At 40.9% G+C, this 243097-nt stretch overlaps 2 protein-coding genes across 5 annotated transcripts; both read left to right on the top strand.

The window, feature by feature from the left end:
• The first annotated feature begins 37423 nt into the window (after positions 1–37423).
• On the top strand, positions 37424–222661 carry MED27 (mediator complex subunit 27). 4 transcript variants are annotated; one of them, XM_074974174.1, is made up of 8 exons: positions 37426–37683; positions 41074–41218; positions 112237–112367; positions 176850–176943; positions 192291–192398; positions 204095–204136; positions 218759–218836; positions 221535–222629. In XM_074974174.1, exons 1-8 carry the CDS (start codon positions 37478–37480, stop codon positions 221667–221669), a joined length of 939 nt encoding a protein of 312 aa, XP_074830275.1. In that variant the 5' UTR covers positions 37426–37477; the 3' UTR covers positions 221670–222629. The 4 variants fall into 4 exon arrangements, with proteins under 4 accessions (XP_074830278.1, XP_074830277.1, XP_074830275.1 ...); XM_074974175.1 differs by lacking the exon at positions 204095–204136 and having other exon boundaries at positions 221535–222661; XM_074974177.1 differs by lacking the exons at positions 112237–112367; positions 176850–176943; positions 192291–192398; ... (1 more) ...; positions 218759–218836; positions 221535–222629 and adding an exon at positions 42298–42599 and having other exon boundaries at positions 37424–37683.
• Positions 145032–146810, top strand: LOC141999905 (uncharacterized). Its single transcript, XM_074973776.1, has 2 exons — positions 145032–145590; positions 146219–146810. Exons 1-2 carry the CDS (start codon positions 145104–145106, stop codon positions 146656–146658), a joined length of 927 nt encoding a protein of 308 aa, XP_074829877.1. The 5' UTR covers positions 145032–145103; the 3' UTR covers positions 146659–146810.
• Positions 222662–243097: the final 20436 nt, after the last annotated feature.

Raw genomic sequence — 243097 nt, 5'->3', positions numbered from 1 at the left:
GCGGCCAGAAAGAGAAACCCAAACCCAAATTCGCATCCGCGCCCCGGGGCCGGGTCCCCAGACACCGGGGCCGGGTCCTCGCCTCGAGCTCAAGGGCAGATGGCAGGGAGCTTTAGGAGAGCTCCCTCCGCCCCCGCCCTCGCGCCTCTCCCGCAAGTTAATACTGAGGCTCAAAGCCTTTTGCCATCACTTTCAATCACGGTCCTCGCTTTTATCTCAGTGCCTGATCCCGGGCTGCGTAACTTCCTCTGTGGAGCTTCCCCGCACACACCATCCCGCCGGCGAGCAATGTGCTGCGCTTAAAGGGGCAGGGAAGGAAATGCCGGGGCGGGGGAGCGGCGCCGAGGAAGAGAAGGCAGCAGGCGGAGGATGTCTTGGGCAGCTCTGCGAAGCGTCCTTAGCTTTCAGCACCACGCTCCTGGACACTCGCAGCGTGCAGACAAAGCAGCTTCTGCCCAGTCCCAGGGGACCGAGCCCCTCCCCTACCCCCCCCCCCATGTGATTAATGTGCATACCTAGATCAACTGAATAATGAGCACGGTTAGCTTTGCATCGTGTGATTGCAGGGATATGGGCAGTTCTTTCTGGGTAAGTTTCACTACCTCTGATCAGATAACAAAGGGTCGGGATCACTGGGTGTGCCCCTCTTCGTACATTGGGTGGGGAGCTGGCTTTTTGGTTTGTTTTGTTGCTCTGTTTTTGTTTTGCAGATATTCGCTGGTGACAGGGGACCCATGTGGCCAGCCGTTTGTGATTCAGCGCGCCTGCCGTGAGCTCTGCGCCCAGAAACCTTGGGATCATGCTTCTCCTTTACTCTGAAGCGACAGTACAAATAAGGCTATGGGGTGTGGGGGGGGGGTGTTTGGGGGAGCGGGAGGTTGGGATTAAGGGGGAGGAATCAAGCAGGAGCTACTGAGCCTGTTAATCAGATAATAAAGAAATACCTTGGTAATGGTGGGATGTGCTTCTGGATTTAACCAAACCAGATTTTCTTACATGAGGCTGGGGATTATCATGGAAATCTGTAATGCCTGAGAACACTTTCCCAGCAGCAGGAAGCAGGAGCTGTAGGTGTTGAGAGCAACTCTCCTGTGACCAAGAGGCCGGGGAGAAGAATATGCAGACTATGGCTATGGACTGGTGGTTAACTCAAGGGCAGGTGAAGGTGCTAAGCCCCTCTGTGCATCAGGTCCCATAATTCTAATGTAAGGCCTCAACATAGATGGGTACTGAAAGGCTGGATCATTCCTAAACATAAAGAGGCAAAGGGTCCAAAGAGAGTGGCACATTCTTGGTGTATACAAAAACAGAGATGAAGGATTTATAGGAAAAATCCAGAAAACCTACCCCACCAAAATAAATAAGTCTGTTCCTTCCCTCTAAACAAACCTTCAGTAATTTCCCAGCCAGAAAATGCATTATCCATCCCTTATATGTTTCTGTGGTTTGCATTATCATTTGCTAACTGTATTAGGTCATACCATTTGCTTTGGTCCACAACTCTGAGACCTTGATATGGCTTTCCCCGCCTAGGAATTCCATAAATACATGCAGAGGGATCCCTCTGTCCTGAAGCTGGGTGGATGTAATTTAGAATTACCCCAGGGAAAGGGGAAATATGAAAGGCAAAATATAAAAACAATGTCTCAAGGCCAGGTTGTGGTCCAAACTTTGTGCCAGCACAAGCTATAAAGAGGAGTTCACCTGCAAGACCCCCTTGACTTTGGGTCTGGGCACCATTTAGAGGGGTTGGGGTGGGAGAAATCTGGATCCACTTCCACCCATCCAATTTGCTGGCTGGTGAGCAGATTACTACTCTCCATATACCATTTTCATTGTAATGTTTATTTCATAATAGCAATATTACTTAGATATAGGGCATTGCCTGGGGATTCATGATTGGCTAATGTCCCTAGGCTTCACTGTGTACCATCAGCTCCTCCCCCTGGTCATTAATCCCCTGGAAATTCCCTGTGTTTTACCTATTGCTGCTTTATTAAATTTTATGGTATAGCCACAGGATAAAAATGAGTTGGTATTTTATTTTCATTCTCTCTAATAGCTATGGCAAGGACCGAGTAGTGTGCTATTTATTGACATCAGAGTTAAATGTTATGTATGCGTCATTAGGTTTCAACTGAAAACTAAAATGCTTACAGGAGAAGTCACACTTCTAAACTGCTCTGCGTTTAAGGATAACTCCAGTCATGTTGGTCAGCCCTGCAAAGTTCCAAAGCTCAACATAATATTTAAATACACACAGGTAAAATGTGCTATCTCAAAGCACTTTACAAGCATTAACTAGGCATCACAACTCCCCATAGAGGCAGCTAAGTATTGCTATACTCATTTCACAGATGACAAAATGAAGTGACTTGTCCAAGAAAACATAACAATCCAGTAATAAATTCAAGAATGGGACTATATGGTCTCTACTTCAAGAATAATCAGAAATAATTGAATATTAAGGTTTTAATTACAGTTTGGTATTTCTGATCTTTGTTTTGATGAAAAGAGAAATTATTTGTGAGACTAACCAAAAGAGGGACCCAAAGGAAGAAATTATTAGCCAATCTCTAACTGGCTGTGATTCTAGTTATACAACCCAGAAGAAAAAATGGTGAATAAACAATATTTAATTTTTTTAAATGTGCATTATTTTTAAAACTACATTTTTGGTGATTATTAATGCTGAGAACTGTTTTCCGCCTTATGAAATTTCAGTGCTGAACAAAATAGGTGCAATTTTCCTTTAAGGTCCAATTATGCCATGTGCTTACTCAGACTGAGTAGTACCTTACTACATAAGTAGTCCCCAATTGCAAATCAATGGGACTACTTTGATATTAAATTACTACAGGGTGAGTAAGGCTGAAGAATAAGGCCCTTAATATTTAATTCAGTTTTTGCTCCAGAAAGGATTAGTCCACAGAGTTTAGGGGGCCAAAGTGTAAGCAGATGTGACTCCGCTGACTTCAGCCGAGTTGCACCTATTTACACCACAGCTGCATTTGGCTCTGCAAGTTCAAAAGGTTGAATGTGGTTTTGATACGTTGAAGAGAGTGAAAAAAATGTAGAGGTAAGGTGTTTGCCCAATTCTACACCCAGAGTAGAATAATTCAAAGTACAAAAACGTTAAACATTATGCATGGTGGGGCTAAATTCTGTGCTGGTGTGAGCAGATGCAATCTCCCTGACTTCAATGGGGCTACACTTGCTAACACCAGAGATGAATCTAGCCCCGAGAGCTACCCAAGGTTACTGATATATTAATAATTGTACTGAAAAAGGATGTCTCCTTTGAAGATACCAACACCTATATAGTCAGTAAGTAACACACTGTATTTATAGCTCTTATCTAGTACATTGCAGCAGGGTCTCAAAGCGCTTTATAAAGGTGGGTAAATGTTGTTAATACCCATTTGACAGAAATATATATTTCTTTTACATCTTATTGGCTGAATTTAACACTCACAAAAGTGTGAAGCTAATGACAGTGACCTGAGCCAAGGATAGTGTGAAAGACCAATGTGGTGGGTTTCAAACACAGGTTACAGAGTAGCAGCCGTGTTAGTCTGTATTCGCAAAAAAAAAGGAGTACTTGTGGCACCTTAGAGACTAACCAATTTATTTGAGCACGTGGAGAAGTCTACCCCACCTCCCTGCAGTGCTGCACTTTAGCAGATGCTGCTTCAACCTCTGGGCTGGAATAACAGTAACTATCCAGCCATGCCTGTTAGCAGGGGTATTCCCAGCCACTGGATGTGTGTAAGTGCGGCTCTGGTGTTTCTGCAGCTCAGAGAGCTTTACAAGGGCCCTTAGTGAATGTTACCCTCACTGATTAAATAACCAAAGGAGCAGTGACTGTGCTCTCTAGAGGGAAGATGCTATTTCCTGCCAGAGGGACAGCTGGAGGGAGGGGGGGTGGGATTTTCAGCATGCAAGCACTTAGGCAGATCAAGGAAACTGGGATGCAAAGCATTTTAGGCTATGAAAGGTTGTTGTGCAGGGAAACATGAAGCTGCTGTTCTGTGAGGGCGATTATGCTTCTCAAAATGCTTGTGCAAGCCAAACTGCTTAACCATGACAGGTCATTGCCCCTTTAAGGGAAAGAAGCATCACAAGTTTAAAAAAATGTTTTCTCCACCGTCTTCTCTGAAACACTTTGATCAGTTAAACATTACTAAAGCACATTAACTCCAGAAAAGTTCAGCCAGGTGATGGGAAGTGCTTCGCCTTGACACAGGGAAAATAAGTCATTCTCAGCCCCTTGTCTTTTGTTTCATATATCAAATCACAGTACAGCCAAGCAGCGTGGCTCAGTAAGTGCTTAAGATTTATTTGATTTTTAGGAAGAGAGAGGTTCCCTGATCACCAGCTCTGGGGGAAGAGGTAAGGGTAAAGCAGGAGGGGCTTTTAGAGAAGGAATCTATAATTAACAACCCATCAGAAAGGGAATTTGCCTTTCAGCTTATTATATAAATGGAGGCATTTGTTTGAGAGTATATCTTTTTTTGCTCCAGGGGCTTCTGTGCATCCTTGATGGAGCCCTGAAGATTCTTCTATTCCCTACTCTCTCCTTCCCTACCATCACCATACACATTTTAAAACACTTCCCCGCCACCCCTCTCCCCACTGAGGCCTAGCGTCAACCATCCTTCTGGCTAAGAACTGGAAGAGGTATTCCCTCTGGAAACCGTCAGTACTGCTCCTCTACCCCGCATAGGGTTCACTGCTGAATGATGTGAGACGCTTCCTCTCATACCTCAGGGCTGTGTGCATTTCCGTTTGCAGTACTCCCAGCCGCTGTCGGCCCTGGAAAGCAAGAGATGGCAATCTTAGTCTTGAATTAGAAGTTTTCCATGGATTCTTTTTAACCCCCAGGGTATGCAGCCAGGTGCACGTCACCTCTAATGGAGTTGACAGCAACAGCAAGGGGTTTTAGGTTAGTGGTTGAAGAACACGCTTGTAATGAGTGAAGTAATTGAATAAATGCTGACAATTTGATATGGAAAATGCATGATCAGCTAGCTCTAGAAGGTTGAGTTGTACTTTTTCTCTCTCTCTCCTTTACACTGTAATACACATATTTATTTTTTACTGAGCAGGTGATCTGTTCAGCTGCACAGATGCAGCACATGCACGCGGTGATTGCTAAATAATTGACCCAGTTATGCAAATATTGTACTTGCATCATTGGAGCTTAATAAATACATAGATAACCAATTCCAACACTCCACTTTCTCTCTGGGTAAACCCTGGTTCAACAATCCAGTCAATATTATACTCAGGTCTATCACCAATCATGGCAGTAACATCCATGTAGGAAATAAAGGTCACAATCTCTCGGCCAGACAAAAATGAAAAAGAGTCCGTCCTGAGCAGGTAGCAGTGAAAGTTGATCATCGAATAATAACTGTGAGTCTACACAGATTTCCCCATTGCAAACATGAGTAACACATGGTGGACAAACCTCCTCAGTGGGAGGCGGCCAACATACTCTTCAGTGTTTGTTCCCATTGATTTTCCCAACCTACCATCACCTCTGTTTTATCTGGGCCATCTAAGTTGGAAGAGAGAGTCACAAAACTGGGTGTCATCTATATATCTGCAAAGTGAAGACATGGTAGCTCATGCCTTCTCACTGATCCTCCTGGCTGCCTCATATATCTGCTAAACCAAAGGAAGGATAAGATGGAATCCTGTGGAGGTCCACAGGTTGGGAGCATCCTTGGGATAAAGGAGCAATTGCCAATGCAAGCTTTTGGGATCTCTTTGAGGGTTAGGAACTAAGCCACTGAGCAGAGCCATCCATTCCTCGCAATGTCTGCAGGCATATAAACAATACCCCATGGACTATGGTATCAAAGGCAGCCAGTAAATCTGAAAATATCAGCACGGATACCTCAGTTTTAACCGTCACCAGGAGGACACCATAACCGCAGTCTCTGTGCCATACCAGTTCACTACCCGGCTATTTAGGATGTCTAGACTTAACATGCAAGTTGTTACATTAAGAAAGTCTTAACCTTTATGTAATTAAAACAATTTTTTTTCTTAACTATTGATGTGGATTGGACACACACATATATGCGCACATATACACACACAGAGGAAAAGGCAAAAGTAAGGGGGATAACAATTCCATAAGAATAAAATGAATGTGAACTTTTCATCCTGGAAATAAATTCAAAGAATTGGTTAGCACAAAAGAGGAGAAATAGCACCACATGACAATGCATTAAGGGCCAGGAATCCATACTTAACATTGAGTTTTGTACTCAAAGAAGAGGTAGGTGTGTGTGTGGTGTCTTTAGATAAGGTCAGGATCATATCAGACCCAAGTCATCAATTATTATATGGCCAAAATGTAAGTTTATTTTATCTTTATATGTAAAATATTTTTACTTACAGTACTCTGTAAAATATCTATATGTGCTTTAACAGGCAATATATTTTGGGAAAGAATTAGTCTTATGTTTTTCCTATCTTCACTAGGTCAGCTGTGTTGATGTTTCTATGGGATTGGCTAGTTCAATTTATTTGTGTTACTGGTTAAGATTTATCAATGGTGTAACATATTTCACTTGTTTGGTAGATTTCAGAAACAACTGTAACTTCTGTCTACAAACTTCAGATGGAAGAAGACAACCAGGTGGAGTTAAATGTTGCGAATGAGAAAGGAGAGACCATAGCAATGGATTGTGAAATCCTTACAAATCATTGGGGCTACTTGTGTAAATAATGGTTGCAGGATCTGGCTCATAATTTTATACCTGTAATTAATCATTCAACTTCATGTGGGGTTTTTTTTTTGTTTTTGTTTTTGTTTTTTGAGATCTCATAGGGATATAAATGCTGCAAGCATTACTAGTAGAGCGTTCAGGATCTGGTTCATTGTTTGTAGAGCACATTGGGACTGTTTGGGATGAAAGGCTCTATGTAAATATAAATTACTAAGGGTTTGACTCTCCACTCAGTTACACTGGAATAATTTGGTTAATTTCAATACACGGACCCCTTATTTTCAATGGTGCAAAGAAGAGCCTAAGGGTTGAGGTTTACATATTTTTCCTCATATTTTGGATATTATTTTCATACTCAACGGAAAAGTAATAGCTGCTTTGTCTGTTAAGGAGAGGTGTGTGTGTCTATATATAGATACACACACACACACAGCCAGTGCTGACTGTGTTGCGCTTTTTCACTCAAATTACACTTTTGTGAAAATTTATAAACTAAAATTAAAATCATCTGCAAAAACAATGGGTTTCAGAGTAGCAGCCATGTTAGTCTGTATCCGCAAAAAGAAAAGGAGTACTTGTGGCACCTTAGAGACTAACAAATTTATTTGAGCATAGGTGAAGTGAGCTGTAGCTCACGAAAGCTTATGCTCAAATAAATTTGTTAGCCTCTAAACTGCCACAAGTACTCCTTTTCTTTTTGCAAAAAAAAAAATGAATGTGAAATACAAATAATGGAAGAAGCATGAGATGTTTTCCCTTTTTTTTATAACTTGTGGTCACTGTGTGTAAAAGCTTATTGCATGGCAACTGCATTCACACATCTCTATAATAAAATATCCTAGCAGATGGACCCACTATTAAAGTATATCCCGCAAATGTGCGTATTTCATATTCATAACAAGATGGCACTAAGTACACATGGGATAAACAAGGCTGATACAAACACAATAGCATCAGATTAATGAAGGGGTGAAAGGAGGTTGGTTTAGGGCACCCTAAACTGCTAGGAACCCAGTTTCTCATATTAATAATCACAGCTCAGTCCAACTCCCACTGAAGTCAAATGAAAGTCTTCCACTGATCTGAAATGCAGTTGGACTGGGCTCTTAGCTACGGCTAAGATGGGTACTTCATAAATATCAAGGGTGATAATATTATTGAATAATGGAGACAAGCCCAAAACTCAGTATTTGGAACTGGATTGTGAAGACCCCAGAATTTGAGACTGGTCAAATCAGGGGGGTTGCTCCAGCCTACTATGAAATTAGGGTCTACCTGAAATTCAGATTTTGATCCAGATTCAGATTCCAAGCAGCCACAAAGTTCATGTGTGTTCAGATCTTTTGGGAAGTAGAGTCCATCTATAATTTAATAAAGTAACATCCTATCAAACACTGGGTGTTAAAAAGTGGGGTTTTGGAGTCGGAAATCATTATGCCTGGATTCACAAAAAGGCTTTGGTGTTTTGATGCTGAGCATTGCAACACCTAACTTTTAGGTGCCTAGAAAAATCCCAGAAACAAAGCCCGAGGTAGGTGCCTCATCTTCCTATACAGTAATGGGGAGAGATAGGCGCCTTAGAATGTGATCCACAAAAGCCAGTGTGCAAGGTGGGGAGTAGCCTGAGCCTAATGGGAGATGTCGATGAGAGGGAAGTGTCCTAAGCGCTGGCCCTCACATAGAGATAGGTGCCTAAGTCCAGGATGTAGGTAGGTGCCCATCTCTGCTAGCAAGTCACAGCCAGGAGCCCCTCTTCTGCAGTCATGTGGCTAAGGCATCGAAGTTGGTTTTTCTGAGAGTGAGTTAGGTGCCTGCCTCATTCCACACAAAATGGCCGGAGGAGGAGAAGGTGCCAACTGTATAACTTTTAGCTCAGTGGTTAGAGCACTCACCGGAGATGTGGAAGACCAGGTTTAATTCACCCCTGTGCCTGAGGGGGAGAAAGGGTTTAAAGAGGGGTCTCTCCCCTCTCAGGTCAGTGCTCTAACCAGGGCCAGATTTAGGGGAAGGCGACCCAGGCAACCACAGGGTGCCAGGCTTGGGGGGTGCCAGGCTCAGGGTCCTGTTTTTGTGGCTAGTGACAAAAGGGAAAATAGAATGTTTGAAGGAAAATGTTTCAGATATTTCCAATGTAGATTCATTTTCCACTAACCTTCTCGAATGTTCTGGACCTTTGTAGAATCTCATGAAACCTTCCAGACTTTCTGAGAACTACATTTTCCTTGAACCTCAGAATGTTGTCAGCCATGCCCTAGCAGGTATATAAGGAGCAGGGCATCACCATTCAGTCAGTGATATAAGAATGAACTGAAGTGAAGTGAGAGCCCAGCTGCAATATTGTGAAGTTATATATATATATATAAAGTTTAATATATTGAGGGGGAGGGGCGCTGAAGACGCTCCTCACCTGGGATTCATAGATTGCTCTGAAGGCTTAGGCAGAGAGAGAGACATGTCCGGACTCCTAGAATGAAGCCGCACTGCATGTGTCCAGAGTCAGAAACTTGGGTGCCGAGGGAAATTTGACTGAAATTTTAGGTGCTGAGTGAGTTTAGGCTCCTACAGGGTTTGGTGGGAGTTTTGTGGCGCCTAAAACTGGGATTTATGGCCTAAATCCCAGATTTAGATGTCTAAATCTGAGGTGTAGATGCCTTAGTACCTTTGTGAATCCTACCCTAAAATCCTTGTCACAGAATGGCCCTTTCCCTTTCAGAGGGAAGAAGCCAGTGCACCTGAGCCTGGAAGCAAGCTGTGCCTGTTTCTCCCTTTCCCTCTCCCTCTCTCCCCATCCCTGTCATGGGCTTAAGGGAAGGCACCTGGGGCCTGGGAGGGAAGGAGTCTGGATGAGTCAGATAAGAAAGGGGCAGAGAGAGATGTAGGCTTCTTCCCTGCCTGCTCCCTGGGAATAGGGAGAGAAGCCAGGAGGCCTGGGTAGCAGGAGAGGGAGTCTCTGGACCAAGAGGAAAGCCCAAGGGAGCACCTTGTGACCACACTCCTGTACAAAGGGCAGACAGCTGGGAAAGACTCTGGAGAATTATGAGGCTTTTATTAAGTCCAAGGTGGGTGGATGTTGTGTTATGGCTTCACTTGAGTTTTTGAACTCCAGCAGGGAACTCTGGGGGTAAGCCACAAGCTCTCCTGCCGGTAGGATGATTGAGACGAAGGGCCTTTGGTCACAGATGGTGGTGAAGCCTGAACCTTTTGAGTTATGGTATTGGGCTATATTTTGTGATTTGAGTTGTCCATACTAAAAAATGAACCCGTTGTATATTCCAGCCAGAGCTGAAGTATTCCTGAGGAGCCCTGAGAAGGGGAAACTGAGGGTGGGATACCTGCAGAGCTCCCCAGGCTAGAAAGAAGTGCTTTAGATGGTGATGCCCCCATGACAGTCCTATCACCCTACTCCCTTAATTTGCCCATGTTCCATATACTAATAGGATAAAAATGTGTAAAATGTTTATGAATGAACAAAAAATAAACAAAGCAGATTTCTAATCCACAGGAACTTTTAAAAGAAAATTTGATCATCTGCCATACAACTGGTGCCAAATTCAGGGATAAATCTAGGTGCGGCAGTTTAGATTAATTGAGGTTCAATTTACACCACCTTCCAGTTCCCCTCAGTGTGTAAATTATACCTGCTTATACTCAAATCAAATTTGGACCTTTGCATCAAAGATATTAATGAGATCAGTTTCCTTAAACTCTAGTAGGGTTATTTTTGTTTGTGTCTGAAGGGTTTGGCATGGGTGTTGTTTGTTTGTTTTCTTGGTGGTGTAAGAGAAAGAGAGGGACTGTATTTAAACAAAACAATAACGTTTAGGGTAATAAAGGTACGGGGCATGTGTTCCTACTGGGTAGTATGACCGCCCTTCACTAAGGATGCATTTGTTATGATCGTATACTCTACGACACCAGTGCTAAAATACTGTCAACAATGCAAAATAAGCATTAGTATCAGAGCAATCTTGCCACCCATCCATATTGAGTGAAATCTTGGATCCATTAGAATCAATGGTCGTTTTGCTATTGACTTCAATGGGGCTAGGATTTCACCCATTGGATCTATCATAAAAACAAGTATGCAAGTAGCACTATGGGACCAGGAAATATGGTAACTATGTATGTTTCTTCAAGCAGTGATATTCCTAGTTTATATACAGAAGAGTTGAGGTCGTGATTCCCCACCTGAGAGAAACTTTTTACGTTTTTTGTTAGATTTTTTTTGTTCTTTCAGTTTTTTTGTTCTTAGGTTTAAACTGAATGAATATTGAACTAGACACTATAGTGGTGAGTACTCTACGAATGCCTAAGCTGGATTGGAGATATTTAAATGTTTTATTTTGAGGTAATATTCCTATTTTAAATATACTTAGGGAAAAACCCTTTTAATACAGTTCTGATTTGTCCCATTGGAGGAGAGGACTACGATCATGAAATTCTTATTTGATATGTACCTAACTTTAGGTTCCCAGGTTGAAACATTTTGAGGTATGTACTTTACAGACTTAAAAGAGACAGGACCAAATTTTTCTCAGTCACATTAATGCAAACCCATTGGCTTTAAACTTAAATGAATTATTTGTCTGCCTAGCAGTGAATAAATATGTTAATTGATAGTAATAACTGATATTTTTAAAAAGTGTTTTAATTTACATTGTTAGAGTGTCTTTTATCCCAATGCATTTAAATGACTAGATATATTAGAATCTTTTCTCTCACCATTTAATTACAACCAGCTCTGAAGCGGAGCACAGTAGCTCTTTAGTAACATGACACAGTAGCTCAGACCTGGAAATTAAACTGAATCTTGCATTCAGTTGTAACTAGGCAGGAATTTATGACGGTAGATTGTATGTAACTCCACAAATTAATCCCAGTATTTTTGACAAGTTAATACTAATTTTGCATTGAGTGCCATGAGATCTTTAATGATCACAAGTGCACCTTTTCCCATCCCAAAACATTTAACAATACAGTGCCCTCTAGCACTGGCTCAGTAAGAAGAGGGCACCTACTGAATAACACCACCATTCACTACAGCATCCACAACTTGCCTTGGAGATTTTACTTCTCGAACTTTTCAGGCATGTTCAGCTTAGTGTGGGAGAGCTGACAAGAGCACAGTTCCAAAGTGGTATGAATGGCTCTGTTCCAGGGAGTGGACTCAAGTATGCCCTGACTCTAGTGAGGTGTAGAAAAGATTTCTTGACATCTTGTATCCTACATACAAATTGTATTCTCTTACAATAAAATGCAAGTAAAGAGGGCCGTCGTGGCCAGGCTGCTAGGGGAAAGCATGCTCCATGATTTGTGATAATTTATTAAAATTATTTTAATATCTTGCATTTAGATTTATATGGGACTTCTCAGATATTCACATGCAGCTGCTAACTAGCAAAATGCACATGAAGGGAGTGGAGAGGAAAGGACAAAAGCTGAATCATATGGAACATGCTAAAGGATACTCAGGGCCAGATCTTAGCCTTGTTGTGGCTGCTTTGTGCAGGGATGGTGGCACAAAGCTGCCATAAATCTGGTGGATTCAGCTGCCTGAGGATTCCTCTGTGAAGTGAGTGTAGGAGAATCCCCAAGTGGAGCAGCACCACTGTCATGGTTTCTATATCACCTTCCTTCCTGACCACAGCCGTAGTGACCACTGATCTCTATGCTCTGAAGATCCCCAGCTGCTGAAATAGCCTGTTGAGGCTGGTTGTGTGAGGCTGACCCAATTTAGAGCAGCCCTACTACTGCCGTAAATTGCAATTTGGGACAGGCCGAGTGTGCCCTGAGTCAGGGGGGTATAAAGGTACTTTAAAGCCATCTTTACTCCCACACTAAACTATGTGGGGTTCTGAATGGCTTGACCAGAAGACTTCACCCAAGTCTTTACACACAGCTAAATTGATGAAGTCTCATCTGAAAGACGCACATTCTATAAGCTACACGGGATTTATTTTATTTGCTTCACATGGAGGAAGTACTATATCAACCCTTCTGGGATTTGAACCTGTAATTCTAGGGAATTAAGATGGTCCAAATCAGTATGTTAGACAAATAAACCATCCTTTTAGCTTCAATAGGCATGGATTGTACTATGGTGATTGATTGGACAAGAAAGGAGCCAGCTTGTTCCTTCGGTTCATATAAAACCCTAGGAAAAAATGTAGCAAAGCCTGGCAATAAGTTGTTTAATTCAGAATATGTTCATGCTATTGATTGACATATTTCACTGATGTGAGGGAAAGGTAACTGGTGAATTTCAAATGGCATGGTCATTTCTATCTGCTGTTGGCAAGCTGGAATTACCAAGTTACAACTAGATAAGTTATGGTCTTGACACACAGTTTTTCATATATTTCATGAGACTTCCTCTGAGAAATCATCATGGATAATGCTATCACAATCTCTTATTTACTTTGGACCATACCATGTCTGTGACAATACATAGTCATATGTTAACAGCAGCTCATCATTTGGAACATGTAACAACTGGAAAAGGAAAATTAAATTTATTGATTTATAGTAACTAGTGTTTTTGATGAGAACTAATTATTATTACATATAGTGCAGCAACTGTGTTTTCATATGAGAAAATAACATTTGCTTATATTAAAAATAAGTACTATACATAATATTTACCTTTACACTCTCTCGCTCACTCTCTGACACACTTATAAAGTGGTGAAATGTGGAATAGTAAAGGGAAACCAGTAATAGAAGTGGGTATTTAACTGAAGGTTAAACAAATATTCTGGCAACCCTGGTAATTCTTTAAATTGGTCACTTGAGACAGTATGGCTCCTTTTTGGAGGTGATCTATAGTCTACATTTCATTGTATTTATTTTCATAAGTGTTACTCATGAATGGCAGCATGAAGCATAAAGAAGCTGTGGAGAATAATTCACATCCCAAACAACTAACCCTAAAAAAATGTGTAGCACATTAATGACCCGAGAGGCAGCATGACAGAAACTTTATAAAGCCAAATTCTCCTTTCTCATCAACAGGGTTGCTTTCTCTCTAATAGTCTCTGCCTTCGTGTCAAATGCAGAACTTTTATTATTGTCAGTAGTATTTCCATACATGGGGCCATGACATTAAGTCTGTAATAAGAGGTCTTGAGCCCTTCTGCTTTAATTTCTAACTCTGCTAACTATTGTGCTAGAAATGGAGAGCTACCTCATCATGTATGCAATCTGTAAGTAATTGCACAAAGATGTCTCCTTACAGCCTGAGTGTCAGCACTGAATAGATGGATTGGGGGCTTCTTGAAAGACAGCACTACACATCTCTGCATCATCATTTGCAAAAACTTTAGTTAAGTATCTTAAATTCCTTGCACAGCAATACAACCAACTGCCTCAGCTTCTCAAGGGCACTATACCTTTGATAATGAATACATTTAAACAAAAGAGAGGGGGGAACCTTTCCTGAATATAATAGAGTGCAGCTTTCTACTTTCATATTTCATGGGACATGAAGGTTCATCATTTATTGAAAATATGATGTGGACTATCAGTAACATCCTGTCTAGATTTCATTTTCAGAGGAAAATGCCTTTGCAGTAAAATTACCCAAAACTGCTTTTCTCAGAGAAAACCTTTTGTACTGGATATTCATGTTCAGGCTATGCTGCAATGTTCTCCAGCATATTTTCTCCCTCTTTTTGTTTCTTTTATATCTTGTATTCCCAATTGAGAAACTTTCTATTGCAAACCTATGTTTTCTTTAAGTTTAAAAATTGTAAACTCATCATGGACAACTTTCCAAATTTCATTCTAAGATTCCAGTTTTACTGATATCATCCCAGACTGACTGAGCACCTAGGTCAACTTAATTAGAGCCACTCCTCCAGAAAGAAATGTTGGGGTCTCGACTACCACATAAATTCCTTCTTAGCTAGTACAATCCATTCCTCATGAGTTGCAACTCAGTGTATCATGACCAACATTTTCCAACTATTAGCTCACCTGTCACAAGAGCTGCACTGTGTAGACATCCTCACTGCAATACAAGGTCTAAATATACACTGCCTTTGAGCCTCATATTGTACAATAATAGATGCTGTTAAACACCACAGGGGGTATCAATAAGCTGATGTGAGTGACGCAACTGAATGTCAAACCCCAGGCAGCAGAGCCAATAAAGAGGGTTAAAAGTTAAATCAAATTTATATTCCATGGCAATAGACTGTAACCAAACAATTCTGAAGACTGGGCGCTTTGGATGGGGGCAAGGAACTAGCAACTAAGAAGGAACTAGCAACTAGCAAGGAAAGTTTCTGATAGTCTCTTGGTTTTTTCTACTATCATCCGTCCCAGAGACAATTTCCCTCTCCAACATAAAGTCTCTGATAAAAGAGCTAAATCATGTAATGGATAAATTCCACTAAGGACTAGACTGAGACCCTCAAATTAACAGCCTGCAGCCATACCACCTTGGGCTGTGATCCTGCAGCCCTCGCAAGCAAAACAACGTTCGGATGCTGGGTCTGTGCGTGGACGGGACCTCTACGAAAAGCCCCAAGCACTGCAGGAAGTTGTGCTGGTGATTCAGAATAGCAGTTTCTCCTGAATAGTACTGAACCAATGCTGCAGTATTGGGTCAGGGGGTACTGTGCATCTAGAGGTGCTGACTTTCAGGTGAGATGAAAAATTGAGGTACTGACTACCTGTAATAGTTTCTGGCTACAGCATGTTACTGGCCCTTTAAAAGAGAACCTGTGACTGGTTAACTGATCCACAGCTGGTCTTAAGAGGCGCCTCAGGGACTTAAAGGAGAGAGAAACCTGGTGAGTCAGGAGGTGAGAGCTGCTTGAGGCAGGAGGTCCATGATAGAAGATGTAGGTAGGTCCTGGCTGAAGGCAGGAGAACAGTAAGAGGGAGCTGCCTGCTGGCTCTCTGAGCTGGGGAGTAGCAGCAGAGGGCTGAAGGTAGAGCAGCGGTGGAGGGGCTTACTTGCTGACATCTCTGCTGGAGCCTGGGGACCTGTAGAAAGGCCTGGCTGTTGGCCCGTCTGGGACATGAGACGTTAATGGACAAAGGGGCCTTGGGGATGCTTCTCTGGTAAGGATGAACTCCCAGCACAGAGACTGTAGGGTTCCTGCTGGAAAGAGTGGGGTTGCACTCTAGCTGGATAGGTTGGGGTGGCTGCCCTGGTAAAATGTCAGGAAAAGGACCAATGAAGAGTGCAGGTGTGATGGAAGATACACGAATGTGGGGTGTCAAGGGACTAGATATCTTGGGATTTTAAGGATGATATAATTGGGGTGGGAGGTGATCAATGGACTACATTTTGGAACTTTTGATATGGACTATGTGCACTATGTTTTTGTAATGAATTGGCCCCAAGGAGGGGTATGTACTGAAGTAAGAGAGCCTGGCATGGAGTTACTAAGGATTTTGAAGGAGGGAAACTGAGGCAGATGCACTTGCTGTGCTGCAGCCTGTAGCAGGAAGGTGTCCCAGGTGGGGCTACCTTGTGGCAATTCCATTGCAATTTTGTAACATAGGGTATTTTGGCCAAATTATAACCTGCTTAACTGTGTGATCTCTACATAAGGCTTTGCCTACATTTTTCATTTTTGACTATAGCACTGTCTTCCCTTCCTATCTTAAGCTGTTCATTGGTGCTATGCACTATTAAACTACTGCTGTGTTCCACAACAAATGTGCTTTCATTTAGTGTTGGATTAATTCTTGGGGAGAGTGTATTAGCTTGTAAACTGCTATATAAATAAATGCAAGATATTAATTACTACACTTGGTGTCCTAAACTAATTTAGAACTCAGCTCTCCGGAGAAAGGAGGTTCATGCAATAGCTCACTGGGTTATGAAATCCTCATCTGCAGAAGCCTAGCAATTTACTTTTTTTTTTACCTGAATATTTCATGCAAACAAATAAAATGACCAGTTTGCTTAATACCTCCTCATTAGGCATGGTCTTCCAAACACTGAAATGCAATGTTGTGTTTTTCCCCCATACAATAGATTAGCACCTCTTAGCAGAGCTGGGCCACAGCTGTATTCACCTTTGTGAATCCAAATAAAGAACCCTGAAGAGGAATATATGACTTGATGCCACAAGCCAGGGAAAGAGAGAAATCCCATTAAGAGGCTAATCAATACTAATAGCAAAGAGTAAGATTTTTAAAAGCCTCTCAATGAAGTCAGGCAGCATCTTACCAGTCAGTCAATGGAAATGGAAGTGGGAGAGAGAGAGAGACCCTACTTTGGGAGGGACACAGAGGAGATGGGTCGCTGATATGGTACAGCACGTCCTGGCTGATGTGTGTAAAAGCTTGCCCAGCCTGATGATGTGGAAGGAACACCACAGCCTGAAGGGGTATGGAAGACATCAATTCAGTGTCCTTGCCGCCACTTTCCTGTCCTTTCTCTTAACTCTTACAACTGCTGTTACAGTCTGAAAAGTGATACTGTAAAAGTGACATTGAGGGTGTCAATGTTTAGCCTCACTCTGCAATTTCCACATTTGTTCAGGTCACAAGACATAAGGAGTTGCTGGGTTGTTGGGTTTTTTGTTTTGTTTTCCCACCCCCAAATGGCAGTAACCTTCACCCTGGGATCAGGAAGTCAAGGTGGCTTCCTCTCTCTCTTCATCACCGTGACAAAGATTCTGCAGTCAGAATCTGGCTAACAATTTTGAGGGTGATACATATGAGGCAGAACAGAATCCACCACACTTTCTCATAGCTGTACCAGCTCTGAAGGATCAATAGGTGTAAGATCTTGTTTACATCAGAGAAGTTACAAGATAGGTTTATCTGCTCCATAAACATCTGAGACATAATACCATTTTAAATGTTCATTTCTATGAACATAACTGGACTAAAATCTAAATTACATTTTTGGCTTTGGTTTTATATTTCTCAATCTTTCTTGGCTGTAATTAAGGCTGTTTTGTATGACTCATACTTGTTTCTCTCTTTTTATGCCATTAACAGTGAATTCAGTGCTCAGGAAAAGCATTGGACTGACAAGCCATGCAGACTGAAATCTTCAGAGCAGGTAAACAAAGTCCACAGCAGTGCCAGTTTCCCCAATGCTGATCCACTAACATACCTCATTTCTGACTCACTTCCATGGTGAGAAGGTTGCTCAGTCTCTAGCTCTGTCAGTCCTTGGTCACTCTACTGAAATTGCCACAAAGGCAGTGCCTCCGTATTTTCAGAAAAATCACTTCTGCTTATACAGAAGAAAGCAATAGCAGGAGACACACGCAAAGTTAATGTGTGTGTTAATGTTCAGGAAGCATATTGCTTAAAAGTCAGTACCCGCTTTAAAAAAAACACCTCAAATTGATGCATGTAGAACAGCTATCTGATGACAACGCTTTAGGAGCCCTGAACACCATGAGTCACATTTAAACCAATGAATTAGAAATTTAATTTATATTATATTGCCAACCCACTTACCCATCCACTTCCTCCCTCTGGCATGAAATACCCCTGCCTAACATGGTTTGGTTTTGGTTAATGTGCCAGAAAAAATGGTGCCAAGTAATACACATGCATGGAATACAACTATGTATGTGTGAAAAATCTTAAGAGCAAAATTCAGAGCTCCATAAACTGTCCTTAGAAAGATATTCAGTTGATGAAGGCCATTTGTCATTATAAATGCAGTAATAGCTGCACAAGGAATTTTCAATGTACAAAATGTGTTATACAGAAAAAGAAAATCCTTGTAAAGGGGAACCTCTTGCTATAATGAGGATCCTTTCTGAAATAGAGTTGGCTCTGGTATAAGACTATTGCTGCACTGCAAGCCATGATAAATATTATGTCAAAGCGAACACCACCTCCATTTCTGGAAGAAGACAAAACACAGCCTAACAGAGGATGAGTTGCAGCCCTACCGGGGGAGCTAGTACATCCTCAGTGCTTTCTGTTAAGACTTTCATTTTTGCAGTGGTCGCACATTGTGCTGCTCAGTCTAAAGTATTACCAAAAAGTCCATTTTAACACCTTAGCAGAGACATGAAATATGCCTTGTGCTTTGGGGCTAGGGTGGAAGGGGAGGGCTGCATTTTCCCCTTAGTGTTGTGTTCACAGAAAACTTGCCCTCAGACCAGTCCAGAATTTTGTAACGCAACCCCACAAGGTCATTCCCCACCCCACAAGGTCATTCCCCACCAGCTGAGAAAAGCATATATGAGCCTACTTGTTAGAGTGGCATTGGGGTTTGGTATTCTGTATATATTTTTTTTCCACAATGCAATTACCATTCCTGCATAACTTATAATTATATTGTACCAAAATATCTAATATTGTATCTGAATAGCAATACTATATCAAATGTGCTATCTGAGGGCACACCTACCTGTAAAAATTCTGTACCAAATATTTATCTGTATATGTGCCTATAGAACAGTATTATACCAACTATTTGTTTACTTAACCTGCATAGCAATAATTTACAAAATATTTACCAGTGTACGTACTTGTATAATTATGCATATAGTCGGATAACTACTTATTGTACAAGCGGCAAAGAGTCCTGTGGCACTCTATAGACTAACAGACGTATTGGAGCGTAAGCTTTCGTGGGTGAATACCCACTTCGTCGGATCTGCTTCTTTTAATAAAGTGAAGCTTCTTATTACAGACTCTGCAACATCCTTTGTAAGAGCTTCTTATTAACACCAGGTTAGGTATCCAAAGTGTAGGAGACTGAACTATTTTAAAGTGCTGAAATCCCATGAATAATTAAGTAGAGGTGAAACTCTATTTTTCCATCCCAGAAGGAAGCACAGGGCCAATAGTATTTACACTGTAGCTCCCAGGTTAGGGCTATGCCACAGACAAACTTCAGAGGTACCACTCACCCAGTGTGAATTGCTCCATAGATGTTATCCAGTAGTGCTTTCCAAAGGAGACAACTTTGATATTGGTAAGCAAGGAAGCTCAGTCTTAGACAAACTTAGGTGGCAGTAATCCAAGCACTTGCTCCCCTTATTCCATCACTAAAAAAAGAGAAGTTTAGTGTTATCATTGACCAGAAAATCCTACATTTCCCATCAAGTGCCAAAACAAACAAATAAAAAGCAAACCTATGCTTGACCATTCCCCTTGTGGCACTCCAACAGAAATGATTGATACAGTTAAGGTTTAGTTGTAAGAGAGAACTTGAAGATACGTAAATGCCTTGTCCATGGGGAGCGCTGTTGGCTGAATTATTCATACAAATGCAGCATGAATGAAGAATCAGCACACGTCTTTCCTACATTTGTTTTCCAAGCTAGAATGTAAGCAAATCACCATAAAATCAGTAGGCTGACTTGGCTGGCACTTTTTATTAAATGCAAAAAAATCAGTTTTATTGTGCCAAATTAAAACCTGATGCAGGTCCAGTGAAGTTGTTACACAAGAGATGATTTTGGCCCACTATCCTAATAATGATTTATCAGTCACTAGGTTGTGGAAGAGAATATCCTTTTAAGGAAAACAAGAATGTAATGAAACATTGGAGGTGGGGAAAGAGCAATAAGAAAGCTATTAAGTGCTTCTTCATCCTAAATTCATTGTAGAGAGAATGGGGTAAGAGGAGACTTTCTTATTGTGGGGAGAAATGTGTGTGTGTGTGTGTGTGTGTGTGTGTGTGTGTGTGTGTGTGTGTGTGTGTGTGTGTGTGTGTGTGTGTGTGTGTGTGGTGTTTTTGTTTGTTTTTAAAGGAATTGGTGACATTAAAAAGCTGCGTCTTACGCATCAAGCTTTGAAGTACTCCCCAAGCTTTTCCTTTCCCTGTCTATTCTCCTGCCAAAACTTTGAAAGCTTTAGCTTGCAAACCAGCAAGTTCAGAGATTCGACTGTGCCTAATATAGTTTTTAAAAAAAAATTGAGCATGAATTTTACTACAGCTGCAGCCTTTGCTCATCCCATTTCTGATCAAGTCCAGCTATTCTAAGTGAATGGGACTTCCCAAAGGAAATGAACTATAAAGTTTAATGAGAAGGGTTTTCTCTGATGGTCTGGTATAAATAGTGGATTTCTAATGGGCTTGAAAAGGCTTTTGTTTTATCCAATGGGTGAAAGAAACGTTATAATTATTTAGGGAGTGGGAGGTGGACAGATTTGTGTCTCCCTCAAACATTTTATAATCGGAATATTTTATGAATCAACAAATCTGTAACAACGCAGGACACTTTTGAACAGCTTACTGTTTTGTGAATAGACTTCTGTTTGCATATCAAGGCTATTTTTTTAAATTATAATAAACAGCACTGGATCAATATTCCTCATGGGGGTTCTTCTGTCCTGCATCAGGTACAGCATCCCAGAAAGGGCACCAGATAGCAGACTTCACAGTGCAATCCCTTATTTTAAATTTCTGTAGTAGTCTACAAAAATTCTCCAAAATGCTAGAGCATACAATAGAGATACTGCAGTGTTTGGGGGCTGTCACTGCAGTATACTTTGTTTGTTTGTTTTTTTAAATTAAAATTAGGAACGTTTTTACCTCTTCCTCTTTGTTATATTTGTCTGCTGTAGAATATTTTTCCTTTGTGCCATTTGTAGGAAAGTTCAGTTGTCTTATGTTTTTCAGGAGTCATATTTTTGCCACATTTTCAGAAGTACTGCTGTGATTTCAGGAAAAAAGTACATTAAAATACAATCGGCAATGTCAGTTATTATTTAATTTGGAAAGTTGCAGTGTTAAATGCAACAAAGCAAAGCATTATGTTAAGATGGAGTGTTGAAACATGAGTGGTAGCAAATACTAATTATTGTGGCTTCAGTTTCATACAAACTAAAATGAGACTTAGTCTCAGATGATGACATATGATATGGCTCCTTCAGGGGAAACACTTTTTGCTAATTTGTTAAACTTGGATCTGGTTATCTGAGCAGGGCAGGTTTCCAAAGAAAGAACCAGGAAATGGATCAGTGCAGGTGATACCTGGGTACAGAATTAAGCCACTTCTTATGTTAGGAAGGCTGGGGAAGTACTCACTCTTTGGTGAATGTTGAGAGGAAAATGACGTAGGTCTCATCTAGTACATGTAAAAGTTTTGCCATCATAGCTATGTTGGTTATGAGTGTGGGGAAAAATCCCAGCCCTGACTGACATAGCAGTGCCAGCAAAAGCTCTAATGTCGACAGTTATATCATCAGAAAAGTCATTTCACCAGCACAGCTTAGCTTGTTCAGGGAACTGGTATAAGCTAAACTGGCAAAAGAATTATTTTGCTGGTATAAGCTATGTCTCCATCTTAACAAGGAGGGTTTGGCAAACCCTTTCTAATGTAGACAAGATCTTAGTATCACATCTCCCAGATTTGTGAACAGCAAGGGTATGTGAGTGCAATATGCAGTGGCTCTTCAAAACTGTTTGCATAACTGGGTTTATGAGCAGTGTTTCAATGATCCCATTTACTACTGTTTATATCGAATAGCATACTAATTACTAAACTGTGAACCAAGGTGTCCGTGCAGGGGTGGATGGTTGCAGTGGGGCAGGGTCTATTCAGGCAATGTTTGTCTTCAGAAGAAAGCAGGTTTGGGGAAAGATTGATAAACCTGTCTAGGCAAGAGATGACTAGTGGAAATGGGGTGGGGTCCGGAGAGGATCAGGGAATCTGCTTTAGCTGCAGAAAAACTGAGTGAGGATTAGGAGGTTTCTACAGGTGGGAAATGTCTACCATGGGAATGATTAGACAATCTGTCCAGGAACAGGGTGACTTCAATAAGAGTGGAGAGGAAGGGTAGAACACCTTGGAGAATCTGTGTTAGGGAGCAAGCCGTGGAGCCTAGTGACATACATTAGTGTAGCTTATTTGTTCTTGGTCCAGACTTTATATGAATTTCACCTCCACCTAGTTTCTGTAGAAGATTTGCTAAAGTTCTCTGGGCATTTTAATGTTTTATGATCAATTCTGCTGGCTCTTCCCAGGCTCCCTTCTTTATAATATGAGACATTAACCAGAAAGAAAGTGGGGCTGTATTCAGTCCAATGAGAAAACAGGACAGGTAGAAATATAATGCCACTGTTTTTGGGGGGGTTTTGTTGTGGTGGGGTTTTTTTGTTTTTGTTTTTTTAATTAAAGCTAAGTATTTCTAATGCACCCATCACCATCATATTTGGGCTGCAGTTTGTTGTTTTTCACAGACTATAATGTGATTTCTAAAGTTTGGATGATCGTTAATGCTCATGCCTAACCATTAAAATTATGTTCCTAGTTAAACTCAAGGGATTTACAAATTTGTTTTGCGACTCCAAAGTCCCAGTGAATATTGTGGTTCTGTGATGCCCATGAAAGGTTGAATTTGAAGCTGGTAGAAATAGTGTCAACCTCTCAGGAGGTAAGTAGCCAGTCCAATTGTTCTGTTGATATAATGCTTCTAACTTGTGCTTCGTTGGTTGAGTATGTGGCTACTTGGCATCTAACTGAAGGTGAGCAGGGAGGGTGTAGTTCCTGAGGAAGCTCCAAGAAGATCTTCTGCTCAGGCAATTCAGTGGAGCTCTTTTTTAATTCAGCACTTGTGTTTTGAGCAATAGTTAATAAATGTCCCAAGAAAAAAACCTCAACTAACTGGGGAATGAAAGATAAAAGAAGGGGTTTTCTTTGCTTTTCTTACCGACCAGTAGTACTCCACTGGGTCCAGAGAGCCGTAGCTAATAATCCTATGTAAATGGGGAGGCTGCAAACAGCACCACACTATGGCGCCTCCCTTCAGTGATGGGAACCTCTTCTGTCCTTCCCACCCATCTTGCAACCTTTAAGTTTCAAGCCTACACCTAGTATAATGAAGTGTAAAGGAGGGCTGGGTTGAGTTTCAGAAAGTACCTGGCAAGAGGAGCAAGCACAGATGCTCCTTTTAGTTCAGTGACAGCAGTTGCTTGGAAAGCTGGAGACTTGGTTCTGACTTCTGTCCATATTAAGTGTATTTATGGTTTGTGAACTGTGATCTATCAGGGAGATGCATGACAGCCTTCACCCAAAGTTTTCCTGGTTTCTCAAGGATTTCCTCAAGCATTATCCAGCCATCAAACCCACAGCCTCGGTAGCAGCACTTAAAGATATAGTTTGGCTTCAGTGAAGGAGAGTACATATGGAAGTCTGGTTCTATTTAAATTAGAGATGGTGCAAAACAAAACCTGGGATCTGACACTGTGAACTTTCAAACAATTCAGATTCTAGTCCATGCTTAAATTGTGTGTCAGATTCAGCTTTAATGAAAACTAAGAGGGCGACTGCTGGCTGGACTAAGTGGAATTCAGCAACAGAGTAACACTCTGCAAACCAGAAATCTTCAGTGTGAAAGTAACTCCTTTTTATTCAATGTAAGAATTGTGTATGGAGTTTAGAACACTGGTGCATCTGCTGACCTGCAATTCTGCAAACTCTGGAGTTTGCAATTTCCAGACCAGGAGCTCCAGAAAAAGGGGAAGTCTTCCATAGGGTGGGAATCCAGAGAGGATCCCAACAAAGGGAGTATCTAGATAGAATCTCCAATATATGGCAAGTATTCTTCAGGAAAGTGAGCGGCAGCCCCCACCCCTAATACAAGAGCTCTGGCCTCAGCTATCTGAAGTTTCAACTTGTGCTCTACACTTGCACTTTACCGTTTTTTCACTGACTTGAACCCAGGTCCTCTTGGCACAATAGAGGCTTGTCTACACTGGAAAGTTACGCCGCTATGTTTTCCCTTTTTCTGCCAGAAAGTGCTTTATGTCCATGCACATACAAAATGTCTTATAGCAGTTTATCTTACTACTTAAATCAAAATACTTAAACTGCTTCAGAATAAAAACAGGACAGCTTGGCACCATCCTGCTTCCCTCCCTTTTGCACCTTCTGCTGCAGTTCAGGATGGATGTAGCAAGGTATCTGCAAACCGCTTAGCCACACGCACGATCAATATCAGAAAAGATAAATCTGCTGCAATTGACTACAGGCTGTACTGTCACTAACTGACTATGAAAAATGATCAGTACTTGAATACACTGCATTTTTATCTTTAAATCTTTCAACAGAAGCAGTGTCAATATCAGAACACTAAATAATCTCTAGATAGCAGGAAGATTTTTTTTTTTTAAACAGAAGATGGATGTTGCCTTTTGGAGACCTTAAATATTGAAGCATGGAATTAGCCCTGCAAATCTCTTAAGGTGATTGGCTGCCTAGACTTCCCTCTGACTTAGGACACTTTTATTTTAATTTTTATTTTACTATGGGAATTACATACAGGTGGACAAACTCTGTTTTCAGGTAACACACTTGGGGCTAAATCTATCCCTGGTTTAACTCCAGTGACCTTAATGAGATTGTACCAGGAATTAATTTGGCCTTTGGAAATTGTTTGTTTTAAGGGGAATTGATAGGGTTTCAATAACTCTAGCATGCCCTGTGTTGAGAGTGGGGAGGGATGGGGGGAAATGGTTACTGACCTCACTAACTGTTCGTTGAGATGTCGTCTATATGTATTTCACACTTTGGCTGTATGCACTTCTTGTGTACGATATCTTTTGGCAAGCAGTGTCTGTTGGACTACACCTGCAGCCTCAAAGTCCACACCCACACACACCTGAAGGCATAAAGAGTGGAGTGGGCCCAATTGTCCCTCAGTTCTTTCACCAGTATAGAATCCCAAAGGAGTAGGACTCCATAGTTGTGGGGGAGGAAGGTAGGTTCAGGACCGGCTCTAGGCACCAGCAAAGGAAGCACGTGCTTGGGGTGGCACAATTCCGCCACCCCTTTTTTTGCTTGGGCAGTTGCTCTTGGAGCTGGGGTGGCAAATTTTTTTGCTTGGGGTGGCAAAAAACCTAGAGCCGGACCTGGGTAGGTTATGGAATCCATGTGGACAACACACTTGAAGAACCAGTTACTGTAAAGTCAATAACTTTTCTTTCTTCTCTGAGTGATTGTCCACATAGCTTCTACTCTTGGTGACTAACAGGCAGCTGTCTGTTTGCCTGGAGGTGGCTTCTAGGATTCCTACTTAAACACTGATTGCATGACAGTCCTACCAAAATGTGCATCCAGTCTGGAAGCCTCTACCAAAGAATATTGCCTTGTAAATGTGCTGACCAAGCTCCATGTAGCTGCCCTACACATTTCAGAAATAAGGTCATTCTTCAAACAGCCAGGAGAGGCTGCCTGAGACCCTAGTGGGATGAGCTGTGAAGTGTCTAGGAGGATCTAACTTGGCTAGCTGATGATATATTCTTATACAGTTGGAGATCCATTTTGATAATCTGTGTGAGCATATTGCCTGACCCTTAACACTACCATCGAAGCCCATGAACAATCCAGGTGTGCTCCTGAATGATTTTGTTCTGGGAAGGTAGATGCCAATGCTTGTATTTTATGACGTTTAGCTTCTCCTGGGGAAGAAAATTAGGAGATGCATAAATTAGCTCTTATGGATGAGGCCAGAATATGACCCTGTCCTTATGAAACCCTGTGTAAGGGAGATCCACCATGAGGGCTTGCATCTCCCCTACCTTTCCAAGTGATGTAATGGCTACTAAAAAGGCAATCTTCACTGATAGGGAACAGGGTGCTCAGGGCTCAAAGGTGGGACTCATCAAATCTGTTACTATACTGAGGTGCGAAGGAGGGGGATCCTGAACCAGGGGACAAACATAAATAAGGGCCTTAAAGAATCTTGCCACAAGAGGGTGAGAAAATACTCTGTGGCCCTGGATAGAAGGGTGATCTGCAAATATGGCTGCTAGATGGACCGTTATAAAACTAATACAGAGGCCAGATTGTTTCAGGGCTAGTAAATTGTCCAGTATTGCTGAAATGGGTATTGGCTAAAGAGACCAATAGTCATGAGATTCCCAAATAGAAAACCTCTTCAACTTAGCTTTATACGTCAGGCTAGCTGACAGTTTCCTGCTTTGGAGGAGAATGTTATGAACATCAGCTGAACAAGGTGTTTCAGTCAGTGACAGCTAGACAACATCCAAACTGTCAGATGTAACAATGCTAGGTCCAGATGCAATTTACAGTTATTTTGCAAGATTGTTTGGCAGAGCAGGGAAAGTGGCCAGTGGCTGTATTGAGAAGTTCACCAGATTTGAGTACCAGAACTGTTGGGGCAATCATGATCATCAATCCAGCATCTTGCCTCAGTTTCCTCAGGAGCCTCGGTATCATGGGGATCAAGAGGAAGGCATACATTAGTCCTGACATCCAGAAAATTAGAAAGGCATCTGACAGGGAGTGTAGACTGGAGCCCCCCCCCCCCCCCCCCCGAGCAGAACACTTAGCATTTCTTGTTCTGGTCTGAGGCAAATAGGTTTACTGATGGATATCCCAACCTGTGAAAAACCTTGCCTTCTCTAATATAAACACATAATAATGCAGTCATATTTTTTTAAAAAAAAAAACAACCCTATCAAAACACAATACTATAGTGCACACTCAATTTTCCCCTGAGAAGAGGCTGACAGGGAAAAAACAAATCACACTCTGCAAATGTTAGTCATGTCAATTAATGTCCTTTGGTAAGGCGGTGGGACATTATGGTGATGAGGGTGGTATAAGAAGATGAATAGCATGGAATTAACTTGAACCTCCTCCAGATAGATCAGGCAGGTACAGAGCTGTCCCTTGTATACTAAACAAGGAGGATTTAGAAATACCGGTTATTGTTTCAGAATTGCTATTAAGTGAACAAGAAGGGTGAAATTTCTCGAATTTCTCGAAGGGTGAAATTTCACCCTGGTACAGAGCGCACACACGAGGCCCTATGTGCCATTTTAGGTCCCTCTTGGCCATCTCAGTACCTAATTTGTAATAAAAGAGGTGCCAGGGCTCAAGCAATTATTTTACTTTCGTAACTGATGCGGCAAGTCCAGAGATGCTGAGGCTATGAACAGCCAACCCTAGAGGTACCAGGGAAAATTAAGCACTGGGCCCTCTGCATGGATTTAAGTGGTGCAGAGAGCCTCGTACAGGCCCTCTTCAGTGGGGTGAATTTCACAGTGAGGGATGCAATTTTAATTATGCTTCCCAACAAGCTTCAGCTGCTTGATGCACAGTTGAATTGAAGGATTCAATTTCCCTACGAGAGCAATGGAAATTAGAGACTTGAAAAGCAGTCATAGATTAATTCAAGGTTAATCTAACAACTGAGTCAAGCGCAATTCAACTGAAACAAAATTGTTTCATAGAAATTACAGAACTTGTCTTACAACAAATTTGAAACTTTCTGCAAGGCAGATTCAGGTCTACAAGACGGCAGCTTCTTTTGATTGAGAGTTATATTATTTTTCATTATGGATATTTACAACTCAATTATTCCTTACAATCATGCCTAGAGATTAGAATATCTTTTATATTACACTGGCGTTTACCTTTAACTATAGTCACACATTTATGTAGAGACCTGTGTCAGGAAAGAGAAAGGAATGCTTGAGAGGACCCAATTTGAGAACCCACTTAAGGGGTGTGTGTGCTTAACATTAAATATGTGCTTAGATGCTTTCCTGACTTGGGATGTTTTCCTGAACCAGGGCCAGAGTGAAGTAGACTCTGAATTTCCCACTGAGCCTCTGTTTGTTATATCTATTGTCTGGAAGATTTTTCTATGCTAAATTGATGTTTAAACTCATCCAGGCTGTCCTCCTGGATGAATTGATGAGTCTGAAATAGTTTGAAAAAACCTGACCTGTGCAACTGTTAAATTTATGATGATTCAAAATTGATAGTGTAATCTGAGAATCCCAAATTTTCATAGCTATTTTCAACCATAAGCAGATTTTATTGACTTCATTTTTACTGTTGGAATCGCCCTTTTAAAACAGACAAAACTAGTGAAAAGAGTGGATTAAAAAAGAGACCATAACTGAAACGTGCATACAAGGAAGGCTATGGTGTAAAGCATAATAAAACCGTGCTCTTATATAATCCTTGCCATTCCAGGACCTCAAACTACTTGTTAATTACTGAAGCCTAAAAACACCCCGGAAAGATTGCTATTTAAAAAAAAAAAATTAAATACAGAGAGACAGTAACTATTGACACAGGGTCAAATCCTAGAAAGCAAAGCACAGCCTGTGTATCTAGGCTGTGCAATTGGGTTTTCCTCTCTGGCAGTGGAGGAATAACCAATCAACATAACAGATGCTACCACAAACCTAAGAATTCAGTAGCTTCTGAAGCTCTTGTGCCCCCGTTCCATGAGGATCAAGGATAGTGGATTTGCACAGTTGTATATCGAGCGACTGCTGAATCTGGACTCTCCACATCCATGGAAGTAGGATTTGCCTCATGTGAGACTGACAGAAACATATCCAAGGAGTCCTAACTTTTAGTTGCCTGCTGTTGCCCCTTGACATACCAGTCTTATGTACTACAATACAGTAAGATTTAAAATAATATGACAGAATCCAGGAGGAAACCCTAGTTTAACCACAGTGCATACTGAACATACTGAGCCTAACCCTGTAGCCCTCAGACAAAACTCCTAGTAAATTCAACTGGAATTCTGCTGCATGAGAACTGCAGGATCAGGATGAAGGATTGAGCCAAGAAGAAACAATTGGATCATTCAGTCTCATCCCCCTGCATGTTGCAGTTCATCTTGTCTACATTACTTCCATTATATTTAACCTGCTCCTGATAGCTGTCCATTTGAAAGTATGCAAAAAATACAGACAATTTAAATATGTATTTTTACATATTTTAAAAATATACTGGTGCAAATTTTCAAAGAGATGGCTGTTTGAATGTAATAGTGCAACAGCCCATGACTCAGAGCTCAATTTAAAGAAAGAAGCACATATGTTTTGAGCAGACATCAGCATTCAGACTGAAGAGAGAGAGGAAAAAGTGGTTTTTTTGTTTTTTGGTGTAGTGTTTTTTTTTCGTGTGTGTTTAGATGTTGAGTGGACTGAATACAGTATGAATTTATCTACAAACCATCTGTGAATTCTGGTATTTTTTGATGCCTTCACAGATCTAATTTTAAGCAGTTATTTAGCTTTTAAATAACGAGATATTCTCCCCATTCAGTATTACACCAGATTCTGTACTTGATCTTTGAGTAGGGGAAAAAAAAGCAGCTGAGCGTATTGCTCTACAGATTGCATATGGAATAAAACAGCAGTCTTTTATTTTTGCAAGTAAAATTTGACATATTTTTGGGACAGAATATTACATGCAAAAAATAACATCTAGTTTGACTGGGTACAGATTATTTTTGCATTTTTGTTTTAAATTTTCATGTGAATTCAGTGCTGGTGTAAGGTGTGAAGTTGGCAGCCCTGGAGACTAAAATCCTCTGTGTTCTGGGGAGAAATGGCAGCAGCAGGTTTCCCCAAACTGCCTTAAACCTGATCTCAAAGGGGCCAACTTCAGGGGCCAAAAGGCACTTCAATTTCCACAAGTAGCCTGTTCAGTCCTCGGCCATTCTGCAGAGCACAAGAATACCAAATAGGTATAGGATGGGAGATTTTGTGATATGGACATTTCTTCATTGGAAACTGTCTAACACCTCCTAGCTGTTCCACATGGGAAAATGAAGAGCCATCAATTGTGGTAGCCCTTTCAGGACTGGGATTTTCTTTAGGTTTGTGTATTATATAGCACCAAGGTCACTGATGGTGCTGAACAAATACCAGTGATAATTTAAATGACTGAGGATTGATAAGAAGGAAGTATGATCAAGTGGTCGGGTCTGCCAGAGGATTCAGGGCCAAAAATCCCTTCCACCACAGACTTCTTCTCATACCTTGGGCAAGTCATTTAGGGTGTGTCTTCACAGCACATTTAGATTGAGTTATGACTCTCACAAAAATCTCTAGTTTGAATTGAGTGCTGCTTTAAACTAGAGCTAGCTGGTCCATTGTGGGGTGGAGAATGACAACTTTAGCTTGAGCTTCTGCAGCACTCAAACTTTGTAATGCAGTGGGGATACCACAGCTCGAGTTACAACTCAGCAGCAGCCAATCCAATCACTCCGCTAACCTAATGGCTCTGTGCTGCTAATCATATCACCCGGTATAACTCAAGTGTTTCTGAAGTGTGGAAGCTCTCACTTCAGCTAGGCTCAAGTTAGAACACTTGAGTAAACTGGATATGTCAACACTTCTAGCTGGGGGTGTGATTTCCAGCTTGAGGAGACATACTTGTGCTAGCTCTGATCAAGATAGCACTCTAAAAATAGTTTAGTCACAGCAGCATGAGCGGCAGAAAGGGCTAACTAGCCCGAGTGTGTACCTAGTATGGCTATACTCTATTTTTACTGCGTTAGCTCAATTAGTAAAAAGAAAAGGAGTACTTGTGGCACCTTAGAGACTAACCAATTTATTTGAGCATAAGCTTTCATGAGTTACAGCTCACTTCATTGGAGTAGAGCTTTTGAGGATCTAATCTAATTCTATATGCTTGCACAACCTGTTTAGTTCAATGGAGTATATTACCAAATTTTGTCATCCAATACTTAGTTTTCTCCTTCCTAATATTATTTCTTTCGACACGCTTCTCTCCACAACCTTTTTATATTGGTTACTTTTAACTGTATATTTCTTTTCTTAGAGTCAGAACTTTTTAGTGTACATTCTGATTCTAGCTCTGCCACTGACTTGCTGTGTAGCTGTTAGCATGTCACTTAACCTCACTGAGTCTGACCTGTCTACATTACAAGTACAACTGAGCTTTTGTATCTAGTTTGTGACACTCCTGTCTGACTCATTTTTAACAAACACAGTTGAGTTGTATCCATACAGCAGCTATTTTCATAACACAACCATGTGATAGCCAAGTGTGCATGTCCACGTCTATATTCTGTAACCATCAGTGCGTTCTGGGCAGGTATTCCATAGCACCTCAGCAAGAGATAGGGCCTGGAGTACAAGCACCAGCAGAAAAAGAGGCAATACACTTTGGGATATCCCAATCACACAAAAAGCTGAGAGGTAGGAGAACCAGCCAAACCCATTACACAGGCATGGTTGGGGTCCTGTCTATGCTGCAGAAAGCGTGACAAGCTTGTTACAGGAAAACAACCTTACACCAAAATTAGATCACTATGAACAGTGAAACATGCTGTCTGTCATAATGTGTTAACCAGGCTGAGTGACAATACAAACCACATTTAAACCCAACCATGTCACTGACTAGTTACAAACTTGATTAAATGTTGTAGTGTAGCTGAAGTATCAGTTTCTCCCAGCTGTAAAGTGTATAATATTTATCTAGGGTGTTGTGAGGAAGAATTAGTTAATGGGATCAATCCTACAATTCTTCCTCAAGAAAAAGTCCTGTTGACTTCAGTAAGACTCAATGAGTAATTAATACAGGCTTGAACGCAATACAGTGTTTTTAAGACAAAAATATAGTCATGATTCCATGTATCCTATGATTGCAGCTGGAGAATTTGTCACAAACTGTATAGTCTGCCACAGAAATCCTAGAATTGTAGAACTGGAAGGGACCTTGAGTCCACTGCATTCATGGCAGGACTAAATGTTTTCTAGATCATCCCTGACAGGTGTTTGTCTAACCTACTCTTAAAAAATCTCCAATGATGGAGATTCCACAACCTCCCTAGGCAATTATTCCAGTGCTTAATGACCCTGACGGTTAGGAAGTTTTTCATAATGTCCAAACTAAACCCCCCTTGCTGCAATGTAAGCCCATTGCTTCTTGTCCTATCTTCAGAGGTTAAGGAGAACAATTTTTCCCCTCCTCCTTGTAACAACCTTTTATGTACTTGAAAACTGTTATCATGTCCCCTCTCTGTCTTCTCTCCTCCAGATTAAACAAACCCATTTTTTTCAATCTTCCCTCATCGGTCATGTTTTCTAGACCTTTAATCATTTTTGTTGCTCTTCTGTCTTACTGTCTCCAATTTGTCCACATCTTTCCTGAAACGTGGTGTCTAGAACTGGACACAATACTCCAGTTGAAGTCTAATCAGCACGGAGTAGAGCCGAAGAATTATTTTTTGTGTCTTGCTTACAACATTCCTGCTAATACATCCCAGAATGGTTTTTGCTTTTTTTGCAGCAGTGGTATACTGTTGACTCCTATTTCGCTTGTGATCCACTATAACCCCCAGATCCCTTTCTGCAGTACTCCTTCCTAGGCAGTCATTTCCCGTTTTGTATGTGTGCAACTGATTGTTCCTTGTTAAGTGGAGTACTTTGCATTTGCCCCTTATTGAATTTTATCCTGTTTACTTCAGACCATGTCATAAATATAAAGGGAAGGGTAAACCCCTTTAAAATCCCTCCTGGCCAGAGGAAATCTCCTCTCACCTGTAAAGGGTTAAGAAGCTAAAGGTAACCTCGCTGCCACCATGTCAAGGTTCCTCCCCCACTCTGAACTCTAGGGTACAGATGTGGGGACCTGCATGAAAAACCTCCTAAGCTCTGACAGACCTAACCAAAAAGAAACAGCCAAATGCTGTGCAGTGGACCGAAAAGTGTCAGAAGGCCTTTAACAAGCTTAAAGCGACACTCATGTCTGACCCTGTACTGAGGGCCCCAGACTTTGACAAACCGTTCCTGGTAACCACAGATGCATCCGAGCGTGGTGTGGGAGCAGTTTTAATGCAGAAAGGACCTGATCAAGAATTCCACCCTGTAGTGTTTCTCAGCAAAAAACTGTCTGAGAGGGAAAGCAACTGGTCAGTCACTGAAAAAGAATGTTACGCCATTGTCTACGCTCTGGAAAAGCTACGCCCATATGTTTGGGGATGGCGTTTCCACCTGCAAACCGACCATGCTGCACTGAAGTGGCTTCACACCGTCAAGGAAACTAACAAAAAACTTCTTCGGTGGAGTTTAGCTCTCCAAGATTTTGATTTCGACATCCAACACATCTCAGGAGCTTCTAACAAAGTGGCTGATGCACTCTCACGTGAAAGTTTCCCAGAATCAACTGGTTAAAATCGTCCTTGAGATGTGGAAAATATTGTTAGTCTTTATGTACTTGGTAGTATATTTAGAGATGCATGTGTCTTATTAACTCTGTTTTTCCTAGAGCTCCAGGAAGAAATCCTAGCCAGTGTTTCACCCTAGCTGAGATTTGGGGGGCGTGTCATAAATATAAAGGGAAGGGTAAACCCCTTTAAAATCCCTCCTGGCCAGAGGAAATCTCCTCTCACCTGTAAAGGGTTAAGAAGCTAAAGGTAACCTCGCTGGCACCTGACCAAAATGACCAATGAGGAGACAAGATACTTTCAAAAGCTGGGAGGAGGGAGAGAAACAAAGGGTATGTGTGTCTGTCTATATTTTGTCTTTGCCGGGGATAGACCAGGAATGAAGCCTTAGAACTTTTAGTAAGTAATCTAGCTAGGTACATGTTAGATTATGATTTCTTTAAATGGCTGAGAAAAGAATTGTGCTGAATAGAATAACTATTTCTGTCTGTGTATCTTTTTTGTAACTTAAGGTTTTTGCCTAGAGGGGTTCTCTATGTTTTGATTCTAATTACCCTGTAAGGTATCTACCATCCTGACTTTACAGGGGGGATTTTTTTTTTATTTCTATTTACTTCTATTTCTATTAAAAGTCTTTTTGTAAGAAAACTGAATGCTTTTTCATTGTTCTCAGATCCAAGGGTTTGGGTCTGTGGTCACCTATGCAAATTGGTGAGGCTTTTTATCCAACATTTCCCTGGAAAGGGGGGGTGCAAGTGTTGGGAGGATTGTTCATTGTTCTTAAGATCCAAGGGTCTGGGTCTGTAGTCACCTAGGCAAATCGGTGAGGCTTTTTACCAAACCTTGTCCAGGAAGTGGGGTGCAAGGTTTTGGGAAGTATTTTGGGGGGAAAGACGTGTCCAAACAGCTCTTCCCCAGGAACCAGTATTTGTTTGGTGGTGGTAGCGGCCAATCCAAGGACAAAAGGGTGGAATATTTTGTACCTTGGGGAAGTTTTGACCTAAGCTGGTAAAGATAAGCTTAGGAGGTTTTTCATGCAGGTCCCCACATCTGTACCCTAGAGTTCAGAGTGGGGGAGGAACCTTGACAGACCATTTCTCCGGTTTGTCCAGATCTTTTTGAATTTTAATCCTATCCTCCAAAGCATATGCAACCCCTCCCAGCTTGGTATCAGCCACAAACTTCATAAGTGTACTCTCTATGCCATTATCTAAATCAGTGGTTCCCAGACTTGTTCCGCTGCTTGTGCCGGGAAAGCCCCTGGCGGGCCGGGCCGGTTTGTTTACCAGCCACGTCCGCAGGTTCGGCCGATCGCGGCTCCCAGTGGCCGCGGTTCACTGCTCCAGGCCAATGGGAGCTGCTGGAAGTGGAGCGGGCCGAGGGATGTACTGGCCGCCACTTCCAGCAGCTCCCATTGGCCTAGAGCAGCGAACCGCGGCCACTGGGAGCGGCGATCGGCCGAACCTGCGGACGTGGATAGTAAACAAACCGGCCTGGCCCGCCAGGGGCTTTCCCGGCACAAGCAGCGGAACACGTTTGGGAACCACTGATCTAAATCATTATTGATCTAAATGTGAAGCAGACATGAGAACTTCATTAGAAAAAAAAGTTTCTAGCTTTTATGATTGGGAGAAATAATTCCAAATGTAAACCAATACTGTGTTGTTTTTTCTGAGTTTGTAGACAGCCTGAAACAATGTTAAACTGCCCCCATTCATTTCAAGAGATGCTCAGCAGCTGACAGGATCAGTCTCAGTATTTGTACAGCAGAACCTCAGAGTTATGAACTGACCAGTCAACCACACATCTCATTTGGAGCTGGAAGTACACAGTCAGGCAGCAGCAGAGACTAAAAACAAAACCAAAAACACACAAACACCCCCAAATACAGTACAGCGCTGTGTTAAATGTAGACTACTAAAAGAATAAAGGGAAAGTTTAAAAAAAGATTTGACAAGGTAAGGAAACTGTTTCTGTGCTTGTTTCATTTAAATTAAGACAGTTAAAAGCAGCATTTTTCTTCTGCATAGTAAAGTTTCAAAGCTGTATTAAGTCAATGTTCAGTTGTAAACTTTTGAAAGAACAACCATAACGGTTTGTTCTGAGTTACAAACATTTCAGAGTAATGAACAACCTCCAGTCTTGAGGTGTTCATAACTCAGGTTCTACTGTAGTTGATTGCCCTGTCCACCTCCCCACCAACAAAACTTCTTTGTATTATCATAGATAGGTCACAGGCCGTGAATTTTTGTTTACTGCCTATGACCTGCCCATGATTTTTACTAAAAATACCTGTGACAAAAACACACTGAATTCCCCACCCTACAACCCTCTGTCACCCCACCTCTGTCTCACACCCATACTCCCCGTGCCCGCCCCAGACCTCAGTCGCTCCTTACTGGTTTCAGAGTAGCAGCCGTGTTAGTCTGTATTCGAAAAAGAAAAGGAGTACTTGTGGCACCTTAGAGACTAACAAATTTATTTGAGCATAAGGTTTCATGAGCTACAGCTCACTTCATGAATAGCTCACGAAAGCTTATCCTCAAATAAATTTGTTAGTCTGTAAGGTGCCACAAGTACTCCTTTTCTTTTTTCCTGCTTACTGATTTCACACCTCCCCCTACCCTCACACTGACTCCCCGCTCCCCTATGTCCCCTCACTGACTCCCTGCTCCCCACCTCTCTACACCCCCACACACTGACTCCCCACCCCCAATGTCCACCCACAGACCTCTCTACCCCTTCACTGACTCCCTTCTCCCCACCTCTCTATACGTCCCACACTGACTCCCTGACCCCCTACGTCCAGGGCCGGTGCAAGGATGTTTCACGCCCTAAGCGAAACTTCCACCTTACACCTGTCCAGGAGCCCTGCGGCAGCTTCCCCCCCCCACCCCCCTCCCCTCGGCCCAAGGAGCCGCTGCTCCACTTCTCCCGCCTCCCAGGCTTACGGCGCCAATCAGTTGTTTGACGCCGCAAGCCTGGGAGGGAGAGAAGCAGAGTGGGGCAGCATGCTCAGAGGAGGAGGTAGAGCAGAGGTGAGTTGGGGTGGGGAGTGGTTCCCTTGCACGCCGCCCCCCCCCGTTACGTGCTGTAGGCGTCCCGCCCCGCTGCACCAGCTCACCACCACTCCACCGCCTCCCTGGAGCGCGTTTGGCCACCCCCAACCACTTGGCACCCAGTGGCCAGTTTGCCTAGTGGTTGCACCGGCCCTGCCTACGTCCACCCACAGACCTCTCTATCCGCTCACCGACTCCCTGCCCCCCTACGTCCACCCACAGACCACTCTATCCCCTCACCGACTCCCTGCTCCCCACCTCTCTATACCTCCCCGCCCCCTACGTCCACCCACAGACCACTCTATCCCCTCACTGACTCCCTGCCCTCACCTCTCTATACCTCCCTGCCCCCTATGTCCACCCACAGGCCACTCTATCCCCTCACCGACTCCCTGCTCCCCACCTCTCTATACCTCCCTGCCCCCTACGTCCACCCACAGGCCACTCTATCCCCTCACCGACTCCCTGCTCCCCACCTCTCTATACCTCCCTGCCCCCTACGTCCACCCACAGACGTCTCTACCCCCTCACCGACTCCCTGCTCCCCACCTCTCTATACCTCCCCGCCCCCTACGTCCACCCACAGACCACTCTATCCCCTCACTGACTCCCTGCTCCCCACCTCTCTATACCTCCCCGCCCCCTACGTCCACCCACAGGCCACTCTATCCCCTCACCGACTCTCTAGCCCCCCGCACAGGACTACATTTCCCAGGCTGCCCTGGGGCCGGCGCGGCCCCGTGGTGTTCCCGGCGCTTCTCGTTGCCAGGCTCGGGAGGCCCATTCGGCTGGCTGCGGGGTAAGATGGCGGAGGGGGTGCTGAGCCCCGGGGTGAACCTGGAGGCCTTCTCCCAGGCCATCGCCGCCATCCAGGCGCTGCGCTCCAGCGTCACCCGGGTGTTTGACTGCCTGAAGGACGGGATGCGGAACAAGGAGACGCTGGAGGGCCGCGAGAAGAGCTTCGTCTCCTGCTTCCAGGAGAGCCTGCACTCGGTCAGCCGGGACTTGAGGTGCGTGCGGGGCCGGGGGCGGCTGCTCGCCGTGAGGCGCGGGGGCCGGGTTGGGGGGCGGCGGCGGGACCTGAGGGGAAGCGGCAGGCGGGAGAGGCGGTGGGGCAGGGGCGGGGAGGAGAAGGGGTGCCCTGCGCTCGGAGCGGAGCTGGGGCCTGGCTTCGGGGAGGGGAGGCCGGGCCGGGTGCACCCAGGTTTGGAAGGGGCACCCCCAGCTGGAACCATCCCGTGAGCCAGCGAGCGATTGGGGCGCTGCACGGCCCCTGTGACTCCAATTTCTGGCTGAGGAGCGTCCTTCCATTTTGCGCGGAAAAAGGGGGGAGAGAGATTTTTAAATAGGGAACGTGATTCGACAAACACAACAAGGCGCGGGGAGGGCTGGCCATTACCTTTCCCTCCTGTCTTGAGACTGACTTGACTTGAAGTTGAACGTCGACTTAATTTTGTGGAAACAAGCTTATGTAAGGGCTAGGACCAGTTTGATGTGTTACCGGCACAAACGTTTCCCCTGCAGCGTTTGAAATAAAATAAAATACCCCCCCTCCCAAAAAAAGAAGTCTTAGCACTAAGAACCTCAGAGTGAAACTGAGGGCAAACGAGCCACCCTGACAGAACAGAATCTACCTTTTTAGGTTGGGACCATGGAAAAGCAAACAAAGAGCATAAATAGAAGTAGACTGGGTTTTCAGAATTCTTTCCGTTTTAATAGGTGTTAGTAAGTAACTTTGTGTATAGTGTTTGATTTTAAAGTTAACAGCATCTCTTTTTTAAAAGCTACATTTAAAATTCATCCCGAAGGTTGAGTTTTGATAGGGTGCATCAGAACTGAGAGGTGGTGAGCCCAGTTATCAGTTGTGTGGCTTATTGGGGTAGATTTCTAACAGCTCATCAGCAGGGGATATTATGGTCTCATTGTTTCCTTGTATTCCCCATCTGTCTGTTTCCATCTTTTGTCTCTTGTTTTATATTTAGGCCCAGGTTCTCAGGGGTGTTTAAACACCTAACTGACCTAACTTCCATTGTAGTTAATGAGAGTTAGGCACCTAAATATCTTTGAGGATCTGGGCCTTAGTTTATCAACTCTTTGGGGCAGGGACTGTCTTTTTGTTCTGTTTGTACAGCATCTAGCACCTAAGATTTCCAAAGGGGTCTGCACCTCCATTTGAAGTTTTTTAGGGCTCCACAAATGAAAAAAAGTAGAACACCACTGACCTAAGTGAAAGAGGAGGAATTTGTGGGGTACACTAGTTTAACAAAAGCAACGAGGAGTACTTGTGACACCTTAGAGACTAACAAATTTATTTGGGCATAAGCTTTCGTGGGCTAAAAGTGGGTTTTAGCCCACGAAAGCTTATGCCCAAATAAATTTGTTTGTCTCTAAGGTGCCACAAGTACTCCTTGTTGTTTTTGCTGATACAGACTAACATGGCTACCACTCTGAAACTAAAAGAAAAGGAGTACTTTTGGCACCTTAGAAACTAACCAATTTATTTATTCGTGTAGCTCACGAAAGCTTATGCTCAAATAAATTGGTTAGTCTCTAAGGTGCCACAAGTACTCCTTTTCTTTTTGCGAATACAGACTAACATTGCTGCTACTCTGAACTCTGAAACTAGTTTAACAATGATGCTAAACTTTGTTTGTAGGATAGGAAGCCATTGAAATTATTTTTCTCCACCAAATCTTATATTTTTATACAAACAACAAAAGTAACTCTCAATGAATGTACATTAATCTAAGTGACTGCTTGTTCTGCTTTTGCCTTTGTGCTCCTATGCATCTGGTATTTTCATTTTAACATAGGACCTGATCCTGCGAAGGGATCGATAGTTATAATAATAACAAATATAATACAAGAAAGCTAGCTAAGAGCTACTTGAACAGATCCCTTTGCAAGATCAGGGCCTCAGACTGTAAGCTGTTTTGTCTTTATTTGTTTTGTAAAGTGTAGTGCTGTAAAAGTTATCAATAATCATTTCACTGACTCTAAACATTCAGTAACTTCTCTGTAGACTAGGGAAAATTGTATAATTCTGAAACCTAGGGTAACCAAGAACTCAGTCCAGACAAGTAACGTTTTATTACTTACTGCCCCCCATACGAGCTGCTGTGTTGCACTTAAACCAATATGATCATAGTGAGGCTGTGAAGATAACTAGCTTCCTACTTGATTCCTTGTAAACACAAGAAAATTAAAGGTGCAGATAAAATGGAGGACTTTCTCCACTACTTTGCTAAATTTCTATTTTGACAATACTCAGCTGATTTTTTTTTTCTTCTTCTTCCCCTTGCACACACACACAAACTGCACTTTGGTTAGTTCCAAAATTGTGCCACTTTTTTTTTATTAGCCAACCAAATTTGATGACAAAGTGTCTGTGAATAAGTTACTTGAAATATTTTCCTGTCTTTCATCTTAGCTAGAGAAGGTATTCTTACCCATTTTTATAAATATCTAATTATTTTTTCTGAAGTTTGCAACATAATTGGATAGATATCATTTTTATTATTTATAGAACAAGCAAAAGTGAGAGAGGTGCTTTAGACACATAATAACATATTTAAATTACTGAATGAAATAAGGATCTGATCAAAAGCCTGTTGAAGTCAATGGACTTTGGATAATACCATAAAAAGGCAATTTATGTTTAATGTTACTACTGTGAGTAATCCCACTTATTTCAGTTTGCCTGCTTTCAGTAGTAAAGCTATCATGTGCCTAAATGTTTGCAGGAATGGAGCCTTAAGGTGGTGTGGGACATGTAAGTCAGAGGGAATGATAGTTAAGGCTGCATTTTTGTCATGGGTATTTTTAGTAAAAGTCATGGACAGGTCATGGGCAGTAAACAAAAATTCACGGCCCATGACCTGTCTACGACTTTTACTATATACCTGTAACTAAAATTTGGGCTGGGGCCTGAGAGTACTCTGGGCGGGGAGCGGTCTGGGGGCGTTGAGGGAGGTGGCCCAGGACCCCTGCTGGTGCTGGGGTGGGGGGAGGGTTGGTGGGGCTGGCAGGCTCCCCTACCCAGCTCCATATGTGCCTGCAGCTCTCATTGGCTGGGAACTGCAGTTCTACCAACCCTGGTCCAAAATATTCTGAATCTTCATGGCATGTTACAAAGCCCATGTATTTACCAAGGTTTTTGGGGAGGGAGAAGTGTTGTTGTTTGGGGGTGGGTCACTTGTGACTTTTCGGTTAATACTGGTGATTAAATGCTTGTCAAACTGCCTTGAGCTTTGGACAAGCATTTAAAAATTTTTATGTCTAAATTGATTTTTTTTTTTATTGTGAGATGCGTAAGGACCATATCTTACATGCACACTTGATTGTTCACTCCACACTATCTACAGTTCTTACATAAAAGGTGTTTGTTTTTTTACTTCTAGTGAACTGGAACGTCTGAGCAATCTAGTAGGCAAACCATCTGAGAACCATCCTCTCCATAATAGTGGATTGTTGAGCCTAGATCCTGTACAGGACAAAACTCCTCTCTACAGTCAACTACTTCAGGCCTATAAATGGTCAAACAAGGTAAATGATGTGTATCAAATTGCTAATGAATAGATCTTTTGTAGACTGAAGTAATTAAATAATAGGGTGGGTAGTTGGTGTGCATTGGTATATAATGTTTGGTCTGCTACAAAGGCAGAACCCTATGTATTTCACATTATCAAGGCTGCAGAACTTATGAAACAGAATTTAAGCTTTAATTTAATTTTAAAAAGTTTTTAATTCTTATGTTTGTGAAGATAATCTTCCAAATGTGAACTGATGTTGTATCGTCATTGTAACGGGGTGTGGAGGGCCAGGTGGTCAAGTGTTTGGAACTGTTGACTGCCAGCTCCTTGCTTCCCTGGTCAGGGTGCTCCGTCTTTAAGTCAGTGAGGCAGGGGGACCCGGGCCCTCCCACTCCACCAGGTCCCAGACCAGCGCCCTGTGCGAGTCAATCCCTGAACAGGGGACCTCCCAACGGGGAGTCTGTCTACTGTCCTGGGCTGCTTCCTATTGCTGTCCCTTCAGTTTGTGGAGTGGCCCCTATAATCCAAGTTGCTGTGGTGGCTTCTCTCTAAGTAGCATCCCCTCGTGGACCTTGGGTGCTGTCCTGCTGCAGTCCCAGATTCCTCCGGGCAGGGCAGCCACAAGTTTGGCGGAGCCGGAACCCCACAAGGTCTCTGTGCTTTAGTCACCCAGTTATCTCTTAGGCCGGCTCTCTGAAGTCTTTCAGCCAGGGAGACCGTGCTTATTTCCTGCCTTGGCTGGCAAGTTAGTGATCCTTCCCCTCAGGTAGAGAGGCAGCTAGCTCCTGCCTCTCTGCCAGTCAGCCCTGAACTGAAGCAGGTTCTCTCCTTTTCTCCTCCCCCACCCCACCCCCAGCCTGGTCCTGGCTGCAGGTACAATGGGGCAAGGCTAACTGGGCCCAAAGGCCCTCTTTAATCCCTTCCATGCTGGTGGGAAGATTCTTCACTTCATCAGGGTCATCTGCAGAACTATCCACATTTCTCTTGGTGGGGTGTAACTCTGAAACTTAACTTTGTGTTGTCTATTCAAACTGTTGGTCATTTTAGCACAAATATCTTTCTAATAATGCCCTTATTTGTCCTTGGAGGAAGTACCAGACTTTGTGGCAGAAGGCAGTAGGATGCTGAGGTGGAGAACTAGGAGTTTAAGTCCCTTCCAAACCTGCTTGCGAGAGAGAAACTGAAGATGCATCCCTTTCCCTTTGCCAAAAGCCTCACCTGCCTCCCATGCCTTCCCAAATGCTAAAACTGTCCCGTCTTGCAGCTAAAACCTCCTGCTTCACACCTCCCTGATAATTATTGGTGTGTACCTCTGTACTGTAAATATAAAAATCTGTCGTATATTTACCTCTTCTGGACTGTATAAATTAAATTGAATAGCAGAATAAACCCCACAATGAAGACTCTGCTGATCGTATTGTGACTTTTCATTTTTAATTCAATACAATCTTCTATTTTAATTTACCTGTAGTGCTGCAGAATGTGTAGTCTGATGCAAAACTCAGTATTAGTTTAAATTAAAGTGTGATTACCCGCCCCGCCTCCCCGAACTGATTTTTTTCTGTTTAAAGTGTAGTTATTGTCAGCAGTTTGACTTTCTTTCTTAGCAGACCTGCTCCCTGGGTATAGTCAGAGACATAAAACCCTGTTACTGAGTTTTGTTTTGTTGACAAATTCAAAATGAAACACAAAATCAAGCCCAACCTCTCTCCCCAGGCTTGGGTGCTTCCAGTGGGTTTTTCAATCAAATGTTGCCAACCTGTTGTACATATCTGCTTACTTTACAAAGTTTTTTTTTTTTTTTTTTTTTAAATAACAAAAATTACTTTGTACCCTTGTGAGGACTCCAGAGCCAGGACAACTAGGGGAGAGTGTGAGGTGGATTTGTGTGTGGCGTATGTTCATTACTGGTAAGAGATTCTGCAACTGGAACTTAGCTAATAATTCTGATGATGCGCAAGAAAGAGCAGAATCCATCTCTCTTACACCCTTGTATAGGTTCTGTAGCAGTATCAGGAATAAAAATTAGCAAAAATTATTTTGGACAGTAAAGTAAGCAGATCTATGTTCCAGCTGTAGATGATTTCTTACTGGTGATGCCTGACCAAGAAAGACTCTCAGATTCCAGGATGAATTTGGAAGGTGACTTTTCATTTGTAAACTGAGCAAATTGATCTAGTCTTATTAAGACCCACAGAGCCCCACACTATCATTTTTGCAATAGTTTTTCAGAGTGCAAATGCATGTTAACATTTTATAAATTAGGTGGAATTTAGTGCTAATAGATACTTGTCTTTTGGGAGGGGGGATTTTTTTTTTTAGTGGAAACATATTGTACAGATCTAGTCTATAATAAATATATATATTTTTTGCATTTAACTAGTTATTGTCTGCTTGATGGATCTCTAAATATTACCAGCTTCCTTTCCTGAGTTTCTTGTAATCTGCAGTCACCTCCTGCTGTCTTTGCAGCACTTGGCACTGGTATATAGATTACCTTAGTTGCTAACAGCAGATCTATCACCCGTGTGACAGCTTTAGCCATCCAGTGGCTTTGCCTGTAGCTGCAAAGATTCTAGTGGTGTTCAAGCATGCTGGTGCTTAATTTTTCTTCATTGATAAACATGTGTTATGAATAAAATGTAATTAGCATAACTTTAAAACATGTCTTTCGCCACCTCCTCTCCCTACTGTATGTGTCCCCTGTTTGGAAGGGAAGTTTCAGTAGTGGTAATGTGTGGATGCACTTTTTCTGTCTGCATTTAATTTTTAATTTGTGACCCCTTTGTGGCTTGCTTGTTGTATTTTTGATGAGCTGAGATGAGGGCATTTCCCTCTCCCTTTCTCTTTAGATGGTTCATGCATTACTGATTACATGAATAATCAAATGGTTGTTTGTGGAAGATAAAGAAAGGTGTGTGGGGGGGTGTGTGTATGTGGGGGGGAAGTGCTAGGGTAGGGTTCCAAAAGACATTCATAAAGCAAAGGGAAAGCCATTGTAAAAGTCTTCTACTGTTGCATGGAGCCATACATACCCATTTAACTTTTAAAACCATGGGAATTCAGGTAGTAGACTAATATCAATAATAAGTGAGTTACTTTTTGGGAGAAAAGAAGTGAAAATACACTATCTTAAGACATTTTAAATGAATAGCTTTGCAAAATAGCTTTGTGTGTATTGGGAACGTTTTATTTCATAGAGCTTAACAGAAAATTCTCACTTTATATAGATATTAAAGTGGGAAATTAAGGATTCCCTTGACAATTTTAACTTCATTTTATCCATCAAGTGTGAACGTGTATAACTGTGGTTAATGAATATTATGTGGAGACCCACATTTCAAATGGCAATTAGTGTCTTAAGGCTTTGGCCTGGGGCCACGTATTTAGTTTATACTTAATAGTTGTGGTTTTGCAGAGATTTACCCCAAGAACTTACTTTGTTGTTCCCATGAACCACAAAACCAGTTCCTTCTAGACCTGAACAGCTAAGGTTTGCCTGCTCCAGGGCTACAGAAGATTATAATGAAAGAACTAATTCTTTCCCTAGAGAAGAGTTATCTTGGCTGCTCTTTATTAACACCTGCTATTTTGATATTTACTTATTGTAGTTTTTGCAGATGGTAAAGTTGTACGTGTAATAGAGACAGCTGTGTTCTTTGGGAACACAAAACAGCTTGTTAAACATATTAATTAAACACACATGAATCTGCAAAAGAACTTTACTTTTACAGATGTTGCCTAGCAGAGCTTACAAATTTTAGCTGATATAAACACTGAAAGTTGAAACTGATCATTTATAAGGGAGGAATTAGATGGCATTTTGTTTGCTTTGGCTAATGACTTGCTGTTTTAAGGCAGAAATTATATAGCTCAATTGAGTTAATTCCTCGTCCTAGAGCTCATGGAGACATGACATGTCTCCATGAGTCAGTATTTAGGTCTAATATATGGAGTGATGTGTGTTTTTTTTTTTTTTAAACAATTTCTTTAAGAATGGAAGCTAAGTTTTTAATTATAATTGAAGTACCATTTCCCAAATTGACCTTCCTGTGCATTCTGATTTAATGCTGAGGATATATATTGGATAACAAGAAAAGAATTAGGTATCTTCCTGTAGGTGAAACGCTGATTGGATGTTGGTAAGTTATGGTGCTCTTTGGAACCAGCAGTTATCTTTTTTTAACACTCATTGAGCTCTGCCTAATGATTAGAAATTGTTTTCTGTTTCAATAATCATGTACATATGGACAATTGCATTTTTGTACTTTGCTCTGCCAAATGGATCATGGCCTGTGGATGTGTGGTCTGATATTATTTAGACCACTCAGCACTTCACCTGCAGAATAATACTTTTCATTGTTTTCTAGTGTGCATCCTTGCATTACATCAGAATTCACAGAAAAAAATCTTATGGGAAGGTAGTACCACGATTATAATTCTACACTTGAGGAACTGGTTAAAAGTCACTTAAGTTAGACTGAAATACTGACTAATACAGACATTTTATATCCATATATGTTTCATACAAAAATTATATTAAAATTACATTAAGGTGGCAAAGCCAAGTGTTCAAAAGTTAGGAAATGCCAGAATAAAGGTTGCCTGTGCAGCCTTAACTCTGACTCCTTGTTTGTAAGCATTATATTAGCTTTTAATTATATGATCATATACTATTTTTATACCGCCTGATTCAGTGCATAGGTTGAGGGGTGCTCAGAGACTGAGGCAACTATTTAATACTTATATTTATCATTCATTCTATACTCCCATATTTATTTACTGCATGCTGTCCAAATGCTGCCCTGAGTATGGAATATTTTCATAGCTTTTTCTGTTGTGCTCTCAAATGTTAATGAGTTCATCTTTACAACTTCCCTGTGAAGAAGGGAAGTATTGTTATCCCAATTTTACAAGTAGGGAACTGAAGCACATTGAGATTTAGGCCAAAATTTACAAAAGTGCCTACTGACTTTGGGTGCCCAAGATGCTGGTAGCCTGAGATTTCAGAGGTGTAGAGCACCTGCAACTCCTATTGACTTCCATTGGAATTGAGTGCTCAGCAGTCTTGAAAATTAGACTCTAGGTAGGTGTCTCAGGTAGAACTCCCAAAAAATGAACAATCAATGGCTACCTGTGCAAATTTTGTTTTAAATGACTAATCTAACATCACATCTGTGACAGAACCAGTGACAGAACTCTCTTCTCCTGGATCTCAGTCCAGTGCCTTAACCGCAAGACCTGTATGCCCCATCTTTCTGTTGAACATATTTAACTTTCTGCTGCAAATGAGGCCATGGACCTACGGATAACCACTTCATTCACTAATCAGCCCTACCTTGTGTGCTGTCCATTCTGTGCACTGAATGATCGAGTGGTCTTGTGGGAAAAAAAGTAGGTGATTGTCTAATTTAAGTCTGTTTTATAAAGTATACACAATTATATTGGATACATGACATCTAGGCTAATTTAATTTTTAATCTATTAAAGCTTGTAATATAATAGCTATCATGCCAGTTGTAGCAATGTTTGAATTTGGACTAAATTTATCATCTTTGAACACTTGAGCTCCACCTCATTCTTTGAGTCAGATGTACCTTTGATCCTTCATCCGCTGCTTCTGTGAGGTTATTGCTTGTTCTGTATATTCATTCATCCTCCTTGCCCTTGAGGTGTCATTTGTGTACCTTAGCCCTGTGCATGCCTGAGGCAATGCCTGTTAAGGTATATCCATTGATTCCATTGGAACAGTAAATGTGTTGCATACTGTATGTCAATGGAGCTAGGTGAACACTTTCATAGGAAAAATGCTTCTTATCATAAAGGGACATTTTCAAATAGTTAATGCCCCAGGTTTGACCTTTTTAAAATTAATCATCTGGTAGAGAATTTTTGCTGCTTTGAAGGGAGTGTGGAGAGGCACTATGTCTAACCCCCATCAACCCCTATTCCTGGTGGTCTTAAAGTTGTATGGCTGTTCTGTAGCAGCAGACTTAAACATTGTTCCTGGAGTTGTTAAAATTAATCTTGCTAGTAACAAAATTCCTAATGCACAAACCAGAACAAAGTCTTGTAAACACTTTCAGCAGGGAAAGAAGTTGAATTTTCAGACTTTTTCAGTGAATGTTGCATAAAGTGTGTGGTGTGAAACTTTTGAAAGAAACATAGCATATATTCAAGAGAATAATTACGTATTTCACTTTGAATTAAAACACAGAAATAAAGCACTATACTATTCTACAATGGTTACATGATACATTTTTTATTATGCCTAAAGTGATGCTTCCAAATTTTCATTCTTGTGACATGTACAAGGATGGGTGGTGATGATGGTGGTAGTTAGAACAGAATCAAGGTTGCATTAGAAAATTCTGTTAATGGTATACTTGGGGAGGCAATATTATGTAGTAGTTAGAGCAAGTGACTTGAAATCAGAGTTCTGAAATCTGACACTGACTGGCTGTATAATTTAAGGCAGATTACTTAATTTGTCAGTTTAATCATCTGTATAAAGAAGATTATAGCTACTAGACCTTAAGATATAATTGATATGTGTAAAGCATTATAAGATCCTTAAATAAAGGGTGGTGTGCAAGTGCAAATTATTAGGCATTCATTTTAAAACACCAGATTCTCTAATACAGAGTATGACGTTAAATCGAACCAAGATAGAAAATATTATTGTTAATCTGCATGTTGGACTTGAGAAACTAATGACATGTTGTAGGTTTAATATTTACTTGATAGATGATTTTCTTTCTAAAATGCTTACGTTATTTTATCCGTAGTATTTTACAGATAGTTAAATATCTAACTTTAGTGTTAATTACCATTAGTGAGTTAAAATGATTTAGTCACTCGAGAAAAGAGAAACTACATGTTCCTTTTCTGTTATTAAATTACCTTGTTTCCTTCTAAATTATTTGTGTTGATTGTGTTAGTTGCACACCTGAAAAAGGAAATCAATAGAGCTTCATCAAGATAGTCCAGACTTGTTAGGCTGTCCTTGATAGCTTAGTATCGATTAGACACAAATATTGGGCTTAACGGCAATAAAATGCCATTAAATGTTAACCATAGTACTAGAGGAACACTGTTGAGGTAATTTTTTTTCTTCTTGATTGTAAAGTGAAGCATTCATTCCAAGGAACATTAATTTTAATTGCTGGATGCGCTCAAACATTTTGAATTTAATGCAGTTTTACAGTGGTATGGGCAATGTAACTGAATTATTATGTTGGCAGTTCTTTGGAAACTGGCATATAGCCAAGATGATGTACTCTAGGGACTTCATCCTATAAAAATGCAGGGTTGTAATATTTTGACATGCTGTTACAGGGGATCCAACTTTTTCTATAGATATTTCATTCATCCAAAGGGGAAATGTTTTCCTTTTAAACCTATTGTAACATCAGCTGGGTGATACATGTGCCTGGCATATTGAGAAAACTTTATTATGATAGCTTGACTGCCTGGGAACTAATTGCTGAGGCCCAGTGCTTCTGAAGGTTACTCTTGAAGAGCTATCTTTGCTGTTCAGGATACAAATGTTAATGTTATTAGTAGATTTTTGGCTCTTGACATACTTGATGAGTAGGATGGTGGTCTAGAAAAGTGCCTGTTTAGGGGAAAGATTTTACATGATCAGACCTTTGGAGTTGGTACTCCAGTCAATGGAGGAGCAGTTGACAATAATACCAGTAGAGCTTAAACACTTCTGTTGGTATGATCTTATGGTTAAGACATAGGCTAGGAGTTTGGGCCCTTGGATTCCATTCCTGACTTGCTTACTAATTTTCCTTGTAACCTTGGACATGTCACCAAAATCTCTGTGCCTCAACTTTTTCAAGTGTAAAATGATATAATACTTTTGAGTCTAAATATGTGTAAAGTGCACGTATTATCCAGTTAGTCACTAATCTTGTTCATTTGTCTGGCAGCATGAAAAATGCCCTTTATAGGTTTCTAATTCTTTACAATTTTTGGCAAATGTTTTGGTGAAATGCCTTTAGTCTTCTGAATTCCATTTTCTGAATATTCTGACTTTGAAAGGTTTAGAGAAGAGATGATTACCTCATCCCACCTAACTGCCTTAGGTATTAATTGTTCCTTTGTGCTCTATCTGGGGTACAGTTAGTGCCATTATTCCTAGATTTGTCTCAGTGACCAGCAGAGGGGTGGCAAAATTCAGGTGGAACATAAATTCTCTCGGTGATTTCAGTGTTAGAGGGTAACATGGAGGGAAGACCATCAGATAAAATGTGTTTATGCCAGTAATTGTCAATAACAAAAATGTCACTGGAGGAGGAAAAATAATTGCCTAAAGGGTCACCAAGATTATAAGGGATTTTTATAAAAGTGAGAAAATTGTTTGAAAAATTACCATGATGATCATTCAACGGGGGGGGCTGGACACTGCTGAGTATAGTGCAGTGTTTACTCTTCCTAGAAAAACACCTGCTAGAGCAGCAATTGGGGAAGAAAGAGACAAGTAGGAAAAGTAGGACTACATCAGTTATGCCCATCTATTTTTGGTGAAGGATCATTTTTTAGTGGTTGATACAGGAGATTGGAAGTCAGGTCTCCCATGTTCAGCTCCTGACTCTGCTTCTGACTTGCTGTGTGATCTTGAGCAAATCACTTTGGGATCCTGTCACCTACCTACTTCACTGGCACTGAGGCTTAATTCATCTCTCTTCAGCACTTGGAGACAATCAGCTTGGGAGTGTATATATAACTATAAAATATCATTCTCTGACATCTGATAAATCATTTAAAACAAAAGGAAAGAAATTCCTAATGTCACATGAACGTTGAGATACATGGTGGCTACTGTTGAAAAGTGCACAGAAGTATTCCTGCAGGCTCCTGCTCAACAGGATAGTACATTGTCATGAAAATTCCCAGGAGACTACTTAAAAAACCAAGAAACTTCTTAAATGAGCCTTTTGTCTCTGAGCATTGCAGAACAGTGGGGTTCACAGTACTGGTTAATATCACAGGAAAATTTGTTTAATCTGTATGAGCTAAATATGTGATTAGGTATAAATATTTTGTGTTTCACAAAATAGGAATCACCTAGTCCAGGTCTCATTAACCAGTTATTCTGGGAATGTCTGCTGCAGAGGGACCACCTATGGTGCAATGTTTAGGCACAATGAGGGTAAGTTAATAGCAGCCATAGCTCAGAACTGCCTGGCCTTCCTGGCGGTCTGTTTTTTAACATTAAGGTTCTCATATCCACTTATGGTGAGTTTAATGTATTCTGGATTATATAGTGTATTGTTGCAGTTCAGTAGATACCTTGATGTCCCACAGAGATCATGCTTTTGTAATGTGTGCACCACTGTGCTTTTCCTCTGCACACAGGAACCTGCCAGCTCATATTTTGTGTTCTCTAAGATGCTTTCTCAGGGCTGACTGCAGGATGGCCTTAAGAAAAATGGTGAGTCTCTGGTGCTTGCCGGTACAACTTGTTCTTTGATTAATTTATCTAATCTAACTATCCTGCTATCAACCCGAGAGGGTAATTTATTCACAAATTACCCTTTAAACATAGAGGAGTCTCTCAGATAAGCACCCTGTTGATCCTTTACAGAAGATCCATAGTATTTGTTCAACAGATGTGTGCATGAGAGAGAAAGAGAGAATGTTACAGCAGCAACACTGGTTTAGAAATTAAAATTCTAGCATTTATCAAAAAACTTGAGTACAATATTTATAATATTAGTGTTAAATGTTTAATTTGAAAATGAGTCTGAATTTCTTGCGTTTGTGTAAAGTGCCATTTTTACACATCACCCACTTACATGGATAATAACATTCACTATTACATTAGATAGAGTTAAAATTTATAAGGAATATAAACCCTCATGCTTAAGGAGAATTAGACACCCCCAACTACTTCAGAGTAGGAAGAAATCTCCCCTATAGTCTGGCTATTCATTGTGGGCTTCTTGCACCTTCCTCTGAATCTTCTGGTGTCAGCTACTGTTGGAGAAAGAATACTGGATTAGAGGCACTGTTGGTCTGATCCAGTGTGACAGTTCCTGTGTTCTTCTCTGTCAGCTACGTTTCCACTTTTGTCTGTGAAGCTGGAAGATTCTCTTTAAACTCTAAGAAGAATTTTAAAAAGAAAATGGTTGTAGTTAGAAGTTATTTTCTGTATCTTTGTATTACCAACAAAACTCCAGCTTACTCCAGTGGTGCAGAATTGAGCCCTTAGCAGGACTAACTGCAGTAATAGAACTAGGAATCAAAAGAAACTAGAAGACCATAATCCTCATCCTCTTTTTCCCTTGCCCCTAAATGAACCTCCTTACTTTTCTTCTTTTAATTCAGCATTTTTCCTTTCTGTTTTCCCTTCCTTCCCCTCTGTTGCTTTTAGAGTTTTGTATGATTGTCTTCCCTCTTCTTCCCTTTGCTTCTTCCCCATCTTTTTGTTTGAGTACTAACCCCACCTTTTTGAGGTTGAGAATGTATGCATGTGATGTGATTTCTTCAAATTCCAGCTCCCCCATTTCCCCAATTAAAACAAAAAAGGTATACATCTTAGCGAAGCCCCCTTTGGCAGAAGAGAGCTTTACATGGATTCTTATGAAGCTCCTACACCCCAGACAAAAGAAGTTGCTATGGAGTAATGAGGCTCTCCTAAGGGCCAAGCATACTACCTTCCTAGCACGCCTCATCCTTGCTGGTCTAAGGAACAATACTTAGGCCTTGCCTACACTTAAAATTGAGTTTGACATAGCTATGCACTGAGCACTGTAGCTATTCTAACCTAACTTCTGGTATAGACATGGCTGTGTCAAAAGAAGAAGGCTTCCATGGGCCTAGCTACTGCTCAGTGAAAAGGATTGCCTATAGCGATGGAAAAATCCCTTCCAGAGCTGTAGGAAGTGCCTACACTATGGTACTTTGGGGGCATAGTTACAGCCGCGTAGCTGTGCTGCTGTAGCACCAGGAGCGTAGACGTGACCTCAGTTGGATGACTGCCGCCACCTCAGCCTGTCTGTCCTTCAGTTTTGGTCCCCTCGCCGCCTCCATTGTTCTTTCTCCCCCTCAATGTTACTGTAAATCCTCCCTTGCCAACATCGGAGGATCATGTTTGTGCTGGTGACCTTACAATGCTGGCCACAAGAGCAGAATAAAATTATAATTTTTACTCTGCTCCTGCTGGCATCACTGTAAAGGTGCTATGGGTAGCAGGGGACTAGTGGGATTTTACCACAGAGTAGCAGCGCTGTGCCAAATTTAAACCCTTGTACAGATCACAGGATATGCATATGCTTTTCTTGTATAAGTGTGGTGAAGATGAGCAGTTCTGTCATTTTAAAGATACAAGAGAATTAACTAGGAATCCTTGGTCCATGTCTGCTTTTATAATTCTATAATTTTAAAAAAATGTAATCGTTTGATTTTACATTTTCTTTCCCAGCAGGAATTATTTTAATCATTTGCATTAGGGTGCTGTTGGCGAGGATAATACTTCATATGTGCAGCTAGAAGATGCACTCCTTATTTCAAGTTGTTAGAATGCTTTATAAAATCTGATACAGCCCACAAATATATTATACTGTGCTTGTGTGCATGGTGGTCTGTTGTTGTGCCTTTTGCCTTCTCTAATGCTGTAGTATCTTTCAGGGCTGTGATTAAAATAATGCCAGAAGCAGTACAACTCTCACTTTTCTTAGTTATGAGAGGTGATACACTAATATACAGTGCATTGTAAACCCCAACAGCTGAGTGTTGTTTCATATGTCTCTAAGTATTAATATCATAGCTGTTAGCACATCTCAGGGTGAATATGATCAATGTTACTGTGCTCACCAAAACACTCCTCCTCTTCCCCATCCCCTCCAATTTTTATTCCTCTCTCTTCTTCTCTTATTCCTTTACAAGAGCTGTATGAACAGTTCATTTTTGAGTGGTTGAATATGCTGTAGATAAGCCAGTGAGACCACTCCTCCTTTCTACCTCCATTTTAATTTACATTGTGTAATCATTGCATACAGCTGGTTAAAGTTCCTTAATTTAATTTGTTTTAATAATAAAATTTGAATTAAATTGAGTCATGCACTTTTACAGAAGTGTGTGATTTGTATGGCATCTTGCTCTTCCACATACCACATTGGGGCTGTAAAAAAATGAAGACAAACATTTATAGAAGGTGATAAATATGACAAAGTATAACTGAAAGACATTATTATGTGGGGGTTATGTGAAGAGTGTGAAACAGAATTCCTGGGTTCTGCTCCTGCTGCTGCTGTTCCTAGCACTGTCATTGACTCACTGTGTCACCGTGGGCAAGTCACTTAATCTCGCCATGTCTGGTTCCATTAGTGGAATTAATACGTAAGGGGTAAAGCTCAATGTTGATGCAAATATGGCTATTAATACAATTATTTTTTGTATAATCTTAGGTAATTACAAACTTGCCTGCATCTTTACTGAATTTTAGGAGATACTTCCATGGATACAAAACTTGGAGATTATGATAGCTCCCATGCTTATGTTTTTGGTTACTTACTTAATTAAACAATATGTTCAAGCTAATTAAGGAAATTCCTCCAAAATCTCTGCTTTCTATCAACCAGTGACAAGCACCAAAAGTGTCCGAGGATGACACCACCTTACCCATAAAACCATATTTATTATCACCAAGCATGTTTACACAGACACTGGAATGCTGCTTTATTACATACACACATTTCAAAACATGTGTAAAAGAGAATAATATAAGTGTTAGTTGTTTGTTATGATTCATGCTATGAATAGAATACTTGATAGGAATTTTAATGGCAAGTTGTAAATGTATTATGCATGGTAGCTTGTAAATCTAGGAACTATTTGGTCAAAAACAAATCAATACGAGTGTCTTCTCAAACAGGGCACGCACCCCTTTGGACAAGACACCAGTTTCAAATAAATAGACAAGTTCTTTATCTCAAGAAAACAAACTTTGTAAGACCTTTATTATTTGTAATCAGGTCCACAAATCCATGACATTGGAGTCTCTGTTGTTCTGATTGACCTTGCAGGCAGGTCAAACTTGTCAGTCAGTGGCAGGGGAGGTATGGCTCTACCTCTGAGAAACTGACAGTTTTTTGCCTCTCTTCAGCTGCAGGCAGGCAGACCAGCCCAGCTCCTCCCTGCTGGTGGGGTGGGGGGAACCGGGGGTGGGAGGAGGGGGGGGGAAATCCCCTGGCTCTTTATCAACAGAGGATTTCCTTTCTCCCCATAGTCACTGGTACTCTGTGTCCCCGTTCATGCACATGGAGTGCAGTATGGCAGAGAAGTCTAAGAGAGGGGAAACTACAAACTGCCACTCCTGCATCTCACCACTGATGGAGTGCCTGGATGGAGATCTTTGCCTGTTCTGTGGAAACCCAAGAGCCTCTTCAGTATCCCAAGCAGGAAAATGCCTAGAAAGCAGTCAGTGGCAGTGCCTCAGCCTCAAAATCTCCCAGGCCTGACACAGGCACCAGCCCCATGACCATGCAAATGGTGGCTCGGAGCATAAGTTGAAGCAAAACTTTGAAGGACCTGGGAAGCTTTCTGTCCAGCCACTGGAGCCTGCTCTCACAACCCCAACTGTTGACCATGGAGCAGCTACCCAGCTTCTCTCTTGAAGTGTGGTGGTGGCAGGGAGCTACTGTTTCAGAACAGGCACAAGAAAGAGAGCCATGTAGGGTCCCTTGGGACCAAACTCTTCCTTTCCACAGTATGCTCTTCCCCTCCCATTCTTGAAATGTTTCAGGGTATTCCCTCCCAGTGTCTGCCCTCTACAGTCTTCCATTGTAGCAGGTGGACCCTGTGACCCTCTAGGGCTGGAGCCTGCTCAAGGGATGGATAAGTTGGTAGTCCAGCGGTAAGTGACACATGAAGTCTGGATTTTACAAATTTTGGAATCTTGCAATCTTGTGTGTTTGGTGAAAAGCACAGGCTATGCCAGCTACGAAACTTAACTTAGTTTAAAGCTTTAATAAGACATTTTAGGACAATATATTACCACTTTAATTAAGCATGAAGCTTAAATAAAGCAGATAGAGCAGGATAGTGTAATGATCAGTTACCCAGTCCTTGGGTGGAGGTTGGCTGTTTTTGTAATCATCAGATTCATGTTGGTCCAATCTGGTGAGGGTCCTGCATTGCTCCACCTCTCACTTTGTTAAACACATATCCTTTATACCTTATCCTGCTAAAACTCTATCTGGTACCTTCTTATCTATCCTTTTATAACAATTATGATCCTCCTAATTCAGTCCAGCTGTCTTTCCGTTGCTTTCATGTATTTCATTATTTTTTACAACAATTGTCTTATTCTTATCTGCTTCTTGTGGCTTTTGTAGTTGCTGGTTGGCTAGTTCTGGTCAGTCAGAATCCCTCCTCCCTAGTCTGTTTTACTAGGGAGCTCTGCATGTGGCTAATAAATCACACATTGTCTGGTGTGCTTTGCCCTGTTACCTACACAGACCAAGAATCTACTGTAGATAAGACGCAAACCAACTTTCTGATCTTTACAACCTCTTGAAATTGTTTTAGCAAAGATTTAAAAGCTGTGTGAGTAAGACACATACATACAGAAAGCAGAAAAGTTTCATTTTACTTTTTCTTATAACACTATTAAATATATGATATATACTTCTCTAACACTAATGTACATTTATCTAACAGTTCATTATTAGGGCTGTCGCGCGATTAAACAAGAATAGAGTACCATTTATTTAAATATTTTTGGATGTTTTCTACATTTTTAAATATACTGATTTCAATTACAGCACAGAATACGAAGTGTACAGTGCTCACTTTATATTTACTTTTGATTACAGATATTTGCACTATAAAAAAAATTGTATTTTTCAATTCACCTCATACAAGTACTGTAGTGCAATCTCTTTATTGTGAAAGTTGAACTTACAAATGCAGAATTATGTACAAAAAATAAAAAATGTAAAATTTTAGAGCCTACAAGTCCACTCAGTCCTACTTCTTGTTCAGTCAGTCACTCAGACAAGTTAGATTACATTTGCAGGAGATAATGCTGCCCACTTTTTGTTTACAGTGTCACCTGAAAGTGAGAACAGGTGTTCACATGGCACTGTTGTAGCTAGTGTCATAAGATATTTATGTGCCAGATGTGTTAAAGATTGATATGTCCCTTCATGCTTCAACCACCATTCTAGAGGACATGCGTCCATGCTAATGAGGGGTTCTGTTCGATAACCATCCAAAGCAGATCAGAGCAACGCATGTTCAATCAACCAGTAGAAGGTTGATTTTCTTTTTTGGTGGTTTGGGTCCTGTAGTTTCTGCATCGGAGTGTTTCTCTTTTAAGACTTCTAAAAGCATGCTCCACATCTCATCCCTCTGAGATTTTGGAAGGCCCTTCAGATTCTTAAACTTGGGTCGAGTGCAGTTGTCATCTTTAGAAATCTCACATTGGTACCTCTTTGCATTTTGTCAGATCTGCAGTGAAAGTGTTCTTAAAATGAATAACATGCTGTGTCATCATCCGAGACTGCTATAACATGAAATATATGGCATAAAGCAGGTAAAATAGAGCAGGAGACGTACTATTCTCCCCCAAGGAGTTCAGTCACAAATTTAATTAACACATTTATTTTTTTTAACAAGTGTCATCAGCATGGAAGCATGCCCTTTGGAATGGGGGCCAGAGCATGAAGGCGCATACGAATGTGTAGCATATCTGGCACATAAATACCTTGCAATACCAGCTTCAAAAGTGCCATGCAAATGGCTGTTCTCACTTTCAGGTGACATTGTAAAAAGAAGCTGGCAGCATTAGCTACCGTAAATGTAAACAAACTTGTTTGTCTTAGTGACTGGCTGAACAAGAAAAAGGACTGAGTGGACTTGTAGGCTCTAAAGTTTTGCACTGTTTTGTTCCTGAGTGCAGTTATGTAACCAAAAAAAAAAAATCTACATTTGTAAGTTGCACTTTACAATAAAGAGATTGCATTACAGTATTGTATTGAATTGAAAAATACTATTTTATCATTTTTACAGTGCAAATATTTGTAATAAAAATAATACAAAGAGAGCAATGTACACTTAGCATTCTGTGTTGTAATTGAAATCAATATATTTGAAAACGTAGAAAAACATCCAAAAATATTTTTAAAACGTCAATTGATATTCTATTGTTTAACTGCAGTTAAAAGGGCGATGAATCATGATTAATTTTTTGAGTTAATCACATGAGTTAACTGCAATTAATCAACAGCCCTATTCATTATATATTTCTTTACAAGAGTTATCAAGGTTTGTGGACATGGGCCATAAATTATTCTTCTTCTTTCATAGAAAACAAAGAGCTGACTTGACTTGTAGTGCAGGGTCCTGTGTCTTGGGAGACAGGGGCTTGATTTTTTTCTCTCTGGTTGTAGTCTTGTGTCTTGGGCCAGTTGGGACTAGAGTTATGGTGAAAGTCAGTGCTCCAAGTATGGGAGTGGCGATTGCAGAACACCAGAATTATCATTTTATGACAGATTGTCAGGGTATTTTGGTCAGAGAGAAGTTTCTTAGCTTTCATTGCAGCATAATTGGTGTCACAGTACATCTCTTGGTGGTTGAAAGAAGGGATAAGGGACTGGTAAACTGAGAATGGTAAAAATGGGAGCATCTTATTCAGAAGTACTTGAGTTCTAAATCTTTGCATTACAGTGGTTATACCTACTTTTGCATAAGCTCTTGCTTTCAAGTGAGCATGGGAGAGTTTGTGCTTGAATGAATTATAAAATTCTACAATTTAGAGATGGGCACGACCAGTGCAGGATACTGTAGTGCTTTATCCTGTCTAATTTTAGATGGCTTCCATTTGCAGAAAAAACAAGAGACAAAACCAAAATCTTTTGTCAGTGACATTAGTGCAGTTATAGCATGCTCTGGTAAAACGTTCTGTAGTAATAAAAGTAGGTTTAATAAAGGCCTTTAAGATGACTCATTCTTCCAGGTACTGTTTCTTGGCCATTATTTGACCTCTTATAAAAGTAACAAGTTTTACAGACTCCTGAAGCATCCTGAAGAGATCAATAATTGTCTTCCTGTCATTAACCCCTTTGCAAGGTGAACGCTGACTGAAGTCTTGGCTTAATGATATTAGGCTGTAGATGGAATGCTTAAAGCTGTTATTGTATTGCATGTACATTAATGGTCGTACCATTTGGACAGTCGTACCAAATCACTACTGGCTAATTCTGTTTAGCAGGAATGAAGTAACCTCACCAGTCAAACATTACTCTCTTACAGTTCTAAACAACTCATGAAATAAGCAGGTGTACAGTGTAATGAATAAATTGATGGTACTTTTACCTATTAGCTTATTGGTAATTTTCGAATTTATGCTTATTACAATGTTTTAAACATCTCCAATACTTTGAATGCTATGTCCTAACATTTGGTGTAACTTATGTGCTCTGCAAAAATGACAGCTTTGATTAAGAAAAGCTAAAAACTTTAAATATCTTGTTTCTTCCAGGAACTTACCCAAGAAACTGGCCAGTTTAGGAAAACACTGTAGAACTCTTTGGCCAGGCTTTTCCACAAAGGCTGGTCAGTCCGTCCGTCCATCCATCCATCCATCCATCCATCCATCCAGGCTCTCCTGTCGACATAATGAAACCACCCCACAACGAGTGGTGTTAGCTCTGTCGGTGGGAGAAGCTCTCCCACCGACGTAGCTCTGTGCACACTACCGCTTATGCCAGCAAAACTTATGTTGGGGGGGGCTGGGAGGGGTGTTTTTTTTCCACACTCCTGAGCAACAAAAGTTTTGCTGACATACGTGGTAGTGTAGATTACTCATAGACTCACAGATATTAAGGTCAGAAGGGACCATTATGATAATCTAGTCTGACCTCTTGCACAATGCAGGCCACAGAATCTCACCCACCCACTCCTGCAATAAACCTCACACCTATGTCTGAGCTATTGAAGTCCTCAAATCATGGTTTAAAGACTTCAAGGTGCAGAGAATCCTCCAGCAAGTGACCCGTGCCCCATGCTACAGAGGAAGGCGAAAAAACCCCAGGGCGTCTTCCAATCTGCCCTGGAGGAAAATTCCTTCCTGACCCCAAATATGGCGATCAGCTGAACCCTGAGCATGTGGGCAAGATTCACCAGCCAGATACCCAGGAAAGAATTCTCTGTAGTAACTCAGATCCCACCCCATCTAACATCCCATCACAGGCCATTGGGCCTATTTACCATGAATAAAGATCAGTTAATTGCCAAAATCATGTTATCCCATCATAACATCTCTTCCATAAACTTATCGAGTTTAATCTTGAAGCCAGATAGGTCTTTTGCCCCCACTGATCCCCTTGGAAGGCTATTCCAGAACTTTACTCCTCTGATGGTTAGAAACCTTTGTCTAATTTCAAGTCTAAACTTCCCAATGGCCTGTTTATATCCATTTGTTCTTGTATCCACATTGGTACGGAGCTTAAATAATTCCTCTCCCTCTCCGGTATTTATCCATCTGATATATTTATAGAGAGCAATCATATCTCCTCTCAGCCTTCTTTTGGTTAGGCTAAACAAGCCAAGCTCCTTGAGTCTCCTGTCATAAGACAGGTTTTCCATTCCTCAGATCATCCTAGCAGCCCTTCTCTGTACCTGTTCCAGTTTGAATTCATCCTTCTTAAACATGGGAGACCAGAACTGCGCACAATATTCCAGATGAGGTCTCACCAGTGCCTTGTTTAACGGTACTAACACCTCCTTATCTCTACTGGAAATACCTCTCCTGATGCATCCCAAGGCCGCATTAGCTTTTTTCACGGCCATATCACATTGGCGGCTCATAGTGATCCTGTAGTCAACCAATACTCCAAGGTCCTTCTCCTCCGTTACTTCTAATTGATGCGTCCCCAGCTTATAACTGAAATTCTTGTTATTAATCCCTAAATGCATGACCTTACACTTCTCACTATTAAATTTCATCCTATTACTATTACTCCAATTTACAAGGTCATCCAGATCCTCCTGTATGATATCCTGGTCCTTCTCTAAATTGTCAATACTTCCCAGCTTTGTATCATCCGCAAACTTTATTAGTACACTCCCATTTTTTGTGCCAAGGTCAGTAATAAAAAGATGAAATAAGATTGGTCCCCAAAGCGATCCCTGAGGAACTCCACTGGTAACCTCCCTCCAGTCTGACAGTTCACCTTTCAGTATGACCCGCTGTAGTCTCCCTTTTAACCAATTCCTTATCCACCTTTCAGTTTTCATATTGATCCCCATCTTTTCCAATTTAATAATTCTCCATGTGGCACCATATCAGATGCCTTACTGAAATGTAGGTAAATTAGATCCACTGTGTTTCCTTTGTCTAAAAAAATCTGTTACTTTCTCAAAGAAGGAGATCAGGTTGATTTGGCACAATCTACCTTTTCTAAAACCATGTTGTATTTTGTCCTATTTACCATTGACCTCAATGTCCTTAACTAGTTTCTCCTTCAAAATTTTTTCCAAGACCTTGCATACTACAGATGTCAGACTAACAGGCCTGTAATTACCCAGATCACTTTTTTTCCCTTTCTTAAAAATAGGAACTACGTTAGCAATTCTCCAGTCATATGGTACAACCCCTAAGTTTACAGATTCATTAAAAATTCTTGCTAATGGGCTTGCAATTTCATGTGCCAAGTCCTTTAATATTCTTGGATGAAGATGATCTGGGCCCCCTGACTTAGTCCCATTAAGCTGTTCAAGTTTTGCTTCTACCTCAGATATGGTAATATCTACCTCCATATCCTCATTCCCATTTGTCATGCTACCATTATCCCTAAGATCCTCATTAGCCTTATTAAAGATGGAGGCAAAGTGTTTGTTTAGATATTGGGCCATGCCTAGATTATCCGTAACCTCCGCTCCATCCTCAGTGTTTAGTGGTCCAACTTCTTCTTTCTTTTTCTTCTTATTTATATGGCTATAGAACCTTTTACTATTGGTTTTAATTCCCTTTGCAAGGTCCAACTCTACTTGACTTTTAGCCTGTCTCACTTTATCCCTACATGTTCTGGCCTCAATAAGGTAGCTTTCCTTGCTGATCCCTCCCATCTTCTAGATATGGCCTTACATCTGAAATTGAGCGTTTTTCAGAGACATTCTAGGGTTTGATTGGAAAGCAGAGCATGACTGCAAAGAGCTACCTTTTTAAAATATGAAATACAAATATAGAACTGTCTTTTACACTTAAAAAGGTAAAATTCAAAGCTAAACTACCAGTCTTCTCTTTGTTTGCCCCTTGTGCTTAGATTCTCTAAGTATTCTTCTGTCCCTGAATTCAAACGCTGTAGTGGTCTGTGCGTACCCTGTCAGGTATACAGACGCAAAGGAATCAATTAAGGATTGAACGGCAGCCATGTTTTTGAATTTCCTTGCTTTTATTATAGTTAGGCTATGTCTACACCAACACTTTTGTAGGTTGGGGTATGGAAAAAGACCCACCCCCGACCAACAAAAATTTCACCGACAAAAGCGCCGATGTGGTCGACGCTATGTTGGTGGGAGACGCTCTACTGGGGACATAGCTACCACCACTCACCGGAGGTGGTTTGATTATGCCGACAGGAGAACTCTCTCCTGTTGGCATAGGGAGACCGTAGTATAGACATAGCCTTGCTTTTGTCCTATCTAGACATGTCTCTCTTTCATATGTATTTAAATTAAATTAAAACATAAACTTTTCATAGGTGTGTGATCACATAATATGCAACTGCAGCAGTATTGTGCTTTACTTTTCTGAACATAGAATTTTATTTTTGCATATGAAGTCTCATTGAAATCAATGGTGCAAATATTTCCTGGTGCGTGTGTGCGCACACACTTCCTGCCCCGAAAAGCTTCACTCTTTTATAATCCTACACACAAGGAGAGAAGAGAAACAGCACACACATGCTGCTAGGATATATCTTGTCAGCCACACCCATTGCATTACACCTATAGCTGCTACAGGTAAGGTGAAATATCTAGGAGAGACAGTCATCAGGATGGTTTCTGTCTTATGCTCTCTAAGGTATGAAAACATTTGAGAATCCCTGATATTCACAATTTGACATTTTCCCCCATCCTAAAAGCCCAAAGCAATAAATCTATACTAACAGAACTTTTTTTTTTTTAAAGAGGTTCTTTGAGGTTGTCAGGGTCTGAAATAATAGAATGTTACTATATTTGTATTTTTGGCTGACCGTTACAATAAAAACAGCTGAATCAGTTTGTTGGGTCTTGACGGCTTGTTTCCAGTTTTAGTCTAATTCAGTTTGAAACAGCTGCTACTGATATCTGAAAAACAGTTTTATGATGGAAATGACGACATTCTCAACTATAGCAGTGCTACAGGGCTCTATCTTTATTTCAGAAGTTGGCTTTTCCTTGCATTAAAAGAACAACCCATTTAGAGGAAATGTCACTTTTAACTTACATCAGATAAGTGTGATTTATTTAAAAAACATTGTTCTTCTACTGATACATTCAACCTTGAGGTAGATTTTTTCCCCCCCTTCCTGAAGAGGTTTCATTGCTCCTTTTTTAAAAAAACAAACAAAAACAAAACAAAAAACCCCACCGTTCTTCATTTCACAGTATTTAGATTTTTAGTCTAACATTCATTGTCCTACCCATATGCTTTGTTGTATTCTATTTAGGGTTTTCTCTGCAGTTGTCAACATGCTAAGGTCTAACAAGTTTCCTGGCCTGCCTTATGGTTCAGTTTTACTCAGAGCAGAGCACTGCATTTCCAGAATTTCATAGAATGTGTCTTAAATTTGGCTTATGCCATTTGAATTGAGTTGGCTAGTATAGCAGTGCTGCTTACCCAGTCTGGCTTTGGGTTAGATGTTGCCTCAGTTTCCCCCTCTTGGGCTTTCCAGTAGCTTGAACAAAGGATTTCATTTCTTGAGTAATACCACTTCTTCGGGGTCTGGGTTTATTAACAAAGTTCACAGGGAAACAGCATTTTCCATCAGCCTTTCCTAACTGGCTCACAACACTTCATGCTGGGTTCTTAGTCTTGTTTCCACTGAGGCTTTCCTCTAGCAGACTTATTCTCTGCACTCCAGCCATCCTAGCAGGCTTTCACTCCCAAGGCCCTCTGCCTGGGAGCTAGGAATAGTCTCTCTGCATATAGAAGTCTTGCTCTGCTCTCTATCAACCAGCAACTCCCAAAGTTTTCTAGCAGGAGTCTTTCCTTCCTGCCTGTCCACAGGCATCTGTTTGGGTTTTTTTTAATGTCTTTCCCCTACCCAAGAAGGCCTGATTTAGCCATGCGACCTGCCTGTTGTGACTTTGCTAGTTTTCTCCACCTAGGGAGGTGAGCTAAATGTGTCACAGGTGGGGCTGGAACCATCTCCCTTTCAACATCCAATCACCCTGTTATAGCTAGATTACCTGGTGTAACCTCTAAAGCTCTGTGTAGTAATTAAATAGCTCACAGAGGTGATCAGATTTGCAGGATCTTCTGTGGCTTACAACATGATGGTTCCAACTTGGGGTTGTCTACACTGGCACTTTACAGCACTGCAACTTTATGGCTCGGTGTGAAAAAACACCCCCCTGAGCGCTACAAGTTTCAGTGCTGTAAAGCGCCAGTGTAGACAGTGCACCAGCGTTGGGAGCTGTTCCCCTTGTGGAGCTGTCCCAGCGCTATGCTGCAACTACACAGCCATGTTAAAGCGCTGCAGCGGCCAACACTTTAACGTTGCTAGTGAAGACATGGCATTCAGACATCCCACCTAGCAGTATTGACTTCTTTGTTGCTAGTAATCAGCCCTGGAGTAAGATGTCCTGAATGCTGTAAGGAAATTTTGTCTTTTGTCTGCCCCTCCACCCCCTCGAACATGATACAGTTCTGTGGTGACCTAGAATCCTATTTTCGACGTCTCCGACTCAAGGAATATTTCCAAGATACCTCTGAACAACATAATGATCCACAGAGGCCTGCCTACCAACATTACAAAAAGAAGGATTCTAGGTGGATTCCTCCTGAAGGTCGAAACAGCAGACTGGACTTCTACATAGAGTGCTTCCGCCGACGTGCACGGGCTGAAATTGTGGAAAAGCAGCATCACTTGCCCCATAACCTCAGCCGTGCAGAACACAATGCCATCCACAGCCTCAGAAACAACTCTGACATCATAATCAAAAAGGCTGACAAAGGAGGTGCTGTTGTCATCATGAATAGGTCGGAATATGAACAAGAGGCTGCTCGGCAGCTCTCCAACACCACTTTCTACAAGCCATTACCCTCTGATCCCACTGAGAGTTACCAAAAGCATCTACAGCATTTGCTCAAGAAACTTCCTGAAAAAGCGCAAGATCAAATCCGCACAGACACACCCCTGGAACCCCGACCTGGGATATTCTATCTACTACCCAAGATCCATAAACCTGGAAATCCTGGACGCCCCATCATCTCAGGCATTGGCACCCTGACAGCAGGATTGTCCGGCTATGTAGACTCACTCCTCAGGCCCTACGCTACCAGCACTCCCAGCTACCTTCGAGACACCACTGACTTCCTGAGGAAACTACAATCCATTGGTGATCTTCCTGATAACACCATCCTGGCCACTATGGATGTAGAAGCCCTCTACACCAACATTCCACACAAAGATGGACTACAAGCCATCAAGAACACTATCCCCGATAATGTCACGGCTAACCTGGTGGCTGAACTTTGTGACTTTGTCCTTACCCATAACTATTTTACATTTGGGGACAATGTATACCTTCAGATCAGTGGCACTGCTATGGGTACCCGCATGGCCCCACAGTATGCCAACATTTTTATGGCTGATTTAGAACAACGCTTCCTCAGCTCTCATCCCCTAACGCCCCTACTTTACTTGCGCTATATTGATGACATCTTCATCATCTGGACCCATGGAAAAGAAGCCCTTGAGGAATTCCACCATGATTTCAACAATTTCCATCCCACCATCAACCTCAGCCTGGTCCAGTCCACACATGAGATCCACTTCCTGGACACTACAGTGCTAATAAACGATGTTCACATCAACACCACCCTATACCGGAAACCTACTGACCGCTATTCCTACCTACATGCCTCCAGCTTTCACCCTAACCACACCACACGATCCATCGTCTACAGCCAAGCTCTGCGATACAACCGCATTTGCTCCAACCCCTCAGACAGAGACAAACACCTACAAGATCTCTATCAAGCATTCTTACAACTACAATACCCACCTGCGGAAGTGAAGAAACAGATTGATAGAGCCAGAAGAGTTCCCAGAAGTCACCTACTACAGGACAGGCCTAACAAAGAAAATAACAGAACGCCACTAGCCGTCACCTTCAGCCCCCAACTAAAACCCCTCCAACGCATTATTAAGGATCTACAACCTATCCTGAAGGATGACCCAACACTCTCACAAATCTTGGGAGAAAGGCCAGTCCTTGCCTACAGACAGCCCCCCAACCTGAAGCGAATACTCACCAACAACCACATACCACACAACAGAACCACTAACCCAGGAACCTATCCTTGCAACAAAGCCCGTTGCCAACTGTGCCCACATATCTATTCAGGGAACACCATCACAGGGCCTAACAACATCAGCCACACTATCAGAGGCTCGTTCACCTGCACATCCACCAATGTGATATATGCCATCATGTGCCAGCAATGCCCCTCTGCCATGTACATTGGTCAAACTGGACAGTCTCTACGTAAAAGAATAAATGGACACAAATCAGATGTTAAGAATTATAACATTCATAAACCAGTCGGAGAACACTTCAATCTCTCTGGTCTCGCAATCACAGACATGAGGGTCGCTATCTTAAAGCAAAAAAACTTCAAATCCAGACTCCAGCGAGAAACTGCTGAATTGGAATTCATTTGCAAATTGGATACTATTAATTTGGGCTTGAATAGAGACTGGGAGTGGCTAAGTCATTATGCAAGGTAGCCTATCTCCCCTTGTTTTTTTCCTACAACCCCCCCACAAGACGTTCTGGTTAAACTTGGATTATTGCTGTGCACATTGTAAGATGAGCTATTGCCAGCAGGAGAGTGAGTTTGTGTGTGTGGTTTTTGGAGGGGTGTGTGTGTGTGTGGGGGGGGTGGTGGTGAGAGAACCTGGATTAGTGCTGGAAATGACCCACCTTGATTATCATGCGCATTATAAAGAGAGGTTTCAAAGAGGGATGGGCTATTACCAGCAGGAGAGTGAGTTTGTATGTGTGTCTGTGTGTGTGTGGGGGGGGGGGGGGGAAGAGTGAGAAAACCTTGATTTGTGCTGGAAATGGCCTTCCTTGATGATCACTTGATGATCACTTTAGATAAGCTGTTAGCAGCAGGACAGTGGGGTGGGAGGAAGTTTTGTTTCATGGTCTCTGTGTGTATATAATGTCTTCTGCAGTTTCCACGATATGCTATGCATCCGATGAAGTGAGCTGTAGCTCACGAAAGCTCATGCTCAAATAAACTGGTTAGTCTCTAAGGTGCCACAAGTACTCCTTTTCTTTTTTCTTTTTACGAATACAGACTAACATGGCTGTTACTCTGAAACCTGTCTTTACAAGGAGGAGGGAAGGGTTGTGAAGAACTGTTAAAGAAGAAAAGTGTCTGCTAATGACCCTTAATGTAAAGAATTTGTGAACTGTCTGCTACCTAGTTGACTTTGTGAACAAAAAGTGGGAAATAATTCTGAGTGTGGGAATTTTGAAAGCTCTCTAATGGGAAAAAATTCTGGGGGAAAGGAAGTGTGGCCTTATGGATTGGGGACTAGATTGGGATTGTGGAGACCTGGGTTTTGTTCCTAGCCCTTTAACTAGCTTGTTGGGTGACTTTGGGCAAATCACTTCACTTCTCTGTGTCTCAGCTTTCCCATCTGTAACATTGGGATCATGATACTTCCTTCCTTTATAAAGTGCTTTGAGAGCTACTGAGGAAAAGTGCTATATAACAGCTGGATCATAATTATTATTAAACTGAAGTATACTTGGGCATCTTACAACTTATGTTTTAGATTGCTTTGATTTTTGAATGTTTCAATACTGTTGTACATTGCCTCTATTCTCTTTGTTATCAGTGCTGTACAAGATGATAAAACATATTTATTTGATTTGTTGAAGTCTTCCTTCATTTTTCAAATTGTAGTTTATTTTTTCACCTTGGAAACAATGTTGGCTTGAGCTGTGTGGTACCAGGACTAATTTAAATCAGAAGCTGTATTCTAGAGTTATGTGAACTGGAATTGCCTTTTGTAGTATACATTGTAAGGGAGGATATATGCACAGAAGATCCGGAGTACATTTAAAAAACAAAACAAAAACTCGGACTTTGCAAGAATTTCTACTGTGAGACAGTGTCACAGATTAAATTATATATCCACAAAATACCTCAGTCTTGTCCCCTCTCAACTTGTGTTTAGGGATAAAGGGAAGGAGGTGCTTGACTTCTTGATCTATTTTCTCTGGAATCATTAACATATTTGTGTGTCCTTTCTTTTTCTGTAAATGTCAGAATATTATGATCCAGCATTTTGCCCAGCAAAGTCTCAGGAATATTTAAAGTTTTTTTTCCTTGAATATTTTTTTCCCACAGTCTAAAGATCCTGATGTGGGGCCGCTTTAGGATTAAGTTGGATTACTAGCATCTTCTCTCCATCCCTTTTGTGTACCTTGTATGAATAGGTCCTAATAACTATTGATATTGCATTCATCCTGCAAGAAGCTAAGACCTTTATTGTCTGCTGATGCTGCAGTTTTGATGTTGTGTTCTTCTTACAAGTAAAATCGATTGAGACAAATCTTGGTAACTTTTCCAGTGAAATAAAGTGGCTAGGCCATTGAAGCCATTGAAGGTTGCGCCTTATACAGGGCATGGTCTTACATCACATGCATGACTTTTTCAGCAGAATTGATTGGTTGATCCAGTAGATTTAAAGGTCAAGCTTAATCACATTTCAGGAAGATTGAAGAAGATATAAAATTACTACTATGCCTTACTTGGCTATGTATCTTCCTTTGGTGCAATTTGCTTTTCACAGTATATCTCTTAATTTACTCAGCTGGAGTATCAGTGTTTAAAGGGCACAAGTCAACACACTTTTTCCCTCTTATAAATGAGGGAGCCAGTTAGTGACTTGGAGAAACAATTAGCTGTCTTTTAGAGAACTTAAGGTGGATGAGAGGATTCTACAAGACTGCAGAAATGAAGGTTATAACTCCCTTTTGCGGGGGAAGGTGGGAGGAGGGATGTAGGCTCAATGTTTTTGTTAACTCATCCTTACAGTTGCTGGAGTTGACAAATTCAGAAGCCTGATGATTTTGGCCATTGGAAGTGTGTTGCTGCAGAGCAGATGGAGGGGAGAGACTGCTTGACAGTCTTTGGCAGGTGGGGACTTTTTGGTTGTAGGGAATCAAAAGCACAGCTTATTAGTGGTGGTTTTTGTGACAGCTTAGTATTCTGTAGTTGTCCATAAAGACCAAGCTGCTTTGGAATGTTAAGTTTTGTAAGCATGGTGTTTCAGGATCATGTTCCTATTTAAAAGACAACCACATCTGTATCAGAGTAACAGCCGTGTTAGTCTGTATTTGCAAAAAGAAAAGGAGTACTTGTGGCACCTTAGAGACTAACCAATTTATTTGAGCATAAGCTTTCGTGAGCAACAGCTCACTTCATCGGATGCATACTGTGGAAAATACAGAAAATGTTTTTATACACACAAATCATGAAAAAATGGGTGTTTTATCACTACAAAAGGTTTTCTCTCCCCCCACCCCACTCTCCTGCTGGTAATAGCTTATGTAAAGTGATCACTCTCCTTACAATGTGTATGATAATCAAGGTGGGCCATTTCCAGCACAAATCCATGTCCCCCGCCCCCAACGCACTCGCACTCGCTCTCTTTCCCCCCCCCCTCCTCTGTTGGTAATAGCTTATCTAAAGTGATCACTCTCCTTACAACGTGTATGATAATCAAGGTGGGCCATTTCCAGCACAAATCCAGGTTTTAACAAGCACCTCTGAGGAAGGGGGGGGGGGGGGTTGGTTAGGAAAACAAGGGGAAATAGGTTACCTTGCATAATGACTTAGCCACTCCCAGTCTCTGTTCAAGCCTAAGTTAATTGTATCTAATTTGCAAATGAATTCCAATTCAGCAGTCTCTCGCTGGAGTCTGGATTTGAAGTTTTTCTGTTGTAATATCGCAACTTTCATGTCTGAAATCGCGTGACCAGAGAGATTGAAGTGTTTTCCGACTGGTTTATGAATGTTATAATTCTTGACATCTGATTTGTGTCCATTTATTCTTTTACGTAGAGACTGTCCAGTTTGACCAGTGTACATGGCAGAGGGGCATTGCTGGCACATGATGGCATTTATCACATTGGTAGATGTGCAGGTGAACGAGCCTCTGATAGTGTGGCTGATGTTATTAGGCCCTGTGATGGTATCCCCTGAATAGATATGTGGGCACAGTTGGCAACGGGCTTTGTTGCAAGGATAGGTTCCTGGGTTAGTGGTTCTGTTGTGTGGTATGTGGTTGCTGGTGTGTATTCGCTTCAGGTTGGGGGGCTGTCTGTAGGCAAGGACTGGCCTGTCTCCCAAGATTTGTGAGAGTGTTGGGTCATCCTTCAGGATAGGTTGTAGATCCTTCATAATGCGTTGGAGGGGTTTTAGTTGGGGGCTGAAGGTGACGGCTAGTGGCGTTCTGTTATTTTTTTGTTAGGCCTGTCCTGTAGTAGGTGACTTCTGGGAACTCTTCTGGCTCTATCAGTCTGTTTCTTCACTTCCGCAGGTGGGTATTGTAGTTGTAAGAATGCTTACAACTCTGAATAAATTCCTTTTTGTTTTTGTTGCAACCATCAAGAATGAGACAACTGCTTCACCGTTGCAGGTGGCCATTGCTCCTTTCAGTTGATGCAAAGAAAAAGAGATATTGCAGGACTGAGAAAATAGTTTATTATAGTTAGTCTGGTGAAACCGCAAAAGGAGTCTTAAAATGGTAAAGGGTTTGATGGGAAGAAACTGAATTTAGGTTCACTGTCCAAAATGAAATTTAGAGACACTTTCAAGTTTGTGTTTTTTTTAAAATCACACTTCTATCAAATTTTTTTAACCTATTACTATGATTTCTGTAACTGAAAGATGTTAAAGAAAAATATATTTTTTTGTTAGCATTTTGTAACTTAGCGTGTTTCGTACTTGTATGTAGTAAGTTTCACTATTTCTGCTATATGAATTAAACTGAGTTCCTCTGTGTGGGTCTTTCATGCCACAGGGGGAGAGAATAATATTTTAAATTGAAAAATGGGATTTTAAAACTACAAAATTTGGCAGGTGTCTTGGGACACGTATAGATCTACTTCTCGCTTATTTTAAAATTGATAAAATTTAAAGTTGACAATGTCCATTTAAATATCAGATAAAATTACAAACCCTCAGACAGTGTGTGTGATCTGATGATGGTTTACATTAACAGTGCTATCAGTCATACTGTAGAAGCACCTCACTAATTTTACCTTTTGTAAGTCAGTATATAGAATCATTTTCACCAAAAAAGTGTTGCTTAACTTCTCAATAGCAGAGGGAGTGCTCTAACGAAGTCTCTTACTCAAACTCAGTTACCCTATAGTATATTTTTGGAGGCTATATTAATTATGGTATCCTTAGTACAATTATATACATAGTTGAACAAAACGCACTTTTATTTGCCATATTCTTTAAGCTTATTGGTTTGCTTATGTGCTAACTTGCAAATTTAAAGCTTGTCTGCATGGGGAAGTTAGTGTGCATCCAGCTAGGGTGTGGATTCACAGGTCACTAGCTGTTCTGTACTTACTCTCTGTGTGGACACTCGTACTGTGCAGTAAAAGTGCCTTTGGGTGGTTTAGTTTAGTACATTTTAGTATTAAACCAAAGCGCACAAGGCACTTTTAGTACTCAGTGAGAGTGTCCACACAGGCAGTTGTGTGGAGTTGCTAGTGTCCATTAAACTCTCACTCTAGCTTGTTGCATATGAATTTCCCTAGTAGACAAGCCCTTGGTAATTCACAATGTATTTCCCAATTATTAGTAGGAATTAGTGATGTTCTCTTGTGGGGACTGGACTAGATGACCTCTTTAGATCCCTTCCAATCCTACGATTCTATGATTGTGTTTAGAGCAGCGGTTTTCAAACTGTGGGTCAGGACCCCAAAGTGGGTTGTGACCCCGTTTTAATGAGGTCATCAGGATTGGCTTAGACTTGCTGGGGCCTGGGGCTGAAGCCTGAGCCCCGCCATTCAGGGCCAAAGCCCGAGGGCTTCAGCCCTGGGCAGCAGGGCTCAGGTTACAGGCCCTCTGCCTGGGGCTGAAGCCCTTGGGCTCTGGCCCCCCTGCCCGGTGTGATGGGGCCTGGGCGGGCTCAGGCTTCGGTTCCCCCTCCTGGGGTTGCATTGTAATTTTGTTGTCAGAAGAGGGTCGTGGTGCAATGAAGTTTGAGAACCCTTGGTGTAGAGTATAGCACAGTATGACTTCAGCAACTTTGAACCAGTGCTGGTGGCTGACTCTGGATAGGACAAAAACAGATAGAGTTAAAGTTAAAATGGAGTGAGTTAGTTTAATTTTTTTTTTAAATTCCACACCCTTTTTATTGTTTGGGGATTCTTTTTCCGTGGCATCCCAGACTGTAGGTAATGTATTCTTGTTTCTAGCAGGTGCAAACAAAGCTTTTGGAGATGTCATTGTCCATATATAAAGGGCTTTGCTTGTTCCAGTACTTATCTTCAGCAGGAGGGAAGAACTTCTGTTGGCAGCCCTGAGGTTCCAGGCTTTTCTTTTAACTTGCTTTGAGTGGTTGAACACCGGATGCCCTTCAGATAGTGACTCTGCTGATACTCAGCATTCCCCTGGATTGCACCTTCTCCCCGTCCTTGCTCCCCTCTTTGGGCTTGATGCCCAATTGGGCTGGCACCAGATGTGACTGCAGGTAGGTAGTCCAGTCTCTAGTCACTGGCTTTTGCACCTGCAGAGAAAAGCAGCAAAGGAGGAGAACATTAATGACAGGTTTTTCAGGGGGCATGGCTATGTTCCATTCAGGCTGCAGCACTGCCAACCTCAGAGTTAAAAGTCATAACTTAGATTTCAATTTTTGTAAAGTTCTTGGTGGTTCTTATTTTTGTTTTAATTTCCCTCCTCCTCCACTGAATTTAATAGTGATAATGAATAAAATAAATTAACAGCTTGCTTTTACTCCTGGATTAAGGTTATCTTGATTCTGCTGCTGTTCGTGTCATTTTAAAAATGTTTGGTAGCTAACTACAAGCACAAATGATGGAAGCCTTGTGTGGGATAGTCTTGTAGGGGAATTAGCAAAGTAGGACACAGGTAGAGGGATTAAGTAGGATTTCTAGTGTTCCACTCCTAGATTAACCACCTCCCTACGGCTCAAGGCTATGATCAAATCCTTTGTCACTTACCAGTTTTTCTAAAATAACTGCATAGCTCTCCTTTCATGAAGTATGTCTTGTCCTCTGATCCTGTGTGTACTCTCATTTTGTGCATATGTAGTATGTGTAAATATATAGTGTGACATAGAAACATTATAACCCTTGCTTATTTAATTGTCTGCTTTTCTTTTTGGCGAATTCTGAGGCAATGTGCAATTTTTGCTGTGGCTTTACCCAAAACATTAGTGATCTTTTAAAACTGACAATGACATACAGTAGTAGTAGAAGTGTGTGCTTGGATGGACTGAGGGGACACTTCTTTGAAGTGGTCTTTCAAAGTGAATTTTGCATTGCTCTGATGGCCTTCTAACTTCTTTGTGTGTTTTGCTGTGTCAGCCACAATATGAGATCTGAAAAACAAATGTCTCATGTTTGCCACACTTTGCAGTAAATATGGAAAAACTATACTTTTTTAGATAAATGATGGACCAGGCAAGGTCTTCACAGAAGCTTGCATGATCAAATCAGAGTGGCAGCAGGTCCTTTGTGATTTCCCTGTGGCTGATAAATCCAAGCACTACCTTGAAAGACCAGTTTTTGTTCTTGCAGTGTGTTTACAATTTTTTTTTTGTAATCCCTTGTTGATGGCCATTTTCACTTAAAAGCTGTATGTCAAAACTGACAATTTTTAAAGAGTGGGAATGTGGTTACTCTTTTCTTACAAGCTGTGTTGTATGTTACACTGATCAGTATATTACAACAACATTGTTTTACAGTAACTTAAAAGCTAGAGCATATCACTGAGTGCAATTATATCGTCACTAATTTTCCAGACTACAATACATTTTCTGGTTGTAAATAAATGTTTGTGTTGGATGGAGAGCTATTTGCAAACCTTTTTCAAAGTAAGAAATTGAGAGAAGGAATATAACACTGAAAGAATGCTCAGTATATATAAAGCTGTACCTCTCTTTCTTCCATCATCTTCCCTTCACTCCTTTCTTTAGCTTGCCTCCTTTCTTGAGCTTGGTAATTCTAACAGATGGTGGTGTTTTCGAATTAAAACAATTTAATGCAAGATCCATTAGCTGCCAACATAAAACACCCTTTATAAAAAGGAAAGAAACTCATTATCAAGTGTATTTAACCAAAGTAGGTATTTAATCTTTCTTAATCATTTGCATTCTTGAGAAGAATGATAACCAGTGGCAGCTGTCATTGCAGGCCAACCCCTATGAATATGCTTGCTGGTAATTACTTTGTAGGATCTCTTTTAATTGTTTGGTTGGTACACTGTACAAGAAGTTTTAAATCCAGAAGAAGTAAGTTGTATTTTGAAAGCATCTCGTTTATGATTAATTTGATTTAATTTTTTCCCTATTTGATTGATTGATACTCTTTCAGGAACAAAACACTGTCCCGTCCTGTCCCCCCCAGCCCCCCAATGGCTAGTGGAAACAAAAATACACTTTCTGCTTTAGTGGTATATGCATTTTTATTGCAAACTAAAAATGAGTACTGTCAGTTCCTGTACAAATTGAGTGTGTTTTAACGTGGATTCATTCTAGAAGGCTACCCTATTCATTTTAAACCTGTAGCATAATGCAGATAGTATTTTATCATGGTACTTTAGAAACTTAAGAATTTATCCTTTTGTATTTTGAATTGTAACAGCTTCTGACTGATATCCCTTTCTACTCTACATTCATATGCTAAAATATTTGTTCACTCTTAACCAGATTAACTTCCTTCATCTGTCTCTAAAATCTGGCTTGAGTTGAAGTGGAACTTTCTATTCATAAATTGCTGCAGCTTCGTAAGGGGACATTTTGACAAGTAATGTTTCCTCTAATGGTAGAGAGTGAATAAACTATATCTAACTGTTTTAAAGAAGGTAGTCCTATTTTAGTCTTGACTGTGGCATCCAAACTTTCCATACTGATGGGGAATAAAATCTCTTCTTTCTCCCAACAATTTTATTACTTTCTTCTGCTAAAGGTTTACTTGATTGGCTTTGTTTAGTGGACCAAATTAACCCTGATGAAGATTGTTGTCTTGTCTAATGGATGTTGGTGTAGTGATGTGAGAATTGCATACTTAACCATTGTTTGGAAAAAAGCTTGCCTACATCTAAGGTTTCCCCCTCTCTCTCTCATGTGGCTTCCATTACCATAATATCTGTGACACACCGAAGTGTAGATGGTGTGACCTAGTGGTTGGAGCAGGAGTCTGGCTTAGTGAGTGGAGCAGAATTAGAGGACTGAGCTGGAGTCATGGTCAGGAGACAAGCCACTCGTCAGAGCCAGGAGTTAGGAATCAGGAAGTCAGAGGTAGGCAGGGACTAGGGCTGGATCAGAGCAAGCCAAGGGCTGGACAGATAGGTCTGGCACAGGTGTGGGTGTAGAATGCATTAAGCAGCCACTGTGCTCCAGTTGCTGCCAGGCTTAAATAGGGATCTCTTGGCCCTTCTGTCCAGTCAGGAAACGCAGTCACTTAGTGAGGGTTTATTGTGCCCAGCTGAGCTCATTCGGTTGCTATATTACCGTGCCCAGAGCCAGCTGACAATACCTGAGCACCTAACAACCTTTAATGTATTTATCCTCCCTACCTCACGGGGTGATGTGAAGTGTTATCCCCATTTCACAGATAGGAGTTTGAGGCACAAAAAGACACGTCACACAGGACCTTTACAAGGTCGCACAGGAAGTCTGTCCGAACAGGGAGTTGAACCTGGATTTCATAAGACCTAGGCTAGTGTCCTAATCACTAGACCATCCTTCTTTTTCACTGCAGATTTTTTAAAAAGCTGTCTTTTTTTCTGAGAAGACAGAATACATCTTAGTCTTCTGTGGCCACTCCGATACTTCATGTTTCAGCTGGTATGGGGTACAGATAAGGAGGCTGCATTCACTTCCTCTATCCAAGTCAAATACTATTCTCCTCATTTACACCATATTTTTTTATCTTATGGGGGCTGCAGAGGGGGAAAAAAGGCCTCATGCTTGCTTCTAAACCCATGTTTTCATCCATGGTGCCATTATTAGGAACTTCTTTTTTGTACATTTTATTTTCAGGTATTCCAATGATCTGCCTTTCCCAAAGGTTACAAATTTAAGTTTTGAGAATTTTTAAACGTTTGGCATTCAGTTATGGTGACCTGGGAAATTCAAAAGTTTTCAAAAATGAAAATAGTTTGATCTCCTTACACGTGTGCCATGGAATCCATCTCTTGCTCGTGTGTGCATGCTCTTGCTCTTTGCATTGAAAAAGCCCATCGTATCTACTTAGGTTCTCAAGGACTGGAATATTACTTACATCTGAAACCAGTCAGCTGCTTGTCTGCTCCAGAATGCAGTTGGAAATATTCCTCAGCAAATGTTGTTTGTGTTCCGTCCAATTAAATAAGTCTGCCAGAATTAAAAACAAAAATTACAAAACCCACAGTGTGCTAATGCTGTCCAGTTGCAGTCTGTGCCATCTCCATGGTTTTGAGCCTTCACTATGCACTGTATGCTCAGAAGACTTTTCTCATCTAAAGCTGAGCTAAAAGTATGCCTAAATAGTTGATGTTCATAGGCATTCTGCATGGTGGAGAATCAACAGGGGAAAACTACTTGTGCCAGTCATGTTAACTCATTTATTTCACAAAATTATGGTGAGATAGCTGTTATCTTCCAAAAAGCCTGAATAAACCATACTTGTGTGTTCTGGAAATAAATTCACAATATAATAGTGTCTCGTACTGTAATGTTCTCTGCCTCTCTTGATCACTTCACTTCTTGACTACTTTTCCCTTTTACATAGAATTGGAAGTGCTTACAATTCTTCACCACTCTTTCCAGTCCACGGCACGGGTTCATAGGTTTTAAAATTCCAGTCCTTTTTGCTTCAAACTTCTCTTGACAATGTCTTTTCATCGTATCCTTGGTTTCCCATATCCTTTCTTGCTTCCCTCTTCCTTCCAGGCTTTCTTTGCTGGTCATCCTTCTCCCATTTGTATCACATGTCCAGCCCACCCCAGATATGCACTGTCCAGCCTGTTGATCACTGAGAGTTCCATGTTTATCTTCCCCCCTAATTTCTTCCATGCCGACTCTGTCAACCTTCCATCTGCCTGCCATTTTTCTCAGTATATTCTTCTCTACTGCCTGTGTCTTCTGTATGTTCTCTCCTGCTCTTGATGTCATCTTGAAATGATACAACTTTGTTCACCGTGGCTGCCGTGGCAACTCCAGCTTACTACTGCAGCATCCTTGTGCCTGTTGTTTTTCATGGGTCCATATTACATAGCCATCTGTTTTCCTTACTATCCAAGCATTGGGCTCAGTAGCGTAAATTACTAACTGCTCCATGGTTTTAAATTGTTCCTGTTTGTTTAGTGTGCCATGAACAAGTCTTCAACTGTTTTAAAGCATCATTTAAAACTTTCACTTAGGCTTTGTCTACACCAGGGGTTCTCAACCTTTTTCTTTTTGAGGGCCCCCCCAAACATGCTTTTTAAAACTCCACGGCCCACCTGTGCCATAATTGGTTTTCTGCATATAAAAGTTAGGGGCGACGTTAAGAGGTAACAAGCTGGGCAATTTCCCAGGGCCCCATGCCACAGGGGGCACTGTGAAGCTAAGTTCCTCAGGCTTCTGCCTCAGCCCTAGGTGGCAGGCCTCAGGGCCCCAGGCTCAGCCGCATGCAGTGGAACTCTGGCTTTCTGCCCTGAGCCACAGCAAGTCTAATACTGGTCCTGCTTGGCAGACCCCCCTGAAACCTGTTCATGGCCCCCCAGGGGGCCCCAGACCCCTGGTCTACACTACAAACTTTAGTTGATGCAAGTTACGTTGGCATAAAGCCACTACAATTGGTATATCATGTGCATGTGAATACTTGGGTCCTTGTGTCAGCACTGGGCATGCTCACCAGGAGCGCTTTTGTTGATGCACAGTGTGGTGCACCATGGGTAGGGACCCCAGTGTGCAACCTGCCGAAATCCAGCACACTGTCTTTTGGGAAATTTTGGCAATGCATGATGGGGCAGAAATGAGTTATTCAGGGGTGACTGGGAGCAAGGAATCAATTTCCTAGTGTGCAACTGTCTCCATCCCATAATTCATATATATCCCATAAGTGTTGTGCTTTTTAAAAATGTCTTACAGACCCACACAGCCCTCCTCGCTGTCCGCCATCTCTGACAGAAGCACGGAGCCTGCATAGCACTGCACTATTGTCATAAGTGTTGCAAGCACAGGACTTAGGATCCTCCAGTATTTGCAGAGTCGTAAGGAGAACTGAATCAGTGGGGAACATGACAGTTTGCTTGGAGGACAGATTGCTGAGGGTCATAGTGAGAACCAGTTCACGGTTGTTGGTGATGTTCACAGAGCCTCTGCAACCCACCTTGCCATGGAGTACATCAACAGAAAGGGCTACTTTTCTGTGGTTATGCAAGTGCTGGTGGATCATCGGTGATGCTTCACCAACATCAGTGTTGGCTGGTCAGGGAAGGTGAATGATGCTCGCATCTCTAAGAACACAGGACTGTTCAGAAAGCTGTAAGCAGGGACTTCCTTTCCTGACTCATGGATTGCCATTGGTGATGTTGAAATACCAATAGTAATCCTGAGGGACACACCTACCCCTTTCTCCTCTGGTTCATGAAACCAGCCACTTTAACAACACTAAGGAAAATCAACCACCAGCCAAGCAGTTGCAGAATGACAGTTGAATGCGCTTTTGGTAGATTGAAGGGACACTAGCATTGTTTACTCACAAGACTGGATCTCAGTGAAAAAAACATTCCAATAGTTATAGCTGCCTACTGTGTCTTGCATAATAGCTTTGAAGCAAAGGGGGGAAAATTGCTGCCAGAGTGGAGGTGGAGCAGCTGTTTGCTGAGTTTGAAAAGCCAGACACAAGGGCTATTAGAAACAGGGACACTGGAACAGTTTTTATAGTAGGGGTTCTGAGATCCTTTGAACCAAAATGTATACCTTGTATATAATGAAAACCACTTCAAGCCAGGGGCAGCACACCTAGTTCCAGTACCTATGTTTGAAAGAGCTCAACACAAAGCTATATAGCTCAGGGAGGCTTTGAAAGGGCTCTTTAAAGGTGAGCCACAGTAATGTGTTATGGTGTATTGTGCTCCACCCGGCTCTGCTGTTTTGGGGCATGCTAGGAATTGTGTGGTGTTTGGTGTACATCTCTGAATATGACAGTCCGCCCGCATTTTAATTTTGCAGTGATTGCTGAACATTTATGATTACTACACTGTTTGTCACTGATCCTATGAATTGTGTCACACTGTACAGTAACAAGAAGTGGGTGCTTTCAGAACTGCTAGGCACTCTGAAGCATATGTTGTGAACTAATAAAGATGAACTATTTTCCAAATAATAGAATTTTATTCAATAACAAAACTAGTGGAAAGAAAAATCTGTGCAATTTAAAAGCAAATACATTAAAAACTTAAGTTTTGTTCCATAATTTATTAACAAGGGGAAAGACCATTCATGTCTATTTTACTTACACGTGCACTGATTTATGAAAGCCTCAGTTGCTGTATGTGAAGCTGGGGTTGTCCTTCATGTCCCCTGGTGTGGAGTGGCAGGAGTAAGAATGTGGCCCCCAATGACCCATAGAATGTTGAGGGGTGGTTTAGGGAGGTGCTCTAATGGAGTTCTCCATGGATTGCAAAGGGAGGCGAGCCCATGATTGTTGAACCTGTAGGCCCACAAGAGTCTGTAACATCTCTGTTTGCTGCCAGAAAAACCCTGATGCATCTCCCTCTCCTTTTCCTGCTGGGACTCTGGTACCTGTCTGCTTTTCCTTCTCCACGCTGTCTGCAGTGTTCACCCTCTCGGCCCTTTGCTCACAATCTAATGCAGCACTGGCTTGCAGGATCTCATTGAACATGTCAGTATTCTTTCTCCTCTTCATCTGGCTGAAGTGTTTCACAGGTGTGGAGGGAGAACCTTTCAAGTTTGCAACAGCAGCAGCTGCAGAGAAAACACCCAGAAGGTAGCATTGTCCAGTATAGTCAGTGAAAAGTGAACATTAAGATTCAGAATGTCCTTTCCTTACTTCCCTAAAGTTATAAATAAGACATATTTATTGAAATGTCTGCTTTGAAGTGCATGTGCATGGCACTACTCACAGTATAAACTATAGTGAGTATGGCCTACAAGGAGTGAGGAAAATGAGGAGGGAATTGCTCAGCTGTATGAAACAATGACTATAGGGCAATGGCACTGAACACTGGCACCATTTTCCACAAGCGGTGGTGATTTTAGCTGATATCTCACTCCTGAGGGTAACAGGCACAGAGAGCATAGCTGTTGGTAGCACCTGAAGCTGCCTGGGCCTGTATGTTGCTATCCTGTGTACTGCAATGGTGCCGGCCAAAGTTATTGCTGACTGGCAAGGGAAGTGTTCTACTGTGGAGGAAGAAATAAGGCAGTCATCTCTAGAAACCTTTGGGAGAGGATTACAGGGTACTTCCATATAAGTTTTTCATTGAGATTTCTCTGGAGGATTCAAGGGACATCCCTGTATACATAAACTGCTCCAGATGCCCTCCCCCTTGCCTAACTCTGCTGGGAATGAAAAACAGATAACGATGCTACTATGAGTAAATTAATGAAAAGTCAGTAGCTGTCCTGTTAAGTTGGGGATGCCGTCAGTACATCATTGTCATTGGAAATATAAGTACACACTTACCCGAGGTTCATTCTCCTGCATTGAGCTTGCCTATGCTTGATTGCTGGGACTGACAGGACTGTGGTGAAGTCTCAAACAGGTCCTGGCTCGCAGAATAGGTGGATCCTTTGGTCACATGTCCCCCATTTCACACCTCATCCTCACTGTTCATGCCAGGGGCCTGAGACTTGGGCTCCTTGAAGGTGTCCAGTGTGGTAGTGGAGTCTCTGCCAAGCAGGACATGTGGCTCTTTGCAAAAGCGGCAGGTCTGCAGCATGCCTCTGATATGCCTGACACAGTTCCTTTGCTTTTTCACTGCACTGCTGCTGGTCCCTCTCATACCCCTTCTCCTGCATCCCCTGTGCAATCTGCTCTTAGATGTCTGCTTTCTACAGCTGTTCTGGAGCTGTGCTTGCACAGCTTCTTCTCTCCACAGGTCCAGAATATCCAGTATCTCCGGAATACTCCAAGCCGGAGTTCGTACACAGTACGGTCAGCTGGGCAGTCGCACACACCAGTAGAGAGCTGCCAGGTGTGCTTGCCAAGCTGCACAGTCAGGAACTTAAAAAATTCGCACGGCTTTAAAGGGGAGGGAGGCCTTCCGGTCTCTGACTCCTGGACAGTGATGGTCACAGTTGTGTCCAGAGCGGTAAGTGTCAGGCAGTATGGGACAGCAGCTGGAGGACTGTTAGGGTCAGCATAAGTGATGCAGTGTTCACACTCATGCTGTCTTGATCTTGCTATATCGACCATGGCTTATCACTGCATTGTGAAAGAAATGTGAAAGGAACAGACAGTATTTTCCTGTTCTGGGTGTTGCTTTGGGTACTACATGCCTTTACTGCATCATACTTGGCAAATCTGCCTGGATTTTGATATGGCATCAACTAAATTCTGGGCAATTGTCTTTAAAGCCAGAGATATTTCAGCATTTATGGGGAAGGTAGGATGTCCCAGATTCAGTTGCCTCCACATCTGTATGAAATTACGGTTAGGACAGCTCCTTCAGTCAATTTTTGGTGAAACAAGCCTGATGCTGTTTGAACCCTGGAGAGAATAGCCCCGTGGTATATGCCTTTCATTTATGGCTATTACTTTTCATGGTTACTACAGAGAATAAGGGGAGAGAAGACTGTCCTAATCCTACTGACTACAACCTTTTCAAGGAGAAGTTGGCCCTGAAAATGATGGCCAGTCCTTCTTTGCTCCTGCACAGACCAGATCTCTTGGGAGCAGATTTGACATTGCAATTTGTTGATTCTCTTCCTGACATGATCGCTACTGGGAGGCAAAGACTAAGATAAAAGTTACTCCCAACATGTAGCAAGTAACACTTAATTGAAATATAAGGAAGGCTGGACTCCTTATAGTTTCTTTTGCATCTGAAAGATTTTCAACTACTGGTGACATCTCCGTTGGTTTTTTGAAGAAAAGTACCATTAAGCCAGGGGATAGTCATTTTGGGTTACTACTGCCGCTATTGTAGGCCTTAGTGACAGCATTAAGGGATTGTCAGAGGGACTGAAGGGTGTCTACGCTTGATTTTTTTTTTTTTCGTCCATAATTTTCCACTATTGCTACCACTTTTTCAGCTCCATTAGTGGTAGCAATGATGAGAGCTCCAGTATAGACATGGGTCCAGGCAGCTCTTTGCATTTTAAGCCCCTTTTCACATCTCCCTCTGCTCAGAGGAGATCTATGTGATATAGTGCTCAAAACACCAATGGCCACTAGCACTCCCACCATTGCTGCAACTAGGGAAGCTGGGTCAGTGCAATAAGGGGAAATCTGAGGGGTTGGTGTGGGGAAATCCTAGCATGCAGAGGCCTTTGTGTCTCCTAGGAATGTAAAGGAAGTAATGCTTTACTTTCTGGTACTAGATGTATTATTTATAAAAGTGAGAGTTTAGTATATTAGGAAAACTTAATTGACTTGAGAAAGTGAAGAGCGAGTTCCAGGTCAGCCATTTCTAAGTTGATTTCCATCTCTATCAAAAATGTGGATGCTGGAGGTTTTCTGCTCCCTAAGCTCTGAATTAACTCCTTCAGGCTGTCTGTCTGTGCCAATGGTACTCAGAATGGGGAGCTTTGTGCCAAGGAGGAGTTCTGTGTATATGTTTCATGTGTTGGGTAATGCTACTTTGCATTTATAATAGAATCTTCCATCCAAGGATCTCTAAGCATTTAAAACACATTAATAAAGTTTAACCTTACAACAGTCTCTAATAACATCATACCTGTTTTACAGGTAAGGAAATAGACACTTTCAAAATTGTGGAAAGGCTTATTGTAACCCTTGGCAAGTCACTTAGATCCACACTTTCAAAAAGAGGCCACTATGTTTTTTTTGGTATGTGTTTGTTTTTCTTCCCAAACTTGAGATAACTTGGGTCTGGTTTTCAGAACACCCAAAACTCCAGTTGAAGTCAGTGGAAGCTGTGTGTGCACAGCACTTCTGAAAATTAGGCCTAATGTGTTTCAATATGGTCACCCAAAATCTGTGGCATCTTGAAAATGTGGACTTAAATGACTTGCAAAAGGTCACACCAAGTCTGTGGCAGAGTGCAGGGTAGAAAGAGCCACTTTCTTCCACTCAGATGTGTGTGACCTTCTAGGTGCCAAAGACATTTCTCTGAAGGTGGCTGACAGATGTTCATACTCTGAAAGGAATACTACTTCCAGTAAGGAAGAGAGAATAGGTAGCTGAAACCACTGTCACTTGCCATTTCCTATCTGGTGGAAGAAATATAACTCTTTGGGCTGCGATGAAGCACCAAGTTGCAGAAGCAAAACTCCACAAGGTGCCCACACAATTGTTCAGTATTACTGGAGTAATTGTTGGTTGTTAATACATGTGATTTACCTTGTAGTGAATGTGCCAAAGAAACTAATGTGGTTAGCCACATTAATGTAATTGAATTTTTTACCTCTCTTTTGTGATGGTCACTGCTGATAAGCAAAAGATAAATGGTTTTTATTTATTCCATTAATAATTAAGTACAGAAGGCAAGAAGGCTTAATCTCTTAAATTGGTACACTGATGAATCAATGCTTCCTCTGCTCCTTTTAAGATTTTCTCAGTATTTACTAGTTGTATAGTGTGAGAAAATAAGAAGGGCTCCCTTTTAAATGAAGAACTAAAATGTCTGTGGCTCAGATGGAAGATGCTTAAGTGGTAATTAGGTTATTGAGAAGTGCCTGGATGTTCCTTGGTACTGCAGGACGGCTGATGCATGAAAAATCAAATGCATATCAGTTACCTTGCAATCCAGTAAAAGTAATCGTTTAGGATTTCCCTTTGTTTTTAACTGTGACATAGTAATTTAAAACTGGCTGAGTCTCTAAGCTAAATCTCCTCTGGGGATATCTGAGTGAAGGAATAGTTAAATGGGGTGTTTGTGTTATTTCGGAATCATTTTGTTGTGAATAGGATAGTACAGGTCATTTGAGTGTTTTGGGGTTTTGTGCTTTTTGGGTGCTGCTTCAGTGAGCTGAACACTGTGATATGTGCAGATTTAGTATTTATCAACTTGGGTTTGGCCCTGCGAAGCATTCTCTCTTCCCCTCTATTCCTTTGATTCCAATAAAGCGGAGCACATATTGTCTTGCATCAGATATGTTCGTGTTAGTTGGTGAGGGATGACAAGGTCATGTGCTTGTAGGGTAAAGAAAGAAAAAAATCAAATACTTGAGCTTTCCCCCCCTAATGTATTAAAAGTTGCAATGATATACATGGTTTCATTTCCATTCATGTAGGTATGCATGTGATGCTACAGTGCTGCTTCTGAAATTGGTACTATTACATTATTAATATTACTGATCATATCAAGAAAGTGTCTTGCATTTAATATAGGAAGAAGAAGGTTCACTTGCCCCATATGAAAATCTCAAATTGGAACTAAAGATGCCATAAAAATTTTAAAGGGACAAGGTCAAATTGAAAATAATGTATTTTTAAAATACAAATTCTCTTACCTGTATTACTAAAATCATTTTAGCCTGTTAAAAGTGGGGCGGTTTTAAACATTTGGATTACTTATGATTTTTACAACTGCATGCTGTTTGTCCAAGCTGAGAAAAGTAAAGAAAGTAAACAACGGTAATGGACTGTTTCTAGCCGTTTTCATTTCTTAGCTTCTTTGCACTAATAGCAAATTCAGTGCTTGCATTGTAAACACGATAGAGAAATATTTACTTCCAAAAAGTTTTTGTTGTCTCTTTTTTAAACTATGAAGATTTTTATGTACAGAACCATGCTGAAATGGTAAAGCACAGTAAGTTGATATAAAATTGATTGATAATCTTACCAGCATATCATCTTGCTTCTTTGCCACTTTAGTTAGTTTTCACTTTTTAAACTTAAAATTGAAACTGTGTTAAATTCCATTATTAAAAGTTATATCAAAAACAAAAGTTGCAAAGAAGTTAGGAGATCAGGAGGCAAGGTTGGACATGCAACCTTAAATTGGCCCCCTGTTGGGTACGTGTTAAATGTCTTTAAAAACATGATTACAAGGTATATTTTGCCCACTGTATCTCTCCCTCATTCAGTACACAGGAATGGACAATGCTCGATGAATGAGTAGCTAGCTATTCAATATTTTGTTTTGTTTTCATCATTCAGTGTGTTACCACATGCCTTATTTACACACATGCATATCAGCCAAACGCTGCACTGAACACAGAATTATTAATTTACATAATCTTCCTTTCCTAATTTCTTCATGGTCCTTTTTTTATAGTGCTTATCACAGTAGCATATAAGTGCTAGAAAGAAGGAAACTGGCTGTAGAAGAGGGGGAGAGACACTCCCGTGATTTGGAAAAGGGATGTATAGTTGGTGGTGGTCTTGGACTATGACTAATGCTCAAAAGTGGTGAGGAAACTGAGGCAGGGAAATGCATATAGGTGTTTTGCAGCGTGGATTTGATTTAAATCATGATTTACATCACTAGTCAGGAAGACTCGATTTAATCATGGATTTCTACATAAAAGTGCATTCTTGTTGGTTGTTAGAACCTTAATACATATTCTTCACAACTCAGAGATAGATGTAGGTTTCATTTTTAGAAGGTACACACTATACATTTTTTAAGTGATTTATTTTGAAAACTTTTCAGATTAGTTTTACAGCTATATCAGAAAATGAATGATTGTTTGGTTATTTCATTTACCAAAGGTAATTGAAGCAGATAGTTCACCTCCCAATGACTACATAAATATCTCCTATTCAACAGGTTAATCATTAATATTTGGAGGATTTTCTTGCCATCCTGTATTAGGAGGAGAACATCACCAGACAGACATTTAAATTGTTTTATTTAACTAAAACAACAATGTTATATATTCTGGATTTTTTTCTTCAACAGCAAACATAATATTTTAACAAAACAACATATGAATTTTTTGAATTTAGTTAAACAAGTATTTTAAAATCAGGTTTGTTTTTGTTAAATCTTGTTTTTAACTAAAATAGAGGAAATATTTTTTTAAAAAACCCAAAAAGTAAATTGACTATGTCAGCCAGGTCAACATGAGAAACTTAAAATATTGGCTTCTGCAGCTAGCTCAGTCGTCTTCACCTTCATTTTCCTGTTTGTTCATAATCTGGAAAAGAAAAACAAGCTTTCCTGCTTTTTCAGGTCCCAAACGATTTCTCAATTTGGAATGAATTAGTCCAAAGGAAGAAAATATTCTTTCTACACGGGCAGAAGAAGCTACTGCTGTTAAAAGTGAGATTATCTCTTCAACAGTCTCTGAATCCAAGTGCTTAAGTGACTTCCACTAGTTCACTGGTGTGACTTTCTTTAAAACATCATCAGCAAACATCTATTTTTTGAATGGTTCACCCTTAGCACTGAAGTTTATTATAGTTGGCATTATGGGGGGATGACTGCTGGATGTCCATGTCATAGCCAGCTCTTCTTCTTCAGCAGTTAAGGTTTGACCCTGGTGCTGAGTATTGAGAGTATCTGCAAGAAAATGAGCTGAAGATAGTGCTTGTCCCATTCGTTTTTTTTTAATGCTTGTAATTTAACTCTGTCATTGCATATTTCTCTTTTTAAGGTCTTACTCAGTTCCTTCCAGATTTCAACAGCATCAGCAGTAAACCAGCTATTTCCCTGCATTTTGTTCAAGGCTACAGAAATAGGCTTCAGGGGACTCAGCATGTGTTCAGCGTTTCTCTTAAGCCCAATGTTGAGAAGAACTTTGGCTGTGACAGTGCCATCTATTTTTTTCATGGTTTTGTTCACGAACTGTCATCAAATTAGGCCAGTTCTTGATCTAGTGCTCAAAACAAGTCCACGACTGAGTTCCATTGCACGTCTTGTGGGAGATTTAGCTTGGTTCCTCCCACTTTTTTCAGAGCAACTGCTGCAAAGTGGTTGTTATGGAAGTATTTTGCAATTTCAACATTAGCCTTATCTCTGGAACACTGAAGTCTTTGGCTAGGAGGTGTATCAAATGGGTACTGCAACCATATGTTGTTATCTTGGGACTCTCTTCTAAATAATTTTTTCTAATCTTGGGTACATTTGCAGCATTGTCTGTGACCAAGCTGCGTACTAGACATTTGAATTTTTTTTTCCCACAGTTTGTTATAGCTTTTACTGCTACTTCATGTAAGTATTCTGCTGTGTGTGCATTTCCTGATGTATCAGTTGTTTCTGTAAGGAAGACATTTCCTTCTTTTGTTGTCACACAAGCACATACAACAGGATAATTGTGGACATTGCGCAACCCATCAAGACTCAGGTTAACAATTTCACCCTCTAGACCTTTTGCATACTGCTCAATTTCTCTTTCATTTGCTTGCGACATCTGCTCTGTTCGGTGGACTGTATCCTGGTCTTAATGACTGAACCACGTTAATGAAGTGTGGGTTCTCAATCATACGGAAAGGAGAGTTTATTGCATAAACAAACCGGGCAATTTTTTTCATCAATTACCTTTTTTTGTAATCTGCTGGTTCTTATCACAAATTTACCTATGGTTGTTTCTGGATGACGGATTTTTTTTTTTTTTCTTTTTGCTACAGGTGATTTACTGTGGCTATGTGACCTACATGATATGACTGAAACACTATCATTGGCAAATAACTCTGAAACTATAGAAAATGGTGGTGATCTTGATGGTGGATAGCCTTCAGAATCCTGTATGTTGAGGATGGATTTTCCTATTTAATTATTATTACCGTACTGCTCATTTAGTATTACTCATTGCATTCACTGACACTCAGTACTACTTTAAGGTGAAATTGTAAAAGGAAGATCTGCCTATTTCAGCTATTTATTTTATCACAACTGCATCTAAAATGATAGAACCATAGAGTAACAACTATATTTTTTGCTCAAACATGAGAATTCAAGAATAGTCCAAAAGGAAGACAGGCTGTCCTTAAGAAAGAAGTATGAAATAAAAAAGTTTACCAACCTGAAGATCCTGCATGTTCAGACATGTTCCTTTCATCATCTTCAGTGCAGCTTCCCCCTGAGAAGGAACACTTCTCATGATGTTGTTTCATTCGGGCAGCCAGGCCTTGCATTTCTTTGTTGCGCTGTTTACATTTTGCACGCATGTCTGTCTTACCCACAGGTAGAGGAACTTCATTAAAATATTCCCAAACTGGATCTCTTTTACAGCCTGCTGCCGTTATAGGTTTTCCCTTCTAGTGAGAGAATGGCATGGTAGATCTCAAATCAGTGAAGGCTATACTCGGAAAGACCTCAAGACTTCTGGAATATGCTGCTCAAACGTTTCACTTTTGATTTCTACTGTTTGTCCCTCCCTTCTCACATGTATCTCCAGACTTCTTCTCCTTGTGCAGATCTGTTCCGCCCCCAATGATCTTCTGTTCATTGAACTTTTTGAAACTTAGTGTGACGATGTGACGCAGCAGGGAGGGGGGAGTGTTGACCTGGGAATGTGCCCTGGGGACGGGAGACCTGAGAGCCTGTCACCTGAGCCAGGAGGGGGAGGGGGAGGTGACACCTCTGCCCAGGAATGTGGACGGAGGCTGCAGCAGGGAACCTGCTCGGTGGGTTTAGTTTCAGTTTGGGGCTGGGTGGAGGAAGACAGGGAACCCCAGGGCTGGGGTCTAAGCTCCCTGCTCCCCCAGAAGGACTTCACTGAGGGGTCCTGGGGGTACCCACAAGCTCTGTTTTGGACTGTGTTCCTGTTGTCCAATAAACCTTCTGTTTTACTGGCTAGCTGAGAGTCTCAGTGAATCCCAGGAAGAGGGGTGCAGGGCCTGGACTCCCCCACACTCCGTGACAACTGGTGGCAGCGGTGGGATCTACTGCACCCCGTGAACGGCGCTTCCTGCAGTAAGTGACTGGGGAACAGTAAAACGAAGGGGGATTGACGGGGACCAGGCGTGCTGAAGATTCAGAGAGAGACGGTTCCAGGGGGCGGTTAACCCCTGGGAGTGTGTGACCAGAGAGAAGGACTTTTGCAGTAACAGGGTCCCCCGGGGGATTGCAGCGAGCGGTCCCAGGGGCGGAGGAGTCTGCAGCTCGACCCTGGCAAAGAGGTGGTGACCTCAAGAAGGACTGGCACACTAGGGGCTTTCCTGGAAACCGTGGACAGCTGCCCGGCCTGCGAGTGGCCAGCCGGGAGATGTACGCTAAACGCCTTAAGAGCGACCTGGTGGAGCTGTGCAGGCAGAGGAGGCTGCGCGTCGGGAGGTCCACCAAGGAACAGCTGATTGCCCAGCTGGAGGAGAGGGATCGCTTGGATGACCCGATCCCTGTCCCTGAGGGAAGCCGCCCGGCGGACGCAGCGTGGGCCCTGGGGCCTGACCAGGCTGGGAGGGGTCAGACTGCTGCCCAGGACACCCCGAGACCCTTCCTACCTATGCCTGGGGGAGGGATTGTGGGAAGCCCAGCGAATACCGAGGGCCCCCTGACCCCAGCAGCCAGCAGGGGATCCTCCCAGCGGAGCTCCCCATCCCTGGAGCGGATGCGGCTGGAATGGGAGAGGGAGAGGAAAATGAGGGAGCTGGAGGATCATGAAAAACAACGTCAACATGAGGAGAAACAACGTCAACATGAGCAGGAGGAGAAGGAGAAACAACGTCAACATGAGCAGGAGGAGAAGGAGAGGGAGCGTCAGGAGAAGGAGAGGGAGCGTCAACATGAGCAGCAGGAGAAGGAGAAACAAAGACAGCATGAGCTGGAGCTGGCCAGGCTGAGGAGCAGTGGGGCCCCGGCTGCGGTGAGTGCGGGGGGACCCAAGACTGCAAGGAGCTTTGATAAGTGCTTCCTGGCCCAGCGGAAGGAGGGGGAGGACATAGATAGCTTCCTGACGGCCTTTGAGAAATGCCTGCGAGCTGCACAGGGTTGACCCTGCCGACAGGCTCCAGTTCCTCACCCCCTTACTGGACCCCAAAGCCGTGGAGGTCTACAGCCGGATGACAGGGCCAGAGGCTGGGGACTATGAACTGTTCAAACAGGCCCTGCTCCGTGAGTTTGGGCTGACCCCCGAGATGTACCGGAGAAGGTTCCGGAGTCAGCGTAAAACGCCTGAGGTCACCTACCTACAACTGGTCAACAGGATGCAGGGATATGCCCGCAAGTGGACAGCGGGGGCCCAAACTAAAGAGGACCTGCTTGACCTGTTTGTACTGGAGCACCTGTATGAACAGTGCCCTTCCGACCTGAGGCTGTGGCTGGTGGACAAAAAGCTCGCGAACCCCCAGCATGCAGGGCAGCTGGCCGACGAGTTTGTGAACAGTCGGTCAGGGGGTAGCCGGGAGGAGTCCCAAAAGAACAGGCCCCCCCCGATGCAGCGAGAGAGTCACCATGGGGCCTCCCAGCGGGGAAATAGGGAGAACCCCCTCCAAAGGGGAACGCCTGGTGTCGGGCCCCTCCGACCCGTTCGAGGGGACCAACGTGACCTGAGCTGCTATCACTGTGGCCAGAGAGGCCACGTACGGGCCCAGTGCCCCGGGCTCAGGGACAAACTGAGCAGACCCAACCTACCCAGGGTTAACTGGGTAGGGACTCAGCTGGACGAGGGGCAGGCGACCCAGGAAAGGGGGGCTACCAGTTTGCCACCTGCTCAGGAGGGAAGAGTACCCCCAGCCAGCCCCGCCAGAGGGCTGGAGGCTCTGGACTCAGGGTGCTCGGTTTACAGGGTGGGTGCGGGGCTGTCCCTCCGGAGAGAGTGCCTTGTTCCCCTGGAGGTGGATGGGAGGAAGGTCAATGGATACTGGGATACGGGCGCGGAGGTGACGCTGGCCCGGCCCGAGGTGGTGGCCCCAGATCGGGTGGTGCCCAACACCTACCTGACCCTGACGGGGGTGGGCGGGACCCCATTTAAGGTGCCCGTGGCAAGGGTACACCTGAAATGGGGGACCAAGGAGGGCCCCAAGGATGTGGGGGTACACCACCATTTGCCCACTGAAGTTTTGATGGGGGGAGACCTAGAGGACTGGCCAAGCGACCCCCAGACCGCCCTGGTTGTGACCCGTAGCCAGAGCCGGCGAGGGGCACTGCGACCTGACCCTGGGGAGGGTACCACACTGGAGGCGCGAGACCCTACTCGGGTGGGGAGGGAGCGCCGAGGGGCACGGCTCAGAGAGGCTGCGGCCTCAGACCTGGCCACGGAGGGGGAACCGGGCCCCATCCCTTCCCCAGCCACTGAGTTCCAGGCCGAGTTGAGGAAAGATCCCTCCTTGCAGAAGCTCAGGGACCTGGCCGACCTCAGTGAGGGACGGACCATGAGGAGAGGCTGCCAGGAGAGGTTCCTGTGGGAGAAGGGGTTCCTGTACCGAGAATGGGCTCCCCCAGGGGAAGGGGAGTCCTGTGGGATCAGGAGGCAGCTGGTGGTCCCCCAGAAGTACCGCCGCAAGCTCCTGTCCCTGGCCCATGACATCCCCCTCGCAGGGCACCAGGGAATCCGGCGCACCCGGCAGAGGTTGCTACAGAACTTTTACTGGCCCGGGGTCTTTACCACCGTCCGGCAGTATTGCCGATCCTGTGACCCCTGTCAGAGGGTGGGGAAGGCCCGGGACAAGGGGAAAGCGGCGTTGAGACCTTTGCCCATCATAGAGGAGCCTTTCCAGAAGGTGGCCATGGACATCGTGGGGCCTCTCAGCAAGACGACCCGGTCGGGGAAGAAATACATTCTGGTGGTGGTAGATTTCGCCACCCGCTACCCCGAGGCAGTGCCCTTAGCTTCCATTGAAGCAGACACCGTGGCAGATGCGCTCCTGACCATTTTCAGCCGAGTGGGGTTCCCCAGGGAAGTCTTGACAGACCAAGGCTCCAACTTCATGTCGGCCCTGCTCCGGTGCTTGTGGGAGAAATGTGGGGTCCGGCATGACTGGGCCTCAGCGTATCACCCCCAGTCCAATGGGCTGGTGGAGAGGTTTAACGGGACGCTAAAGATGATGCTGAAAACCTTTATGAACCAGCACCCGCAGGATTGGGACAAGTACTTACCTCACCTGCTGTTCGCGTACAGGGAGGTGCCCCAGGAGTCTACCGGATTTTCGCCTTTCGAACTGTTATATGGAAGGAGGGTGAGGGGCCCCCTGGACCTGATGAGAGACGAGTGGGAGGGGAAGGCCACTCCCGATGGAGAGTCAGTGGTGGAGTATGTCCTGACCTTCCGAGAGAGACTGGCTGAACTCATGGGCCTGGCCAGGGAGAATCTGGCCAGAGCCCAGAGGAAGCAGAAGGTCTGGTATGACCGCACGGCGCGGGCCCGTGCCTACGCCACCGGGGATCAGGTGACGGTTCTCATCCCCGTGAGAAAGAACAAACTACAGGCCGCCTGGGAGGGCCCGTTCAAGGTCGTCAAGCAGCTCAATGAGGTAAACTATGTGGTGGAGCTGTCGAACCGGGCCCACCACCGCCGGGTGTACCATGTGAATATGATGAAGCCATATTATGCCAGGGGGAATGTGGTGTTAGCTGTGTGTGGTCAGTGGGAGGAGCAGGGAGATGACCCTTTAGTAGATCTATTCCCTGGGACCAGAGCTGGTTCCCCCCTGGAAACAATCCCCCTCTCGGATCAGCTCACCCCTGCCCAGCAAGCTGAGGTCAGGGGGGTGCTGCATCCGTACCGACAGCTGTTTTCCAACCAGCCTGGACGCACTAATCTGACTGTCCACCGGGTGCAGACAGGGTCGCACCCGCCGATAAGATGCTCCCCCTTCCGAGTCACAGGGAAAACTGCTCAGGACCTGGAAAGAGAGGTCCGGGACATGCTGGCTTTGGGGGTGATCCAGCCATCGGCCAGCCCTTGGGCCTCGCCGGTGGTGCTGGTCCCCAAAAAGGATGGGTCAGTCCGGTTCTGTGTGGACTATCGGAAGCTCAATGCCATCACTGTATCGGATGCCTACCCCATGCCCAGGCCGGATGAGCTCCTAGACAAGCTGGGAGGAGCTCGGTACCTTACCACCATGGACCTTACAAAGGGCTACTGGCAAGTGCCGCTGGATGCAGATGCCCGGCTGAAATCGGCCTTTATCACCCCTCTGGGGCTCTATGAGTTTCTGACCCTGCCTTTCGGCCTCAAGGGAGCGCCGGCCACCTTCCAGCGCCTGGTGGACCAGCTCCTGAGGGGGATGGAGAGTTTTGCCGTGGCATATATTGACGACATCTGTGTCTTTAGCCAGACCTGGGAGGACCACGTGTCCCAGGTTAGACAAGTGCTGGACCGACTCCAGGGGGCTGGGCTGACTGTCAAAGCGGAGAAGTGCAAGGTGGGGATGGCTGAAGTATCTTACCTGGGCCATCGGGTGGGGAGCGGCCGCCTAAAGCCGGAACCGGCCAAGGTGGAGGTGGTCAGAGACTGGCCCGCTCCCCACACCAAAAAGCAGGTCCAAGCCTTTATTGGGATGGCAGGATACTATCGAAGGTTTGTGCCTCACTTTAGCGCCATAGCCACCCCCATCACTGAGCTATGCAAGAAGGGGAAGCCAGACAAGGTGGTCTGGACCGAGCAGTGCCAGGAGGCTTTCTGGGCGCTGAAGGAGGCTCTGGTCAGTGGCCCAGTTCTAGCAAACCCAGACTTTGACAAGCCCTTTGTGGTGTTCACCGACGCCTCCGACACGGGACTGGGGGCGGTGTTAATGCAGGAGGATGAAAAGGGGGAGAGAGACCCCATCGTGTACCTGAGCAAGAAGTTGCTACCCCGGGAGCAACACTACGCGGCCATCGAGAAGGAGTGCCTGGCCATGGTGTGGGCCCTCAAGAAACTAGAGCCCTATCTCTTCGGGCGACACTTCACCGTGTACACCGACCACTCTCCCCTGACCTGGCTGCACCAGATGAAAGGAGCCAACGCCAAGCTCCTGAGGTGGAGCCTGCTCCTGCAGGATTACGACATGGACGTGGTCCATGTGAAGGGAAGTGCCAACCTGATAGCGGATGCGCTGTCCCGGAGAGGGGGCCCCGAACTTCCCCAGGTCACTGGTCACAGTGACCCCGCTCAGTTCAGTCTCGAAGGGGGGAGAGATGTGACGATGTGACGCAGCAGGGAGGGGGGAGTGTTGACCTGGGAATGTGCCCTGGGGACGGGAGACCTGAGAGCCTGTCACCTGAGCCAGGAGGGGGAGGGGGAGGTGACACCTCTGCCCAGGAATGTGGACGGAGGCTGCAGCAGGGAACCTGCTCGGTGGGTTTAGTTTCAGTTTGGGGCTGGGTGGAGGAAGACAGGGAACCCCAGGGCTGGGGTCTAAGCTCCCTGCTCCCCCAGAAGGACTTCACTGAGGGGTCCTGGGGGTACCCACAAGCTCTGTTTTGGACTGTGTTCCTGTTGTCCAATAAACCTTCTGTTTTACTGGCTGGCTGAGAGTCTCAGTGAATCCCAGGAAGAGGGGTGCAGGGCCTGGACTCCCCCACACTCCGTGACACTTAGCACTTTTAGAGAGAGATAAGGGATTGACTGTGTGTATACACATTTGCAGAGGGACAATAGGGTTGAGGTCTGTTATTTCTCACCTATATATTTATTTATTTATTTATTTAAAACCATTTTTACTGTTAACAAGCATGTTATCTCTGGAGACACAAATCCACAGTTTGAGAACTGCAAAACTAAGCATCTCTGAGGTATCTTCAAGACTGAGCACTGAGTCCCATTGGGTAGATAGAAAGATTAACCTAAATAATCTATACAGAAGCCCCTGGAACCCCATAAAATGGGGTCCCTAATCCATGAATTATTGGAACTTATTTACAAAAATTTCCTTAAACATTACATGAATATATTGTCTCATAATATAGAATTAGAATTTATAATTCCTATTCCATGATGAGATACATTATATCTTAATTAAAACGATCTTTAGATAGGTTTTTTCCTCAAAAAGCATTTTATCAAAAAAATCCAATTTAAATAAAAAAAAAATCTGATTTCTTTTAAATTTTTTTTTAAAATAATTGGTTTTTATCCACCCTGGTGTTTTGTCTAGGTCTGTATGTTTCTATATTTGGAGGGGATCACTCATGTGCCTTTTGTTGTCCCTGAAAAAATTCACCAAAATTTGAACGGCAACCTTAATTTGGCTCCTTTGTGCATTTTAATAATCTTTAATTGCATGATCCCATACTATGTTATCCACACAATCCCTGCCTCATTCAGTGCACAGGATGGACCTTGCTCTGCCCATAAGTCGGGGTTGTGTTGTAAATGAAGCTGCTGTCTGTAGGACCCCTTTTTCATTTGTTTGCTGAAGTTGGAAGTATGTAGTGAATGAGGTGGAGAACTGGAAGAAGAAAGGTTTGTTTCATGGTTAAGGCAGTTGAATGCCAACCTGGAGAACTGGATTCTATCCATGCCTCTGCCACAGAGTTCCTATGTGATGCTGGGCAAGTCATGTAAACAAAAATTTTCATTGGTGTCCACTGTGTGTTGCTCATTTCTGGCTACCCAACTTGAGACATCTATGGAGAAGTGCTGAGTGCTTGTAACTGCAGCTAAAGTCAGTGGGAGCTCTGGTCTGAATTTATAAAGTTCTATACAATGCTAAATATTCTGAAAAATCTGGTCCTAGGCGTCTCAGATTGGGCACCTGAAATTAGAGGATACTTTTGACAATTTTGGCTTTAATCTCCATGCGGCAATTCCCCATCTGTTAAATTGGGAGGAACTAAGATACTGTGATGCGTATGACATTGCGGGGAATTTGTCTGTACAATTTATGAATTCTGGTTAATATTGTGAAGTTGTTGTTATGAAATGCTATGTCTCTGTGTACCCACCAGGGCTGACAAGGCTTTAAGCATGTCCTCTGCAGACAGGGTACTATGGTGGGTCATTAATGACTGCCTGTTCAGGGTGAAGTACCTTGGGACGGTGGGTTAGCTGGTTGGGGCCTAGAAGTAGCTACTTCTTCCTACTTGTCCTGCAGACAGTGGGGAATGGAGAGTGGAAAGAAGGAAAAAAAAAATAAAGGTGACAAAGCAGGTATTTAGAAAGCATTCATGGAGGAGACTCAGGGAACCACCCACGAAGCATTGGGTAGGACAGGGGAAGGCAGGAGACAGAGCAGCCAAGGTGAGAGAAGGAGAGCTAGGAAGAGAAGGCTCCATATTTGAGAAGATAAGTGATGCCCTACAGCAGAAGCAAGGTAGATAAAAAAAAAACAATTAGAAACAAAAATTTTTTAATTTAAATTAGATATTTTAATTACAATTTTTCTTTTTTAAAAATCTATTAAATTTAAATTTGAAATTAGTAGGACTTAACATAGGTTGTAAAGTTTACTGTAATCTATTAAAATAATTTAAATAATGAAAATAATATTTTGTAGTACGTATTTGCTGCTGAAGTTTTAAACAAGGTCACACCAGTTCAGAGATGTGAAACTCACTTATTAAACACTGGAAACAGAATTTGTTAAAATGCTAAACCAGCTTTTGACAGCAGTAGCCACTTCTGTAGGTTCAGAAAGAATATTGTATTCATTTCAGTTTATTCAACTAGTTCAGTTCAGTGACAGTTTCATTCAAAGTTAAGAAACCAATTGGGAGTTGAAAAAGTAGGACTAAATAACCCCTGCTTGCTTGGTTGCATGGACAACCTTTAATGCTTGACTTTGCAACCTTAGTATTCTTTTAACGTAACTTTTTTTAAAAAAATGTAATTGACAATATATGTTATGAAATGAGTAAATCACTCTCCCTCTGTATGTTGGTCTCCAAATCTGAAACTTTTATGGGGACAGCAAAAAATCTCAGATGTCACTGCAAAGAGTATGTTATAAATATCTAGATAAATATAGTAAAAAGCTTTTTTTGGATCGTGTTTCTTTCTCTTGGTGGTGGGGAAGGGGTAAATAAAATAATTGATGTGTGCACTGTTAGCTGTCACCCAGGTTTCATGTGTCCTATCTCTCCTTTGGCATGCATATAGCAGCAGCACATTTAGCACCTCGCCCACAGCATCCACCTCCTGATAGCAAAACTTGCCAATAGAAAAGCATTCAGCACTTCATTATTTCTACAACCTGAGTGCATTTGCAAATTAATTGATGTGTGGGAGGAAAGGCATCTGCTTTGTAAAAACCTTTAACTATTGCAGTAAAACTAGAAATAAAATTGGTTGTCTATAGTACACTGATATGTGGTTACAGGTAGTGTGGCCTCCAGGATAATTTTAGGTTTCGGAGTAGCAGCTGTGTTAGTCTGTATTCGCAAAAAGAAAAGGAGTACTTGTGGCACCTCAGAGACTAACCAATTTATTAGTCTGTGAGGTGCCACAAGTACTCCTTTTCTCCAGGATAATGTGGCAACTTGATGCCTTTTTCTCAGGTCATTACTGACTTGGGTGCTCACTTTCTTTAATACTGCATTCTGTCATTTGAAACACACATTGTTTGCTAAATAGAAACCTTGAAAGCAAATGGCAGACTAGATATAACACTTTTTTTTTTTTCAGAGTAGCAGCCCTGTTAGTCTGTATCCGCAAAAAGAAAAGGAGTACTTGTGGCACCTATAAATTTGTTAGTCTCTACGGTGCCACAAGTACTCCTTTTTTTTTTTTTTTACACTTTTTTTGTATAGCTAGTGGTTTCTTATATGTTGCTTACTCAGCACTAAGCCAGATTTTCATTAGACCTATGAATGACTCAGGGCATTTTAAAGGCTCCTAATCTTGTGGGTTAATTGTGTTACCCTATAATACCATTATAATTTCCCATGGAAAATAATATAAAGCATGTTCCATTCATGTACTCATAAAAATCATTAGTACTTGCAGAAAGTCTTGAATAGTAGAGGGAAAAAACAAACTGTTCTGATTCCCTCCCACAAAAGGTGGTGGTGACTGTCTTCTATTTCTGTTTGTTTAGTGTCTTGGACTATACCCATTGCTATGGTATCTGAGCTCTTTACATATAAGATACTGGTAACTTCAGTCAACTAGTGAATGAATATTGAGTAAGCACTTCTTAGCTTAAATTGTACTCTGCTGTATTTCCTTACTCTTTCTAGTTTCTCTGATCAGTTAATTCACCCAAGTGTTGCAGATAAGGGTAAGAATATGTGATCTCTTCTCAGAAGTAAGGATTACATAATCCATAGCTGTTACTTATTGTGCTGTGGTAAAAGAAATCTGTGCAATGAAAGAGGTTTTGCAAAGCAAATGGCTTTATTACACCAGTTCAGACTACTGTACTTTTTGGATTTGGTTGTAAAACATCTCTGTGCTTTTTGCACTCCCTAGTCTGAGTGTGATATTTTAACAGATGGACAGCTAATTTTTTTATAATCCAGTCCCGTCCTTTCAAATGAGGAGAAGAGATTCTTATATGTTTAACTTGCTGCTGTTAAGAAAACCTCAGCTATATAAAGTAGCATGTTGTGCACTTAGGTCTTGGGATTTGAGAATTTAATACAGCTATGCAGTTAAGCACTGGAGTTTTTTTTCACAATCACGATTTCGTACTGTAATCTTTCTGCAAGTGTAATGTCAGCTATGCTTGCACACTTATTTCAAACCTTATTAAAGCATCATTTCCTTGTTTAGTTTTTAGATTTGTGTGCTTAATCATGGAGCAGGCAAGTTGTTCAAACCTGTTTATTTTTGTTTGGGGGCACATATTAACTTGTTTCCTTTTTCTTTTGTCATCCTGAGTTATCAGGATTCTTATTAAATATCCTAACTTTTCAATTAAGAGTTATTTCCAAATTTAATTAACCCCGAATGGAAGGTAGGAACTGCCTTTTCACTTACATTCAGGTTTCCTGGTCACACTTTTATATGTTCCATCCTCTGACTATTATAGAGTTTGTAAATAGTTTTGAAATGCCAGTTTGTGATATATGGGCCTCTTTAACATTTCTTTGATTTATGTGCAGCCCGGTGGGGAAAAAGCAAAGGAAGCAAATTATGCTGGGAAAAATGTTACCACGCTTCACTTTTTTCAGTTTTAGTTAAAAACTACACTTTTATCAATCAAACCTGATGGATTTTGTTTTCCTTTCTAAAAGCATTCATAACTTAACTCTTTGAAGGCTTGAGAAATTTTTGGCCAAGATTTTTCAAAAGTGACTACTGATATTTTGGGTGCCCAATTTTGCGGCACCTTTAAATGGCCTAACTTTTACAGGTGGGTTCTTAGCACTTTTTGAAAATAAAGGCTCTTTTTGTCATTTCAGTTAGGGCCTCTAAAAATTGAGGCACCCCAAATCACTGTGTACTTCTGAGTATCTTGGCCACATGTTTCTCCCACTGTGTACAGTCTAGATTAGTTTTGCACAGACTTTATTGTATAAAAGTAAATTTTAATCCTCAGAAATTTAGATTGAAAATGAATTAAAATGAGTTTTCATTAGAATGTATCCAAATAATGACAGTTTTGCAGTTTTATAATCTGTTCTCTCAAATTCTAGTCGTTAATGTCCTAATTAAGTGCAAAGCATTACTTTTTCTCATGTCAGAAGGCCTGTTTCAGTGCAAAGGTACAACATATCCTGGAATTCGTGAAAGTCAGTCTTGCTATCGGCTTGAAGGGCTGCACAAAAACGGATTGATATCAGCCATGACCAGCATCATGGACTCAGCATGAAGAAAAATGATCTCATGGCACAAAGATGTAAAAAGGTTCACCTGCATGGCATTGTTCTTACATATAACCAGATGAATCCTGGAGTTGTGAACTCTCTCCATTAAGTCACAGTTCTACACTTTACTTGCTGATAAATGGATGTGGATGCTGAATCCAGCTTTTATTCCTGAAGTCATCTTAATTTTTCATGAATTTCAAGAGATTGTGTTGCCATTATTATGTCCCAGGCTGTCTCATCCAAAGGAAGAAGCATGGAACACATTGGAAGTGAGAAGGACACTTAAAATATACAAAGTAACCCATAAGTAGGGCAGTGATTTTGTCACTGAGGTCAAGGAAACCATGACTAGCAGAGACCTCCATGACTTGTGTGTCCCACCCCCCAGCGCCCGTGACCTGTCCATGGCTTTTACTAATAATATGCATAAGAAAAATTTAGCCTTACCCAAGGAACTCTGCCATCAAATGTAAGAAAGCATCAACATCTTTTCATCTCAAGATGAATGTCTCTGGAGTATAGAAGCTATAAAGCAGAGCTGTTTGGAGCATGTTTTCTGAAACTAGTAGAGGTGTCTCAGGCAGAGGCAGAGAAATTTGTGCTCCATATGAAAAAATATGCTGGGCAGCCACGTGGTCATCCATATGCGTGTTTGGCCAAAGGGTGCTGCACTCAATAGTACTTCAGTGAACTCCAACATATTCTCTCTAAATATTCATGTACATAGGTTGCATCCTAATAACCTTTTTATTATTTCCACTCTGAAGTAAAGACTGATGATGATCCCATTATAGGACCTGTCCGTATTGAAGAATAAAAAAAGTAATGTTTACCTGAAAATTTCATTTACTCAAGAAGTGGAAGTCTACAAATGTAACTTATAGTGATATAAGTGAATCCAGAAAAAGCCACTCTTCTTCCAGCCTGGAGTGTCCACACACACAGTTATTCCTGTATAATTATATTAACTAATACAATAAAAGTGTGTGTGTATAACAAGCCCAGAGAGTAAATAAAGCCAGGTTGTCATAATCTTTGTGGGAGACAACATATGCTACTCCAACATTAGCTCTTCTCCCCATCTCTCTTGGCCTACCAAAATCTGCATTTGTTAATCTTCCTGGCACATTTCAAAGCTCATCTAATTTTTTTCCTCTTAGGTGGCTAGGGGGTCTGTGTTGATTGAGGGCTGAAGGGTCGTTGCTTGTTTTGCTGAAAGTTCATTATGTGTGTTCTGGGCTTTATTCTTGAGCATTGTGCATTTAAATTATTGTGAAAGCAACCAGAGATAGAAACACTTTAAAGAAGTTAAAATAATTGTTAAATTATTTTTAATCACCAAAAATATATGTAACCCTTCTGCCCATCAGAGTTGGCAGCAACAAGGGCCGGGTTCAATATCTAGGGGATCCATTCCAATAACACAATGCAAACCGGCTCGAGCCCCCACCCAGTGACCTGGGACAAATATATACCACCCCCGCTGGGCGCCTCCAAGAGGCAATACTTCCCCTCTCGCAAGCACATAGTCTGAGTGTAGCAAAAGCCTTTTAATAACAGGGAGAAACAATGTGGCATTATGTTGGGGAAACACCACCAACAGGATTCATAACACAACCCATGAGCAAAAAAAACCATCCCAAGCAAATTGGGGCATGCCCCTTTCCCTCGGGTTCTTGAGTCCCAGCACCCAAACGTCTCTTGAGTCCAGCAATCCACAAATCACCCAAAGTCCAAAAAATCCAGCCCCAGAGTTCAAAAGTTCATCTGCATAGTGTTACTCCCCAGTCTGGCTAAAATGTGCCTGTGTGTGGGGGAAAGGGGTAAGGGGCACCTTACGTGTCCTGAAGCTGACTGCCCCACAGGGCTCTGCTCTGCTACGCTGTCTCCCGAACGGCTCTGCTCCACCACGACCGGCTCCGCTCTGCACCGCTCGCCGTCTCACGAACAGCTCTGCTCAGCTCGCCGTCTCACGAACACACCGCTGTCTCACGAACAGCTCCACTCCACCACGACCGGCTCTGCTCTGCACCGCTCGCTGTCTCAAGAACAGCTCTGCTCAGCTCGCTGTCTCATGAATGGCTCCGCTCTGCACAGCTCGCCGTCTCACGAACACACTGCCGTCTCACAGACGGCTCCGCTCCACCACGACCGGCTCCACTCCGCACAGCTCGCCGTCTCACGAACACACCGCTGCACTCTAGATCTTCTGGCTCCCCACTACTTGACACAGTGCTCAGTGATTTCAGCTCTTAATGATTTCAGCTCTCAGTGATTTCAGCTCATAGTAGTGGGGGCCTTAGTGCTGGTGCACCTTAAGGCCAAAGTGAATGCAGCACAGTACCTGTAGCAAGACTCTTAATAGACCCAAAATTAGCTCTGACATTCCACAGTGGAGAGAGACAGAGGTGCAATTGGTGCTTCAGGCCCTCACAAAGGGGCCCACACCACCAGGTACTAATACCTGTCTCAAGTCTCTCTCCATTCACACAGTTTTGGAACCCATGACCCTTGCCTAGCGAATGCTACTTAGTTGATGGTGAGTCCCTCCATCATAGCAAAAGGCCAAGTACAGTTCCAAGCACAGTTCCCATAATCAGGGTAATAACAATTTATTCTTCCTGCCCCAATAACAGAGACACTTAGGATCCCACAGCAGCCGAAGTGACCATTTGGGCAGCTATGGCCTCAGTCTAGGTGGGGTGGGTGTGCCTATGCAAATGAGATCAGCCCCTAAAGTTTTTTTTTTTCCACAACTTGCCACACCTCACCACCAGATGTCAGGGTGGAGCTCACCCTGACACTGCTTACATCTAGTAGCAATAGAGGTACCCACTAGACTTGTTACAGGTAGGACTATGACTACAGGTAGGAGTATTTAGGTGCCTAACTCCCATTGATTTGGGAGCCAGGTGCTTAAATACGGTTAAAAATCTGACCTATGAAGATTGTCCTTTCAGGTGAAAATGGGATGCAAACTGGCCCCCCCATTTTTGCCCTCCCTTCATGAAAATGGTTTGTGTGCTGTAATGATGAAGTCCTCCTGGAAGGTTGCAGATCATAGTATACTGCTTAACTGCTGCGTTGAGGTTAATGCGGCTAGACATTTTAATATAAATAGTTGATTTCAGCCCTTCTTCGCAGCACACCATTTATGAAGTTTCTTCAGATTTTCTGTCTTCCAAGGACATCAAAATCTCCTTGTTACCAAGACAGAAAACCATTCTTTATACCTCTACAGCTGCCACCTGAGCCTGTGACTTCAAAGATTCATTCTAGGGCTTTGGAAAATGTTTATCTTGGTCTTTCAGGGCATAAGAGAAGAGTCTGCAGTTCTAAGTTCCAGTGGCTTTTTAAGGAACCGTAGTAGCAATGAAGGTTGATGCTAATTGTATCCTTATCCAGTTTTAACAACCTGTTTTCTCTGCTACAGATCCTTTTTTCCCCTTCAAGAAGAATCCCTTTGTTAAAAAGGGAACATGGCTTTTCTTTGTGTATGAATGATTTTTAGCTCAGCGGATAGTAGGGTTATCCATTAAGAATAACATACAAATATAAACGTACCATGTATAAAAGTAAGCAATTAAAAATGGTACCATTTTGAATCTAAAACCAACATGAAATATGATCACTTGCATATTTAGCTAAGAAGTGGTGGATGTGACACTGTTTGTACCAATTAAATGTACTCAGGTTCACAGATTTCTTCTTCTTTCCTTTATTGCTGAATATGTTTCTAGCCCAGTGGTTCCCAAACTTTAACAACCTGTGAACCCCTTTCACTAAAATGTTAAGTCTTGCGAACCCCCTCCTAAAAATGAATATTCCAGGGATTTTCTCCTTTACCTGAGTATAAATGATAAAAGCAGTGATCTTGGAAATATAACATTTGTTTTTATGACATGCTTATTACACACTATTTATTATTATTAGTTATCATGACAGTATTTTTATTACATTATGAAAACGGCAACTCTCTTACAAGATCTCACGTTCGTAGCTTGTATCACTTTGAATAAGCCTGTTATAAGACAAGGCTCCTACGTTTCATCAAGGAGTATCAGATGTGAAACAGCATGAAGGGATTTAAGAAACCAACTCAAAGAGTTCCTCCTACACAAGCATTCAGGTCTTGAGCAGTCCAGGCAAACAATGTACGTTACAACAAAGCTTAAACTTGTTCTTTGTAATAATTTTGAAAACAACACTAGCTGCCTATTTAATTTAAAAACAGCAAAAAAATCCAGCTTCCTTTCCATTTCTTATAAGGAATCTTGAAGTTTAAATCTACTCAGTGTGATAGATATGCTTGCTTTGATCTGCTTAGCCTTTGGAAGTCCAGGGGCTCCAGGCTGTTGGCCCCATGCTGCCCGGGGTCCCTATGGACAGCTCTGTCCGCCATTAGGAAATTTTTTCCCGAGAACCCACTGTAACATTTTGCGAACCCCCAGGGGTTCACGAACCCCAGTTTGGGAACCACTGCTCTAGCCCATCCCTTGAATTCTGGAGGTGATTGTGGTAGCTTCACTTCACTTTTTTTGCACTTGTGACCCTCTAGGGATTCTTCTTTATGCCACTGGATTGTACCTGTGTTTCTAGGTAAGTATCAGTTTAGTTTCTAGACAACTTGACAGTTTTGAGAACTGTATGGTTTTTTTCAGAACAATTTCAGAGATGCATATGGGGGCTAAAATATGGGGTATCACCACATGCAGTTTACATATTATATAAATGTAACTATAGTGGCTTGGGCCAAGAAAAAGGTGCGTTCAGCAACGCAGCAGGGAAACTCTCTTTCATCCTTGGGGCACCTGTTCCAACCCTTTCCACCCCCAGTAAACTTACACACACCAGAATAGTACAATGAAATGGAGAAAAACAACAGGGACAGCGGTAAAACAAGGTTTACATCCAACATGAGGACCTATAGGCCCAGTGGTACCACAATATGAAAATATAGACATCGAACAATGCATCTAGAGTCAGAGTTCAGGAATCCTGGGTAGAGTTCCTGTCCAGCAGCGAGTCTTGGGTGCTCCTGGTCATCTTCGGCACCAGTAAATTTTCCCCAACAAACCCCTCCAGTGCCCTCTTTTGTCACTCTCTGTACAAACCTACACAGAGCGAAAATCTCCCCACTTAACTAGCTACAGCCTCCCTCCTTACTCCCAATGCAAAGTCACAAGCTCCAGTACTCCATAGTTCCATACAGCTTTGGTGACAGTGATACTGGGTCTGGATCTGGTTTGTCCTCACAGTGCTTCTTCTCGCTTCCATCCTGGGACGTCCCAGGTCAGCTGCTCTGTCCCTCCTGGGCTTCAGGCTGGTTCTCTACTGCTTCAGTGTGTGAGGCATATGCGCGCGCGCGCGCGCGCACACACACACACACACACACACACACACACACTTCCCTCTTCTACTCTCCTCTTCCTGGAACAACCAGCAATTCCTCTGCCTGTGTATGAACTTTTAAAGGGGTCATGCTCTCTAAACACCAAAGGGGTAACATAAATATTAGGGGCAAAGAGTCCTGTGGCACCTTATAGACTAACAGATGTATTGGAACATAAGCTTTCGTGGGTGAATACCCACTTCGTTGGATGCACGTAAATATTAGGTTTCTTTAAACTAGAGAATAGTGTGATTTTGATATAGTCTCTTCAGGTTGAAATTATCCCAAAGTGCAGTTAACTATTACCAATATAATGACCAAGTAGATTTCAAAACACTTTACAAACCTGCATGATCAGCAGTGTCTCTTGCACAGACTTGGATACTGCAACCTTTTTTATTAGGGGCAGAATGGGGATGGAAAGTTGATCTGGATAATGGGCCTATTACCAACGCTTTCAGGAAAGTGCGATGGATTTGTTAACTTCTACCTGGACATAAACTAGAGACCAGCAGAGGAGTCTTTGGTGTAATATCTCATATGAAGGACAGAACCTTTATTGGTCCAGCATTCTTAAGGTGATGTTGCAATTTTAGTATTTGGGTAGGAGCCTAACTTTGGAAGCCTACCTAAATATATGGACTCTATCACCATCCTTTATGAGCCCCTCACAGTAACCTAGTCAAGAAGGGGAAATATTATCCCCTTTGTATGCTCTTAAACCCTCTGTAAAAGAAGTATTTAATAGAGCGAGGACTGAATCCAGACCACCAATCCAGTGCCTTAAATGCAAGGCCAGTGGTGGCTCTGGAACTTCTCTTGTTGTTCACCACCATAGTGACTTTTTATATAAGGTTTTTGTTACTTGGCTCTTGTTTTTCAGTCTCTTCAAAAACTTGCTATAGGTGAATTATTGCAGAGATTAAAATCCAAAATGTTCCAATTACAGCTCATCCGGAGGAGCTTGTACTACTTCAATTAGCATGAAGCAAGTTCTTAATTGTTTTTATTTTATTATATTTTCTTTAAACATACCTGCCTGATCCCATTAGACTGAAAATAAAGAGACATTTCAGTCAACAATTAAATATCGGCATATCGGGACGAAATGATACTGGAATTCCTTTGCTAATCTAATTAGCTCTTGGTAATAGGAATATACTGTTTTATTTGGTTTTGCAAGTCTCCCATTTCTTTCACTACGGTGGGTTGTGAAGTTATGTTGCCCCTCAATTTTCCCCTTCTTTCCAACATCTTAACCCTTCTCTGAAAGTAGTAAGGAAGGACAAGGTTGATAAGTTCGCTGATTTAGAATCAGGAGTTCCGTACTGAATTTTTTTTGTTTTTTGAAAGAAAATATGAGACAAAACTACACTTGAAGGCTGCAGTCTGACACTAATTAAAACAGCACTTACAGCATAAATATTGTGCTTAGAGAGAATGGAATAAAATAGACATAATGGAGAGAAATTCTAAAATAAACAATGTTTAAAAACAACACAGACTGAGAAAGACACAAACTTTGTTTTCCTAGCGTGCCATTTCAGAGAGCATTTTCCAATCTGCCAGTCTTGGGAAAGGACCCACTCAACCCTCTTCTGCAGGCCTGGGGAGCAAATGTAGGTCTCTTTAGAATGTTCCATGTGGAACTGAGACAGTGACACTATGCATATGGCTTCAGTACAAATAGAAGCCGTTACATGGAAGAGATTTTAATAGTAGTGCAAGCTCTTTAAAAGAGGACAACTGTAATACTGGGATTTGAAGGACGAAAAGTAATGGGATAACAGTTCTGTTACCTCCACAGGTGGGGTACAATACTTGTTGCTTAGGCATCCTAGTGAGTTGGAAGGAGTGTGGGGAATATATTTAAAAAAAGAAAAGAAAAGGAGAACAAAGTGTTCTAATTGAGTTGGAAATCTAGAACAAATACATGATGTCTGGCTTTCCTATTAATTGAAAGGCCGGAAACCTAGTTCAGCAAGAGAAAATAAATAAGTAAATAAATTGGAGAACCTGCTCTTTTGGTCTGTTGATGCTGTTTTGACCAAGTTGAGAATTCAGCTATACTAAAATGATCAAACATTGTTTAGAAATTTTTTTTTCCAAACTGGCCTCATTATCTGAGATACTCTTTTAAAAGCGTATCAATTAAAGTAATGTAACTTCTCTCTTGCCTGCGTTCGTCTGCAAAGATGAAACCAAGGGAGTGTTCTGTTGGCTTGCTCATAGCTGGGTTCAAAAGAACTACTACCGCTTTATCATAATAAACTCCCTTGTTAGCTGAAAGGGAGAAGTATTTTAATGAGGGGCAAAGTACTGTGCATCTTAAAAGGAGAGGAATGTGCATGTTTTTGCTAATGTTATAGTGGTCTTAGAAAGTCCTGTGATGGATAAGGATCTGTCATTGCTTCCAGGAAGCCCCTATTCTCAGGGAGGTTGGAACCAGATACTTTTTAAAACAACTCCCTCTTGCTTCCCTCTCACCCCCACCGCCAAAAGCACTTTATTTAAAATATGATATCCATATATGTTCCTGTAATATTTAAAATTAAGATTTTGGAAAAAGTCACCTTGGGGTTATAAGAACGAACACACATGAGCTTTCTGGTTTTAAACTTTTTTTTTTTTTTTTTTGAAGCAAAGTAATTACTCAGAAAAGAATTCTAAGGATTGTTAATATGTCAGTTTATTGCACACAGTGAACTGACATGATCAAATGCTCCAGGTGCTTTTTCAGTTTCTGCAAGCTAAATAATATCTTCAGTAAGTGGAGTGTAATGGCTTGTTTTGTCAGCAATCAACACAAGCAAAAGGCCATTTGATATGATCCTAATGGTAAACCTTTGACTGCCAGAACCTGGGACTGGACAATAGGGGATGGCTCACTGGCTAATTGCCCTATTCTGGTCATTCCTCCTGAAGCATCTGGCTCCGGCCACGTCAGAAGACAGGGTATTGCGCTAGATGGACCATTAGTGTGACCCTATTTGGCCAAACTTATGTTCTTAGCATTTCACTGGTGGTAAAGAGCTCAGCTTCTCACTAGCCAGTTGGATTTCCCCAAAACTGAAAGTTACATGGATGAGTTGCTGTAATAGTGCTTTTGAATGATGGGGAATCCTGAGTGGCTGATGTGATGATGATTTTTAATGCTGTCCAATATGTCAACATTCAGGTACAACAGGTAATTTACATATTTAATCTGACAGGTGTTGCACACATTTAGCTGGCAAAATGCTAAACGGTAACTGTCAACAGCAGCTTGAGGGTGGTGATCACTGAAAATATCAGAATACAAGAAATTTCTGGCAGTCTAGCCATAGCATCTGATTTCTGGGACTGTTTTTATTGAAACAGTATGGTTACAATTGGAGAACAAATTATTTGGAGAAATAGGATACTGGTACGTATGCAAAATACCTTAATGAAATATTTAGAGCGTCTGTGACTAATCCGTTCGAGTCACATCTTTGATGTAACAAGTTAAGTAACTCATGAAACGGCTTATTGGTCTACTCCTTCAAGGTGCTCAGCCTCCATTGAAATTAATGAGTTGAAAGCACTCCACATCTCACAGTAAATGCTGAGCGCTGATTGGACCCTAAGGGATCAGGCTGTACCATTCTTTCCTGAGGAGTGAAGGCAGAACTCTTTTCAGTCACGTGACAAACTCTCTGAATGATGCTCAGAAGGAGTGGATGGACCAAGTCATAGACTTCTTGAACTGGTTTCATTCCTCTCCCTATTTGTATTGAATCCATTCTTGACCTATGTCTTCTGTTAAACATCCCAGGCTGGCTTGAGCTACAGAAGCCAAATATTTTTTCACCATCCAGAAGATAGTGGTTTGGCTTTTGAACTGAGTAAAACTAATAGCAAGTATTTTACAGTTTATTCATGTGAAGGCTATGATTCTTTCAATATTTTGTTTTTAAGTAATACTAATAATTACTATTTATACTAGTGTTTCAAAGCACTCCCCCCCCCCCCCCCCCAAGAAATGCTGGAAGTATGCCAACAGAGGTGCTTGTGTCCTGTATCACCTATATAGTAGTAATACTGAGAGCAAAATAAAGGCGTTGAACTATTGCATGCCAGAGTGAACAAGTAGAGACAGGCAAAGCAGTAAAACAATGGAGTAATACTATGTGAAATTATATATATTTTGCACTGTCTTAAACATTATCTCAGCCGGTCATTAAAGACAGCCTCATTACCTAATGTTGCCAGCTTTCACTAATTTGTTGCGAATCTCATGTCTTTCTTAAATGTAATTTTCCTGGAGTCAGGCAATTGCAAGAGAATCTCATATTTCTTTAGAGAATTTCCAGCCCTCATGGCTGCATAGAAACTCTTGAAAGCACCTTAAAGGCACAGAGACCACAAGGCAAATAAAGGAACCCCACAAATTTTTTAAGTAAAAAACCTGATTTTTTTTAAAGGGTCTGACTCATGACTTTTGAATAGTTGGGGTTGACAATACTGGTTGTATATCCCATCTGTAGGATAATTCCTATACAGGAAATTTCTGATGATAGAATGACTAGCAGTTTTTTAATTAGCTCCTATAATAACTGTACTGTAATAATTTCGTGCTGGGAATAAGGGACTTTCTAAAAAGCCCATGAAACCAGAATAATAGAAAGGGTAACTGCAGATGGAATAACAGAACAGAAAACCTAGAATAACCAGATATGATGAAAAGATGTATTCCCTTCCCCCAGTCCTTTATTCTGCTCACATTTGACCATGCCATAAAAAGAACATATTATCTTGAAAAGTAGAGAACTATTATCGACCTTTTCGTGGTCCTTTTTGAAACAAGAGTTGCTCTCGTGGAACATTAGGAGATAAATGTGTGCATTGTAAAGTGTACATTTTTATGTGTATATACCACATTATGCATTAAATCTCATGCCTGTATTTGTAAATAGTAATAAATCTGAATTACCCTTTAGCCTTGGTTCTGTTTTTCAGAACCTGTGACTAAGGAAACATTTTCCCAGTCTTTTTGGTTCAAAAATGCATTGTGTACAATACAGTGTGTGATGCTTAAATAATGTATAAATGACATTGGACAGGAGTTTCCTATCAGTTTTATTAACTTTGACCCTTTCTCTCATTATAAAGATTTAAAAAAAAAAAATTTTATGGGCCCTTATAGATTTTTGACAGTTGGGTCTGTGTTCCTGGAAGCATAGAATGGGGGGTGTGTGTGTGTGTGTGTGTGTACACAATTAACAAAAAGTCACTGAATTACTGGGAGTCAGCATTCAAGGACATAGTTTGTTTTCTGGAATACTAATTTTTTAAAAAGGGTACATACTTTTCTTGTACCTGGCCCCTAACTGTGAAATATACCAGGAGGTCTCCGAATAGTATCACATTTTAAAATGGTAATATTAAGAGTTCATCTGTAATAGTACTATTTTTTGCTCTCTCTTTTGAGCAGGTGGCCAAAATGATGCCATTTGGGTAAAATACCTGTCATGCCACTCTGCACAGTGAGCATAACTCTTCCAGAGTAGTGTCAGCAGGGACAAAATGGCTGAGTTTGCACTGATCATAATAAGATGCAATGAAGAAAAGGGAAGGGAATGTTCCTAGAGCCAGGAAGGGGTCTCCTGCCAAGCTGTCTTTCCCTTTAATTCCATAAAACACTGTGCATGTTGCACTCATTGCAAATTCTGGTAGTGGAGATAGAAAACTAAGCCTCTGACATTTTGAAACATTGTCTTTCAAACTTGTAGTGTCCCTTTCGTTCATTGATTTCCCATTTAAGAAATTTGTAGGAGAAAAACAAATTTGAGCAAAATTCATTGGTCTAAGATGAGTTGTTAGAGCAATATGATACCCCTCCCTTTCCCTAGCTGAGAGTAGTTCTGCTTTTATTAAGAGTGCTATACATCTTTGTCTGTGTCATAGTGCTGTATAAATCACATGGCAAATCGACCAAGTAAATCAGGAAGCTGTTAAAAAAGCAATAAGGATGCTGTAAACACTGACATTTAAGTCTTATTGGCTCACTGGATAGCTTCATTCATTTTTAGAGTAATTTTCAAGGAGATAATTTTAATTGGTTTTGTTTCTTTCATTTTCAGTCACAACACTGTAGAACGGTGGTGTGTAAGTGGATTTTATTTTCTGAACATTGTTAGGTTATGGCGAGGAAGCTATGACATTCTTATGTGGTGGTCATGGGATTAGTTTCCCTCAATTGTAAAATAGCTGACCTTTTCAAAACAAATGTATAGACACTTTGACAAAACACTAATATAGGGCTACAGATAGGGAAAGAATTCCACTTGGCTAACATTGAATAAATATCTGGTGCTTTTTACTTCAGAATCTGGGGTAGGGTGAACCTCATTGAGCAGGATGGTTTAAGAAGTGTTAAGGTTAATTTGTAACTTATCGATTTCATAATTTGGTTTCACCATAAAGACACCAGTATGTCTATCTGAGAATAAGCTCAGTAAAATTGTCTTCCATGTTCGCATACATCCTTCACATATTGTCTTTCACTGTCAACTAAAATAAATGCCTGGGGAAGACAGCTACTTCAGATGAAATTTTCATTTGCAAAATGAGCAGGTGCAAGCAATTGGGAAAAAAAGCTAGATTTTCCTAATGTAGCCAGCTTCCTGATCCTCTTCTTTTAAGGATCCCTGAATCTCTTGGTTTATTGTGTATGATCTGTTACCCATTCATAAATAATTATTGTTATATCTGTTTGTATAGTAAAATATTACTTCCTTAAATTAATGAGAGCTATGTCCAGGTTCACAAATTTATTTTGCATAGAGCAGCAAATTATGGGATCAGTTTTCCTGGCATCTGAAATAAATATTAAAGAGAAATTGGCTGCCTCTGTAGGATTTAGGTCAACTTGGACACAACATACTGTCCTTAATTAGTTTGTATCTGTAGCTTATTAAACACTACAGTTTTTAATATATCGTGGGCTCTGCTTTCAAGCCTAAAAGAGTAGTCTAGCAGAAATTATAATATTGGTCACAGGTCATTCACATAGATAAAGCCTCCTATAAAACTAGCATGGTGACTTCAAATAGGAAAAAAAATCCGAATGGTTGTTGGGGGGAGAGAGAGAGAGAATGTTCTACGGTTTTATGAACAAAACTGGGTTTCAGGAAATATTGATTCTGTTACTGACTCACCTGCACAACTGCTGTGTTATCTTGGTCAAGTTACTTAACCTCTGTAGCTTAGTTTCCTTGTCTATAAAATGGGAATATCTACCTTCCTCATGGGCCTGTTGTAAAGTATAACTTGTATTTAATGTTCATAAAGTGCTTGTATGGATGGTGCTATAATGTGCAAAGTATTAGTTGCTATCTTACTAGCAGCAAGTAGCTGCTGTGTTACTAAGGATGCAGGAGATGAAAATCTGAGATGTACAGAATATTGCAGTTGGGCAAAGAGGAGGATTTTTAATGCACTGTCTCTTTGCTGATTTCACTTTGCTCTCTAGTTGCAGTACCATGCAGGGCTAGCGTCTGGCCTTTTGAATCAACAGTCTTTGAAACGTTCTGCCAACCAGATGGGAGTATCTGCAAAACGGAGACCAAAAGCCCAACCTACAACTCTTGTTTTACCACCTCAGTGAGTAGTGGAACATTTTTGAGAGAATTCTTATTGTGTGATGTTTTTTGTTTTTAATTTAAAAAATTAACCTTGTAATATTAAGAGGCTTTTGCAATGGGCTTGCTCTATAGAGGAGTGAGACTAGTAACTGGATGGGGACTATGGGTACCATGAAAACAATGAATTGCTGCCTATCAGTCTCCCTGAAAGTTACTTTGGACTCTAACAACAAATCTGAATTATAGGAATTCTCCTTTCCAGATGGCCTTGAAAGTATTTTTGCAAGATCAGATTGACATTGAAGCAAGATTCTTCATTAACTGATCAGTGACTAGGAGATTTGAGTAGGTCTTTTCAGAAAGTCCTAAAAGACTGGAGCCAAAAAGTCTTTGGTGCTAGTACTTTCTTGTCAAATGTCTGTTCTCAGTCCATCTGTTCACCATATGTTAATTTTTCATTGGATTGAAACCTCCTTTACAGGTGACAAGCAATTATGAGGACACCTAGAAAATGTTTAAGGACATAGACAACAGCACTCTAGGCAGTCTGTGTTGCGATGCCAGAAACACCGAGATACCCACAACTAGGCTTATAAATAAGTAAACTGTTTAAAATATTTAGTTATGTATAAGTAAAGTATTATATTAGGAAATGAAGTGTTAAGTGATTATTCAGGGTACTGACCATCCTTGTAGCTGGTAAAAATGGACTGCTGCCTTTCACGTAGAACAAGATCCACTGATGTATAAATACTGTATTGCATCTCTGTCACTGGAGTCTGTGGCACTGAGTCAGTGCTGGACCTAAAGGAAATCCAAGCTTTCTTAAGATAAAATGAAATGAGAGCAATCAGCAGAGTTTTCTCCTTGTATAGTAACTTCAAACAGCTAGTAATTCAAAAATCTATAAACTGTTGTATCTTCTTACCAATATATCAATAGCAGGGTAGTTAAAAAGGCTGCTTTAGCAAAATTACATGATGTGGAGCCAAATATCACTCTGTTGTATCAGTGTAACTGCATTGACTTCGGACTGCGGTGGTAACTTAGGTAGACTTTGGTTGAATGTGTATATTTCTCTGGCAGAGGAGTTAAATTTATTTGGTAGAGAGAGACAAATTCCATTTTTAATTATGGTTCATGGGCTAGAGTATTGTGTTGCCAATTCTCTGTTTTATTCTGAGTCTGATGACGTTTGTTGTTTTTCCTCATAGCCCCAGCTTCTGAAATCCTATGATACGGGAAAATCTCAGCTTACTTTTTTTTTTAACCTTTTTTTTTTCCTTTTTCTTTTTAAATCATAACCTTCTTGGTTGCAGAGGGAAGCCTGAAAATGTGATCAGAGTATATAATGGGTTGAATAGAGCCTTAGTGTAGTAACTAAACTTGTTGTTACGGTCATATTATTGTTATTTGTTCAATACCTTATTGCCACGTTCAGCATCACTCAGCTCACCTTAAGGATCAGCTATATTTCTCTTCTCCTCCACCTCACTTTTTCCGCCCTCTTCCTTCATTAACTTTTCTATTCTCTCTCTTGTCACTGTTCTTGTGTCACTTCTTGTTTCTTCTTTCTGAATTTCCTTCCTGCATCAACTTCCAGTTGCCACACTCTTACCCTTAGGCTTTACTCCCACTTCTACCCCATTCTGCCCCTAAAATAAGCAATGAAAAAATTAATGTTTACACTTTGTATCGTTAGGCTTCAGAATCAACATGCCAGTGAGTTTTTTTTTTTTATTGGTGGGCAGGGAAGTTCACCTCTTGCAGCCTGTCCGCAGACTCAGACTGTACTGCATCTGTCATACTTGATTCATGTTTGGAAGGTTTTCTTCTCAATCATGAGAACTAGAATTCCCGCTCCTCACCCCCCAATGGAAGCTGGGTATATGCAAATTCTAAATATTTCCCATGGACCACATAAATTCATCATGAGGGCTGGATCAGGCCCATCATCTGGATGTCTAACTGCTCTGGCCAGTGGTGAGAACAGAATTGTGGCACGTTTAAGAGGTGTCTGAATTGTTGGCAATTTGAAAGATACAGTTGTTTGAAAATGTGGCTGGCATAGTAATGTCACCCTGGGAACATCTCTTATTCACATTCCTTCCTGCCTGTGATTAGTGATTCAGGGCCAACAAAATAAATTGCAGCAGTTGAAGGATTATTGAGATAAAAGGGTACATTATTAATATTTTCCCATTGGGGTGCGAACCTTTCCTCTGTGTTCTATATTTCCAGGTGCTCAAATATTCTCAGGTTTTTGAGGGGGGGAGAGGGAAGCTTACTCAAATATGTTGCATGTTGGGAGATCAGTTGATGCCTCGGTTATTGTATGCATATTGTATAACTACATGCTGTGGTGCTATTGCAGATAATCTCCAGTAATCCTGGTTTCTCTAATAGTGAACATATAATTGCGTTTCCGTGGATTAAGATGACTACATGTTGTGCTACATTAATTAATCAATATTTGATGTGCTTGTTCTGTCTGATATTTTTGTATTTGACAGTTCATTGTTATGTTTAATGTGACATCTTATATCAAAATATAAAAATGGAGCGGCAAATGGATTACGTTGTCCCAATTGTGCTACAGTTTCATGGGTATAATGAGTTCTCCCTTCTCATTTTTCCTCATTCCTCATAACAGCAGAAGCAGCATGGGAAGAATCTTCAGCACAAACAAGATGTTTCCTTGAAAAGGCATTTTAGGAAGTGAAGAATTCTTCCCACCACTTTGCTATTATTTATGCCATGGAAATTCAGATATCTTGTATCTGTTGTGTATTTGAACAAATACGCTTTTTTTTTTTATTTTGACAAATATTCTTGTTTCAGCAAAAATATTAAGTTGCAGGTCTTTAGTAGCATTGTCTTTAGGGATTCAGTAACACTTAAATGTTATTCAGAGCAGTAGCATTGCTTCAAATTTTCTTAGTGCACAGGGAGATAAAACTAGCTTTGCACTTTCACCAAAAGGCCCATGTGCCAAACCATATTGTATGCCATGGTCAGATCAAGGAAAACTGAACCAGTCTTCAGCTTATGTTGGAATCCATTTTTGATCAAAGTTGTAAGTGCCAGAACTTGATCACATGTACTACGACTGCAGTGAAAACCAGCTTGCTCTGGTGCCAGCCTGCCTTCCACAGATGGTGAAATTCTTTGCACAAGCAGATACTCAAGGACCTTTAAAGCAAACGCTTAGAAGTGAAACTGGCTGTAGCTCGAAGGTGAGTGTAGGTCTTTCCCCGGTTTCAGCAAGACAATGACCTTCGCTTGGTGCCAGACTATAGGCAGTCTGGATTCCCGCAGAACTTTGTTGAAAACTCAAATGAGCAATTCCTGAGGGTGAGGACCAGATGTTTAATGAATTCAGGTACAATTCTATCCCGATGCAGTAATCGATGTCAGACAGAAGAGGAATGCCAGGAAACTACCACTCTACGGCTCAGGAAATAAGATGGATAATGACATGGATAAAGAATTTTCTGAAGGCCTTTCATGCTGGCACTGTATCCCAAAGGCTAATTATATCCAATTAGTAGCAAATGGAGCAGTTACATTCCCTTGTGAAGCTGGCAGTTCAAAACTTGAGTCTCCCAGATGTGGTGGTGCAGTGTGGTACAGTGCATCACAAATAGCCCAACTATTACAGGGTTTCTAAACTACTTTAGCAAGCTATATTTCAACCAGAACCTATTACATGTGTTCTTTTGCCTAGCAACAGCATGTTTACTCAGTAACCCCTTTGGTCTTTTAAATCCTTACACTTCTGAGCTGGAGACCAGAAAGGCTTCTGAATATGCCTCTCTAGTGCAGCTAAATGTAGCTAGTTAAAATATAGAATATTCCATTTATTTGAATAAATGTTCATTAGAAAACTGCCAATAGAAAGAAGTAGTAATCTAAAATATTTTTTCTTAGTGGAACAAACAATTATAAGGAAAACAGACTTGGTAGATTTATTCATACTTTTTGACATGAGTTTGGGCTGGGATGGGTTAGTCTTAATTACTCTTGAAAGATGTACATATTGAAGCATCAGCATAACATATATATGGCTATAAATTTGACTGCGGATGAGTATTGTAAGAAGTTGAAGGTTTCTCATCTGTTTAAAAGGAGGAACAACAATGTATTTAGTGAAGCCATCATTTATTTCTTATGGGAAAGGCATGTGGTGTACAAACTTTCAGGAATCCCTAAACTTAAAAGGCAGGCTACGTACTCTATGAAGTGGCTTGTAAGTATTGCCAGTTATTCGTTGAGCGGTTGCAGATATGTATTCCATTCAAGTATGTGAAATCCATTTTTCTAAATTCCAGGTAAGTACATTTTTTAAAAAGACTAGTCTGTCTCTTCCCTTCTGTTAAAGAAATGGCATCACTCTGGGCCCTTAATACAGTGCTAGTTGCTCTCATGGGTCTTCTGTTTGAGCCCTTGGTAACCTGCTCTCTGTGCTTTCTTTGCCAAAAGGCAGCTTTTCTCATAGCCATAACTCCCTCAAGGAGGGTGAGAGAGTTGCAGACTCTCATGCAGGACTTCCCTATACAGAACTTTTTAAAGATAAATATGGTGCTAAGGCAGCATCCAAAATTTATGTGAAAAGTGGTGTCACGGCTTCACCTTAACCAAACATATATTAACCTGTATTCTATCCTAAACTGCATTTGAGTGCGGAGGAATAGCTCCATCATATACTGAATGTGAGATGATGTTTGGCATTCTACTTAGAGAGGACTAAGCTGTTTTAGTCATTCCTCTCGACTGTGTTTCTTATGCAGAGCAAGTAAAGGGTTAGGCAGTTTCCATGCACACAGTCTTTAGGTGGATTACTTCCTACAGTACTGCAGCATATGGAGTACCTCAGAGACTGGTAGCTCATTCAACTAGGGCCCAAGCCACTTTGGTTGTGTTCCTCAGTGCTGTTTCTATATTAGACATTTGCAGAGCAGCTATCTGGTCTTCAGTACATATTTTTACCAAGTATTAGGCAAACTTTGAGAGAGTGGTTTTACAATCATTCTTTAGTCTCTGAGCCCCACCTCCTCCAGTTACAGGTTTTGAATCACCTGAGTGGAATATACATCTGCAACAATGTGAAGAAGGAGAAAAATGTTTACTAACTGTACTGTAACTGTTGCTGTTCAAGGTGTGGGTGAAGGTGCATATTCCACCCACTGTCCCCTTCTGCACTGGCATCATTAGCCCTGGATTCTGGTGTGAAGGAAGAGAGGTGGGTCAGGGAGGCACTGCCCTTATATAGCCATGGGAAGGCCTACGGGGCTGAAAGGCATGAATTTCACCTGGACAGGTACTGTTAAGCAGTTACCCAAGTTTGATGCGCTTGGTGTATGAACCCCTGAGTGGTATACACCTCTGCACCCACATCTCAAAGAACAGTAATTATAGTGCAGGTAAATAACTGCTTTTGCTCTGCTATCGTTGAATCTTGACAAGAGGCCTCTAGTGTTGTTTGCTTTCCAGTAGCAGATTTCTCTAGCAGTTGAGTGGGAGAGGAGGAGGAATGTTATGATGGTGGTCCATCTCTCTCTTCTGATAGCAGAGATCTACAAAAGAACATGTCTAGTGATGTGCTTCTTTCTCCCCTCCTCAGTTCTAACAGGATTTCTCCTTTCCACTGAGGAGACACATTTGACTTAACAAACTTCTTGTCTTTCTCCTGCCTTCTGCTGAAGAAATGAGGACTTGATTTTCAGAGGTGCTGAACACCTTCAACTCCCATGAAGATAACAGGAAGTTAGATGTACTCAGCACCTTTTTAAAAACTAGAGTTGTGGTCCTGGTTTTCAAATTGAACAGGAAACAGTGACTCTTGTTCTAAGTTCTCTTGAAATTTAAATACTGGACATGGTTAATGTAATAACGTATGCTGTATTATTTCTTTTGGCATTATATGTTGAAAGTAAATTTTCACTCATTAAATTGGCTCCAAGGATCCCTACTCCTGGAATCCACATGCCATGGCATGTGGAATTCAGTACTGCTGAAAGCAGTTAGTCTTAGGAAGGTGCTCCATGCCAATGCACAGCCCTGCTGAGAGCACAGCAGACACTCTGATGTGTTACTGTACAGCTGAGAAACAAGATCAGCATGAAACACTGTGATATGGTGAAGAGAGAACAGGGTAACCATAGTGAGCTCACTTTATTTATTCTTGGCATTATACTTGTTGGCAAACACAGGGTGGTCTATTAGTATTAATGAGATTTTTTTAGGGGTATCATATAAAGACTAGACCCAATAGTTTGTATAGCTTTATAGATAACTGAACTGGAGTATTGAAAAAACACTCTTTCCTAGAACTGTTCCAGTATCTAAAGTTTAAATTATTCCCTAATATAATTGGGAAAATAGGTTTCTACTTGCTAAGAACTCTCTGGCTCGTGGTTCAATTGACAGAGAGGCCTGAGTATAAATGAGGAGTAAAGTTTTTTCTGTGTGGGGGTTTTTTTGGGGGGGGTGTGCTTTTTGTTTTGTTTTGTTTTGCTTTAGGGCTTTTTACTTTCACTGGAATATAAATGTTTCCAATATATTTCCTAAACTGACAAAGAAAGCATCTGAACTAAGTGTGTGAAAGTTTCTCTGAATCTAAATTCAGGCCTTTAATCTACTTTCTGTGAAACAGGACCAGGAAAATGACTCCTTTATATAGAAAAGACATCTATAAAATTGTTCAAGAAATCTAACGTGCACAACTGAAAGCCATGAAAATAGTTTCTTTAATCTTTGGTTTAAGTCAGGGAGTTGTAGGAGGAACATGGCCCAATGGGTTCTGCCAGTCACACACTTTCTCACTCCTTAGCATTTTCTCCTTGTGAATGCATAACTGCAGCACTTTGTTACACACATTAATAGGAGAAGACACCTTTGTGTGGGCCCCTCCAACTAAGATGTCAATTGGGGGGATGGAAGATCTAGAAACTCCTTCACTGCCTCTCCTCACTGGTTGAGGAGTTCATCTCTTTGGGGCCCTCTGCATGAAATTGAGCAATCAGCATTCAAATAGCAATATAAATAGTTTTGTAAGACACGAGAAATGGTTTGCCTACTGTATTTAGATTTGTTTTTCATAAACTAAACTAAATAAGGCATTCCCATTTAGTTACAGAAAAATGAAAATAAAACCTTGCGTATCTTGGAAATCATTCATCTTTGATCACTCACTGGTCAGCCTGAGTCTTTTCTGTCTTGGAGATCTTCTTGGGAGTTCCCCATCTTCCACCCAACTGGTTATTTAAGCCCATGTGTCCATGGCAAGTCTTAGGTGGTTTCTAAAGTTCATCATCATATCAGACAGTCCCCGTCCATATCCTGCCTTATCTTCAACTAATCCTTTCAAGGTAGCTGCATGGGAGAAAAAGGTCCTTTGATGATGATGATATAGCTTCCTTTCAAACACTAATTCATTGGTTTAGCAGACATCTCTTTTTCTAGGCTGAGAAAAATAAAATTACAGATATCCATAACTCAGGTTTTTACCTTTCTTTGTTTCATATTACATGTCACTTATTGACATGCCATTTTCTCTTTCACAGTCAGTTTTTTTACCAATTTTAATTGTATTTACTTTTACTTTTTCACACAATGCACAATTAACCTGTGGAACTCATTGCCATGGGGTGTTGTGATAGCCAAAAGTATAACTGGGCTCAAAAAAGAATGAGATGAGTTCATGGAGGGTAAGTTTGTCAGTGGCTATTGGTCAAGATGGTCAGGGATGAAATCCCATGCTTGGATGCTAGGTTTGTCAGTGGCTATTGGTCAGAGGTTCCGGGATTTCAACCCGGAACCTCTGACTGCCAGACCTAGTGTCATCTGGGTTAGAGTGCCGCCAGTCCACTACCACTTTGTGCTGGCTGGTTTGATAGTACCATAGAATATTTGGAACAGCTAGTTTGCCTGTTTAATGGATCTGTACAAAGTATCTGCACTCACTCTTGATCTTTTCTTATTCCATATATATTCTAACATTCTGTGTATTTCAAAAGCAGATTATTTTTTTAAATGAGTACAAAGAATGTCCAAACTGATAAACTTTCATAGGTTTTTAAGGCCGAAGAGACCATTATGATCATGAAGTCTGACCTTTTGCATTATACAGGCCATAAAATTACACCCAGTAGTTCCTGAATTGAGCTCAGTAACTTCAGATTCCTAGTTAATTGTGACAGCTAATTTATAAATCGTTGGGAAAAGGGACATTTATAATGGAAGTCCTTACATAATCCTAACTAATAGTATGAATGGTACTCCAACACTTATTACATCATTCTATAAAGAGCAGTCTGGTCTTTAGTCTCAAATTTAACGTTTGGAAAGGTTTCTCTTAAAACTATTAAAGAAGGAAATATCTAAAAATCTGTGGCAGCAGCTTTTGTTGGTTTTTTGGGAAAAGTCATCCAAAGTTCTTTGTGCAGTTCTAAAGTTCTGCTTTGCCCCTACTGTCAGGGCTGTATTAAGTGGCAATATTCATTAAATACCACAGAGATGATATGCAATAAAGAAATAATCCTCAGGCCAATGTCTATACTTCTCTCCAGAAGAGTTAAAGTTGAGAATGTAATTAAAGATTAAAACACTGTTTGCATTCTGGAACATGGAGATACCTTTTTGTACATGATGGGGAATTGCATTAATAAGGAAGAGATCAGTTTCCAATAACTTTCAATACTAGGAGCTCATTGAATATCCTCAGTCATATTTAAGTTTCTCACAGTATTCCTTTAGCTTTACTCTTGCAAGATAGTTCAACTGGAACTGTAAAAGGATATGTGCTGCTCCAGTTCAGTGACTCTCTTGCTTTCCTAAATTAATCTTTTTTTAATATGAAAAAGATTAAGAGTTAGGTCCTTATAGTGCAAGACGGCAGTGATTTACATGGAAAGGTTTAGTTACCTTTCAGTATATAAATCTTGCACTATGTAGCTATGTCATTTACCTTAATATTTGGTGTCTTCATGAGTGTGCATGGTTTGCATCATGTTAAACTTTTTTTCTCATTCTCTTTGGTAAACACACTAACAACTAGATTTCCTTCAGATGGTTTTGAGTGGAGCTATTTTTGTGTAAGTTGCAGTGCAGTACTATAGGATGAGGGCACACTTTTTATTAATAATTAATTGGCATGCTGATATTTGTGTATTCAAAAAATATTTGTGCACCTTCGTGATAAATTCTGGAAACTATATTCCTAAAACCACTCTGCAGAAGCCTGAATAGAAAGTGACTGTAAACCTTTCTGTGCTGATTATTTGACTTCATCAACTTGTTAAATACCTTTTACTTTCACCAAGAGAGCTGTTACTAGCCAATGGGTTTGCACTGTTTCTATCCAGAGCATTACAATAAATAGTAATTCTGTTAAATATTTTTCACTTGCTTTGAAATAAGATCCACAAGTGCTTTGACAAATAGACTGAAATATTATCTAGTTTCACCGTGGCTTTTGTAAGTACCTGATTGTCTACACTAGCCACGTTAGAGCACGGCCACGGCACCACTGTGACGTGGGCAGTGTAGACATGCTTTATTGCTGAGGGAGAGCTCTCCCAGCGATTTAAAAAACAAACAATCACCCCTAACGAGCGGTGGTATCTTTATCTCCCGATGATAAAGCGCTGTCTATACTGGTGCTTTTCAGAGCTAAAACTTTTGTCACTCGGGGTGTTTTTTCACACCCCTGAATGACAAAAGTTTTAGTGCTGATAGTGGCAGTGTAGACACAGCCTTAGTAACCTCTGCTGAAAGGCTGTTTTGAATTGGCATTGTAGGCTTTTACTGGGCTGGAGAAAGATCTGCCACTGGATGCATAGAGAGCAGAACTGTGAGTTTCAGATTTCGATGTGTCCACTAGACTTTCTAGTTGGTGGACATGTGTGTATGTGTGGAGTAGCCCCGTATATGTAACCTTTCTGAGGGAGAGGGGGCACGTGGGGGGGGGGGGTCAAGAATTTCAGACTTTGTGTCCATGTGTATTTATGCTATAGTACATATGGCAAATGGAACAAGGGAATTTTCCTCACTGAATCATGCTTCACATCTACATATTTCAGTAGTCGAAAGGTAATATACATCTACTTAGTATATATTCATGTCATTGATTTCATATTTGTTAAATTTGGGAAATTATCAGTGGATTAGAGAGGTGGCCCTCTAAATTAGGGTTTTGTAATTAAATTGTAGTGGTTGAGTACTTCAGTTTATTAAGGGAATCCAAGAATCACTTTTGAAAGTTTGTTTTATTTCTTTAAAGGAAAACCACAATATAACGATATGCTAACCCATGCTCAGAGAACAGTGAGTCACTAAGCAAATACTTCTAAAGTGTCTGAAATATAATAAAGAATAATTAACAAGCAGACAGAAAGCCACCATTCTGATAGTTTCATGAAGCAAATTAGAAATTAGGACTGACAATATTTGAATGCCATTAGCAACCACTGAAAATATGAGCATTTTAAGTTTTGAGGTAAATTCTATGTTCTTTGGTCCTATCCTGTGAAATCAACTTTCTCAAATTGTTTTAGATAAGGGTTTTTAAACTTTTTCATAGAGCAGGACCACATCTTATTAGAAATATTGTCTTGGATAAATGTCTCCTTGCATTCCTGATTGCATGGATGTCATCTCCTCCTGTTCATGACCCCATAAACATCCCTTTTGGTGACTATAGCAATTGCTATATGTAAAAGTGATACTAGAAAAGTATTTCACTTCTCTTAGCTGCCTCTAGTGCAATAAGTATTTAATTTGTCCTTTCTGATGATTTGTTCTACACATTCTAATTCTTTAATCTCTGCTTCCTGTTTATTCTGTTCCCCTCAGCTGAAAACAATCCCTTATTCAGTGGCCTCACAGTGAATGTGTATCTGTCAACAGTCTATCATGTACTTCTTGATGTGACTTTTTAAAATTATTATTTAAATAATGAAAATCAGAAACAGTCTAAATATTTTATATAACTCCTTTGAGTTAATTGGTATTTATTACCAATCATTTATTTATTTATTTATTTATTTATTTATTTTATTACCAAATAATATTATTATTTCAGTGGAAAGAAAAAACAATTTTGTTTTGATCCATGAGGGATTTTAGTGGATTTGGTCTAATCCTTTCTGTATTACAGGTCTGATAGGTATGTTTCTCATTATCAGTTGCATAAGGGTATTTAACACACCACCACGCAAAAAAAGGGGAGAAAAGCTCCACCTTAACTAATTACTTTTCAAAATTTGATTTCATAGTAGAGAAGAAGTAATCAGCTGTACTTGGTTTGTCATATAAAATGTCAGTGTTTTTGCTCCTTGGTTCAGACGCATCACATTTAACTCTGAAACCACACATGGCTTGTGCAACATAATTAGAGACATCTGAGAGACGGAAGGAAGTTTGGTTTTTTGATCTGAGAGACTGCTATGGTCATCGACTATCCCTTTTAAGTTAAGACTATGTGTTAATTTTTGTTGTCAAGCCGAGCTTTGATTAGATGGCTATAACATGCTTTAAAGAACAGATGTGAAATAATAGAAAATAGTGTGTTCCAGTTTTAAAATTTGCAAAACATTAAAAAATGTACCGTGAAAGGACCAGTTTTGCACTGGCTGGCATTGGACTCTGTGGGTATGTCTACACAGCTAAGAAAAACCCACAGCCGGCCTGTGCCAGTCAACTCAGGCTCGCAGGGCTCAGGTTATGGGGCTGTTTCATTGCTGTGTAGACTTCCTGGCTTCCCAGAGTTCTGAGGCTGGAAGCAATCAAACCGTCCTGTAGTCTGAGCCCAGCAAGCCCGAGTTGACTGGCACAGGCTAGCCATGGGTTTTTCTTTGCTGTGTAGACATACCGTGTGACCAAGTAAGTCTTCTCCATCACTGACTTCTGAGTTGAGGTATCATGTTTGTTACATTACACTCCATAACCTTTATAAAATTGTGCTTATGATATGGATATGACATAACTGACATACTTTATGCAAGATGGCTCATGTAAGATATCATTGGAAAGGGTTTGATTTACTGAATGTGATTATCCAATATGTATGCATGTATCATTTCTGTATCTAAAGTTAGGAATATGGACTGTGTAACAATTACAGCTGGGTTTGTATTGGGAAGACACCCATCAGACGACAGGCCGTCAGATTTGATGGGCCATTAGGAAGGAACAAGAAGACTGTGAAGATACTAATCTCTCTCCCTCCTGGGAGGCATTCTGGGACGAACTGTGACATTACTAAGGGCATGTCTTCGCTGGCAACGTTAAAGCGCTGCCCCGACAGCTCTTTAGTGTGTCTTTCGTAGTTGCGGCAAAAAAGAAGAGCCGCCGCCAGTGTGCCGCCGAAGACGGAGCGGGGAGAGCCGAGCCGCCGCCGAAGAATCAAAGGTTCAGGAGCGCTGCTGCCGCTGTGCCGGCAGCGGTGCTCCTCCTGCTGCGCACCCCTAGGGATGGTGTTGTGCACCCCACTTTGCAGACCACTGGTCTACACTGGCACTTTACAGCGTTGAAACTTGCAACTCTCAGGGGGGTGTTTTTTCATACCCCTGAGCGAAAAAGTTGCGGCGCTGTGAAGTGCCAGTGTAGACCAGCCCTAAGTCAGGTTGTCTTGTCACCTGATAGTAAACATTACCTTGGACTTCTTGTAACTTTCCACTAAAAGCGGGGGGGGGGCAAGTTTGGGAAACAAAGGATTCTCGCCTTATGTAAACCTTATTTAAGGGTGGGGAGGAAGGCAAACAGGGCTCTACTCTATGTCCTGTCTGCCCAAGAAGAATGACTGCTAAAGACCCCTAAAAGAAGGGAAGGGAAGGAGGGAGTCCAGAGTGAGACAGATCCAGTCTGAAAAGAATATAACTGGAACTTTATGCTACAGAAACTTTGCAACCTGCCTAAAATAACATTTAGGGTAAGAAATTACATTGTGTAACCGTTTCTTAAGTATATTAAGCTTAGCTTGTGTATTTTGTTTGCTCAGTAATCTGCTTTGTTCTGTCTGTTATCTCTTATATTCATGTAAAATTCACCTTTTATAGTTTATAAACTTAATTCTTGTTTATAATATAACAAGTTTTGCAGTTTGTGCAATTTGTAATTGGGTGGGTAAGAGGCTGTGCATACCTTCCTCCACATTGAGGGAGGAGGCGGATTTCATAATAAACCTTTGAGTCTGCACTCCAAGGGAGGTGGGCACCTGAGTGCTGAGGCAAGTCCCTTAAGCTGAGTCTTCCCAGAGCTGATCTCAATGTCTGTGTCATTCTGCAGTTAGGTGTGGCCCTGTCTGTGTGTGTGCTGGAGGAGGCTTAATTGCCTGGCTCAGCAAGACAGGTAAAAAGGGTGCCCATGCTGGCAGAACAGGCAGGCTCAGTGGTATCTCAGCACATCAGCACAACCCGTTACATTGTTATTATCCAATCAAACCTAATTCTCATTGTTAATCCAGAAACCTGATAGTTCTGGAAAAATTCTGTATGTATCAATCCACTTTTCATCTGAGATTTAGAGTCGGATTGTGGCTGGCCTTTACCTGAGGGAGAACTGGGAATGGGATAGCGGGGCAAGGAGCAGAGACCTCTTCTCTGTATGCTCTTTGAGATGCAATCTTCCCCCCCAAGGGGTTCAAGAGGGACAGCAAAGGGCTGGGAGGATATTGCATTACTTCAAGGGACACAGTAAGAAATGCTCACCTCTGCAGTACAAGGAACTCAGATTAATTCTGCCTCCCTGACCTTTCCCAGGTGTAATGTGGAGCCAAAGCACCATGTACTCTGGACCATGTGCAATTTACTCAATCAGCATGACAGAGTGATGTCTCCTATTTCCAAGTTTGTTATTCTACACTGTCTATACTAAACTGCATTATGTTTACTAAGATAATATAGAGTACTGTGCATAAAACTAAACTGTATATATGGCAAACTAAGTATTTGATAATTTATTAAATATGGTAATTCCTAATAGTCTGAACCAGAGTATGCTTTTATGTACTCAGTTGCATATTATGGAGTCATAGCAATCTATAGTTAAGATTTCAAGAATCCTGTCCTTCTGGAAAGCATTATTTTTAATTCCGTCTTACTTTCCTGAAATAAAAATGCCAACTTTTTTGGCATAACATTTCTAATGCTTAGTCTCAAGGCTTAGGAGAATTTTTTTTATTGAAGTTTGAAAAAATAAAAATCAGAAAAAAAATTTGAGTGTTAGAATTGTGTATGAGAGAGAATCATTTTTGGCATCTGGTACTGAAACAAGTGCTTGCTTTGAGAAATGTACAATTTTTCATATTTTTAACTGTCAGAGAAGTCACATTCCATTTGAAGGTTTGAACACATCTAGGTTACAGTTTAAAAAAATTAACGTAGTTAGTTATTATATGCCTGGGTAAGATTTAGCCAAGTGCTCCACCTACTATGTGCATTTGTTGTGTAAGTCTTCAGGAGAATGCACACATCTCATTCAGAGCTGTGTGAACTGCCAAGGAGGTGTGCAAGATCCAAATAGGACTCTTATCCCAATGAATGATTCTGTAAGGGGAGCAGTTCCCTAAACTGCTCTCTGTGCTGGCTGGGAAGTTGATCCCAAGTGTTTCACCTGGTGAGTGGCTGGAAGAGAAGAGGAAGTAATTATCTGATTTGCTGTTCTCTGCAACTTTAGAAGTATGATTTTTTTATTTAAATCTTGATCTAATCTTCTAATGTGTTGATGTATCTGGCAGCAGGAGTCTGTGTAATAATCTTCTTTATTTTCTGACTCCAGAACAATGCTGATTGGTTTTTTGCTGAATTTTTTTCACTCCAATTCAAGAATGGCACAGCTGTACATTTTCTTACAAAAGCAATTACAAAAAAACAGCAGGCATTGGTCAACACAGATTGACCAAAGAGAAGGTTTGACTATTCCACCCCAAATGTTACTTATGATAGTCGTTTATATTTGTACATATTACAAAAAGACAAGAGAGCTAGAAGTTCTTTAGTTCCAATAAAATATAGAAACTTCTATTCTATTTACGGTATGGTAGAATTTCAATATGTAATATAATTACATATTATAACCTGCTCAAAACATTGGCATTGTCTCTCCACTCTTCAACTATTTCATAGCAGTCAGCAGGGTAATGAAGGGCTCACATTATTGTAAAACTAATTAATGAAGTCTCTGTGTGATGTAAGATACATATAAAATAACATTAGTTTTAAAATTTATATTTACTAGTATGTTATATCGCGGGATTGCCAGTCAATCACTAGTATGTTATGCAGTATTATAAAGTAAAAGTAATCTATATGTATCAAACAAAGTTAAAGTAGTAGTATTTTTGCTAACTTGTAAAATTCAGTAAATCACAATGGGACTCCTGATCATTAGTGCATATTAAAGTTCTGTTGCTTAGGTTTTTAATAAAACCTACTTCTGAAATGTTTAAATAGTAGTGAAACATTTGTAGTACTACATAATTGCTAGCGTATGATGTATTGCTTTTCACATTACTATAAATATTTCACATTACTTTATTCCAAGATGCATTTAAACTGGAGCAGGTGAAGAGAAGAGCTACCAAGATGGTCAGGGGAATGGAGGGACTATATTATGAGAAGAGACTGGAAAAGCTTAGCTTGTTAAGTCTAACAAAAAAAGCTGAGAGGGGATAGGTTTGTTTTTTTACAAACACATTGGGGGTTTAATACTAGAGAGGGTGAAGAGCTATTTAAGGTGAAGGACAATGTTGGTGCAAGAACAAATGGCTATAAGCTTGCCATGAACAAATTCAAGCTGAAAATTAGAAGATTTCTAACCATCAGCAGGGTGAGTTTATGAACTGCCCCCCCAGCAGGAGTTTTGAGGGCAAGCAATTTAATTACTTTTTAAGAGAGAGCAGGACAAATTTATGACTGCAATTGTTTGATGGGGTTGCTTGTGACAGTAGGGGGCAGGGTTCAACAGCCCTGTGGATCACTTCTGGCTTATATTCCTAAAAGCTCATGTTTTAGGGTTTCAGCTAGCCACCTGCAGTGGTCAGGAAGGTTTTTCCCTGCAAAATATATATTTAAAAAATTGCGCAATTAAAAAACAAAATAAATAGTATTTTTCAATTCACCCAATACAAATACTGTAGTGCAATCTTTTTATCGTGAAAGTTGAACTTACAAAAGTAGAATTATGTCCAAAAATACCTGTTTTGTTTTTTAATGCAATGTAAAACTTTATACAAGTCCACTCAGTCCTACTTCTTGTTCAGCCAATCACTCAGACGAAGTTTGTTTACATTTGCAGGAGATAATGCTGCCCTCTTCTTGTTTACAACATCACCTAAAAGTGACAAGTATCAGAGGGGTAGCCATGTTAGTCTGGATCTGTAAAAGCGGCAAAGAGCCACCTAAAAGTGAGAACAGGAGTTAGCATGGCACTGTTGTAGCCGGCATCGCAAGATATTTACGTGTCAGATATAATAAACATTCATATGCCCCTTCATATGCTTCATATTCATATGCTTCAACCACCATTCCAGAGGACCTACATACATGCTGATTATGGTCGTGCTTGATAATGATCCAAAGCAATGTGGACTGACATATGTTCATTTTCATCATCTGAGTCAGATGACACCAACAGAAGGTTGATTTTCTTTTTTGGTGGTTCGGGTTCTGTAGTTTCCTCATCGGAGTGTTACTCTTTTAAGACTTCTGAAAGCATGCTCCACACCTCATCCCTCTCAGATTTTGGAAGGCACTTCAGATTCTTAAACTTTGGGTTGAGTGCTGTAGCTATCTTTAGAAATCTCACATTGGTACCACCTTTTATGTTTTGTCAGATCTGCACTGAAAGTGTTCTTAAAGTGAACATGTGTTGAGTCCTCATCCGAGACTACTATAACATGAAATATATGGCAGAATATTGGTTAAAATAGATCTGGAGACATACAATTCCCCCCCGAAGGAGTTTAGTCACAAATTTAACACTTTTTTTTAATGAGCATTATCAGCATGGAAACATGTCCTTTGTAATGGTGGCTGAAGCATGAAGGGGCATACAAATGTTTAGTAATCTGGCATGTAAATACCTTGCAATGCCGGCTATAAAAGTGCCATGTGAATGCCTGTTCTCACTTTCAGGTGACACTGCAAATAAGAAGCAGACAGCATTATCTCCTGTAAATGTAAACAAACTTGTTTCTCTTAGTGATTGGCTGAACAAGAAGTAGGACTGAGTGGACTTGTAGGCTCTGAAGTTTTACATTGTTTTGTTTTTGAGTTCAGTTGTGTTACAAAAAAAATGTACATTTGTAAGTTGCACTTTCACGAAAAAGAGATTGCACTACCGTACTTGTACGAAGTGAATTGAAAAATGCTATTTATTTTGTTTATCATTTTTAGAGTGCAAATATTTGTAATAAAAATTAATATAAAGTGAGCCCTGTACACTTTGTATTCTGTTGTAAGTGAAATCAATATATTTAAAAATGTAGAAAAACATCCAATAATATTTAATAACAGTAAACTGTAACTGTTTAACAGTGCGATTAAAACTTTGATTAATTATAATTAATTTTTTTTAAATCGCAATTAATTTTTGAGTTAATCACGTGAGTTAACTGTGATTAATCGACCGCCCTAGTAATTATAATAAATTGTCCTTTGCCTAATCAGATCATTTGTTTATGTATATACTTAACTATGATTGCTGGAGCTATATTGGATGAATAGATAGGGTTTGGCCATAGTAATAATATATCCCCCCTTCTTATAACTGGATGGATGTTCATTACTTTCAGAGTTACCAGGCTTACTGTACCTCTGACCCTTACAGCTATCTTCGAGAGCATCCCCCTCAGGTCTCAAGCGGTAAATTCCCTGGTGATTGGGGAAGAATCACTTGATACTCCCACTTTCAGACCACACCCTGGGCTGTAATCCACTCTGATCAGCCACAAGTACCTCAGCAGCTCTGATTTATTTTCAGTACCTTCAGTTCCTTTTCCTTCAGGGAGAAATTTCGAGGGTCTCCAATAGCCAAACAGCCTTCTTAAAGTAAAGTATTATTTATTTAGAGCAAAACTATAAGAGAAAAAGATCTTAAAACAATAAAACTGATTATATGCTGCCTAGTTTATCAGGTATCTATTTTCCATATGGGAATTGTGATTTGTCTTAGCTTTTTATAGACACCCCATGCCGCCACGCCCACCACCCCCCACCGCCCCCCCCCAAGCCGACTGCTAGGGCCTAGGTCACAATCTCTTCCCTTAACTCACAACCAATTCTCTCACCACTGATTCTGGGAGGGTCACTTAAAAACTTGCCCAGTCCTTTGGTCACCTCCCTTCTCAGATAGGTCACTTCTTAACTATCTATTGCCCTTTGATCTGTTAGTTCCTAGCACTGAGAAACAAGGCTTGCTACTTGGATACAGGATATATAGGATCCTCATTGTCTTTCAAGCGTGTGTTGGAGATGTTCCATTGTGTTGTCTTCCTGCTGGTCTTTCGATCAGCCCTCCATTAAGTCAGATCTAGACTTTCATATAATAGACTTTCTAATAACTCATAACTAAGGCTAAGATTTTGTCATGGTTATTTTTAGTAAAAGTCAGGGACAGGTCACGGACAATAAAGAAAAATGACTTGTCCCTGACTTTTTTACTAAAAATATTCATGATAAAATGGGAATGTGCTGAGCAGCTGTGGGTTGGCTGGGAGCTCCGGGGCTCCCACCACCCATGGGCGTTTAGAGCTTTAGGATCCCACCTTCCCCTGCCGGGGCAGCTGGCGGGGAGCTGCGGGCTACCCCTGCTACCCATGGTGGCTTGGAGCTTGGGGGCTTGCTGCCTCAGGTGGTGGGGTACCTCATAGCTCCCTGCTGCTATGGGAGGTGGTGGGACCTTGCAGTTCCCAGATGCCAGGGCTGAAGTCACAGAAGTCTTTGGGAGTCACAGATTCCGTGACCTCTGTGACAAAATCATAGCCTTAGTCCTAACTGTACAGTAACTTTCTCTCACTGACCAAGTCACTTATGGTATTCATAAGATTATTATATATCAGCTCCATGTTTGCCACAATTACAAATCTTTACCACTTGTGTAGTATGTGGGCTTAATTCATTGGTAGCATGGCCCTGACTCTGCTGCCTTTGTTTAGATACTAGATGAACACCTATTCTTCTTGTTTTGGGCACATAGTAAAAAGAAACCTTCAATCTTGTTAACTCACTGCTAGTCACATGAGGGGATTAATGATTGCTGTTGGTATTTAGGTGCCACATTCTACAGATTAATCCAGCAAATAGGATCACACACTGAGTCTGATGTAAAAAGAAAAGGAGTACTTGTGGCACCTTAGAGACTAACAAATTTATTTGAGCATAAGCTTTCGTGAGCTACAGCTCACTTCATCGGATGCATTCAGTGGAAAATACCTCTGAAGTCTGTAAGGTGCCACAAGTACTCCTTTTCTTTTTGCGGATACAGACTAACGTGGCTGCTACTCTGAGTCTGATGTGCAGCTCTGTGAGACTGTGAGCAAAGTGCTTTGACATAACTCCCATCTGTTTGGCTGGAGACTGTCTGGGAGACTTCATAGTTAGAGATTTAGCTCTCTTTTTTCAAACTTGGGCCATATAGTGTCCTCAGTCTGCATGTATGTCTCCTGATAACACTCACAGATCAAGTGCACTGCTTGGCCCTTAGTGAGCATTAGTGTCCTGGGAATTGCAGCTGTATTGTAAAGGAGCAAGTTTGCCGTAAAGGTAATGTTTGTGTGAGAGCAGCACCATTAAGAGGTGGCAGTTAATTAAAAGTTGTTCCATGGCCCCAACTATTAAAAGATGCCCTTGCAGCAGTTAAATGCTACACTAATATCACACTGTAGGGAATCCCTGTACTTTCAGTAAAAAGGAAGTTAGGGATAAAGATATATAATTAAAGATTGCAAATTCTGGTTTGACTGTCCAAATGGAATGTACACTACTGGTAGTGGAGATAATTGGCCAGAGAAGAGCAAACTAAAATAATAGAGGAAATTTGTTAGGAATTAATAAAATCAAAGTTTTCTCTTAGCCTGTGATTTCATCATATGAGTGTTTTCACCCTTTTTATCATGAGTGTTTGCAGTTGCTATTTTAGTAGTATTTTGCTAATGGGAGAGATCATTTTGAAAGGGTTAAATTAAAACCATTGCATACTAACCAGGAGATATAATGCATGCTAGCAAATCTTCCCTCCCCCCCCCCACAGTATATTATGTTGTCAGCTATAATAAACAAAAAAGAGTAGGTCCTCGCTAATTCATACTAATGACATGAAAAAAGCCATCAGTTTTTATTTTGTGGTTTAGCAAATGTGGCTTAGCAAAATTCTACTTGCAATGTACAGAACAGAATTATATTACATAATGAAGTTATTTATTGATGAATACACTTGTGCGTGATTTAAAATGAAAGCTAGCTGTTTCAAAAAAACAGTGCTAAAGAGTTTCAAAAGCATAGCACTAAATAGTTACACATTTTAGATGCTTAAAATATGTATTGTTAATGACATGGAAGGAAGTTCTAGATTTCGCCTTGTAATTAGTCTATCATGAAAGTCAAAGCCAATGTTGAGACCTATTGTAAGAAGCGTTTTTTGCAGTTCGGACGACAACTCAAAAGGAAAACCCACATAAGTAATTACTATATTATAGTTACAGAAAGAATGTTTAATGTCTTTTTAACAAGAAAAGGTACAGTGTTGGCAAATTGCTTTGCTGTGCTTCCCTTACGCAACATTAAAAATAACTATTACTTTTTTATTTTACTGCAGGACATTCTCATGGCATTAGTTTGTTTACAAGGAACCCTCTGGGTGGGTTAAATCACAAAGCTTGGGGAAGCATTCTAGTCAATGACTTTATGGGAACTTTCTTTTAAACACAGATCTTAGACCATCACTTTCTAACTGTTTTAAAAATATTTTTGGTACACGTGTTTTGCTTTTGTATGTCCTGCCCTCCCCACTCCCAAGAAGGGAAGTGGGGAAGTGACATACCAATGCAGTCCCTAGAAAAGAAGCTTTTTATACAAACTGGGAATAAATTTTAAGTGTGCTGCATGGGTTTGTAGGTAACCCTTGTTGATTTTTTTTTTTTGTGATATGACTTAGTCCCTGTGTACTTCTTAGAAAAGCTGCTCCACTGTCTTTCCGGCTGTTTCCTTTTGAAGGAGCCTTTTTTCTTGATCCTACATTGTTTCACAGTATTGTTGTCGTACCGGAGTTCTTGTACTGGCCATATTCTCACCCAGCAGCATGTGCTGGTACATCAAAATTTAAATTCCTGTCTCCTACTGACATTCCCTGTCTCCTCAGCGACCTTCTGCAGTTCAGAAGGGGTCACCTGATCGTGATGGTTGCAGCATATAACACTTTTACTTGTTCTAGTGCTTGTTTAGAAGTAATTTAAAAACAAATCTACAGACTCAGGGCTAGTCTACACTGGCAATGCTAACGTGCTGCTGTGGCAGCGCTTTAACGTGGCTTGTGTGGTCATGGCGCTCTCCTAGCGCTCTTTAAAAAAAAAAACAAAAAAAAAACCACCTCCATGAGGGGCGTAGCTCCCAGCGCTGGGGCACTGTCTGTACTGGTGCTTTACAGCGCTGAAACTTGCTGCACTCGGGGGTGTTTTTTCACACCCCGAGCAAGAAAGTTGCAGCACTGTAAATTGCCAGTGTAGACAAGCCCAAAGTCTTGTAGCAACAATGTAATGTGGAATGCAGATAATTTTATTTTGCTAAAGCTCAGTTATTTTCTTTTCCCTTGAACTCTCAAACTTTAGGGATTGCCATATGTTCATACAGAATGTTCAACTCTCAAATCATGTTTCTCTTTTGTGTTGCAAATACACTGCTCTTTGATGTTTTGTTCTTAGGAATCTTTCTGTTTCAGGAAATGTCAAACTGTGCTACTTGATTTATGCGAGAAGACTGGATCATTCAATTTGTTTAATGTTAGCTAAGTCTACCAATACCTCCAGAATGATAGTATAGAAAAGATACATTTTATGTCATCTGGCATTCCAGTCTGATCCATGGTTCCTTCTAATCAACTGTTTAATACCTCACAAAGCTTCATTGCAGAATGTTGGACAGCACATTCATCCATTACCTTGTTCCTGCATTTGAAAGCAAAACCGATGTCTGTTCTAAGCAGTTTTATTCAAAGGGCTAAACGATTTAGAAACTTTACCTCCACATTTATGGGGAATGATAGCAGGGGATTGAGAAGCAGCATATCAGGGCTTGGGGACTGCGGACAGGTCTGGGAGCCAGATTCTACTGAGTTCTAGTTATGCTCTGCCACTGACTTGTTTTGTTTCATTTGACCCTTCTGCCATAGTTATACCATTTGTAGAACGGGAATAATAATACTTTTTATAAAAGCACTTTGAGATCTACAAATGAAATTGCTATATAAATTCAAATTATTATTAATGTTTGAACTGCTTCTTGCCTCAGTTTCCCCACCTGAAAAATGTGAATAGTACCATTTTCACAAGGATGTTGAAAATGAATTAGGTAATATTTGTACAGAGCTTTGATGAGATAAACCACTAATATTAGGAGGATGCTTCCTCATTAGGAAAAAGTCTTGGTTTTTGAATCTCATTGTCAGGTAACATTCAAAACCAATTAGATTTTTTTTAAAATTCAAAGTGCATTAGTGGCATGTCCTAGGAAATGAATGATCATATCATCCTACTTTCAAGGTCTAATTGGGAGGCCTAGCTACCCTCTGCCAGGATTCTTACTGAAGAGTGATGTATTATTTTGTACCCCTTGTCTCCATGCTTTTAGGTACCATTTCAGTTCTAGAAAGACAAAGTGCAGATGCATGAACTACTTACACAGCCAGCTTGGCTGGAGCCTGTCAGTCTGTTTCAACCTCCCTAGACTACCTGAGTCTTATAATCATTGAGCTCTTTTTCTGGTTATTACATTCAGTGTTTGGTGTTACAAACAAGTGTGCACTAAAATGCAGAAGGTATCTTGGTGTTTGATGTATTTTTAAAAACAGAAGAGTTCTGTCCCAAAAAGCACTATAAAACTAAACTACCATCAAGAATGCTTATTTTAATCTACTTTTGTATCTTTTACATGCAGAACCTTATTCACTTCATTTTTGTGGTGCTCAGATTTTTGATCGTGGTTCAGGAAAGATGACACTGTTGTTCATGACAAGTTTGTATGTGCCTTGTGGACCACAGAATCTTAAAAGAACTATTTCTGAAGGACTAAGATACAAGTTAAACTTAGTTCTGGGTTTGGGGACTAATCAGTTAATGGGAACTATCAACCTGAAAAATCACATTTGTGTCTGAAAATAATTTACGTACCTTGTTAGAAGTAACACATAAAAATATAACGGAAAGAGATCAATCTGGAAAAAAGCATATTCTTTCAGTTTAACCTTATGAATTTAACAACACTCTGTCTCTAATCAGTTTCGTTGTTTCACTTGTATAGTGAATTACTAGTTTTCATTTTTGTTCGTGAATTTTTCAAGTGGCAAGAGTGATGAGAAAAACATTTTTGGAAAATGGGATTGTAAAACCATGAAAATAGATCGGACAGGTGTTCTGCCAGAAAGTGCTCTTAACATTTTCTTCAATTGACTAGATTTAATGTTGTTGGTGTCCCTTTTAACCAAAAATAGATTACAGCCTGATTAACCAGACATCAATTAGATTTGCTGTGACCAAGTAACCTATGAGCTCAAGGAATAATCCCTAACTAATTGGTCTTTATTAACTGGTAATGGCTTGTTTTTTAGTTACTGTATTGAGGTAGAGCCACAGACAGATAACTGTTGCAAATTGGACAATGATCACGGAATAACTGATTTTGGAATAAGTAGGTGTTGTACACTGTGTTTTTTAAGATTAACAGTTGCATTTTCCCCCCTCAGTGTTGGCTAGTATAGCCTATTGTAGTTGAAAAATTGAACGATTCATGGTGGTTAGCAAATGATTAACTACGGTCAGACACACTCTGATGACTTTATAGTACAGGTTAGAGAGCTCCTGCTCTTCTCTAATTGTGAGCTGTCCAGTCTAAGTATGAATGAGCAAATATTCTAGACTTTGGCTTCCATTCATAATCAGCACATTCATAATAGAGCCTATGCTTTAAATTCACTGGAGTGTGTCTGTAGATGTTTATCTTTCAAGCGCTACATTTGTTAACCCTCAGACTGTTGAAGTTTTCCAGTTTTGCTAGCCATATAAGTGTTAAAGATGGTCTCGGTTGCTGCAGTGGATATTAAAATTACTAACTGATTCTTGTCTGATTGTATTAGGGATTGAGCTAGAGGGGGCACATTAAAAATAAATGTTGCAATGTTGGATCAGTCAATTTGGCATGATTTATTGAACTTTTCCTCTTTTAGTTCAACAGTCTATGACAGCAAGGAAGTAGCCGTGTTAGTCTGTATTCACAAAAAGAAAAGGAGTACTTGTGGCACCTTAGAGACTAACCAATTTATTTGAGCATAAGCTTTCATGAGCTACAGCTCACTTCATCGGATGCATAAAAGTGGAAAATGCCACTTTCCACTTTTATGGAAAATTGCTTTTATGGAACTTTGTTAATGTGTGATTGTACTTTAAAAAGAAAATTTATTTTCATTGTAAAGGTAGCTACTCCAATACCACAGACAGAAAATCAATTATAAATTTTTGCTAGTGCAGCTAAAATACTATCCTCAGCTGCTAATTCATTTTTGTTGTTCTACAATCACTCCCTTCCTTTTGTTTTTAATTCCCTTGTTGATGTGGATGGAAATTCTGCTACTGAAACATAGTGTTCTAGCTGTGGGTAATGTTGCTTTGGCCCCCAGCCTCTGCTTTTGTGCCATTCATCATGCTGGCACAGCAGCATGGTAATATCACCTGTTTAACACTTTTTATACCATTTACCATTTAAGTAGGGCCCTGACTCAGGAGAGCATTGAAATATGCTTAAGTTCACCCCTACTTAGGAAAGCACTTAAATACTTGCTTAACTTTCAGCATATGCTTTTTTTCATTATCTCCTTTATTCAAGCTTTCTCAGGGCTTACTCTAACTTGAGTTTAAGTGAACAAGAATTTTGTCATTGACTTTGGGAGTAATATCAGGTCCTTAAACTACTTGTAATATGTGAGGAAGGAGAGTGACTCTTGGCAACCTACATAGCCAGGACAGAAATATATCTTCTATATATCACTGCAGCTGTCCAGATTCAGGCATTCTTAAATTGCCTCTTTTGCATTTGAAATAAGTTGTGCTGCTTCTGCCTTCACTACTGAGCTAGTTTAATCCCTAAGGGCTCAATTCTCTAAGGTGCTGAACACACTTGAGCACAGTATTCTTGTTGACTAGAACAAAACCTTTCAGGGTCTGTAGCCAGTACATGGAACGCATGAAAGGTTACCCAAATACAACTCAGACATTCCAAATGGATTACCAGTTGCATCTCTCGTATGTGGTAGTGGGCAGGATGCTACATGAAGGTTGACAGCACACTCTCCCAAGGAACATGACGCTTCAGCAGCATTTGTGGGGCACATCCCTGTTACGAGCACTTACAGAGCAATGATGTGGTCTTCTGTACACACGTTTATTAGTCACCATGCTCTTACCACTAAGTCAACAGATGAGACAAAGATGGATAAAGCAGGCTTGCTGTCCATCTACCAATGACCGCCCGAGCCCCACTGCCTAAGATAACAGTTTGAGAGTCACCTACAGTGCATTGGATCCTTACAAGCACTCAAAGAAAAACGTTATTTTCTGGTAACAGTTGTTCTTCAAGATGTGTTGCATATGTCCATTACACGACCCACCCTCTTTCCCCAACGTTGTTTTCTGGTGCAAAGGAATTGAAGGCGGGGCAGGGCAACTCCACACTTTTTATATGGGTATGGAGCACAAGGAGACAGAGGGTGGAGCTGCCCCTCCCCTACGGCTACTGCGAGGAAAAACTCCCTGACACTGATGCACAAGATGCGCACATGTCTGCAGCTATGCAATTATCTTGAAGAACAGGAAGGTGAGTAATTGTTTATTATTAGGTTGCTCCTAACAGAAATCTTATCTGCTTTGCTTTGGTTTCCAACTATGTATTAATTTGTCATTATTTTCTTACACATAATGTATTAAAAAAACCACAAAAAGCTGCTTGTATGTAGCCTGAGAGTATGGTGCATGGGTGTACTTCTCACGGGCTTGTTAGGTGTGCTACACGCTGTGCAGGGAGAGTGAGTGCGGTAGTCTTCCACAGATACAAATTTTGGAATGTTTAGGCTGACATGAAATCTTTCTTTGGGGGAAAAATAGAGCTGCTCGTTGTGATGTACATTTTGAAAGGTTTACCCGAAGAGCTTTTAATTATCAAAAATCTATGTTCATGGCCTCTTCTTACAAAGGGGTTTTGAGCTGAGAAATGTAATTACAAATACAGGCAGCCAAAAAAGAAAAATAGCCTAGCATAAGATGTGTGTTTAATATGAAGGAAGTTGAGGTAACCTTGCATTAAAATATACTGTCAATCATCTATGCATTGAATATCTCATCTTTGTGCAGGGAGTGTCCTTAACCAGGGCACAAGTGTAATTAAATCTTCTCATGATAATGATTTGCAGCTGACCTTTTCTTTATTGGGTCATTCTATTAGAATAATAAACCACTCCCTGCTGAGAGACATTGTTAATGGCAGACAAAAGAGAGACTGCAGCAGATCGTAGGATTGATGAATAGGAAAACATTGATCAGGCTGGTAGTGCCTTCAGAGTCTACAAGAAGTCTCTCCGGCTGCAGATTGCTCCTGCTAGAGAGTAAGCAGGACTTCTGAGAGACTATTTGGAAGGGGATCAGGATTCTTGCTTGCAACCATATGTGGTCCCTTCTGGTGCTTCTGTACTACATAAGAATACTGAACAGAGTAGTTGGTGTGGTATGTTGCACATAATTGTCCCTTTTGACTCTGTATTTACTGTCCTATTGGTATACTCTTATGATGTGTGTAATACTTGGTTCATAGACTTTAAGATCTGACCTCCTGCACGTTGCAGGCCACAGAATCTCGCCCACCCATTCCTGTAATAGACCCATAATCTCTGGCTGAGTTACTAAAGGCTTCAAATCATGATTTAAAGACTTCAAGTTACAGAGAATCCACCATTTACACTAGTTTAAACCTGCAAGTGACCCGTGACCCATGCTTCAGAGGAAGGCGAAAGCCCCCATATGCATTGCCACAAAATTTTCAGTGCTTTTTAGCCGTATATAGGTCTATTTGCCATTCTAGAAATGTCACTGTGTGTGTCCAGAAAAAATATCTCCCTTTCAGTTACCTGTCTGTGGGGTAGCAACAGGAGCAGGTGGCATTTGCAATACAAAAAGAGTTGAAATATGGAATATCATTGTATAGAAAAACTGCTTTACAAAAACAAGTAGGCCAGGATTTTCAAAAGTGACTGGTGATTTGCATGCTTTGTTTGGGTGCTCTATTTCTTGGTACCTTAGCAGGGCCTGATTCTCAGAAAGTAGTGAGTGCCCCCACACTGAAAATCACAAGGTGTTTCAAATTGGGCACTCAGAAATTGAGGAACCCAAAGTCACTAGACACTTTTGAAAGTCTTAGCTATATCCTTTTAGGTAGGAGACCATAGTGCTATCGTTTTCCATTTTAGTTTAGTGTTCAGAAAATATATTTTTTCTGTTAACTTACTTTACGAACACCAGTTTCTTTTTTAATTAGTCAGTTGAACTAGCTTTTCATTTATGTTTAAGTTTTTTAAATGTTGGATTTATATATTGAGTCACCTAATTCTTCTGTGATGTAACTCCACTGGATCTTGAAGTAATAATGCAGTTTAATATTTTCATTTTTTTTCTTTTTCTGAAAATGCTGAAGGTAATGTAGAGACAGTATAGAAATATACTTATAGGGGCAGAATTCTGTTTAGATTCTAGCTTTGATTTTTTTTTTGTTATATTTAGGGGAATTTTTTCTGACATTCTCTTTTCCTCTCCGTATGCTTTAGCTGTACTACAACTGTTTGGCACGTGAGGGAGGGAAAGAGGGGAGGGAAATGGGGACCTGAGTGTCAGAAAAGCTGTATTACCACATTAAGTCTTTTCTGACCTCTGCTGTGACTGCAAACTGGTTTCTTGTGATGTAGGGGCAGAACATCGGGGAGAAGGAACCTGACCACAAGAGTGGGAAAATGGCCAAACAACTTCTTTTTTTTCAGTTTCTAAGTTACTTTGCATAAGTTTGTGAGCTGTACTTGGCAAGCCCAGGCATAAATGGCATGGTAGATCATTTTCCTTACCAAATCCCATTTTTTAAAATGAAACAAACTCAGATGTATAAATGCCAGAAGTAATCTTCTGCCAGTAAGTGTTTTTTATTCTTTGATGCTTTTCAAAGCAATTTGAGGGACTTAGCCCTGGTCTACACTAGGAGTTGAGGTCGAATTTAGCAGCGTTAAATCAATTTAACCCTGCACCCGTCCACACGACGAAGCCCTTTTTTTCAACTTAAAGGGCTCTTAAAATCGATTTCCTTACTCCACCCCTGACAAGGGGATTAGCGCTGATATCGGCCTTGCCGGGTCAAATTTGGGGTACTGTGGACGCAATTAGACGGTATTGGCCTCCGGGAGCTATCCAAGAGGGCTCCATTGTGACTGCTCTGGACAGCACTCTCAACTCAGGTGCAATGGCCAGGTAGACAGGAAAAGGCCCGCGAACTTTTGAATTTCGATTTCCTGTTTGGCCAGCGTGGCAAGCTGCAGGTGACCATGCAAAGCTCATCAGCAGAGGTGACCATGATGGAGTCCCAGAATCGCAAAAGAGCTCCAGCATGGACCGAACAGGAGGTACGGGATCTGATTGCTGTATGGGGAGAGGAATCCGTGCAATCAGAACTACTTTCCAGTTTTCGAAATGCCAAAACATTTGTCAAAATCTCCCAGGGTATTAAGGACAGAGGCCATAACAGGGACCCAAAGCAGTGCTGCGTGAAACTTAAGGAGCTGAGGCAAGCCTACCAGAAAACCAGAGAGGCGAACGGCCGCTCCGGGTCAGAGCCCAAAACATGCCGCTTCTATGATGAGCTGCATGCCATTTTAGGGGGTTCAGCCACCACTACCCCAGACGTGTTGTTTGACTCCTTCAATGAAAATGGAGGCAACACAGAAGCAGGTTTTGGGGACGAGGAAGATAGCTCACAGCAAGCAAGTGGAGAAATCGGTTTTCCCGACAGCCAGGAACTGTTTGTCACCCTGGAGCCAGTACCCCCCAAACCCACGCAAGGCTGCCTCCTGGACCCGCCAGGCGGAGAAGGGACCTCTGGTGAGTGTACCTTTAAAAATACTATACATGGTTTAAAAGCAAGCATGTTTAATGATTACTTTGCCCTGGCATTCGCGGCTCTTCTGGATGTACTCCCAAAGCCTTTGCAAAAGGTTTCTGAGGAGGGCAGCCTTATTCCATCCACCATGGTAGGACACTTTACCACTCCAGGCCAGTAGCACGTACTCAGGAATCATTGTAGAACAAAGCATTGCAGTGTATGTTTGCTGGCGTTCAAACAACATCCGTTCTTTATCTCTCTGTGTTATCCTCAGGAGAGTGGTTACCTGGTTGAAATAGGGTGCTTTTCTTAAGGGGACATTCAGAGGTGCCCATTCCTGCTGGGCTGTTTGCCTGTAGCTGAACAGAAATATTCTCCGCTGTTAGCCACGGGCAGGGTGGAGGGGCTAGCCACATGCTGGGGGGAGGCAAAATGCAACCTTGGAACGAAAACACATGTGCTATGTATGTAATGTTAACAGCAAGGTTTACCGTGAAAGAGTGTACCCATTGTTCATCAAGGGGGAGTGTACCCATTGTTCATCAAGGAGAAACAAACAGAACTTTCACACCGTAGCCTGGACAGTCATGAAACTGGTTTTCAAAGCTTCTCTGATGCGCACCGCGCCCTCCTGTGCTCTTCTAACCGCCCTGGTGTCTGGCTGTGCGTAACCAGCAGCCAGGCGATTTGCCTCAACCTCCCACCCCACCATAAATGTCTCCCCCTTACTCTCACAGATATTGTGGAGCGCACAGCAAGCAGTAATAACAGTGGGAATATTGGGTACACCGAGGTCTAACCGAGTCAGTAAACTGCGCCAGCGCGCTTTTAAACGTCCAAATACACATTCTACCACCATTCTGCACTTGCTCAGCTTGTAGTTGAACAGGTCCTGACTACTGTCCAGGCTGCCTGTGTATGGCTTTGAGCCATGACATTAAGGGATGGGCTGGGTCCCCAAGGATAACTATAGGCATTTCAACATCCCCAACGGTTATTTTCTGGTCTGGGAATAAAATCCCTTCCTGCAGCTTTTGAAACAGACCAGAGTTCCTGAAGATGCGAGTGTCATGTACCTTTCCTGGCCATCTCACGTTGATGTTGGTGAAATGTCCCTTGTGATCCACCAGTGCTTGCAGCACTAATGAAAAGTACCCCTTGCGGTTTATGTACTCGCCGGCTTGGTGCTCCGGTGCCAAGACAGGGATATGGGGTCCGTCTATGGCCCCACCACAGTTAGGGAATCCCATTGCAGCAAAGCCATCCACTATGACCTGCACACTTCCCAGGGTCACTACCCTTGATATCAGCAGATCTTTGATTGCGTTGGCTACTTGCATCACAGCAGCCCCCACAGTAGATTTGCCCACTCCAAATTGATTCCTGACTGACGGGTAGCTGTCTGGCGTTGCAAGCTTCCACAGGGTATTGCCACTTGCTTCTCAACTGTGAGGGCTGCTCTCATCTTGGTATTCTTGCACCTCAGGGCAGGGGAAAGCAAGTCACAAAGTTCCATGAATGTGCCCTTACACATGCAAAAGTTTCGCAGCCACTGGGAATCGTCCCAGACCTGCAACACTATGCGGTCCCACCAGTCTGTGCTTGTTTCCTGAGCCCAGAATCGGCGTTCCACCACATGAACCTGTCCCATTTGCACCATGATGCCCACATTGCCAGGGCCCGTGCTTTGAGAGAAGTCTGTTTCCATGTCCTCATCACTCTTGTCACCGCGCTGATGTCGCCTACTTGCCCGGTTTCGCTTTGCCAGGTTCTGGTGCTGCATATACTGCTGGATAATGCGTGTGGTGTTTAATGTGCTCCTAATTGCCAAAGTGATCTGAGCGGGCTCCATGCTTGCCGTGATATGGCATCTGCACAGAAAAAAGGCGCGGAACAATTGTCTGCCGTTGCCCTGACGGAGGGAGGGGCGACTGATGACATGGCTTATAGGGCTGGCTTACAGGGAATTAAAATCAACAAAGGGGGGGTGGCTTTGTGAGAAACAGAATGGCCCCCTCAAGGATAGAACTCAAAACTGGGTTTAGCAGGCTGTTGATTTCACGGAGGGAGGGAGGAGAAAATGAATACAAAACATATCTGGTCTATTTCTTGTTTTGGTCCACTTCATCTATCTTTATACATCTTGCTGGCAGCAGACTGTGCAGTACGACCGCTAGCCATTGTCCTCTCCTGGGTGCCCGGCAGAAGACGGTGCAGTATGACTGCTGGTCATCATCTTCTGCTGGCTGCTGATTAAAAGACAGTGCACTGCCGGTAGGACTGAATCGTCATGAGACGAAACTTAAAAGGGAAATGACCTTGCTGAGTCACTCCCATGTTTGCCCAGGCGCCCCTGACCTCATTGAGGTCGGTTAAAAGAGCACCCAGGACTACGTTGACGACGGCTACCAGTCATACTGCACCGTCTGCTGCCAAAAGGCAATAAACTGCTGCTATGTAGCAATGCAGTACCGCGTCTGCCAGCACCCAGGAGACACAGGGTGACAGTTACCTGAGTGGGCTCCATGCTTGCTGTGGTATGGCGTCTGCACAGGTAACTCAAGAAAAAAGGCGCAAAACGATTGTCTGTCCTTCCTTTCACGGAAGGTGGGAGGGAAGGGGGCCTGACGATATGTACCCAAAACCACCCGTGACAATGTTTTAGCCCCATCAGGCACTGGGATTTCTATCCAGAATTCAAATGGGCGGCAGAGACTGCGGGAACTGTGGGATAGCTACCCACAGTGCAACGCTCCGGAAGTCGACGGTTGCCTCGGTACTGTGGATACACTCCGCCAACTACATGCACTTAGAGCATTTGTGTGGGGACACACACAATCGACTGTATAAAAACGCTTTCTACAAAACCGACTTCTATAAATTCGACCTAATTTCGTAGTGTAGACATACCCTTAGTCACCCAACTCACATTGACTTTCAAGGGGAGCTGATAACTAAGGGCTTGGCTACACTGGCGAGTTAGAGCGCATTAAAGGAGCCCCAGGTCCACTAGTTCACTACCCGTCCACACTGGCAAGGCACATAGAGCGCTCCTGGTACTCCACCTTGGCGAGTGGAATAACGTTTTGTGCGCCCCCGCTGGAGTGCCACGGCACCAGTGTGGACACCCTGGTCCTATAGTGCGCTCTGATCAGACTCCAGAAGTGTCCCACAATGCCTGTTCTAGCCACTCTGGTCATCACTTTGAACTCTACTGCCCTGCCCTCAGGTGACCAACCGTCACCTTTAAATTCTCTGGGAATTTTGAAAATCCCCTTCCTGTTTGCTCAGCCAGGTGTGGAGTGCTCTCAGCGAATCTTTCCAGGTGACCATGGCTCCATGCACCAGGCGATCCCCAGTATGGAGCAATGGCGAGGTGCTGGGACCTCATCAGTGTTTGGAGGGAGGAAGCTGTCCAGTCCCAGCTGCGCTCCAGCTGTAGGAATTACGATACCTTCGGGCAGATATCAAGGGACATTATGGAAAGGGGCCATGACCCGGACGTACTGCAGTGCAGGGTTAAAGTAAAGGAGCTGCAGAATGCCTACCGCAAAGCCCGTGAAGCAAACAGCCGCTCCGGTGCTGCCCCTGTGACCTGCCGTTTCTACAAAGAGCTGGATGTGATACTAACGGGTGACTCCACCTCCACTCCGAGTACCACCATGGACACTTCAGAGCCCAGTTCAACAAGGCAGGAGGAGGAGGAGCAAAGTGGGAGCAAGGGTGCTGAGATGGAGGAAGACACCCCAGCATCCCTAGATGCATGCAGCCAGGAGCTGTTCTCAAGCCAGGAGGAAGGTAGCCAGTTGCAGCAGCCGGTGCTTGGGGAAGGACAAACACCAGAGGAGGTTCCCAGTAAGCGGCTTTTATTTTGGGAAGGAAGTGGGTTAGGGCTGCATGCATGCCTAGATGCCTAGAATAGGGCGTTGATGTGCTCTCTCACATTATGGTAATCTCTTCAAAGGTCTCATCCAGAATTTGGGCAATGTGCTTGTGCAGGTTTCTTGGGAGAGTCACTGTGGTTCTTGTCCCAATAAGGCTAAGTTGTCCGCCCCACTGTGCCGTGAGGGGCGGGGGGACCATTGCTGCACACAGGCAAGCTGCATATGGGCCAGGGCGGAAGCCGCATTGCAGTAGAAGACCCTCCCTTGCTTCCCAGGTCACCCTCAGCAGCGAGATATCTTCCAGGACGAACTCCTGTGGAAAATGTGGGGACAGTGTTCAGTATAGGGGCCCCCTGCCACTGTTGGCTCTCCCCAAGGTGCAGAAACCCAGAGGACAGTACAGCCATGAAACAATCAGTCACGCTTGACCTTGTGCTTACTCACCATTTTGGGGCTCCCGTGGGTTATGTGAGCTCGCTTTGGGACGGGCAAATTATGCTATTCTGTACACTGTGCTTGGCCTTAAGTATGAGGAAATCATTGCTCTGTCTGATGTGAACAATGCTGCCTCTATTAAGTGTTGCATTTTGCCTTTACAGATGCAACCTTGAGATCTCAGCCGTCCATGTTATCACCGGCCGAAAGACTCCAAAGAATCAGAAAGAGGCCACGTAGAAGCAAGGAAGACATGTTGCATGAAGTAATGCAGCATTCAAGTAATGAAAATCAAAAAGTGCAGGAGTGGCAGAACAGTGAAAGGAGGCTCCGCCAGCAGAATGAGGAGCGCCGGCACAAAAGTGCGGTGCTCCGGCAGCAAAGCACGGATCGGCTGATAAGCATAACAGAGCGCCAAGTGGACTCTGTGCAGGCGCTCGTAGCCATGCAGGCGGAGCACTACTGCATCCCGCCCCCCCTTCCCTCCGCAGCCCTTGTCCCAGAACTCTTTCCCTTGTGCCCCCATGTCACCTCCAACTCAACATCTGGGTTCTTACCACCACCAGCTGCCTCCAACACCTGTAGCTTCACCACCGAGCCCTGAAAACTATGACCCTTACCCACTGCACTCAACCCCCATCACCATGCAATATAGCCATCCTGAAGTGCAGCACTCATTGCACAGCACTCCAGACAGGAAGGCTGAGTATGATAACAGGACATACGCAAATCTGTGATTGTACCGTTCCCCACCTCACCCCCTTGCCCTTTCTGTTTCCCAAGCAGTTGTGTTTCTTTTCAATAAATGGATTTTTTGGCTTTGAAAACATTCTTTATTATTGCATAAAGTAAAAGATACCTTAGCCCAGGAAAGAAACAGGCACTGCAAGTCAGCGTAGCAAACACAGATTCCTGTGAACATTGGAACCACTGCACTTCATTCCCGTGCAGGGCATCAGACATTATTGGTGGCTTTCAGCCTCGAATTTCTCCCTCAAGGCATCCCTAATCCTTGCAGCCCCGCGCTGGGCCCCTCTAATAGCCCTGCTCGCTGGCTGTTCAAATTCAGCCTCCAGGTGTTGAACCTCCGAGTTCTATGCCTGAGTGAATCGTTCACCCTTCCCTTCACAAATGTTATGGAGGGTATAGCATGCGGATATAACCACGGGGATGCGGTCATTGGCCTGTTCCAGCTTCCCATGCAGAGAGTGCCACACTACAGTCATTCTGCACCAGCTCAGTCTGTTGTTGAACCGCTCCTTGCTGCTGTCAAGGCTCCCTGTGTAGGGTTTCATGAGCCACGGCATTAAAGGGTAAGTGGGATCTCCAAGGATCACAGTGGGCATTTTGACTTCCCCTATGGTGATCTTCTGCTCTGGGAAAAAAGTCCTGGCTTGCAGCTTCCTGAACAGGCCAGTGTTCCAAAAGATGCATGCGTCATGCACTTTTCCGGGCCAGCCTGTGTTAATGTCAATGAAACGCCCACGGTGATCCACAAGCGCCTGAAGAACCATAGAGAAATACCTCTTCCGATTAACGTACTTGGAGGCTAGGTGGGCTGGTGCCAGAATTGGAATGTGTGTGCCATCTATTGCCCCCCTGCAGTTAGGGAAACCCATTTATAGATTCATAGATGTTATAGTCAGAAGGGACCATTATGATCATCTAGTCTGACCTCCTGCACAATGCAGGCCACAGAATCTCACCCACCCACTCCTGCGAAAAACCTCTCACCTATGTCTGAGGTATTGAAGTCCTCAAATCATTGTTTAAAGACTTCAAGGAGCAGAGAATCCTACAGCAAGTGACAGACATGGAGACCAAGCTTTTGTCTCATCCCTAGAGGTCCCTCCGCAGAGGCTTTGAGTACTGTACATTGGTGGGACAGGGTGGAGAATCTCACAAATGCTGCCTGCCCTCAAGACCATTCTGATGCACTAACATCACTTAGAAAATACAGAAAAAGCATTCAGTGTCCCCCACACTGCTGTAAGATTGTGCAAAGCCATCCACAATGTCATGCACATTACCCAGAGTCACGGTTCTTCTGAGCAGGATGCGATTAATGGCCCTGCAAACTTGCATCAATACAATTCCAAAGGTCGACTTTCCCACTCCAAACTGGTTAGCGACTGATCGGTAGCTGTCTGGAGTTGCCAGCTTCCAGATTGCAATAGCCACCCACTTCTACACCGTTAGGGCAGCTCTCAATCTCGTGTCCTTGCACCGCAGGGTGGGGGCGAGCTCCTCACACAGTCCCACGGAAGTGGCTTTTCTCATCCGAAAGTTCTGCAGCCACTGCTCGTCATCCCAGACTTGCATGACGATGTGATCCCACCACTCAGTGCTTGTTTCCGGAGCCCAAAAGCGGTGTTCCACAGTGGTGAGCATGTCCGTGAATACCACAAGCAGACTCGTGTCATAGGCGTTACTCGAGTCGATATTGTCGGAGTCCTCGCTGTCACTTTGGATCATAAGGAATAACTCGATTGCCAAACGTGACGTGCTGGCGAGACTCGTCAGCATACTCCTCAGCTGTTCGGGCTCCATTCCCGCAGACCGAAGGGGAAGACAGAGCGCGCAGTACAAAAAACGTTGAAAGATGGCGCCAAATGTTGACGGAAGCACAGGGATTGCTGGGATGCGAACCGATGCATTACGGGGCGTTGGGACAAGACCCAGAGTGTCCCGCACCCTTCCCACAAGCACAGCGCCAGAATGGGACAAAGTGCTCTGTGGGATAGCTGCCCATAACGCACCGCTCCCAATGCCGCTGCAAGTGCCACAAATGTGGCCACGCCAGTGCACTTGCAGCTGTCAGTGTGGACAGACTGCAGCGCTTTCCCTGCTGTGCTCTTTGAAGGTGGGTTTAACTCAAAGTGCTCTACATCTGCAAGTGTAGCCATGCCCTAACTCCTTCATGCCTTCTGAAAATCCCAGCCTGATTTAATACACTGTATGATAGTGAAACTCCTGTATAAAGTTGCGTTGGAGAAATGAGTGACACGGCTATAAAGTGAGGGATTTATGAAGCAAAAATAAATTTTGAATTGTGTATCATGCATTCTAAATGTCTGCATTAGAGGGGAATCTAATTTATTAACACCTAATTGCATGTTGCTATATTCAGACCCCCACATTCCCCCGTCAAAAAACAAACAAAAAAACTCCACACTACACATACACCTTGCAGAAGACCGCTCTGGTTCCTCAGTGTTTTTAAGGTTAGATTTCTCAGTTCTGATCTATCACAGGCAAATTGACATATTTGTTAAAAACATAATCCTGAAGAGAAACTTCATGGGTTGATCACAAAATCCCATCAGAAAACCTTTTAAATTAGAAGCTCATGTAGCTTAAAATAGACTTTTTTATGGTTTATTAAAAGTTTCTCCAGTAATTTGGTTACACTGAGTCCTGTATGTAAAGTACATGAGTTACTTATTTAATCATTTTTGTCATGCTTCTTACCATGAAACATCAGTGGTATCTATGGCTGGTATCAATCTTGCCATCTGATATATTATTGGGTGAAGCATATAGGTTTTGGGTAAGGTAGCAAGCGGCTAGTCACGTTCATTGTTTTTAAAAGGCAAGAAACTGAGCTTTACATTTACGCATTCATTCAGCTCTTCACTTCCAAAGATGGTCTGCAAATATTGAAAGTCTAAATGAGTGAACGTGGCTCTGCATTGAATTTGCTGCCTGAAATATTCCACTGTAAAGCATCTAGGGTCAAATTCTGACCCCTCAATTGACAGGGCTACACTGGGTCTAAGTGAGTGTGGTACTTGGCCCCTGACAAGGGAACAGACCAGAAATGTTTGCAAGGCTGTGACTAGAACGCTAATCAGACGAGTTTACTTACAATTTTGAATTAACAGATTTTGAATTAAACAAATGTATTGCTTTAACCCTTTAGTCTTTTGTAACAAACCCAGCTCTTAATCTCATAAACTACATTTTAGCATATGGTCTATAAAGTGCTCTGGTTAATATGAGTGGTGCACTGAGGCCTAAATCCAGGCTCTTATCAGTCTGTCTTACATATGTGTATGGCCCCTATTTTACTGTAGAATCTGAGTGCTTTACCTTTTTTAATGCATTTATGATCACAACACACTTGTGAGGTAGAAGAATACTATATCCCCATTTTACTGATGGGAAGCCGAGGTACAGAGAACTGTGACTTGCGGAAGGCCAGACAGGAGCAGGAAATTGAAATGGATCTCAAGTCCCAAATTAGAACGGTTACATCCTTCCTCTTTGAGTATATGGGCTGGGCACTAGAGAAATGCACATGGGGAATGGATAAATTCTTCCTACCGTCTCTAACACCCACTTTCCGTGACCAGCCCATGGAGCAGTTGCAGAGTTCCTGTGTAGAATCTGCTTCAATCCAGTGGCTGAAGTTCACAGCATTACATAGAAGGTGCTTGCACCCTAAGTTCCCTCTAAGCCGCACAGCTGCCTATTAAGCCCCGCGCAGAGGCTCAGGGCTGTGCAGGAAGAGGTCCCCCTCCCCGCTGGCTCCAGCGCGGACCTGCTGCAGCCAGGGGAGAGTGCCCCTCCCTGCTGACCCCAGCGCGGACCGGCGGGGGGAGGGGCGCCACTCCCCGCTGGCCCCAGTGTGGACCTGCCGCGGCCGGGGGAGAGGCGCCCCAACATGGACCTGCCCCAGACTTGCTGTGGCTGGAGAAGAGCCCCTCCCTTGGCCCGGCCCGGCCCAGGCCTGCCGGAGCTGCCGCACCTGGGGAGAGGCGCCTCTCCCCCTGCCCCGAGCTGCAGCGAGAGAGGGTTGGGGGGAGTCCTCTCTCCACACCGCAGCCCTGGGACAGCCTGCACCCCCATTCCCCTGAGCCCCACCCCAGAGCCTGCACCCCAACCCTCTGCCCCAGCCCTGAGCCCCCTCCCACACTTCTAACCCCTCTGCCTACCTCCACCACATGAATTTTGTTATGTGCACCAATATGAAGGTGATGTGTCTATATTGGTGCACATAACAAAATTCATTCCGCACATGGAAATGAAAAATTAGAGGGAACACTGCTTTCACCCCCAAATGATAGAACTGCACTGGTTCCACTCCACATTTGCAGGGGAGAGAACTAGATTTTCCTTTTAACATTGCAGGCTTCATGCTAAAATTCTATTTTTATATACATTTTGACTGATAAAATAACTGAACAGATGAAAAACTCCTCATTTTCCTCTTTGCAACAGCAAGGGAGGTCAAGAGAGAACTCTGTGAGTCTGAATTCAAAGAGTTTACTATGAATTCTTCATACTTGTGGCATGTTTGAATCAAACCCGTGGATCCTCCTGTCCTCTACTTCTTGCTTGTCCATGGGGAATACTGATTCTATAGCAGCCACACTTTCAGGCCTACCCTCACCACAATTGACTCAGGGAGGGATGCAGAATGTTTAATACAGCCAAAAACTATATTAACTTTCACTGTGGATTGGGGAGAATCTGAGGAACCCAACTGGCTCCCTTCTCCTCCCCAACCCCACCTCCAGCTTTGTGCAGTCTGAATCTAGGCAAAATATCTGTAAGGGGCTTTTGCAGATTAAAAAGGGAAATCCTGTTGCCTACCTGGAACACTTCCATAGAACATAAGAACAGCCATACTGGTTCAGACCAGTGGTCCATCTAGCCCAGTATCCTGTCTTCCAACAGTGGTCAGCGCCAGATGCTTCAGAGGGAATGATCAGAACAGGGCAATTATCAAATGATCCATCTCTTGTCATCCAGTCTCAGCTTCTGGCAGTCAGAGGATGGGATTGTGTCCCTGACCATCTTGACTAACAGCCATTGGTGGACCTATGTTCCATGAATTTATCTCGTTCTTTTTTTTAATCCAGTTATACTTTTGGCCTTAACAACATCCCCTGACAATGAGTTCCACAGGTTGACTGTGTTGCGTAAAGAAGTACTTCCATATATTTGTTTTAAACCTGTTGTCTATTAATTTCATTGGGTGATTCCTGGTTCTTCTGGTATGTGAAGGGGTAAATAACACTTCCCTATTCACTTTTCCACAGCATTCATGACTTTATAGACCTCTATTGTATACCCCCTTAGTCATCTCTTTACTAAAATAAACATTCCCAGTCTTTTTAATCTCTACTCATATGAAAGCTGTTCCATCATTTTTGTTCTTCTGTGTACTTTTTACAATTCTAATATATCTGTCTTGAGATGGGGTGACCAGGATTGCATGCAGTATTCATAGAATCATAGAATATCAGGGTTGGAAGGGACCCCAGAAGGTCATCTAGTCCAACCCCCTGCTCGAAGCAGGACCAATTCCCAGTTAAATCATCCCAGCCAGGGCTTTGTCAAGCCTGACCTTAAAAACCTCTAAGGAAGGAGATTCTACCTTACTGAAGGTGTACTATGGATCTGTACAATGGCATTATGGTATTTTCTGTCATATCATCTATCCCTTTCCTAATAGTTCTTAGCATTCTCTTAGCTTTTTTGATTGCCAGTGCACGTTGATTGGATGTTTTCGGAGAATTATCCACAATAACTCCAAGATCTTTCTTGAGTGGTATCAGCTAAATTAGACCCCATCATTTTATGTGTATAGTTGGGATTATGTTTTCCAATACTGTGCACTTATCAACATTTAATTTCATCTGCCATTTTGTTGCCCAGTCACCCAGTTTAGTGAGATCTCTGTAATTCTTTTCAGTCAGTTTTGGACTTTAAAAAATTATTCAAGATAGTTGTGTTTGCAAATTTTGCCATTTCATTGTTTTTCCCCTTTTCCAGATCATTTATAAACATGTTGAACAGCACAGGTCCCAGTACAGATTTTTGGGGTATCCACCTATTTGCCGCTCTCCATTATGAAAAGTGACCATTTCTTCCTGTTCTTTGTTTCCTATCTTTTATCCAGTTATTGATATGTGAGAGGACCTACACTTATGGGATAAGACTGCTTATTATGCTTATGAGCTTTTGGTGTGGGACTTTGTCAAAGGCTTTCTGAAAGTCCAAGTACATTTTATCAATTGGATCACCCATGTCCACATGTTTAGTGACATCCTCAAAGAATTGTAATAGATTGGTGAGGCATGATTTCCCTAAAAAAACCCCATGTTAACTCTTCCCTAACATACCATGTTCGTTTCAATCAAGTTGCCTGACACTGAAGATAGGCTTCTTGGCCTGTAATTGCCAGGATCATCTCAGGAGCCTTTTCTAAATATTGGTGTTACATTAGCTACCCTCCAGTCATCTGGTCTAGAAGCTGATTTAATTGATAAGTTACATGCCTACACCTGCACAAAAGATAGGTGCCTTTCTGTTAGCAGAGCCAAGCCCACACCAGCACTTTTGTTGGTAAAACTTTTGTCACCCAGGGGTGTAAAAAACACACCCCTGACCGACATGAGTTTTACTGATAAAGGTGGTGATGTGGACAGCACTGTGTTGGCAGGAGAGGCTCTCCTGCCGACATATCTAACTCTGCTCATTGGGGGTGGTTTCATTATGCCAGCAGTAGAGCATAGAGCATTACAAGCATAATCCTGGTGGTAAAGAGCAGCTACACGGGAGACCTTTCAGCGTTACAGCTGTAGCAGTTAAGCTGTGCCACTGTATGGTACGCAGTGTAGCCATAGCCTTGTGTTGAGTAGGGTAATAGTCTCCTGCTCCCCATCCAGCAGAAACACCAGCCAAAAGAGTGATCTTTTGCCAACCTAGGCTCAGCTACTAGCCCATTTCTAGGAGGCAGGCCTCAGTTATAACAGCCTATCCTAAAGCCTAGCAGTGGGTCTACAGATGAGGCCAGGCCTATCCTCCCACAGAGAGGTTCTGGCAGGCTGCATTTTTCAGACAGCTCTGGGGTTCCTGCCAGGCTTCTTGCAGCATGTGGGAGTGGCCGGTCTGCTCTTCTTCCCAGCCAGCCTCCAGCTACTGGGCTTTCCTTCCCTAGACTATCACCTAGCACAGACGTAGCAAGGTGAAGCTTATTGAGCTCATGGCTGCTCTTTAATCCCTTTCTGTCCAGTGCAGGGTTTGTATACCCCATCAAACCTTCCTTTTAAAGACACAAAATAATAATAAAAAAGTTTCTAATATTTAATTTCCATTGAACAGAGAAAAGCGAAAGGTGGAAAACTAGCCTTCTGAAATGGGGGGTGTGACAACTTTTTCTTTGACACTTCCATCCCTGCCCCCACCCTCCAGCAAACCTAAGACTTGGTTTCTTGAAATCATGAATGTACTTACTGTGCCATCCCTCCATTCTTGCTGTCTGAGTGAGCTGCCAGGAAACTGAAATTTACAAGCACCCTGCTCTCAAAATCATTTGGAGAACAAGATTCTCATCCATTCCAGTCAAAAGAAACAAGCAGATAAGAAGTTTGGATAGCAGGATTTGTGTGTGAGCACCCATAATTCGAGGGAACCCAATTGCTTTGTGTTTGCTGATAGGCCACCAAACCAAGATATTGAGATTTTAGTTTCACCCTGTTCTTGGGAGGGCTGTTTTTAATTACCTTTCTGCATCAGAAGACTTCAAACAGCTAAATAGTCATCTTAAATAGTAATATTTTTTTCAGATTTTGACCTTGTCATATGAGCCAAGTCTCTCTGTAAAGAATGAGGATGTACAGCAGTATGTGAGTTTGTGTATACAGTTGACCATTGCTTTTCAAAATGGCAGTCTCTTGGGGACTTCATGTGTCACAATAAAACAATTCATTTTGGAAAATTTCTAATCACAGTCTGGGCAAACTGACTGAATATCGTTCATCTGACTAATAATGTTTCCCATACATACTAGTCACTTCAGGACACAAACAAAAATAGAAATTGTGTTGCTCGATATTGTGGTTTAGTGGCTTACTGAATTTTTTTAGCCAAAACTTTTAAATACATATATTTGTTTTCAGAATTCTTTTCCAAATTTTAAAGGCTTATAATGAAAACACAACGTCTGTGAATCACTGGTAATTAGTCAAATGATGAAATACCACTTACATCATGATATATACTAAGCTATAATACAATTCAGTATTCCTTGTTCAGATTTATAGAATCTTTATTATTCCACACAAATTTTTCTTATACCCAGAAACATGTTTATCTTTAAAAAGTATTGAACCTTAAAAAAGGTTGATACTGCTAATTGCCCAGTTTAGCCTTGCTCCCAATTCAAATGCATTTAGTGTGTGCTGGAGCTTAAAGTAAAAGGTGTTTTGAGTGGCTGCTTGATATGTATCACTTTACCCAGAATCTGTACTAACAAATGGATCTTTATTGCTGTAACTTTACCATTATATGTCCCAATAATGTATTCTATTGGAAAGAGAGAAAAATACCTTGGCAAAGGAACAGATTACAAATGTAACATTCCATCACTGTTTGTAGCTTGTGGCTTGTACACAATGATAAAGGATATTATTTTGGTAGCTATAACATTTGTCTGTCCTCTCAAATGTAGGAGGTTTTGTTTTGTTTTTCCTACTATCTGGGTTTTTCCTTCTGTCTCTTGAATTTCTGGTGTTTTCATTGTCTGGCTGCCTTCTAAATGAAACTTTGATATAAAAACCAGGAGGGCAAGCAAGCTTTAGAGGTCTATGTGGAAAATACAGCAGGCAGCACAGCACAGATTCAAAGGGAAAATATCTCCTAACTCTCCAGAAACTTAAAAAATATTTGAGAGGTAGAATCTGGACTTCTATTTCCTCTAAATTGCCACATGAGAAGGAACATAAATCTCCATCTATTGAACACCAACTTTCAGCTTATATTTGTAGGGATAAAACAGTCTGCCTTTTATCGAAGTAGAGTATCTTCATCCCAATAGGTGCTAACAGGTTAAGAAATATTAGATATGGAAGGGTGAATAACTGCAAAACACAAAACCCATCCACTAGATGAAAGTAGAAGTTCTGACATGCATGTTGGTGCCTTTATTAGATGCTGAGATTGCATAGACAAATGAATTGTCATGTTTATAGCTAAATCTGAAAAACACGCATTGTGAGCAATTGGAATTCCACAGAAATGAGAAACAAATTTCAGGAAACGTCAAACATTAAATTTATAATAGTTGAAAGAATGCATGTAATCTACAAAATACTATGTGCATGTGATCAGAGTTTGATTTAATCCACGAAAGTAAAAGACATTATTTGAAAAAGAAAATGATGCCAGAGACATGCCTATGCTTCCGTAATAAGAAAACTGCAACACTGTGATTTAATAAAATTCAGTCTTGGGATTCTGGTGAAACCTCTACTCTCCTGGTTTATGATGTTGCTAGTAACTCTCTGGGGAATTATATTCCTAATTCTCCCTCCCCCCATTTGTCTGTTTGGGTTTTTGAATCTTCAGTAAATTCAGGGGGATTGTGTGAATAACATAAATGATCACTATGTTCTCTTTCTTCCAGCAATGCTAATAATGTGGTCAAGTATAATGCATTAAAAAAGTATAACAATGAAAACTTGGTATGCTTGCTATGCATCAATCTTTCTACCCAAGGGTAAAATCTCACTGACCTGAAATGGATATAGAATGCATAATAGGTAACATACTTCATCCAAAGATCTACATGCCCGTCACAAAAGCAGGTTATCATCATGATTCCTGTTTTACAGAGGAAGAAATGAGGCACAGAGCAGGGAGGTGAGGTGACTTTCTCCTGTTGCTGTTCTTCCATAGCAGAGCTGACAATAGAATACAGATCCTTTTTCATGCCATTCTTGTTTTACAAGCTTGGACCCAAGAATGATATGTTACGATTTAGGCCCCAGTCCTGAAAACAGTCCAGCTGGATTGGACCGTTGCACCTTGAGCAGAGCCTCACTGACTTCATCAGGACTCTGTGTGGGCAGAGGGGACCTGCCCATGTGGATCTGATTGCAGGATCAGGGCCTTTGAGAAAAGGAATTTGAGGTATTTTCTTTTTGTGACAAATTACAGAGAATACAGTCATGAAATTTTTAATGTCTGCAGTTTTCTCCTGAGTAAGGCTGCGATTTAGTCGTGGAGGTCACGGAAGTCACGGAATCTGTGACTTCCAAAGACCTCCGTGACTTCAGCCAGTGCCGGCTGGAAGCTGCAAGGGATCCCCACTGCTTCCAGCTGCCATGGGCGGCAAGAGGGACTCCCGCCACTGCAGGAATCAGAAGGATCTGCTGCTTCCTGCTGCCGTGGGCGGCAAGAGGGACCACTGCCACTCCTGGCCACCATGGGCATCAGGGGGATCCCCAGAGCTCCTGGTCGCCACGGGACACACACACTAATCAAACCCATTCTGCGGTCCTTTACATATAAAACTAAGCAGTAGTAACTACAGAAAATGTTTAACCATCATCTCCATGATAAAGTTACAGTTTCTGAATGTTACGCTACTCCAGGTTGGTTCTTCATATTGACTAATTGGATTGTATTTTGATTGTCTGTTAGTGTTCTGGTATCAGATCTTTGGACTGTCAGGACACCCATTGTAAGAAGTTTGCTCAGTGGTATTTAGTAAAACAGAAGAAACTGCAGTAAAGATTTTCATGCTGGAAAATCAATATAAATGTATTTGTTTATGAGTATTTGCCCTTTATGAATATTTGCCCCTTATGTTCTCTATATAAAAAGCTAACATTTGTACTCTGAAATTGTTTTAAAGGACAGTTGCTGAAACAGTGGTGTATTGTATTCTTAGTCTATTTTTAGGTGGAGTAAATGACTACTGTTAGTGTTTATTGTTAGATTGTGAAGTAAGTTCTACTTTTACAAACAGATGGAGAGTTTACACAAGGAGTTTGTGTGCTGTGAAGTATTCATTCTGAAATCCTATTACCACTGATGTTGCACATTTATGGAGGGTTGTTTTTCCTTTCAAGCTATGTATAAAGGAATTATTGACAATTTTCACAAAACATATAAAGACTAGTAAACAAGCTTCGACAAGAATCCAGTAATGACTGTAAAATAGACACATGCTTATTTTGCTAAGCACATTCACACATTCTAATGTCCCCAGCCCTCTTTTGATTACTATTGTGGAGCTAAGGAGTTCTGGAGGAAGGTTCCATGCTAGTTAGAAAAAAAACTGTTTCAATACTATTAAAATCGCCAGTATGAATTTTACTGCAGGGTCCTTCTCTCTAACTTACACGTATTGTTACATTATATCACTTACATTGTGTGGTAGCATTATGGATTTATTTAATGCTGTGATCAGGGATCTTTTTGCTTTATATTTAAAAACAAAAAACCCAACTCCCTGCTCCAAGGTAATTCAATATAAACAACTGTTAAAGAATGTTATAACTGAGAATTTGAATGCTCAGATGTCAGGAAATGTCTGTCTGTCTGTCTGACTGAAGGGAGGCCATGAGTGTGCACTTATTTGCGTGTGTAGAGGTGTGAGCTACAATTACTGGGGAATTATAGCTTTGAATTTCCTGACATCTGTGTTCATATTTTCAACAATAATCTCAGGTTAGTGTTGTTTTTGAGATGTTTTCTTTTTTAATTTTTGTGAGTCTCTTCACAGGTGGGGTGGGGTGTCCACCCCACACAAGACCTGACTTGTTAAAAAGGGCCAGTTAACCCCATGAGAGGCTGCACCTGGAGGAGAGTCAAGGCAGATGAGGTCTGATGAATGATGATGCCCAGCTGGGCAAGGGCAGACTGATCTAATATAAAACCAGAAAGTAAAGAGCAAGAGGTGGTGGCAGATAGGAACTTTCCAGTCATCCCCTAGAGAGGAGGGTTTCATCAGCACAGTGACTATCTTTGGCATCAATGGTGATGCAGCATGGCAGATCACATTGTCAGGATTGGTACCAACCTCGGTGTTGGTACCGAGTGAGAATAGGATATCATTGCTGGTTGTCAGGGCACCGACTTCGGTATCTACCTCAGTGGCAATGCAGCCAACATATTGAACTTTGCATGAGGCTGGATATTTGTTCGCTTCTCCGGTGGTTGGCTTCCCTATGAAATCTGGATGACTTTGAGGATCCATTGGGATCAAGTTGGCAGCCATCCTCCTCCTCACCTTTGTTCTTGAGACATTGGTCTAGAAGGTGGTTGAAACCTTCTTTGTATCCCGGATTAGTACCAGGATTGGCACTGTTTCCACAATAGAGATGGCCCCTTGGTCCAGTGCCTGCTGGCAACTGATGCTATACCCTTATCCTCACTGGCCTCCGTGGAATCCAGGGGAGGTTCGTTGTTCTTTAAAATTCTGATCCTACATCCACTTCACCCAACCATCTCGGGGTATCAGCTCCTCAGCCATTTTGCTGCAAACTCAAGCAGAGGTAGCTCCTTTGGAGCATGAGCACACTGAACAGGTATATACAGATATCAGTACTGCAGCAAGAGGTTCCAGTGGTTTATCTTCCTTTGTCCTCATCACCAGATGACTAGGTAGTGCTGGAGTCTTTCTCCCCAGTGCCTGGAGATTTTAAGGAGCATAAAGATCCTCTCAGAAAAATGGCTTCAGCGCCTTGCATATGCAGGCTCATTTTGTGCAAGGGAACGTGCATATTCATGGACACCCTTCAGTCTTTAATCCTGGGAAGAGTCGTTCTCCCCATAAATGAAGCACTGCTGTGGAATACTCCAGCTTCTTTGACACCTATGGCAAAGTGTACAGACAAGTTTTGTTACTGTGCAGGGGTTGCGTTTCTATTCATGTCCTGCCCCTAACTTGCTTATCCTGACAGCAGCCAAAGAGAGGTCAAACAAGGGAGGTTCAAGACTACGCCAAAGGCCAAGGAAGCAAAGATGTTGAATCTCACGGTCAGGAAAATATATTTGACTTCCTCCTTGCAGAATTGCATTGCAAACCAGCAAACTCCACTGTCTAAGTATAATTTTGTGAATTGGGATTCAATAGCCAAATTCAATGACAAGTTGCCGGAATCCTCTAAAGAGGAGTTTAGGGCATTTATTACACAAAGCGTATGGTCTCCATGATGCCTTTTCAGTCGTCACTGGACATAGCTGATGCAGATGGCAGAATTCTGCCATCAGCGGTTATGAACAGAAGGCCCTTGTGGTTGCAGAACTCTGTAATAGTGCCAGATATCCAGCAGAGTGTGGCCAGTTTTTTTTCCTGATAAAACAGATGAGATGTTATTCATTTTAAGGACTTGTGAGCACCTGTGCTTTTTTTTTTCCACACCAGCCGTGAAAATGTGTCTTTTCACAGTCAGCAACAACAGCAGCAGCAGCATGCCTGAGACTACTGGGCCATATGGCCGTGTCCGCTTACGTGGTGTAGCATGTGAGGTAGCATCTTCAGTTGTGGAGGTTGGTCTGTTGTCCCAGTTCCCATTCATTGGACAGACTTATTTGAGTACCCCCAGAAATATTGGACTCGCTACACTGGTGGACAGATCAGAACAGTGCGTACGAGGGGATTCATTGTACCCATCTTCCATGGAGCCAAACAGTAGTCACAATGCTTCCACAATAGGTTGAGGAGCGCATCTAGGGATGTTAAAGGTTCAAGGTTTGTGATCAGAGCAGAAGGCGTGCTGTCTTATCAATATGCTGGATCTTCAGGTAGTATATAATGCATGTTGGGCCTTTTGGGATCAGCTTCAGAAAGCAATTGTTCACACACTCATGGACGATACCACCATAATGTATTATGTGAACAAGCAAGGAGGAACCTGCTCCAATCAGTTTGTCAGGAAGCAGTGAAGTCCTGGCACTTCTGGAGCCAGGAAGACATCATGTCCACAACAGCAACATTTACTGGACTCTCAAAACCAGCTGGCTGGTAGGATTTTCTCAGACAACCATGAGTGGTTCCTGAAGAGCAGTGTAGTGAGGTCCATTTTCAGGGAACAAGGCATTCCTTCCATCAAACTTCTTGGCCCAAAGGACAACAAGAAATGTCAGTTTTGTTCCCGAGTGGGGCTTGGTCCAGGTTCCATATCCAATGTTTTCTCTCTGAACTGGAGAGTGGACCTGATGTATACCTTTTCCCCATGTCCTCTGATTCATCAGATATTCTCAAAATCAAGATAGAATATGCCAAGCTGATTCTTATTGTACTGGCCTGGCCAAAGCAGGTTCTAAGACTGTCGGCTCAGCCTCCCAAGACTCTTCCTCTCCTGCCCAACGTGCTGATTTAGCTCATGGCCAGGTTGTCTATCCTACACTGGGCAATCTACACTTCGTAGAATGGATGGATCATGGCTAAATGAAGAGGAAGGGCAATTTTCAGAAGCAGTTTGGAAAGTCCTGCTAAATAGTAGAAAGACATGTACTAGGCATTTATTTGGCTAAGTGGAAGCGTTTTTTGATTTGGGCAATATCAAAGGGATTTCAACCCATATTGGCTTGTGTTCAGGATAGTTTGGACTGCCTGCTACAGTTAGTCCCGGGCCTAGCTCTTAGCTTCTTGAGAGTTCACTTGGCAATGATCTCAGATTTCCATGTTCCTATCCAAGGAAAGTCGGTTTTCTCAAACTCCATTTCTGAAGGGTGTTGTTTGCCTGTGTTCACCGGTGTAGGAAATGGTGTCATACTTTGCTGTCTGCCCTTATGGGTCCTATGTTTAAGTTGATAGCAACCTGCTTGTTGTCTCTCCTTTCCCAGAAGAGAGCCTTTCTGGTGGCTAGAACATCTGCAAGAAGAATCAGCAAATTACAGACCTTAATGGCAGAATCTCCTTATATTCAGTTATTTCAAAGACAAGGTGTCCTTTAGGCTACATCCAAAGTTCTTGTCTAAGGTAGTGTCATAGTTTCACCAATTTATTTACTTACCTATATTTTTTCCTGAGTTATACACAAATGTGTATTAGCAACATCTCCATACCTGAGATGTGAGGTAGTGCTTGGCAGTCTACTTGGAGAGGACTAAACCATTTTGTTCATCTTGTTGACTTTTGTCTGCTGTGTGGATCGGATGAAAGGTTAGCCAGTCTCTACTCAAATGATCTCCAGGTGGATAACTTCCTATATTACCACAGCTTATGTGGTAGTTCAGATGATGCCCCCACAGTCATTACAGGCCCATTTGACAAGAGCATAAGTTTTAGCGATGATCGATCACATTTCTCAGCAATGTCTCAATATTGGCTTCCATGGTCTTCCATACATACTTTTGCTAGACATTATGCTATTACCATGGCACCTAGATCAGACATGAACTTTGGGAAGGCTGTTGTGCAGTCACTGTTTAAATAGACTCCAAGCCTCACCATCTACCGAAAATGCTTGGGAGTCACCTGAGTGGAATACACATCTCCAACCACTCAAAAAAGAAAAGATGGTTATATATCTGTACTACTTAACTGTTATTCAAAATTTTGGTGCCGACGTGTAATCAACTACCCTCCCACTGCACTGGAGTCTTTGGCCTTGGATTTCTGTGCAAAGGAATTGAGAGAAGTCAGGCCAGCACTTCCTTTATGTAGCCGGGAAGGGGCTAAGGCCACAGAGCTCAAGCACCACCCCTATAGGTACTGTTCGTTAAAATTCTGTGTCTTTAGTGCGCTGGGTGCGCGCACCTGAGCGGAATATACATCTGCACCTACATTCCAAAGAACAATAGTTACCTTACATTTACATAGCTATCTTTTCCTTAACAACCAAAATATCACTACCTGCAGTGTAGAGTCTAAAATAAACTAAGCGAAACAATTAAAAACTCATACCCCTTAGAGTTTGGAGTTTAGCCTGTTGACTTTTTAGATGCATGCTGGTTCAGCTATTTGAAATTTGCAGGTCTTTGCTGCATTTTTTTTAAAGTGCTTTTGACATCACTGTTATATTTTTATAAATTACTTAACTGAGGGTGATATTGCCAGAAAGTAAATCTGCAGAAAAGATTTCTTTTGAATTTGCCCTGTCATCCCCCCCCCCGGCCTTCAGAAACATCATCTTGTGAAAGTAAAAGAAAAATGAGTGAGAATTCTCAGTGGTGTGTGGTTCACCGACGCAAAATTCTTCAGAGCTTGCTCTACGGGAAGAGACATAAATGAAAAGATGGCTGCATCTTAAATTTGCAGTTCAGTTTGGGCTTTGATCCGGCAAGGAGTTCCTGGCATGGGTGGATGTTCTGGTGTTCATGTGTTGCATTGGGGCTTGTCTACACTGTATAGAAAGTTGTACTACTTCATCTATACTTGTACAGTTAAAGCAGTACACCGTCCAGTGAGGATTTGGTTATGTTGGTGTAAAAGTGCTTTATACCATATACTTATTTCTGTAAGGGATGGGGAATAACTTATACTGGTATAAGTCAATGTGTTCACACTAGGACTTTTAATAGATTAATTATTTTAGTAAAATTAAAATAAAATAAAAATTCACATTCCTAACGGAAAACTTTTAACAGTTAAACTTTTAAGTGCCAACCAGACCTGGGAGTTTGGTTGACCAGAGTTTGCTCCCTTGATTCCTCAGGACATCATAGACAGCACAATCGTCCTTTTGACGTAGGGAAAAAATTCTGTTTGTCTCTCCAGATGATCTGCCTGTCCTCCTTTAGAGATACTTAATAATGTGCTTGGGTTGGCTGCCTGAGAGAAATGCAGTTTTCCTCTATGGTGCAGCAAGAATTAGAGTCTTAAGGGAGTAGTGAAAGAATTAGGCAGTGTGAGAGGGGGAATAGTTTGAAACAAGCTGAAATGTAGGCAGGAGCCGCCTTGAGTTGCTCTGAGAATGAAGATGTGGAAAAAGAGAAGGAACCCAGAGAAGGGATTCAAAAAAGGGGAAGATGGCATTGAAGCAGCTGGAGGAGGCTGAACAATGAAGAGGAGAGAAGCAAGGAGGTTACAGTAGCTGAAATGAAAGATGATCAAGGCATACCTAAAGGGTTTTATCAAAAGAGTCAGAAAATGAAGGGTGGATTTTAGAGACATTGAGATTTTGATGAGAGCCAAAAACTTCTGGAATTTTTGGAAAGGGACTGAGGTGTGTTTCCATCTTCAAAGCACGAATCCTCTGCTCATGCCAGCTGTCTAATTGAATGTTTCAAATCTGGTTGCTTTCTCAATGTGAGAATTTATTGAATCTCCCTTCAGGCGCTCTCCACTGCCCATCTGAGCATGCAGTGTCATTTCACGAGAACTGGCAGAGATCACTGGTTTAATAATTATTGTTAATGGGTACTGCTGGAAAGTCTGCTATGGAGCTGAATTTGCTACGTGCAAAGGCTTGCACAGCAGATAGCTGTGGAATTAAATTATAATTTTCACCCAAAGATTAATAAATTATATTAGTATAAAAATTACACTAGAACTGTGGTTTTCCTATTTTTAGTAGTATCTTCAGGACACATAATGCCTGACATCTGCTTATTCTCTTTATCAGAATGGTAATAATTAAAACTCCACCACTATCAGTAACCTTAAATCACATACATTTACTACCTGGGTACAGTGCTTACTGTTAGTCTGAAGTCTAGTGACTACTTATGGTAGCGAGCACTGTGTTTGGTTTGCAGGATCAGGCCCATCCATTTAAAATCTGTTGCTAATACTCTCAAACTATTCTTCAGTTGCTTTTGGATGAAAGCAGTTGGAAAATGGGTAGAATATACTAAAAACTCCAGTGCGTTCTTATGAATACTTATTTAGTTTTACCTTAAAACTATTATTCTGAACTTCATTGTGTACTTGTCTAGATTTAATAAAAGTACCTATACCAAAGTATAGATTATTATATATTTACTTTAAAAAAAATCAATATAGAATTCTATTGAATGAATGTCCACTAAATATCTAATTCACCATGAATAAGATGTTCACTTCCTCAACTAACTTATTCCTTAGTGAGCCCACTCATCAGAAAAAGACTGAAAAAATAAACAAGCCTTACGGCATAGATTGAAAGCCAGTAAATCCAGGCTAAATCAGACAGGGATGGGGATCTAAGTTCCAGAGTTATGGACCCTTTAGGTGAAAATGCCCCCATCCTGGAAGATGGAGGCAGTCTCTGAGGTGTCCAGCTCCCAAACATTTTTAGGCCTTTATAGGTCAAAGTGAATAGTTTAATTTTCAGCCACTGTAGATAACAGAGCAGAGGGCACATATGCTATCAACTTACAGGCTTCTGCTATACATTGTTGCTCTGCTGTGGAGGATTGTGACTCTCTTTGGAATCTGCTGGTCCACTACAGTGTATATAGTGCTGAATATAATAGTGCTCATGACCACAGCATTTGCCAGATTTATTCCTGTTGTGTATCTCTCTTGTCTCCTCGAGAAGTACTCCATGTCAAATTCTTTGTGAAGCGGCAGTGTTGTAAACATAATGGTGGTTTTTCACTAACCTTTTGGTTTACCAGGATATCTGCTAATCAGGATGACTTGTGGGTGTGAAATCTTATTCTGTTGTTGTTAGGCAATACTGCAATAAACATGATTAAATACCAGCCAAAACAGGGCCCATTTTATGTTGGGCAGTATAGGTGGTCTTTGCCCTGAAGAGTTTACAATTTAAATAGACAGGACAGATGCAAGGTGGAGGAAGGGGTATAACATACAAGAAGAATGAACATTATAATGAGCTGATTTATTGTTGACATAATTACCACTTACATATAAAGGAGTAAGAATGCACCAAAAGGACAGCCATGCTCAAAGCATGTAGAGTGCTGTGTGGGTAGAATATAACAGTAGCTGGATGATTTATCAGAACACTGGCTTATTCACAGAATTGAAAGAGGAGCAGGACTCACCAATTTCAATTAAGATTTGAAGTGATAGGCAGAGGGGTACATTGTTAATTGTGGCTTTGATGGCATCTAGGGAGGAACTTCAAGATAGCCTTAGAACTTGACCCAAGAAGAGATTCCATCTGTTTTCAGGTGTGTTTTTTTTTTTTTTTTTTTTAAAGGCATCGACATCTTGTCCTACCACAACCCCATAGATTGCATTACGAGAAGTATTACAGGAGGTCCAGAGCAGAAGGTTTAGCTCTGGTCTGGTCTGAGATCAAGCATCTCTAGCACCCTGAATGAACCAGAATCTGGTGCCTGCTGCTGTATAAGCTATTTGGATAAATACTGACCCACAGCTCTAAAGAGATGCTGTGATTTGTGATACACTGAGTTATTACTCAGCCTGAAAGCTGACTCTGGTTTGATTAACCTGAGTAAAAGGAACCAAAACTAGTGCTGAAGAAAGACTTAGAGAAAGAAGCCTGGTAAGATATAACTTAGACTACATTTCATCAATGAAAAAACAGAACCTGGAAGAATAAGTTAATTTAAACAAACAAGAAAAAAGTTGCTTTAGTACACAAGTGGTTATTTTGGGAGAGTTTCCTCTCCAGAACACCCTGAATCACTGTTCTAGCAGGACAGCAGCACAGTTTGTTTATCCCATGCTTAAGACTTTTCCACCCACTCTACAAGTATGATTAAACCCTGTTGTCTGGGCAGGAGTGGAGCGATATTCAGAGTTTAACAAGTCTTACAAATGTGTTTTTTTTTTTTTCCTAATATGTTTTGGGTAATATTTGTTCTCCCTCCCTTCTCCCTCGGTCCCAGCCACAACCCCAAAACAGTGATTATCAATACAAACATTTTTAATGTTTAGATTTTTGTATTGAGTGGAAAAAAAGAACAGCATGCATCTTAAACACTATGTGGGATAAATGCTATTTAAATCTTGCCTGAGCTGCTAAACATCACGCTAACATTGGATCACTGGATCTAATCCAGTAAAAAAAAAAAAAAAAAGAGGTCATGTTAGAAAACTAAGCCATCTGTCCAATGTAGAATTGAAAGGCTTTTATAATGAATTACTTGTCCCTTTTACTCTCTTTTTGGGGAAGTGGGGTAGCTAGGAGGGAATCAAAGAGCATTATTGGAGCTGTGGCTGCAAAGCTGGCTTCTGAATTACTCCTACGTTGTAAACCTGATCTTTTTAGCAAACAACTGTATCTGAGTGTTCTGCAGAACTAATTAGTGTATTAGAAACAGCATTTTGTAACTGGCTTGGCGATAACATATGGCACGGCTTCAGAAGTGACTACTGTCTGTTCCAGGCATTGCTCTTCTAATATAGGCTAGATGATTTTTATATGCTTATTGGCAACACTACTGGGAGGTTTTCAAAGAACTTTGACTCTCTGCTTTCCTTTTCCAGAGCTGATTTTTATGAATTTTTATAACAAAACAAAAAGATTATAGCATTTAGAATTAACTTTGGAGTCTCTGCTAATGTTTATGAAGTAGATGGTTGTCTTTGATTTCACCGATGTTAATATAGCACTTGTTTATGGGAAAACTATTCTACCACCTGAAAACAGAGTATTACAAAACAGCCAGCAATAATGATGATCTGGGCACAGCACTCCAAGTCAGATCTAATTTTGTTTGCCAAATTTTACTGCATGTTTAAATGCATGTTAATGAATAATAAGTATTCACCAGTTAGAGTATGGATTTTCCATTGAAGATATTCTTGTAAAGAATAATGTCCTTTTGTTGTGAAGTTTGGAGTCCCACACTGCTCTCAGTTCAAGACATGAGCCTGAGATATGCTGGGAACTTGAAGTTCCCGCTGATTTCAGCATATGTCTGATTTGGCCCATTTATAAATTAAATGGAGAAACAAATCAACTTTACTCTTGGATGAAAAAGCTAAGTTTGAATGAAGTGCAGAAGTGTTGAGAAGAGTGGGATAGCAGGGGAAGAGGAAGGAGGACAAGTGCAGTGTAAGGAGCTGGAAGATATATCTAAAGCCAACGTGGAGACAAACATGATACAATGTGTGTGTGGTAGGGAATCTGATTTAAAGCCAAAAGAGAACTTCTAGGGTGTGGGAACAGGGTTTAAAAGCTGTTGTTACAGCTTCATTAGAAAATGTTGTTACAGCTTCATTTGACCAACTGGTGCATTAGATTTGGTAAGATTTGAAAATTAAAAATCCTGTTGGTCTGTTTTTCTTTTCTGTCTGCGATGTGACAAAAGCGCCAGATTTTCTGACCTCTTCCCTTGTATTGAAAGATGCCCAATTTTTCATCAAATATATTTCAAATAATTTTTTCTCCTTTCCACTATTCCCTCTTGTATTTTTCTCAAGCACTGACTCTAACCAATGTTTATCAGCACTTGAAGCTTTCGAATCTGTAAACTGGAGAAAGTTGAGAAACATAATAAGTATATTAGAATACTTCCCTTCTGATCTGAGAATTGGTACGATAGCAGTCACAAAAGTAGAATTAGACTTCTCTACAGCACTTACTTTATATTTATTTTTATTTCAAATATTTGTACTTTAAAAAATAAAAAATAGTATTTTTCAATTCACTAATACAAGTACTGTAGTACAATCTGTTTATCATAAAAGTTGAACTTCAAATGTAGAATTTGAATGCAGTTTTTTAATACATAAAATAAAACAATGTAAAACTTTAGAGCCTACAAGTCCACTAAGTCCTATTTCTTGTTCAGCCAATCACTCAGACAAACAAGTTTGTTTACATTTTCGGGAGATAATGCTGCCCGCTTCTTGTTCACAATGTCGCCTGAAAGCGAGAACAGGTGTTCGCATGGCACTGTTGTAGCTGGCTTTGCAAGATATTTATATGCCAGATATGCTAGAGAGTCATATGTCCCTTCATGCTTCAACCACCATTCCAGAAGACATGCGTCCATGCTGATGATGGGTTCTGCTCAATAACAGTCCAAAGCAGGGCGGACCAACGCATGTTCATTTTCATCATCCTAGTCAAATGCCACCAGCAGAAGGTTGATTTTCTTTTTTCGTGGTTTGGGTTCTATAGTTTCCTCATCAGAGTGTTGCTCTTTTAAGACTTCTGAAAGCATGCTCCACACGTCGTGTTAGGATATAGATATTCAGGCCTGTCTGTAAAGGCCTATACTCTAAGAATTTAGGTGTATTCTTATCACTTAGCTAGTTATAGAGGTATAAAAGAGAGAATCAAAATCACTGTCTGCCAGTGTAAAGTCCTTCTCTTACTGTGACAGTCTGAGGCCCTGTGCTTAGGCTAAGGCCTTTGGCTAAGCAATAGAGGCAGCCATAAGCTGGGAAGCGACCAGTCACCTCCTCACATCCCAAACTAGTCACATTGAAATAAGGTGCTATTGGGCTGTTAGGAATACAGTCCTGTCCTGATAATGCCCATCGCCTCCAGAGGAAGGGAAGTGCCTAGAAAATGTAAAAGGAAACTTAGTTTGATAGCATCCTGTCTGGCAAGAACTCACTTATCAATAGCTGGGGTGTGAAATCCTCACTTCTGTATTGTTTTGTGATTATAGTTCCCACTTTGCTATTGTTTGTCTGTATAATCTCTGTCTGGTTCTGTGATTGTTCCTGTCTGCTGTATAATTAATTTTGCTGGGTGTAAACTAATTAAGGTGGTGGGATATAATTGGTTACATAATCATGTTACAATATGTTAGGATTGGTTAGTTAAATTTCAGGAAAATGATTGGTTAAGGTATAGCTAAGCAGAACTCAAGTTTTACTATATAGTCTGCAGTCAATCAGGAAGTAGGTGGGTGTGTGGGTGCGGGAAATGGGAACAGGGAATGGGGGTGGGGAAATTGGAATCATGTTTAGCTAAAGGGGGAAATGGAACAGGGAATGGGGGTGGGGAAATTGGAATCATGTTTAGCTAAAGGGGGAAATGGGAACAGGGACACAGGTAAGCCTCTGTGGTGTCAGAGCTGGGAAGGGGGACACTAAGGAAGGAAACTGGAATCATGCTTGCTGGAAGTTCACCCCAATAAACATCGAATTGTTTGCACCTTTGGACTTTGGGTATTGTTGCTCTCTGTTCATGCGAGAAGGACCAGGGAAGTAAGTGGGTGAAGGAATAAGCCCCCTAACACCTCGTTCCTCTCGGATTTTGGAAGGCACTTCAGATTCTTAAACGTTGGGTCCCGTGCTGTAACTATCTTTAGAAATCTCACATTGGTACCTTCTTTGTGTTTTGTCAAATCTGCAGCAAAAGTGTTCTTAAAATGAACATGTGCTGAGTCATCATCCGAGACTACTATAACGTGAAATATATGGCAGAATGCAAGTAAAATAGAGCCGGAGACATACAATTCTCCCCCAAGGAGTTCAGTCACAAATTTAATTAATGTACTATTTTTTTAACGAGTGTCATCAGCATGGAAGCATCTCCTGTGGAATGGTGGCCAAAGCATGGGCATACGAATGTTTAGCATATCTGGCACGTAGATACCTTGCAAAGCCAGCTACAAAAGTCCCATGTGAATGCCTGTTCTCACTTTCTGGTGACATAGTAAATAAGAAGTGGGCAGCATTATCTCCTGAAATTGTAAACAAACTTGTTTATCTTAGTGACTGGCTGAATGAGAAGTAGGACTGAGTGGACTTGTAGGCTCTGAAGTTTTGCATTGTTTTGTTTTTGAGTGGAGTTATGTAATAAAAAAAAATCTACATTTGTAAGTTGCACTTTCATGATAGAGATTGCACTACAGTACTTGTATGAGGTGAACTGAAAAATACTGTTTCTTTTGTTTATCATTTTTACAGAGCAAATATTTGTAATAAAAATAATATAAAGTCAGCAGTGTACTCTTTGTATTCTGCGTTGTAATTGAAATCAATGTATGTGAAAATGTAGAAAAATATCCAAAAATATTTAATAAGTTTCAATTGGTATTTTATTGTTTAACCGTGTGATTATTTTTTTTTTGAGTTAATCGCATGAGTTAACTGCGATTAATCGACAGCCCTACTTTACTTTTGGTAGACCTGGCTTATCAGATCAGACTCACTCAAGAAATCGTCATCATGTGGTGTACATGCAGATGGTATGATTTAATGTTGTTCACTCTTTTGTCCATTTTCCTAAATGGGGGTGCAGGGAGGAACTATTTAGAGGGGCAGAGGGCTGTTCTCTCTTTTCCTTCCCTTTCATATATTTATCAGATGGTTTATTGATACAATAGCAGATTCTCCACATGTCATTTGCCTTCCATCCCTCTGCCTGACTCACAATTCTGGCTGATTGTCTTAACCAAAGGCATTCTCTTTTAAACCAATTTATTGTCTCTTAAAGATTCAGGATGTATTTTTTTCCATAATAAATCTCTCGCCAATATTTTCTGCTCTTTATAAAATATCAGTTATTGACACATACCAAATCTGTGTCCATCACATGGTATCTGAATGCAATGGAAATTAGAACAAGCATGATATCCAGGCTGTGGAAAAGAGATAGAAGAATGATGGAATAGTATATCTAGGCCAGCCTCCCTTGCCATTTGCCTATTACATATTTAATGATTCTGCATGAGAGCCTTGAGCTTGGATAGTGGGACATAAAGAGAGTTCATCTCCTTGTCCAATGCCTCCATTTTGGAAAATAAGGTTTTCTGCTATTTGTAGATAGCTTTCGTATTGTTCACTGACAATGCATTTGCCTAGTCTTCTGGAATCCTACTAGTACTAGCTTTAACTTTCCTTTGATCAGTGTTATGGTGCTTTGTAAAATAGACTCCACAAATATTTTTCTGTGCTTAAATACCATACCCACAATAAGAATGTGTGGAATTTGGTATAGGATCTTTGTTGGCAATAGTATAAGAGTAGGGCCTTGAGATGAGGAAATGGTTGAATATCTTCTGCTTTAACCTTATAGAGGTGGGAAGCAGGGAACTCAAACTCTAGACTAATTCAATACCTCTGCAGGACAGAGTAGAATATAAGAAAGGTGGGAGTAGCTCCTTAGCTGAGGAAGTAGGATAGAGTAAGTCCCAAAGGAAGGAACTATTGAGGCGGACAAGTCTGGAGTGCAAAGACCTAGTTTGGGGTAAGAGACCCCTAGGAGCAGTCACACCTGAGAACTTGGAGAAGCCTACAGTATATACAGGTTCATATAGTGTTGTGTTTGAATGGTCTTTTAGTAAACAAACAACATGGAAAAGTGGCCTTTTGAGTTGGATTGATTTAAATCAGTGATTTTAATAGTTTGAATCATGATTTAAATCAGCAATCAGGGAACCTTGATTTAAATAATTGATTAACATCTTATTTTGACTTTTGTACTTAGATATTTTCCTAAAGAAAGATTTGTTCTTAATGGTTGGTAACCATTAAAACGTTGATTTGTAACCAAATATATCCTTTACACTAAATTGGATACTACTGTTTGCTAACCAGAAATAGTATATCCATACATATTTATTTAAGCAATTATATAACTTAATAACCTGCATTTATTCAAATTCTTGACTCTTACATTTTTAATTATGTTAGAAAATGGTGAATGGTGTATTTTTTATTTACTAGATAATTTTTTATTTGGGATTTGTGTCAAGCAACATTTAGATGGAAATGGGAATTAATTAAAAAATATACAAAAACTGCATTTTAAAACTGCTTTTATTAGTTAAATAAAACTACCTTAAATGTGCTAATACATAAGGGGAAAAAGCTTATCAAAGTACATTTTGGATTTAAAACGGATTCCTCAAACAAAGAAAATATTAACCATAGTTAGTCAATTAACTATTTTGGTTGCCATTGACCAGATTTTCAAAGGTATTTTAGCACCTAAAGATGCAGACAGGTGCCTAGTGGGATTTTTCAAAAGCTCCTACACACCTAACTCCCCTTGAAATCAATGGGAATAGGTGCCTAACCTCTGCTTGAGAACATTTTAAAACCCCATCAGGTGCCTATCTGCATCTTTAAGTGCTTAAATGCATTTGAAAATCTGTCCCCATGCCCCTCAAGTTTTTAAATTAAGTAGATCTCATCCTCTCCCGCCTGTTTTTTATTCATAGATTGGAAGAGGAAGCAAGATTTCCTGCTTTCTCAATACCCAATCGATTTCTTAAATTTGAACAAATTAATGCAAATGAAGAAAATGTTATTTCTGCACCTGCTATCTAAACTGAACCCAAATATAATTAAGGCAAAACCTTTTCTGGACAAGTGAAATTGAAAATACTTCCATTTTCTCAATTCTAAAGTCTGAAAATAGTATACATTCTTAATGCAGTACATGGCATTGTGACAAATTTAGATAGTTTGAGTTGATCTCAAAAGGTAGATGTTTTCCCCTGATTATGTATCTTATTAAAAAAGAAGCGCTCTTTAACTCATTAGAATTTGAGGAGGCCTCAATTACAAATCCTGTTGCTGTCCTGTGCCAGCGGACTCAGGCTCACAGGGTTTGGGCTGCAGGGCTGTTTAATTGCAGTGTAGATATCTGAGCTTTGGCTGCAGCACAGGCTCTAGGACCCTGTGAGGTGGGAAGGTGCCAGAACTCGGGCTGCAGCCCAAGCCGTAATATCTACATTGCAATTAAACAGCCCCGCAGCCCAAACACTGCAAGCCCAAGTCAGCTGGCACAGGCCAGCCGCGGGTGTCTAACTGCCGTGTAGACATACCCATTGATGCAGTACTTTTATTTATTTAAATGATGTTAATAGGTTCTGGGAAGTTTAGGCCTTAATGCTGATTGTGGTAATTTCAAATTTAACTTTAAACAGATTTTTTTTTAAGGAAAGGTATTTAAATTTTATAAAGTCTGATATTTAAAATGTCATTTTTTAATCCATCCTCTGACCTTTCCTATCAGATTGTGGATTGCAAGAGTTGATGTGTATTCAGTTTTCACCTTTTCTAAGTGTAATATAGAGAGGTTTCAAGTGGTGTTTGGGAGAATACATTTAATAGGCAACGTTTATCTTAATGTACATTCACTTTTTCATAAACTGGGATGGCTTCCTATATCTGGAATATGATGACATGGTGAGCTATAATAGCACAGTAAAATAATTGCTTCTTTTTAATGCAAACCACTGTGGTGTTGTATTCTAAAGAGACTAGTTACGATTTGGATCTGTGCTTAAAAAACAAAGAAAAAACTAACTTTTCTAGGAAAGATATAAGATTTAGTATTATTTTAACTTTCCTTACATAGTAAAATACAGAGTATGTCAATGTTGGTGTGAGCCTGGCTTTATATATGCCAGACAAGTGGCATAATACTTCTAAACATTCATTTTTCATTCAATTTTAATTATCACCTGAAACTCCAAAATCTGTTGCCACAGCTTTTTATTTAAATTCTGCAATAATTTGCATTGTTGTGTCCAAGGCTATGATGTGTATTGATTGCGGATCTGTTAAGGAGAAACTCCATGTTTCTTAATTAGCATATGGTTAGCAATGACCTCTTTTTTCACACACAAGTGACAGCTGAATTTGCTTTTTGCAGAGTCTGGAGTAACTGGATTCAAGTCACACAGACATATGCTTAGAATAGAAACGTATCAGATGTAGGAATGTTTAAAGTGACAGTGATACATATAGTTGATATGTATACTATTTATCTTGGAGCTTTGTCATGCGTTTCTCCTCTTTCACCATTTTAAGGAAGATGTTCCTTGCTTACACTGATTCTGACTCCACTGTCAATTTCATTTGCATGGATAAAAACCATTAGTTTCCCTCTTCCCCCTTGTAACAGGAAGGATGGAGCAGTTTTTTACGTTAAAATGTTACAGTAGTTCCCCTCTTTACTTGTAATAAGAGGGTCGAGTTCACCAATTGCATGAGCAGGTACAACTCCATTGACTTACTGATGATGCCCAGCAGTGAATTTGGGTTACTGCAAGATAGCAATCAAAGCTTAAATGTCCCCGGTGAAAAGACTCCTTTGGGTTTTTTAAACAAATAAGACTAAAAAGAATAATTTAAAACATAGTTTAAAAAGCAAAATCTCAAAATTGCTTATCCTCCTTAAACAGTTCAAATAATTCCACGTGAGAAATAGTTTTTAGATGCAGAAATGTTTTACTTTCACTTTTGTGGTGGTTAGCTAATATTCTGAAAACTCTTTTCAAAGCCTAAGTGAGTGCTAACATGAAAACATGTCCACGTATACCTTCTTCCATTTGTAGCTCAGCAAGTCATGCTGTTTATAGATGCATTCGGGAGCAACCCACTAGCACCCCATCTGATCCTGTCCTTAAAGAACCAGAGAGCATGCCCTGTATTTTCCTGCTTTGAAAAGGGTTTGTTAACTTTTTCAGAATACAAAGATTTTATGGTGGGTTTTTATTATTCCAGTGGCACAGTTCACACCACTAGAGTTAAGCTTTTCTATAAACCCTTGTTGTCAGTGGCTTATAACTTTGATATAAAAAATCCCTCCAGGCTGTTACTTAGTAATAATGGTCTCAGATTTCTGTTTCAAACTTTTTTGAGTTGTGGTACATATAAAAAGATATTTGAATTTGTTTTAAAACACTAATTTTTTTTAAAAATCAAAAATAAATTTGCTCAACCATTGCAAAAATAAACAGTCAACATGGAGGTATGAGAACTCTGAAAAACTTTTTTAAAGCAACTTGATGGTTACGAAAGTGATTTTTTTTAAATATTTCGGTTCATTTTTACAAATATACTTTAAAGTTATTAGTACACAAAATAGTCTAATTGATATTGTATTTTGAACGTATATGTATATTTTTAACATTCATGTTATGGATCTAAACTTTGACTTTACTCATGAGCAGTAACTATTTTCATGAGTATTTTTAATATGTGTTTGCATTCATCTTTATAACGATAGTACTTGTGCATCATTATTTCAGTGTGGAGTTAGGTTGCAATATTATCTTTATTATCAATAATTATTACTTAATTCACCATAAGTGTGCATAGTGCCTTACAGACAAAAAGTACAAGTTCCTTCCTGTGGTGTTTATAATTTAAATTCCATGAAGTACAAAAGGTTTGCTTTCTGAAATAGTGTATGTAGGTGGGGTGCTATAAAATCTTTAGGACCAACGCTTCAGAATAGCTATATTACTCTGGCATTGTAAAGCCACGAATGAATTATGTAGGTCTTCTCAAACAAGAGGCAATTTAAACTTTATGGCACCTCGTGCTCCCACATGTTGTCACATATTCAATATAATTTTGCCAGAGTGAAGTGATTTTTTGAAAAAAATCACTTATTCTCATCTAGTTTAGAATTATTTCTTTATTGCTCCTCTCTCTGCTTTCACATTGGGTTGCCTTGTTTACCACAATATATTAAACCTGTGTGACTCTTTGAAGTATGTTAGTTACTAAGGAAACACAGCTGTCATTGGTATGAATGGAGTTCAATGAGATCACATTGCTAGAATTTCAGTGCTGAACTTCTGTTTCCTATTGCATTCTACCATATTATTCAAAGGTTGCATTTGTGAGCATTTTGTGTGCATTTCGTATTGCTCCAAAGTGATCTTCCAGTTTGCTGCTCTTCTTGCATTGAGCTTTGCTGGTGTGTGTCATAGATGGTTGAATGGAATGTAAAAAACTTATAAAGTGCACCCAACTCTGACTGATGAGTTGGAAGGACGATATCTGAATTAGTGATTATTACAAATGTAATACAAAGTCAGTTTATATAATGTCATGGAACAATCCTTGACCAGTAACTGATGGCAAGTGGTGTGACAGAAAAGTGCTTAAAAAGTATTTTGGGAGCACAGCCTTACAAATGCTTGAAAATTCTAGAGGAGTTTTGCCGTGAAGGTATGGATGGAGTCTACTGATTTCAGGTGCTCTGTAGTAGGAGGAATTCTCTCACCTTTGGAAATGCAGTAGCTAATTAGGAAGAGGGGAGGGAATCGGCCATCCACCTCTTCTTCCTTTCCTCAGCATTCCTTACACGCATTGGCTGGAATAAAACTTCTGGCTTGTTACCTATTGGATGGTTTGTCAAGATGGATTTTGAAAACTGTACCACAGTCTGTTTGTGATTGTTTTCATTGGTGCATATGTGGCATAAATAGACTTCTAAAATTTTTGGGTTTTTTTGTTTTGTTTGGTAGGTATGTTGATGATGTGATCAGCCGCATTGATAGGATGTTCCCTGAAATGTCTATCCATTTATCCAGGCCAAATGGAACCTCTGCAATGCTTCTGGTAAGTTCCACCATTTGGTTTTGAGGTAATCCAGTGGGGGTTGAATGCTTAAAGGACTAATTTGCTGTTCTTAAAATGAATATTGCTAAAGACTCAAGTACATTTCAGAGTAGTAGTGTCCTGAGGCGGTACAATAATGTAGTTCATTTCTTCCTCTTGGTAAGGAAGATGGGAAAATATATTTGACTTAGTCCAAAAGCAAAAAGTACTGATCCAGTCCTGGAAGACATATTGACAGAGTTCAGAATCAGGAGGACTTTGTGGGAATCAGCCCATGGACATTGCAAAATGTGATGCCCAAGACCGCTCTGCATTTTTGATGGAGAGTTGCAGGAAAGATTATTAATTGAACAGGAAAAGCATTAAATGAGTTTGAGGGGAAAATACATGTCTTTAATTTTTGCACTGATAAAAAGTTTGATAAATAACATCAGAATGACTGAGAGTCATTTGACAGTAAAAAGATTTTGCCGTCTTGACTATGATCCTGATCCTGCAGCATTGAAGTAAAGGAAGTGTTGCCATTGAGTGCAGTGGGAGCAGGATCAAGTCTTGTTGCTGATTCTTAATTGGAGAAGCAAATATTCTTAGTATTAAGATCTTCCTATTATCCATATTCTCCTACTTTGATATAGTGAAGGGATTAATCTTTTAATTTAGAGGGCTTTTTGTTTTGAAAAGAAAAGTAAATGGTCAAAAATAGCTCCTCTCTCTAAAGGGATTAATGTGCTACTTTAACATCCAAACTATTAAATATGATTGTGGAAGACTGAGTCTACCCAGCCTCAAACACGTTAACCGTGCCTTCAGCAGCATTATGAGGGAGGGCGAGTTTAATGGGGTAAAAAAATCCTCAGTGAAATGAGTTTGTCAAATTATTTCTGGGTCATTGAGTTTCTGTTCCATGATCTAGTCAGGAATTTGGCATCGGAGTGAATGAGCAGTAAAGACTGGATTATCGATAAACAGGTCCGAGATATTAGAGTTTCTTCTGTCTGAGTGAGCAAGCTTTTATTCCACAAGGACCTATCAGCCACATCAATTTTCACATGCAGCTGCTGTGTTAATGTCAAGATGAGAGCATTTAAAATTTTTAGGGTAGAAGATTAACCTGTTGAAGGGTGTTGAGCAGTGGCTGTATGACACTTTTAATGTAGTTAGCTATTTTTGCGCTATCAAGGTGAGTGATAGAAGTCCCATTATTTGGCACATTTAAAATAAAACAAAAAAATATATACTATAGGTGGGAGAGGAAGTGGATGGGACCTATTCAATCTTTTTCATCTAACTTCTCATTCCATTTCCTTTTATGATTAATTTTTCGTTGTCACATACACAACTATGGAAAGATTGGATATAACAGCTGTGTGGGTAGGTATGGATGTATATGTAGTTTAAAACACTGTCATAAAAGGGTTCAGAAACTAGGGTAATTTCTACAAGGGTATCCAACATTAGCACTTTGATACTGTGCTGATGGTATTGTACATGTTAGATAACAAATATCCACGTGGAAAGTGGTCTCAAGGAGACAGAATATGGGACCAGAAAAAGGTTAACCTGTTCACGTTACAGAACACCTTTCTTGGTTTACTTAGTGCTTCCTGGCTCATTATTCAAAGTATTTAATCTTCTATAGTTATAGTGAATATTAAAATGAATCTAAAATCAGAATCTTTGACAAAATTTAGCAATACACTGGCCTTCGATTTCAAATGTTGGGTCATTTAATCCCATTTTACACTGATGATTTCATCTGTATTTCTCAACAGGGGAAAGGAAAGACTTGCACAAGATGTGCTGATTTATAATTATAATATCCTGGTGGTCATTCTAACCTTCTTTTTTGGTCACTTTGTTGGAAACTTCAGTTAATCAGATGTAGAAAAGAATTCAAGCTTTCATTTAATGTCCAGTCTGAGACAAAGCTAAACCAAACTGTAAACATATTTGACAGGTTTCACAGTAGCAGCCGTGTTAGTCTGTATTTGCAAAAAGAAAAGGGGTACTAGTGGCACCTGAGAGACTAACCAATTTATTTGAGCATAAGCTTTCGTGAGCTATAACTCGTTAACTATAGCTCACGAAAGCTTATGCTCAAATAAATTGGTTAGTCTCTCAGGTGCCACTAGTACTCCTTTTCTTCTTGTAAACATATTTGTGACTCTCACTGTTAGTTGCCATCTAGAATCTGGGCTGTTTCTGTAGCATTTGTAGACATCAGAATCCTCAGTATGGGAAAATTCCCTGTACATTCCTTAAAAGGATGAGTTCATTTATCCATAAGTCTAGCTGTGTTGATATTTAGTTTCAGTTAATCAACTAACATCCCATTATTAATTTTCTTTGAACAGACAAAAAATTTTAAGAGATTAACTGAGTCAGAAGTTAAACAGCTGCTTTCATAGGCATTAAAACATGTCAGTTTGATTAATCAAATGGAACCACATAATATCTAAGGAGCCATAAAATGGTAGTCCTCATGATGCTTTTAAAGTCGCTCTTAGGTTTATTTATTTATAGCATTTTCTTTATGAGAAAATATTTGTTGCCATTTTCACTTTGAACCCAACTTTGCTGGATTCAGAGCAGCTCCTACTAAAGGCTGAGTGCCCTCAACTTATTTTATTGTAGTGGGAGTTGAGGACACTCAACACTGTTTAGGACCAAGTCCCAAGCATACAATGTGATTTGGGCACATTGACAGAGTACAAGTAAGGAATAAAGTAGGTTGGAAGAGTTGTTGTTGGAAGAGACTCTTCTTTTGCAATAAGTAATAACATGTTGGATTGCACAATTAACTTGCCCTCTGTGTACCACCACTAAATCAAGGACATGATTACTGGTAACAGATACTTGCAGTGTACTGAACCAGTGATATTCACCTTTCAGTTGGTATTCACATAATCCACAATCAGAGATCATGAAACTTTGTTGTTTCTTGTATATGGTCATGTAATGATCATTTTTCTTTTCAGGCAGCTATTCCTTCTATTTCCCATCTGTGTCAGGCCATGTTGCCAATATGGCATCTTCCATTTGCCCCTCACTGCCATAAAAGCTTTTGCTGGTTTCAGCCACAATCGGTCAGTGAAAGGGGCTCTGTGATGGGCAGTGAGACTGGTACCTGTGCCACTAGAGAAAAGCGAGTCTTCCCTAATACTTGTGACTTGTCGATATCTGAGTGAGAGTCCCAAGTAAGACCAGTTTAGAGTTTCTGCACAACAGCACTTTTTTTCTCTGCCACAACGCTTCCTGGTTCATTCCCTTACTTCAAATAGTGATTCAAAAGACATGTATTATTTTAATTTAAAAAATTTGTATCACCAATCTGTTTACCAAGTAGTCTTTATTAAGTAACTATATAATCTCATTGATGCAACCTTTGTCCATCCCTTCCCTACTGTTTTGTCCCCCCTCAGTTTTGCATTATGTCTGAAATTATAGTGTAAGTTCTCTGAGGCAGGGGGCCGTGTCTTGCTTTTGTACTGCAAGGCATCCAGCATGCTCTAAAATAATTCAGCTGACCAAGAAAAGTATATACTTACTAATAAAGGTATTGGCATGAGGAACAAGTATATTAAGAAGGCCCAAATTGTTGTGACCTTGAGGGCCCATATTTTCAAACACTGGGCTGGATTGTGCCCTCTCCCTTTGTGAGTGGAAGAGACCAAAATGGTAGGTCAGTGCAGGGGAAGTTCTGGAAGGGATCTACTGGGTCAAAAACATGGTGAGAAGGAGGCAGCCTGCCTCCCTCAATGTTAAATTAACCCTTCACACTGTGTAACTCTCATTGTGGGGCTTCGGGATATGTATTTGGAATCCTGCTTCTAGGGAGCTGGAAGAGGGCACATGCAGAGCCCAAGAGAAGTCCATTGGTTTGGGGAACCAACCTCCCGTTTGTTCTATGTGTAATGGGGATGTAACTTTGATGTTCTATCCCAAAAAATCAAAGGCAAGACAATTCCACAAGGAGAACTTCATAATTTCCAGCCCCACCCCCCTCCCCCGGAAATTCTCACTCAGAGGATGATCTTGCCCTTTGTTTTAAAACATTTTCATTTTCAGACTTAGCAATGCATGTTCTGTTATCATGACCTATTTGAGTGTTTAGTTTGAAGTTTCAAAGTTTAGCTGTTCTTAGTTATCTTTATGGGGGAAGTGGTAAAAATATGCTTGCTATACCTTTTGTAACTTGAAAAGGATGAAGGAGTTTGTTCAGACTTTCCAAAACAAATCACCTCTGGGAAGAGACCTTACACTGAAAATGTTAGCTGAAAAGATTATTGTTCGAGAAAGCTTTGAGAATTTAGAAATTGTTTTGCAACTTTAACAATTGCAGTTGTGACTACTGTAATCCACAATTCCTTCAGTGTCCCAAAAGTAGTAGTTCTCACTTGAAAGACACCATCCGGCAAACAAAAGTAGACCTGCAGGCTTGCTTTCAACTGGTAGTAACCTTCTTGCAAAGCTTGTCCATCAGTTAGCAGTATACATCTTTCAACACAAGCCACAACCAGTAAGCAAGAAGATACTAACCTATTCCTAGAAGCATAAATGTTGGTTCTGAAAGATTCCTACATGCAATCCTATGTGGCTGTTGCTTCTTCCAGACAACTGAGTCTTTTTGTGTTTCAGATTTATACACAGCAATTGTACCTCATTAGCTTGGATTTAGGCTGCATAGACCAAACGCATAAATCATTGACATCTTTCAGAGCTGTGTGAAATCATCAACTGATTTTAAAAGCTGTTTATCATGGTATTTCAGTGTGCAGTTTAATCCCAATCTACACTATTGATTTTTCAATTAATTTTTTACTTGTAGCTATGCATGAAAGAAGACAAACATTCACTTTAGATCAGCTTCAATAAAAGTGCTATGCAAAATTAATTTGCTGTGGCAGTGGAGTGAACAGAGGACTCTTTTTTTTAAGGTTTTTCTTTGACTTTGTTGCTCAACTTCCATTAGCTTGCAATATTTGAATTGGGATGATAAACAGATAAACTTTTCCTAATATGTTAAGAATACATGAATTGTCTTAGACTTTTTGTTGTTTCTTTGATTATTTAACCTGTTAGATTCCTTGGCACACAACATTCTTTGTAAAACAGGTGTGTTTCTTGGGAGATCAACTGTCTTCTTTGTTACTTTGTGGTGATCACTGCCCTGGGGAAAGTATTCATCTCCCTAAATTAAGAGTTTTGAAAAATTTTTAGAACATGGACCCTATCTTAATAAACATACCGGGATTGATTCTCAATTATGATGTTCCTGTGCTTGAACTGTAAGCCACCCTAGCGCTCCCTGTATCCTGGGCTGTGAAGGGACCAAACGAGCTCTCATTGTGAATTAGAGCACACTCAGAGATCATATCAAGCATACTTCCTTGTGATGGCAGCAGCCATGCCAAAATGGGAAGTCATTTGTGACCCTTGCAGAGTGAGAACCCTAAGTCACTTTTAACCATTTTGCAGCCTGCCTTTTAATAATCAGAAGAAGACCTTCAATTTTGAATGAAAAGTACTCATACTTGACTTAAATCCCTTTTTATGATTGTAGTGAACCAGTTAGTGTGAAGCAGGTAGACATTTTTATGTACTCTCTCACCTGGGCTTCCATAATGTCAAGATTACATGCAAAGTCACTTTTAACAAGATTTACAGTCAGCATTTTTCTCCAGAAAGCGGCTGTACATTCAGAGTCAGATCCTTAGCTGGTGTAAATCGATGTTGCTCCAATAAAAGTAAATGGATCATACCCTAAAATTTTAATAAATTGTGAAATGCACAATGTATTTCAAAATAATTAGAGCTTTCTTCCCTGTTGGCTTTCATGTTACTGGGGTGATCAAAACTGGTACACTTTATTTGTAATAGATATAATACAGATTAAGAAGACAGGATTTTGTTTCTTTGCAGTGGAACTCTCCTGATTTTGGCCACAGAATATCATTTGCCACAGAATATCATTTGTCCTTTCATTCTTTCCAAACTAACTGTTTTCTTAAGTTTTACTATGATTATAAGGCTAGGAAAAGAGAATACCAATATTAGAAACAGTTGAATTGCCATTGCAAATGTCATCTTTGGTTTTAAGGTAGAGTGTCTCTAAAAATTCAACTATCGCAATTGCCCTGTGTCTATAATGACTTTTCACAGTATGGTTCTTTTTCAACCATCTTGTGACCATTATCAAAATTCAAAACCTTGTGGTGTGATATTTTAATGATAATGCCAATATATATAAGGTAGCATATTTATTCAAACATCAAAAAGGGCTTTACAAATTAATGTAAGCATTATCTCCATTTTACAGATGAGGCACGGGAAAGTTGTGATTTATCCAAAGTCACACAGCAATTCAGGAATAGAACCAAGTTCTTCTGTTTTCAACCACTAGACCATTCTGCCTCTCTCTGTCACCAGGACTGACTGCCCTCTAACGTTGTAAAGGCATATAAAAGGAACAGTACAGCAGATATAAACACTGGGAAAATGTGCTTTAAAAAAGACTGGAAGAGTTTTATTGTTTTGAGCTGTTTCTAACACACAATGATTTAAATAACTGAATTCTAATTTTGGAAACTACTTTCTGCCAAAACAAAGCTCGTTTCAGAAATAGCATGTTCTTCTGATATTTTTTTATCAAGCAATCTTTTTGATGATAAATTCATTGTATACATTTATATTGCTAGCTAGATTTTTACCTACTCCTTCCCTCCTCTACTTTTCATGCCCTAAAAGGAGAGAGATTTTTGACATAGTTTCCATTCATTCTCATTAAAATCAGATAATTTGCATTTTAACTTTTAAATCTTGTTCCAGGCATTTTAAGCAGACTGATTGTATGGAATTGGGTCGTATTAATTGCAAATGGGCTAGACATCTGTTCACTAAGATGGAAGACTTTTTTGGCTCAGTTTTTGTTTTTCTATATATTTTAGCCACAGTGCTTTAATTAAAATTACCACCATTTTCTATTGGAAACCCAGTTTTTGAGGTTTATAATTTGACCATGAAAAAAGATATCAAATTGAATCTTGTTCTATCAGATCTTATCCTGAGAGCAGTTAAACATTTTTTTTATATATTTCATTATCCAGTAATTTAGAATCAGTCATCTATGCTTGAACAATGTAATGTTTACTTGAAAAAAATCCCTATTTCCCCCAATGCTAATCAGTATAAGGCCTCATCCTTAAAATCCTGCTTGTTGTTCTTGATTTCCTCAGCATTTGTAGTATTCCCTCCTCTATTTTTCAAAAGCAAAATTAGCAAATTTTAAAAGTGACCATTGTTAATATCTCCTCTCTGTATTTACAATGAACTTTTTATAGTGCATAAGCAAGATGGGAACAATCAACCAAATGTAAGAAAACCTTTAATAGGGCACTGATTAATTGTGAGGTTTTTAATATTTTGGAGACTTGCCAGTTTCCAGTATTTATCTGGGACAGAGTTACAGCTTCTTTTGCCAGAGTCAGAACTAGAAGAACCAATCTCAACCCCTTGTCCCTACATCAAACCCCACCTCCTTTCACCATCACAGTCTGACCTGCCTCCCTCTGCTGCTAGTACATGACTGTTTCCTCAGGTCAGGGACAAGCAATGTGGAGCGCAGGTCACCTTATGGGTTGTAAATAGGAAAGAACTTCTATGGAACCAGCATAATCTATGAGCAGCAGAGCCCTGGAGAGTGTGTGTGTGTGTGTGTGTGTGTGTGTGTGTGTGTTACTCTCTACCTGCTTTTGGTGGGTGGGAGTTAGTAAGGTGAGGAGGCGAAGGAAAGGAGAAGGAGCAGGGAGAGGTGGAGAGAAGCTGGAGATGAGTTTATTCAGCTTCTATTCCGCTGTATAGGTGAATATGCATCCAATTCCAGTGTGTCAGCGATCCATCTTGACGCTCTAGTAGAACTTCTTATTTGTTGACGGAAGTCAGACATCCTTCCCATCCCATCCCAGTAATATTACTGTGGTATTAAAATTTAGAATGAGGAAAGTGAAACTTAAGAAACTATTTGTCTTCAGTAGCAAATTAATCTTCATTGGACTGGGATAATTATACCATAAATGTGACTGGCCCACGGGCAAAACCTGTCTTCTAACCTTTTAACAATATTGTTTGCCAGTTTGGTCTCCTTATTAACAGAATATGCCTTGTTACTGAGGGAAAAGATCACCAACTGATCCTTAATATGGGAAAATCATTTAAAGACCTTAATTTGTGTTGACTTTTAAACGTGCACTATTGCAATTAAGTTAGATTAATGAAAGGTAAATTCCAGCCTCTACATTTTAAAAAAAAATTCTTGTAAAGAACCTAATTAGCATGTTGGTTTATTTAGCCTCTAATGGCTTAATTGCATCCTATCGTGCTATTTACAAATAGGCATCATTAAAGAATAATGATTGTGTGAAGGGAATTGCAGCATTCATACCAGCCTCAGATGAGAGAGAGAGAGGGAAAAATGGGAGGGAAAAATGGAGGGAAAAAATAGCTAATAGAAAGTCTGTTGCTTTTCTAATGCTTATATTTTCAATACACGTACATATGATTCGTGGCTGTTCTGCTGATTATCAAGATACAAGAGTAAAAAGACCAGTTCTGACTATTTTGCAAGGAGCAGGTAGGCTGGCCTTTTGCTGGTGAACGTGCACAGCTTCATTATGCTTTTAATTTGTTGATGCATCACTGTCTCCTAAGGTGAATGAAAACACACCCGGGCGCGCGCACACAGACACACGCGCGCGCTCTCTCGCTCACACACATTCCTAGTGACATTAGGTATGCAAGTGAACTGAAAATAATATTTTTTCTGTTTAGCTCTGCATTGCAGAGCATCTGCATTTGAAATCAGCAGAGGATTCCCTGGAATTCTGAGAGGCAATCTGGAGTTGAGGGAATTTTCCTGCATAGTACTGGAACTTGGTGCCTTCAGCAACCTCTCTCCTAATATCAAAATATAAAATAAATCTAACAGAGGATGTCTAAAGTAGTATTTAATTAGTGCTTATAAGAGCCAATTAGTTTGTCATAATTTTCAGTACAGTACCAAAGTTACAAAGAGGAGATTTAAAGATATTTTCTCCAGACAGAATTTTGACCATTTTAAGCAAAATTTTGACCCTGCTACTACCAGTTTGGAGAGGGAAAGACTGTTTTTGCTTCCTTTTCTATCAGTAAGTTAATTAAAGTGAGCATTTTATAGGAGTCTAAGAATCACAAAATCAAATGTTCAGATTACCTCTCTGAAGTGTCCCTCGTTTTTGGCTTAAAATGTTCATCTGCACTGTTCGTCATCTGTTCTATTAGTGTTAGACAAAATTATTTTTAAATCTAGGATTTTACAAAGGGATTTTTATTTTACCCCTATTTTTGTCAGTAAAGTTGTATATTTCAGTACATTGTCTCTCCTTATCCTGGAGCTTCCCATTTTAGGAAACGGCATTATGAATATCTCAACTGTCAGACTGAGCACACAGTGGTTAAAACCAAGTTAGAACAGCATTGTTAGTAGACACAGAACCAAAACAGGAGCTACATGAGTGTTTAACTTGCAGCTGTTCCATTTTCAGCTCACAGAACTGTGGGGCATATTTTTCCATTCATATTAATTGAATTTTAAAGTGACCTTGTACATGTATTGATTTGAATTAAAATTTTTACATCAAGGGCGAGTTGGCACATATCCTACAGGCGAAATATTAAAAAGCCAAGTGCTGTCTAACAGGGTATCGACAGAAGAAGTTGAAGTTTAATGGGAAAAGTTTGCTTTAGAAGGGAAAAAATGTTGCCCACTTTAATTAAATTGAAAAGTAGCAGATCTCTACACTGATAGTAGCGCCCTATGATTATCATGTGTGCAGGTCAAGGGGGGGTACATTGAGTGTTTATTTAAAAAGGACTGGCAAGTGGGGCTTGACCTCCAAAAGAAGAGACCTGCACTGCTGGAGCTCAGAGTAGTAATATGGACTCTGTTCCACACTGAAAGGAGTTATGGGGAGCTCTTGCGGCTTCCAAATCTCACAGCATTCCCCACTTAGGTGACAGGCTGTTGTACAGCCATTGCTGAGTGGAGTATTACTGGCCTCATTCTTTCAGTGACATTACAGAAATTACTATTAATCATTCTTTACCACAGTGACCTTTCCAAAATTTCTGCCTCTAGTTCTGTTCCATTCCCTAATCCTCTTGACAGGAGCCACAGCCCCTTCAGTTTGGGGATTACTCAAGTCCTAGAATAAATTAATTGCTGAAACCCCCACTCCCTCTTGTTCAGTCATAAAAACTATTGGAACTCCACTGTCAAGAAAACATGGGTATAAAATAGGAAACTTAATATTCCAACACCTGGCAGCTGTGAAGAACCCAGATTGATAATTTTTCAAACGTAAGAGTGAAAGATGCAATGTACTTAAGTGCTAAAATTTAGAACGTTTAGCACATATTTCAATAACAGGTTCTTTCCTTTATTTGTTAGATTCATGTGTATAGATAAGTCATTTATAAAAGAGGGCAGGTGGCCTGGCAGTAAAGCTACGTTAGACTGGGTAAAAGACCCAGGATAGATTTTAGGACTTTGTCTTCTGTGCCCGAGGATGGAGCATTAACTTGCCCAGTTCTTTACACAGTCAAGTTTTTCTCCCCATCTCAGTCTCCATTCCAAGAAATTTAAGCCGCATCATGTACAGGCTTTAAAGTCAGCCTCATCCAACTCTTTGACCTGAGAGCAATTCCTGTCCTAGGCCTGAGGAAACTGAACAAATACATATGCCAGATCAGATTCAGGATGGTAACAGTTGCCTCTATCAATCCATCTCTTCAGGTTCAAGACTGGACACGTAATTCTACATAGCCATCCACCTAGCTCACGGGATGCACCTGAGATTTGCATTGGGGTCCAATCACCATCAGTCCAAAGTACTGCCCTGTGGACTCTCCACAGCATCAAGGATCTTCATAAAATGCCTAGCAGTCATGGTACCCATCTGAGAAGAAAGCATTCACTTCTGCCTGTACCTGGATGATTGTCTGATGAAGACAAAATTTGGCAGGAGATGGCAGCAAGCTTGGAATATGCCCTCTTCCTGTTCATCCAGCTAGGTGTCCTGGTGAACAATAAAAAAAAATCATCTCTTATCCTGTCACAGCTGTGTACAGGCCTCCTCGAGCCACTTTACCCTGTTTACAGGGGCCAGTGTGAGGATGAGAATCTCACACCAGCATTGAGAATTACTAAAAGTGGTACAGTGATAACTAGGAGCCATGAGTTGAAATTAAGAAAAGAAGAATTCATAAAATAGAATCATAGAATATCAGGGTTGGAAGGGACCTCAGGTGGTCATCTAGTCCAACCCCCTGCTCGGAGCAGGACTAATTCCCCATAGTTGCCCCAGATCCCTAAATGGGCCCCTCAAGGATTGAACTCAGAACCCTGGGTTTAACAGACCAATGCTCAAACCACTGAGCTATCCCTCCCCCCTAAGTGATACTTGCATAGAATATCAGGCATGGAAGGGACCTCAGGAGGTCATCTAGTCCAACCCCCTGCTCAAAGCAGGACCAATCCCCAATTTTTGTCCCAGATCACTAAATGGCCCCTGCAAGGATTGAACTCACAACCATGGGTTTAGCAGGCCAATGCTCAAACCACTGGGCTATCCTTTCCCCCCCCCCCCAAGAAAGGGGCTTTGAACCCGCAGCCTCCCACACGCTGGGCGCACACCACACCCCCCAGACTACAGCGGGCTAAGGCAAAAAATCAGAAAAACTACGGAGAATGAGATTTGTTAGAATGTGGAATAGTCTGTCAAGGTTAGCAGTGGAAGCACCATCACTCTGGTGCATTTTAATCTAAACTGGACAAAGTCCTGGAGAACATACAGTAGAAAATAATCCTCTACTGGCTGGGAGATGGATTTAAGTAATCTAACAGATATTTTCTCACTTTTATGATTTTCCATTGAGGAAAAACTATGTAATGCTGTCTGTATAACTAATCACAAAGACAGAAATCCTTGTTGGACACACATCCTGTTAACAACCTTAAAACTCAAACTAATTTTTGAAAAGTAAATTGATATTACATTAAAATGCTTTCTTAATTATTGTATTTTGTCAGTAATTAAGGCTTATTTCTTTTCTTATACTCCACTGGATCCTACAGATGTCCTTTGACACTAGTTTTACTTTTTATATGTTGTGACGGGGCAAGGCCAGATGGCTATAGAAAAGTAGTGGGAGATAGATAGATATATTAGTTCCAGGCTAAACAAATCCCTGGTACCAGGTTAAGTGAAATGGAAGCTGCTCCAGGTCAATTAAGACACCTGAGGCCAATTAAGAACTTTCCAGAAGGCAGGGAGAATGCTAGGTTGATTGGGACACCTGAAGCCAATCAGGGGCTGGCTGAAACTAGTAAAAAGCCTCCCAGTCAGTCAGGTGAGGATGCATGTCAGGAGCTGTGGAAGGAAGTTGCGCTGTTGGAGAGGCTGAGTAGTACATACCATATCAGGCACAAGGAAGGAGGCCCTGAGGTAAGGGTGAAGTGGAGCTTGAGGAAGTAAGGGCTGCTGTGGGGGAAGTAGCCCAGGGAATTGTACATGTCATGTTTCTAAAAGGTCAGCTACCATAGCTGATACTATTAGGGTCCCTGGGTGGAGCCCGGAGTAGAGGGTGGGCCCGGGCTCCCCCTAACCCCCCACCTTTGCCCCCTGATTAATCACTGAGACTGGGAGACAACAGAGACTGTGCAAGGAAGGATAACTTCTCCTCACCTCCCTTGCTGGCTTATGTTGAAAATGGCTCAGTAGACTGTGACCCTTGTCTCTAGAGAAAGAAGGGTTACATGGAGGGTCACAGTGAGCCTCTGAGGCTAGCGAAATCCCCCCCCCGGGACCCAGGGAGGCAAGGACAGAGCTTTGTCACAAAATGTTTACTCTTTACAGAATAAATTAAAAATAGAAGGGTAAATATCCCTTTAAAACTATTGAAATTGAAACCTTTTTTTATTCTTGTAGCTGTAATCTGCCCCCTACCCCTTTTATTTTTTTCCCAAAGGGGCATCACGCTAGCCTTCTTTTATTTCATTTTTTTATTAAGTCGAAGTTACAATGAAATGTTAACTTACTACATGGTACATTACTTATGCAGGATCAGGTTAATAGTCAAAGAATCTGGCTAAATATTCTGGCTTGCTGGTTGGGAAGTCCTCCTCTTAGTATGATAAAAAGGGTGACCCAATTTCTAACTAGGTGTCCTTTTTTGGGCGCTTATCATGTTTGTGTACTTGATGTGTGTGACCCGAAGAGCCCTAATGCCCACTAGCACAGGTACTCTGTCTCTCCTGAGACCGACCCAACTAACTCACTTCACCCAATCTCTTGTCATGGTATTTATCCAAAGGGTAAGTGTTTAAGGTATCATCTAAAAGCTACCATCGCTCTGGTTATTAATATCACTGTAAAATGCATATGTTAATGTTGTATGTGAAGTTATGAATTCTCTCTGTGTGATGTTACTAGGACATGTTTTAAGACAAGACAGCCTAGCCTAGGTAAAGGTGATAAACAGATCTATCCTAGACAAAGAGAAGTGAGTTTACCTCAATTTACATATTAGCAGTAAACAAAGCCATCAAGCTAAACCGGGGGTTATCCTGCTCCTGAACTCGACAGAGAATTAACATGGGTCCTGTGCCCCAGGGAGACTGAATCTCCCGGAGGCCTTCCTGACTTGTAAGACAAAAACAACCCCTTTGGGGATATAAGGAAGAGAGAGATACTCCATCTTTATCCTTCACCTTAGGAGACAAAGAAACAAAGTAATTTGATCTGTGTGATGGGTCCTGGCCAGGCCAACCAGTAAAAGCAGGAAAGGAGACCGTGGGTGAGAGAAACCATCTTGAACAAAGACTGCATCTTGGTTGATTAAGTTTTGGACTTCTAGCTGTGTGTTTTCACTTTTATTTGCTTGTAGCTATTTTTGCCTTTATCTCTTTTACTTGATATTACTTAATCTGTGTACTTTTGTTATTAACTTGCTTTCATTATAAATCAGCATTGTTGTGTAAGTTCCGTAAAGAGTATACTTCTGTAAAGCTAACAGCTTGGAAGTGTTTTACTGTCTCCATAAAGGCAGTGAACCTCTCACTTTCTCTGTGAGGATCCGAGAGGGACTGGTCCCTGCAGTAGGACGATTTGGAGGCAGATTTGAGGCTGGAAGGGTACTAAGATCAGCCTACAAGGAGTAACCAGGTTGCGCAAAGCCAGAGGATGGCTTGTGCGCTGCTGACAGTAGGGAAGCCATTTGTCAGGTTATAAACGAGTCTTTTTGTTATAAACCAAAACCAGTTATAAACCAGTTCTTTGTCCCCCATGTGGTAATGAGACAAACCCGGACATGGTTTTATCTGGTACTGGGCAAGGGAAGCCATAAAGTAGAGCATGCCGCTCCACCCCGGACAGCATAACCTCTCACACATGGTGTGTGCAAGACCATGCCAGCAGGAGTGGGAGTCGTGGTGGTGCGCTCTTCATTATGGCACCCCACATACAGTATGACCTTGCACACATGGTGCATGCAATGTCACGTGGAGGGGGATGGGCATGCCAGCAGGGGCAAGACCGTGCGATTTCACACGTACCAGAATGTCTGACATTCCAGGAATGTGAGTGTGGCCACAAGACACCCAGAGTTTCAAGGCAGACAGTGATTAAACCCATTACTGGTCTGGGTGAACCCCAAAATGTCAAAGCTTGAAAGTTTTTCCAGTACATGTTTTACAACGCTACAATTGCATAGGAGAAGTCACATTGCATGTAATATGCAATGCAAAGTCTTGCTGCTAAAAACATCCCCTGCTTTTACATTTTTGTTAAAGTGAAAATGTTTTGCTTTAAACCCTGAACATGCATTTCAGGGGTAGCATTAGAAAAGTCTGATGATTCTTTTTAAATGTATTTGTTATGCATGCAGTTATGTTGGGGAGCGTAAAATATATTGAAAACAGTCACATTTGGTCAGTATTTTTGACATATTGGGTTTTGTTAATTTAAGGAAGAGAGAGTTGTTTGGCAGTGTCATATCTGTACAGGTGAATTTCATGATCTAAAAAATTTTCTGACACAAATGGTCTACACTATTTACTTAATTCTGTATTTTATCATCTGCCTCTCTTCCTCACACATGCACACAGTATTTTTGATCTTTATTTTCATCTTCCTATAAAATTTTGCAAACTGAAATTCCCACAAGTGTAAGCCATTAACTCCATGACCTTGTGAACGCAGACTTCACCCAGCTGTCTTTCAGCTTTGTTTTTGTCCTTGTCTTGTTATTGACAGGTTACCTTAGGAAAAGTGCTAAAAGTGATAGTGGTGATGCGGAGTCTCTTCATTGACCGGACAATCGTAAAAGGATATAATGAAGATGTCCACACTGAAGATGGCAAGGTAGGGTTTCCTCATCTCTAGCAGAGCTAAACTTCGTATTTACCCCTGATACCCTGGTTTTTGAGAAACTACAAAAAAGAAGCCTCATCCCACGTATGTTTGTGAACAAGAAACCATCACAAGAGGCTCGGCTGATGTTTTGCAAAGCTTTTCAGCTTTAAATTTAGCACACTTCACTCAGATTCTTCATACCCAAATGTCTGATTTTTCTGTAAGCCCTGGTGCCCTTGCTTGAATTTCTAATTTATCACCTTACACCACAGTTGCCTCATTAATAGTGTCTACTGAGGAAACATTTTTTTCAATGTACCAGCACATCAATAGCCCAGGGTTCACATTTCTCGTCTCTGAGAGCCACTGGGAAATCTTGGGCTAGTTTTATACTCAAGTTGATAAACTCTGTTATGAAAATCGTTGGTAGCCCTCAATAAGTTGCTTGTTGGTAATAGTACATCTCGAACAGCAGCTATTAAAGAAAGTATAACCTGTATTTCCTTGAGTGACTTGCTTTATGAAAAATTCAACCTGCTTGAACCTCTACTTTCTTTTGACGGCACACTCTCCATATGGCTCTCTGTATAGCATCAGAAGATGTTAATGGGACCTGACAGCCTTCATCTTAGTTTTATTTTCTCTTTCAGAGTGGAATAAGCTCTCTTGCTGAGACACCCAACACAACTCACCCTTGCCAGTAACAAGTACTGAGCACCTCTGTCATTTACATTCTCTCAGGAGCTTTCTCCCCTTATTATGAATCCCATTAAAATACAAAGTTCTTTATAGCTAGATGAGCATGTGGCACCCATAGGCCATGTTATAATGAGAGATTTTTTCCATTCAAAAGAGGAACCCGTGTTTTAGCACACAGCAGCATGTTATGTACTGACCCTTAAGTTCAGTGGCTGAGTTTGAACCTCTCTTCCACAGAAGAGGTTAAGAGCTCTCTGTTAAAGGGAAGTACAACTCTGTTTTCCAGGTAAGAAATTCTCCCTTTTGGAGTGGGGAGAATAGAAATTGCTTGAGAGCCCACTGGTTTTAAATCTGCACGCTTAGTAATGCAGATTAGGTACACCCTCACTTATCCCTCAGATACACCCTGGAGCAGGAGATATTCTGGATATTGGTGAATAAAAGGAGACACTGAAAAACCATAAAACCTCTGATTTTGCAAGCAAGTAAAACGATAACCCTACTCCTCTTAAAAAGCATTGATAATTTGATGAGAGGAGTGTACCATTTCAGCTTCACTTCCAGTCTTTGCCAACACCTGCAATGAGACTGTATGAACTTGTCACTCACTCGTCAGCTCACTATTCCACTAGGCTAGTCTAGGACTTTACTAGTCCCAAACCTGAAGGCCCAGATTATTTGCAGGTATAAGCAGGCATAACTCCTTTGAGTTTGACGGAGTTGTGTCCACTTAAACCAGCAGCAATTTTGACTTAAAAATGTTGAGTGAATAAATATGTCGCTTGCTAGTTTGCCCAACTGGAATGCATATTGACAAGCAGTGGGCTACCTGTTTTTCCCTAATTAAGTATGTTGGTAATTGGAGAGGAAGAGTAGGGCTGAACTCTTGCAGTAATGCTCTTTACTTTCTGTGTCTGCTGAGAAGGCGTGATTATAGTAAATTCCATTTCCTTTTCCCTTGCGACAGACGCTGTGGAAAAGCATTTTAGAGCGGTTGCCTACTGCAACTCCAGCTCTTCTACTCCCAGCCTGAACCAAAAAAGAAGAGACAGAGGAATAGAAGGAAATGGAGAGAATTGTGGAGAGATTTCAGACATCATCTTTGAGAGAGAGAGAGAGTCAATACTTAGGATCGCAAAAGGAGTTAGGAAGAAATTTTCCTTATGAGCAGGTTATTTCATAGGTGTCCATTTCATGATGTCTTGCTTGTTTCTTAGAAGCATCTGGTACTCATCACTATGAGCGAGAAAATGCCTGACTAAATGGACCAATGGTTTCATCTACTGTGGCAATTCCTATATTTCTCTTTATCATAAACCAAATAGGAAAGAGAAGTTAGAACAATAGTAGTAGTTATATTGTGCTTTGTGTTTAAATTGCTGTACAAACATCATTCACTTAATTTTCCCGATATTCCAGTGAGGCAGGTCCAATAACAGTTTAAGGTGAAATGTGCACAGGAAGTGGCTTGGAGGAAAGGATGGGGAGAGTTTGGACAAAAGAGGCAGCAGAATTAAGAGGAGCTCCCTTACTGGAGAGTTCCAAGACATAAATAGGAGGCCAAAACTGGAGGATTAAGTGTGAAGATAGGGCCAGGAGATGATTTGAGGTTAGAGTGGAAGGTGGATCTGAAGAGAGACATGAAGGCAAATGTACGTGGGTCAGGGGCATGAATAAGTTTTATGTGGTTTTGATCTTTGAGAGGAAGAATATTACACTAAATGCTGAGGCGTTTGGTATGAGAGTAGGGTAGATATTGATACTTTTAAGGATCAGAGTTTAGGATTTATAGATGCAGTGAGTTTGGTGGATTCTCTTGGACACTGTTGAGCCACACAGGGTTGGCATAGTTAGGAACAATTGGCAGTTGCAGAAAAAAATTTAGACTAGAATAGCCAGGTTATTACAGGTCATTATGGAAGTACATTGGCAGAGCTGAGTAAGGAAGCTGCCAAATAGCTAGCTTCTACTCTGAGTGCAGCAAATGCAATTAGTCAATCATTTTTATTCTTATGAGAAAAAAATAACACTGTATTCAAAATGAAGTGGAAAAAATAAATCTAGCAGGCGGTCTTAACCTAACATGGGGAGAAATTGGACAATGTATGGTTTGTGGTTTTTTATTTTTATTTTTTTATTATTATTATTTTTTAAAGATTTCTGCATACTGGCAAAGAAATAAGGACCAGTCATTTTCTGAAAAAGTCTGGTTGTATTTGAATTAGGAATAAGTTTCTACTTAACTTGCAATATTGTGGAAATTGCGGATTCCACAGTGTTAAGCTTCCACCTAAACTTTGACAGCGGGAGTCCTGCCATGAGTGGGGCTGACAGCGGGAGTCCCCGCTCTCAGTCCCAGGCTGCTGACAACAGAAAGTCACAAAAAAGTAATAATGGACTTTATTACCTCAAATAATAAGATCCGTTGTTACTTTTCTGCAATTTTCCATGGCTTGTCCACAACTCAGCTGCAATTTTTTTTTTTTTTTTTGACAATCTCACTATTCAAGTAGGGCCCTAATTATGAAGCATTCAAAAGACCTGCCGAACTTGCTTTTGCCAGATTGCAAACGATACCCCGCACGCCTTTTTGTTGGATTTTTTTGAAAAACAATAGGTGAGACCTGGCAGCTCTTTCCATACAGTAGATGCTGTATTCTGATGGTTGTGCAGTCTCCTCTGCTTTATTGCTGGCCCAGTACATTCCACCACATGCTGATGCATTTTAATTAGTTTGTAGTTGTAGAGGTGGCATTGTGCCTCCCCTAATTTCAAACTTTGACATACTCATAGTGCACTGCAATCCAGACATGGAAAGTAATTATTAGTAAGGCTAAGATTTTGTCATGGTTATTTTTAGTAAAAGTCACAGACAGGTCACAGGCAATAAAGAAAAATTCACAGAAGCCCATGACCCGTCACTGACTTTTCCTAAAAATACTCATGATAAAATGGGAAGGGGCTGTGCAGCTGTGGGGTGGCTGGGAGCTCCAGGGCCCCCACCACCTGTGGGGGCTCAGAGCTCCAGGGTCCCCTGCCCCACTGTGGTGCCTGGTGGGGAGTTATGGGAGGGTCCCCCTGCCCTGCCACGGTGCCTGGCAGGGAGCTGCGGGGAGTCCTCCTGCCCCACCGTGGCAGCTCAGAGCTTGGGGGCCTGCTGCCTCTGGCAGAAGGGGTATCTCACAGCTCCCTGCTGCTGCAGGAGCGATGGGACCCTGCAGCTCCCAGCTGCCGGGGCTGAAGTCATGGAGGTCTTTGGAAGTGACGGATTCCGTGACTTCTGCAACCTCCGTGACAAAACTGTAGCCTTAATTATTAGTAATGTCATCCAGATTCCTGAAAAAATAAATCCATGCAGCTCATCCTTAAGGGCAGGCTTTCATGAACAGAGCCATTAGTATCCTAATTCTGCTAATAGAAATAAAATTGCATTAAGATTTGTTTAGAGAGACAAGGTGGGTGAGGTAATATCATTTATTGGAACAACTTCTGTTGGTAAGAGAGACAAGCTTTTGAACTACACAGAGCTCTTCTTCAGGTTTGTTTGGCATGCTGACAGGCTGCTTTTCTGTAAATACAGAGATGGGGAAGAACCATGACATGGCATATTTGGCGTGGGTATTTAACATTACTGTGCAGACAAATTCCTAATTCTGCATTAGTTAGACTTACTTAAAGAAACATAAGTGTCTCAGTTGAATTATCATGTTAAGGAACTTGGGTTATGTTAATGCTATGGCTTCATTAATTACCCCATATCAATAAAAAAAAAAAAAAAGGCAGCTTTTAGCCTCCTAGCGTAAGAGAGGAAAAGAAATAGTAGTATCAAAGGAAAGCTTCAAAGACAGCCAGAACTGTCTCTTGGGTAATTTCTGATCCCTGCATTCTTTCCACTTCAAAGCTGGATGTGTGTGTGTTTGGGTGGAAGGGGGGGTTGAATCCGATTCCTTTAATAAGTGTTGGCACCAGCCGTGTTTGATATTAGATGCAGGGAACATTTTGATTTGTTATCGCCTTTGAAATCGTTCAGACGACCTTCAGAAAATGGTCTCTTGTTACTTATACTAGGGATGGGTGGGGAGAGTGGGGCACTGGGAAAAAAAAGCCCCAGTTTAATTCAGATGCAGAGGATGCCCCGAAATTGTGCTTTCAGCAGTTTTTTAGATACAAATGTGTATCTTGATTGAAAGTGAAAAGTTGACGAATAATAGATCTGTAACAATGCATTCTTTAGTACGCCTACCTTATTCCTCTTTTTTCATGGAGAAAAGTGGACAGTCATTTAAGATACCTGCATGTGTGCTGGGGTTTTTTTAAACTTGGATAACATCAGGTCTATAAGACATTTATTACTTTTGCTGTTTTTCAGTATTCATGCCAAATAATGAACATTCTGAACCTGTTAAATTCATCCAAATGCAGCATCTAAAATAGAAATTTTTAAAAATTTTGAATTAAACTGGAGAGGATCATATATTTGGCTCAGAGAATGATCATCACTGGAGATTGAAACTGAATAACAAATATGCTTTCCAATTATAACACAAGCTTTGCCATCAATCAAGTCAACCAACCAACATTCAGTTAGATGAAAATAGCTAGAAAACAAACTCTAAATTAATTTTCTGTGCGTCTTAAATTGTAGTTAGCTTTACAAGCATGCGTATTTGTTACTAAAATGTAAGACTGCCTTTCCCTATTCCTGTGTTGCCTCTCACCAGTTATACAAAAGGGAACTGCTAATGTCATCTTTCTCAGACACGTTCCCCACTAAATCCTGCCATTAGCACTCCCTGCCACCACCAAATCAAGTTAGTTTCACATCCTGACCTTGAACATCCTTTTTGACTCTCTCTCTATCTCTGTCTCTTCATTCTTGTATGTCATCATGTCACCCACTGCTCTGTCAGTAATGCTAGCCTTGACTGCCTAGTTGTCCAGTCTCCTGCAACTGACTCCATGCCAACTCTCAAGCATGAAACATACTTCTTGAACTGATCCATAAGGTCACTCTACCTTCTCCTCCCTCCAAATCCCTCCACAAGACCCACTTCTGCTTTGACATCTACAAGAAGTAGGCTAGTTAACCATGTCTAGGTCTGGGGCCAAAAAGTCCAAACAGTACTCTTAAATGATTGGGAACTATTAACTTAGATAGATTGCTAATCTCTGTAACCATGTGAACTTATTAATATTGCTCTCAACTTCCCTTCCTTTCACCATCTCAATCCCCTTCTCTTTTGTCACATTTGGGATATGTCTACACTGCAATCACAGGATGTGATTACCGCTCATGTGGATATAGCTGAGCTACCTTTAATCTAGCTAACTCGGGTACCTGCTTAGTGAAGCTGTGGCAGTGTGCAATTCAGTGAGGTCTGTACAAGGCTGCCAAGAACCCTGGTTAAATTACTCATGCAGCTAGCACACACTTAAGCACACTCTCCTATAGCGTCACTACTCAGTATCTGAGCAACTTACATTAAAACTAGCTCAGATAGATACATACAAGCTGCAATCTCATTCCATGATTGCACTGTAGACCAGGGTTTCTCAGGACACATTTTTTGGTAGCCTCAGAGCATGGCCACCAACTCTTGCTGGAGGCCACTCTCACACTTTTTCCTAAAATACTTGATTAGCTTTAGGAAAACCAAATAAATATGCACAGGAGGCTGTGGCCACATTTGAGAAATGCTGCCGTAAACCTACCCTCACTTACTGTGACTTCTTTCAATTTAGTGAAATCTCTGTGGAGCAGAGACCATGCATTTCTAAGGAGTTCTGATCATTATTGGAGCCTTTGAGCATTACCATAACAGAAAAAAAATCAAAATAATTGTATAGCTATAATTTATTTTAAAGAAGGAGGTTGACCAAACAAAACTAACCTGTTTATATGTAAGAATGTAAACTTCAGCAGAACTTCGTAAATAGGATCTGTTCCTATTTCTTGCCAAACACTTAGAATGTCTGATTTCTCCTTTGTGTACAAAAAATTGTTAAAATATATAAACAATAATATAACTAAATGTTAAAGATAACTCCAATGCAGTGTTAAAATTATACATTTAAGCCCAAGCGTAAATCTTTGTAGGATTGGGGCTGTAGGTTGCTATTGGCGGGGAGGGGAGAGCACATATCATGTCTACCTCTGTACAGAGCTCCAGTCCTCTTTTGGCCATCTAGGTGCTACCCAAGAGAACTAATAACCAGGGCCCTGTGTACTTCATGGCACAATGGAACCAAAAATCATAGCTACCCTTAAATTCCACAGCAATATTAGTTTATTTTACTGCCATTAAATACCCTGAATTCCCATCTTCCACCCATATACACTCAAACACATCACTGGCTCATAGCTGAAAAAAACTCATTGATGTAAAATTCTTCATTTTAGACCGTGTTTATTTTTCCGGATGGGTTTTTCCTTACTCTCTTCAGGTGTCCTAGCTCCATTTCTTGGCTCCCATAATGCCAAGTAATCCAGCTCAGAACCTCTTTCATCCTCCGGAGTGGGGAGCTTTTAGCTGTCTTCAGCAATTTTACCTCCCCAGCTTACTGGGCTTCAGCTGGTATGCTGTTGGCCATGCAACAGCCCAAACTTTTGGCTCCTGCCACTTCCTGGCTACAAGCTGGACATGCCCACTCTAACACCTTTTACTCTCTGCTGCCTGGCTCCATGGAAGAACATGCACTTTAATCCCATTAATTCCCCTTTATGGGGAAAGTTGGGGCGCAAGACACAGCTGCATGTAGGTCCAAGAAGGGCAGGGAGAGAGAAGACAAAATGCTGGGCACATAGCTACAACAAAACAGTAAATTCAGTGGCAGAAATGCTGAATTCCATAGTATTTGGGGAAAATGCCAATTTCTATGGCTGCAGAACAATGGAGTCCACAGGGTTCTGACAGAAGTGAATGGATCAGGCCACACATCAGACTCCCTGCAGCATTTTACTTTTAATTCATGTTTTTGATGTTTTCTACCCAACCATAAAGGTTAGAAATGATATTTTTAAAATGAAAGCTACATATCTCTACAGCACAATTCTGCAATAAGTGTGATTTCCATGATAAGATTTGCAGATGAGAAATTATGACTATATGAGGCCCTATAGTAATAGGAAATAAGCTGGAGGTCAGGAAAGGAGGGAGGAAGTTGCCATCGTTGCTACCTCCACCGAGACAGTGTATTCTGAAGGCTGTGTTAAAATTGCACTAGCATATCAGTTGTGCTTGTGTAAATGTGTGAATCAGTCCCTTGTTTGAGAAGTGCAACCTTAACTCCTATTTGTTTGGTGTTTTTAGCTCCTATATTGTTGAAAAGTAAAAGGCATTGAAACCACAGATAGGTTCAGTACCCACAACCTTAAATCTAGCCTAACAAAAAAACAAAACAGAAACACCCCCACCTGTTTGGAAATCTAAGTACAGTTTTCAAAGGGGTATTTTATTTGGTTCCTGTAGACCAGTCCTCTCACTTAATTCAGCTAAATGTGTTCTGTGTCAATTGTTGCTGAATCACTTACTCGTGGACACAGGACCAGCAAAAGATTAGAAGAAATGCCCTTGTTATAGAGACAAGCTGAAGCTGATAAATATTCACATAGATCAGCACAATCTCCTACAAATGAATTTAGGAGATCTTGCTGGCTCTGAGGTGGCACATTGGTTCAACAGGACTTATTTATGAGATTTCATACTACAGCTTTAATAAAATGAAACTTAAACACCGTATGCCTTATTCATTGCAAAACAAGGAATGTTTTATTTCATTAGATCCCTTCTTAGATGTGTGTGAAGGTTGGGGCAGAGCTTTCTAATGGCCAAAACCAGTACAAAGTCAGACTTCTGGAAATCTGTTGCAGCTCTGTGAACTTGAGCAAGTCACTTAACCTCTTTGTGCTTCAGTTTCCCCACTTGTAGAATGGGGATAATATATACCCACTTCATAGGAGAATTCTAGAAGATAACATATTTTTTGTTTCTTTGTTTTTTAAGGCTGGAAGGGGCCATTATGACTGTCTCATTTTAAGCATGATGCAGGTCATAGACTATCACCCATTAATTCCCACATCAAGCTTTTGTTTGAGCTTAAGCATAACTTGCAAGACCCTGCTTTCACGAGTAGTCTTTAAATACATGGTCAGAATATTAAAGACACTGAGTCGCTCGGATACTACAAAAAGAACAGGAGCACTTGTGGCACCTTAGAGACTAACAAATTTATTTGAGCATAAGCTTTCGTGGGCTACAGCCTACTTCATCGGATGCATAGAATGGAACATATAGTAAGAAAATATATATATATATATATATATACACACACACACATACATACAGAGAACATGAAAAGGTGGAGTAAGAGGCTAAATTAATTAAGATGAGCTATTATCAGCAGGAGAAAAAAAACTTTTGTAGTGATAATCAAGATGGCCCATTTAGACAGTTGAAAAGAAAGTGTGAGGTTACTTAACATGGGGAAATAGATTCAATATGTGTAATGACCCAGCCACTCCCAGTCTCTATTCAAACCCAAGTTAATGGTATCTAGTTTGCATATTAATTCAAGCTCAGCAGTTTCTCGTTGGAGTCTGTTTTTGAAGCTTTTCTGTTGCAAAATTGCCACCTTTAAGTCTGTTACTGAGTGGCCAGAGAGGTTGAAGTGTTCTTCTACCAGTTTTTGAATGTTATGATGTCAGATTTGTGTCCATTTATTCTTTTGCATAGAGACTGTCCAGTTTGGCCAATGTACATGGTAGAGGGGCATTGCTGGCACATCATGGCATATATCACATTGGTAGATGTGCAGGTGAACAAGCCCCTGATGGCGTGGCTAATGTGATTAGGTCCTATGATGGTGTCACTTGAATAAATATGTGGACAGATTTGGCATCGGGCTTTGTTGCAAGGATAGGTTCCTGGGTTAGTGTTTTTGTTGTGTGGTTGCTGGAGAGTATTTGCTTCAGGTTGAGGGGCTGTCTGTAAGTGAGGACTGGTCTGTCTCCCAAGATCTGTGAGAGTGAGGGATCATTTTTCAGGATAGGTTGTAGATTTTTGATGATGCGCTGGAGAGGTTGGTTGGGGGCTGAAGGTGACAGCTAGTGGCGTTCTGTTATTTTCTTTGTTGGGCCTGTCCTGTAGTAGGTGACTTCTGGGTAATCTTCTGGCTCTGTCAGTCTGTTTTTTCACTTCAGAAAGTGGGTATTGTAGTTTTAAGAATGTTTGATAGAGATCTTGTAGGTGTTTGTCTCTGTCTGAGGGATTGGAGCAAATGCAGTTGTATCTTAGAGCTTGGCTGTAGACAATGGATCGTGTGGTATGTCCTGGATGGAAGCTGGAGGCATGTACGTAAGTATAGCGCTCAGTAGGTTTCCAGTATAGGGTGGTGGTTATGTGTCCATCGTTGGGGCATATAATACCTTAGATAGTCATGTGCCTACTGCAAGTAAAGCATTTTGAGGGATTTACTGATTAATGGTGACGTAGAAATGCAAAATAACCTTATAGGACAGATTGATTTTTTTTAAGTGTGGACCTTATTGTATAAAATTCTTCTGATTCATATGGTGTATAAACCACCCTTGAGAACTGAAAACCTCTAGGCATTCTAACAGTGTACATATGTGAAATGGGTTTTGTTGTTCTGAGACTCTACAATGGTCTATCATACGTATATATCAAATGTCCCTCACTTTATTCCTCTTATTGTAAAATTAGCTCAGAAATGCTGGGTCATGAAACTGAGATAATAGAAAACATTATTTATGTGGAAAATACCACTGCCCATTTTAGGAAACGACATTATGAATATCTCAACTGTCAGACTGAGCACATAGTGGTTAAAACCAAGTTAGAACAACATTGTTAGTAGACACCACTTTAAAAGTCCTGCACTACTCTTTTTCTTGTTGTATCCCACAGGATCCTGCAGCCCATATGTGTATATAACTAAAGCCACACAACTGTTATTGAAGTCAGAGGAAGTTGTCTATGCATATGGGCGGTAGAACAAGTGGAAAGGGCTAGGCAGTATAATATTTCAGAGGAAACTCCTTTTAATATTTATTAGGTAGCCTAGCACCAAAGCACTCAAGGTTCCATTCTACCATATTAAAAATACAATAAAAATATACAATAACTCATTTTATTAATTGTCTGTATGTGAAATGTCTGTAGTTGAATACTAAAGGATAATGAAGGGTGCAGCCTTCACAGTGGAATTTCACAGATGACAAGTTTTCTTGTGTTAAATCCTTAGTGCCAAGGATTCAAGTATATCTTCAGCATGAGATACAAAAAACTTGGCTTCCTTTATTAATATCACTTCAATTAATAGTGCTAAATGTGTCAATTTTGTGTGCCAGCCCATCTAGTTTTAGTAATAGGAAATCACCAACAACTGGCTGAAGACTCAACAAAATATAGATGCCCCTGACACTTTTTAAATATAAATAAGAGATCTCTATAGATATATACAAATAAATATTGGAAGTCTTTACTGGCCCTCCATCTAGCCATTATCAGTTGGTAATTTCCTTTAGGCAATTTAGGTGAGTCTTGACAGATTAGAAAGAGGACAGCAGAGTGGCTTTATAGTCTAGTTTTTGGAGCAGTTAACTCAGTAGCATAAACTCAATTTAACCTAGTAAAGTCCAGTGAGTGAATGCAAGAGAAAAATCCTAAAACATTCTGTTGAGGTTGAGCAATCCCTATCAGCCTGCACACTGGAAACCAAGGTAATGTTAAGAAACAAATATGCTCCTCTGTCTCTTTGTTTAGACTGCTTATTTCTGATGATCGAGGATTATAGATTTTTTTCAAGACCAATCTTAGTCTAATAAAATGTTCATCTGAATCCACGTGTGGTAGTGTGTGTGTGTATATATATAGAATAAGAATATATAAATATAAATATAAATATAATATATATATATATATATATATATATATATATATATATATATATATATATATATATATATTTTTTTTTTCTTACTACAGGTTGACATATGGTCCAAATCCAACTATCAGGTTTTTCAGAAGGTAAGTCCGACACCATTTACTTTCTACCCAGTGCCTATAAGAGAAATGTGGATTCTGTGTCTTGCAGAACTTCTTGATTTTGAATAGACAAACACTTTGCAAAAGCAATTAGGTATTGTGTTATTTGTCAGCCATCTTAAATGTGACTATAAAACTTCCATCACGGCTTGCAAAGAACAAAATACAATCTCCAATGATTGAAGATAGTAAATAGGACAAAAATAGGATACACTTTTTTTTGTTCTCAGATTACTTTACACTTATATCCTGGCATATCTCTGACCCTAGCCATGGTGATCAGGGTCCAAACTATGGGACTTTCTCCTCTCTAGCCTGAGAAAACATTTTTTTTACTTATTTACTTTTGAGCTTTAGTTTGATTAATTCTTTCTAAGTAGTTGAAGTCTAAAATTCTATTCTTCTGCTTTCTCAGTTTAAAGGAAAAAGTGCACCCTCTATGGGGAGGGAAGTCAACAGGCACCATTTCCAAACTTCTCTGAAACAAAGTCCACACATTCCTCTTCTTGAAGTTTAATTTTAATAAGTCAGTGGGACTTGGGCAGTTCTGAAAATTTTACCTTAAAGCTAGCTATTGGACCTGTTTGTCCTCTCATGCTCCTGTAAACTAAAGTAATTCCACTGAAATCAGGGGCATTCCACGTATGTGAGAATGGTATGAGACAAAAATAAGCCCAGTAAGTATAAACCTGCCAAGAGTTTGAAGACACTTTTAGACATTGTGCTTTTTTTTTTTTTTTTTCCAAGGCAAGTGAAATAAAATTTCTCTATGAAAACCTCTGGCCAAAATGTTGTAAGTTCAAACTGAACTGGCTTTAAATTACAATTTCATTACATTTAAACCACAGTTCAAGGAATTTAAGGCTCAAGCTACTATATTCCTTTCATCTACTTCTGTAGTTTGTATAACAACTATGGGTCAGGGACTCTAAAGGGCATAAAAGCAGGGGTCAAAACTAAAGATATATCACCTGTATTTGGGCATAAATGTTCCCAAAAATCCAAACTCCCTCCCAGAATTTCATGTGCAGTCAAAAGAAAAGCAGTTTTGACCTATGATACTAACCCGCTAAAGATCAAAGGGGGCAGCTTTTTGGGAGGTAGGTAGCAGTCCCTCCCTGACTAGTATTAAGCCAGAAAGAATACCACTGTAGCTCTTTCTTTACTCTAGAGACAGGTAAAGGATTCTTTAATCAGTTAATTCTTCTCTGTCCACAAAAATATTTTCTTTCCTATGTCAGGGAGAGAAGAATGCAGTGGAAAGTAAGTTAGTGCAGAATTAATCTTAATAATCCTTTATCAATAATGCTTTGAAGTAATTATTGCAATGGAACAGATTTAGGTTTTTGCAATTAAGTATGTCTTCTGAAATTCTCCATGTGTTTTACATTATGATCTCAAGAGAAAGAGGCTGCATCTTCCTATATGTTTGTACAGTGCCAACTACATTTTGGGAATAAATGTATTGCAAATCATCATAATAGGCATTCCTTAGATGTTTAATTTAGAATATATTTTTAAAAGGGACCAACCAACATACTTAGTAATAGTTCTCAGCTTAGTGTAATCAGTTTGACAAGTGGGTAGAAGTATCAGCTACACATTCTAAACTGTAAATATAATTGGTAAAAAGATGAGGAATTCTTTTACAGTTTATGCCACCAGTTCAAAGCCAGCCCAATGGCTGCATAATAGTTAGTGAAGCAAGTTGGAAGTCTCAGTACAGTTCCTACTTGTTAGGAATCCACATAATAGCCACCATCACACTGGATGCTAGTTGGCCTTGTAATTTTACCGAGCTTCTAACTAAGATATTTATAGGGCAATAATCAGAGTAGTATCTAGGTGCAAAATGACCACAAAAATTAGTTTGGCAGTCTCAGTTCAATCCAGAAGTTTAAGCATGTACAGTGGACTTCCCCTCCCTCCTAGGTGGTGGCCCGTCAGGTCAGAGGTGAGGTAGTTTGGTGAGAAAGTATGGGAGAAGCCTGTACTTCCTTTGTTCACATCCCATTACCCACAGGAGAGGGGTAAGTCTTTGTTCTCTAGCACTGTCATTGCAGCACAATTAACTCAATAAATTTTCTTTTAAAATATTAAGTTAATTAAATTCAATGAAATATGTAGAGTGCTGAATACATATCAGTAGTGAAAAGAAACTTTAACCATCTCATATCTATCTAGGGGCTGTATAGGAAATAAACCCACCAAAACTGACACATAAATCCATACCTTTAATACTGCGTGCAGTTCTGGTCTCCCTGTCTCAAAAAAGATATATTAAAATTGGAAAGGGTACAGAGAAGGGCAACAAAAATGATTAAGGGTATGGAACAGTTTCCCTGTGAGGAGAGCTTAAAGACTGGGACTTTTCAGCTTGGAAAAGAGACAACTAAGGGGGGGATATGTTAGAGGTCTATAAAATCATGAATGGTATGGAGAAAGTGAATAAGGAAATGTTATTTACTGCTTCATATAACACAAGAGTCATGGGTCACCCAATGAAATTAATCGGAAGCAGGTTTAAAACACACAAAAGGAAGTGCTTCTTCATACAACACACAGTTAACCTGTGGAACTTGTAAGGCCAAAAGTATAACTGGATTCAAGAAAGAATTAGATAAGTTCATGGAGGATAGGTCCATCAATGGCTATTAGCCAAGATGGTCAGGGATGCAAACCCATGCTCTGGATGTCCCTAGTCTCCGGCTGCCAGAAGCTGGAAGTGGATGACGGGATGGATCACTCACTGATTGCCTGTTCTGCTCATTCCCTCTGAGGTATCTGGCATTGGCCACTATCAGAAGAGAGGATACTCAGCTAGATGGACCATTGGTCTAACCTAGTATGGCTGTTCTTATGTTCATTTTTCATTGCAAATAGTCTACAACTTTTCATTCATAATTGAAATAGAATTAAATTATCTGAATATTAAATTACTATTTATCATTCCTATCCAGGAAAACTAATCAAATAATATAAAACGGATTAGTTTAAAATAAGAAACACATGGTTGCTGGAGGGAGGAAGTGTTGTCTAATGGCTTGAGCGACGGTCTGTTACGCAGGGGTTTTTGAGTTCTGTTCCCAGCTTTGCCACTAGCTCACTGTGCTACCTGGAGTAATCACTTAACCTCTCTGTGGATCAGTTTCCCTATATTTAAAATAGGGATGATACTTTCCTACCTCACAGGAGCTCTGAATCTTGGTTGCATTGCTTCGAGTTCCTTGGATGAAAAACATTATAGAAATGCAAGATATCATTTCTTCCTGAGAATCAGTAGCGGAGCCTATAACTGTGCACTAATAGGGAAATAAGTTAAAACTAGGACCTAGAAAAATATAGTCAACATTTCTAAACAGCTGGTGGAAAATGCTGTGATTTTGCTTTCTTTATTCTCTGATGAAGTTATGCTCCCATCAAATTCTTTTTAATACATTGAAATAATGATATAGCAACATGAGCTAAAGGATATCAGATAAAGTAGTATTGGAGAAGTGATTTTAGTCTGGCACTCTTAAGTCTCCAGAATAAATGTGTTCCCACCATTTTTTGAATTTATCTCTGTCTGTCTACCCATGTCACAACATATCTGTATGTCCATGAAATCTTTCTCTGTGTGCAATCAGTGTTGACCCTTTGTGGAAATGGCTCAGTTTTCACCTTCTCAGAAAAGCAACAATTACTTCCACCAAAGAGGCTGGGAAGCCCTTTGACTGTGTCCGTTTCCTTTAATGCTGCAGAATCCATCATTCCTTTGAAGGGCAGGGACATTTATTTTTAAAAAGCTGGACGTAGTTCCCAAACTCTCTTCAATGACAATATAACAACATCTGGAGCTCACAAGATATCTGCTCATGGAAGCTGCAAACCTGTCAAATTTTCACAGGACTGCAGCGTGACTTTCTAGGTTAAGGACCAGAGACCTGTGATCCTTTATCCAACCCTGTCAAATGAAGCTAAATTTGTCCTGACTTTCGTCTGCAACCGTTGGCTGTGTCAGCAAGCCTTTTCTCTCCTCCTTATTAGACAGGATACCCATGTGTGTATAATACCAAGGGGGAGAACTCCCAGTGGGCCCATTACTGCTAAAATGTACAGTCATTTACTAAGGTTCCCTGGAGACTTCTTGAACTTCGTCCTGGGGTGAATAAGCTTTTATAGCCACCAAATCTACCAGCAGGGTTAGTCTCAGAGAATGGAACTTAAAAATAAGGGGGGAATATTTGAAAGGGCAAAACCACAAACAATAAAGAAAAGGTTTACTTGTTTCCATATTTTTCTGACATTTAAACTCAGCAGGTGCGGTGACTGTTTTGCTCTTTAACCTCCCTATTTTAACACCTCACATGTCTTCATTCAGTAACCTAAGAGGAGGAATAAGACAAGAAATTTAGAAATATTTACTGTTTAAATTTTGCTGTGAAATCTGAAAAATAGAGGTGAGGGGTATGGAATGCCAAGTAGGTGACTTGAAGGAAAATATTGTCGTGACTGGAGCAAGCTTCATAGCTTCTCATTCAGAGGGAAAGTAGAAGGAAAAAGGACAGTATAGTTATTTTTATTGTAGTGTAGTGAATGAAACACTCTACCAGTAGCTAACTTCTACCCTTAACTATCAGTTGAGCCCTTCAGTAACAAGATATAGTTTATCTGTCTAATGTAATTTATTCCTTCTCTTCCCCCACACCCCCCAATTAGCTATTTGATCCATAGGCACCATGTAAACTCACGTGTATTCCTGCCAATTCAGTCTTGTCCTACAGCACACCTGGTAGCCTAATAGTGGGCTACCCTAAACAGAGATTCACAGTAGTCAGACTGCAAGTTGGTTGTACAGCAGGGACTAAACAATCCTTTAGATTTCTTCTTTGAGATCCTACCTACATTTGAACCCAAGCTTCAAGAGATTTCAAAGATAGTTGGCAAAACCAGCAAACAAGCTAGTTCCAGTATTTTCTGGTTAATTGTTAAACAGTTGCTTAGATTTTTCCTTTGTGCAGTTAGTCATGATCTTTAAAATATCTAGCGGTAGGAGGGCATTATGGATGATAAAATAGAGTGTGTAGACCTGAATGCATATGTACATGTTTTAATCATGCTTCTGTCTTTTATTCAACAAGCTGCTTGTAATGTAAGGAAATGATCACAGTCTAAAAATTACAGTGTAAAAAAATCCTGCAAGAACAAGACAAGCACGATGCAACCACAGGAGAATTGAACATAGGAACGAAAATATGCCTTCCACAAAAGAGTGCTTTGAGTAGTCATATATATCCTAGTGTTCGGGGTTCTATTTCTCCAAATTTTCAAATGCTAGTTTCTTTCAGGGAGGAGAGACAGTAGTACATCACTGACAGTGCCTGATGCTATTTGCATTTCTTGCTGTGCATCCGGGTCTTTATCTAAGAGGTTTGCAGTCCCAAACTAATGAAGTTTAGGGCACAATTGTCACCATTACAAGGACACACAAGTATTGTAATGTATGAAGATGTATTCTTGTCTATAATATCTGAATAAAACAATGTGTGCGTGAGCTGAATACTGGACTACTGATGATGCCTGCTCAAAGAGAGGAGACGGACTGTTCGAGGATCACCTGGCTGATTGCTTGCTTCCATGATCAGTACTTGGCTGTATTTAAGTAGCTGGTTAAGCAAAGATTAAATGTCTGATCAAGTCCAAATAAGAAAACCAAGCAGTTTAAATATTTTTGGTTTTCAGAGGTTTTTGACACAGCCACCAAACCCTACCCTCAGGAAAACTCCTGTATCCTACCATACTATACTGAGGAAGCAGTTACTTAAGGAACTTCAATCTTTTGTTGTTTTTCTTGTTGAGAGCTGCCTACTTTAGAACACACCACAGAATCATAGAATATCAGGGTTGGAAGGGACCTCGGGAGGTCATCTAGTCCAACCCCCTGCTCAAAGCAGGACCAATCCCCAACTAAATCATCCCAGCCAGGGCTTTGTCAAGCCTGACCTTAAAAACTTCTAAGGAAGGAGATTCCACCACCTCCCTAGGTAACGCATTCCAGTGTTTCACCAACCTCCTAGTGAAAAAGTTTTTCCTAATATCCAACCTAAACCTCCCCCACTGCAACTTGAGACCATTACTCCTTGTTCTGTCGTCTGCTACCACTGAGAACAGTCTAGATCCATCCTCTTTGGAACCCCCTTTCAGGTAGTTGAAAGCAGCTATGAAATCACCCCTCATTCTTCTCTTCCGCAGACTAAACAATCCCAGTTCCCTCAGCCTCTCCTCATAAGTCATGTGTTCCAGTCCCCTAATCAGTTTTGTTGCCCTCCGCTGGACGTTTTCCAATTTTTCCACATCCTCCTTGTAATGTGGGGCCCAAAACTGGACACAGTACTCCAGATGAAGCCTCACCAATGTCGAATAGAGGGGAACGATCACGTCCCTCGATCTGCTGGCAGTGCCCCTACTTATACATCCCAAAATGCCATTGGTCTTCTTGGCAACAAGGGCACACTGTTGACTCATATCCAGCTTCTCGTCCACTGTAACCCCTAGGTCCTTTTCTGCAGAACTGCTGCCTAGCCATTCGGTCCCTAGTCTGTAGTGATGCATGGGATTCTTCCGTCCTAAGTGCAGGACTCTGCACTTGTCCTTGTTGAACCTCATCAGATTTCTTTTGGCCCAATCCTCTAATTTGTCTAGGGCCCTCTGTATCCTATCCTTACCCTCCAGCATATCTGCCTCTCCTCCCAGTTTAGTGTTGTCTGCAAACTTGCTGAGGGTGGAATCCACACCATCCTCCAGATCATTTGTGAAGATATTGAACAAAACCGGCCCCAGGACCAACCCTTGGGGCACTCCACTTGATACCAGCTGCCAACTAGACATGGAGCCATTGATCACTACCCGTTGAGCCCAACAATCTAGCCAACTGTCTATCCACCTTATAGTCCATTCATCCAGCCCATACTTCTTTAACTTGCTGGCAAGAATACTGTGGGAGACCGTGTCAAAAGCTTTGCTAAAGTCAAGGAAGAACATGTCCACCACTTTCCCCTCATCCACAGAGCCAGTTATCTCGTCATAGAAGGCAATTAGATTAGTCAGGCTTGACTTGCCCTTGGTGAATCCATGCTGACTGTTCCTGATCGCTTTCCTCTCCTCTCAGTGCTTCAGAATTGATTCCTTGAGGACCTGCTCCATGATTTTTCCAGGGACTGAGGTGAGGCTGACTGGCCTGTAGTTCCCAGGATCCTCCTTCTTCCCTTTTTTAAAGATGGGCACTATATTAGCCTTTTTCCAGTCATCTGGGACTTCCCCCGATCACCATGAGTTTTCAAAGATAATGTCCAATGGCTCTGCAATCATATCCGCCAACTCGTTTAGCACACTTGGTTGCAGCGCCTGCGGCTCCATGGACTTGTGCTCGTCCAGCTTTTCTAAATAGTCCCGAACCACTTCTTTCTCCACAGAGGGCTGGTCACCTCCTCCCCATGCTGTGCTGCCCAGTGCAGTAGTCTGGGAGCTGACCTTGTTCATGAAGACAGAGGCATCTCCCATTCCTTCCTGGATTTCTCTGAGCCTCAAGGCTCTTTGGTTCCATGATGAAGAAGTGGTCTTTCTCTCCTCCAAGTTCAATATTTCCAGGCTTATTTCTTACGGCGCATATGCATGTGAGCTATGTCAAAACCTGAGCTGCTAAGAATACAAGCTTATTATGGCTGTCAATTAATCACAGTTAACTCAAGCGATTAACTCAAAACAAATTAACTTGATTTAAAAAATTAATCATGATTAATCGCAGTTTTAATCACCCTGTTAAACAACAATAGAATACCAATTTAAATTTATTATAAATATTTTGGATGTTTTTCTGCATTTTCAAATATATTGATTTCAATTACAACACAGAATACAATGTGTACAGTGTTCACTTTATATTATTTTTATGGCAAATATTTGCACTGTCAAAAAGATAAAAGAAATAGTATTTTGCAATTTACCTCATACAAGTACTGTAGTGCAATCTCTTTATCGTGAAAGTGCAACTTTCAAATGTAGGTTTTTGTTGTTGTTACATAACTGCACTCAAAAACAAAACACTTTTGTAACCAGTGTTGCAAGGTATTTATGTGCCAGATATGGTAAACATTCGTATGCCTCTTCATGCTTTGGCCACCATTCTAGAGGATATCCTTCCACGCTGATCATGCTTGTTAAAAAAATAATTCATTAATTACATTTATGACTGAACCGCTTGGGGGGAGAATTGTGTCTCTCCTGCACCGTGGCTTTACCTGCATTCTTCCATATATTTCATGTTATGGCAGTCTCTGATGACAACCCAACATATGTTGTTCGATTTAAGTACACTTTCACTGCATATTTGACAAAACACAAAGAAGGTATCGGTGTGAGATTTCTAAAGGTAGCTATAGCGCTCGACCCCAGGTTTAAGAATCTGAAGTGTCTTCCAAAATCTGAGAGGGACGAGATGTGGAGCATGCTTTCAAAAGTCTGAAAAGAGTAACACTCTGATGCAGAAACTACAGAATCCGAACCACCAAAAAAGAAAATCAACTTTCTGTTGATGACATCTGACTCAGTTGATGAAAATGAACAGGGATCAGTCCACACTGCTTTGGATCGTTATCAAGCAGAACCCATCATCAGCCTGGAAGCATGTCCTCTGGAATGATGGTTGAAGCATGAAGGGACAAATGAATGTTTAGCACATCTGGCACATAAATATCTTGAGATGCCGGCTTCATCAGTACCATGCGAACGCCTCTTCTCACTTTCAGGTGACATTGTAAATAAGAAGCGGGAAGCGGTATCTCCTGCAAATGTAAACAAACTTGTTTGTCTGAGCAATTGGCTGAACAAGAAGTAGGACTGAATGGACTTATAGGCTCTAAAGTTTTACACTGTTTTGTTTTTGAATGCAGTTATATAAAAATAATAATAATTCTACATTTGTAAGTTGCACTTTCACAATAAGGAGATTGCATTACAGTACTTATATGAGGTGAATTACAAAATACTGTTTCTTTTGTTTTTTTACATTGCAAATATTTGTAATAAAAAATAATATAAAGCGAGCACTGTACACTTTGTATTCTGAGTTGTAATTGAAATGAATATATTTGAAAATGTAGAAAACATCCAAAATATTTAAATAAATAGTATTTTCTTATTAACCGTGCAATTAAAACTGCGATTAATCTTGATTGTTTTTAATCTCACAATTAATTGTGATTTTTAAAAATCATTCGACAGCCCTAAAGCTTATGTATGAATATGTTGTTTCTTCTTTTCTGTGTTTTGTGACCTCACCAAAGTGCTTTTGCTCCCCTATATTATGGGATTCTCAGGGTTTTTCCTGAAAGAGAAATTGAGAAGATAGGAGCTGTTTGCCTCTCATTCATCTCTAAGTATTCTTTACTCTTTTCAATAATATAAGAGCAAAGGGGCATTAAATTAAATTGAAAGGCAGCACATTAAAAATTGTTACTGGCCACTCTGAGACAGGATACTACAACAGAGGAACAACTGGTATAATCCAGTATAGTAATTCCTATACTCTAACATCCTATGTTATTAGTTCTTTAAGCCCCTGTCAACCTTAATAGTAAGAAACCAGACTATTTAATAGGTCCCCTTCATAATAGTGCAAAGTAACACCCCTACCTTTGTGTTTTTTGTCATAATTTGTGGAAGCACTTATTTACCCTTACCCACCCATAAACAAGATTGTACTTTTTAAATGAATCTGCAACACTGGAAATTCTGATATTTTTTCATTCCTGGATACTGTCCCCTTCTGAAAAGTGAAACCTCCAGGAATAATAATATACTAGTGCCTTTTGTAGTACATTGAGTGGATAAGAAATTTTGGAGAAAGGCTGAGGATGGGTTGGTTCAGACAAACAGCAAGGCTTTTGTTTGTTGCTATCACTGTGTGTTGATCTCATGAGCTATTTTCAACGTTACCAAGCAAACAAGCTGAGCTGTCAGATGCGATAAGGAACTAGGGAGTACCTGCCTTTTCACTCTACTGCTGAGCAGCCATCTGTGCTCCGCATGTAGTTTCTCAGAGTGAGCAGATACCCAGACAACTCTACTTGCTGGCGGGGACCTAATTGTTATTCTTAGATAAAAAGTATTGAAAATTTCATTCCCATAAAGTCATGTTAAAGATTAGGTTTGATCCAACGGAAGCCTGGTGATCTGTGGTTTGAACTCAGAATGCAGGCATCTCTCTAGACTGGAAGAAAGATATGCATTCAAGCTGTGTACATTTATAAGCAGTTTGGAAACAGAAATGAACCAAAAAAGTTAAGTTTGGTGCCAGAGATCAATCTAAATAACTGCTAACAAGAGGGAAAGTGCTTCTATTCAAATTTAAACACAATTGTATTTTGGTAAACCAAAATCTGCTCATCCAGTCCAGTAGAAATGTAAGTTCATTCAGAAGACAGGACCCAAGAGCAAGTCTCTACCAGTCAATTTTTATTGTAACTAGAGTCCTTTTTTGCTTTGAGACTCTGCTGTAAAATGTGAATGTGTCTGGTTAAATGATAAATATTTCATTTAGCAAAACTTGTCTTTAACTTCAATAGTGTATCTTTCATTTTGTTTGGAAAAACTCTCAGGTATTTTCCAGAAGGTGAATTGTGACAATTGACGCTTTTTTGTAAAATCTCTTGGAAGAGTTTTTTCTGCGACTCAGAGTAGTAGTTGTCTAATCAGTTTGTCTACTAGAAGACAACCTAATCTGGAAAAGGGACAGGTGAGGGGAACAGAAATGTTGTTAGATAGTGTAGAGAAGAGATAACTATAAAAGAGAAGTTAATAAAACAAGTCCTGTAGATACAAAATGTTGTTCAACACACAAAATAAATTATCTTGCAACTCCAACTTGGATGGAGGAAAAAATATCCCAAAAATGAGCTGGTGCATGTGCTGTTTTCTTTGCTTTGGCGTGAAATGATATTTCCATTAGTAAAGCCTTCTGCATTGATCTGTTACCTTCCTTTTTAATTTTTTTTTAATCTTGGACAGTTTGTGCTTTGTTTTTTCAACTCTGTTTTGTTGGGTTTTGTTTGGTCCCCACCCCCCACCCACTAGACAGTTTGACATTTTTGCATCTCTTTTCTTTGCTCTATTCAGCATCACAATGTTTGTTGCTACTTTTGGGGGGTGTTATTCCTCCCCTCCTCTTCCCAAAGTTTGACACCCACTTTGATCTTTTTAGAAGCATTTTTTTTCTTTATCAGCACTTGCTTATGGTATGAATCGCCTCCTTTTTGTTCAGAAAACATTAATAGTGTTCCAGCAGTGCTGGCATGGCTTTTATCTCTCTGTGGAATCTCATTAGCTTTACATCACAATAGGAACAGCATATGTGCAGCTATGCCAATGTAGCCAGTGAATTTGAATTTGTTAATGGCAATATTGCCCCACATCTTCAATGCTGAGAGAAAACAACTTTGTTTTTTGGGGGAAAAACACTGTTCGTTAGAGGTAGAAGTATCATCAGAAGGGGAACTGTTATTCATAAATATCTTTAGAACTGCCTGTTTTTTTAGTCTGGTACTGTCCTATAAATCTAAGTGCTATTTTAAAAAAAAAAAAATAAAAAAATCAAATAGTTCATAGGATTTGAAGTGTGAAGAGGTTAACATAATCCATGAGATTTAATTAAAGGAATGACTGGTTTAAGTTAGGAAGCTGTAAATTACTATTCTTTGTCATTAATAATTAACTATTTTATTGCTAATTATCATTATATTGTGGTAGCTCCCAAAAAACCCAGCTAGGGTCAGGGCCTCATTGTGTTCTGCGCCGTACACTCATGGGAGAATGTAGTCCCTGCCCTAAAGAGTTTACAATCGAAGGGCTGGATTCTGATAATCTTATTCACAGTCAGCAGCAATTTACTCCATAAGTAGTACCATTTTAATCAGTGGTGCTATTTTCAGAATAAGGTATTAGTCTGCATGAATAATTGATGGCAGAATCTGGCCCAAATAAATTAGTATTTTTCATGGTATTAGTTTAAGTTAAATATGCTTTAAAACTGGGCTTGATGAAAAATAGGCTACATTGGTCCAACTAACGGTATAGGAAGTTTGAGGCAACCAACCGCACTGTGTGAATTAGAGAGGAGCTCGTCTCTTTCTTGAAAAAACGACAAGAACACAACTAACCACTGGACAGTGATATAATTTGATATTCTTATATCCAGGGTGATGCTAGTAAGCACCGTAAGATCATAGTGATAGATTTTTAAGGTCAGAAGGGATCAGTTTGACTTCTTGTATAACATAAGCAGGAGAATTCCACCAATAATTCCTGCATCAAGCCCATACGTGGTGGTTCAGCTACAGCATATGTTTTAGAAAGCCCCTCAGTCTTGATGTAAAGGCTTCAGTGGTGGAGTGTCTACCACAGCCATGGTAAATTTGTCCCAATGGTTAAGTACCATCACTGTCGAACAAAAATTGCATCTTATTTTCAGTCTGAATATGTCTGGCTTCAACTTCCAGCCATTGGCTCTTGTCATGACTTTGTCTGGTAGATTAAAAAGCCCCCTGCTATCAGAAACCTTCTCCCCATGTAAGTTAGTAAGTAGACCATGAACATATTTGTGGATTCTTGGTTACAGAGGAGACCAAGAAGAGTGCTAAATCTGTATCAGTTTGATGTAAACAACCTTAAGTGGGACTTTAAGAATTATGTTTTCTTTCCTTTCTTGTTAGAAGAGGGTATCCATTTTTCCATTAAAATGTGGTACTATACACATAAATAATACTGTCAAATATGAAATCTTTGTGGGGAAGAGTGGAATCATTTTTTTAAAATAGTATAAAATAGCTTGACTTTTAAGAGGTCTTCCACTCCTTTTACCACAAGATTGTCTACCTAGACAACTTAAATTTGGTATTGGAATTGAAACTTGAAAATAATTTCCCTCATCCAGAAAAGGGAAATTTGTGTATGAATAATGTTAGTGAGTTCTCTGCTTCATTACTGTAGATCTTTTCCTCCATAGAGTAAATCAACATGACTTAAGGGAACATAAAACGTAGGAAAAGTGGCAAAAAGGAAATGTAGGCCTATAAAGAAGAGAACACTTAAGATTTTCCTCTGAAGCTGCTTGCTAGTGGTTCAGCTTGTTAATGATCCCGTAGTGCTACATGGGGTTTCCTTGTAGAGCCACAGCCAAGAGGGTATTATGCTACTCTTCTTCACTGTAGAAGGCTAAAATACAAGTGAAGCAAATTCCTTGATGTAGCTTTTTTTGAATATTACACTACTTTCTCCAGATTTCTGCTGATCATAATAAGTTATATAGAAAACCTCTGTAGTGCTTTCCAGCTAAGGATCTCGAAGTGCCTTTTTCAAGGTTCCTTCCCCACTCTGAACTCTAGGGTACAGATGCGGGGACCTGCATGAAAGACCCCCTAAACTTATTCTTACCAGCTTAGGTTAAAAACTTCCCCAAGATACAAACTTTGCCTTGTCCTTGAACAGTATCCCGCCACCACTAAGCGTGTAAAACAAAACAGGGAAAGAGACCACTTGGAGACGTCTTCCCCCAAAATATCCCCCCAAGCCCTACACCCTCTTTCCTGGGTAATGCTTGATAATAATTCTCACCAATTGGTACAGGTCCAAACCCTTGGATCTTAAGAACAATGAAAAAGCAATCAGGTTCTTAAAAGAAGAATTTTAATTAAAGAAAAGGTAAAAGAATCACCTCTGTAAAATCAGGATGGTAAATACCTTACAGGGTAATCAGATTCAAAACATAGAGAATCCCTCTAGGCAAAACCTTAAGTTACAAAAAGACACAAGAACAGGAATATACATTTTCTAGCTAGATTATTTACTAACTTAACAGGAGTTGGAAGGCTTGCATTTCTGATCTCTCCCCGGCAAAATCATCACACAGACAGAACCCTTTGTCTCTCCCCCCCCCCCCCCCCGAGCTTTGAAAGTATCTTGTCCCCTCATTGATCATTTTGGGTCAGGTGCCAGCTAGGTTATCTTAGCTTCTTAACCCTTTACAGGTGAAAGGGTTTTGCCTCTGGCCAGGATGGATTTTATAGCACTGTATACAGAAAGGTGGTTACCCTTCCCTTTATATTTATGACAGGCTTACAAAGGTGGGTCAGTAAATTGAGGCATAAAAAAATTAAGTGACTTGCCCAGTGTCATTCAGTGAGTCATTAGCAGAATTAGGAATAGAACCTATTTCTCCTGGCTTCTAGCCCCCTTCTTTAATGACTTAAACCATGCTTCTTCCCTATATTATTAGCTATTACCATGGTGTTGCATTGTAAAGGTGCTTTTAGTTTTTAGTATTTGTGTATGAAAACACTAATTACATTTGTGTCTCAATGAATTCTCTTGTGTAGAGAGCTAAAGAATGGGACTGTGTTTGAGAGAGCCACAGAAACATCTTTGTGTTGCTATCTGAATATCTTGGGTGTCATGTAATTCTTTCTTCACATCTTCCCTTTGAGATGTTATGCTGTTTCCATTTAAAGTAACACATCTTTGTCTGAAATAATGAATTAATAAGGAGGTCTTTCCTTTCTGTCTGTGGCACAGGTGACAGATCATGCAACCACTGCTTTATTGCATTACCAGCTGCCCCAGATGCCAGATGTGGTGGTCAGATCCTTCATGGTAAGCTTATTTTAAAAGAATTTCTTCCAGCTGGACTTCAGCCTGGTGAGAATGATTGATACCAGGCAGTTTGTTACACAGAGTAATTTCCCATATTGAAAGTGGTTAAAAATAATTATTTACTAAATTCCCTCAGGTCTCACAACTGAAGAAGGTAACCAATGTTATTTGTAATTAATACTCTTTAAAGTAAATAGTGCCGTTCTCAGTACACTGGGATGGATGGTATTCGAAGATTCCTGTATGCAGCTGTATAACTCATTATAGCTCTCAATGTTTGCTTGCTGAATCTTATCTGCGAAGCTGGTCTGGGGTCAGCTCTGAAACTAACATGCAAATGAGGCCAGATTCTCAGTTATGATCTGTCCCCTTTGGACTCAAGCAATGTAAAAGAGATGGATTCTGGCTGTCGTTGGCCAGCAGAGAATTCCCTTTTGAGGAGAACCCCTCACTGGCTTAAAACCAGCAGAGCCATGTCTTTTACTAACCGCACCTTCTGGCATAGAGTGCACATTGAGGGATGGGAGAGGACATGTTGGTAGGGCACTGGCTGGCACTCCACTTTGCTACATCAGTCTTCAGCTCATACCTGGTTCCTCAGGGACCATGCACCTCTGGCATAATTCTTGTCATAGCTGGCACAGACTGGCTCTCAGAATCAAGAAAGGAAAAGTGCGCACTCACGCATGCACGCACACACACACAAACCTATGCCACAGTTTTACCAGAAAGAAATATCTTAATTATTAAGTAATACTGTTTATTAAGAATTACCTAATTTATTTAAAACAATCTGTCTCAATATACACATTTCAATTCAGCATATATGAACTTCGAATATATTTATAATTTTGTTTGTAAAAACAGATTTTTGTATAAACTGTACTGCTGTCTGGTGAGTAAGAACAATGGTTCCTTATTCAGTACTCCTTCTGGCAGGATATAGTTTGGCAGTGGAAAACAGCTAGGGCTCAATCTACCCCACCTACTGTCGAAGAAACACTTTTTCACTGCTCATAAAATTTATTTCAACTTTTTTATAATTGTCCAGAACAAGTGATAGAGACATGGGCATTTTTTAAAATCAGGATCCAGTTTGCTTTGTCTACCATCAGTCTCCACCACTCCTGGAGAAAACTTAGATTTACATGTGGAAAGTTGTAAATTGCTCTTTCATGTTCCAGTTGTTAGAAGTCTGATTTCAAAACAGTTGAACTCCTTTACCTGTTGCATTTAATTAATTAATTTATAAAATGGCCACTAAGCTAAAATACTTGTGTAAAGCGCTTTTCTATTAGGGCGCATCTTACAATAAGATTCTTCAGCTCCAAAATGGCAAAAGTAGGCCTTACTGGTCCAATCCATGTTGCAGCATGTACCTGAAAATTAATGTTTTGAGAACTGGTAGCACATTTGCTTTTGCTGTGGACCTGTCGTATTGATTTGATCAAACACTACTGAAAACTTTAACAAAGCAAAAACACAAGCTCATCACAAGTATCAATGTGTCAGTCCTTTTACATGTCAGGTGTTCAGTCCATTTGACAGGATGTAGTGTAGTCTTAATTTTCCAACAGGAATGAAGAACATTATTTTTCTTTCAAAAGGTGTTTCTTAAGTGTACAATTTAATTTCATTTACTTATCTCTATATTATAGTTCAGAAAATTTGATTTTCTGTGGTGCAGGCTAAGTCCAACAGAGCTGAAGTAAATAGCAGCAGCTTACCTATAGTATTCTGTTGCCCATGTCCCTAATTACTGCTAAACCCGGAGATGATCTAGCTCTTTTTGAGGAAAGTTATTGACTGCCTTAAATTCTGCTGCTATAGAGAAGGCTCTGATGAGGATGGAAGGATTTGTTTCAATAAATTCACTTGACCTCTTCTTCAGAGAACAATTTTCTCTTATTGATGTAATTCAGTAGGAATTTAAATGACAAGATTCATGTGCATCCTTCATGGTGTGAATCTGCTTGTCTTGAGTTTTTTAGTTGCATATCTCCTTGAGTTTGGAATTGAGTTATGTAATGCTCATTCTTATGTATGACAACCCAGTTAAGAGACAAAACCTTTACTTGGGAATGTTTTAAGCTGTTGTTTGCTGTTTATCACTTGACAACATTTTTTCTTTTGTAGAAGTGTCATCAAATATAAGATTTTATAGTACTTATTGGTCATAAAAATACTATGTTCAAACCACATTAGAAAGAAAATTAGTTAACCCGATGTGAAAGTCATATACTGTATCTTCATCTATGAAGAGTTCAGGTTTCTGCACTGTGACTGCACAGAGGCATGGTAGAGGAATAACAGAAAGAAAGAAACCAATATCCAAGTTACCAGGACACAAGTATCGGAGAATGATCAAGCATAATCCTATGTCAGTTGGAATGTGAGGAGCATTGGTTGTCCATGGTGACCCTTTAGCTACAAATACCTTCTTCTCACAGCGTGAATTTCTGTTTACAAAGTTGCTTAATGAGAGAGAGTAGGGACTCCAGCAAAATGGAAAATCAGCTGTCTTGTGACCTTGTGATTTTCTGCATGCTTCCATTTCTATAAAATCACTGTATATCTTTCTGGGCCCAAACCAAGGTAGGTTCTCGATGCTCAGTATAATTTTGTTTGACTGGAATGATAACACTGGGGAGCATCCATATCTAGTTTGTTTAATTTCTCACTATGCTTTTCTTTTTAGACCTGGTTAAGAAGTTACATAAAGCTGTTCCAGGCTCCATGCCAGCGCTGTGGAAAGTTTTTGCAGGATGGCCTTCCACCCACGTGGAGAGATTTCCGAACACTAGAGGCTTTTCATGACACTTGCAGGCAGTAGTAACACAACCCAGTCACTGGTCTTGGAAGAAGGAAAGTGAATGAGACTTACGGACAGAAGAGGCCTTCAGATGAGCTCTGAAGAATGCTGATGAGTCATTAGTTGATTCCCTTTCTGGACATTAATATACACATTTCCTCCTTTATTGAAGTTTTCTTACTGAGTAGTAAAGCAGCACTATGCATTTGGCCATTAAAAAAGAAGTCTCTGTCCAAGATATTAATGAGGCTTTTATTTATTTTATTTTTACTTCAATTAATGCACAAGGGAAAAGGTGGGGAAAAGCTACTATTTTAGGCAGATCATACGTGGTCATACTGGAGTATTTGTGCTGAAGTCATTCTCTGGGATCTGTCAGTTGTAGTCATTGTCATGAATAACTGAAATTTTAATGAGAATATTCATGTACAATGTACATTTTGCTACAAAATTCACAATGGAGGAGAGCTTATTTTTGTGAACTATAAATAACTTTGTATTCAAAGAGTATGTGTCATTTACTTTGTTACCCTGTAACATACTTTAGATTCATTTTGTGTGTGTTTCACAGATTTTGACTTTTTAAAAAACTGGAATAATTTAAAAAAAAATGCTATTGGAATATATAGATATATTTTTTTTTGCAAGGATGGTTCTCTGTGCTGCTCTTATTCTGGAAGAGAGCAGAGTGTTGATAAACATGAAATTTCAAAGGCATGTGGCAGCTTGGAAGATGGATTGTACTTTTTGAGAGAGGAAACAGATGTTTCCCTTTACTAAAATTGTAATGAAAAATGTTAGCAAAATCTGTGTGTATTGAGCAGTTAGAAAGTATGTGGTGAGCAGTCACAGTGTGTCTAATTCGTTTGCCCTGTTTTAGTATTGAAAGTTGTAAAATAAACTTAGGCTTTAAGCACAGCTTCTGTAGTGCAGACACATACTTATTCAGCACTGTGATGATTAAAATTTGTGTGGTTTTTTTCCTATAACACTCTAGCTAAGTGTAACATGTCTGCCAATAGTGGCTGGTCCACAAAGAGCATAAGACTTCTACTACTACCAGCTAATAGCACAAGTAATAAGCCTGAGCTGAAAGTCTCTGGTTCAGTCTTCACTGATGACTCAAGGTGGGGTTGTTGCAAATAAATGCTGATTGAGTGTAGGTAGTAACCTCATATACTTTTCTGGCTGATCATAGATTGTATCTGTCCCAGTCCCTGTCAGTCATTTGGCTATGCTTCCCTTTAGTGCACCTTTATTATCGTAACAAACCTAATGAAGCAAGTAGGGGGAGGGCTAGAGAAGGGCTGTCACTCTCTTAATTGTTTATTTTTCAGCAGATTTGATGTTGAATCCTAATGCTGCAAACTCATTTTTGTAGACCCTTCAGTTGTGTGGAGAGTGCATCTTGCTGAAAAGTGAGAAGTTTCTTTCTGAGGACTTTGTTTTTAGAGAAGACTGTTGAGTAAAGTTACCTCCTCTTTGTGGCCATGTTCAGTAAGGTATTGCACATAGTCCATTTTATGCAAAGAGCTTAAAGGACTATTCTGATATCATTGGATTAAGTCTACAGTCCAGCTGTGCAAGATGCTATTATTTAAATAGGTACAGAAACTGAAAAATGGAGAGGTTGCAACTTGCTCTAGCTGTCATTGTATATAGTTATGGTACTGAGTGAAACATTCTTACATCCTGTTGTTAATGTGAAGGACTAACCATTGTAACAATCATGTTTCAGTGTTAATGCAAAAACAGGGACTTTGTTCAGAATTTAAGAATTCCAGGTGTGATTCTATATCTGGAACTTTTTTAGGCCAGCCCAGCTTAGAGAGAGAGGAGAGGCTTCAAAGAAGATACTCGTATGTGATCCTGCTATTCCTTTTAAGGTTGCAAGGTGTGAATATACATTTGATTGATTGATGTTGATGAATAGGAGTGAAATTTTATATATTTTACCTCGCCTTTTAATTTTTTAAAACTCTACAAGTGACCCCAAACAAAAGATTGCCAAATTGTCAATGCAAGTAAAGTTGACTTGCTTGGTGAAAACTGGTCCCATTGCACATACTCCTGCTCACTTGCTACTATTTGACCCATCTAGCATTCTGGGTGCAGAGATTATACAGGACAGAACGATATGTGCATCCCAGATGAGAGTGAATATTGTAGTATGGTAAGTGGTCTTGCCATCACTGCACCTGGCCTGTGAATAATTTAGAGGGCTTAATTTTCTTATGCTGTCAGCTTTTTCTTTTTTAAACAAAAACAAAAAAAAACCCTCAAAAGGTCATGATATGGTTGACAGCACTTTTCAGTAGGCTTTGGAGAGGCTTCTGTCTATTCCATTTTGTGTATACTTGGATAATGGTGTAGAAAGCAACCCCAAAGTTCACAGGAAAATCACATGTGAAATAACATTGGAATTTACAGATAATTAGTTGCAGAAAACTGATTCAGCCAGTCTGTATGTTAATTGAGTTTCAAATTTTAAGCTTGTAATTGGCTATCTTGGTACCGAGTCACAAAATTTCAGTGTAGGTACCTGAACAGAAGAATTGTCTTGCTTATGGACATGTAGTGTAAATTCAGTTTACATAATTCCTTCAAAAAGCCCCAGGTAGATGGGAATGTTCTCCCATACAAAAAGGTCTAGCATAGTACCTGGCAAATCGTGTCTTGTTGATAAGGCTCAGGAGAAAGAAATACAAAGCCAGTTCTAGAGGTGAAGTGTAAGGGTTGTAATGTTTGCATTAAGGGGGATTGGAATATAACTGTGTCTAAATTGGTCCAACTTATGAACTAATGGACTGAAAAAATTACAATAGTTTAGACTTCATTTAATCTTACCTCAGAATTTGCCCCTAAAACTTCGGTTTGTTCTTTGTTCACCTGCTGTTAATCGATGGGTCATGCATCCCCTAAGCCAAGGAGAAACTAGTTTACGGTTTTGAATTTTGAGGAATTAAAGCCTCAGGTCAACTCTAATCAAAACTACATTGTTATGGTGGAAAGCTTTCACTGTTACACCTACCAACCTTATTCCTTAGGCAATGAACGTTGTTCTCCTTATTTAGTCTTGGGTAAAGAGATGGGCAGCAAGATGTGGCTTTTTTGCAGTTTGGGTAACTTTTCATTTTATTACAGTCTGAGCATTCTTCACAAAACGGTTCAAATTATTTAAGGCAAATGATAATGAACATGTCTCCTGAGGAATGGTTGGTGATTTTCCCTATATTTAGTGTTGGAGAGAAGTCAGAACTGCATATTTCATGGTACCTTATTTCAGCAAGGCAAATTGCATTGTAGAATGGGGTGGTGGTCAAATTCAGCAATGGAAGTGAGAGAGACGTGGAAATTACCTATGCTATCAAATAACACTGCTGCAATGGCTTTCTTTGGTTGATCAGAAGGTAAGGCAGGTTGTGTGTTATGAAGCTGTATTGTTCCAGCATTCAGACTACAGTACACTGCTACATTAGTCTAACCTGATATTGCAAAGAAAACACACTGCACCATGATGCCTGTTGCCTCAATATCATTTTACCCTAGGTCAGAGCACACGGCTGTTCAGCCTTAAATAGGATGCCTGATGTGAAGAGATCACCCTTTCTGTCTAATGTGCAAACCCCCCTCCTATTACTGTGTAGCTTGTAAATTTTAAAGGTTACAAAATCCATCTTTTCTCTAAGAAAGCGAATTTATTAATGTGAGAGTTTCTCTCATGAAGGGACCCCGTAGCAGATATTAGTACATATTGCAGCCAGCTCTCCTCTTCCCTCCCAGCATGCACACACCCAAACCACTTTAATTTTTCTGCCGATATTGGACAAATGTAACAGGCTGAGTTTTTAATTTTCTACTCCCAGGTCTCCCTTGTCCCCTCATACATTTTTCATCACAACTCGCAGCTCTTTCCGTGCCTGCCCTGCGAACAGTATTGATCGACTGATTAAGCCATCAAGCTATGGCAAACAACTTTAATTTTCTAACCAAAGCCTTTTAGTTCTCTTGCTTTTCTTGTGTAGCTGTTACCCTTGTATGGCTTTTTTCATTTTTCTTTACTAACAAGATTTTTTGTGGGTTTTTAAATAGGACCTAGGCTACCAGAAGGGTTTATGCCCCACTAATGCCAATTAAAATATCAAGCAATGAAACATCAAAAGCTAAAGCTGGGGAAGCCAGATCTCATAATTTCACCTGGTTTAGAGAAACTCTGAATCACTCTTACTGAAACGTTGCGGGGGGTGGGAGCTGAAGAGTAAGAGTATCTTTGGCTGTTCTTGTTGCTCTGTTCCAAAAAAGCTACCAGCCCCAAAGCAATGGTCATTGTCATAAAACTGTATTTAGCAAAGAATATGCACAGAGCAGGAGTGTAATACAACTCATCCCGTCCAAGCATTTCACATGTGATACCTGTGTATTATAATAGATGAGGATTGTTTGATTCGGACAGTGCATTGGCAGACATATCTGAGAGATCTCTACTCTCATGTTATGAGATCCCCATTCAAGTTTACAAGTTCCAGTTCTGCAGAACTGGATGGGACCTGCCATAGAGCCTGCTAGCAGTATTTCAAAATCAGCCGCAGGGATTGTTAAAGAGCAATATGAGGCTCAAATTTAGAGCTGCTATTTGAAGTCTTTAACAACCTTTAAAAATATGTAACAGTGGTGTTTGATTTCAAACAAGTTTAGAAGCAAGAACCCATTAAATTACACCTGTATGAGAAAAAGTGAATTCAGCTGCTTTTATAGTGCTCAGGAGTATCAAATACAGATTGTGATGAAAATTACTTAGTTTTTGACTGAGACCACATTTTCTGACAAACTTTACCAATAACACCTACATCCAGAGCAGCTAAAGCTCATAGTGCTGAAGCAGACATAATAGAAATGTCATCCTTTAGCACCCCAAACAGTGCCTTGTGTAACGCATCTCCCCTGCCCACATACTCTTAATCAGACACCAATGTTTTGGTGGCATCCATTCATTGGAGCTCCAGGATGGCAGAAGGAATGGTTGTCTTCAAGTAGAATCAACTTTGAGCATTGAACACACTTTACAGAAATTAAGTGTGCAGAAATCCTATTGAATTTATTATTATTATTATTATTATTAATCTGTATTACCATAGTGCCTAAGAGACCTAGTCATAGGCCAGGACCCCATTGTGCTAGGTGCTGTACAAAGATCAAAAAGTCCGGGCCCCCAGGGGCTTAATTGAATCCTTTTTCTTTTTTTCTTCTCCATCTCATTGTCACTTAAAATACTATACAGCCCCCCAAAATGACTGTAAAAATGGCACTGAGTAACTCATGAATTTCCGTATCAGATTTGCTCAGGAAGCAAATTAAAATGTTTTTCCTCCCACATGATTTGGTGGGGTTCCACATGTGTGTTTGAGATCAGTTTTGCTTGAAGAGCTTTGGTTGGTGGTGGTGGTGGTGATGATATGTGAGATAGAAGGAGCTCAGTTTAACTGTCAGACCCCGAGGTGAGTTTTCAAGAATGGTGGTGGGAAAAAGTAAACTGGTCAGATATTATATGCAGTAGGCACAGTGGTTCTGCAAACCCACAGTGCAGTTTTTATAGCCACTTTTAAGGGTAAAAATGCAGGTTAAAAACCAAGGTAATTATGTCTGAATGGAAACCCTCACATCTCTGAGTTGTGTAATGATCCTGCAGTTCACTGTCTGAGACCCTGGTCCCTTTAATGGCAATGGATTTTGATAGCACATGTGCTGGTTTGTGGAATTACTCTACATGGGGTAGAGGGGAAGATGTTAATTTCAAACCATGGTCGTGGCTCTGCTGCTGGCTCCAGTCTATCTAGCCAGCCAACTTCATAAATTTTAAAAAGATATAAACAGCAGCAGTATGGAAGAATAGGAGAATCCTGAAGGAACCGAGCACATAAGTACTTAGGGCTTGTCTACACATATAAGTCGTAGCACTTTATACCAGTATAGTTAGGCTGGGAAAGATTAGATTTTTATCAGTAAATGTCGATTTCACCATACACACACAAACCAATGAAAAAAATTTCCATTGATGACAATTGAGATTTACAGATAGGCAAAATAAGAAGAGTGCTGCTTGAGAACTTAGACTTTGATTGAAGGATATTTACTTTGTATAATATGACACGTGATGTTGATGGTTTGTGTTTTAATGGTTCTAAGGCTTTAACTTTTTGAGTTGCCATATCTACTGTCATTAAATAATAATTATCTGACTCCCTAATTTCCCACAACTGTGAAAATCAATTAAAAACTGGGGCGGGGCGGAGGGGAATAATTTTGTGCAACTGTGAAAATTTAAATAGATAAAAATTGAAAAAATGTTTTAAAATAGAATTGATAATATCCGTCAATTATATTTAAAAAATTGAATTTTGTCCAGCCTAAATATACAGTCCCCCCTAGTGTGGATGCAATTATACTGGTATAGCTTATTCCTATACCAAGATAACTGTGTCCACACTAGATTATACCTATTTTGGTAACCCTTAACTGAGGGATTCTCAACCTTTGTCTTTGAGAGCCCCCTCTCCCCCACATACTATAAAAACTCCATGGTCCACCTGTGCCACAACAACTGTTTTTCTACATATGCAATCGATTAAAAACCAGGGCTGGCATTAGGGGGTAGCAAGCAGGGCAATTGCCCGCAGCCCCACCCCACAGGGGACCCAGTAAAGCTGAATTGCTTGGGCTTCGGCTTCAGCTCTATGCAGCGCGGCTCAGGCTTCGGCTTTCTTCCTCGGGCCCCAACGACTTTATCGCCAGCCCTGCTCCCTGGTTTATTTTGGTGGACCCCCTGAAACCTGCTCGTGGCCCCCCAGGGGGCCTCAGATCCCTTGTTGAGAACCACTGCCCTAACTGACATAGTTATACCTGTACAAAAGTAGGGGATAGCTCAGGTTAGGGAATCAGAGAAGGGAGATATGGCTGTGTACATCTATAATTTAGGTTCTCAGTCAGACAGCTCAGTTTGATTTATTAGCTGGCTTACCAGTGGTAAGTAAAGTGCAAACCTTAAATGCTCTCATTGCTGTCTGCACCTCTACCTGTGTGACCTTATTATGGATTCATGCTATGGATTTAGTTCAGATACATGCAGGGGGGTGACATTAACCTCAAAGCCTTCTCTAAATGCTGGTTTCATCAGTGAGTTTAGCACTGCAAGTCATTTTCTGGACTCCTCCCCTGGCTAAGGTATGGCAACTGTTTCCGTGATCCAGATTTGAGTGTAGCATTACTTGTGGAACTCTTGAATTCCCTATGTCTATTGCTAATGTGTTATTGCTAGGCAGGGATTTCTCTCTTCAGCATTCACCTGGTGTCCTTCAGAAGAGATGATTCTCCACAAGGAAATGGAGAAACTGAGTGGTTTGTTGCTTTTGTTGCTGTTTTGGGAGAGAGGGAGTTGCATCATGAAAACATTCTGTTCTGCACGTAGGCATTTCAGTGGCATAGGGTTACAGTCCACTGCTTTGTGAGTGATATCCTGGAGATGAAACTAGTCTGACTTGTCCCATCCCCTCCCCCCCCTTTTTTTAGGGAGTCTAGATCTGTTTTGGACATAAGATAATCCGTTTCCATAGAAGTGAGAATTTTTCATGAAGCTATTAGAATCTGTATTTTTTTCCTTCTTTTTTAAAGCTGGATGATCAAAACAAAGAAGGTTTCCAGTTTTGATGCTTGTTAATAAGAAGAGAGCAATGAACTCTGGATGAGGTCATTTGGTTTGTTCCTTTGTAACAACCAGATTGTTTTATCACTTGGCTTTTTATCATCTGTAAAGCGCAGCAGCAGCCAATTGCCACTTTTGTACTGTAAAAATAAAGGGAGAGAAGAAATTGAAGGCGTCTTTACAGGAATGTAAATGACATTTTATTATATATCCCATCCTCAGGACATTGTCTGTGGGACACCCACACTTTTTATATAATGTAATTTTTAAGCTGATAGTGAGGGTAATTTATAATGGGGGTCTGTTGTAGTTAGAAATGTGGGAGAGAACCCAGTAATGAGTAGAGTTTATGAAAAAGTTCACATTGCTCTAAAATCCAGGGGATTGCTGGTTAAGGCAGAAGACTTGTCATTGCACAATTTTTTCCTTGTGCAGAAGGCAAGGTTCTTTTTTATTTTCAGCAAGCAAATGTTAATTCTGTTGCCAAAATAATTCCTCAGCGCCCAGCCCAGGGAGGAAGAAGGAAGAAAGCTCCTTAAAAATCTCTTATGTTGTCCTTTTGGAGGCTTCCAAATCAGAAGGAGGCTACAGGACTGTCCTTTCTGGACAGCAGTCTTCCCCTGACACGGTTGTTAGACGCTGCCCAGAAGCTAAAGTCATGGATATTTATCTACCATTTCACTCTTAAGGCTTGTCTGCACTGAAAAAGCCTATTGTGTTAGACCATGTTGTGAAGGCAAGACCCTAATGGCAGTCCCTGTAGGTCATAGTTGGAGTTTTTTATCTGGATTGTCTAAGAAAGCTAGGACAACTGACTACTGCTGCTCATGCTGTACTGTTGGTGAATATAAAGAAGGGCAAGGTCTTCATTACACCTTTATTGAGCATAAGGCCACCTTAACAACACTGATATAATTAAAGTAGTGCAACCCCTCCTAGTTTGGACACAATTACACTGGTATAAATGTTGTTATACTTGTATTGCTGATTCCTGTTAGGGAAGAGGAATAAGCAGTACCTGCATAAGACACCATTATACCAGCATAACTATTTAAGTAGAATCAACCCCTAACAGACACAGCTATACCAGTACAGAATCTGTGGGGAGACCAGGATTCACTTACAAGAGAAAAAGGGCCAAATATTCTCTTGTCCTGCAGAAGCCAATTATGATCCTATCAGGAGTATTGAACAGTTCTTTGGTGAACACAGAACCTGAACATCTGATGCTGGGTAAACAACTTGTTTTTCTTATCACTTGCTACTTAACTGATCCCAGAATCTAGCACGCTAGTGCACAATGCCTCTAGTGTTTACTGCAGCAACTGTGAATCATCTGTGTAGCCTACAGAATTTAAAGATCTGTATTAGAGCTGGGCAAAAGCTGAAAAACAATTTAATAGTCACTTAAATTTTTAAACAAATCTGCTTTGATTATCTTGACTATCTTATGCACTTTTTACAAGTGCTCTAGCAAATGAGTCCAGGAACGTTTCCAAAAACAGGAAATATGGGAAAATATTAATGGAAAATTAATTTTGAATTCATAAGCATTGGAAACCTGATTCTAAGCATTACTCTCGTCCAGTCGCTAAACAGAAACACACCAAGGGATTTATATATCTAGTTACAGTTAACCAAACAAAGCTGAAATTTCATCTGTTGAATTCTCACAAGCTGCTTATGTGGAAGTTATAGACAAAAAATTATTAGCAAAAAATTTCACCACACCCTTTTGGTAGAAAAATAACCTTGATATTGGGGGCATGTGTACATGAGTGGCTCCAAGATGTCCATGTCTCTCACCATCTGCACTATCTGAATGAATTTTGGCTCTTTTGGAGTATTTTTAGTGCTTTTTTCTCCCCCTTGTAGCCTCACTGCTTTTAGTGGCCTCTTTAAAATGCCCAGGGGAAAGCAAAAGTCTTCAAAAGAAGAGCTGAAGCCCTATCAATGAGGGCTGAAAGATGTGTTGTAGTTTCTCTTTTCATGATACAGCCCTCACCCTTGGAACAGTATGAGGAGGAGTTGAAGGTAATGATGACCCACAGAAACATGGTTTGCGTAGGAAAATGAATACAATGCAGGTGTCATTTCCTAAAACTGAACAGAGGCTGGAACGCTCCATGTGATCTGAACAGAAGTTGGTGGTCAGGTCAAAGTGGCAAATAATGAAACTTCCTTCTGAGTTTGAGGGCACTGTAAACATTGATAAAAGAAAATAAACTTACCCTTCAAATTTGGGTGACCAGGGTAAGAGAGTCTGTTCAGGACCTGTAGTTAGTCAGACGGAGTTGAATCACAAAAATACTGCTTTGAGCAAGAATTTCTAGGGACAGAGCCTACTATAGAGATTTTATTATTCATTGTTTACTTAGAGATTCCCAGATAAAATAAAAATTACCTAGGCCTCCAAGAAATTATACTCTTTTGAGGAATCCCTGGTGATTCACACTATGAAGCAGTTCCAGAACTGGGATTTACCTAACTCAACACCAGCTTTGGTTAAAAGGAGCTTTGTCCAGACTAAGAAGCAATTGAGTTGCAGTACCAACTGATTTAAAAAACTTGTTCTGCACATGCATGGTATGAATTCTCTATTAAATTTAGAATTAAGATACTATTTTTTGACTATGGAGTGACATAAATATATAATATCGATATTGGTTACCTAGGTGGTATGGATTTCCACTACTGTTTCACTGGATTCCTGTAATGGCATACGTTTTTCAGTATACAACTTGGAAGTATACAATGAAATCGGTCCAGTCTTTTCATGCATGTTTTAATGAAAACCTGAGGAACTAATTAAAACATTGCCCTTAAGATTTTGTATTTTAACATTCAAACATCAGGAGATGCCAAAAGTAAAAGCTACTGTAATAGTCTTAACTTACTCACAGTGCACATATGGTTCTGATTTTTTGCTCAGTTATACTGATGTTACTCCATCAATGCCAATGAAGTTAAATCAGTGTAAAATCAATGTAACAGAGTGAATAATCAGGCTCATGGAATATTCTGGATTATTGTAGTATTGTCATCAGTTCTTAAGCAGAACTCCCCATTGCAGTAAATAAGGGGGATTCTAGTGAAAATCAGATGGTACTGATGTTACATAAATGTATTAAAACAGGGATAATTCTGCTCTCAGAGATGACTCTGATTGATATCAGTGGGGTTTGCATGGATACTTGGGGATAACGAAATTTACTTTTGAGATCTTTGTATGATATGTGTCTATAATGCCTAGCACAATGGGCCCCCAATATGGCTGAGGCCTCTATACAATAATGCAATATAAGAGGAAGGGTGGTGGTGGTTGGGGACTTCCTCCAGAGGGTGATGGAGATATCCATCTGCTGACCCAACCTGACAATCTGGGGCATGTGCTGCCTGCCTGGAGCCAGCATCTGAGATGTTTCAGAAAGGTTGCTGAGGCTCGTCCGGCCCACTGACCACTAAACCATGCTGCTCCTCCATGTGGGCATTAATGATACTGCCAGGTCTGACCCTGAGCAGATCAGTAGTGACTCCAGAGCTCTGGTAGCAAGGCGAAGGGGTCATGAGTGCAGGTGACGTACTTGTCCATCCTCCCAGTTCAGGGTAAGGGCTCAGGCAGAAACAGATGCATCCGGGAGATGATAACGGCTATGCAGATGATGTCAATGAGAGGGCTTTGGCTTCCTCAACCATGGAATGCTGTCCTAGGAGGAAGGACTGCTGGGAAGAGATGGAGTCCATCTGACCAAGAAGGGAAAGAGCATTTTCATGCATCGACTTGCCAGCCAGGTGAGGAGGGCTTTAAACAAGGTTCAAAGAGGGCAGGTGATAAAAGCCCACAGACAAGTATAAAAAAAGTGACCTTGATAGACAGCTAGATGTTGGGGGGGAGGGGGAGGAATGGGAAATTACAGTAGGATCATAAGAGCAAAATGAGGGGAAACCAGTAGGGGAATCTGCTCAACAACTTAGATGCCTATACACAAATGCAAGGAGTATGAGGAATAAACAGAAAGAACTGGAAGCCTTCGTGTACAAACTAAATTATAATTTGATCCCACCAAGTGTTTGTGATGCCAGTTAATCTCATGACTGGAATATTGGTATATAGGGGTACAGTTTGTTCAGGCAGTGTCAAGCATTGGCAGTCCAACTCAATGGTTAGAACCAGGCTGAGTGGGCTGGCAACCAGAGTCAAGGGTCAGAGCCGGAGTCAGAGCCAAGGCTGGAGCAGGACCAATGTGAATGCAGGATGTGAGCAAGGCTGGAGCAGGACTAGTGCTGACATGGCAACATGGACAAGTTGCTATGGATGAGTAGAAAAAAATAGCACAAGCATGTAGGGATAAAATCAGAAAGGCTAAGACACAATGTGTGTTACACCTAGGAAAGGATGTGAAGAGCAATAATAAGAGGCTCTATACGTACATTAGGAGCAAGAAAAAGACAAAAGAAAGTGTAGGTCTACTACTTAGCAGGGAAGGAGAGGTAGTAATGGATGACACCAAGAAGGCTGAGGTGCGTAAGCCTATTTGGCTTCAGTCTTTACCAAAAAGGTTAGTTGTGACCACATGCTTAACATAATTAATATTAACAACAAGGGGAAAGGAACAGAAGCCAAAATAGGGAAAGAACAGGTTAAAGAATATTTAGATGAGATAGATCAGTGGTTCTCAACCAGAGGTACGTGTACCCCTGGGGATACACAGAGGTCTTCTGGGGGTACATCCACTCATCTAGCTCATATTTGCCTGGTTTTACAAGAGGCTACATAAAAAGCAGTAGTGAAGTCAGTATAAACTAAAATTTCATATGGCCAATGACTTATACTGCTTTATATACTGTACACTGAACTGTAAGTACAATATTTATATCACGATCAATTTATTTTATAATTATATGGTAAAAACGAGAAAGTAAGCAATTTTTCAGTAATAGTGTGCTGTGATACTATTTTTATGAGGTGAAACTTGGGGTATGAAAGACAAATCAGACTCCTGAAAGGGATACAGTAGTCTGGAAAGGTTGAGAACCACTGAGACTGATGTAGTCAAGTCAGGAGGCCCTGATGACATTCACCATCATGTACTTAAGAAACTAGCTGAAGCAATCTCAGAACTGTTCATTTTATCTTAGAGAACTCTTGAAGGATAGGTGAGGTCTCAGAGGACAAGTACTATGTTTCTCCAGTCTTTAAAAAAGGGAACAAAGAGGAATGGTCTAAGATATATTTGGTCCTGTCTCAATGCAGGAGGCTGGAGAGATGACCTATCAAGGTCCCCTCCAGCCCTACATTTCTATGGTTCTATGTTTGTTATGAACAAACATGCTATTTAAATGCTATTATTTATTTTACAATATATAAGGGCAAAACTGAATCCCATGTGTATGAATAATGTGGGTGATGTACGATTACCAGGAGAGACTTGACTTCTTTCACACTTCCTGATTTTTGGATTGTTTAACATAACTTTGATACGTTTAAGTATAATGCTAGGATATACTCCTATGACACAGAACTATTTATTTCAGGCCATTATTTACAGACAGGTTTGCCATCATTTGTTGCTGCTGTTAGACGATATTGTTGATAATTCTGTGCTTCATTTTCTGGCCATTTTGTAGTGTTATAAAGATCACTTCCCCCCCCCCCCCTACTTAAAAAGCAGTCTAACATATGCCTTTTTTTAGCAGTCACCGCATAGTAGAAAAGAGCTGAGTCAGCTCTCTTTTTAATATGAGCCACTTCACAGCAGAAGGCAGAGAAATCAATATGCCTTACAGAAGTTATCAGAAGCACTAAAAATATTTATCATTAAATAACAGTGATATAAACAAAAAGTAACACCTTCAGCCATTAGGATTAAAAGTGCATTTACTTTTCTTTCCCCAGTTACTGTGACATAAGAAATCTGTTACCCAAAGTGAAGCATTATTTGATAGAGAAACAGTATGAAATAAATAAATAAATAAAGCATTCAGAAGGCAAAGTAATTTAAAAATAAATGAAAGGACTATAACACTGATAATTTTTTTTCTTCATTGGAAACTGGTGTGGCTGACCAAACATTGCTCTTAAAAGAACACTAACAACCACTTTTCATTTTACTTTTGAACACTATGAATTCTCCAGTGTTTTACAAGCTTAAAAGAACCCTTCATTTCCATGTTCCCTTCTAGAAGCTCAAACAAAGCATTCTTCATTTCCAGCTACAAAACACGTTGACCTTTTTTGCCACTATTTCAAAGAAGCTATAGGCAGGGTTGCTCCCTTTTGTTGACTTCCTTGTCTGTGCTCTTGCATTGCCAATATCCATAAATAGGAGTCTTTAAGTTGACTTCAGTGGGATCTGGATCAGCCCCTTGACAGCAGTGATCACTTCATCTGACAGAGAAATGCAGCCATCTCTGGGGTGGAAAACAGTGTCTATTAAACACTGTAAAGTAAAACAGTTTAGGACTACAAGTGAGAAGTATAGGTAGATAGAGTAGGTACCCAAAATGAAATTAGGCTAGGACATCAGGACTGGCACACCTTGTTCTTAAGATTATTGGGATTATTGCTGACCATACATCAGCAGCTCCTTCTCTTGTCTCATCCAAAAAGAGACACCTTCTAGTGCCACCTAACCCCACAGAGGGAGGGAGGCCAGTAGTCACACTGAGGGAATAGCATCATCTGAAGCATTGCCAACATCATTTCTGCAGTATCTTGGCTTTTCTTTGGTCTCTCATCCTAGTGCTGGCCTAACCTGATGCTACTGAATTTATAAGCTGTGGGGCTATGACAGCAAAACATGTAACATGGTTGTAGGAAGACTTTTCCCCCACCAGTCTATAATTATATTCAATTTAAATTTCTTCACAGTGTCTCTTTAACTTGTATGTCAACAAAATACTCTGGTATGAGTTACATATACTTTTTTTACTCTGGAAAAAGTTGAAAGAAATATCTTAAGGTGCGGTGTAATATAAATATAAATCATCATTGAGTTGTTGTAATTTGGTTGATCAATCTGTTCTACAGATTTTTTTTCCTCTCTCATCTATAATGCTCTGTGCATCTTTGATGCAAGATTAATAGTCACCCGTTCAGGAACATTAAGATGACACCATCTCAGAAGAAAATGAGCACCACTTGAATTAAGAACTGTAAGGGAATTGACATAACCTGGTTTCTATGGATGAAGTGACTGATTGCCCCTGCCTGTGTAAATTCTTCCTGCAAGATAGAATATGGACCAACATTAAAAATGGCCTGGAGTGAAGTCTGGTCATTTGCTCTCCTAACGAGAGAGAGAGTAATACAACCTCAGGGCATGGGAAGGTAACAAAGGGGCCATATGTTAGTACAACAATAGAACCTCAGAGTTCTGAACACCTCAGGAATGGAGGTTGTCTGTAACTCTGAAATGTTTGTAACTCTGAACAAAATGTTGTGGTTATACTTTCAAAAGTTTACAACTGAACATTGACTTAATAGAGCTTTGGAACTTTGGACTGCTCAAATTAATGTAACTTACATTGTTCAGGTTGTGACGCAATTTACAGCTACCCAGGCACTGTCCACACCAATGCTATGTCAGCACGAGATGCTCTCTTGCCGACATAGCTTCCGCCTCTCCAGAGGTGGAGTAATTATGCTAATGGGAGCACTCTCCCATCAGCATAGCACGGCTTCACCAGACATGCTACAGTGGCGCAGCTGTGCCAATGTAGTGCTGTAGTCTAGACTTGCCCTTTACTGTGCAGAAGAAAAATGCTGCTTTTAACCATCTTAATTTAAATGAAACAGGCAAAGAAACAGTTTGTTTACCTTGACAAATCTTTTTTTAAACTTTCCCTTTATTTTTTTAGTAGTTTACGTTTAACACAGTATTGTATTTGCCTTTTGGGGTGGACGGGTCTCTGTTGCTGCCTATTGCATACTTCTGGTTCCAAATGTGGTTGATCAGTCGGGTCTTAATTCGGGTGTTTGTAACTCTGATGTTCTACTGTACTTGATGAAGAGATAGAGATTATCAAGTAGTGTATCACCCCTGGATCACAAACGAACGGATTTCACATGCACAGGACTAAAAGAATACCTACACACGCATGCGCGCACATGCAGCATAGCTGTGAAGAACTGAGATTTTTAAAAAACATCTCAAAGTCAAAGGGTTAGCTAGCACCTGGGTGAGACTTTAAAGTCGCCATACTTTTTTCACGCACTTTGCAGAAGTTCAAATGCAAAATAAATAAATAAAATAAAACGCCACTCACTGCAGCCTAATCTTTTCTTCTAAACTTCCCTGTAGTTTCACAGCCCTGCTTTTGAGGACCCTTTTGTACAAAGGTACCTGTGACATACGGATGTCCTCTATTTGTCCTGCTTTGAACTATGTGGCTGCAGCATTTTCTCCCAAGCTTAGTGCTAAAAATACTTTAAAGATAAACTCTAGTGCAGCATACTTGCCGAATCATTCTCACTCAGCGTTCTTCCCAGGCAATTTCCCTTACATGAGAGCCAGGTCTGCTGGCCTGATGGAAACTTTTTATTGATCTTGACACTTTGCAGTGGAAGGGGAAACACAGTGCCTTTCATCTTCTCCTTTCATAGAGCCATTCCTCTGTCAGTTTCGTGTTTGACGAGGTGAAGGTTGTAATCCAAAAAGATTGGAAATCTTTACGTGATCAAAGAATTCCTCCATGCAGCAGGAGTTCAGAAAGGAATGGCAGCTGAAACAAAAAGGTACAAAAATAGGAAAGGAAAAGGGAAGTTATACAGACAGAAGAGTCCAACATGGGGAGACACTTGCTGATGGAAAATGGTCTCTGGTGTTTTTAAAAATGTAATAATAAAATGAGATCAGTGGACATATATCCTAGCCATTGTGTTTGCAAGGCAATCTACCCAAATAATACAAAACCAAAGCTATTGGGTCTTTACGATCTTACCCCCTCCCTTTTGCGTTTTCATTAACTCCCGTCATTTTTGCCAGTGAACACCCAAGCGATAATATTGAGGCAGTTTAGCAGGTTATGTGATCTGTGAAAAGCAGATTTGTGAAATTTGCAGATTGATTGTTGAGGTAAGTGCTAATGCTACTGACTTAATCTGATCTGATACTTCTGGAAAACCCTCCAAACTCTTAAAAGTGAAAGGTTGGATAGGAATAGATAAATACCCATTTCAGGGGTTGGCAGTACCCAACATTTATCCAGAGAGCAGGAGCCTTCTAGGTAATGCTGCAAAATCGTATCTTCTTCCATTTGATGATGATGCAACTTGGCCCCTTATCTGTTTTTAAATGGATTCAATTTTGGCCAAAGATTAGTATGCAGTCAGGACAGCCATGTGTCAGCAGGAACAAGTGGGAGTGTCTGTGCTTGACCTTTATTCAGAACCCAAAAGGAGCATTTTTATTTATATGTATTTACTGCAGCACTAAAGGAAATCCACCGTTTCGGCCAAACACTCCTTACCTCACTAAAGGGGAATTTTTATTCCCCTTTTCTAGGCTGTGCATTTTCTAAATGTCAAGTATTACTTTGGTTTGTGTTGTCCTTTGAGCCTACATGGAAAGGTTTAAATAAGCTTTACATAATAAGAATTCATACGTGCTGGGACTTATCCAAGGCAAACCTTCTGAGATTTGGCCAGCACTAGTGGAGATATGTTTTCACTCCAGGGCCTTTTTCTGCAACAAGTAAATGTGTGTGATTGCGTAACCTGAAGATGCTTTCTCAGCACTGACGACTTTGGTGGCAGTTACAGTTTTATGAAAGAGGCATTTCCCAGTATGGCCTATTGGGAAGAAAGAGCTCTTCCAGATGTTGGGATGGTCCAGTGGGTAAGGCACTGGACTGTGATTCAGGAGAGTTGGATTCAATTTCTGTTTGTGACCTTGGGCAAGTCACTTCATCTCAATAATACTGTTTTCTCCCCCCTTTGTCTGTCTTATTGTCTCACTAGGTATATGTATAGTACCAAGTCCACTGGGGCCTCCATTGTGGTGGAGGCCTCTTAAGTGCTCCTCTAATACAAATAAATATAATCTAATATGGGCATGGACTATATCTAATGTTGCTAAAACACTAAACACAGTTATGGTACTATAGAAATAATAGGAACATCATATGTGCTGCATTCTGTGATTATTTTCTGATTGAGAATATGTTTAAGTAGACCAGTGAATGAGTGAGAAGATTGGTGATGGGAGTCGGCGTTTCCAGTTCAAGTCTAAGTCAGTAGGGAACAAAAGCCATTACCTGTTAAGGTGGCATGTGTGAAATGAATTGACAACCTCAGCCTAATTTCTGGAATGCTGGGGGGAAAGGGAGATCTATGTCACAACAAAAACCAACTTGCCTCCCTTTGATAGCACTCTCAGGAAAATGGCCACAGAGACTGAACTTCCTGCTCATTCTTAAAGGCGGTCCTTCAGTGCCAGGGTTAAAATCTATGGGCTGCACAGCTGTGGGGAAGCCCACGTTTTTACTTAACATGCTGTTCCTGCTCTGGAGGTGAACTGAGGATGTCAGCCTGCAGCATCATCCACCTGGCATCTTTCATGTGCATTACTTTCAACACGTGTTCAGTCACAGACTGGGAGGTCAGTCAGACTTGAGAGTTTACTTTGCTGTATGCGAAGCAAGGGTATCCCATGCACTCAAATAATGGGCAATGTCTAGAAGTTGGTTTGCTCCTCTTTGACCATTAAACCTTGCTGCTTTGAGTGTAGAATTACTGTAGGTATGAGTTTTGAGTTGTGTACAATCAGCTGCAAATCAGCTTCTTCTGAGGTTGCAGGAGGCCAGGAAGGGAGGAAAAGGATTTCCCTACATTGACAATAGCTCCCATGCAGTTGCAGGAGTAGCTATGGAGAGGATCCATGGCCTCTTGGCCTTGGGAAGATTTCATGCTGCTTTTGAGAACCTGTGCCTAAGGTCCATTTACTTGGGCTTTGTGACTAGATCACAGTTTTTTACTCTGTCTCTCTAATTTGATTGTAACCTACGGGAAGTTTAACTTGTGGCTTTGAACTCAAATTCTTCAGAGGGCTGGAGTGAGTGACTCCACTTCACTCTGGAAAGGTTCTTCAGTTGTACATCCCTAACTGAGGATGTCACTGCATCTTGAACGTCCCTGTGTTTCTGTTCTCTTCAGCCTGCAGAGTAATAATAGCTATTCTGAGACAAACTTTTATGGGCTCTGTCCTCATTCTATCCAGAGAAAGTTATTGATAGATTAATTTCAGCAAGGACTTATCAATAATTTATGCCAGTGTTTTCACTCACCCGACATCAAGACAGACTTTGATATGGTTTGACAGGGTCAGGCACACCTCAGTTTAATTAAACCTGATGCTGGAAATTAAAAGAAAAACTGTTGGTTACTGGAAATGGAATCAATCTGTAATCAGTAACAAGGGATTGATTAAAAGGTTGGGTGATGCTCGGGAATGAAAGTACAGATTCAGCAGTCACTTTCTGATGGCCAGATTAACAGGGCATATTGAATGTAAATATACTTACTGGCATTTTGTCATGGTGTGGCCTTTAGAAGGCAAGCTGTTTCTATGCTGTGATAAATGGGTTTGCATCTGGAGGAGTACAGCTGGAATCCAGGGCTGTACGGTATCCTATTCAAAAGAAAGGGAGCATGCATTAACTGGCATCTTGTTTGATCATGGATGTGCAAACAGATCAGGTTGGATACCTATTTCATGATCATCAGTGGCCTGCTATGATCCAAACTGGAAATAAAAGCACTGCTAATAGAGCATACTTCCTACTGGGTCTTGCAGCCAAGAATATCAGGGCCCTTTCCAAACACTAATTAAGTAGCATTGCAACAACCTTTGGGAAATGGAGATGTTATACACAGGGAGATACACCTCTAGGGTAGAATGTGGCAAGTCTGTAACAGCACAGCTGTTGAGGGTGGGAAGTGCGAAAGAATGCAAAGTGGTTACCGAGGAAGTCAGAGCATTCTCAAATGGGACCAGGACACTGGAAGAAGCCCGTTGACTCTTAGAAAAGCTGCCATGCACTCTTTAATGACTTCAAGTGAACCAGGCCTCTGTTTGTCCATGTGAAAGGCAGCATCCCAACATAGTTACCAATCATGCTGCGTGGTGCTTGGAGGTTTTACTGCTTGTTCACATGTCATGAACTGGCTTCCCAACAGTGTGCTGGGTAGTTGGAAGTTTTCCACCTAAATACTGACCCAGGTCAGCCTTGCTCAGTTTGTGAGATCCAACAGGCGTACAGCACCAGCTGGTTCTTCTACAGAGCATGAATAGTATGAAAAATTGTAAACCACATGTATAGTGTAAAGATCTGTCCAAATTTGTGTCAGCTCATGAAAGTGGACAAGATGAGCCACCAGACTTCTCTAGCCCAAATGATTCTGTGAGCTGGTTGAAAAATCCAAGATGTGGATGTGGAGCCACAGGGGCGGAAAAAAATGGTGTAATGCACACAGCCATGCACTGTACTGTACTTTCCAGGCAAGTATCCAAAAGACCCGGGAGCAGCTCCTCAAGGCAAAAAGCCTCAACTAACGGGGCTATGACCTGGCTCTTTGGAGGCCACATGCAAGGTATCACCTCCCCGAGAGTGTTTAGAAGGGGACTATGTCACCTTCAGAAAACTCAAGTTACAGATGAGTAGGATTGTGCTTCCACATCTTGATCATCTTGATTTTTTCCATCTGGAGGAGGGAAGAAAGCTTTGGCCATTCATTTTCTCTTTATCTAGGGAGTAAGATGGCACCATGGCAGACCCCTTCCCTTTTAATGGTACTTAGACTTTGTTGAAAAAAACATTGCCACTGTGGCAATCCTCATGCTAAGGGGAAGGAAGAATATCTATCGTTCTGAATGAAGAGCTGTGATGTACTCCCGTGTAGGCACTTAAGCTAATAACAAGAGACAACCTATTGTTATACATTGTTAGGTGTCTCAGAGCTGTCTTGTGTTGTGCTTGGAGTCTTGCCACCAGAATTGGATTGTGCTTGTACATGTGTAAAGCTGGAATAACCCCTTTGTCAGTGGGGTAACTCTAGATCTTCACTAGTGTAACTGAGACCAGAATCTGTTTTTTCAGTTGTTGGGATTACCCCCAGAAGGCATTTCCATGAGTTGAGACATTATTTTTAGAGCTAATATATGTAAAGCACTTACATAAACCCCTCTGTGTACAAAGGGCAGGTCTTTCTGAAGGCCAAAGTGAAAATAAGTTGTAACCTCCCCTAAACTCTGCTTCCTGGAAGCCAGTTGGGGCAGGGGTAACTTCCCAATGACAGCACAGCTCTGCAACACTGTGGCAGGGAAAACAACTACCCCAATGTCATACCAGTTCTTCAAAGTCCAGCTGAGACTCAATTATAAACAAATACAAGAAAGCTCTGAATTCGTTTGAATTGCAGATGGGGGGTTGTGAGGATGGCATTATTTTCTTTTTTCATCAGCCTCAATAACTCTTAGCTTTCTTGTCACCTTGAGAGTGGAATAGCTGTTGGGTGCTGGGTACCGCAAGGGGTAATATATTTTAACATTTTAAAAGATTGCAGTTGAAACACGGAGCCGCAATGTGGCAAAGGCACATTCACTGAATAAAGCAGCCTTTCTAGTTAGCACTGTTGTATTTTTAGTTGAAACAAAAGTGGATTTGGTTTTTTTTTAAAAACTTGCTCCAAACAAGATGACTTTCCCGTTTTAAAATACGCTTTTGACATCAATTATTAATATGCAGAATCTTG

This window comes from Natator depressus, chromosome 16, assembly GCF_965152275.1.
Source record: "Natator depressus isolate rNatDep1 chromosome 16, rNatDep2.hap1, whole genome shotgun sequence".
Lineage (NCBI taxonomy): Eukaryota > Metazoa > Chordata > Testudines > Cheloniidae > Natator > Natator depressus.
Note: the sequence above shows the minus strand (reverse complement) of the source record. Positions and strands in the feature narration are given on the sequence as shown.

Coding starts and splice junctions, on each gene's coding strand:
- MED27 (XM_074974174.1), top strand. CDS start 37,478: ATGGCGGAGGGGGTGCTGAGCCCCGGGGTGAACCTGGAGGCCTTCTCC. Junction 192,399..204,094: donor TCCACACTGAAGATGGCAAG/GTAGGGTTTCCT, acceptor TTCTTACTACAG/GTTGACATATGGTCCAAATC. Junction 218,837..221,534: donor TGGTGGTCAGATCCTTCATG/GTAAGCTTATTT, acceptor TTTTCTTTTTAG/ACCTGGTTAAGAAGTTACAT.
- LOC141999905 (XM_074973776.1), top strand. CDS start 145,104: ATGGCGAGGTGCTGGGACCTCATCAGTGTTTGGAGGGAGGAAGCTGTC. Junction 145,591..146,218: donor AACACCAGAGGAGGTTCCCA/GTAAGCGGCTTT, acceptor TTGCCTTTACAG/ATGCAACCTTGAGATCTCAG.